Raw genomic sequence first — 288,358 nt, forward strand, 5'->3', positions numbered from 1 at the left:
CTCTGCTCCTCTCCCCACGGACTGATTTCAAGATTCTTTACTGGACGCAGCTGGCCCCGTCTTTGATACGTCCCCTGCCCGGCCCTGTTTGCTGTCATGGGTGGTCTCTGCCACCAGGCCCCAGTGATCACAGCCTCTCCCTGATTGGTGGCCTTCCAGGGATTCACTTCAGCTGCGCTCTCACACGCGTGTGACAGCTTTATTAGCCTGCTCAGACCTTGTCACAGTATCGCCGCTGCACACAGACAATGCCACGCTTTTCCCAGATCATTACTGCCACTTTTTTTTCCTCCCATTTCTCATTTTAGGTAAATACAGTAAGATTCCAGGACCACTTTTTAAGATTTCATTTCTTCTTCATTTTCTGAGCATATATTTTTCATTTGATGAGTCAGAAAGAAAGGATGATGTCTGAGAAAGATGTCTGATTTCCCCACCTCTAAACTACTGGTGTTCCTGGACTCGTGGGGATTTGTCATAATATAGTATTATAGAAATAGCATTTCCCGTTATAAGCTTTAACCCGCACCATTCCCTGTATTGTGGTGCCTCGCTCTAGCCCCTCTCACCATCAGCAGTGCACCGTAAAGCGCTGTGCATGGCAACGCCTCCCCAGCTGAAAATAGACTGTTTTTATATTCATTGTGCTCCATGCATATCCCTCTGGATGGTAGTGGGAAATGAGGCAGTTAAATTATAGCCTTCTGTGATACAGTAAAAAAGAAGCCTTTGGATGCTTAGTCTATATAGATCCAGCAGTGCTCATTGAACTTCCAATAAGGAGAATACTGGTAATGATTTATTTGGTTATGTTTTGTATTAAACACTATTTTATAAACGTGACGCAGTTTTCTGCAATAAAATAGATTTTTGTGAACAATATGACTTTGCAATGTTCAATACTCTGAAATTAAAGTTACTTGCTTTAAGAGGAAAGTCAAAAGAAAAGTAGAAAGAAATACCCAATATGTACATTTTTTTTCTTTTTTGTACACAAATAGCGGTGAACCAACATTCAGATCATGTGATTAACCCTTTTAGCTGGTTTAAGAGCTCATTTCTGAGCCTTTTTGGTGTTTAGTGCTTTATGTAACTGAATGTATTTTTTTATGAAATTAACTTTTACATTTTGGAAATAATTTAGTTGTAAGTTTAGTTCTGTGAGTAACCCACTGGTCAGATGCTGCTTCCACAGAAATGTCAGTTCCCTAAGGCTCTTCAGCATGAGGTGAGCCGGCACTGCAATGGTGGCCAAGCAGAAAACTATCTGCAAGAAAGAATTTCAGGTGAGTGGTGTCCAGCATCTGTCAAATTATTCTGAGGCCTGTTTTGTTTCCATCTGCCCCCTGCTTCTTGTTCACTCACCAAGCTGTCACAGCCTTTCCTTTGGTAACAACAGCAAACCCGATAGCTGTTTGGCTAGAAAACCTTTATAATTAGAGAAAAAACTCCACGTTACAGTTTATTTCACAAATAAGCCAAGCGCTTGTCATATATGTTTGTGTCAATCCATAGTAACCCGCATAGAAAACACTACAGGAACCCCAGCAGGGCAAGGCTGCCAACAGAGCAACAGAGTGGCTTCCAACAAAGTGCTCTGATTTGACAAGATAAAAATCAGTTATTAAAAATATGAATGGATTTAAAAATATGTCTGTAAGGGGAGTAAAAAAAGATTAGCAGGGAGCCAAAAGTATCAGCGCTGCACATTTTGCTTTGACATGTCAGTAATGCAACGCAATCAGCAGTAAATCAGAGGCATTACACAAGCGCAGCCCTCAGAAGCTCGCCATATTTCATAATATTGGCTAATCCCTGGATTGGTGCATGCTGGCTGAGATGGCGAGCAGCTTGCGCAGACAGCCTCTAACAACTGCCGGCTGTTAGGGGACTGCTGTGAAGGATTATTATTAATAAAAGGTGGATTCAGTGAATACAGCCGTTTCCATTGGTGCCGAAGGCTAGGAATAAGATGTCCTGCAGACGCTGACACATTTACTCAACTCAATCGGTCAATCAATCAATCAATCAATCAAATTCTGATTAGTATAGTGCCAATAGTATTCGATGTCTCAGAGATCTTGACGGATAACCTTCACTTAAGAGAGTCAGAAAACAGTGTAGCATAGTGGTAAGGAACCGAGAAAGGTTGCTGGTTTGATTCCCTGCTGGGGCACTGCTGTGGTACCCTTGGGCAAGGTGCCTAACCCAGAATTACCTCAATAAATATCCATCTGTATAAGTGAGTAACATATAGCAGTTGTAACCTACATAGGTTGCTCTGGATAAGAGCGTCTGCTGAATGATAGTAATGTAATGTAAAATAAAGAAATAAAAGAAAAAGATCTATGTATGTTTTTCAAGATATGTTCATCAGCTACATACACGCAATGAATAAATATAATTTGCATATGTCTAGATGTTTGACTAGCACCTCCCTCTTAAGAGTAGCTCAGATACTGACTTGAGAAAACTGTCTCCCGGAGCCGCTCTCCTGGCATCAGATCCATCTCCAGCCGTGCCCCAGCGCTGACCCACTTCTAAAGCTGGTACAGCTGGCGCCCCTGGCCCTGCCTGCCTGTCGCGTACAGAGCTCGCCCCCGTGTCTGTGGCACCCTCTCAACATCTTCCAATTTTCCCATCATCTGGCGAGAGAGAGAAGTGCGAATAGAAGATGCTCGGGCCAGAATGCCCGTCAGCAGAAAAAAAAAAATCCCAATTAACGCTCCTAATGAGAGTTCCTTCCATGCCACAGGCTGGAGAAGTGGATTTTTTTTTTTGCACTCTGCATGATGGGAAGGAAGAGACTGTAAGAGCTATTACTCATTTGGTGGGCTTACAAAAAACCCCAGCAGTCGATGTGTCACCCAAAAGCTAAGTCAGACCTTAGGACAATCTTAAACACTAAACAGTGGAATTCAGTAGAGAAACTGCCAGTGGTCCAAGGTGACAATGATCAATTTGGCAGCACTTGCAAATCAGTTAACACATTGTTTGTGACCAATCACACAAAGGTTGTGGAAAAAAATATATTAGCCATTTTTTATGATAGCAAGTACACCAAATTAAGTCATCAAAGCCCAGACCCCACCCAGATCTGAAGCATCAATATGAATGTAAAAAACCTAAATCAGACAGGTTGTGAGACTTACCATGCTTTCTGTTATTCAGTTCTAATGAAAATGCATGCTATGACTCCTCCATCATATTGCATCTCAGACTAAAACGTGTGTATCATAATCATTGAAAAATATTCATATTCATATTCAAACAGCCATTATAATGCAATTAACACTGATAATCTATCCAGTAATATAAAGTGCTGACAAAATATAACTGATAAAATAGATAACTGTATGACAGCATGAACAATGTAGTAACAGGGTTCTGATTCCACAGGTTACAGTCAGTGTAATGACATGACCTAGAATGTGAAACCGGAGGCAAAGAGTGGCCATATCCTGTGGTGTCAATCATTTCCTCCCTGAAATAAAGGGTCGCTTCTTGTACATCTCTCTGCCCCCGCGGTCGGAAACTAATTAAGCCATTTGAAATAAGTTTGCAGGTACCTGTATGCAATCTGGTGGAACTGGGCTGATGAGTCTTCCAAAGGCCTCGGGCCAACTTCACGAAAAAAAATCTCACAGAGCAGAGGAATTTTAATTGAACACAATAATGTAAAACTGTACAGAGATTCTCTGCATTTGGTTTTCAACAATGAGGGAAGACTAAGCCTCCCCAGGAATATGTCCATGTCATTTTCTTTCCACCCCCACTTCAGAAGAGGAAGACATAGACGGACACTGAGGCAGGATCTAGGTATAATGAGCAGGGAGCAAGCACTAAAGATGGGGGAACAAGGATTCATGAACCCCATAATGCATGCCATATGGTGTTACTCACTGGCTTAGATGGACCACTCAAATTAATTCATTATCCAAAACAAAGCATTGTGATTCACTGAAAGCAGGAAGTCAGTGATAATACATTTTAACTCCACCCATTCTGGGGGTTCAAGAAGCTTGTTCTCCCATCACTCCATAGCACTGTTTCCATTGAATCTGTCAACCATACACATGGTGAATGAGGTGTAAAGATTGTTCTGCAGTTTTACACAAGGTCAATAGAGAGCAGGGTGCATTAATACAGTTCACTGAGCAGACGTGTTTTCTGTTGACTTATATTGATGTGTGAACTCATCCTGTGGGCAAAGAACACACAATGGGCCAATCCATCTTGAGTCTTCACCGGTATGAAAAAGATGTATTGCATTGATCACATTTAGCACTAAAGAAATTGTGTTGCGTGGTACTACTTCATGATCTCCTTGTGCTCTGTATGCCCACTGTGTCAACGAGAGGCAAAAACAATGTGATAAAACCCTCATTACTCTCTTATCTATATAATGGACAAATCATTTGCCAAAGTACTAAAATACCATTTAACAAAATAAACCTCTGCACAATGCAAAAGAACAACACTTTATATGCAAGGGTCAAGATGAGCATGAATTGCATTTGATTCAAATGTGACAATGCCGTTCACAATCAACAGCAGTACACTTGGCAAGGCCATCCAGTCTTCCCGTCAGCACTGGACTGCATTATTATATCCCTTGTCCCTTCATCTCTGTTTTGTTCCGTTATTACCTGTCATGTAATTGAACAGGCAAACAGTGTTTGTAGTTATAATTGAAAAAAAACAGTTTCAAGAGGCATGAAAGAAAAAAAAAAAAAAAACTCTTGACATAAACGTATGGGAGGATCTCCAGGTAGAAAATCTGCAGTTAATCCATGATTTGAGGAATTTGACAGATTTCTGCCTGATAGCACGTTTGCCTGTTCAGTATCACTACAGTAATGCATAGGCAAAACATAGACCCGTGGGGAACGGAGACTGCAGGTAACATTTTTGTAATTTATCAACACTCTGAAAGACCGAGTCTGATACGAAGGACAAGGTCAGAGCCAATCAAGTCACAGCACTCTCCATGACCCCGATGACCTCTGCTGAACATGCCCTTTAGAGAGAGCACCCTTCACTGCTGGGCTCTCATCATTCACCATCGAGGCTGTTCCGGGCAGTTTAGGAGTTAATCATTGTTAATAATTGTTGATCTGATTGTTTTTTTTTTTTTTTTTTTTTACACATGCACATTTGAGAGAGAGAGAAAGAAAGTAAGCCAGAGAATACCACTTTTGCTTCCTCTCATGTGGCAGGAGCGAGAGAGAGGGGGAGGGAGTGAGGGGCGGACAGACAGATGGACATGAAACTGTGGAAACCACCAACCATTTTTCACACAGCATGGCTTTGGTTTGATTCATTATTTTCTATATTATATTGTATAATTGTCCCTTCTGCTCTCCCATGTAATCACACCTGAGCCTGCTCACATTTGCCATGCGATAATTACTTGTTTCAATTTTTTGCTAATTTAGCTACCCTTAATATATTTACATATATTTATTCCTCATAATAAATACTGTTACTTGTTAAGACAGTTGACATGAGGACACTTGATGTTTTATGTCTTGATGCTTTAGCATTTTACATGCTGTAGACCTGCTTATGGAGTAAAAGCACATAAACGAATACACAAACTTCTACCTTTCAACAAGTGTGGGGAATTGCACTGAAATGTGCTATGTCCAGGTGGAAAATAAGAGCTTAGAACAATATCTTTATACACACACTACAGATACTGTATGTGCACACCTGTATCTGTATACAGTAATGATCAAACTGACACAATAAAAACACGTTCTCACAAATGTCCCAGTTCTGTGGCAGACCATTATAGCAGGAGAAACTACAGTTGCAATGCCAATTAATTGCAAAGAGAGTACTGCCGTTTGTTATCCTAAGGATGCCTTGCAGGTTATATGTGCTTTAGCCTCAGGACTTTAACTAAAGGTCCTGCAGACCTGCAGACCTCCTGACGCATGACTGTTAATCTGCCATGCAGGAGAAAGGAAAACACAAGGATCTCATCCTTCACTTCATGGAGAAATGCCCAGTGCTCTGTTAAACCATTCTGGGCAATGGGTTCGCCATCATCAATCATGCGTTCACAAAAAAAAGGATGTTGCCTGAAACATTACGTTTTTATATTTACATATAGCATGCCAAAGGATTTGAAGGCTCAAGAGAGATTGCTGCTCCCCTCTTGATGTTTAAATGAAAACACCCATAATGTACTTGCTGTTTTCTTATTGATTCTAAAGTTATAGGAGTGCTACATTCTCCCAACAAATTGGCTGATTTCCATTACATCCATTGAGTGTAAATGAATCAGTGATATTTTGTTCTTTTAAAATGAACATTAGTTTCAACAGAAAAGACAATGCTCAACATGATACGCTGCGTGAAGCAATCAATGCTGAATTTTGGAAAATTGCAGAGAAAAGAGGAAAGATGAGTCTTTGCCTCACTGTGTCAATTTCTGAGGGATGGCCTGTTTATGCACTTATTTTCTCCCCCTGCATCTACCTATTCATATGATGGTCCTCTGAAACATGGCAATAAAAGCCTTTCGTACAAGGAAAATCAGGAAAGTGGTGTGAACTCATGCCAATCACACTTTGTAATAATTCTGGTAACAGGCAGGGAATAAGTAGACACATCTGATGATGAAAAAAATTCAAATAAAAAAATTATTTTGAACATGTGTATTAATTCCGCATGGCAGGCGATGAGCTGGCTGATAAAGAGGAGGTCACACTACTGTATTTAATTGAGTTCAGGTTCCTCTCAGTCTCAGTTCTCCCACAGAGAGAAGAAGGCAGAATCCACCACAGGCCACCAGCGGCGAAGAGTGAGAGAAACTAAACAAGAACTTCCCACAGGGACACAAAGTGCCCCCAGCAGCAAACGACCTACTGCACAAGCTCACTCGCAAGCCTTCTTTTCATAACGCAATCTGTTCATTTGGCAAAATCTAATTATCAACAGTTTGACTAATAGATGCGCAAATTGTAACGGTGCTTCAAAATGTAGATCAGGTTTTTTTTTTGTTCTTGGTTGTGATCTGACTGTCTGTAGCAGGCTGCTGTACCCACCGTCCTTAAAGAGCCCTTTGTTTGGGTCCCCTGTCATTTTTTTTTTTTTTTTTTGCTTTGATTTGATCATGCCCTCGTTGTCTGAATTGTGCTTTGTTTGTTTTACAAATGATAAAAAGGTCCTCCTCAGGCACTGGGTATTTTTTTTTTTATTTTCTATAAAAGGCTATAAAACGTGGGACAGGCCTGTGACAAACCCTACTTTAAGGGTTTGCTCTGAAGCAACCAGATTTTAAAATAATTAGCTCCAAGGACATATAAAACAATAACTGATTATCTTATAGCAGTTATATGACTCTGACATTCCCTTGGGGGAAAGAAACACCACCGATAAAATTAAAAATCATACCACTAGGGTGGTATACGCACATAAATTCATGTTTTTTTTTTTTTCTTCTATTGATCAATTTTTAATTCAGCGTGTCCGAGCACACATTTCCCAGGCCTGCTGTGGTAATGACTGTGTTTTATTAACAGCATCTGTCCAAGGGGAGGCTGAGTGAGTTTAACCTCTCATCAAGTCACAGTTTCCCCTGCCTTAGAAAGCCTGCAGGGATGTGAAGTGCAGCAAATCATTATACCTTACAGTGAAAGTGTGTACTCTTGCATAGACTTGAAAAAAAAGAAAAAAAAAACTACTGCTTGGATTACAGGGCCATCCTCCCGCTTCAGTCGTTATATCCTGGCTAACATATGACTTTCTCACAGTGAAATAACGTTGTGAGAATGTTTTAAAATGTTGTGAAAATGTTCCTGCTTGCTGGGATGTATCTACCCCCCCACCAACCCCCACCATGCTACTCCAACACTCTCTTCCCCTCTCCATCCCTCCCCTCCCCTCGTCCCCTTGTCAGGTCCATCATCCTCCACCACCAAATCCGAAATAAAACACACATTGATCCAGCGGTTCAAATCACTTCATCCGCGACTTCAGGCTGGGAGAAACAGAAGCTGGAGGAAGAATATGAGAAAGAGAGAGGGATTTGAGAGAAAAGGCAGAGAGAGAGTGAGGGGGGTGGGTGTCGAAGACAGCGCCACAAAAGTGGTAGAGCGAAGCCAATTTTGAAAAAGACATCAGTCCCACAAAAAAAGAGCAACATGACAGAAATTAAACAAGATTCCTGGGTTTGAGTTCACCACATACCCCCACACCCCCCCACATCCCTCTATTGAAATTCCAGGCAAAGACAAACCCCAAGGCCTTTGACACACTTTTAAAAACACCACACCCCCTCTTTCATCCATGCGAGTCTCCAGAGCCGCTCCTAACTGATGAACAAGAGCAAAAGGCATGGGGGGGGGTCTAATTTTTTATTAAAGACTTCATTTTTAATGAAATTCAAGTTGTACATTTTTCCACCCCCCCCCTCCCCCAAAACAAAAAAAAAATCATTCCTGAGTGTGAGAAGAGGGGTGAGCGGTTACCCACGGGGGTGGGGTGGCTGGGGGCTGCCAAGGGCTGTACAGACACATCAAAAAAAGGAAAGAGATTCTCAGAAAGAAAATGCAGGGAAAGAAAGCATGCATCTGAGAGGAGAGAGGGAAGTGGAGGGATGGCCGCACCGGAGTTGCTATATATTTATCGTGGCTGTCAAGTGCTCGTTTTCACTTCCCCCCCACCCCCCGCCTCTCGAGAGCCCTGGCAGGAGAAGAGCCTGCTGGAGTTCACTCCTCCTTTCCGGTCACGTCCGTGGGCTCGGCGGCTCAGGTATATTTTGGCTGGGTCAATGTCAAAGTACCAGCGCGCTGAAACAAGATGCTCTGAGCGAGCAATCAATTTGCCATGAGAAAAAAAAAAAAAATCAGGAATAGCAAGACAGGGGGGAGGCGAGCCCTTGGCAAACGCCTAATTAGCAACCTGCATGTTTTCCTTATTAATGCAGCGTGAGGCAACGGCTAATAACCCTGAGCCCTCTGACATCACAGAGGGGTCCAAATGCATCAAATGATCAAACGTGCCGCAAATTCCACCAGACGATGGTGATCCAGGGCAGGAGGCAGTCAGCAATGCTTCATCAGCATGATTAACACATCTCCTCATGCTTAAGAGTCATTCATACGGCAAAGACAACTGCATGACCATTATGCATTGGTACCCCTCTATCTCTGTCTCTCGCTCTCTCTGTCACCCCATCTCCCTGTCTTTGTTTTTCTTTCTCTCTCTTTCTCTCTCTTGCTCTCTCCCCCTCCTCCCTCCTCCCTCCTCGTACTACATCTTGACAGAGCCATAAGGTAATGATGCAGCTGTCATGGTGGAACATGCAGACCTGTATCCTGTCAAAAGCTGAAATCATGGAGGAATAAGCTGTCATTAGCAGACTGTCTCCCAGTACTGAACCTGTCATGTGGGCCCTCTTGCTCAGCTGGTGCCATGTTTTGGGCGTTGGGGAGGAGGGGAGTAGGTTTAGCTCCTGTGTTCTGTCATCCTCCTCAGTACATATTAGTCTTAATGAGAGAACATCTCTCACTCGCGAATTCAAATCGACACCTGAACCAAAAAGTCTCTACAGCATCCACATTTCCTATATGTCAGAAGGCATTCAGTTCTATTCAGACCAAGTGTGTCAGGATTAGGGCAACAGTTGGGTTCATCATTATTGCATGATAACAGCGAGGGAATTACTGTCTCTGCTATTTGTGTGTGTGTGTGTGTGTTGGGGAGTGTGTGTGTTGGGGGCAGGGGAGCTGGGGGTTGGATACAGGTAGTTTGAAGCAGCATGCCACGTTGCTCTGAGAGTCAACTCAGTGAAGAAGTGCCTCTTGTCAGTTCTGCCAACGGGCGTCTGGGGCCTGATTAGTAATTGGGATGAACTCTTTGCTGCCTGGAAGCCAGCAGTTGGAATGAGATCCCTTTAGACATTAGAGGTGCTGAATACAGTCTGGGCTTCAAAGAGAATTTGGTGGAATTTTATAGCTTGTTTTCAGATTGAAACTGTGGCATTCCCCTGTGGTTTAGCAGCTCCTGCTGCATGAGTAATACCTACCTACCTTTTGTCTTCTGTCTCGGTTTGCCTGCACCACTGATGGCTTATTCAGACAAGGACTACCACTGCTACAGATTTGGGATCATTGATAGATGTCCATGAATTTTCCCAGAATTTAAATCTAGAATAGTAACTCCTTTTTTTCTGTATAAATCACATGAAGTAAGCATGGTGGAAAAGTTATGGCATAGTGTGTTACAGTTGGTTATGCTTGATATGGTATATTATAGAAGGGTGTGTAAGATATGCATGTATGAATTGTCATACCTATATCAAAACATCATTTGTGTTTTACCTGCAAATGTATCACCACAACAGCATTGAAACACAGTAATGCAAAAAAACGCTCTAACCATTTTGTGCAGTAAAGATTCTGCTTTCCATTTTATACAGGGTGTGTTCTCTGTCTGGGCTGTCACGTCCTCTGAGGTGAAACTATGCAGTAAAATTTCATCACACGTACACTTCCGTGTCATCTCATCTCTGAGCTGGTGGGAAGCTTAACGTCGTGAGTTTATCCTCAGAAAAGACACACACTGTCGCTGTTTATGACAATCAGATGGTAAAGTGGGAGATGTCTCCGAAATCAGTCTGAGTGATGGGCAGTGACATCACTTCAGGAGCGAATCTCTTCGGGAGTAGTAAAGTGTGAAGTATGCAGTGCAAAGATTCAGCAACCGATGCATTACAACTCAAATGGAAAGTGAAATAGCAGTTTACATGAACCCAGTGACAGTTTACATGAAGCTAATACCATAAATTACAATTCAATAATTTGATGGAAAATTATTTAGATATAATTAAAGCATAGGTTATGTGAGTATTTCCTTGGGCTGATCACTGAATAACGTTGTGTACCCTCCCACCCATAGGCTTGTTTCTGTCATCAAAAGGTGTTAATTGTTCTTTATGGGAATGACACATCTTTCACATTTTCACCCCTGTGCATGAATTCTTGATGTTTAATATGTGCACCCTATATTTTTAAGAGCATTAGATGAACAAATGAAGAGGAAATTCATACCTTTTTTAAGAGAGAAATATTCATGCCTTTAAATAGAAGCATCTACGGTTAATCCAATGTAGTTCCATGGCAGTCCTTTCTACACCTTTTTTGTCTCAAATAAGTGATCATACAAGGTTGATGTAGTTGTTGTTGTTGTTGTAATCATCAATTGAACCATGGTGACACTGGCCAATGAACCACAGTTCTTAACTTTAGTTTCCTAGTGCCTTAGATGCATAATATTTCAAGGTGATTTTAAAGGGGCATTTAACCTGAAGCATAAAATGCAATACAAGTTAAATTTGCATTATTTACATTTAAATCCCTATGAAATATATGTATGTGCTGTTGTGAATATAGTATATGTATTTAGAATGTGGAGTACACAATGCATAGGAGAGGAGAGTGCACATATAGGAATGCGTCACTGCAACAAAGAAATAACAGCATGCCAGAAATCTGTGGAGTAGAGGTGATGTGTGTATTTATGCCACAGCGTTTTCAGACAAAGAGATTTTGAAAGGCCTTTCTCGTCTTCGTGGGAGTCATTCTCATAAACACGTACTGTGCGTTACAACCTGGGTGGCTTTGTCCACACATCTCCATGGTCCTAATCCCCATACACAAAGGGACAAAACACTCTTCACTCACAGATGTTTAATCTGATCTGAACCAACAGTCAAAAGTTCAGTCTGACCACCGCAGGTGGATGTGCCCACCCCTTATGGTTCAAAGCAACGCAATCCCCAAAAATCAACCCCCTTTCATTCACCAAAATCCCCTATGCCATTCGATAGGCCTTAAGAAAGCCAGGAAGCCTGGGACAGCAGGCTTCCAGCTGTTTCGATTTGGATTAGAATTTCAGTTTTTTTTTTATTTCTTTTTATTTCACGTTTCCACCTTCTAGTCATTCATTTATGTTAAAACAAGATGCTGTAAGGTGGTTATAAATTGGCATTTTCATGTGTAGTCGCAATGTTTCTTTATTAAAATGCCTTACTGTATGGCACTGCCTACAAAATCAGTAGTTCTGGAAAACAATCGCAGATTAATATCCTTTCTGGGTCACATCTTTTTTTCCTCATCTCTCTCTGCCTTCTCAGTGATCTATCTGTCTTTAATCTGTATTTAATACATCTATCTTTACACCTAACACTATTAATCCATTTAATCATAAGTGATCTGAACAATTACCAAAAAAACATTGCTCATTTGATTAAGTGATCAGCTGCAAAATCCATCCTGGACAAGTGATGAAGAAGGTGGCATTTGCTTAGGCGGTTAATTGAAGGAAGCCAAAAGGATTAAATGAAATCACACAGTTTTATCATTTTAGGGAAAATGCCAGAAATGCTTAAAATATATATGCCATTCAATTTCACCTAATTCACTAAATGTCAGTGCCCCTGATGAGGACTAAATGATTCCGAAATGTAATATGCCTGAGTTTAATGATGACAGTGAGGCTCACCGGAAATTTCATTCAAGCTACATTATTTGTTCAATACCCCAGGAGGCTGGAGGGGAGAGAGTGGATATGTGTGTGTGTGTGTGTGTGTGTGTGTGTGTGTGTGTGTGTGTGTGTGTGCATGTGTGCGCGTGTGTGTGTGTGCGTGTGTGTGTGTGTGTGTGTGTGTGTGTGCATGTAGAGGGGGGCACAGTAGCATAAAACTGAGGGCTCTTTAGTGTGTAGACATCTCACTCAGTACCTGGCCAGATATTCGTGCCTTCCTTCCCACAATTTACTCTGTATCTAACCCAGCCTTTTTTGTTTCCCTAATGCAGTTACCACATGATGGCATTATGAATTGTGCCTTTGTATTCATGAAAGCACATTCTATGTATTAACTGTATTAACACAAAGGAAATCTATGCGTTAATGCTACGAAAAGGACTTGCTACTTAAGCATTTCACACCATTGGACTGGGGTTTCATTTGATTGATTCACTAAATCATTCAAGTGTGTCAAATTCTGTCTGTGGGAGCAGATCTAACTGGGTGAATTACACCTGAATAATGTATTTATGCTGTCATATGTAAATGCATACATACATACATACATATATTGACAGTACATTCAAGGATAAAGCATACTTTAAAAATAAAAAACTCCAGTATGTCCATCATCTCCATCTCCAAAGGATTAACAGAAATTCAAGAGAGCAAGCACTACTGAGAGTCGGGGTATTTGTACGGAAAGGGCATAAACCACTGGATCACATGGCTGAATTTTCTGGAGAGATAAATAAATGTGCTCACAACAGACTGTGCTGTAAAGGCTCTTGGACCCACAAGGATCTCAGGGGATCTGTGGAGGACAGCAAAAAGTCTCCATTTTGGAGAGAACAGGACAGAGCTGACAGACACAAGCATCATGGGGTACAGAGCTGTCAGCCCTGACCTTGTGTGGGAATAGGCGCTAAATGGTAAAAACTGCTACACATTTATCTGCTGTTCAACGATGGAGATCAGGTTATCTCCAGCATGTGTCACCGGATATGTCCTGCCCTTGCAAACAAACTTTAGAACACACATTAATATTGGGTCCAAAAAACTGCACAGAATTCAGGAGTTTTAATTTCACCAAGGTATACAAACCCACTCAGAATCAATGCACTGATTGCATTTCAGTCAAGGTTTACATGTTAATCGTGGTGAGTCACTGTGAGCCTGGGTTGTCGTTAGAATTCTGGGGATCTCTGGTTTCTTTATGCGATAACATTAAGCGGGTATGTGGCTAGTTCTCTGTTGTATTGCAAGGGAGGGCAAAAGCTTAAGATGACAATAAAACTTAAAGCAAGCATGCAACACACTCAGAGCAGTTAGTCTTGCCGTATATTGATTTAGTCTTCCTCCATTGACTGTCTTAATCTCTACACAATGGCATGCCTTCACAGAATAGCACAGGACATGCTGTCTGTGGTAAACTATCAGTGCCCACAACGTTCAAATCAAGTTTAAACAAAAAATATGATGTTATAACAATTTAATATTCTGCAACAGTCCAAAAACATTTTGAGTTTGGTGCCTCACCACCAAGGTGTGCTTCATCTTATGCTAATTTTGAAGCTGTTTGAATTCAGGCTAATGTGCATCATACTAGACTGTAGAAGTTTCCAGAAATTCTAGATCCTGCATAAGGAAGTACAGAATACATCAGTGCTTCAGGAGTCTGAATAATCTCTGTTTAGAGCCTGTAGAAATGCTGTCCAACAGGTAGCTTTCTATAGAGGTCTGTGCTGATTTATTATTATTATTATTAGTAGTAGTAGTAGTAGTAGTAGTAGTAGTAGTAGAAACATGTTCCCTAACCACAATGTTCCTAACTGGGAATCTGCACTAAAAAGGTAATATTCACTCCATTCATACATCCTCATTCAGCAACAGAGGTATGAGCTGAACATCTGCTGCCCTTCTGTGACAGTATAAATACATTCAGCTTGCAGTGTTTTGCTGCATGCTCTGTGCTATGAGTCAGGGATGCAAACAAGAGAAAAGACAATGCTTTAAGCCTCACGCATCGAATCTCGAGTGAGACCACAGGCCAAGGTCTCTCTGCTCCATTCCTGGCACCCACAAGGCATTGTGGATATATCACCACCCCCAGGATGTGGGGGAAACAAAAGCCTGCTCTGACATTTCAAGGATACAATCTTTACAAAAAAGTACAAAACATTCTGGATTCATGCAAAATTATGTCCTTCATTCCATTCCACTCCACCCACTGTTTCCTCAAGGCCTGTAATATACTTAAAAAGGGAAAAAAGTTTGTTTTCTCTGCTCTTATAGTGATTCTGTGTTCCTCCTACCTTTCCCCCTGCCACCAACAGCGCTGGTCCTGCCTCCAAGGAGCATGGGATCTCATTACTGCCCTGTCCACTGATCAGACATGCGGTGCTATGCTTCCAAACCTTTAGAGACAAAAGCTTCCTAAGGGCTGGGCCAAAACGCAAAAAAGTATTCCTTGTGCATTGTGTCTCATTACATAAATCTCAATACAATCATGTCTGGTTAAACTGGGTTTCAACGACCAGGATGGTATTGTGTATCATTTATTACATTATCTGTTATATTATATGCAGACTTACGTATGTGGCAGGGTTTCCGTTATCAGGTAATTACCGTTTTTTTGCCTGGTAAAATTCGTAAAAAAAACAATAAATTAAACTTGCCAGTCAAAATGTCCAGTAATAATGCTCATACAAAACGTAGCTATAACGAACGCTATCCCTAAACAGGACATTTGTGTTTTGACAGCGTAACGTGCTTATTTATGAGTTCAGCAAGCTGTACCCTGACTGGGCTACACTGGCTAAAATTGCCTGGGTTCTGCCCATGTCAAGCGTGCCAGCAGAGAGGGGCTTCTCTCTGCAGAATCAACGTGGCTTATGCGCACTGCAAGCTGCAAAGAAAAATTGGATATGTTTGATTTCAAGTCGGCAGCAGAGGAATTTGCCACAATGAAAAAAAGGAGACAATAAAATGTTACCTGGTAGCCTATAGGCTACATTTGATGCTATGTAGGCTTAGCTACAGGCTACAGATGTTACAGGTTACAGATGTTTCGTAATAGCCTACATTTTAGCAGTTAATGTTGAGGTTTTGCTCAATTGTTGCTGTTCGTTTTGCTTAATTGTTACTGTTAATTAAATAGTCAAACTGATTTGAGGTCGTTGTCATTCTTTCGTCAACCTAGGAGTACATTATATTTGCGTTTGTAACATAGACTGTTACTGAAACATGACTGGTAAGTTTCAAATTTGTCCGGTGAAATAAATTCTTTCTGGACACCGGACCGGCAAGAAAAAATCCTAGCAGAAACCCTGGTATGTGGATGTGGATGATATTTATCATGATGAATAAAAATAATCGATTTTTGTGCACGTATTTTATAAGTATGGCATTTACATTTTCTTTTTCATAACCGATTGTTTCTGCCCTTTTCCAAAAAGCTAAATCAGAGGTTTAATTGGTGAGAAGGTGTGCACTAATCCTTGACCTGACTGCACAACGGGTTGGTTCTCAGAGGACATACCTGGATTAGAAAAGAAATCACATATAATCCGAGAAAAAAAGAGCCAATCCTTTCTTTGAACTTCAAAGTGCAAACAAAACAAATGAAGCAAATAGCGGGAAGTCTTAAAAATACAACCAATTGAGAAGATGGATGTGCGAGTATCTAATGTATATTGCATGTTCTGAGACTGAGTGAACTTCAGGTGAACTTTGTATAAGATTCCTCTTTTTCCCTCCAGAATGTGGAGGAGGAGAGGTGAGAGGGGCTATTGAAGTTATACATTTCTGAATGCTGAGCTCTAACACACAAGTTTAACCACCTTGGCTGACAGCATGGTTTTTTCCTGTGCTGTGGACATGTCAGAATGCTGTTGTGCCATCTGCATCCTGTCTGTGAAGTTCACTTCTCTTTTCAGTTGCAAATTAGCCTGCATCTGCTCAATAACCCTTAAAATAATGATAATTTAAAGAATAAAATAAGGTTTTATATTTACAGACAGAAGCTCCTGCTGCTAGAAAGGTACAGCACACAGTACAGCAAAGAAGTGGCTTTCTTTTTAATTGGGCAGTTTGCTAAAGTTTGGAGAAAGAAAATATATTTTCTATGCCAGCAAAATGTAAGAAAAACCTTGGCATAAAATAGGCATGTCCCATTTAAAGGTTGTTCTGCTGTTGATAATGTGCTGCTCAAATATAACTTTTTGAGATGAGATTAAACAATCATAATGGCAATGTACCGTCTGTGCAGATATTTCCCCCCACATTCCCAACATATACTGTACCTTGTATACATATATGACACCTAAGTAGCCAAGACATTATACTATGTAAGGTAACTGGATGCGAGACTTGAATTATTTTACCAGACTGGTCCTCTTATTAGACACACAAGCAAAGTGCTGGCAGTGGGATTAATGGGCACTTAACCGTGAAGGTATACACATTGCAGCCAAAGCCTGGTTATAAATCACTGCAAACCAAGCTGTGTGAAAACTCAGCACGGCTTAGCCATGATCCACAATGTGATACAGGAGAGCCTATCCCAGGAAAAGAAATTATTCCTTGTGAGTGTAATGGGTACAACAGCTTACTTTCACAATAATGAATGCAAGTGTTCATTTTTGTATACAGGAAATCAGTTGTTGAATGATCATACTTGTAAAATGAGGTAGGGAGGCAGAGAGAGGGCTAAGCAGTCTACATTCTCTCCCACAGTTCCCTGATTTTGTGCTCAGGAGCAGCTGCCAGGTATGGCCAGGACAGCTGGCCCACCTCTCTCTTCCTTCTCCAGACCCAAATCACAGGAGATCCAATTTGTCACTCCACATTACTCCTCAAAGACACAGTTTTGAACCCCCAGCCAACCAGCTCCTTCCCCACAGAGTGGCAAGCTCACAGAAACTGAGGAGCTGATGTCAGATCATGTGTCGTCTGGTAGCATTGTGTAAATTAAGTTGCTGCTACAAAAAACCTGTCACAAAAAAAAAAAAAACAAATGATTCATCCCTTTTATGAATGAACCAAGGAAATTCAGTGTCCATTCATTTTGCACACAGATTCTTGGAAAAAGAAAATACAAAAAATAATCTAGCACAACACTTCAATTGCCCAAATAATTCCCTCCCCCTCCACATCAGCTGATGTGAGGTGAGCAATCTGAATCAGAATGGCTGCCCTGCATTACCCAGGTGGGTTCTACACATTGGAGGTGAAGCGTTTTGTAGTAACATGCTTTGAGATTCTTTAAAGGCAGTATAAAATGCAACTCATCATAGTTTATTATATATCATATTATAGTTTTTATTAACAATTTACAATGCATAACATTGTGCCATAAAACATAGATACTGCGTTTGAGGTTGACCATCGCACAGTGGCTGTATTTTGATTGACCTTTATCAGTTATTATATATTTGTCATGGGGTCTTATTAAGCAGTGTTATTTAGTTTATTTTTTATTTTTTGCCTAATTAGGCACACATGACCTTGATTTTTCAGTAATGAGAAAGCTGAGAACCTCTGAGATGAAGCACTCAACTTCATGGTGAAATTAAGGTTTCTGCTTTAGAATAGATATACGTTTGGTTTATTTATTTATTTTCTTTAAACTATTTCACATTTTAATGTGCACTTGCAGTTGCCTCAAGCAGCTTTTAGAAGTCACAAAAGTTCATTCAATTATACTTACCAGGCAGCAAAATATTTTAATAAGTAGCAGCTGCTGCATGTCAAGTCAATTATCTAAAGTCTTGATATATCATAATCAAAGCTACCCACCAGTAGAGTCCTCATAAGACCAGGAGCTACATTTCACAAATCACTTCTTTTAATGCAATCAGCACTGGGATTAGAAATCAACCAACAAGCTCCCTGTAAATTTATGCTTCAATTTATGTAAATTTAAGTGTTACTTTTTTCATCACAAACAGAATTTTGAGTTCAATGGTCACTGTAATTAGAGAAAAAAAATGCTGTGTAAGTAATATAAAAGTAAAACTTGTGCAAATGTTTTATTCAAACTGAAGCACAAATCACAATGGGGTAAATCTATCCAACACTGGAGTGCATTTCATCTAACACTGCATGCTGCCTTTTACTGCGCGAGTCCAATTGGCCCCATGTGTGTTGAAGTCCATCTAATTAAAGAAACTGGCTGTAGGTTCAGAGTGCAGAATGTCCACAAGTGCTGAGCCACATGATTAAAGGGCAGTGAGTTCCTGCAAGCAAACTGTTTGATACTCGTGATGTCTGAAAGACACTGATAATTAATGTACGTCTAACGATGGCAAGTCTGCTGTGAATACAAATCCTTAGCTGTGCTGTGTCTTTCAAACTGTGGCCCTCACTTCGATGTGTTTGGCTTCGCTGAGGTAAAAACACATGTCCCTATCCAAGGGACCTGATGGTGACATAACCTTTGGTAACTGAACTCTCACATCGTTTGCCTTTAGAGAATGATAGAGGTCTGCAGTACCTACTACATTGTCTGTTGTGGGTGTCAGACCATGGTCCTTGCCATGTTCATGGCACAACAGGAGATATCATCAGCCTGTTGAAAGTAAGACCAAGTTCCCCTGCCAAAAAAAACACATCGTACTGTTTCCAGGGGTGATGTGACCCTATGTGCCGCACACCCCTACACACTCCTCTGAGCTTTACTGCGCGTTTTCAGGTCTCATATGGTCATCCACAAGAGAACATGAGCCATGTGTTCAGGTGATGTCTAGGACCAATGGAACGGGGGGTGCAAATGGTAAACGCACCCATTGGGAAGCAGACACAGTGACTGACCAGGGTGTGGATGGCATCACCTGAGCGCATAGACCATGCTGTCGTTTTCAGCAAAGCACACCAAGGCTCTGGAATAGGCCGTCAGACCTGTTTGCACTCTCCAGTCTGAGGCATTTACCTACCACATCCTGCTAATACGGAGTGACAGTACACTGATGTGGGCGTGTGGGTGATACCCTGAGCCAGAATGCACCCTGTTAGGACTACACTGCCGATGTTGATCTAGTCTTTAACAGCAAAAAGGCTGTCTGTAAAAGGCATCTTCCCATAGCACTGTGCTGGAAGAGCTGTTCTTCTGAGGATGACAGTCGGCTCTCTGCTCTGTCATGCAATTGACATTCTCACCGGTCCACCAGCTGACATTCTTTGTCAACAAATGCATTGCCTGCCAAAAGGTTGTTTGTGTTAAGAACAAGACGTACACAATTCATTCAGCCAGTTTGATTCACTCAAAACTGTATAGTGGTATTCAAAAACCTTTGCTGATGAAGTTGGTGTTACATACTGTAGCACTATCTTGTAAGGTGACTTGGTGGTTTTCACTGAATCCAGGATTTGGTCTCTTTCCATGGTTCTCTCTTGCTGTGCCCACATGTGCCTAATGTTGCAATGTTCCAGTGTTTTCTCAGTAAAACCTCTGAACTTACAGTAATTCTTACTCATATGTAGCCTTTGCAATAGCAAACAACTCATTCAACTCTGCACTGTACAGACAGCATCCATAATACAGTATTTAACCATTCACACATATATAACTGCTTTACATAAATATTTGCACACAGCCACCCAAACATTTCTGACAGATTAAAACCATCAATCCATACAGTGCATGCAATTCCTCATCCATGAAAAAAGAAAAACACAATAGCCTTGTGGACCTGTTCCATAAAAGGGTCCTGGCCTTTTTCAAGTCTACTTGCCAACCACCATTTTTGCAAAAGGCTTTTTCTTGTACAATTTCCATCTCAAGTTAATATTTCACTGTATTATCAACAGGTTGTTGATAACTTAATTTAACGTTAGCACATGTATAATTAAAATTGTCCATCTTTTAGTAGGGTATGTTGCAGCTGCAGAGAAACTGTGTTATGATCTTAAGTTGGTGTCAAAGTGGGCTTTCTCTGAGATCATTATACAAGAGCTTTCTTTCCATCCTCACGGGCAGAAGCACCCAGCACTAAAAAGGCACTGCTCTCTAAAACACAGAGACAGGGCACAACGTTACCTTTCTTCCTTTATCACTCTCCTATCCACAGCACACGGCTTATGTCTCCATGAAGTACATGATTCTCGTGCCTCTCAGAACATGGAGTTCCAGTACAGAATACCTCTGTGTCCACAATGGACTCTGAAAACACATCAACCACCCCACCCTCTCCCTCTAAAGTTCACAGATCAATATTTTTTGAGTCAGAAGAGAATACACAGACACAAGATTTTCCACGATATTGGCAGATGTATGTCAGTGGGTTGATGGAGACAAAACAAATCCTCATAAGAAGAGCACTCTGAGAGCTTAAAATATTGAATTGTTATTTTTAGCAGAAGCATAGGATGATCTCACAGGGCAGGAGTGAACATAAGTAGACTGGAGATGGAGGGAAGCCGAGTGGTTAACCCAGCTGTGAGCAATAACAATGGTTTTGAGGAGAAAAGGAGCTGCAGTGTGTATCAGCAGAATTCATCCATACTGAAGCCAAAATAGAATCCAGGGAAGAAGGCCAGCAGAAAACAGCAGAAAAAAAAGAAAATCCCTAAATTTCATGGGTAAAACAATATCAATAATCAGTAGTTTCTCTACAAATGTGCAGTGGTTTTATCTGATATAAATCAAATATAAATTACCTACATCACATTTTGTGGGATTTTGAGTTGGAATGTGTTATCTAGTCAACCTTTACTTCAATAGCGGTATGTTTGGAAAGCTTTCTGTGTAAAGCTGACACAACATGTAGTTATTTCCTTTTGTCTTCGGACTGCTATCAGCTTCTCTTCTGCATTCACAGTGTCTGTATAATGTGCAACCATTGATGAGGTCAGCTGGAGACCCTAAGCTATTGTGTTTTACATCTGATAGACCACAGCCTGTCTCAGACTGATGGCTTTCACTCATAGTGAATTTTTTTGGGATATGCTTTCATACCAATTCAGATACCATATTCTGAAAAAAAATCAAAAGTCCTTAAATTGAATACCTAGACTTCCTTTTATATTTGAACATACTAATCACATAAATCACAGCTATGATTATCTGATGTACTCAGAGCCGCAATCTCGACAAAATTTCCGTCTGATGTGTCACGTGACAGCGGGGGTTCGTATTGATGGCAGTGGAAACGATTTTGAGTACCTTCAACAAGCAACTGACTTTTGAATTCATGAATTGAAAATCATTTTCTACAATTAATTAATGACTAAGTTATTGAATTGAATTTTGATTCAGCCAACAGGATGCAGAAACATTACAGAGGAGTGGAGGGACAACAGGGCCCACGGGTTGATTTAAAGGAAAAAAAGAAGCTTCTGCACATTCTCACAGTAGGGTTACTGACGAGGCTAGGCTAGCACTGTTCTTTTCTGGTCTTGAGTGAATTTTGGCTGGCACATGGTGGGTACTCCATAAGAAAGCCAATAACTACACTACAAGTTACTATTTAAAGCCAGCAAACACATTACATGATCAGTAAAGAGTGATATTTTCAAATCCCATAGCCTTGTGATAGAGGCATTTTGTTTCATTTTCAAAATTTACTTTTCAAATAAAACTCATTCAGAATGTGGTTAGCTTATGTTACTCTTGCTGCAAGCTAGCACATTGTCTTGGTTAATATTATTAAATATTATTTTCTGTATAGTATGCTTCTATGTTTTGTTTTCTGTTTTTTTTCCAGAGCTTCTCAGTTAACCATTTTGTCGAACAGTAATAAAAAAATAGTCAATGTCTTTTTTTTTTTTTTTTAAAAATCAGTAGGCTGAACCTTAATTTAAAAAGCTTCATTTTTTTCTATTTTACCATTTTAATTGAAATCCGTATCACTTGTGCTGGTAAAGTAAGTCACAATTGATATAAATGTCAACTGAAGGTAAATCAGCACTTCTCACTTATTTAGGTTTACTGTTTGTCGTGCATACAATTTGCTCAAAGCATGTGTACACGGGCCTTTTATTGAGTACATGTATTTTTGTAATTTACTTTACAAACATTTTGTTTTTCTCATCTTGCAGAGTTATTCAATTTACCATCCATGTGTTTTACATCCATGCTTATTTTTTCTTTCCATTTCAAAGCAGTTGAATCCATTCAGAGACCAAAACGATTAGTCAGACTTATGAAACATTTTTACTGCTATGCTGTAAATATATTACAGAAATACAAGTAATCCCTTGAGAGTTCAGGCAAACTGAACTAATACAAGCACTGAATTGAAATGACAAGTGATGATGAAAGCCTTGACACAGACAAACGCACTGTTACACACACAATCCGTGTGAGGCAGAGGCGTGGTTGCATGGGCCAGCCCTAGGACAGTCCTTTCTTGCCGGCTCACTAATGAAGCTGTGAGCAGCAGCTGTGTTAATGACTGATTACATGCAGCTGCTGCCATGGTAGTGTGTAGGTTCACTGCTGTCCATGGTCCTGCAACACTCCCAACCTCCTGAGACTGCAACGGTGCTGACTGAGCAGTAGCATATCGGCGTTACAAATACAACACAAAGTGCATTTATTTTAACAGACATTTCATACGTGTTTTCCCCTCATTTAAGATAAGTATAGCTTATGACCATTTTTTTCAGTGTTTATAAGGCTTTAAATAACTTCATTAAATAAATGTCAAATGCGCTGTTCCGTACTCATGCATTTATGACAACAATTCAACTTGTTTTTTATTTACTAAAGGTTTCAAGCGTATAAGAATATTTTAGAAACTTTTATCTTTCTTAACTCTCTTATGCCTTATGTTTACTTCTTATTTCAGTCTACCTCTCCCTAGCCCCACCCATCATCCTTTCGTTGTAAGACATTTTAAGATCCTTAAAGGGTATTAATGCAGGCCATTATTGTTATCCATTGCATTACTTTGAGCTCCATATTTGATACTCTGTCGTAGAGTGTGTTTTTTTCTGGTCAGTTCGGTTGACACACATTGCTGGATGTCATGTGTCTTGATAATAATCGAGATATATTGGAAGGCTGACTGACTAATGGTAAATCGTTACAGACAATTGATTCCAAAGGGTTGTTGTGCACACCATGTTCAAAAAAAAAGCTGTCCCCAAAAATCGACAGCGTGTTGAAGTCTGAGATGCTGGCCACAGAGCACTGTTTCCCTTGGCTATGTTCTGTCTTTACTCAGTTGCCAGGTGGGGTAGGGAGGGAGAAGTGTTGGTGGAAAACCACAAAACAGAGATAGAGCATATGAAGCGTATCTGAAAGGTCTCAATTCAAAGTGACAGCAAACAATGCACACGTTATGTAACAGTTTTAAGCAAGTGTTTTTCTTCTTTTCATTCATCTTGCCCGGTATTTCAGTAGAGGCTGAAATTGCCAAACGAAGAAAGGTATTCACAGCTGAGGAAACACATTTAAGTGCTAGAGGTGAATCATCGAAGTGAGCATTGTACACCACAATAAGCTTGCAAGATGTATACTGTTACCCCGTGGCTGTCAGCCCACAGGCATGACTGCTTTAATGGGACAGAATCAGAGCTATGTAAACAACAACTCCTCATCACAAAGAGACTGACAGCATAGGTAGGTTCGAAGCCCAATTGAAATTGACTGGTCAACTCAGTTTTGACCTTGGAGCTCTGTGTGTGTATATGTGAAATGTGAATTGGAATTGACCAGAATGAACTGTAAAGCCTTGATTTTGGATCAGAAGTAATGGTGGATGAAGTCACTGAAACCCCATCTGTGTCACTGATGATGTTTTAGTAGTACTAAGACGTTTTTCTTAGTTAACAGACTGCAGAAAAGTGGGACGAACATGTAATGCTGAATGTGAGATACTGTATGCCAAAGACAAGCCCTAAAATCAAATGTCAAGAGGAGTGATCTTGTTTCTGATCAATGGCCATGGCCAGATCTCAGAATATCTCCTTTGAAACAGCATTCATGTGACTACGTGTTGTTGTTGTGTCAATCCCAGACCCCTTGATGATATCAGCATATTAAAGGACATCCTGGAGACCAGGGCACCATTTGTAAAGTGAAGCCTGAGGATTTATTTGTATCTTTAGTGTATGTTCACATGCAAGGATATTAAACCAGCAATGGTGACTCATTATTGCATTTTATCCAGGAATGTACACATACACTTACAGTACCTGCCACAGTACGGTATATATGTACCGTAAGGGATCAATAAATTCAAGCTTTAATGGATAACTGATGCTTTGGTGGATATTGATCACAGTAAATAAAAACATTACATTTTGTAACACTGTTGGGGCACACAGGAACAGTATAGCTGCAAGAAGAACAAATTAGGTTTTGTAACAGATTTAATAATTTTCCCAATTACTTGTTCCTGCAATACATTTTTTTTCCATTTTTTCCTTACTTTATTCTGGAGCCATGATCACAATTGCTGTAATATGTCATTAATTATGCCTTTCAGTACAGCAATGCATGGCAGTCATATCTTTGGTTGCTTTTCCTGTTGCTTTATCTCTAGTAAAAACTGGAAGCTTCTGGCAAAGACTGCTGAAACACATCGCACTAGTAATAGCCCACTGTAGTCAATATTTAAACAGTAGAAATCTAAAGCTTGCTTAGTTGAATTTGAGCATAAACCTGACCAGTATTCTTTCCATTTGAACAGCTCATGCTGCAGAATGTCAACAGACATCTTAAAGAATAGTTTTCATCATTTTGTTTAAAAAACACACAGCAGCTAATTACAACAGTGGACATTTTCAAAGCCAGGCATAATTCATTGTTTATGCTTTAGTAATGTACTTTTATTGTCAAGAGGCGATAATTCTTTGTAATGAAATTATAATGAATTTCAAATACACCAACTGACGGCAGCATTGAACACTTGAGAGCATGTGTAATTCTTTCTGCATTTTCAATTTTTTATTAACCTTATAGGAATTTTATTACAGTGTGGATTATTTGTCATTTCTTTTAACAATCTTACTTTTTATACCTTGTGTCAAAATTGCAGAAACTTGTGAAAATCATCAAGACCATGCCTACATTTTCATACTTACAAACCATTCTAGTGCTTATGTTGCTTTCAGTTTTATTTATAACTTTAATGGATCATTAGGGAATGAAGAGAATGAAATTTATTTTTTGTAAATATAGGGATATATAGGGCTGGGAAAACAATGGAGCCCAAACTATTTGTTGGATTTTTAATGCTTCTTACAATCAGTAATTTTGGCTTTGTCTGGTGTAGTTTTTGGGGTCACCAGCAGGGACAAAAGTGATATTCTTCTCATTTTAACTTAGGCAGTTAGGTTGACACATCTGACTGTGTATAAATTTGGAAAGAATAGAGAAATACCCTCTTACTTAAGCACATATATGGTTAGACAGACAGATAGAAATTAGCAAAGGACATTAATGTAAGTTTGCTGTCCTCATATGATACAATTCTAGTGTTAACCTGCTTTAAACATGCTAAATAACAGAAATCAGCAAAGGGTGTGAAGTTGTTTATGACTGCAAAAAACATTACAGCTCTTTGCTATTTCATTAGAAATTAATTTGCAACTCAAGCAGAAGCCATCAACCCCAGGTTTACCCACCCTGAAGACCTTCCTGAATTAAGGTGGTAATGAGCAGCCACCAGCCTGAGCTTTTAATAACATGCCTGGAGGGAGAACCTGTAGCAGGAATCCCACCTCATTACTGACACTTCGTAGAGGAAGAAAGTTTCTCTTCATTAAAGTTAGCTAGATTTCTTTCATGAAGAAGTAGTCCAAAGTTCTGGATCTCATTCTCTGTGGTGGTGGTGCAGATAGAGATCCAGCTATGGTTATTTTTATTTATTTATTTATTCATTCATTTTTGGTGAGCTAGCCAGGAGAGTTGTCAGCTGTACTGGCAGGTAGACGCTGCCCATTTCAAGCCTACCACACTGTCACCATCTGACAACAACAGGAAGACACTTTCTATCAATATCAATATAAATGGAAGATACCAAAGATAATGTTTTACTTATATATTTAAACCCACGTTATATATCTGTAATGTGTGTGCTTTCAAGTTCACTTAACAAAATACCATAAAACTTCTATTTGTAGCCCAGGTGTTAATTTAATGATTTATTTTTATTTATATTGAATCAAATTAACCCCTGCCTCTGTGAAAGACTGACTATTGTTGTATTATTGGAAACAGTTGTGTAAAGTTGTGTCATGTTTTCTCTCGTTTCACTACAGTCATATTTTCCTTGTATGATTTTCATGATTTCATCGCATCTCAGTTGTTTTACCACAAATTCATGCAATATTGGTGTTTTCACTATTGTGTATCTTTTATCTATATGATCAGATCATAGTGCAGAGACAGAGAAAAGGAGGTGTGACACCTCTTCTCTCTAATATTTTGATGTAGTTTTGACAGAATTTTGTGCCTGATACAATGTTGCACTTTTAAGCAAACCTTGTGCCCACTACTCTTTCACTATGTGTCAGGGGAGAGGGTAAAATGATCACTTTTAAAAGAGAAGTCTTCTCATATAGGATTTCATTCAGTTTGAAGATCAGTGAAAAGACCCCATTTTGTTACCTTGCATTTTCCATTATGGTGTTTTATAATTTATGCCATTTAAACAACATGTCATTTGTTATAGGCTTCAAGATTGATAAATTGTTATGCTTTTGCGTAAGCTGCATGTCCGCTGGTCTGTCGCCACAAGAGTTAGGGAGGGAGGGTGTATAAGCAATTGTGTGGACTGCTGTTCACATTTCCTTTGTTACAAATATTCTTAGGATAAAAGAAAAGTTCTGCAATAAAGGTAGAGGTTTAATTATCTCTATCAATACTTCTGTAGGCTGTTACCTGAATGGAACCAATGAAAATGCAGTTGTAAAAATTCAAGAATTTAAAATATATGGAGTTGGACTTCCAAGACCCGGTCCAGCAACACCAACTGCATTGGCCTGCTCCATGTTATCAGAAATTGCCATACAGGTTTTCTAACAGCATTTTATGCAGTGGTGAGGTAATTACCAATTGTGCTGCAGTGTTACTCACCTGGGCAACATTGTTGGAAGTAATGAGACATGGTGACAAATATATGCCAGATTGATTTAGTGATCTGCATGTCTAATAAAGAGCATTTGAACATTGCAGTAATATGAGGTGGCTGTACTCTGAGAATTCTGCATTAGAGTTTTGCACTTAGTATGTAAGTGCAGCATTCTGTACCAAGTTTTGCACATTGAAACTCTGTTGTGAACATTGAGTCAAAGCAATCATACAATACTGTAAAGTGAAACAAAAAGCAGTTTGCCATTTTGTTACGCTAACATGAGTCTTTTCATGCATCAAACTGACACTCACTGTTCACATCAAATTAACTCAAAATAACCCAAATGCTGTGTAGGTTCTCTTCATTTTTTCATCTTCTTTTGCAATGCAAGCCAGCATTTTGCAATGTCAAAGATACATACATAAGCAAATTGTGTTTTTGGGTGGATATGTGTTTATGTGAAACGTGTCATTTTGTGTGGTAAGTAGCCATGTTAGCTGTGGTGGAAAGCAGCCCTTAGCTTGACCCTCTGGCTAAATACCCTCCACAGACTTGAATTGTATGAACATATTGTATTTTTTTCTTTCATCTTGGATAATACCCTGTGAATTGCCATGGGGGTTGACTCAGAGTGGAGCTCCTGGCTTTTCTGTTTACAGAGCTGAAGTCACAGTAATGTTCGGTGCTTACTGAGACTAAACAGGATTGATGAAATGCTACCCAGGGCGGTGATTAGCAGACAAATTACTGTTCTTACCATCTAAATCTGCTTATTTATTCATGCTATTTTTTCCAAAGTATCCTTAACAAAAACAATAAAAAATGAATCTACACATTTGTTCAAATATACACATTTTCACCATGGCATATCACACGCCTACAGAGCGTGGGAACATAAACTTTACATTGGTGCACGACATTTTTCTATAAGTGCCTTTTTAATCTATGTGTATATATGTACAGCACATAGCATGTCATGAATTTTTGCTCCCTGTGAAATTTTTCGAAGCAAGGCCATAGTAGATACTTGCATTATTCTCAAAACTCTCATTAAATTCTTTAAAGTCAAGGGCCATAAAGTCAAAGGCCATTGGACAAGAGAGAATGGAGTGCATGATTCAATTGTAGCTCTATGATTTAAAATAGAATATCTTTTACACACAGTTCAGTATCCTTTATTTTTCATTTGTTTTCTTTTTTATTAAACACCATTGGAAATTTCCAAGTGCTTTTGTGTAATTGTAGCAATAAGAAAACCATTATGTTCTGCTAATTATAGTCATTCAAAAGCAATTAGTCCTTGTTTTTCACATGGAATGAAAATAAAAGCTTCTTTAATCTACAGAGTTTTTTTTCTCTTTTCTGTAGACATTAGTCAAGTGCAGTGTGTCACATGGACAACAATGTGTGTACCTTATGAAGAACAACAGTCTCCGTGTACATTAACATTACTACTTCTGTTTCATTTCAAGTGGCTGAGGAAAAAACTGTCTGGCATCTGTCAAGACTTAGACTGAAACAAACACATGCTGAATCCAGTCATCACATTCCAGCTCTTTTGGACATTAAAACAGAATGCAAAATGTCCGGGGCATGGATCGGGGGCGTGTGCATTGACTGAACATGTTGCATTGCAAATCAGAGCAGTTAACCCGGCCTCAGGAGCCGTGCGGTCATAAATCACAGAGAGTGACCAATGTTTCATTTACTGTGTCTCCACAACCTCATCTATTAGGCTAATTAGAAACACCAAACAAGTAATAAAAGTCTGAGAGCTATTAACTGTAATGTATTGTCCCATGAACTTGGGGAATGCCTATGAGGTGCATAAGCTAGACAGGGCACTGCTGATAGGATCAGTTGCCATGCTGGGTGAGTGAATCTATTAATGCTGAGAAGCAGGTGCGAAGGAGGAAACTACCCTCTCTCCACTTTGTTGGTAATATCGTTTAACCACATTTTAAGATCCTTCTGCCCAAGTGAAGCAGAATGAGCCCGCTGGTGTATTCATTGTATTCTGTAGCTGAAGGTAAACTCTGTGTGGCAGGTTGCTTGGGTTCAATTTCATCCTTTTTATGATGCAGGTATACAGGATGAATATGGGTCACTGAAATGAATATAGTTAAGCATTATTGAAAAAAAATATAAAAGATACATTAATGTGCTTGAGATTAATGTTTATGGTGTGCATACTCTCATATTAAAGGAAGTAGACAAATTTGAACTTTGGGGGACATTCTGGAATGATAGGATTTTTGTACAGTACAGTATGCTTTGTCTGTCTCTGAGAGCTGTTTTTTTTTTTAATCCTTATACTCACAGAAAATACAAACAAATGTTGTGAAAACAGACAAGCCTGGGAACTTCTTGAACAGCACACTTTCTACCACTGCAAACCAAGGAGAAATAGTGTAGATTAGTGATGTAAGTACATATTGCTTTAATTAATTCCAGCGCATCCTATGTTTCCTTCTCTTGTGCGCAATTTAAGGATCAGCTCAAAGCCAGTCTGGCAACGGGGAGAATTTTTCATTACTTAGCAAGAATTCTGCACCTCTGTGAATCACTGTTTACTCCATAAAAATATTAACGTATGCCACAGGAAAGACATACATAATTACCTAATGTGTCCTTCATGTTTACAGTCACTTAATTAGTTTACAGAGTGGCATCGTAAAATCTGAATTTTAATTTCAGGAAACAGCAGCCAAGTGGAGATGCGTTTAACTTTGGCTGGGTTCTGCTTGAGCCTCTAATAGAGGCACAATTCACACATAAAGAACGGAGGGATAAATTATGCTTGCCGTGCATTTTTCTCCAATTAATGTATTGCCAGTGTATTGCGTATTTTGCATGACAAAGGAGGAAATATTAAACTGCCGCACGTAATGAAAATGCACTTTGCAAATTAAAAGCGGCAAAAGCTCATTTTTTCAACCTCTTTAGGAAATAAACAGTTCTTAACCAATTAAACCGCATTGTATTAATTCTGTGATTTATGGCGAGTTGTTTAACTTTCAAAAGTCGGCAAACCTGTATTAGGGTCACAATCCATCATGTCCCCGCTCCGAGAGCAGGGGACTAATGGCTGTTGTATTAGCTGCTTTTGATGATAGCATGAAAGAAGTATAAGCACTTGTCAACAAAAACTGCTTACGACATAGCATTAGCATGCATGAGCTGCCGGGCCTATTTGTTATTCTGGCAGCTCCACACACGTTGCTACGAGCTTGTAAAACCTTTTGTCAGCAGGAACCGAACGTACACTGTTTGGTTTTCTGATAGAGTGGCTGTGTACACGTCAGGCGGCTCTAGTTTATTTTCAGCGCACACAGCCGCGCTGGCTTTCTCCGGCCGTACTGGCTCTGCTCTGAATAATTTAGGCCCCTGCCCTCACTTTTGCTCCTATCACTGTTATCGATTACCCATCAGTCTCCTTGTCAAAACAAAACAGATTCATTCAGCCATGAAAAAGGGGTAAATAAATGAATACAGTAGAGTAGCTGCAGAATTGCTGGGCTGTGTCCACCGACATCCCGGCTGGCACGGATGGGATATTTGGCTTAGGCGGACAAATAACGGCCCTCTGCGAGCCAAGAATGCACTTAGTTCAACAAAGGCAAATGAATCTGCTTATTTGGACCAAAATACAAACAACGTTGATAACTGAGCACAGCAAAGTGGCCTTATGTTAAAGCCATGACGTCCTTGGTGGGCTAAACTTTTACATTCATATATTAATCAGACAGTTTATATTTTTTGTACTGTTTGTGTTTGTGTTTCTGTTCTGTTTGTTTTCTGGTGGGTTATGGATCACCACAAACTGTACTCCATAAGCAGGAGGTGAACTCACTGTATTTCTCCATTCCCCTCGATGTGTTGCATAGTTTTCCTTTCACCGATATCAGCTCTAAATAAAATGTTTCCCCATTGTAGACACGTACCCATAACTATCTCATTTGTTTTCAGTATTGCTTTTGAAACTGAATAAATGGTCTGAATCTGAAAGGGAGGATTTAGTAGCCGTGCTTTGGTCACTCACTTCAGGTGATGGATTTGACTGCAGTGTCTCACAGAACATCTTTATGACTTGTTGTTGTCTATGTTACTGTGACCCATTAAAGTACTATCTTGATGATAGATGCTTTACCATTTTCCAAAGCAGAGTATTCCAATACTCACTCCCTTGAGAGTTGGTTATGGGCAATAATATAATTTATTACAGCTAAGAGTCTCTGTTTCTATCCATCTAAATCCCAGTAAATGGATAACACAAACAAATGGCTGCAAAATATGGGACAGCTAATATGTGTTTGAGTGTTACTCATTTCAAAGGCATGTAGGCCTATTACTTATTCACAGGCTAGGTGAAGGCTCTCCCTCATTGTACTTTAAAAAAAAAAACAGTGAAGGGACTATACATGTTTGTAATCAGCAATTGTTATTTTTCCACCTGTTGGTTTAGAATCCTCCCCGCATCTCGAGCAAACATTTTAATTGTCCCTTGCGATCTCTAAATCCATCCACTTCCCCATCTAATCTCCTCACCGTCGCGCAGCCATTAGGACCAGCTCATGTGATCAGATGGTGTGCATTTAATGCTTGACTTTTGCAGAGGATCAATATCAGTGAGTGAAAGTCCTGCCTGCTGAATATATTAAATAAAAAGCTAAAACAGTCCCTTGATGTCATGATATGTACAGGCCAGTATGGGAGGGCAATACCCAGATGACAGTAGAGGTATAATTAATACGTAGGCGGTCCCAATTTCAGTGCAATCTGGCTTGTGACGATCTGCATTTACAGCATTTAGAAAAATACCCACAGTTAATTGTTTTACAACATGAAGACTAGTGAGAAATACTGCCATGGAAATTCAATATTCACTCATGTAACATTCATCTCTCCAATAACACGGCAGAAAATCCACACCAGCCAGCTTGTTTTACATTCATGGGTCACACATTAAAGACGAGCCAGGAGTGAGAACAGGTACTGAATGTCCGTAGAGTGCAGCTGGGCCAGGGTTAGGCCCTTGCTCCATCTGTAGCATTGTACCCCTCTCCTCCAGCGACAGGGAAAACAACAAAAACACAGGACGGGACAGCACCCGCGCCACACCCGCACCACACCAGCTGTCTCTGGCTGAGCTCTGCCGCAGATGGCCACGGGCAGGGCCGCAAATGATCTCGCTCCAGCTGGAGGCCCACTTCACAAAGTGCTACCTGGCTCCTGTTGTGACGAAAGACATCTGCAACATGAACGTCCTACCTCCTGCACACGTGGGTCTTCCTCTGTTAATGTCAAACCGCCTTCAGCAAACAGTTGAAATATCTGGCTCTGAGAATGTGACAAATGGGACTTGTAACAGAAGGGTGTGGAATCCACAAGCTTGATTTTTTCTTATATAACTTTTGGAGCACGGCTTCCTCTGCGGTGGCAGTATGGCCCACAAGGACACTTCACTGGAATCCTACTTTTACACAGCAAAACATATTAACCTTTTGAGTGCAGGGAGATGGGGATGTAGGAGGTCAGAACAGAGCCTTTGTTGCATTGTAATTCAGGGCCGCATGACACACTGTCACACCTAATGTACAAAGTGAGCTTTTAAATTGGAGGTCTAGCTACTCACAATACTTAAGAAGGGGGCTACTTCTGTTTTTAACAACTTACACATCACTCTCCTTATCTACCATGATGGGAGGCCAGAACCGCTGCATACAGCCACCTTCCCAATGAAACGCAAAGCCTGTCACCCAGAGGGAAGAATAACCAAAGCAAGAAACCTAATAAGATGTACCTTGTCACCCATGATTGACTCCTGTGATTGTTGTGCTTCCCAGCACATACAGTGAGTGTATAGGTTCAGAGGGGAATGGGTGCATTGCACAGACTGTGTGAATATGCAAAAGACCACAATGCTCAGGAAGACAACTATTTTGGTGCAATCTCCAGAACTACACAGTGCACTGCACTTTGTGTTTTTTTTTTTTTTGTTTTTTTTTTGGAGAAGCTGTTATGTCAAAGAGAGAAAGAGAGAGAGAGAGAGAGAGAGAGGGCAAACAGAAGGAGCTTTGTCAAGTTTTTGTTCAGGCCACATTATTATGACATTGAACTTCAAACAAGAAGCAGAGAGAGTCTGTGATATCTTACTCTGTAGCATGGCGTAGAAAACAGTGTGACTCGACAAGCCAATCTAAGTGGAGAATCTTTCCAGCCATGAATAGCTTGTCCATGCAGAAAATTCTTCCCCAGCATACCATACACTCTCTCATTTTTATTATAACCAGTTAGTTAATGGTTAAGATATCATGACACAGAGCCCCCCAGAGAGGGTGGGGGGAGGAGGCGGGGGGTGGGGGGCATGGCGGGTTTGAGCAATGGGCAATGGAGCGACACGAGAGGCATTTGCAATTGAAAACCTCGTTTTGGCGGGATGAAAATGCGAAGCTGCGGTTTTATTTCATTCGCTGTGGCAGGTTCGGAGGCCCCCGCTGATGCACCGCGCCAGCGATCAGCCCATTAATAATTCACTGCCTTTCAGGAAACGCACAAGCACCGGCCTCCATAGGCTTTTAATCTATCACCAGCTGCTGGCCCTAATAGGGACCAGCCAGTTAAGACGTCTTCATTAAATTGGTGGGCAACCCGTCTGAAGAACACAGAGCCTTTTTTTTTTTTTTTTTTTATGAGCGCCTCTTCCCTCAGCAGAGATGCAGGCGCTTAATGCTAAACTCCCGCGGGATTGCGCCAGAGAAAAGCCGAATCGTTTATACACTGTCTCCAGTTAAAGAATGTTGTGATATAATGAGGCTTGCTCTTTGTTCTGTTTTTTTTCCTCTCTTCCCTGCTTCAGTCTCCCTCAATTCTGAGCCAGCCACCATCACCAGCAGCCCCACAGAAAGCGGACCCCATCCTTCTGAAGCCAAGCGCATCGTCTGCAGTGAATCAGTGTGTCGCTCACAGCCTCAGCTCTGGTTTATCAAGCGTAGGATCATGTCCAGAGGCCAGGCATGTAAAGGACCTCATGCGATCCTGTAAACCACTAATCCGTGAGATTAAAACATCACCCAGGAGGAATGATTGATTTGGGAGGAGCAACGGTGATGGGAGATGAGACAACCTGTGGCCACTCAGTGGATGAATCCTTTTTGGGAGGTTGGAGCCTGACCCTGAAATGAATCATCTCATACTACCCTGTTGCATAAACTAAGATTAGTGTCAATTCACATGTCATTCACTATTCTCTCATGGAAGTAGGTTACTTAGGCCTTGTACTGTACAGCAGTCAGACAAGTGAAGTACATGTCTAGTGCATTTAATGCTCAGGTTCAATGAGTAAGAGGACAGGAGTCATTAGAAGAAATAAATTAGGAATATGATGAATGCTGATGAAAAATGTTTACTACCTTATTTACACTTCAAATGGAAAGGAGACTATTTCAATAATACACAATACAAAGGACAAGACTCTCCATAAACTGAGTAGTGCAAAAGCTAGCAAGGGAATGCTGTGCAGTAATGTTTAATGTGCTGTGTAGTAACGTGCAATGAAACTGTGAAAAGACTGAAAGCCATGAAAGTAGAAAGATGCAGTCGATGACAGTCCATAAAAATGCAGACATTTTCATGAAGCTGTTCTCTTCAAACCTTGGGTGGTGTAGGGACCAATGGAGGACAAAAATAAAGACATGAAGGATAACATACACTGTAATAACATCAAAGATGCGACATGATGATCAAATGCTGAAAACAAACAAATTTTTCACACCTCAGCTCACACTTCAGAAGGCAAAGAGCCAGATATCAAATGCCAAATATGAAAGTGCACTTGGAGCCCCAGGGCCAGAGCCTGGCACTTAGAGATCCTTTCTTTTGCAATAGAAATATAGAATTCTTCTTGTATATTACTCTTGCAGCAATAACCATTCATTTTCTGCTCCAAGTTCATTTTAAAGATTGCATGGCTGGATCTATGAAAATAGTCATCTAATCAAAGTGAAAAATTAATTTTCCTGAACCAGCAGGAGCACCGAATAAAGCCGGAGGTGAGAGCTAGCCTATGTAACACTTCCACAGAGAGAGAAGGCCTCTCCCACAGCCTGCAGGGAAGATCCCAGCATCCTCCTGCTCCTCCCAATCCCATCACAACCCAGGTAAAGAACACCTGGGGGTGTTCTTAGATGAAAATGATCAATGAGTTATCTTACACTTATCATTTAGCATGTATATATAATTACAGAGTGAAATGATTGTTATGTCCGAACATCAGACGGGGGTGGGGGTAGGAAATTGGCTGGAAAAAGGTTTATACGTTGGCATGTACTAAGTAAATGGCCAAACAAGGCACACTTGTATGTTTTTAATACATCTGCCTAAACATTTTACATGGGTTTTACTTTGTCGTAGACTACGTCTGGGTGCAATTTTACATCACTGCTTGCTGCTAAATGCATCTTGCAGTACATCTTGCATGCTGAGTTGCCTGTAATGCGTCAGTCCTCAATTCACTGTAGAAATGGTGTAGACAGTGTTTGAAAAGAGAAACACCCTAATCGTTGCATCCACTGCCACAGCGCTACCCAGAAACGCATTGGTATTTTTTACCACTTGCATTTGCACCCGGCTCAGTCTCGCTCAGGATAGAGATATTCAAACTGTCAGTATAAACCGCCTCTGTTTTCATTTTGCATTTAGTTCAATGCTAGACTACAGGCATCCATTTTTCATCACCTGCTAAGCTATGAATAAAAGATTTTAAAAGAACGCAGGGGGAAAAGCCTCACAAATGCAGTGTGTAGCGCAGTACTCAGACATTGTGTGCATAAAGACAGATTCTCTTTCCCTCTCCCTCTCTCTGGCTCTCACTGTAATTTTTAATATCAGCAGGACTGTACAGGGGTAAAGGAACCATAATGAGAACCCTTTTTCCCTATGTTACCTGAGAGAACTTTTTAATGTAATTATATTTTTTTACTATATTTTTATTTCCTCAGTTTGTCAGACTATGGTGCATCTGACAAAGTTTGTGGACATTTCCCATGTCAGACTTGCCAGTCCAGTTTACTTGAGTTTTTTTTTTTTTGCTGTTTTTTATGCATGTTCTCATGAACAGTGATAATGCTTCTCAAATGACTACAGACTTTTTTCCCTTCATGCAGCAACAGCAGTGGCAATACAAAAGATGTGTAGCTGAAAACTACTTAAAGCATTGAAAGAGATGTAGGATATACAAAACTGAAGGTTTTATGCAAAAAATAATATGCATGGATTACAAACAAATTGAACTGACATAGCTTAATCTTCACCTTTCATATTATTATTATTTTTTTTCCATTTGTTTTTACAAATCTTGTCAACCCAGGCAGGAAAGGACTGCCAAGGCAAGGATGTAATAATGATGTAATATTTGATCTGCAACAGTCCAAAGTCAGTTCTACCCATGCAAAAAATAAATAAGTGAAAGTTTGAAATGGCATATTTATTGATGGTATGTGGCTTTCTCAATAGCATCTTGCTTCTAGTTGGCTCTAGGCAGGATTCTGTATATAAAGGTAAACCACTTACAAACAAATTCCAATATTGACTTCTTCTGGGACCCAGCTTGATAAAGCAAAATGCTGTGCTAAATCAGGATTTGTTTTAGATGTTAGGAGCAATTAATATGAGCCACAGAAGTAATGGAGCATTGGCCCTTGCATTAACTCTGTGGCCCTTGTGATTATTCTCACAAGCCATCCAGTGTATTATGTCACTCCTGGTTGATCTGAAGATGAAGTCTCAAGAAAGAAATTATGACTCACAGGTCTCTTCTTTTTGGACTGTGTTTAAAATGTTGTGTGGTTTTGGATTTGTCGTGTAAATGAGACAACTGCAAATTTGGTTGAGTACTTCTGTGTTTCCCTGATTACTGCAAAATTCGTTGAGTCAGCCTCCAACTCTGCTGCACAAAGATACAGTGAGCCATGACAGACCAGCCGTTCAATTGACCTGTCCACCCCCCCCCCCCCCCCCCCATGGTTACAGTTGCTATGCCTGTAGCTATCTCTGACATGCAGTGAAAGCCCACTGAGAGACCCTATCACATTGACTTTTTTTTTTTTTTTTGCTTTTTTATTTCTTTTCTTTATGCATAGCCAGCAAATTGGAGCTAGGTAATGTGTACATGGTCAGCTCTCTGATATGCATCGCTACGCATGCTATGCTTGTTTGTATGGTTCATAGGATTATGTTTTGATTTTGGTCAAATTCATTAAGAAACTCATTGAGCTAGTGGTGGGATCCTGTTGGGGTCCTCGTGGTGGGCTCCTGTTGGGGTCCTCTTGGTGGTGTGAACTCGTTTATAATCTGGCACCCTGCCTGTTAGCGTTGCAGGTCCTGTGCCCCTGCTGTGCTGGAACCCACCAGGAATCACCTCTTCCAGCAGAGGGACTGAGGACGTCAATGTAGCAGATACATACACAGGTACATGTGAGTATGTGTGTGTCTGTGTGTGCGTGTACATGTGCGTGGTGTGTGTGTGTGTGTGCATGTGTGTGCGTGTGTGTCAGCAGAGGTGTGTGTGTCTTTCACAGCGGGGATCTGTGTGATGTGTACATAGACACTGAGGGTGAACCGACTCCTGACATGGATAATGAACTCCCTCGCTCGCACCATAACCCCCCGCTTGACTGTGTGGGGAAACGGATGGTCCTTTCTCTGCAGAAGAGGCAGTCCTCCCCCATGCGCGGACCCACGTTGCAGTTGCACGGACAAACTCACCTTGTTAGAACTGGCTGGTAATGTAGCGCACCAAGACCAGTATTCCTTGCAGCAATTTAAAATAATTACGTTGAGGCTTGAGGCCAGACATCAGGTCTGCAGTGGCGCTATAATGAGCGCAGCATGTTTGTGACAGTGTAGGGCTGGATGATAATATATACAATGTGAATGATTTGGCATCCAGACTCTGTTTCTGAGGAATTTGAATTATATTTGGAGGCAGCAAGAGCACTCGCAATATTCAAATCCTTATGTGGCCTTGGCTTTTGGACAGTGACTCTAGGGAAGGAGAGATGGGAGGAAAACCAGTGTCAAATTAGTTATACAACTCAGCATTGGGGGCATCACAAACATTGTCTCAGTCCACAGATAGTATATTAGACTGTGCAGTATCTATATCCACAGACAAAGATCCAAAGAGTCATACATGCACTCACACTAGTTAGCATTACATTATAATTTTCAGAATCCTTTGTGAAACTACAGGTTAACTAGCTCTCATCTGCACTATGTAGGTTTCTAATTTCAGCAATATAAACTTATAGATGCACATATATTTGTTGAGGCATGTACAGTAATGTGTTTGTTGTTTTCTGGTCAGTGTAACATCCATTTACAGCTCTAATGAGCCAGCAACCTTAAGAAATAGATATTATACCACCAGAACATTTCTCATTGTGGCTACCTACACCAGCCCACAGGAACCTCTGCCCAATGTGGTGTGGCCATATTTACACATTGTGTTATATGTGCAATAATGCACAGTCATCTGCTGGGACTGGGTCTGTCTCAGTCTGTCAGTATTCAACAGCTCTGTCACACAATGGTGCACTCCAGACCCAAAAGACATTTATTATCAGAATGCCCATCAGATCTAATACAAAGCAGAATAACTGAGGCATACATATGACATATGTCTGTATGGGCTCACAGAAAGGAATGTTAAAATGAGGTTGAAGTGAATCTCACAACATCATCAATCACAACACTACTATTATTACTATCAGTAGTAGTAGTATTGATATAAAAAGCATTAACATAATCTTTGAAATCACAATTTTTACAAGGTTTTTTCTGCTGCAGTAACAAAGATGTACCTCTGCAGATACCATTGCTGTACCTACAGAGCTTGGACACACAGCCAGTAACCCTCCCCCACCTCACTCTTCCCTTTGCCCTGAGTCCTAAGCACTCACAGCAGAACCTCACATTCCTTACATCATTTTGCTTCCACACACTTCTGACTGGGTGCCAAGATCCCTTTAGTGTTCTCTGGGAAGAGTGCATTAAACAGTAAACCCAGTACTCCATCTCTCTCTCTCTCTCTCTCTCTCTCACACACACACACACGCACACATACACACACACACACACACACACACAGAAAAGCCTGTTGAACTGAGATTGCCTGATTAATTTTTAATGTGCCCTGCACCACTCAATGGCTTGGAGGTAGCACAGTAACAGCAGGTTTCTGCACATCAATATTGGCTCCTCGTAGCTTGTGTGCCCTTGGGACTTAACAGGTTGCGCTGGTGCTTTTAATTAGCCCCCTATCTTTCCCTTATACATAGAATTCCACTAAGATTTCCCAATTGTCTGTGTAGCTTTCCCAACATCTTTTTCTAAAGGGTAAAAGTTGCCTTTAAATTTCAATAATTTCATTTGCAGTGTTACCTCTGACAGATATCATTTAATCGCAGTTTTGAAATTATTGTTACCATTTGCAAATGCTATCTCAAGTGAATTGCATTATTGCATTATTTGTACAATACATGTGATGTGCCCGCTTAATCTCTCCGAATCATGGACATTTTGCATGCTTCACGGGGCAGCAAGATCACAAGTAACGCTCATCTGAAAATAATGTGATCTGTTGTAGTAACCTGAAGACACAAGGCACAGGTTTGTGTGGAAAGTGTGCAAATTATGCTCGTATTTTCAGAGGTGTGCTGCTGGATACTCTGTCAACATGTTACGTATTACAGTGCCAACAGTGAAGTTGATCGTCCTATTTAAGCTCTGCTGAAATTAGGCCTCATCGTATCATAAAGTCTAAATCACAGGGAGGAGTTTTCAAGATGCTCTCCATCTCCCTCGGACACAGTAAAACAGCACAACATTATTTGATTACTCCTGCCCTGGTTTTCCTGCGCTTTGCCGGGTTAAACCTGTTATTAGAATCCCACCATTGCCGCACAGCATTTTACAGCGGCAATAATGTACAGTAGGAGCATCACACGGAACGATCAAATTTATCTACAGGTTGTAAGAGTGAAAATCGATGAATGCTGATAGGTTTGACTGCGTTGGGAGGGCGCATTCGTCCGCCATGAGAGCATCTTACTTATGAGCTTGGAATCTGCGGCAGGAAATTGAGGAGACTGGTTATTAGACCGAGTTATTAGGACCGTTCCCCTGGCCTGAATCCACTTGAAGTTCTGACAGATAAAATAAGAGGAGCAGGGGGCATGAGCAGGGCCCGAGGGTACTCCTGTCACTGCGTGGGCCTAGTCTACGGTTTAAAGCCATGGATTCCAGCCCTCTGGGTGTAAAGCGGGGAGTGTGTACTATGACACTCAAACCAGCCTGCGAAAAGCATAGTCGGTCAGAGATCATTGCCATGGGGTCCAATGATTCACAGGGCTGGTTGAAAGATTAGGTAGGCCATGGCCCACCCCAGATCCCCCAAAGAGACCCGGGCCTGGTAAGTAGCAGGCGCCGCCTCCACTTTAAAACATGCTGGAGAAGTTGGAACTTTGCCCCCCCCCCCACCTCGTTTCTCACTGCAGCGCTTCACTCCCCAGTCATGCAGATTGAAGCTGACTCTGAATCGCTCCGGGTCCTTCTGCGGAGATGACAGTCCGAACACGGCAGAGATAAAACACATCAAGGTGTAAAATGGGTCCGTTCAGCCCCGCTGCCGCCTCATCATGGAGTGATATCATTCGCTGATGCCTCCACTGGGCCGAACATATGTTCCATTCACAGCCGCGTCACTCTTCATTTGTAATTACTTCCTTTCTCCCCCCCACCCTCTCTTGTAATACTGTGCTTGGCTGAAGATAAATACCAAAAAGCCATGAGGAGAGTGGCAGCATGATGGCCTACTCCAGGCTTTTAATTCATATTTGGACAGTTAATTTGCTAGCAGCACTCACACCCTGTAACCATGGCTTCCAACATGGCTGAGGCTGAGCAGGGACTGGGCCTGGTGATTATACAAATATGACACATCCCACTGAAACACAACCAACCAGTAGGGGGCGATGTTCACCATTTGTCCTGGACCAAGCGGAAACCAATTTCCCAAAGCAGAGCTGTGTGCTGCAGGAGATGGCATCTTCCAGCTGAATAATTAAGCCGAGGCTCTGACTGTTGCTAATGAGTGTTGTTGTTAAAGATCCCTGCATTTTCGCCAGTCCCCCACAGCTTGTAAGAGATGGAAGAGGCCCCCTCACTGCCCCTGCCAGTCCTTTGATTAAGACACACATTTAAAAGTCTCCCCTACTGCCTAGTGGACACCTGGTCACAGTCTGGGATTGGGCTGCAAGCCATACTGGACCTTCCTCCCTCTGGGACAAAAATACCGCAGCTTTTGGAACACAGTGATTCTGCTTCTGCCAGAGCAAACTCACCACCAGTCATTTCTCATGCTTTTCAATTGACGGAGTACTGTAGGTCAGACTCTCATCACTATGAGTGGATAGACTGATGGCAGGTGGATGTTCACTGACTACTCCACTGCCATCCATTGGTCATCTTGGATCCCAGGTTCCCAGAATTTTCTATCACCATGACAGATATGGCAGAGCTGCATTATGCATTTCATAGTCCAAGTGGCAACTATCCTGTACATGAACCAGCAATGTTCCAGGTTCTCTCTCTTTCTCTAGCTCTCTCTTTCTCTCTCTCTCTGTCATTCAATTTTGTTTACGTATACAAATTCTGGTCCCTTATTGTGGCGTGTAAGACTGTACTTATAGAGCTCATATACTGCATTCAAGTCAGTTATTCAAATCAGTTATTAAAATGAATTAAGGATATTAATATCTGTAAATTGCAGTCAGTTCTTATCAGTTATTAAAATGAATTCATTTGTTGGTTTCATTTCATCATTGCATCAGCAGAATGACTCTAACATTAGAAAGTGTTGCTACATTGCGGAACCTATCTCTCTCTTTTCTCCTTCTGTCATTCATGCTTACCCCCCCCACACACACACACACACACACACACACACACAGAAACACAGAGAGAGAGAAAGAGAGAGAGGGCACTCTGGGATGGATCCCAGGGAAAATGTGTTAAACAGAGGGGGCAATATCTCAGCCATCAGTTCTCTCAGAGGCCCCTGAGACCTGCACATTATCACTGGCCCACTGCGTAATTTCCTCTCATTGGATCACTCCGCAGTTCCTGACAGCACATTATGGACCAAGAGTCTGCCATATTGGTATCTGTGGGACACCTCTTCCACACACACACACACACATGCAATTTTGGATTTTACGACCAGATCGCCAATACTGAAGGAGAGATACTAGTAGAATCAGTACCCCGGCCTCACCCTCTACCTCATCATGGTCACATGGTCCATATCACCCACAACCCCTCCCTCCTTTTATGTATCAAACATATGCTGCAATACAGCAGATGTATTCTGTATCATTATTATGGCCCGGGCTGAATGTGACTTAAACCTTTGAAGGTTTGCACCTTATGAAGGTGTTCTCGTAGTATTATAGATGTTCTGGGGGTATTTTTGTCTCCACCATTGGAGACGGACACTCAATTCTGGGGGACAAACAATGTTGTTGCTATGGAAACACCTGTCAGCCAGGAGACCTCTTTAACAATAAATAAATTTTAACAACAAATTTTAAAAGAAGATAAAGATACTCTTTGAAGAATGATGGGTGCTTAAGGAACAAAGAATTATAATAATCAATAAATATTACAATAATTTATAATAATATCAGTGCTGAACATGTTAAATGAGACAGGCTAGACAGGTTTTCTGCACACATTCCCCCCTCGCCAAAAAAAGCCTCTCTTCCTTGAACAGAAGGACTAACCAGTGCTATTAATGCTACAGGAAATTCAAATTCAGCACCACACCAGGAGAGGGTCTCAGACACACTCCTGGGGTCCTCTCAGAGAGGCCTTGAACCCACGCCACTAAGAGTGCTGTCTCCAGCTTCCTCGGGACTCATTAGGAATGCACAGGTTTAAGAGTCTGAGGTAAAAGGAATCTGATGAGTGACACAAAATGGAGGAGAAATCACATTAACATGCAGCTGGGGTAAGAACTTGTGTGCAGAAAAACATGTATGTAAAGAGGGAGAGAGAGAAAGATGAGACTTACAGTCGCCCACATAGATTACTCTCACTTTCATTCTTAACCTACGTGGTTATGGTATGCTACCACAACAGGAAGTAAAACAGGATTCTGATCAGATTGAAGACTGTGATTGCATCATATCTAGAATCAGGTTTGCTGAAAGTATTCACTGATTCTGCTGCAAATTTGGAAAATGATCAGATTTTTTTTAGTTTGTCTGACATTCACATTTCCTTGTATTACTTGTCCTTCATCAAGAAAGATTGAACTTTTCTAAAGAGCAACATATTAATATGCTGTAATTGAGTGCATAGATCACAAGCCATAGATCACATACCATACGTACCATGTTTGAATTTTAAGTGAGCCATTCATAATAAAATAAATAGCATATAGCATAAAGAGCATATAGTGTCTACTTTCCGCTGTCACATAGAGGGGATAAACAAAATATTGGAAACACCAGACAATATATGAATTGAGTAATTAAAGAGTTAGGACACCCTTTTACTTCAGAAAAGTTTCAATTGTTCTACAAGTTTTGAACTGTTCCTTGTGGGATATTGGACCACTTGTCAAAAAGGAAAGCTTTTGGTTCTTTGAGAGATGAAATTGGTGGAAATCTACTGCACACTGTTCCAGAAGTTCCTACAAAGGTTAAATGATGTTTCGATCAGGTCAGTGGGGAGTCCATGGAGGGTGTTTGACCTCATCCTGGTGTTTATGAAACCACTTTTGAATCCATTTAGCAGTTTCATATGTTGGTGTTGGAATATGGGAACATCTTGAGGAAACAATGTTTACTCCGCTTTCAAAATATGTTAGATCTCTCATGTTGCTTTAGAAACTCACATTAGTGTTTATTTTACAGAAATATGTTGGTAATTTTTGATATTAATGTGAAACACTTGTGAAGACTTATGTTTGTGGCTTAGTTATTTCATTTCGAGTTTTCTATTGTTTGTCTCACAAATGGAGTAGCGTACAATAAGCAAAGTGTGGCTTATTCCCACAAGGAAAAAAAAAAAAACACAGAGATACAAATGTCACAAAAATAAACTCCAACAATGGGCAAACACACACTGTGCAACCTACAGGTCACAGTGCTCTGCTCACATTAAACCAGGACAATGTTTGCTGCGGCTCACCCCCTTTTGTTCATAAGACCATTCCATACAACATAAATACGAATGAGCTGTATTTTAATGTCATCCCAGAGAATATTCCCTGTCTTCAGAAAACACAGGCTGTGTCTATGAAAAGCTCTACCCAGCTTTCTCTCAGCCTGCCATGTTGCCAATCAGTCAAAACACCTATAAATCAAACAATCGATCAATACACAAATGTGGGAGTACAGAGAAGCCAGTTGACACTTCTCACATAAAACAAGCCAAAAAGAACGGTTTTTAAAGAAGGTTCGATAAAAATAAAAAAAAAAATTAAACCCAAACTTACAAAGAAACCAGCCTACACAAACCAACAGCAGGGACAAATTGAGCCTCCTGACTGCTCTCTAGCCACACCTGTATTTTATCAGCCTCCAATTAGTCAGGTGTGGCTTGTTAGCCAATAGGCTAGTTCCCCAAAAATTACACACATGTGAACACACTTAACATTTAGTTTCTAGGGAGAGGCGGTGAAGGGAGCCTGACCAGTTACAGGCAAAATTGCATAGATATCTTTATATCTGATGTCATATAAATATATAAATAAATATTTGTGTGTTCAAATGTAATAATGTATGGAAATGGACTTTCCAGGAATGTTAATAATTATATTTGCCTGTTGACAAAAAACACGGTTCAACCTGAAGCTGGTGCACTTATGGGAATGCCTTACAGCCAATCACAGATAATTAGTTATCCAAAGCAGCCAGACCAGACACTCCACTCGCATAATCACTCTCAGGTTTCATGCATGGCAACCTCGCATGACTGTCTGTGTTAGGCCATATGTATACTGTCATTTCCACATAATTAAAAGTGGTGGGTGTTAAGTCTCAGTTTAATGCTAAGCAGTCAACATAATCTATCATGTGTTTCCATTTTAGTCTATCCCATTTATAATTTTTCAGTGAGACAGGAGTGAATGCTTTGACTGAAGATCTATTGTTTAAACAGCACAAATAATTGATAACGTTCTACATGTTAATGCTGTCTGACTCAAAAAGGCCCATATACCTGTGGGGTGCATAGAAAAAGCAATAATAAATCTATTGCACCATACACACAAATCTCTCAAGAAGAATTGAACTGATCTGGCCAGAAACCAGTCAGAGGCACCACTGAAAGGGACTGGAATTCTAACCAAAATCTCTTTCATCACAAAGGTAACAAACAAACGTCTGAACTGTACCATGAATTTTCACATTAACCTGCTGATTGATGTTTTTGAATTTACACTCTACAAATAGGCTTCATACAGTATCCTGAAAATGATGTTATTTCTATCTTTTTAGATTTCATCAAAAACATATCAAAGCATTTTATTCTGAGAGGGTGAATTGCCACCATCTTCCATTAATGTATACCACCCATCTGAGCAATGAGATGTACCAGATGTACCATTTTGTACCAGCTTACTCTACATCATAAAATCTGGACAGACAAGGATTATATAGCCAATTAAATACCAATCATAAAGTGGTCTGAAACTGAATCAGACTGAAATGTTGTCAATGACACAGAATTACACAATGTTTTTAAACTAATACCCCAGTGGGATCCATATAATGGCTATGGAGAGTTAGAACCTGTTTCACGTTTCATCTGAAGAGTGGCACAGTATTAGAAGACCATTCTTTAGCATTAGGTCAAGCAGGAACTCCATCCAAGGAGACAGGCAACTTCTGTCCAACAGGAACCTGAATTGCAGTTTTTATTTGGTCTTACCCCTCCGTCAAAATCCATTCATCTTATGTATCCAGAGAACAGGAAACAAATAATGGGAGAAGGGGTAGGTAACAGCTTGTTCACAGGCATCAGACTGGTGTAGAAGAAAAGTGAGGAAACCAAAATGACGACTAAAAAAAGGGAGGTTCCACAACACAGTTTGGAGCTGGAGATCTGAGTAGATCTCTTTCTACTTTCTTCTCGGTTAGCGTGGAAGAAAGTCCATTGTGATGAGTTTGGGGGTATTTGAAAATACGAATTTGAAGTGTGTCATGACTGCAGCCACCACAGTGGTTTGGCGTCAGACTGAGTCCGTAATTTTATTTTATCCCATGTGCTGACTACTGAATTTTATATCTGAGCACAATCGTGGAAGTATCACTGCTCTACAGTGTGATAAATGACAATTTTCCCTCTGGTTTAAACCTGCATGTTTTTGATAAATATACTTTGACTGCAGTTTTCCCTCAAAAATACCTCCATTTCAATTACTATTGCATTAATAATATCGTAAAGCAAGCACATTTAGAGAGAGCCAGATCCTGCCATTAATCATTAATAAGGCACATGAAAAGATGACTCCAACTTGTGAATTTAATTGTAATTGAGGCTGTGTCACTAAATAATTAATAAGCCTAGAGAACATAACATTGTGACAGGACGCCACCACATGGGCTCAGGAAAGGGGCAACGGCACGTCTGAGTCACGATCTTATGGGCTGCTACTTTGATTGACCCACAGTTTCAGCTCAGACCAGTGAGGGAGCCATGATGTCACAAACAGCATCACCCTGGAAACCACCAGCTGGGGACCCGGCATACAGCAGATTTCTTTTATTAATCTTCACGATCGTACACATGTGTTTACGGCGAATAAATAAACAAGTTATTTAGGAGGCGAAATGAAAGCACTGGAAACAATAAAGATTCTGTTTGAGAAGTCTCCTCAGATCTGGCTGTTCCAATGCTGACTGCAGCAACTTTTTTTTTGTTCTCACTACAAAAGCTACTGGCAGTAAACTCTCCCCTTGAAAGAGCGAGCGTTGTCGGGATAGCTCCACTCTGGGGACTCTCAAGCAGTACACAGCCGGATCTGAGGGACGGCTCCATCTTTTCCCTTCCACAGGAAACAAAGCCACTTTCAGCCTCGCTCCACAGAGCCTCGTCTCACTCCGCCATCACATCGAGTTACACAAGGAAACTGCATTATTATTAGGGCATTACAGTTGATCATCCTCCATGGGTTTTTCGCCAGCTAGCCTGCTGTATGCTTGGAATCCTACAGTTTTCTTTGTTTTCTTTGGTTTTTGTGTTTAAATGCTCTAACAATAAAAGGCTAGAGTTGAGGGTTCTTTTATCATCGAGACGGCAGACCGCGCCTGTTCTGGAAACAGGGCAGTAGCCTCTATCACATGTGCTGTTAACTTTTCATTTCAGGCCCTTCCTATACAGAAATATCACAGGTTTGAAGGACGTTTCCATGACCTTTCGTGACCTCTGCCCTTTTTATTCGCACAAGAACACACGCGCACGCACACACAGACACACACACACAGACACACACTCAAGCATGCGAGCATGCGGGCACACACAGCAGTACTGACTCTGCTCTCTCATCCTCCGCCTTAATACGTGCCGTGATTTAATTTCGTCGCAAAACAGCCTTCCAACAGTGTGTTTGCGACATCTGCCGGCATACGCTACGTGTGGAGATTCAGCGCTTGAAAGGAGAGGGAAGAAGGAAGGACAAAGGGGAAGGAGCGAGACGAGAAGAAGACAGCGGCGAGGAACAGAGTGTCACATCTCTGAGCCTGGAGGTTCTCCCTGAATTCCACACCAAAAGGCTTGGATACCCCCCAGTAGGAGGACAATGGCGGCTGGGGCCTGCAAAAATACGGCAAAGCACGTCCGTGACTCCACAGGGTTCAGAGGTCACCGTTCTTGAGATGCAGTGACATTACGACAATGGGACACTTCTGCCGCCTTAGAGGAACAAGCTGATCCATTTTGTGTATGAAAAAAGGGCCGGCCTTCAAGTTCCCACACATTCAGCCCAAGTGCCAGACAGAAAATTAAACAGGTGGGGGTAGCTGGGGGGGAGAGAGAGAAGAAAACATTGTCTAGAAATGCAGTGTACGGCAGGACGATTCAGGCCATTGTTTCTGTCTTTCAGTAAATGGATTAGAGCAGACGACTTAATTCAAGTCTCATTATCTGCTCAGAGCGCTCTTCTCCCTCCCTCTCTCAGCGTGTGTGGGTTAATTACCCAGCCTGCATTTTCTATTTTGATCTTTACATTTCGACATTATGAGAAACATGCAAATGAATTCTTCAAATACAATGAGAGCACTGTCTGTCATGTCAGTCGTTCTACACTTTGAGTCAGAAAAATTGATCTGAAGAAACAAAATGGCATGGTGAAAAAAATGGGTTTAATCGCAACTGAAGCGTTACGTCATGTCATACGTGCATTACATTATATTATTTCACTTAGTATTTAATAATGGTAGAGATTACGTCTCTTATCAAAATCACTGTGACAAAAGAGGATTGTGGAGCACAGAAACAAAGGAATTTTTTTTTCACGTTCTTTGAATGAGACACGCTATAAACACGAATAAACACGCTCATTTTCACCTTATTCCTCCTGAATGTGTAGATAGATAGACACACTGTACAAGCAAATGTGCAAGGATGTAATATATCAGCAATACTTTTTGGTACTATTTACAAACCGATTAATGTCTATCAGCATCACTGTGAACTCAACTATTTAAGAAAATGAAATCAAAAATTATGTCCCACACATTTTTTCATAGAAATTTAATCAGATTTATCTATATATCAAAATAAAGATTAACTAATATGTCAGTGACTGTCTTTGTATTCTCCCAGCACAATGGTTGACAATATCTATGTGATACCTAACTTCACTGAAGTAATGCATTGTTAAAAAGCATTTGTGCATATGATATCACAGTACAATGATTGCTTATGACCTTCTCCCAACATTCATAATTTATCATGTTTTGGGCTGGATTTCAATTTTTTATTTGTTTGCATTTTGACATTTATATCAATTATTCTGAACTGAAGTATCATATAATCCCTAGGGTTCGACTGCCAAGCGGTGTGACAGCTTCATTTGTGGATGGTGGCTTTGAGCTCTCCTGTCACAGACATCCAACACAGCTTAAAGGATAAATTAGCAGAATAACACAATGCACTCCTGAGCAACTCCATTCTGCTGTACATCTGCTTTAAAGTAGAGCTGCTCTCTCTTCTGAGATCCCCCTGAGAGCGAATGTTAACTATGCCTTATACATTAAAGGCTGAGCTGAATGAGTTTGTCTGTCAGAATGATTGGGGCAATCATTTGCTTCATCTTTCATGTCCCTGGGGGTTTAATTAAATTTAAAATGAAATAAATACAGACTGCCAGATCTATCAGTTTCCCTCACATGTCTTGTGTTTGACATACTGTACAGTATAGCACTGACCTCCACTTTTCACACAGACCCAGCCCATCTGATATACCAGTTCAATTTCAGTACAAAATAATCTCAAATTATTTACAGTGGCCAGTCATGAAAAAATATCAATATAAGCAACTGCTATCATGTACCCTCGCATATTTTCTTCTAGCAAGATTTTTTTTCTCCTCCAATTATCTTGTCTGCACCTTTCTCCAAATGGTAACAGAATGATGTGCACCTGCATCATGCGTAACGTGCATATTACAAAGATGCATAGAAACTCTAGCAAAAGGCAGAGAGGGGCAACAAGATTGGTTCCAGACATAAAACAGATTAATTGGGTGGAGATTATTTTGAAAAAATAAATATATTTGAAGGGTTTATTAATTATGGGCACTGTGGAACCAGTGTCAAAGTTAGGAATCTAAGAAAAGAACCAGACGGAACAGGGGAAGTGCAGAGACATGAAATAAATACACAAAAAGGGTTTAGTTGGGATTGTATCTCCACTGGAATCCACGGTTCCAGACTTCCAAACCTCAATCCACTGTTTTCCATATAAAGCCCATTAACTGTGATTCACTGCGGCAGCTTTGTGAGGCATTGTCCAGGCCCTGGCCCTGATGCACTGCCCCTCACCTTTGACTGACTGACTAATGCAGGCAACTTCATAAAATTTCTAACCACTTTTCCGCCATCCATTTCCTCTACCCCCTCCCTGAGTTCCAGGGCACCACTCCCCTCTGTTAACATGATGCTTACCTCTTTTGGATGACAGTAAATCACAACTCCCCTTATAAACACTCACTCACACACACACACACACATACAGAGATGAACATTAGGAGCTAATGTTCCCCAGCAAATGAAATGTCTATTCTACTCCTGTTTACTCTGTGCCATGAAGAGTTTTCGTTTGCTTTGTTTTGTTGGTTTTCCCCTGCACAAATGAGGAGCAGACATGATGGCACACTCACCTTCCAGCTGTACCCATAGCTTTAGAACTCTCCAACTACACCAATGCCCCTAACGTCAGTCAAGAGTGCAGGTGGTGAATCTCAGTGATCTCCACCTGTGCCTTCTTTTTCAGCAAGTCTTGATGACCACCAGGCATAGGATTGGAAAGGAAAAGTCAGCATTCAAGAGCGTAACCTACACTAGTGGCCAGAGATGACACTGGGACACAAGCTTTCTTTTCTCAGTTGACTGTGCCGTGGATGCTCTACTTATGTAATATGATATTAATCTGTGTTAACACCAGCATCACAGCACACATGTATGGCTCTTCATCTTCCTTCCTTATGACATCACACCGATGTACGCATTAATGGTGACAGGCAGTCCTGTGTAATTATTTGTCTCTTCCTCCATAGGAAATGGAACATGATTTGTTGTAAAATAATAGGACAGTTATAGGAACATTCCCCCACTCCCAGTCTTTGAATCATGGCATTAAATCACTAGCATGAAGGGTCTACTCTTTTGGAATACAGCACCATTGTGACGATTGGCTAATTACGCAGGAGCCCGTAAACACATACCGAATCAACACCAACATGCAGCCAACATATATGCATTTTTGCACTTAACCTGCAGGGGCCTGTGTAGATGACACTAGAGTTGGTTGTGGATGTGACTTTCTTTGTCTTCTGGCACTTTGTTTGGAGGCAATCCCATCTGTGACTCGTCTGTTGATTAATGAGCCTTTCAGCTCATCTCTGCCATGTGAGCTAGGGCCATGGCCTCATTCCAAGCTCTGCTGATTTAGTCTGTGTCAAAACAAAGCATCAGAGGTTCTCTACCACAACTGCATCTGGTTGGAGCTAATGACAACCTCAATGCATCTTTTGCTTTCCTGTTCAAAATGACAAGTCAAAAATGCACAGCGGCTGGGACCAAAGACGTAGTCAAGTATGCTGAGAGCAGTTTTGTCACAACCTGTCAACACGAGCGGTTCCCTAAAAAAAAGGGAAACGTCCTTCCTCAATGACACATGGCATCATTCTGATTTTCAGAGTGTCAGTCTCCCCTTGTTCGTGCCTGTCTACCCCAGTGTTTCTCTATGCCCAGTCAAGAGAAGCAGCATAATATTACAGCTGAGCATCTAGGAAGACATTTTTCCAGCAGTTTGCAATCTTACAAAGAAAAGCACATGGTTCTAATGCATGGCTTTGATGATTTTATACAATTGCACCACAGTGTTATTCCACAAACAAATTCTAATATTGTATTAGGAAACCACCATGTGATTCAAATTTTACGTGACTCAGAATTGACCAAAGAGCATAGAGTAGCCTATTCAGTGTAATTCGTGGTGATTTTGATTTAAAAGTAAAGCAATTTATTAGTGTTGTATTTTAGAAGCCTGTTAGCTGATCAGTTCATTTTAATTTCAGCCAGTCAACTATCTCCTTTGATAGTGGGCTTGCTAGCAACAAATATAAAATCATCAAAAACTCATCAGTGAAAATTTTATTCTTGAGCCTTATATTTGTATAAATAAGTACTCTCAAAAAACCCTATGCTGGTGCAGGTCACATTCTTTCTGTGTTGTTTTTTTACAGTGCCTGTGTCTCAATTTCTCCACCTACAGTTTGCTTGTTTATGACACAAGGTTTGTTTTCATAGAACCATGCTGGAAAACAACAAGACAATTATATTGTATTACAGTACTAAATACCAAAACAAATTTCAACAAAAACAAAGAGTTTAGAAGCACTGAGATTCAGAATTGTACATGATAGCTAAGCATACTTAAGTAGATATTAATTTCATGTTCTCAGAAAAGGCAAGAACGCCTGGCCGTATTTTTTGAACAGGTAGTATTTGCTTACTGCTTAGAACCACAAGTGCTGACACTTAATTTTTTGTTATCATTATTGTAGCATATCATTTTCATTGTATTGGCAAATGTGTCACAATTACTGTTGTGTGGCACAAGAAAGTACAGAGGATATGTCAACCCTGTCACTTAAAATGGATGTAATTACCTCTCTTCAGTGCTATAATAAAACCTCAGATTGACTACTACATGTTGATTCAATTTTAGTACAGTGCTTGAATTAATATGATAAACTATGGTATTACATTGTGAGTTTGTGCAATTTTTTTTGGAAATAATACATGGGAAGGACACATTCTTTGATATCTGGATTATAACTGCAGTGAAAAGCAAAGGACTGAATTTGCATTCTGGACTTTGAATTCAGGGTTTCAAATTAAAATTTCAGCGGGACCTCACACTTACGTTGTCAGCATTTGCGGAATATATGTTTAATGACAACATAGTTCAAAATCTCAAAATTAAATTAGGTTTGTTGCTAATGTTTGTGAACAGGCAAGGTAAATGTGAAAAAAACAAGTTATTACTTCACTGACTTCCGTTTTACTCCTGTCAAGTTTCATGATGACTAACCAAAGCCACAAAACTAGGTGTAGACAATTTGAAAGGCAATAGCAACCTACTTTGGGGTTCTGAAAGTTCTCTACTCCCACAGGTGAAAACACAGGTGTGTGTTAATCAGCCTTGCTTGCTGAAATGGCTAATTTAAGAATGATTTATGACACTCTCTGCCGAGGCTCTGAAGTGACAGTGACGAAAGGACACCAACGTCTACATAAATCTTGTTGATCTTCCCATCTGCCTCGTGAACATTGACGTAGTGTGGCAAGGCAACAAGTTCAACAGGGCTCAGGGTAGATACCTGTGTGGGCTTGGTGATTTAATATTAATATCCTCCCTTAAAAAGAGGGTCTCCTCAGGGTCCTTCACACCTTTTATCTGCCCCAGGTCTGTGGAGTGGCAGACCACCTCTACCGCCCCCACATAACAGTCACTTGTATCCTATCCAAAATTGAATGTGATAACAGAGCAGGCACAGAGCACTAGCTTCATGCCTTACTTCCTGTACCCACAAGCAACTGAAACACCAGCATGTCTTCTCTCCTGTACCCACAAGCAACAGAAAGCATGAGATTTCAGCACGTCTGAGGTTTCTAAACCCTTATCTTCCCTGTTAAATGAGCCCCACTCCTGTTTCTCCCATGGACTCTGCATGTCCTCTCAGAAGAAAGAAAAAACACTGATGAGGTAAACATGCAGGTCAAGAATGTAACAGATCTATTATTGCAATATTCAATGGCCTGTTCCCTCCCTTGTATCCTGTTTCCCTCATGTGTTAGCCCTGATTACCAAATCACCCTTACTTTCCATACTCTTTTTATACCTATACCTTTTTATCTATGCCACACACTCAAGGATGTCAAGTCAAGGATGACCCATACAATCCATTTGTCAATAATCAGATGCAGGTTCAGTTCAAGTGGCGAATGACATTTTCTATTCTTTACTCAAGTGCAACAAAGGGACAAGCAGAGAAAAACACTTGAGATGAACTCAACACACAAACAAGGTGCAAGCTCACCCTTATTTTGTCACCGGGTTGCCCTTTCTTATAATGTAACAATGAAAGTGAATTAAAATGCATTTGGTGTTGCAGCTAGATGAGCTGCTGTAGTCTTCCAGCAGGAGAAGAATCCCCAGAGGAGAACTCTGAATTGAGGGCAATAGATGGAGCAGGTGAAATATGGTAGTATGTCAGACGGTGTCTCAATGTTTGGTGCCATTACCAGGCCTGCTCCTTTTGGCCCCTGTACCGCCAAAGTGCTGCACTTCACCTCCTAACTAGGGAGGTAGGGAAACTGACAGACAATACCCTTTATGATGTAGTCACAGTCATCCTCTGTCCAACAAGACACACCCTTACTCCAGTATCTCCAGTCCTGCAACCCAACCTCCCACCTCCTATGGAGAAATTTGAAGGCACTGCATTGCAGAAAGGGATATTTCCAACTTTTGCCCTGCAGGCATGTGATGATCTCTTCCAGCTGAGACAGCCAGAGCCTGCAAACAGTGCCCTACTCACTCACACCCACTCACTGGATGCTTATAACATACACAAATGCTCAGGGATTCACATTATGGGTATTTCACCTAATGCATAAGAGAATAATAATGTGACAACATATACACTATGTACACACATACGCACATACATACATACATATGTCCAAACAATCACCAAGCAAGAAGAACAAGCGTTTTTGATGGATGGATCTGTCTTTTTGGTGGGTTGAAATAAGGTGACGTAATGTTCGTTTGTTGAAATAATTTTGTAAAGTGTTGTATACAAAGGAATGTAGTCTACAAGGGTGTGGAATTTGGACATAATTACCAAAACAGACAAAAAAACACAAATCTCTTGAATGGAAAAGAAAAACAATTTCCTCTGTCTGACCTAGATTGAATTTATACTGTGATAAAGCTTTTGGAGATATTCAGGTGTTTTTCTAAAGTACAAAATACTAATTTGTTCCTTTATTAATTCTCAAAAACAAGAACAAGTGCTGTAAAACCAATTTGGTTTTTAATTGACAATTTTGTGAATGTTCTGGAAAGAATGAGGTCTGATGGTATATGAAAATTTTTCCAACTTCAGTATCTGAAGGAATTCAAAACATTGTTTTAGATTTCAGTCATTGATTAGGACATTTTTTAATGTCAATGCACCTCAAAGAATGAACCATTTGCAATTGGGAGGTTCAGATTTAAACATACATAAAGCTGTTTAGATCCAGAGAAGACATATTCCAGCAGTGATGAAACTCCTCCATAACCTCTACATGTGTCCATTTGTACCATCACATTTATGCTCTTACTGTATCCAGACAGACTTATAAAGCAAAGGTGTACAAGAGCATTTAACAAGGCCACATTAACAACAATACTCACAGATACAGAAATGACCAGTGTTGAACTTCCAACAAGTTGGTATTGCATTATTCCTGATGCTGTCATCACTAGTTCAGATACAGCCTATTACCCACCATGCTCCTACATCTCTCAAACCGCCATGTTTCCCCCAACCTTATGTCGAGAATGAAGAGACAAGGTTGAAAAATACTTCTTCCCACTACCAGTGAGTCAGATGATGTGAGTTTGCCTGGGGTTCTCTTTGTGACCTGGCTTGAGTCCAGAAGCATCGGGGTTCTCTCAGCCACTTCAAGGGAAAGCCTCCTCTGCTTCACCACGGCTTTGCAACACAGAGAAATGAACAGGCACAGCAATAGAAAAGAGCCAAAGCAAAGTGACAGAAGGACATGGAAAAAGAGTGGTCTGCATGCAGTGCTGTGAAATGATGTCTTACTTGTCATGCTAGGAAAATGATCTGGTTTGAAAAAAAAATGGATGTGGAAAACATATAGAATTTAATTGAAAGATTGGAATAAAGTTGTTGGAATGGAACTGACAGAATGGACTAGAATTAAATGAATGGAATGGAACATAAAGTTTTGGAATGAAATTTTAAAAACAATGAATCTGAGTGGGACTGAGTTGAATGGAACTGAATTCAGAGAGAAATAAAACAAAAGAGGAACAAAGATGACATTGGAAACTGGCAAGGTTTTTTTTTTTTAATAAATGACATTAACATTCTACATCAAATTTGTTTGAGATTTTACACAGCGTTATGTGTATCTTCTGCAGTCTGAGACATCTGCTCCCTGATTTAATGCTAATCTTGCTCGAGATGACACTGTGAAGAAATGAGTTTGTATAAGCCAGAACAACCACAGCACACATGGTGCAGTAGCAGAATTCATGTGCAATGATGGCGTTTCCTGGTTTACATACATCTCCTGACATCTCTTGACAGAAAACGTCACAGTTCTGATATTTTCTACTAAATATTGTCAGTTTGCTGAAAAACACTTCTATCTCAGGAGATTCACATGAAGTCAGCCCAGAGCTGTCAAAAGCCATGGAGGTGTGAACATACTGAATGATTGCTGTTTAAAACCACTGCTTGGCCCAAAATCAACACTCTGATTGTGCTTTATCAATAAGCCAGGTCAAATTTACTAAGACAGATATTTGTGCTTGAAAGAACAGCGAGGCAAATTTCAATTCGTCTTTGTTGTTTGTTTGGTTTTTTCTTTTTTTTTTTTTGATTGGAGTCTCTTGGTTGTGTCTCAGTTGCAAATCAATGATGTTTTCAATTTTCGTCTGACATTTTGCTATATTTCAGAGATCCAACTGATCTGCAGAATCTGCAGAAAACTTTAAGATCCTTTTAGAATTAATTTAGAATTTAGAATTAATTTTGCAAGATCAATTTAGAATTAGACAAGTGGCTACAGTGCTTTAAAGTGACTGGAAAGAGACAGGTTAGGTTGGAATCTGTCACATAGATCTGACTGGAAAGACACAGTCTAATTAATGATATCAAATAAATATAGCCAGCAGTCTATGTGTACTCCCCACTCTCAGCACAGATCCAGGTTTATTAATTCACCTTTTCAACAGCAGTTTATGGAGCATGAGAAAATGACCTGGTAGGCACTTTGCAAGGGCAACTTATTGTAAAAGAACTGCTTTAGCATCCTACCGCACACATCTTACCCAATTAAAACATATATATCCTCATTACAACTCCAACCTAAATCACAGGCAGATTTATTAGTTGTAGATAGACTTCCTGTAATTCTCGCTCTTCATTGTTTCTGTTCATTTTTGCTGTTACAGTATAAGCCTGTCAGGCAGCCTTCAGCAGGCTGACATTGAGAAAGTCGAGGCCTCGCTGCTCAGCCGGCGAATCGGTGTCAGCACCTGCCTCGCATCCTTTCCTGTCCGTCAGCGCACAGGTGAAGCAGATGATTGGACTCGACCGATGCCGTGATTAATGAGTTCCTCTCCGGATCCGGGACAGCCTATCAATCACGTCATTAGAGGGAGCGTGGCCCCCGAAAGAGACAGACCTCAGCCAAGGAATAACTGCATCCATCTTAATCTCCCTATGTATCCAGTTGGTCCGGTCTGCTACGCCAGGGTCGCCGCAATGGAAAACAATGATCTTCTCCTCTACCGTTCATTTACAAAGATGGGGATTGCGTGAGGGGTTTTTTTGTTTTGGGGAGGGAGGGTGCGTAAACTTGGTGGTACAGATGCAATGTGCAATGCTAATCGTCCGATAACTCCGACGTCACTTCAAAGTGAAGGTTACTTTAATGAGTAGTAATGATTTTGGAGAGTGTGTGTGACAGGTGATACATAATCATTCCTCTTTTTCTCTTCATATTTTTATTCTGTCATTCCCATCATCAAAATCACAGTGTTTCCCAAAGCAATTTAGAAAATTTGTCAATTTGTTCATCGTTTTTTTTCTGTGAGTTTTTCCTTTTCCCTAAATCACTCCTAATGATGATTAATATTCCCTTGTTTTTCCTAAACATATTTCAAAGGTGTGCCCCTGTGTCATTCCCTGTTGTTTTCTGTCTAGGTAAGCCACAGTGCACTGGAACCAAGTCCATGATAACGTTGGTCCTTCCAGTCGTTAGCTTTGTTGTTGTTTTGTTCTTTAAAGTTGATCAATAGTTTTATCTTTTTTGCAGCTTGATGAAACCTGGATTTCCTTGCAGGTTCTCTAGAAAGAAATAATATTAGAAATATCACTGTCAGAGATATTTGAATGATTAAATGGCATTGTTCAAAACTCTTCAGAGGGTGCATGTTTTTGTAATATGGCCTGATCATTTTACCAGTCTGCCAAATGATTCCTCATGTGCCACCATACAACAGTTTTGGATTGAATAATGTAGATGAAGGTATCAAAAGATGCTAATTTTCACTGCAAAACAGGAGGATTTGTTGAAATCAGTGCCATTGATAGTACATTATAACTCTATTTACCCCCCATGAAGCCTTTCAGCACTTTCCTGTTGGTGTTGTGAAGAAACCCAGGGATGTGGTCCTCCTGAAGTCCTGGAGGACTGACGGCTAGGAGTGCCAGGTAACTTAAAGGAGGTCTGTTGTACTTTCCTACATAGATATTCAATATTAAGTAATACAACCACTGTCTTGGTATAGGTAGAGTAGAGTAAGTTTAAGGGATAGCCGGCTGAGAATGAATTCCTCTCACACATACAATTGACAACCCAAACGTAAATTAGGCTCCCTCCAAAGCTAACTGAAATATTCTAACAGTGTTCCATGTTGCAGACAGCTGGTTTTCTTGTATTGTTATGAGCATTGAAAATAACAGTGGCAAGTTTTTCTGATAATCTTGTCAGGGATATCCTTTGTCCAAAATTCAATTACAATCAGTCCCTTTTGGGAGATATAGGCAATGTCAGCAATTAAGATAATTATACTATGTGAAATACAAAACACACAATGACATTGAGATTATAGAAGCAACTTCTATGTGCATTTTTTCCCATTTGTCTGTAAACCCTCCACTCCAATTTGTCTAATTTATGCAACAATAATTACCATTTGCGCGTAATAAGAACACAAAAATGAGTTCTATTTCTCCACAGGAGTTCAGATCAAACCCCAGAATTAAAGCCTCTCGAGAAACGAGTGGCAGGAAATAATTGCAGGTTCTGTTTCTCCACATATTATTATTATGAATATCTGGACAGGAAGCATTCATTTTTAATTCAAACAAACCCTTTTTACTGACATTGTTAAAGCGGAAAATGCAAATAACATAAATAAGTAAACTTTCCTCACTTTCATCAAATTTATCTCACAATGAGAAGAGAGTACCATATGATTTGAATAACATATGAATTGTTTTTTTTTTTTTTTTTTTTATCTGCAGCTTGCATTGACGTCCTTAGTGTCAGTTGTCCCCTCTGTGCCCCGATTTTATGCCCTCATCAATAACTGAACACTGAATAACTTTTAAGTATTGCTCAAGAAATATTTTTACTCAAAATCCATGGGTGTGGGTCGGACACCACTACACCCACAGCTGTGGAAGGAGTGCAGGAGGCTAATACCATGACTTTTAACAAAGGGCAGATGAGTTATGATGAATGAACTGAGCTCCTTCTGTGCTCTGTGGAGGTTGTATTGAAGTGTACCCCAGAGCCATCCAAAAATCTCTCTGACCTTTATGCATGGCCGGGAAATACAACCATTCAAATCTGTTCCATGTGGAGGCAGAAACCTGTGTATTTTAATTGGAACTGCATATTTCATGTACTTTACATTGCTCAAGTATTTAAAGCATTGTATAATACTTCCCAAATCTGTTCAGTCCAGAGTCCAGTTCAGTTCAGTTCAGTCCAGTCCCAGAGTTATCTGTTACAAAATAAAGTTTCTCAGAGGGATTTGTAATAAGCAATCGTCGCTCAGAGTTATCTGTTACAAGCAATAGTTTCTCAGACCAGTATATTACAGGCCATAGTTGCTCAGCGTGATCGGGTTCAGGCAATAGTCTCTCAAAACAATCCATTACAGACGGTATTTGCTCAGAATAATCAGTTACAGGTAGCAGCTGCTCAGAGTGATCTATACTTAGAGTGATTTGCTAGGTGCATCAGTTTCTCACTTTCGTGAATATGGCATAAAAGAGCAATACCTGGGCATACCTGTGGTTTGTCTCAAACCAGCCCTGGTTTGATCACTGAGGTGTCAAAAACCACATCCAGCCATCAACTGATCTCCTTAATGAATTACAAACACCCTATTTAGGGAATGGGGCTGTTATTAATGAGATGGAAAATAATGTGCAAGAGCAAAACATTCTTTAAAGGTTATCCTTTCAGTGGGGAAACAATCTTTAAAGGTCACTCTGTCAACCCACACTTGTATTGTTGACTGTTTATTACTGTGGTGCATCGATTTGGTAATGATGGTGGTTATGGTGTTCTGGGCTTATCATGTATTAAGCTAAAAACCTGGCAACTGTGTGCATTGCTTTTTCCACAAACCTGGCAAATGACAAATCCTTTATGACAGCTTCTTCCCCACTGTCATCCATTCATTTTTCATTTTTTGTTCTGATTTGTTTTGTTTTGCAGAACCAGTCTGACCGTATGCGAGAAGGATAGTTCCTCTATTCAGACTGACTTAAAACAAAGACAAAGATGAATGAAGTGTTTACCACCTACATGTAAATGTAATGTCAAATTTCGTAAATGTCAATATTTCAGAGTAGTGTGCAAATGCTTTAACGCTTGCTTTCTTAATGTCTGCTCATGGATAGAGTTTTATTTTATATATTTAGAACATTTGATCATGACAACTTATCGGCTTTGAGGGTATATAAACATTTATTGAGGACTCCCCAATAAAAGAATGAATTTGTGCATGCATCTGTGTATGTGTATGCCCACGTGCATATAAGGTGCACCTAGGTGAAATATGAGTAATAAAAATGTAACTGAAGAAACTGTGGTTCTTCTTTCCAGAAAAGAGGACCACTGTGCACCCTGCTGTTTGAATGGGGAACCTTTAGGTTTTAACCTGACAGATCAATTTATGATGTCACCAGGAGGCAGATCCAGATGATATTCCCCCTTAACGGTTTCGATAAATCACCAAGCTACAACCTGGTATTAGCTCTGAGCACCAAACACAGAAAATATAGCCATGCAAGTCTTTTTGTAGTCAATAGATCTACCTGATTTATGTATATTCTTCTGTGTTTTATTATGGTTTTATTTAATAATCATAACAGGCGGTTCAGAGGGATCACTGAGACAGTTTTGGGAGCCCTCCAATGTAGAGGCTGTGGCTTGGCTCTTTGGGACCCTGCAGTACAATGGGAAAGAGGTCGTAAAAATAAACTGTTTCATGATTTTGGACCCAGTGTGCGCGCTATGAAAATGGGCTTTTTGTCAGTCCTGGTTTTGTTATGTTTTTCTTCCTGATCGAATCTCATCATCTGGGTTCTTTGACCCCCTTTTTGCGGCCAGTCTGCAGACATGCAACCTCAGTTTGTTCTTATACGTATCACTTGTGATACGAGATGGAAATCACCCATAAGGGCGGAGGGAAGAAGGCGATTGGTGCACCTGCCAGATCCCTGTCACCAGCCCCCCCAGGGTTCACCCCCCTCCCTTGGATATCTTGTTGTAAGCTGCACTCCAGATGGAAAGCTGCAGCTCTCATCAGAAACAAACAGACTTCCTCTTACAGCTTTTGAGGTCTTTTCCAGATTGCTAAATCTGTTTTGTGTTTGCTCTGTTACAGACTGAAGCCCGAACCCTTTGGGAAGGGTTACAAAACCATGTTCTGCACTCTATGTACAGCTCCTGCATGTCCTATAATGAAAGGCAAGAAACAGCACTGTTTGACAAAAGAAATACTTAATAACCACTTAAGAGAAGAATTAGAGTCCTTTCATCAATTCACTGGTTTTAACCAATCAAAAAGTTTAGGTCAGGAGAGCAAAGCATTTTGCTTTGTTCAAATCATGCGATGAATGGTAGTTGCACTAATTTAGTGGTAAAAGAAGCCTTTCTTGCTTTGTCAACATTTCTCACTGCTGCATAGTGTCCATTTCCAGTTTGCATGTGCAAAAGAATACAAGTCATCATGCATTTTTCAAGGTGATGAACATTTTTAAGTAATTAGAGATTTAATCTGACTTTGTCATATCTGTGATCAAAGAAAGCAGCAGTGCAAGTATAACTGTAAGCGCAATCTGCCAGATAAAATACCACGTTGCCTCTTCACCCCACCCCAGAAAGTGAAAACAGAGTCTGTCAATGCACCCCCGAGTCCAGGGCAATCTGTACTTCTTCAACGGCCAGGCAATGGAGGAGCGTGCATTCCGAACGTATTTAAACACTTTGTTTAAGTATGTGTTAATGCACTGTACCAGCCTGATGTCAAGCCTGAATGAAGTTTCATGGAGCTTGGCCAACAGCACTGTAATAACAGTCAGGACTAACAAAGGATTGTTGTTCTGTTCAGGAACCATGACCATGCAGGAAACACAAAACATGAACTGGCATTTAACAAGTCTTTCTTTGCATGTGCATTGGGGTGGATTAAATGGTAAGAAAGATTTTATTGTTCACATAATTTAAAGGTGAAGAACTTTTCATACAGAAGAAAGCATGCTGACATTCTAGAGCCTCTCCTAATTTATGAGACGTTACTAACCTTTGAAAAATAATCTTTTTAAAATCTCAATACATATGTATACACAGCAAATATGTCCATGTTTTACACATATGGTATTAGCAGCAAGCATGGCAGTACCCCAGTATCTCCAGCAACTTATTGAGGTCCTGTATGAGCCTCAGCACCATTTAGTAGTGCTGCCTGGAGTGTGACCAATGCATCAAAGAGAAGGCCCTGCAGGTTTAGTGATCATTACATTGAAAGTTCTGTCCCTTGCCCCATTGTTGAGGCTAGTGCTCTGATTGCTTGGTTGTTTAGGAATATTCTTGAGAGGGCCCAGGCATGGAAGGCACAGAGGATGGAAGGCATATTAGAGCTGAATATCTGGTCATAATTTAACATCTGTGGAAACAGCTTTTGGGTTCCCTATTTGCTGAATGGAATACCAACTCTTCTCACCACTCTCAGAATCCTAAGACTTATGTGATAGTATGCTAAACAATTAAGCATATGGATGGGTAGGCAGATGAATAGACTGAAAGTGAGAAGTTCTATTTCAAACTGATTTCTGACAACAGAACAAGAGTGCGGACATTACTTAAATGAGCTTCTAATGCATGGAATAGTTTACCAGAGCAGGATAGTGAATGCAGAGACCCCCCAGAGAGTGTTAAGGCCAGTCTTCACACAGTGTTAGATGCACTCTATAACCAAAATGAGGAGCCGAGATGGGCTGAATGGCCTGTTGTAGACCTTACAATCTTGTGGAAACGTGTGGACCACACTGGAAGCACCAACAACATGTTTCCTTCATTTGAAATCAGAGGACAAGCTCAGCAGAAGGGCTTTTCATGCAGTCAGGACCACGGGGAGCTGGAGTTCAAAGCGATGGTGTAATCAGAAAAAGGAACGAACTAGGGAAAGACACGAGGAGAGACAAAGCCGCAGCTTCCTGTGGCTCTAATCGTTTTCAGGCGGAGAGGAAATTTTGCAGTACGACGGCAGCCGCGGTCATCAGCCACGCCTACAAGGATCTCCCAGTGCCCCTGAGATGTGTCTTTCTCCTCCCCAGAATGTGAGCGGGGGGATGGGGGGATGGGAGGGCTATTACCACAGGCACCCCTCACCCCCCACCCCGAAGCAGGTCATTTTCTTATTCACGCCAGACCATGACTGCACATCCTGGATTTGGAGAACGGCTGGAAGACGTCGGACCTCCTGACAGGGAGCAGCGGGAGGTCGACACACATGGAAAGAGGGAGAACAGAGCAGCATTTCAGGAGGATGAGGCAGCACACACCTGCGCACAGCAGGCCTGTCAGCTCCCACCCACCCTGGGGAGCTGGAGCCGGGGCTGGGGCTGGGTGGCTGGGGGCCGCGGGTAGGACCGGTAACACTAAACACACACACACACACACACACACACACACACACACACACACACACACACACACACACACACACACACACACATTCACACACACACACATTCACACACACACACACACACACACACACACACACACAGCTCAATCCTGGTGTCTGGGACTCAACACAATCTGCAGATGGGCTGTAAGTTCACTGTCAGGGTTATGAAAACTTCAAACGAATGTTTACATTTTATTTCACAGCTCAGGATGTTGGACTGTGTATAACTGAACTCCGTCCAGAGTAAACCGATATTACACTGTTATTACACAAACAAAGAGAAAAGTGACAAAAAGCAATAAACTTAAGTGCTATGGGCTAAATGCTAGTTCAAAACAGAATTCACTGAATCAATGAGAATATTGAATATGGGAAATCCAAATGTCTAGATTTGTTGTTTTGAATTCATGTTTTCTTTTCGCATTTACATTCACAGCTCTTGGAGTGTAGATGCTTCTTGACCTAAGCATTGGCAAAATATTGATCTTATCCTTTTTCTGGAAGCTTATTATTCACTTGTAAACTATAAAAACAGCACAGTACTTAGTCATAGTAGGCATGATAGTGGTTTTAAACAGTATAGACCTGTAACACAAAGTATGGTCTATATTTTGTGTTACTAGAACCTCACTACTAATCACAGTCCTCAAAGAGAAGTTTAAGCCCTTGTTCAGGCCACTTCAATCTCATTCCTCGGAATTAAATCTCTACTGGTTACCTACCTTTGTTTCTTATCATACCCAATACTAAAAGAAAAAAAAAACTTCAGCTCTTATGCACATCATAAAAAAGCCTGGGGTCAGCCCAGTGGTAGATGGGTCTGAAAGGTAGCCCGGCAGCTGTTCGCTTCTCCAGGCAGAATACCCCCCGCCACAACACCAGGAGCAGGAAATGGATCTGATTATTGGATATCAGTCATCTGTGTCCTCCACTCTCTGCTCAGCTGGGCCTCATGTGAACTTTACAAAAAAAAAAAAAAGCCAATCCCTTCCTCGCTGTCCCTTTTGGCTCTAAAAGTGAACATCTGTTTTCAAACAAACATGGACTCCTCTTCCAGATGAATTGCGCTGTCAGGGCATCACTTACACAGGTATCCATATTCTTTACAACCCAATTATTGAATTTTTAGTGTATCTGGCAATGCACTGACAGTCATCCTGGCATGAAATGCGCAGTGCCCCGAACAACTAATAAATTCAGAAACGAATCCCCCCCTTTCAAATCCCCCTCCTTTTTAAGACGCCTGGCTTGAGTCGTACTTGCTCCAAGATGTGCTTTGTTTTATTCCGTCCTGTTTCATATTATCCTCAGAGAGGTCTGGGGTTATGGGGTTTATAAATATCATTATATGTTACGTCAGAAAGAGCACTGAAAATGAAATGTGAGGTGTGCTGGCCCCTCATCATGGGCCATGCAAAGTCAGCATGCAAAGAGGGGTGTGGAGCTCAACAAGACACACCAACTACTGCAAATACTGCGAATATCAAATTTCATAGCATGAGATCCATTAGAGCCAAGTTTGTCAACACAAAATAGAAACAGTGCAGCAACATAATTGATGAAACAAATGTATTAACTACAACAAAGACAACATTAACTTGAGAGAAACGAAATAAGCTAGAACTAGCTGAAACAAACAGACAGTGACACACACAAAAATTAAACTAATAACTGAAGAGGAAGTTTATAAAAGGAACAAAATGACTTGAGAGGGGTAATATGAAAGATTGTGAAAGCTCTATGAGCAGGGATTTTCAAGACAAGCTACAGGAGATCATCAAATGTTAACCAGAGTTTGTCATTAACTATTAACAAAATAATTACATGCATGTATATCTGTACAATTTAGCTGATGTGACACAAGGTTAACTTAACTATTTGTCATTTAATCAGTCGCATATAAATAACAGTAATAGTAGTAAAGGAAAGGTACGAATAACAAATGTGTTTAAACATGATCATAACCTCTGTAGAGGGCTAGTCCACTGGATCTATACAGAGTTCAGTAGTTGTACTGGGAAGGATCCGTTGGAGGCCTCTTTGCTTGTTGCAGAAAAGGGAGGTCTGTTCCTAGGGTTAATATCAGTATTCTTTCAGAATACACAAGGTGAGGCGGGCAGGAGGTTGGATTGTCTTGGAACACAGGAGACAGAATCTCAGGGAGTCAGCCTAAAGTTGGCCAGCTAGGAGCATCAAGACTTTCTCAAGAGCACCCTGGGGTAGGATGTGAGGTGAATCAGGACTCTCTTAGAACACACAGCAGTGAGCGCACCAGAAGGCAGGGTGCCTAGCAGCTGCACCAGTTCCTGGTTTACAGGGGTCCAGTGGTGTCTTGGTGATCATGTGACATGACAGGTTCAGCGGTGGACAAGCAGTTTTGAAAAGCATGACAGTGAAGTCTTGATGCAAGCACATCTGCCTGAGCCTTGCTTTCCAGAGCCCCTGGTGAGTTAAAGTGGTGGTCACATCTGTTGTGGTCCCTGAGCTTTCAGAACCGGCTGAGCAGAAATGTTGGAGCATCTGTTTCAGTACCCCTTCCCCGACTCCCCCAACATGAGGGAGGGTCCTCTGTTGTTCTTGCTGCCCCTATGTAGCACCCCATCAAAGGCTAGGTATTCCACATGTGTGGGCACACCATTCCATCACTGGTTGAAAACTCATGCCTCCAATTGCGACATGATTGGATTGGTTGATGGAGCCTGGTCAGATGTTTACATTTACATTTACATTTACATTTATTCATTTAGCAGACGCTTTTATCCAAAGCGACTTACATAGGTTACAGTTCTTTACAATGTTATCCATTGATACAGCTGGATATTTACTGAGGCAATTGTGGGTTAAGTACCTTGCCCAAGGGTACAGCAGCAGTGTCCCAGCGGGGATCGAACCCGAAACCTTTTGGTTATGTTGTATGACAAAGAACATCTCCAGTAATCTACCTGACATATATGGCTGGACACCAGGATTCTTAAATTAAGTTTAATGCACACAAAGGGCCTTTTCAGATGGCATATTGTTTTATATGCTGATAAGGATGAGGGTCATACAGAGCATAACCTTCCCCTGTTATTAGATGGTTTGGGCTCATTTAACCTATAGTGTTATTTTTTGTTTTTACGTACTCATTTGTTAATTAAAAAAAAGAAATGAATTCATTGTCATAAGAAATTTGTTAAATATTTTACCCAGATATGACCACTTTTTCATTTTATTTTGCACTGTTTGCTTGCTGTAAAGATGTACTCCAATAGATGTCTATCTATTGTTAATATTAGAATTTGCACTAGACGTTGTAAAAATGTGAATGTTTTAACACAAAACCCGCCACGTCAGGTCAAAGAATTCTGAATCTCTTTCCCAAGAGCTTGGAAAACAGACATCATCAATCTGAAGAATTCATATTAGCTCTGAATATATTTCAGTGGTACACTGCAGCTCTGTCTGTAAAGATCCCCAACTACAGCAGTGCTGGGACTTGCACTGCAGGTTGAACAGTAGAAAGGGGCCATACTCACAGACATATCTGTAGTCCCATTTTAACTGAAGAACTATAAAACAGCTCGTAATCTGTGCAAGCCACAAGATAAAAGACTCGAAAACCAAACTCTCATGCCTCCTCCATACTGTATCAATCAATGAAATGAAGATGTCACTGAGGACCCAGTTTGTATATTTCATGCAGTCTTATGTTTCATATTTTCACACTTTGCATTACATGAGACCTCCGGAGCCCCTAGCAGCAGTCGTAAATATGCACTGAGTTTTTGTTCTGAATTTATGTGTCAATAGAAATGAATTACAATGCAGAGTGATTTGAAAGCAGTAAAACCATGCATACATGCATTTCACTTACCTTTTAGGGAAAAACAACATCGTTGAGGGTTTTTCCTTCACATTCACTGTATAGAAAACATTTTGTGACAACGAAATCACAAATAAACAAGCTGTGTATCATTTGTGTGCAAGATCAATTAATCACGTAATCACTCTACTTTCTTCAAGCACTTTACTGAAAGCTCTGTCTGCCTGTGGGTTTCTGTGACAGGCTTGATTGTGATCTTGTGAAATTTATAGGCAGCTGAAAACACCAAGAAACAGGTTCTAATTTAAATTCATAATTGATCCCACTGCTTGATGAAGAGCTTAGAAGGAATGGCAGAAACAAGCAAATGTAATTTCTGTCACAAGCATAACATTGCATTGAGGTGTCTTGTGATATACTTTTTTTTTTTGCTCTAGAGTTCTTTTGGAATAAACCCGCATAGTGTGGATAACGTAAAAGACCAGGAATCCCTCTGAGTCTACACAAGGTTACTCTTTGGTCTTATTTTATCATTATCAAATGCTTTATAGGTTAATATCCACTTACATGAACTCTTGAACAGTGGAAAGCTTGTTAGGTTCAAAGTAGTAGGATATGATCATTATCCCATTCTTGATCGAGACTCATCACTACTACCTTAGGGAAAACTACTATCAAAGTGCATATCCTGGGAGGGGTCAGAAGTGATCATGTTTGACACTTGTAGGTGCACTGATGTATAGGGGATCCACTGAGGAAAGGTCATAGCCAGCTATTTTAGATGCTTTTGAAACAATCCACCGCACAGACAATCACATGCAACATCTTCACACTCCAGAGAGAGTTGTAGAGAAGGACTACACCTGCTTATACACATGCCTACGAGTAAAACTATTCCACAGCCACTGCACTGTCAAGAGTGAGTTTCCAGAGTACCTAGCTGTGCCTCAGGCTCATTAGGACCACACCATCTGGGCTCCGTCCAGCTGGGACTCTGTCGACCAGGGCCTGAACACAGCCTCAGTAACCCTCGCTGAAATGTGTTCAAGGCAGAGATGCTCAAAACAGGCCATCAGAAAGGAATATAGAGTGGATTCTGTCCCCAGTGAAAATAAATGGACAGGAAACAGCAGGACACATCCTGCACATGGAAGCCACAGCTGTCCGCTCAGACTTGAAGGAAGAGCTCAGAAGTTTAAAGTTGAGAGGGAGTGTGACTTGTCCACAAGGCTACTGCCGCACCTGGGAACCGCACAGCTGTCACAGGTATACATCAGGATGTTGATAAATGAGAGCCAGGGCTTTGGCAAGGGGTTTAACATTAACCTCAGTGCATGGAGCTTCAGAACGGAGTGTACAGTTTTTCCTATGATGTGGTGAGACACACTGCACCTGCAAGTTTAAGCACCATCACTTTTTCATGAAACACCCATGAATGACCCAAATGCATAAATGCTATGATCGAGTGCGAAGCACATGTGCTACAACTCTGGTTTCTTCCCCTCATCCCTCCTATCACCATTCTCCATCTCATTTTGGTGCCCTTCACATACATGGAGGGGAACTCATTCCTAGCCCCTGACCTCCTGCTAAACCTTGCACCCCCTCATCTGCAGAGGGACCCCCCAACCAGAGCTGCCTGCCAGAAGCTCCCTGGATAAATTTATCTTACTTGCACTCCAGCACTCAATCTTCAGCTGTCCTGCACTCTGCAGCCAGTTTACCCGTCCTGTTACCACCGCCCTTTGAAGTGCCTTGCCCCTCTCTCACTCTCACACACATGCTTTTTCCCTCTGTTTCCACTGCTTCTCTACTCTCTCCATCTTTCTCTCTTCTCCCCATTCCCTGAATCTGCAGATCAACTGGGGTATATATCTGTGAGTCGCAGCCTGTGTGATTGACTGGCAATGTGGCACACAGCACCTGTGGTCTGTGTTCCTGTCCCCTGCCTCTCAGTGCAAATATTCCATATGCATCAGCTCAATTTGCATCTTCTTCTCACACTGTAAGTGTTCATTTGGCATAATTATATCTGCGGGTAACTTTTAACTCTTTCGATTATGCCAATCATATCCATTATATAGGTTAATCCCAGAGGGAGCTGTAAAGATGATATTCCACTAGAAAGAGTAAGCTGTATTGAATACCTTGCTTTGATTCTGTGGTGAAGTTCTCAGGAGGTCTTTCCATCTTCTCTGTTGCTACAGAAAATTCTACATAGTTCCAGGCAGGAAATGTCTATTGGTTCCTGCCATCACAGTAAACATGTGTATACGGCCTCCACTTGAGGATGTGACAATGTGGTTCTGTGGTCATCTCTGTGATCTTTCACTCTCTCTAGAACATTCTTCAGGTCTATCACAGTCATGTACATCACAGAGTTAAAGGATGCCTCTGTCAGTGGTATTGCAGGAGACTGGGCTCATCTGCTGCCCTTGGGACAGTGCATGAGAACCGATGAGGGGAATGCTGAATGAAAGAAAGCTGACTGAACACCCAAAACAAGGCTGTTTCAAAGCATGTTAAAGTCTCAAAGTTTACCTTCGGTCACGTTATTGAAAGCCCCAACGTTAATGCCACTGAATGCACTCTTAGTAGCCCCATCTATTTCAAAGAGCATCTAGTATGGTTGATATAAAAATGATTTACACTGTATGCTGAACTGAACATTTGGTTTAATGCAGTCAGAATGTGCAGTTAATTAGTATGCTTTCAGAGATGATCTGGATTCAGATATACCAAAGCACTCATTTGAAAGGGCCGAGAATGAGGATACAATATGTTTAAAGTGGTCTAAATTAAAGTGTGTGTGCCACGGTCATATTTTCCAATCAGAATTTGAGAGGTGAAACCCCAGACAGGGTCATTAACGAGATTAAGACCAAGAGTCAAACTACAGAGAGGGAGGGGAGAAGCCGGCTGCTTGTTACATTGTGACCTTAGCCCATCTGAATAAGTTCTGCTAATTAGGTCTTTTGATTGCCTGTAATAATGATCTGATAACCATCCTTTAAAAGCTGTTTACTTGTCAGTGAATCAAATATATCTGCATGCCTTTCTTCCTTTCATAGAAATTACTACATCACCAAAAGCTTTTTTCAGTTATCCAGTCCATAAAGGAGGTTTGAATAACACAGACTAAACCCTCCAAAAAAACTCTCATTACAGTTTTTTTAACAGCTTACACACATAATATTTACATGTCACACAATTTCTGAAACCTGTCACTCAAACAGCAAAACCACATACCAAGTCTGCAAAACTATAAGCTAATTCTCAGCCTTTCACTTAGTTTTCAATTTCACACTTTTTGCAATACACTACGCACAATTCTCTACCTAAGACACAAAAATCGAACAGGAGGTAACTTGCTTGCTTTGTAGCTCTAAGCCACCCATTTACTGCACTGCATTGTAGGAATGGATGGCCACTGTATGGTGGGTCATCATACTGTACTACAATACAGCCAACTGAAAAAAAACATTTTTGTACTATACTGTACACACTCACACTGTTTTTGAATCTTCTACAGAGTGGAAAGGCAAAGATATCATGGAGAATGAGGTTGCATGTTTACAGAGGAACAAGAGATGGCTATTGTAAATATGGTTTTGGCCAACAATGCCATTAGGCTTAGGGAGATAAGAGATCACATCCTAAATGATGCAACAGTGTTCAACAACATCGATGCTGTAAGCCTGTCGACATTGCAACGTGTCCTCCAGCGGCACAGAAACAACTGTACAGGGTGCCATTTGAGAGAAACTCTGACAGAGTCAAAGATCTGCAACGCGACTATGTGGATGTATGTATGCAACACTACTTCCAGTACTTCAAACTTGCAGATACAGAGTCAGAGTATTGGGCTGCACCATATTTACTGATCTGTATATTCTTTTGTCTGCTACAGAGAATATTGGAGATGGATGCTCGTGCAATTCTCCATGAATATATTTACGTGGATGAAGTTGGCTTCAGCCTCCAGGCGCACGGGGAGAAATGTAATAGGACTGTGACGGAGTGCCGTCACTACGGTTGAGTATGTGCTCTGACTGCCATACCAAAGAGCCTGGCTCTTTGGCGTTGCAGTCAAAGTCGCATGTTTGGTACCCCGTAGACCCAGGTTCGAAGCCGGGTGGGGCTCTCGCCCTTTGCTACATTTACATTTATTCATTTAGCAGACGCTTTTATCCAAAGCGACTTACATAGGTTACAGTTCTTTACAATGTTATCCATTTATACAGCTGGATATTTTTACTGAGGCAATTGAGGGTTAAGTACCTTGCCCAAGGGTACAGCAGCAGTGTCCCAGTGGGGATCGAACCGGCAACCTTTCGGTTACGAGTCCTGCTCCTTAACCACTATGCTACACTGCCGCCCACCTACACTGCTGCCCTTTGCTACAAGGACAGAGGGCCATTATCAATGCCACTGGACAGTGTGGGGGAACTGTGACCATGTGTGCTGTCATCATGCAGAACGGTGTCTTTGACCACCATGCCACACTTGGTCCTTACAGCACTGCCCATATGCTTACTTTTCTGGAAGCAATTCACAATATGCTTGCTCCAGCTTGCTTCCAGATTCCACTCTAGGAGATTCTTCCCTTGCTGTTTGGGAAGAGAAAATACAGCATGTGATGTAGACGAAGTATTGTGGCCAGACCCAGTCCAGAGGAGGGATGCAGCTTAGCACTGGTGATTTGCCACCCACCCAAATTTTTTCTTTACTCTAAATATTCTGATTTTGGTTTACATATGTTTATGGTTTCTGCACAAATTCCCATATTGTATATACTTTTGTTTTCTTGTATGCCATACAACACTGTACTACAGTAACTACAGTAATGTTTTGGAAAAAAATTCTGTTTCAACATTGCATTGGTGTTTACTGTGTACATTTCAACCCCTCTCAGATTACTTTCACTCTAGAAAATTGTATGGAAATCAGTTTCCCTGAGACAACTCGTATCTGAGAAGCTGTGTGAGTAAACAAAGTTCTTTTTATTAAAAATACCTACCTACTGGGTCTTGCACCTTGAATCAATATTGTAACTGCGCAACGGTACCATTTGGTCTCTGAGAAGACTCGGAGATTAAGCATTCATTTCAGAACATTGTTGAATACTTATCTAAACTAACAAGCAATGGTCACAGTGATAATGAGATCATGGTGCACCTATTACCTCGTTGGCCTCTTCCATATTGTTGCAAACTGTGATGTAATTATTATTCATTTTAATGTTCAGAATTATCACACATAGAAAGTCTTTGGATAAAGTGAGCATTGTTACCACATGATGCCATCATTGTATAACCAGGGCCTTATGAAAGACAATGGTATTTAAATAACTAATCTGGCATTTAGCTTCATGTATGTATAAGTAGGAAAATGTTCCATAAGATAAGAATTTTACAATTTAGTTTGTGCTTTCAAGATAAGAGTTTTGCAGTTTGTCACACTCCTTTCAAAAATGCATCTAAGCAACTGGAAAAAGCAACATATGCAGTCAATGCAAATGGGTGTGTCTGTCAAAATTCTGTTTTAATGTTATCATTCTGTCATCATATGACACAGTGCATTGTGGGTTTATGCCATTTGTTTAAGATGAATCCTTAGCTCCATAGCTCTGTGTGTCTCAATGATTGACACGTGTCGGGGGTCAGATGATGTCCAGCATGCACCACACCCCTTTAACTAATGGGAGGTTAAGTAAATGAAACTCCCTGTCCAGAGTAGATCCTGCTATAGTCCAGTGAGGCAGAAAATCTGCCACCATTCCTTGTTCCTCCCACCAGAGGCATAACGGGGAAAAGCAGAGTGCACCCGCCCTCCACAACGTGCGGGCATAATCTACCCAATTTGCAGAAATCGATTTGCGCAGCACCCTTTCACTGGCAAACTTCCTGCTAAGAAGAAGTCACTCCCTCACCACAAACTTTTCTCCCTGACCCGTATCCGACCCTTAAAATATGGATTTCCCCAATTGAAGCTGCCAAACCCATCACCCAGGGGATGTTCCGCATTAGGCTGAGCAGCAGCAGGCCGTGAAATGTGTTTCTGTACTCCCAGACAGAAGAACAAATACTGCTGCATGCACACTTAAATGAGCTTTTCTAAAGAAAGGCATCTGGGACTGGATCAAGAAGACATTAGCATGGGTGACAATAAGGCTGATTGAGTGTGTGTGTGTGTGTGTGTGTGTGTGTGCGTGCATGCGCGCGCGCGTGTGTGTGTGTGTGCATGCGCGCACGTGTGTGTGTGCGCGTGTGCATGTGTGTGTGTGTGCATGCATGTATGCGCTTGTGCGTGTGTGTGTGTGTGGTGGAGTGGTGCTCCAGAAAAGCATCACATTATTACTCCAAGACACATGTAATTTTGTACATATGCTTAGATGAAATGACAACACCCTTAAACTGCCTAATTATCTTGCTGCCTTTTGAACACACACACACATGTATATATATATATATATATATATATATAGAGAGAGAGAGAGAGAGGGTCAGAACAACAGAGAGCTCACTCTAATCAATGATGTTTCATGAAGCCACACCTCTTCTCTATAGCGCAATAAGCTGAAAGTTTGCTAGTATTGCAAGATTAGCACTGTTATGTGCCAGCAAGTTCCGAATGCAAATCCTGACACAAAACTGAAAACAGCCTGAAAAAAGTAAGCTCTTTTGTATGGGCTTGGAATGTTACAGAATCTGTTACATACAGTAACTATCCATGGTACATACCATATATCCAAATGAAATTCTCATACTTGAAAGCATATGATGTACTCAACATTAACCATACACTAATCTGGACTGTCATAAACCATAACAAAAAAAAGCCATAACAAACCAAAATCAAGAGAAAAACAGGGAGGATGAGGAAATCCCACAGAAGCTGTTGATTCCTGTGGGCCGTAGGTTTAGTGTCATTTATAGATGCAGCCAGTGAGACAAAAATGGCAAACAACTTCTCGATGGCAGGTTGCCAGATCAGTATATCACTGTATTAAAGCGCTGAGTGAAGTGGGTACACCTTTGCTCTCTTTTGAACACCGCCTGGTTGTGTTCCCCATCTCTGACCCCCTGAGGCTCAGTGAGGAACCGCATGTGCCTGATGTGAGCTGAAGCTAATTGTTTGATATTTTACACCAAATGATGCCCAGGTCTGCTGGGAATGGGCAATCATGCAATAATTCAGCTCCTGATTTCAGTTGTGTGTGTGTCCGTGTGTGTCCGTCTTTCTTTCTCTTGCTGAGCACAAATTAGCTGTTGGTGCCCTGCCAGTGCCACTCAGTGAAGACATGTCTGCAGCCGCGCATCTGCACTCCTGTTGCGATCACACAGGACATTAAAAGGAAGAAGGGTACAGCAGCAGCACCAGCAGTGGAAAGGGAGGAGGGGTGTGTGTGTGTGTGTGTGTGTGTGTGTGGGGAGGGGGGGTATATGTAGTCTGAGACCCAGTTCAGTGAGAGCAGAGGGGGAAAGGCCATTGACAAGTTTATCTCCGTGCAAGATCTGTGCAGTATTCTCTGATGACTGAAGCTGACAGAACAACAGAGGGCTGTCAGAGCAGTCAGGGCCGGGGTGGGAAGGGTTAGGGTTAGCAGTTAGCAGTCGGGGCCGGGGTGGGAAGGGTTAGGGTTAGCAGTCAGCAGTCGGGGCCGGGGTGGGAAGGCCTGCAGATGCTGGCCGGCTGTGTCTAGGGACACTGGCACTCTTTCATCAGGGTGTGTGTTCATCTCCTAGCACCTCTCACCATGCTGATTTTGAGTGGGCCATTTTGTGTGTGTGTGTGTGTGTGTGTTTTATGGGCGGGTGTGAGATTGCTGGCAAGTAGGAAAAAGTCTACTTGCAGCTTATCCAGTTCTGCAGGGCTAACTCTCTGTGCAGTGTTTTGGAGTTCTTGTTTTGGCAGAGTCAGACTGTGCACCTCCTCCTGCTGGCCACTGTGAAGGCTGTGGTCAAGCTGTCAGCTGCGGCTGGCTGTTCAGGGGCACGGTGCTTGAGGGAGAGGGCTCTCTTCCACTGCTTTCCTGCACCCTGCGGCCCCTGCACTCCCCTGAGCCAGTCTGGGGCACAACAGGGGATCCCAACCCTTCCAACACAGACAGGGACACATTTCGACATCTCACAGGCTGGAGGGCAGTGGGTTGCACAGTGGGGGCTCCAGTGGGGTACGGGAGGGGCTCTTTGAGGGTGAGTGCTGTCCACTTTCTTCCTCGAAGTTGTCAGTTGTTGCTGAAATGTTTCTGAGGGAGTTTTTTTTATTATAATTAATTTTTTAACACTGATTCTTTTCTGTGAAATTCTAGAATCACATATGCATTAAACATAAATATAATACAATTCCACGGTTAGGTTGTTTGGACTGTTGTCATGCAGGCAAGCACAGCACAAGACAGTTGATGCAAAATATGCAATCTTTCACATTACACATTTTAGATTAGAATTTTTCACAGAATTGAGGATTTCAAAGTGTGTGTGTTTGTGTGTGTGTGTGTGTGTGTTTGTAGCTGGGTGGATGTTGAGGGTGGTGAATAACTCTGAAATCCCCTCAAGCCCTATGGTTACTCTGAAATCTGTGAACAGAGGAATCTGAAGCACAGGGCACATTCAAACTCCTTCATTCCTTCAAAAACCACACCCATCACTTAAGCTCTGACATGTATCAGGTCATAGGAGGCCTGATCAAACCTTGACAATCAACAGCAAACATAAATGCATGTGATATGGTGCAAAGCATGTGTGTTACATTGGGGAATAGAAGAATGCTGTAGAGCTGAGATATACTCCAAAATAGTGCAGGGCTTATTCAGTTTGAGAAACACCAAAACATTCCCCTGTTACACTATTTTTGGAATTGTGAATGATACTAAATTAAGCTCACCTCTCTGTAGCACAATCTATACCAGCGAAAGATCAGTGAAGCAATACAACTGGAATCCTCTAATATACTCGTATGCAGCCACCCACTATTGTTCATAATAGTCTCACAGTGCTCAACAGCAGAGCAAAAGCCGACTGGAGAGTAGCCACACCTCCACTGACATCTTCTGAGCGAACTGTAGGCACCCCACAAGTTACTAGAGGGCACCAAACAGATGGGACTGATCTGGTCCAAAGCATGAAAAAAACATGATAATTTACATTACTCATAGCATTATCTGCCTGCAAGACTGATAAATGTCCAATATTTCTACCAAACATGAATAAATGCTTGTACCTGAATTCAGTGCTGACCCAGCCTTAGCAAAATATGGGAGCTGGTGCATCATCACAATTATGCAAGTAATTAAAAGTTCTTGCACATAATTCCTAACTTGCATATAACACTCATACCTGCATCAGAGTGCAATTTAAGAGCAGGTTTTAGAAAGCTAGCAAGCTCTATATCGTTTTGTTTTTTTTTGTTTTTTTTTGATTCAATAAAAGTAATGTACCGTAGAAGACAAATACATAACAACACACGGTCACAGGGTGTGAGTCAGTAATGTCACCACCAATGGTGAACATAACTGGATAATAACAGTTTGATTACAACTATTCGGTAAAGTAAGCACTGCAGAAAATGAAAACCCACAGCCCTTTCTGCGAAATGACTCATCCCTCACTAAAGAGGATTCGCCTACAGGGGAGTCTGACTTTTGATGAGCAACAGGTGATAATGTGGGCAAGCAGACAGCAAGGGAGTAACTTTAGAGAGACACACAATATGAATCAGATGTGCAAAGAAGTCACGCCGCAAGAATGTGAAAGCAGACAAAATAAACAATGTGGTAAACTAGAAAAACATGTCACGCTGTGCACAGCGTCCACTGCTGAGGTCTAAGCGAAAGCCGGCTCTGAAGCTGGCATGTATGTGAATCCCTCAATGCTTCAGCGGATACAGCACAGATTAGCCTCTGCATGCAACTGCATTACATTAAATTTGTCTCAGGTTTTTAAAATAAGAGACCTCTTAGCTCTTACTAACTGTTTGCTTCATGGTTTTAATTATTTGATACGCCTTTGAGGAGATTAGCCACGCTGACAACTAATCTGCACATTATTGTACAGTACCTAAATTTGAAATAAGATCTGGATTTTTTATTACCTTCCCACATATTTTAACCAGTAAGAATAGGTCATAACAATGTATCATCTGGTTATTAATGTTGTAAAAGAGCAGCCTTCACTTTTACAATGCTTGTGATTTTTGTCTGTGTGGTCATAGTGTGTGTGTGTGTGTGTGTGTGTGTGTGTTTGATTTTCATATTTTTGCCAGGATATCTTAGTTCCTTGTTCCCTTTCACAGTTATGAAGATTTCACCAGTTGCTTAAACTGATAGGAGCTCGTTTAGAATGATTATGTTAAATGTTATATAGGTGAGCAAAAGTGTGTAAGCTGGCTGGGTGGAATGTGTCTGTTTTGATTTCACTATTTATGCTTAGATGTGCTAGTCAGTGGTAAATAAGGTTTTGTAGTTATTGGTCCAGCGATTTTTCGTTACTTTGGTTGCCTGTGGTGTCACCTTGCTTATTTAAATAAGCTATATTGCATATGATTGGGCTTTGGTACATTAAAAAAAACCTTTTTTCCTATCTGAAGCATCATCCAGCAACACGGCCCATCTGCACAGGGAGACAGAAGGCGAGGGAGAGATGGCAAGAGAGAGGAGGAGGGCAAAAGGCCCCACGCACTGTACGGTGTATCTTTCACGAGGCCCCTGTCCGGGCCTGCTCAGTGAGGTGTGGTAAGCTCCTATTGTGCGAGGGCAGTCAGCCCGAGTCGCAGAATCCACAGCACTCGGCCGTAGTCCATTAAACCCGGGGAAGGAAACAGAAGAGAAGAAAAGTGAGGGATAAAGAGGAAGTGTGCGAGAGGATCAGGCCCTCATATTGGGCCTGGGGAACAATGTCAGCGTTTCCTCCCTGGACAGATGAGCTGAAAAGGGCTTCTGACTGCCACGGCTCCGGGATGAAGGCTGTTAAATGGTTCAGCGGTTTGACAGCATCTGATTCCACAGAGTTCATCCCCCTGGGAGGAAGTGCTAGGATTCCTTCATCCTCGGGATATGTACTCAAACAATGTGAGACAAAGGTGTTCAGAAATGACAATAAAACAGGAAGGACAACCCACGCTTCCTTTTTGCTCCAACTAAGTAAGCCCAGCAACAGATAATATTGATCATCTGATTATGTGATTATTTGGGTCTGAGATGTCTGATCGTACAGCCACTGTACACACCGCATTTGCACTAACTGCATGCTATAATGGTGGATGTGCCAAACATCGAAGCATAGCTTCAAGTCTGGGCTATAAATGATTGGCTGTTAAGTAGAATCCCCACACAGATCCAGATGTCGCAAATGACAAGACATTAAACAACATAAACATGACACAGTTTTATGTCCAAGAAAACTGTGGTGCATAAAATGCTATCATTTAATGACTCTGAGCAAATCTGAACAAATTTTACAGTGTGCACGGTGCCTAGATTTAGTTGTTTGGTTTTCTTTTAATGAGAGCTGCTGGCAAGAATGCTAAAAAGCAGTTGATTGAAAAAGAAGAATATAAATGCAAAAGACTCTGCTGTTGTGATGGGCAGTGTTACAGTAGGCTCTTCCATATTCAGTAATGGGCTGGCATAAATCGAGTCGTAAAACGTTAACTGAATTATAGGACTGTAAAAATCAATTTCATCAAGTGGAATTACTGTATGCAAATCATAGAGTGTAAATAACACATCATGTGTGAAGCACGACGCTTATAAAAGTAAGCTGCTTTGAAATGGTTTTATGGTCATTACCTGGTAGTAAAAACTGTGAAGTTGTCTTGCTCTAAGCAGCAGTGTAACATGGTGGATAGTGATCTCAATATAGACAGGTGATCAGAAGGAGGAAAGTGTAAATCCTCTATGGGATACTCCCACTGTACTCTCTCTCTGTTAATAATGGATTATGTGAATCAATCAGTGTAGGTAAGTCAATATAAGTCAAATTAGCTGTTTACATTATGGAGAACTACCTCAGGAGAGTATGGTTTGAGGTGCTATTTTATGTGTATATGTGCCATATTCTGACAAGCAGCACTTGCCTCATAGTTCCAGGGTCAAGTCTCAGTGTAGGACCTGCATACTGCAAGAATATTCCTCATGTGAAGAATATGTGAGGGTGTGAGGGTTTCCTAAAGTTAATATTGAGCCATACTGAAAATGGGAAAAGTATGCAAGCCACAGCATTGAACTGGTTTTAAAAGTACACAGATTGCCAGTGTGGTACTGAATGTAGTTCTTTCTAGCATCAGTCTAATCTGATGCTAAAACTTCCACATAAATATCTTATGACAAATCCTGTCCTCCTATATCAGCGTTACACACATCACTTGAAGTAACATTTTTACACCTCTGGCGGTATCGTTTCCCACAAAATAATAGAACAGATAAGAGATTGTTCCTATGTGGAAGTGAAATATAGAGGGAACCTAAGTAACCTTTCCCTTTCCTTTTGTTCTGTGTTTATTTGTCCCAGGTTGCTGTTGTGTTGTAGGATTTTTTATAGATTGGGTGAACACACCTCTGCCTCATGCCAGGAAAGCAATGCTTGTGTTGGACAGAGCACATAAAGGTTAGTCTACCCCCCCCCCCCCTCCCCATTCCCGGTGTGAGAGCCACCTGCAGATTAATCAACAGCTCTATAGGATTAACGTGACCCGAGATGACATTTGCTCCAAAGTGAGAGAGAAACTGCAGCATCGCAGACAGAGGAAGGCACAAAAAGGGCCGCCATAGTGTTTGTCCTCAAAGAGACCATCTCAGAGAGGCGAACGGGGCAGAACAAAGGGAGGAACGGCAGTCAGAAGTTAAGAGCCAGGCCTAAACAAAAGACAGAGGGATGAAGAGAAACTCACTTCCCTCAGCCAAAACAAAAAGCTTCACTCCGAATTGTGTCAGTCACTTCCGAATGAAATCGGACCGTTTTCAAACCAGGCACAACGCGGCGGGCCGGAAATAAAAGGGAGCGATCTGACGCTTTCATTAGATATGACGGCACATTTCACAGCTCCGCGGTTTACAGAAACCCAATCCGCTGATTGCCCGGCGCTTTGACGTTATCTTAAGTTCCTAGTCAAAATCAATTTAGTGTGGGTGGGCCGATGGGGCCACCAAGCACCCTAAAAAGGTGCAGGAAGGGATTGCTTTCAGATAAGCCCTGGCCTCAGTGAGCTTGAAATGAACTAGTGGGAAAGGAATATCTCCCGCCTGTCAAAGGGCCCCCATTCATTCAGAAATGAGTGAATGACCAGGTTGAAATTAGACACCCGTCTCTAAGTCTGTGGCCTACTCACTTTCCCAGAGTGTCATGACCGCGGGAGGTGCACCTTGGGCCCAAATACAGGAGAGATGGGCACGTGTGCCCTCCTGAAATCAGACGTTCAGCTAGCCCTTCTTCGGGTCTCCAACAACCTCCCCCCTAAAATCCTTTTTTTCTGGTGGCCTGGATGGACACTGTACAGTCCACTGGTCCCATCCAATGAAACAAAATAGATTACAGAGTTTCTGTGTTAATCTTATTCATTTAGGGAGCAGCTCTTAGGCAAATCTCTGACATCTGAGACTGCAGCCATGTGGCTGTGACACTGACCCATGAAAAGCTTGCAGACCTCCACCAGAGCTGGCTTTCTCCTCCACCCTCTTTCTCCTCTTCCGGTCTATAATTTGTCTCAGATGCTGATAAGTAGATTAGGCAACAGGTGCATTTCTTAGGACCTCCGTGGTGGAGAGGGGCCTGGAACCAAGGATAAGCAGAGACCAGATGTATTGCAATGATGTTCATGACATTGATTTTGATGACAAGATGTTATTTTTTTGTGGCACATTTTCCCCCTTCTACTTGCAATCTCTCATCCTGCATGTTCCACAACTAGAAACACAAAATACCCTTTGATGCTTGGAAATCAGAGACACTACTAATGGTGCTTGAATTACGAAGATTATTTTGCAAGATAAGGATGTTCACTCATAGTTCTGAAAGGCAAATAATGCCAATTATACTGGATAATTGCAAAATGACATTCATTACTAAGACCTCTTGGAAGAAAGTGGAACATCACCATCACTGCAGTCTCTTATCTATGGACCCTTATCATCAGCCTTTTCACATATTTCTGAATGACATCACTGGATCATAACAGACAAAAATATAAATATTCTCCTCTTCTAGTTCTAGTTCTTCTAGTCTTCTAGTTTAAGTACAAATGTTGATTAAATCCAGGCCTTCATTCCTGAGCTATTTTCAGTTTTAAGAGGTTTCTGTAAAAGATCAAGCAACAAGGTAAAAAAAGAAGGGTAAAAGCCTCAATGATTAACAATTCAAATAAGCCTTTAAAAAATTTTGAAAGTATGTTGGCATCATGGATAGATACTTGGCAAACCCTATCAAAGCTGATTAGAAAAAACAAATAGGAACGAGCATTACACTGTGGCATCTGACAGGCCCACTCTCCAATGCTGAGCTGTACATAAACATGAACACACATCAAATCAACGTCAATACGGCACTTTGCCTAAAATCCAAGTCTGTGATACAAAGACTCTTCAAAGATCAGACTGCCAATCTGGATTACAAATAACTTTTTTAATAGCCAGACTTTTATATACACCACAGTTTTAAATGGGATAGGGAATTTAAATTCTTTTCAAACTCTTCAAATGCTCTTCAGAAAAGTTGATTTACAATAGACAAATAAGATGAATGAATAGACAGACAGCATTGTATCCATAACAGAAGCTATACAAACTAAATTGTAGAGTAAGTTTTAGTAGAGTAACTTTATTGTATTCAAAACTTTAAATCAATGGGGTGTCACCTTGCTTAGACCATAGATTCGTAAAACACCAAATTTTCTCAGAAGTTACTTGGACATTATTATATGAATGACAGGACTTGAATAGGACAGTTGAAGCCAATCCTGTATTTAACTTAATTGGTAAGCCTTCTGCATGTCAGGTAATGACAAATTTTTGCCTGTTTGTGTTTGTGTGGTTGGTTGTTTTTAATACACATAATTTACACATTTCCACAAAGTAGTTTGATTTCTTTGAAAACAAAATCACTTTATGTTCACTTTTCCTGAAACAAGCCACAGTCAGTTATCATGATCAATTAACATTCCTTCTCTTTCTGGATGAAGTCGTACATTATCTACAGTACAATGGGTAGGGATGAGAAATGCATGTCGCACAATTTTACAAGCTGTGGGGAGTTAAGAGAGGAGGCTCATCACTGTCAAGCTGAAATAAATAATCCATCTCCTCCTGCTGCAGTGCTTCCTTACAGCACATCCAGCATTGGGGACTTCCACCACAGTAGACGTGAGTCAAGTGCTGTATGATGGAGGATATAATGGGAAATGGCAAACACGTCTTCTCCTCATCCGGTCTTATTGTCATTATTCTCGTCAAAAATACAAATCGCCCACAATAACTCCTTACACTGGCAGACACAGTCTCAACTCTCATTTACCATGCACAAAGGATGCTGTCCGGAAAAATATTACCCCACCACTACCACCACCACCACTGCTGCTGACACACACAGACATGTAAGAAGGCTTCATTGAGAGAGACGTCATACATGTAGGGTTTTGCCTGGAGGACTGAATGGCTGATAATAAAGCTTTTGCAATACAAAAAGGATACACATCATAATATGTCTAACAGAGGTTTAAGAATGTCAGATTTGTGCTTTCCACATACAGAGTTCATTTAGGGGACAGACGATGGAGGTGTAAGTTTATTACTGTGTCAATCTGTTGCCTTTGCAATGCAAAAACCCAAATTAAGGTTTGGGTAAAACCTTGCAAGAAACAGCTAGATTTCAATACCTGTAGTTGCCTGTTGTTATGCCTGTTGTAAGCAAGCTCTCTGTAAGTATGTATTTAATATTCTCCACTTCGGTGGCATAAAGGTTGATGTACTGTCCTTCTTTGATCATTAATGATGAGCCCAAGCATTGGAATTGGTTGTTAATTTTACAACATCATATCCTCTGTACCTAATTTGCTTATAATATCATTGCTGTTCACATTCTTAGTAAATTCAGGGTGACATGGCTCAACTTTAATGTTTAATCCCTTATACTGTAGTGCTTAAATACCTCACCACCTACACTAACAGCACAGGGGAATGTTACCTAAGTGTGCAAGAAAAGCTGATAGTTTCATCATGGGAACACTTACTGTAGGTCCAAACATGTTGTGTTGGTAAAGGAGAGTCCATGGACATCCAGACTACATGGCTGCAGCAGTATGAGACGCTACGACAGGAACAACACAGTATAGTTCATCCTAACCCAATGCAGCCTGCTCCTGCTCCTTACTAGCAGGAAGCTCTTCATTGCGTGCAATATTCCCCAGCTTGATTAATGCCCAGGCTAATCGGAGGTCAGCAAAAGTGCTGCATTGTGCTTGTCCTGCAGCTGATTCAGAATATTAAGAGCTGAAGATCAGCTTTCAGAAATGACCTATTTTTTCCGCCACCGAGATGTATTTTTGTCTCTTTAATTTTATCCCTGCCCTCATTTGCCAGTTTATATATATAATGTGTCGGTTCCCTCACTTTCACTTCTCTTCTTCAATCCTCAGGGGCTCAAATTGCATTATAAAGTTTTTTTACTTTTTCTCTTCTTTTTTAACAACATTAGAGAGGTGGCACACTGGAGGAGGGCCTTTGGCATGTTAGCTTTGCTCAGTGCTCTGTGCCTTAAACATCCCGAACAGCATGTCCCTGTCCTCTCTCACCTCCTCTGTGACAAGCGTCCCACAGCAGGCTTTTTTTAATCTTTTCACTGGGGGCAGTGCTTTTATCAAGTGAGATATTATATTAAGCTACTTTTAGTATCTGGATCATTTTGGCAAAAGGTCCGGGAAAAAAATGCTTGCACACATTATAATGTCCTGTGCTTACCTTTCCAAAGTGAAGAGGTTAAAAGTGTTATACGTCTGGTAGCTTTGGGCGTTTTGTGTACTGGGTGTGGAGGTCATGCTATCAATGGAATAATTTGGGGGCATGAAGGTGGGATTTGATTTATTCTGTTTGTGTTCTTTTTTAGTTGTTTTTCTTGGCAGAATGTTTCTGGGGTCAGGTAATAATTTGCCTGTTTACCCTCAAAATGGCTTTCGGTTTTCTGTTTTTTGATTACATCCTCTATCCAACTTTTTGTAACAATGCTCTATAACAAATACATTTTGTTTAAATAGAAAATATTACAAAAGTAGTACTTGCTAAGGAGTTATCTTGTCTTCTGCAGTTATATCTTTTTGTTGTGCTCTTTTCTGAATTAGTGATTTACATTTCTGAGACAAATGTTGTCCATGTTGAACTTTGTTTCACATGGGTCATGAGCATAATTTGTATATTTTTGTATGTATTTGCAAAATCTATTCTAATAAAGTAACAATGGCTGTTAGTTCATTCAAAAGGAATCTCTCTTTTAGAACTTGAAGACAAGTTTTGGTGTTTCATTGTTTCAGAAGCAAGTTGCTCTAGATTTTCTAGCTGTCACCAAACCACCCAGCATTGCTGCCTATAGAGCAATCATGAGAGCTGCCACTATGTGCTGTGCCGTATGTATCCAGATAAAGCATTTGTGCAAGTATTTTAGTTTGATTGTAATTTAGTGTGATTTAGTGATTATTGTATTGTATTGTTCTTGTATTGTGTGTGTGTGTGTGTGTGTGTGAGTGAGAGTGTGAATGAGCTGCTGGATGGGGCAGTGGGTTCACAATGTCCCAGAAAGGGTAGTTATTGTGGAGGTTATTGTTGGTGCACTGCGCATGAGATGGTGGAAGTGCTTGGGGAGGGAGAACAGCAAGGCCCCTGTGACAGAGAGGCCTGCTTCCTGCGCTGAGGGGGGAAGTGATGAAATGAGCTACAGCAAATGAGGGAGCTCCTTGCACTCCTTCACACACACACACACACAATACCCCCCACAGATACCTGATCCTCCCCGCTAATAACATGTCATGTGTCACGATGTGTGTTCTACCAGGCCGCCAGGAGGTTAGACACCGCCGTTCTACATCCCAATTACCTGAAAACAAGCGGTGCTATTTTGTAAAACCCAACATCCCCTCACTGTCAAGTCTCCGTCAGGTGCCCTACAGGTAGTCCCATCATCCTTCAGCTACCGTGTGAGCCTGGAGAGAATCTGAACTAGATTTATTTGTTTACATATTAATGCAAACATGAGATGACTTCCAGTGAAATGTGTAATATTTATGGCAGCACAACAGAAATTGACTGATGGCCGTGGGTTTAAAAAATCTACACAGAAATAACTTCTAACTGTTCAAAATCATATTGGACAAGCTGCAGTGAACCACAATGTGTGTGATTTCTTTGCGTTAATAAGAGCAAGAATAAAAACGATACATTAAAATGAGTACATTAACCATTTACTATGAGCTAACTTCATTCAAGTGTCATGTACACAGAATAAACCCAGATATCGTTGGACGGTCGTCCTTGTCATCCTTGACTCCCCAGCTCATCACTGCATAACCACAGCTCTCCAGCCTGCTGGAGCTTTCAGCTCACCCAATACTCAAATGAGCAGAAATGAAATATGCAGCAACACTGCCATTTATTATCACAGATAGGTTACTTTTCATATGTTTTCCATTTCAATTTGGGCTTAAGGAACATATAAAGGATCATTAATTAAGGAACATATAATACCATTTTCATAACCATTTGTGTATGTGTGCGTGCATATATATATATATATATATATATATATGTATATACATACGTTTACAAAAGTGTGTGTGTGTGTGTTGTTGACTGTGGTTGAGTGGGTGTTTCCTACTGGATTTATTACTAATCAATATAGATTCAGAGCAGCATAAGATGTAAATGGGGCATTTTATGTACCTTGGATACGGCAATATAATTTTGGATATGATCCTGAAACTCACCATCGTTTCTACACATGGAAGCGCATTCAGTCAGGGACACTGAACACACGCATACACGTACACACGCATACACACACACACACACACACTCGCACACCAGTTGCCAGGTTCCTAGTTAATATTTTGCACAGCCATTAGGACTCTGCTGTGAAAGTGAGAGGCGGAGAGTGGACGTGGCAGGAGCTGGACGGCTGCACTCTGCCTGAACCCGCAGAGGTGCCATCCCCGGTGCAGTCCTCTCCGGCTGATCACAGGGGCCCGCGTGGCACGGGAGGGCAGGCAGCCAGCGCGGGCTCCTCGCATGTGTTCCCCCTCGCTACGTGACGCCTGTACTGATGCGCTCCTCATTCATTTTTAATGCAGAGCCGCCAGTGTTTCTGCTTTCGCTTATCCCTCTGCACCGGAGCAGGTGCAGCCCTCCCTGCACCAGAAACAACAGAGTCGCCAAAGGAACCCTTACCTGTGGCGATTTGCCTGAGTTAATAGGCTGGTCGTGTTTGGTTTGATCCAGTCCTGTAAAGTGGGGAAATTGCTCATAGAGCAAGATTAATGCCCAGGCTGGGGTAGTTGGAGTTTTATTCCAGATCGTAAAATTGTGTAACACTGTTTGTGCTCTCACGTGAAAAGGTACAAATTCTCACAGAATTTTTACACTGGATATCCCGTTCAAAGCAGGAGGTTTGAGAGCTGGGTGCCAAAACGGTGCTCTCCGATACAAATAGCTTTTCCTCAGTCTGTAAGCTGTAGCACATCAGATTCTACCAAGGAGGTTTGCAGAGTTCTCAGTCACAAGCAGGCCATTCAGTGAAAATTTCTAGATAAACTTCTACTCATAATACATTATATTAATTGGCTCCATGTGAGCTTTACCATATACAATACATCCCTTTGCTTTGACCGAACAATTCCAATATACCAATGCATTATTCAAATTCATTCAAGCATTTTCACCCTGTCCCTTCTTCCAGCTAGTGTGACTGGATAATATAGACATGTAGGCTGACAGTTATATGGCAGTCTGAAAACATTGCTGGAGGTCCAAGAAGGTTCTCATTGAATGGTACTGCCAATGAACATTTTCAGGGGAAACCTGAAACCAATATACCAATCAAAGACAGGCTACCACATGCTGGCAACAAGGAGATGCTCAGGGTATTAACAAAAGAACACGGCAGGGGGGTGATTAGTGCTGAAATCTCTCCTCCTGTAAACCTCCATGGTTCTGTATCCAGTGAGGGAAACCACACTGAGCGGGGCTTTGAAATTCACATCTGACAGGGTACCGGATCAAGTCTAGTAATTTCATATCTATGTTTCACATGCTGTCTTTGCAGAGTTCTGGTGGATCACCAGTGGGCTGTACAGTGTCCATCCAGGCCTGCTTCTCCAGTTAATAGTTGGGTCAGCAAGAAAAAACAATAATAACACGTGGGGCCTTAGAGATTGAGGGCCTCGGGTGAAGTTACCCCTAATCACTGACCCAGGTTCTGGTTTGATTTTAGATCTTCACTAAAGGGTAATAACCTCACCCTAAACTGAACATGGAGCTGCTGAAGGCTGTGACTAACAGTAAATTGTATGCACACTGGAGGACAAGCAGCAAGATACACATGTAACAGTAGCTAATTAAAGAGACAGTGAGACAGACAGCTGTGAAAAACACCAAAACAATAATGAATTGAAAAAAGGCCCAAATCATCTAGTGCACAGGGAAGAAAGCAGATCACAGAGGAAGAGATGTGATCACAAAACAGCATTAGGTTACATCATGAACATTATCATGAACATTTTACTTATTTCACTAGCTGTCATTTAGCTGATGTTAACAGAATGATTAACTTTGCATATTAGCTTAGCTAAATTAGCCAACCCCATAAGTAAGAGTAGCAAACAGCAGGTAGTCTACTCAGTAGGTAATCTGAAAATATGCATAATAATCATGTAGCTAGTAAACCAATCAGAAAATTAATCAAGCCAAATGGGCAGTAAGCTAGCTGTTTAAAAGTTAAGTTTTGAAAGTATAATATTTAAAAAGTAATACTTCAAAGAACTGTCATTAATAAACATTTTGTTGTAATTGCTCATTCAACAGACTGTTATTGCTAAAAGTAAAAGCTGGTTGCCATACCCTGTATAGAAAGTCTGACTTGCAAATATACACAAGTGTCACATTTTCAAATACGAGTACAGCCCCTTCCATTAATTTTGATGATTTCTGAATGCACTGTGCTTGTGAACCCGAAAAGACAACTGCATTTATTGTACATGGAAGTTAAAGTTAACAACAAATACTGATTGATTTCAGGGGTTGGTGTCTGTCTCGCTCAGCAACCCAGGGTCTGGAGCATGTTTTGTTGCAGAATTCCAGAGTAACGCTGCATCAACACTGCATTGGTGGTGGTAACACCAGGAGGCGGTTTTCTCAAAAAGACATTGAGCATGTAGGTTCACTATGCACAACAACAACACTTTCTTTGTGTTTGATGCAAGAGCCATTTTTTGAGAGTGGACAGAAAGTAAACACCAATAATTGGAGAAGTGCAGTTGTGCTGTGCCTATTAGTGTTATTCTGACAACTACCCAGCTGATTATATCCATTTATGCACCCAGTTGCCATCTGCAGACATCCATTTCGCTATTTAAGTATTTACAGGAATATTTAAATGGCAGCCCGTGGCCCACACTTTCAAAGAAATATGTAGAAATTACCAGCTAAATGCATCCCTCTTGTGTCAGAAAATGCTAAGTGTGCAATTATACCTATAATAGAAGTGTTGTTTCTAAATTGTTGCCATTAAGATGCTGTCATTAAGGATGGGAGCTGCCATTTGTGAGAAAGCGTACACATAGGTGGAGTTAATAAGTTGTTTTAGCATTCTTTTTGAGACTTGTTTGGTCTCAACACTTTCTTGACAAAGGGCAGGGAAAGTACTGTGACATGCTTTCCTTTCATTGGTCGTATTTTCATGGTTATAGCACAGTGGTCTAACACAGTGGCCAGCTGTCTTTGCCACAGGAACTTTGCCAAAAAAATTATTTATTTTATTTACTATTTTTGCAATAGATTAGACTTCTAATCATTCATTCCTGTTGAGGTGGTCAGACAATGCAGAAAATTATTGGTTGCTAAGCAATGTAATCGTAGTTGGGCGTGGGTTGATTTTTCCCACTTAACACATGCAATGTAAACATAGTACGTATTAGTGCTGATTCTAAAATAGGGCTGCAACAGAGGAAAAGCATTTTTTAAATCACCTTAATCAACAGTTCTGGTATTAAAAGAACACTGTTTACTAACTGTTTACTATCAGCTTTGCAACATAAGTCATAGTTAATAAGCATGTAGTAAAGTATTAATTAACTTTTTCTGTTATGATAAGCCCCACATTATTGAAACAAATTAACATTCTTAAACATACTGGTATTTTAGTTTTTTTGCAACAAGCATTGCATGAGATGGTCTGGAATTCCTGCAGAATCCTAGCACTCACTGAGATTCAGAGACAGAGCCAAAGATCATCCCTTCCCAAGCCTTGATTTTATTTGCAGATCTCTGGAACATTCCAGAAACTTCACAGATGTTTAGTATTGCGTCCCGCCAGACAGCAGTCCTTCCCGCATCAACACACAGGCAGCAAAGGGGTGAGATTTTTGGCGAGGTCCACATTAGGTAAAAACCTGGCAACCTAGTGTGTGGCACTAGAAATCTGAACCTAAACTCCCCTCTTGTGCCACCTCGTGTCCTTTCTTCTTAATCGAGTCTTGAAGCATAGCCTCTCTTTCCCCTCTTTTTTACGCTCAAGGTTTCCTGCAACAGCATTCTGGGATTTATCAAGGCGAAAATTTCTAAATTCTACAGAGGCAGGCGTCCCGTTGTGAGGCAGCGCACCGTTTAGGAGCAGATCTGTAGCCCGGCATTATACTGCCATGTGTGGAGGCACTCAAGCTTGGCCTTTGCCTTTCTTGTGAAGTTGTGCCATGCATAAAAGGCAGGGGAGCAGCCTCCCTGTAATATATTCCCCAAGTAATATTGTATCAAAAAGCAATGGGTGGAGTGGTGGGAGAAAATGTAAATATCACCCTTTTGGAGGCTTTTGTGGCCAGGCGTTGTAGTTTGCTGATTAAATGTCACGTGGCACTGTTGTAAATCCCAGTGGAGCTTTTGAACCCTCGATGTGTGAAAAATCCTGTTGGAATCATTGTGTCTGTTCCGTGTAGCATAGCCTCTGCCATCGGAACAATGGCGGACAGGAAGCTGCCTTTTCCCACCCTCTCCGCTAACTCCGTGCCTCTAATGTAAATGAGAATTTACACTGAGGAAAAAAATAAAAAGAGAGACACAAAAGTCGATCTCTCTTCTCGCCTCGGCCGTTTTTCTGCCCAGCTCCTCTGATGGCTGCAGACTTCTGGCGCAGCATGGTTTTGTCTGGTTTTGGTAGCCTTTTTTTCGGTTTTGGTTTTTTACCACTTTGTTTCTTTGCCTGTTGCGCCATACCTGGGATAGCGGTCAGGGCGCAGCCAAAATCTAAGGATTTTCCACCTGTGTGTCTTTGCAAACAAGTCAGTCGCTCTACAGAACCCGCACTGGGACCAACACTGTATTCCTTTGCTTCCTTGAACCGATGGCAACACTAAAGGTAGGTCTTTGCCCAAAGTCTTCGATGCTTCATCTCCCTATTTTGTACATTTTTGAAAAATTCGAAAGAATGATCTCAATAAGATTATGCATCGCCGCTGTTGAATGAAGTATAAAGTGGGTTTCTTGATATGATGTATTTCAGACCTATTTACAATCACAGCACAATACATACCCTGTGAATTTTTTTTGGTGATATTACTGCTGGAATGGTTTTCTTTCCATCAGATTCAGTTTCAGCTGTGCACTATGTGTGTGATGTGCTCTTAGGCTTTCCTTCATATGCATCGTCAGTTTAAGATTTATGATTTTGAACTTAAATATGTGTCAGGGGGCTGGAATTAAAGCTGAAATGTATTGAAAATGAATTGAAAAGGAAAACTGAGGGAAAAAAAGGAGACCCACAGTGCCTTCATGCCCGGGTGAGAAAGAAAACTAGTCTCTCTCTCGGAGGGTGAGGCCTCTAGTGTTAGATAATGAACACGCTGCATTTCCAGAGGAAAGTGAACAGAGCTTCAAAGTTCCATTATATTCCTCTGATTCTCAAAGAGGCCTTTGGTTTATAAAGCTGGGATTAGAAATGCCAGTAAAATGCATCTTGTTTGTGTAAGTACAGTGCTACTGTTTGCTGTTCTGTGTTAGCCTCTAGCAAATATTGGGTACCATGCTAATGCAGCAGTAAAATGCTGCCTTCTGGAATTTATTTATCTAATTTGAAAAGTGAATGAAAATAAATACAGTCTCAAAGTTGCAATTATTTCTTTCCACTTTGGAGTTTCTGTGCTTCTGTGACTGCTTAGCAGTGAGGTTGTTGGATGGAATGCTAACTTCCCCTCTTAGACTATCTGTGAAAATGCAAGTGCCTGTTTCTAGAACACAATGGAAGCCCTGTTCCTGGAAATTTAATCAGAACATGGATTGTTCTGAACTGAATTCTTTTTTTTTCTGTAGATGCAATGTTATAACTTATTATATTAAGTTATATTATATATTATTTTGTACTTATATTTGTACATTTAAATATTCAGTTAGCAAATGACAGGACACAGAGAACAGCTAAACAATGAATAAAATATTAATTTATTTTATTAAATAAAATTAAATATTATTTATTTTTGTTTGTTTTTCCCCCTGCCGAGGAGAGAAAAAAGAAAAGATATGCCTTAAGTGAACAGCGTGTAAGTTAATGAAAGGTAGGTTCATGAAATGAAATAAAACGTAAATAAATAATAAAATGCTTGAGAATCACCCCACAAGACAGCAAAGCTGAGTTCAGGTTTAAGCCTATCTGAATGATTGCAAGTTTCCTTTTCCTTAAAGAAGGATTTTGTGTTGTAAAACACTTAATGGTAGAAATTTCACATATCTCTAAAATAAAACACGACTCATAAACTAGATCATCATGTAATGGAATTTTATAGAATTTTCTGTCTCCAATGAAATGATCGTCATTGCAGTTCTACATATGAAACTGTTGTTTCATCTATATTAATTTATACATAACAAACGACTCCTGCTGTGCACAGCAGACTCTTTTTTTGCTTGCTCTGCACTCTATAGTGAACACAGGCTTACCTCCATGCACTATGCCTGTAACTGTTGCAGGAGCACCATCCCATAGCACTGCGCTGCTTCACACCTGGATAGCCAGGTGGGTGGAGTTATCCCCTCCTCAATGTATGTATGTTGCTTATCACTATCATCAAATCACACACACACACACACACACACACACAGGACAGGTCTACATATGTTTCATCTTGTACAATTTTACTTATGCACTTTTTTATTTATGTACAGCTGTACAGTTCTATTTATGATGCACTCTGCAGCTCAGGCTATTCTTTTCTAATCAGTAAATTAATCTCAGATGTGATATTGCGAATCATGCATTTCTGTTATCATAAAAATGGCCTTTGAATCAGGTGAGAAAGACTAACAGGCCAAGACCTCCTTCTAATATTCATAATACTCATATTAGTGTTACGATAAATGAACATCTAAATCATTCCCTGAGCTTATGTGTGTGCAAGTATCTGCATACATATTTTGAGTCATAGACAGCTAAACGAACACATAACACTGTTCATAGATGAGTGGCTGCTATCCTTACAACTGCAACAAGAATCCTCTCCTCCAAGGGTGAATGAGTGGCTTACACAAAGACAAATATGAGGTAAACAAGCACAATCAGAGATTGTAAACGCTTGCCAATCTTCACACACTTTAATGCAGACAGAGTGAGAAAAATGTAATATCCTTGGGCTAAGGGTACTTGAAACCAGCCAAGGTACTTCCATAAGGTTTTACTTCATACTCACATACAGGCAACATTCTTTTCTAGTCCCTTAACACCTTGTCCATCTATTTCATGTGTATTCTCTACACATTTATAACACCCTCCTTGATCTCTTTACATAAGATATTTTTGTCCATATCTCCTTTTAGATGAAAAGATCCAGCAAATTCTGCAGTAAATTATATTCATTTACGAATTTGTAAAATTGATCTTTCAAATATGTTTTAGGACCTGTGATTGAACATTCTCCATCTCAGAGCTCTGAAGCCAGCACAATGTGTGTCAAAACAAAGAACACATCCTTCACCACAAAGTCACATAAACTGCAGAGACACACACTCAAGTGGCTCCACTCAGATTGCCTGCCAGTTTGCCTAATTATAGCTAAATTGATTGCATTTCCCATTAACATACATACCGTTCTGTCCTTAAAAAAAATTAATTACATTGGGATTGTTTGGTCCCTGTGAGATCAGAAATAGATGCTGTTCGAAATATGAGTCACTTTCCATGTGAGCGCTCAACAGCATATTGGACTTCCATCTAGATCAGTCCAGAGAGGCTTGAGATAACAGCAATAAATGTAGCTACTCGTTGCCCCCAGTGGAATATACGCACAGTCTAACCTCCATCTGCCAGTGATCCTCTCTCCAGAGGCATGGTGGAACATCAAGAACAAATATTACCAATAGTGGCCAGTCTTTTCACAAGCTCAGGAGATGCTGCATACCTACTTACAGCCATCATGTTACAGGACATCACTTGTCATGAGTGGTTGGCACAGAGTGATTGGCTGATTATATGCCAGTCTGGACAATGAAGAGGGGTGTCATGGCTATAAATGCTTCAAGCATCAGAAAAAAAACCTTAACAGTTCCTGCACACAAAAAGGATACTTTTTAAATGAGATATTAGATGATGATTACAAACAAATCTTTCTTAACCAGATTAATAAATGAACTAATTCCTTGATTGCCTTCAGCACCAATCAGTTCATTGCCATGACTAGACACCTGTCTTTGTCTAGCTAAACAACAGCATTGTTGCCACAGTTTTGTGATGCTGCTTTAACACATTGTGTGAACTTTTATTTTGGCATAGAATATTGTGTCTGCACAGCCTAACACGTACCTTCTCTGGGTGGTAAAGATAAAAAGTGATAGTGCAGCATAATAAGGCTCTTTAAAATGCACGCATGCCCTCTATAAAATAGTAATCATGTTTTAAGGATGCAGGAGATGCAATTAACAGTCCCGGCCAAACCTGACAACCCAACAGGGGAAGTTCGCTGAGGCCAAGGTCGGGGCTGCTACTCTAGCTTCTCGTTCCCAGCCATCACTGCCCGCATCGTAACCCCATATTGCAAGTGAAAAAATGCACAGCTCCAGAGGGGGAGGGGGGTGTTTAATTTTGCAGGATGACCAGTCTGTTCCTGTTGGAATGGAAAATAACCCTGAGCACTGGATCAGGGTCTCTGAAGAAGCGAGGAGCAGGAAGAGGAAGAAGAGAGCCTTCAAGCTGCCAAGATTTTCTCTGCATTCTAATCTTGTACAGCGTCAGCTGAATATTGTCGCTTGTTATGAGGGTAATGCAGACAGAGTCAGGCTGCTCTGGGCCCCTGAACAGCTCAAATTCCCTGCCCATTTGGTCAAGTTGAGCTGAACACCATTTCTTTCATATGCCGCAGTTTACTTTGATTAATTAGTGCTTTTTCCTTCATACTGAGACAAAGCTATACTGTCAACATCACTAATTGACAATACAATAATAACACCATCTTTGGTTATTTGCATTAGATAAGTAATATTCTTATTGACTTTCTCAGTTGATTTTTTTGAAGAACTCCTCTAAGCTTTTACATTACATTACATTATTGCCATTTAGCAGATGCTCTTATCCGGAGCGACTTACATAGGTTAAAGTCTCACATATTATCCATTTATACAGCTGTATATTTACTGAGACAATTGTGGGTTAAGTACCTTGCCTAAAGGTACATCAGTAGTGCCCCAGCAGGGAATCGAACCAGCAACCTAAGCTACACTGAGTGTTTACGGAGCTCAATGACGTCCGCAGTTCCGAAACCAGGGGGTGAGGCATATCCTTTGTGTCCCTTGGTCCGGGTAGTGCGGCTGATTGACGAGAGCAAACAGCGCCTATGCTTTTAAAAGTGACAGTGGCAGCAAAGCTTATCTCTGCCAGACTCGGGTTGGTAACACAGGGAACCAAAAAAAAAACGTAATTCCCCCCCCCCCCCCCCCCCCCTAACTCATATCAAGCAGTCGGCGTAGCTGTGCGTGAACAGAGCTGAGTGTAGGGAGAGCACGGCAAAGCGAAGTCGCCCGGAGGATATCAGATGTTCGCGCTCCGCACCGCCGCCTGTTCTTTTTTATCACCTTTTCCAAAAGAAAGCCTTTGTCATTTCCACGCTGCCTGAGTCTGTTTGTCTCCGGGCCCTACCTGAGGAGGGAGCTTTGATGTTACTGATGGCTTTGATTTCCTCGTTCTCCTCTCCGGGCTGATGCAGCAGTCTCTCTCGCTGCAGACGTAGACGCACCGATTAATGCTGCCGATTAATCTCACTTGTTGGCGTCCTCTGCAGTGCAAAGGCAGCTCTTCCCTCCTAGTGAAAGACAGTTTAAAAAAAAAACCTTCAAAATGTCTATTAGTTATATAGGTAGGTGTTTGTAATAGTAATAGCGTGTTTGTAATATAGCCTCGGATGTGCATCAAATATGACCCCAATTGCACCTGAATGGAACTAAGATGTTGTGGGTCGCTGACAGTCTTGGCGAACACCAAAGCATTAGGGACAATGATATTAATCCCTATATTGGAAAGTCTGCATTGATAAGTGCAGTGTTGTTGCTGTCATGGAGCATCAAAAGGGGCTAAGCTGCTTTATTTGTGCCATTTTGAAAGGCTTTTTGATTACAAGATAACACATTATGAAAATTGCAGTAATACAATTCCATAGCACCCACTCTGTTTTTTAAGCATTTTTAGAATCACAATGATAAAATGGTGATTTGGTGAAGAGGCTCTGGCTCTTTTTCTCTATTCTGTGTGAAGAAGCTCATAAAAAAAGTTTTTTTTTTTTCCTTTTTCTTTCAGAGTCCAATGGTAAGAGCAATGTAGATGGAATTCTAAAAGCACAAATTTCCCTGGAGCTCTTGGCTCCATCTTGGGCTTCTCTTTGTCCTCCAACACATTAAGTCTGCATCCTCTGCCTTTAATTGAAAAAGAGTTCTAGTTTTGTCCTCCCTTTCGTACAAATTGAATTGTACAGAGACCCGTTTACCTTTAAAGGTCTTATTACTGGGTGTACACCGGGACGCAGAAACTGTCGTTTATCATGAGGTGTCTTTGGCCAGGGTGTTATTTTCCTCCCTGAGAGTTGCTATAGGTCCTTCATATGGCTGTGTAATACCTTTGTTCATGTCATTCGCCTCGTTTCTGTGTGAGACAGAAGGCGAAAGGCCCCTTTTGCACATAAATGACACTGGATCCAGGCATTGCGTTCCTCATAGTCTTTTTGTAAAAGGGTTTGATGTAACTTTTTATTTAGCTGAAGACTGGAGAGATGTTGAACACAAAAGGGATGCTGTCTCAAGGCCGAACTCCTTATCCTGTATAAAAGAACAGGGAAATTGGCAGATAATGGGGAGACTTGGGAACCGCAGTGTAATTATCGCCTGTTCTGTCAGTTTAACCATGAACTTGACCGGGACCACGATGATTCATCTGTAACAGGCTTGTACAAGTGTCCTTTGCGGCTGTCAAAATAATAGTCACATCTAATGAATACCGGACACCATAATCATTGCTTAGCCCCCTCGCCACCCCACTCACACTCCGCTGTGAGTTATGAAATGGCCAGGACTGAATGAAAGGACATTTTCATTGTGTTATCATTGTGTGTACGCTGAGAACAGGCCTTGCTCTGTAAACCTGGGCATTCTTTTAAAGATGGTTTGCCAACAACAACATGTTGAGTACAAGTGAATATAGTCATTTTTAGCTGGCTTCAAATGGAATATGGGACAAAAGAGTCCCTCAGGGAAACCTTGGACAGCAAGGACAAATTCCACCAGGACATTCAATACGTGCCCCTGGAGGACCCTCTACTGAAAGAGTAGTTTGGGTTTGCAACACTGCTGACACGTCATCAAGTAACCCAGCACTGGGCAGAAGTCCGTTGACACAGGGGGGACTGGGTGCTACCCTGTAGATGCAATCCAAGAGAGGCCATACATATACATCAATAGGGAGCCATTTAATCTGCCATTACAGTAGAATCTCATCCCTTCGCTGAAAAAACATACATATGATCTATACAGTTATGGCAAGACCAACAAAAACATTGTTTTTTGAAAGGTTCCTTTCTATATATATATATATATATATATATATATATATATATATATAATTAGAAGCTGTATTGAAAATGGATTGTAACAGCAGAGAACAGTGCTATAAAAATTTAAACCATAAACTATCCCCAATGGAGAGGAACAAATTAAATAAAAACCAGGATTGGGCTCTGAAAGCCGATCAGCATTTAAATGACATCTGCTCATCAATCCACATCATACTCCTGCTGCTCTGAATATTTAATTTCTGTATTAATAAACTAATCCTTTGTCATACATGTGGGATATGTTATAGAAATTACAACAGATTTTAAAACCTCTGAATACATTTAGCTAATACTTTAACAAATGCCTTTAACCGAACTCTCCTTTAATTATGATACATTAATGCATTTGGTAAATAGATACTGCATACAATGTGGGATGATTGCTTGCAGTAAATGCCATGCAATGCAACGTGAGCTTTGCTATGGTACTGCCGCCTCAAACAGAAAGACATTACTGGACACCCTCACCGTTCATTGGGAAATGTTCCAGAGATTCCCACAAAGGGTGAAATCTCTGTATGTCGTATAGCACCCACAGTGAAAGGGGTGTATTTCTGACACAAAACAACTACATTTTCAGTATGAAAACTCTCTTCTTTTGAATCCATATGTATATAATAATGCTATAATCATGTGTAATATGTGAAATAAATGTAAGTGTGGGTTGGTGCGGTGCTCTGCACTTTGGGAATGAAGCTGGGAAAAAGGAGCACTGCTTGCTGTCAATGTTCGAAACCATGAATTGCAAATTTGCAAACAGCAAGGGTGTTCTGTGTTTTATTACACAGATTTTTTCTTGTTCCAAACATTTTGCATAGCTGTAATCAATATCACAACCACATGACAATTAGCCTGTTCATAGAGCAACATCATGATTTATGAGCAGCTTTATTGATGGGGGTGAATTAAGTGACACTCCTCTGCCACAGTCAGACACTGTACTATAGAGCAGAAAGGTATAACGTGAATATCAACAGAAGAATTATTTTTGTAGGTGTATTCAGGCACACTCTCTCAAATGTCATCTGAGAATGAACACATTCATCCACTACATATTCATCCAATTACATTAAAATAAATCTAAATTTACATGTGCATTTGTCCTTTGGGTGAGTGAATGAGCCACCCATGAGATTGAGAAAACAATCTGTGTGGACTGTGGACACTGATAAAATGTTACAGTTTGTGAAGTGAAGTCAGCAGAACCATGACTTGACCACTGTCTGAACACCCCTCCTCCCGGTGTGATGAGTGCATGGCATTGGGGTTATGATGAGATCCTGCTACCAGTGTGTGTACTGTCAGAAATTTAAGAAGAGCCCCAGCGCTTCACCTCCTGCTCGTAATCCCACTCTAATCTCTCTAATCTTACTCTAATCTCTATCTCTTTGCTGCTGGTGGGGTTTCCTGTCAGCGGGATAGAGTACTCCGATTGACTTTACTAAAATGCGCTTGTCTCTCAGTTTGTCATAGCCAGCTAAAGAATCTGTGGCCTGAGCCTCTCTAATGCTTTCTTTTTGTTTTTCTTATTCATTCAAATACCTCATTACAGTTCCAGGGACGCTTATGGATAAGAGACAATCCGTCTGGTATGCTTTCCCTCCCCATATTTCATATCCGTCTGTCATTTGAAAGCACTACACATTTCTGCCTCTGTTTCAGTTTCATATGAGTGGGAGACAAGCCTCAGCTCTCTATTTACTGTCCCCCACCCACCCGCAGTCATTGTTGCATTTCTGGTCCTCTCCTGCCCCCTACAGGCAGGGATGGTGCCAGGCTGACTTCGTCAGCGTGGTACATTTCCCCCTTGCACTGAACAGGCTCTGCCACTGCGTAACGAGCCGAGCTCACATTTAATCCCTCGGCCCTCTTATTTATCTACAGAGCAGCCTATCTGACACAGCAGCCAATACCTGGACTTGTTTCAATCACTCTCTGCGGCGGGAGGGGGGTGTGTACAGCTTCTGAAAGCAGCGTGCCGACACGCTGACAGATGTGCGTTTCCCGGGCCATTGTCAAGAAAAGGCAGTGGCCTGTTCTGCTGGCCCTGGGGGAGGGCATCAGCCGACTGGCAACTGCACAGTCCTGTGGACAGCTCCTTGCGCGGTCCCCTCTCACAGCACAACCTCCCCCCCTCCCCTACCCTGCCTTTGTCACATCCCACGTTCCGTCCTGTCAGGCTGTCTGACACCTCGGCAGCGGGGACCACGTAGGCTGCCTGCCACCAGTTCGCACCGAGTTGACGGGTTTGATTTGGGCAGTCGCCTCTCCTGCATGGGTGAGGAGCGAGAGGAATAGGGGACAGAGAGAGGAGGGAGAGAACCTTTGCCCACAAGCTGCAGGATTCATGCTTGAGTTCCTGCATTAGAGCGATGGCCCCTGGAGTTTCTTTTCAAGGAGGTGGAGTGTCAGCCCTCTGTTGTAGTCTGTCTTTCTCCCAATCATCCCTCATTCCCTCACTTTCCTTTTCTGACACAGGACTACAGCCCAAGTCCTTTTGTTCTTACACTATATGGACAAAAGTATTCGGACCCCTGACCATTACATTGTAATGACATTGTATTCAAATACATATACTTTAATATGGAGTTGGTCCCCCTTTTGCAGCTATAACCGCTTCCACTCTTCTTGGAAGGCTTTCCACAAGATTTTGGAGTGTTTCTGTGGGAATTTGTGCCCATTTATTCTGTAGAGCATTTATGAGGTCAGGCACTGATGTTGGACGAGAAGGCTTGGCTCGCAATCTCCGTTCCAGTTCATCCCAAAGGTGCTCAATGGGGTTGAGGTCAGGGCTCTGTGCGGGCCAGTCAAGTTCTTCCACACCGAACTCATCAAACCATGTCTTTATAGTCCTTGCTTTGTGCACTGGGGCACAGTCATGTTGGAATAGAAAAGGGCCTTCCCCAAACTGTTGCCATAAAGTTGGAAGCATAGCATTGTCCAAAATGTCTTGGTTTGCTGAAGCATTAAGATTGCCCTTCACTGGAGATAAGGGGCCTAGCCCACACCCTGAAAAACAGGTGTGGCCAAATACTTTTGTCCATATAGTATACTTAGCAATTATATATTAGAGTACATAATGAGCACACTTTTTTTTTGCAAAAAGTTTGGAAAAGTGTTGAAGGACAGTTAGTGGTACTAGTTTGGACTATAATGAATACAGTCCTGAAGGTAATTCATTACATCAAAAAATTGAAAAAAAAAAAAACATAATGGAACCGAAATGATTTTTAGAAATGGAAGAACAGACTTCAAGGTTATGCCTCCATGTAAAGTACACACTGTAACTTCTGTTGAATAGTTTCAGTTTTAATTCAACCACAAATTTAAGGAAAGTCATTTTTAATAAGTCTATGCTTTGTCTTGGTATGTAACATTTTATCATAAGCATGTATGTTTAATGTGCATATGTCATTATTTCAAATGGAAATACAAAACGTAACAAGGATAAAAGGGTGTCTGTCCTAAATATGTGATTATTAAGAACTCTGAATTTCAAGCAAGCAACACTAAATGTATTATTATGAGTACCAGCATCCATAAAAAAATACATTTATTGGTCAAATGTTCACCTCTTACAGGCCTCTCCTGAGCCAGTGGGAAGGTCATGATTGGACGATGCGTTGTGAAAGAGGGACTGGATGTCCAGGAAGAGGACTCTTCAAAAGCCACTCAGGTTACAAAGGTCAGAGGACTGTCCATGCTGGGACCCTGATTCTGCTCACTAGGTTATGCACTGGTGTGGGGCACTCCATGTCCCATCATCATTCTGGCACATGCTCTAATCAAAAGGCCACGTATTACAGGCTGTGCCATGGCAAGGGCCTTGGAATGGTCTGAGAAGTAATACTCCTGCAGTATCATCCTCGTTTTATCGTTGTACTCTTTTCCCTCAGTTCTGACTGGCTAGGAGAGGACTGGATTATTGGTCGTCTGGGACGAATGAAAAGTGATCCAGGTACATTTCCAAATGAGAGCAGACATTTAATGTTTTGGCTTTTGTTTGTTTGTTTTCATAAATGCTTGAATAGTCCTGCACACCAGGTAAACTAAAATGAAAAATGTCTGCTGGTATGTTGGCTCAACAAATTTCTAATATGAAATTTACACGTGACTTTAAGGTGTGATGATACTAAACCCAAAATGTCTGACAATAAAAATTGATAAAATCCTATCTGCCTGTGTGTTTGTCAGTCCAGTTCATGTTGTCAGTGCTAAGTCATGAACCAGGCTTCACAGATGTAGCAAAGATACTGTAGCATTTTAAATTACAAAATGCATTTTAAATTCATTTGTAAGTTAAAGGTGACATAGCTACCCACAAGCCACAGGCACCACAGGACCATTGAACTCCTGTGTGTGCCTACTGCAGTGAGGCATTTGTACAGTCTCTGAAACATCCTTCATTTTGCAAATAGGAAAAGTTATTTAAATCCTTGCAAGCTCCTCCAGGCACATTCATAAGCAAGAAAAAAAAGCCGTAACAGCTTGTACCTTGAAGTATTGTATGTGAGTATGGAAGAGTCATCCATTTCCATCCGTACTGAGCCACGCTCCATGAGTTTTCCCCCAACCACCCGCAGCAGAGATGGGGGGACGTTCATCTGGATGCCATGTGGAGTTAAAACAACCCCTGTGTGTCGTTTCCTGAGGTCCATCTCCTGGCTGAGGTAACAAACAGACACCTTTATTGGGTTCTCTTCAACTTCACAAGAGATGGGGGGAAATCAGCCTGTAATCGGCAAAGCATTATAACCCAGGAGCTCTCTCCTGGATTATATGAGCAACAGACAAGCGAAACTCATTAATAAGCTTTGGTTAAGTGTTAAGAAATGCTATCATTTGCATTGTATGGACCGTCAAAACAAAACAGCAAAACCATATTAAAGAAACTGAAATGAGAAACATCCAAGATTATATAAAAATATTTAATAATCTTTTTTTTCCAACAAAATCAATTGACACACAACAGGTGCATTGATTATCATAGCATAGTTAATATATATGTTATGTATTTGACTGTGCCCTCACTTCCCAGCACCCTCTGTCTATATTACACTCCTAACCAACTAATAACAAGCAGTTAGGTGCATGATGTTGGTGCCATGACAAGACTGGACCTAACAGCATCAGCACTATGACTGTATTTGATCCTCTCTGTGATCAAACCATAAACAATGCAGTCTAGGATTCTGAGGCCTCGCTTCATTAAAATCATTAAAACACAGGAATGAAATGCACACATTTATGTACGATCACAAACAAAGGACCTTCATTTACAAGCATATAAAATATAGTAACAAATTATGTACATAATTTGAAACAGCAAATAAAATATGATCAACAGTAAGACAAAGAGAGTAAGAACAGATGCAAATGAAAGTGCTTATTTTCCATACCCCTGACATACATTAGGAGCTGAGCTATTTTTTCCCATATTTCATTCAAAACAATCACTTTGGTTTGCTTGCAAACATAGCAGGAACAGTACCTTTAAAAAGACCATTAGATGCAATACAACACACAGTATACCCGCCAAACATGTACTAAAATAATACACATTTATTATACATACAGCCCAGTGCACACAATAGAGATTCAAATATGTCCCTTCAAGAGGAATAAAAAATGAAAAGATATGAGACAGAAGTCCTTGATAATGTGGATTCTGCGTATAGGGGGGATGGTTGGGTTGTATTTAAAGTAAACATTCAGGGGCAGTGTGCTCGATCTAAACAGATGTTATGAAAGAGCCCTGGGGATCTTCTACAGATCGTGTTCTGACATTTCACATCGATGGATGACACTGAAAACCTACACAGTCAACCTCTGGGATACTTACAGTTAGTTTTTAAAAGAGAGATAACCTCAACAATTTGGAGGCCCAGCACCTGGGGTGGGGGATATCACCTTAGCCTTAGGCGACCATAATTTCAGCTCATTTTTGTGTGTGTGTGTGCGTGTGTGTGTGTGTGTGTGTGTACACGTGCATTTGGAAATGCTGAGCAATCAATCAGCAATCCTTGCCTCTGCACAGTAACTTGAACAAAGTGATCTCCATTGCCTGCCAGACTCTTCCCTATATTGGACCTTTTCTCCACACAAGTAAACAAAATAATAGGAAGAGTAAAGATGATAATTTTGATACAGTTTTTTTACAATGTTAATTACAAGTACAACAATTGTATACATCATTTACAAAAAAAAAAACATTAGCAGAAGGAGAAAAGAAAATTGGAGCATTGACTTGGATGGAGGGATGTGGACTACCCCGGATTGTTTTTCTTCCTTTTATTCGGGCTGTGACTGGGATCCAGCGGCAACTCTTGGAACTGCACCTGTTAAAACACACAGATCCCAGAGGCCCCGGTCAGGTGTGGGAGCAGAGGATGCTGGGATAGTCTGGGAATCATCTACCTCTCCCTCCAGCTGTTTAGAGGAAGTGCAGCTGTGAGAGGTTTAGGAAAATAAACAGAGTGAGGAATGAGCGCATGGGAAAGACTTGAGTCTCAAGCATGCCCGGTGTCCAGGCAGGAAACGGACAGAGCTGAGGGAAAGCTCTTCCTAGACTGTGGTGCCCCCTGTTGGACCTGACACAGTGAGACATCACTGGTCTGTGTGGGCTAGTGATAGGTTGATAAGACACTGACATTTGTTTTCTATCCCTTTTCAAGATGCTACCTTGCATCACAAGTGAGTTAAGACAAGGTATGATAACTCAAGTGCAGATATGGCCCCCAGGCATGTAGAAGAACTTTCTTTGCCCACACTATCTCAATCCCTACTCAGCTGCACTGTGGGAATGAAGCACTTCACTGCCATCATTTCAACAATTTGCTTCCGAGCCGTAAACTCCACTTCTTTTTTTCTGTGGTTTTTACATGGAAAAAACACATCTACTTATAGTTTTGTGGAAGGTCTGCAAATGTCATTTATGTCAGAATAGCACAGTATTATCACTTTGGGGTTCAATGACAGGATAGGTCAGACATACACTCTCCAGTCCTTTGAAGAAGAACTCCTGTTTAAATTAGCTTTTGCAAGGTCATCAGAACATGCTACAATGCTCCTCATCCATACATTGTACAACCACAGATATTCTACATTATGGCCAGATACTTGCCTGTTGTGTACCTTTGACCCTACACACTTCCTTGTCAAGGAGGTTCTGGCTGGTAACAAAAGACTATATACAGAATATCTCTGCTACAGCCTTTAAACTTGCATTTCATAACAACTGATGGATAACAGAAGTATAAGTTACTGGATTAGTTATAGATCACTAAAAAGGAGAAATAAAAATCTTGTCTTTGTCAAAAAATACAAATCACGTAGCTTGATCTGGATAACCACATTGTAACCTGGTGGTGGAGCATTCTGGGTACCACTGATGACCTGTGGGCAGCTTTAACCGAGCTGAGCTGTAGAGTAGGCTTCCTCCTCTCACCACCCACTCAGTTAAGACTTTATAGCAGCTGGGCATAAGGCTCTTCTCAAGTGACTCCAACCAAGCCCTTTACAGGCTTTGGTTGCCTGAGAGGTGGCAAAAAATCACAAAGACCCTGTGAGGACCTTCTAATGAAATGTTGTGAGAACTTTTAGCAAGACTGGAAGATACTATCCGTGACTCCTTTTCCATACATATCATGTGAAAGAGTGTTAAATTATAAGGTAAGTGCCTTTTATATCTGGCAGAGTGATTAGAAGAAAAGAATATATAAGTCCAGTACCTGCAGGGTGAAAGATGATGTTGCCACCTGAGAATGGTATCAATGTTATACTGGCTGGGAGACACTGGCCAGCCGAGTAACTGTCTGGTTGTATTCTTCCCAAAAATGTGGCTTGTGTTTTGCTAACTGAGCATAAACTTCTTTCAGTTCTACAGCAGGGAGGAAATGAAGGGGGTGAGAATCTGCCATGGCTGACATCCACCTCCTCCTCATTTGGAATGGTTTGCTTGTTGTCTGTCATCAGGCTTTTTGGAGGCATCCTTCTCTCATTAGGTTAAACTCAAAACACATGATTGAAAACCTCTTAGATGTACACAAAAACAAGATACTTCTGGGCTCGTCAAAGACCTCCTTTGTAGTAAACGCACCTCTTTATCCCTTCAGTACAGTCTGATCGTAACTGCTGTCCTAGCTTTGGATTAATTCAACATCACTGAGGGTCCCTACGCCACCTCACCATTCCGCATGTCACGGCCCATAAAGTTATTTGAGACAAAGGACTAAATTTCAGCTGGTCAGCATCAGACACCACATACTGGTGAAGGACAAAAGGGGACCCAAGCGAAATGACTTAGGAATATATTTTTAGAAAACAAAACAGAAGTGTTACAGTACCAGGCTCAGATGAGCACATCACGAAAGAGTGAGTGATCAAGACCGTGGGTGATGACAGTGTTTTTGTTTTGTGACGTTTTTTTTTATAGTCCTGCCAACCAAAACAGACATTGGAGCAGGAACACAGTGGAAATTTTATATGGGCCCATCTGTGCACACAAACCCAAACTCGCAGATGGACTGGTTTTTATTATCTGCATTAAAAGGACAATAGCAGGCCATGCATAATTATGCCGCAGGGTCAAAATTTAGATCCTCCTGCTGAGGAGGCCATTCAAGTTCAGGGCTGATTTTAATTTTTTGTTTTTGGAGGTGGAAACACAATGCAGCCCTTGTAAGGAATCGTGGAAACTGTAAGCAATGCATATCTGCTCACTGTCTGCTACAGCCAGGTAGAGTGACTATAAACGTCTCCATTCTGTCATTCAGTATTCTCATATAGCGGGGCCTTGTGTAGGAGATAAGAGTAAGAGTAAGAGATAGACAGCACTTTATTGATGGGGGAGGGGGATTTGGGTGTTAGGAGCTGCTATAACAGGCTGCCATCCGCGAGGACGGCGCGCTACAAGTCGAGGACGGCTCACTACAAGTCCAACTACACGCACTACAAGTACAACTACAAGATGTTTAGGCAGTGCAAAAGTGTGTCAGTTCCTTTCAATAAAACAATCTCATTTCCAAACAACAAAAATGTCTTCATTCTGAATGTACCACTTGTTTTCGTTCTGTTCCTGTATATGAGTCAGCTAAAGTGTGCGCTGCAATGTCAGGAAACGAACCCATTCCATTTCAATGACGGCGTCCCTGACAATTGACAAAGCCATTTTTATGACAGAGGAGGCCTTATTGTGTCACTTCCTTTTCTTTCTACTACTGTGTGTAGACAGTGAGACGCTATACTGAGCTATACACTATATTATTATATATTATTACACTACATTACTACACTATATTACTTCATCTAGAGCCTAAGCAGAAGCAATATCTCCAATGGGTTATTCTCCTACAAATGCAACGGGGTCCCATAAGGGAGGACAATTTTAGAGAGGCCTCAGTTATAAGGTTAAAACAACTAAAACGCAAATATAAACATGCCATGCCGTTTCCAAAACCAAAATGCACACTTCCTCTGTTTTAAGGCATAACGAGGCTTTACCGGGATGGGATGGATCAGAATTAGAAAAAAACACACTGGCAATCACATCTGATGGTGAGCCACAAAATGCAGGTCAAGGAGGAATTCCAGGAGAAAGATGTATTTTGGTGCTCTTTCAGGCAGCTTTTTGGCTCTGGAAAGGAGACTAATTACTTGATTAAACCCCATGTCTTCAAAAGAGACTCCTGGCACTGCAGAGTGGAGAATGTGATCAATATATCTGACAGCAGTTTGGCACCCAGGCAGTGAGCCCAGAGATACTCCCATTCACCACCTCCTGAACTCAAGGTACTGGTACTGTATAGCTGAAACCAAGCTTGGAGGTAGGTGACTACTTGTTTCATTTCCTTAGCATGTCATCCCTAAATAAACCAACAGTACTTCTAACTACTGGTGAGTATTCTGAAATATGCATTGTTAATGTTCATAAGGTACCCTTGACACATCAAGTCCAAGTCTTACATTTATGTATTCCACAGTTTCCACAGTGGCATTCCGCATCATGCATTACAGAGGGTGAATGAGACATTTATGATTCGGTGTTATGGACATGCTGTATCTGGACTTCATTCTAGTTTACTTGGGAAATTAAAGGAATCTAGAAGTTGCTCTGGCATGAGATGAAATCACTCATTATTGCCTAGACTCTAAATCTTGTGTTGTGTTAAAGACAATGTTGTCCAGCAAATCTTAAGGTAATCTTCAATGTTACTATCCAGTCTATTGACAGTTAAATGTCAGTGGAGCCAAAACATTCTGGACCATCCCAGCTGCTGAGAAGGTTACAATGAGTTCAATGAGAGTGTCAGTCAGTCACATATTCCCTGTCTCCACAATGTTCTTGTAAAAGTACATTGTTAAGCACTCACTGTTATCATGGGAAAACTGCTTTTCAGGACTATCTCCTTATGCCAGATGCAGCCAGCAGAAGACCATGAACTAAGGCCTATAACATGAAAAATTATATGACCTCAGCAAAGAATCACTTATTCAATTATTACTATCATCATTAATAGTAATGAAAATAACAATAATGATAACTGTTGTTGTTGTTATTATGTCCTTGGATTCTATCAACTTCTATACTTAACTTCTACCCAGAACTAAATGCAAGTCTTACTTTGTCTTCCAGAACCAAAATTAAATTAAAAATATTTTTATTGGACAAAGTAATGCTTGCATTTATTTGTAAGTCAATGTTGACTAAGGACAAATGTCATGGGTTGATCCCAGAATTTCTGTTCATGTTCCCGTTAGCCAATAATGCTCGATTAAATTTTCTCATTTTTATGCAGCACACTAGCAAGGATTTATAAACCCTGTTTGCATGAAGTTTAGATTTGAAAAATCATCAAATGCTCACAAGTACTGTCTAGATACTTGGTTCTATTCATTCATGAATACAAGATCTGTATTATGTGGTCTAGTGGTCTGACAGTCTGCTTTGCATTCACAACAGAAAAAAAGACAAGAGTGCTCAGAAAGACTGGTTGTGGTAGTTTTAGATATAGTAAAAGTTGTGGGAGTCAATGTGTTAATGGCTTTAAAACATCTCCTAATGATCTGTGAAGAGGACCTGGCTCTCTCATCCCCCAGACAGGGGCATCGGGTGACGTTGAGGGAGGTGCGAGCAGCCACGCTCCTTGAAATAGCACATCATTTGTCTTCCACGCGGCTCACCCAGGGCTACATCACACAAAGGACACAGACATTGGGTTTATCCCTCAAAAGTCCTTTTGTTTCAGTTTTTCTGCAACAGACCTCGTTATACTTAAGCGCCGACCCAAAAAAAAAAAAAGGAGAGCAGAGGTGAAGGGGGGGTTATCACAGCTAGTTCTGAGCTGCAGAAGCACACGTCCTTACACGTTCTCTCCTCTTTGCACCGCAGTGATTGTGGAGCGACCTGCTACATCACTGACAGGAGGCTGCCTGGGTACCTAGAGCCAATTATCTGTGAGGAACAGGTTGAGCATCCAAGGCCTGGACAAAGACTCTCATTAGGGCCTTTCAAAGCTTTCTGGCATGCTTACTGCCCGGCTCAAGGTGCATAAAGGTATATCCAGCGCAGCGGAGGGGCACCTTTGTACATTCGAGCAAATAACCTGCCACTACAGCTCGGACGCTTCAGAGGGCCGCCAGGGGCCGGGGATTATGGCCTTGTAAAGATCAAAGCAGTGCCGCCAACAGCTGATCAAAGCCAAACAAGGCCAGGCCTATGTGGCACAGCATTGTTCCTGAACCACCCAGATTACACACCACAACCCGCGCATTGACTCTGAACTGATGGAAGGGAACGGCTTGGTTAGATTCCAGCACAGGAGGGAGCCAAACAGTTGTGTGTTGGATCACATTAGTTAAAAACTTTTGTGTGTCATACACTTGCCGAGGAAGTTTTCCACAGTACTCTAGATTTACCGTAGCATGCCATAATGAAGCTACTGTACTCTCTCTCTATATACACACACACACACACACACACACACACAGGTCTGGGCACCTACCACTTGAACATCTGAGGGAACTCTGGAGAGGAAGTCTAGCAGTTCGTTGTTATCAATTAAGTAGGGGTCACGCAGTTTCTTCGTGAATTTATTCACACCTGCAGAGCAAGACAGGACACAGTTAGCACTGCAGAGTAGGGACACTATAAATAAAGTCAAAAGACCCTGAAACCAGTAACACCACAATATCAAAGACCTTAGCTGTAAATATACCTTCCTCATTAAATATAGGTTGAACAAAAGTATCCTAAACGTGTTAAAATTGTTGCAGTCAAAAATAAAAACAACGAAAATAAATTAAGCATACATTGTTGCTGTACATAATTTTGAAATAGTTATGGGTTTGTGATTAAGGATATAGTCAAGACAATTTAAATAACCTGGTTCATGAAGTCATGAATCAGAAATTTACAGCGGAGAGTGGTATGCTGACTGACAGTCCGGTACTCACCCCATGCCAACACAATGTATCTGAGAGGAATGAAGTAGATAACCAAAGTGCCTGCAAACAGTGCAGTAATGGCAAGCCAGCTCAGAAAAGGCACGGTCCAGTTGAAAGTGCTGCAAAGAGACACAGAGAAGAGAGTGAGGGAGACCAGACACCATGGATGGATGGTCTGATGGAGACAGACAACATAGCATGACCTATAACAAGGCATGTGGTGGTGCAATATTTAGGAACAAGTAAAATGTGCACAGAAGAGTGATACTCTTCTGACCCCGCACAACTTTACAAGTACTGCTTCCTACACTTCAGCTGCCATGGTGCACCATGAGATGTCAGTAGCAGCCAGTAAGCCCACATGTCCATTATCTCCCAATTACACGTTCATCTAAGACCTGTATATCCAGCATGGTCCATCGAACTGTTTCTTGATGTTTTTAGTAGTCTTGGTTCCGCTACTATATACAGCATGGACGCACTACCTTGCATTAGAACACTGACAATGATATTAAAGGACAGTAGCTTATTTTTGGAATGGTTCCCAATGAGCTGACCTTTTCAATGTTCGTCTGACAATGATTTTTGGACAATTGTTTCCACTTAGCTGTCTTGGTACTGAATGTCATGCATAAACTTGTGCAATGGAGTCAGTGTTGAGTGAGCTGTAACAGACCGAGGCTGCCTGGCAGCCCCTGTAGCACTGGAGTACTCTGAGGGCGGGGCACCCAGAGAGCTCATTACTTACTTCTTTATCCTCTCTCCGTAGGAGGCCACTTCATCCAGTGCGTTCTGTACACTGACACACACATCCTGAATGGCATACAACTTGTTCATGAAGCCTTTCTTCTCTGAGTCCTGCAGGATCACACACACACACACACACACACACACACACACACACACAAAGGAGTTATTCTTTTATTCTTTTCTATAAAATGTGCTGCAACTTTTAGGAGCAGTATATAATTTATACCACTAAAAGCTGGTGCAGGCTATTGGTGCCACTGATAGCACATGGGAAAATAATTCTGAACCTCTTTTGTGATAACAGCAATGATAATTCATTTCAAAAATAAAAACAGAGCACCTTGAGTTGCGATCTCTTTCTTTTACATTGTAGGTCACTACAAAAACTGTGACTTTACAGTATTCGAACCACCACAATCACCATCATGATCATCACCACGAAAAAAAAGCTGCAAATTAGTTTTTTGAGATTTGACGGTTTAAAACAAATCTCATAGATTACTTGCCATTTAAACTGTACAAGTCGAAACGTGCACACTTTACACTAGCTGTGGACACACTGCAAAGACCTTTTAAGATCCCTGATATGTTACTTAACAGAATGTAAGTGCTGATTGTTTCTGCTTGCATTTGTGCAACTGCACTGTGTGTCTCACTCCATTCTGTCTGCCTGTATAATCAGATGTTTGAAAAATGAACCCCAATATTCCCAAAAAGCCCCACATGGCCTCCCTGACACAGCGCAAAACAAACAGATGTAATTAGACAGTGTCCCAGGGATATTTTCCCTTTAATAAAACATGTTTTCCCTTTTCATAAGCCCATCTGTTTTATGTTATTGATTAAAATAAAACTATGTATCTGTGTGTTCTGCTGGGCTGGACTCAGAGGACGGTGGTTGAGGAACGGGTCAGCTGAGAAAGGAAACAACACAAGAGGGAAAAAAGCAGGGGTGAAGTACAGGGTCAGAGGTCACCAGAATCTAAACTAATGCCACATGCCCCTCGAACCTGAGGCTAATGTTTATTTCCTGCTGTCTAAAGTCCATCTCAGGGAAAAGAGGGGGTTGCAAAAACACAGGTGAGGGGGCAATCTTAGTTTTACCTCTCCCCACTGCCAAGCACGCGAGCTACAGAGTTCTAACAGGATTTCGATAGTGTGGATATTCAGAGTTAAAATGCTGAAGGTGACAGTTCCTGGCTGGATCACGTCCATCACATTCTGGAGAAGACATCCGCTGTGGGTGAGCACACAATAGCTATCCCAATGTCATTCTTCAGCAGGCCAAATATTTGCTGATCCCTGTACCCCGAACATATTTTATTTAACTGCTACCTAAACTTTTAGTAGGTTTTAACCAATAAATATACCTCTATCAAAATTAAGAAACAAGTTTTCGTTTTCTCTCATGGCATCATTTCAAATTCCAGTTCCCTTCCTTCAAAAGTGCAGCCACAGCTGCGTTTCTCCCGGGTCACACAGTACTTCACGAGATACAAATGACATTGCAGAGAAAGCCACACAGTGCAATCGAACAGTGTCAGGGTTAGCAATCATGAACTCCATTTATGCCACTCTTATTACCACCGGTGGAATTGGCTCGTGCGAAGCAAGTCGAGGCAAATCGCGGAAGCCAACTCCCAGTGTACAGCCATTTGCACATCGCTACAGAGGCGCCAGGAGATTCACATCATCCAGGCAAGCCGCAGAGTCTGGTACGCAACGCATAATGAGCTTGTTATTGAGAAGAGCATGGTGACGACAGGATCTTGTGTTTATTGGTTGCTGTGGGATCAGTCGTGGGGGCGCATTCTGAAAGTTGTTACACACATACATCTATCTGTTTCCATCTGTATCAACATCCGCAGCTAAATGTCAGTCTGATTGTCCCGTTTCTCAGCTGCGTTCCCACTAATGCATTCAAAGGAAATGCACGGTAATGAACCCAGCTCGGTGTTTGGGCCAATCAGGCGTCCAATGCCTCACGGCACGTCTTCATTATCAAATTCCTTGGTTGTTAATTAAACTCCTCCATCTCAGTTCCTATGCGCAATGGGAAGGGAACTAGGTTTTTGCTTCAAACGTGTGTACCATTTTTATCCAGCAACAGAGGAATTAATACACTGGGAACAATTCTCCATTGTCTCAGCATGGTTGCTCCTGGAAAGATGACTAATTTGCACTTCTGTTTCATTTGAATTCAATTGTTCACACTGAACAGATGTACCAAACAAAACATTAAAAGGCGTTAAGAGATAAATTCCATAATTCACAGAGCAACCCGAATTATGTTTGTTTACCGGCCTGCTAAATCTGCAGCCAGTTTTGTCACCAGTAAGAAGATGTTGAAATGTCATAATACATCTGGAAGAATACTGCTTTTGGTTGCATGTGGGCATTTGAAAGGAGGGTGCAGAGTGAAAGACTGTCTGTCCCTCTGTCTAATAAAACAATGTGGGTACACTGACACACTGTAAGCACACTGACACAATGAAGGCACACATTAAAAATAAGTTAATGGTGTGTGAAAGGGTAATAAAAATAAGTCAAAGGTGCGACATGAAGCTCTTGTCCTTTCAAGGCTTTTGAGTCATGTATTGCACATGCAGGAAACAAGTTTTCATTACATTATATTGCGTTCATTTAGCAGACACACTTACCCAGAGTGACGTCCAGCACAACAGAACATAAGTGTATCTATTCAAGTTGAATGAGCAATGGTGTCAGACCAGGCTAAAAACATTCCCACACCAGTGAGTGTGAGCAGTAAGTAAAATATCAAACCATTCACAGGAGACAAGCAATTGCACTCAATGTTTTTTTGTGCTAATTGCAATAGGTCAGCAGAAAACACAGAAACAACACATCAAAGAAGGGAGCTGGAATGTTGACAGTCTTGTATAACAGCAGATGATTCACTGAAGTGGCTAGCTCCACATACAGCTGAGGAAGACTGAAAGCGGGGGTTGAGCCTTCAAGCATTAAGCAAGCACTAAAGTTGACAGCATCAATTAAAATCCCCTAATCAAGCTAATAATGGATAGCAGATAATAGGGAGTATCTCATTAAACTGATCCTGATTTCCACTTTCCATCACACAGCTGGTCATTTGTGCCTCTGCACTAGTAGATATTTATCCTAAATACTACTGTGCCAAAGCTGCTTTAGGCTGATGCCCCTCGAATCTGACCGTTAAAAGATATGGTTTACTCAGCTCATTTATAACTCTACTCTGTGAGGTCCAGCAATCCAGTGATCAAAGTAAACACAGAACACCACTCCCAGACAAGGTAGCTCCTACGGGCAGAATTATCAGGATGTGATGCTGCTATAGGTGGGGATATGTAATGTAGTGATGAAATCTGGGCAAAATCCCATTCGCAACACAGAGAGAGCCATGGACAGATGGAAACAGGGGGTCGCATATGACTGTAAGGTCAGGAGACTTTCATTCCAAAGGACAGAAGTACATGGCTCAGCCAAGAGCATCCCCCGACCAGAGTCTGACATCCGCTTCACAGGCAAACTGATGACAAGAGAGCTGCCATGTTTAGCTGCCCCAAATATGCTCCCTTTATCCTGCAGTTAACTGCCCTCTGAACTTTAACATACTTCCCTCCCCACATTTAGAGGTCGTATCAAAGGCTTCTACCAATGGGAACACAGCATCCTCCTTTGGGAAATGAAAGCAGCCTCAGACCAGATAAATAGATAAAATGGTTCTTGGTTCTTTACCAGTGCCACATTAAAGAGGCAGATTTTTTTTTTTTTTTTTGCTTGTTTTGAAGCTTACTTCAAATAAATTGTTTATTCCTCAAGTAATCTGTGGGTGAATACGAAGAATACAACACAATGTATTTCTTTATTTCTTTTCAAAACACCATATACACATATACAGAGTCTGTTTCAAAGTCTTTACTGAAGCAGGCAGGAAGTCAGCCTTCAGCAGAGATTATGGAGACTTTGACAAGAGCAGCGCCAAACTCTACTTCGTATGCCTGATACTGTAGGTGAAGGTGAAGGCAGGCAGAAAGTTTGAGATGCTTTCTCCTCAAAGTGGCCTTTCCTGGCCAAAGCCACCCCAAAGCGCGTGCCGGTCTGAGGATGAATGTACGCATTAATGGACAGAAATAGTTGAGCGGGTCTATTTCCAGGTTGACTTCCCCTTCCCACGGCGGGCTCCTAAAAACAGCCTCAGTGGCCCCATCTCCTCTCCTAATGGGGCTCGCGGTGCACACACTGCCCTGTCATCGGTCTCAAGGTTCCCAGAGCTCAGGCACTCCATCAGCCAGCAAGGTCATGTGGTGCCCCTAGCCCTCCCCTGCCAGCCCTCCTCTCCCTTTGTGACCTCATCACCGCGAGACGCTGCTGGCTTCCCCTCGCTCGCCTTCCCTTGTCCTCCCGAGGTCCCTCAATGCCCACTGATGAATGGGGCCCAATTATTTTCATCCTTAGCTGTCCCGGATTCCCGACTGCGCTCTCCATCTCTCAAAAACAAGGCCGTCAAAATAACACAGCGCTGCCCTGAGCTCTACTTTGTTACAAGTGTCACAGTACAACGGCAGACAAAATGTGAGGACTTGGGTCCTGATGTGTGCGGGTAGGTGGAGAAGGACAACTTGCCAAGCATAATATGGCTGTCACCATGTCTAAAGATACACTGTCCTTCTTTCATAGATAACCAACAATCATTTTAAAGAAAGAAAGAAACTCCAGGAAACAAAAGCACAAACATGAAATCATGGTTTTTATTTCAAAAAGTAAGTGACCTTTCTAACCTCCACGTTACTCTAAAAATGTGCCCTGATCATTTTCATGCTTTATAAAATAATGTTTAAAATGAAGCCAAAACCCTAGGAAATGAAATGTTAAAGGTTTCAAGGAGACCACTGTGAAGACAGAATTGTTCTCTTCCAAGGACCACATTCAAAAGACATCATTATCATACATGTGTGGCTCCCAAACCATGTAAAAGAAACTGCACACAGTGCTTTGTTGTGTGCTTGAGTCAGAGATGCTAAAGAATAGACTGTTCTTGCAGAATGACAGCCAACTTTTCAACACTTGTGTGCAGATGCTGACAACGGTCTACTTTTCAACAAAAAAAAAGTCTTGGAAAACAATCCAAAGCCTCCATGAACTCCGATGACTTCTGAGTCTGAACCGAAAATAAAAAAGGAATGCGTTCAGATGAGGTTGAAGGCTCCGACTTCAGAAATCTCAGCCGAACCACGAAGTAAGCAAGCGCACAGTGGAGCCCATTGTTCTTCTCAGACCGCGGCCATCGATTTACCGGCAAAGCGGTCCCGCTGGAGAATGCGCAGCGCACCAGCCATTACCAGACTTCCCGGCACTGTCTGACGCGCAGTGACGTCCTGTCTCCTAAATGTCACCGTCTGTCCAGAGCATAACCAAAGGGATTGTCCCAGGAAGGAGCTAGGCGGGCTCGGCTTCGTGTTGGGTCCCAGACACACAGGGGGTTCTTGAGGACACTGGCGAGGGTTGTTCTCCCTGTTTTACAGCTCTGTGGGGTCTATCAGAGCTTTTTCACATCCCAGGGATGTGACTTCTACCTCAGGCAGCCGCTATTAATGATCGTACCATGAACTGAAGTGACAGTGGGACACTAGCTAGACTTAGCAGCACCATGGTATTTATCCAACCAAAATTCCAAGAAGTTGGATGCTTCCTCCAGGATAGTGTGTGCAGACAGATTGACAACATCTGAGGGGGCAGGACCTCTGGACCAGAATAAAGTTTCCTTTTTTTCATAACCAAGATTATGAAGACCAATCCAGTGTGAATAGAGTTAAAATACCATAGCCTAAAATTTCTGTTAAAGTTAACACATTTAATGTTGTCTTTGTTTTTCTTTTTGACCAAACTAAACACAAATAACAGGACTTCCAGACACAATTAAGGCAAAGTGTGTTTCAGAATGTTAAAGTTATACATTTATACCTAAGGAAAAAAAACTGAAACAGCACAGACCTTAACATAAAAGGCAAAAAAGAATCTTGTTAACTTCAGCCATGTGAGGTGAATCACCACCTAAAAAGCCAGCTTGTATGACTTATTCAGTCACACTTTTTATAAATAATTAAAATAATCTTTTAGTCCAATTACACACTAAAGGCATGGGGATGTGATTATTCCTTTTGTGGAGTGAAAAGATGGGGCATTTTCCCTCCCTTGTTGGGCAAAGGTGTGGTTGAAAGGGTATGAATGACAGAGGGAGTGGTGACATTTTTTTTTGGACTCAAAAGGCTGCAGGTTCAATTACCAGGTGCTGTTGTACCATTGGGCAAAGTACTTAACCTGAACTGCTATGGTAAACACCCAGGTGTATAAATGGATAAAATGTAGAGCTGTAAGCTATGTAAGCTGTTCTGGAAGGGTGTCAGCCAATCAAATATTTTGTAAGTGTGGAGTCCAAGGGTCATAGGGATGCACTCTGACACCACACAGCCTCTGTCAATGACCCAGTCATGTAGCTGGAGTTAACACCTACTGTGGCACCTGACTCATCAATAAAAGCTGGGTGCTATTGGTCCACTACAGCTGTCAGCTGTACACACTGAAGACAGCAGCAATGATCTGCCTGAAAACATGTGCTGCACAGCATTCAACACAAAGGATACAACAAATACACACACACACACAAGCCTCCCTGGCACAGCACAGGGACTGTTTATTTTTAGGCACTTATCACCCCAAACGATGCAGTGCTGTGCTGTATCAGTGGATCAATCCAAGCCTATTTGACATGCTGTTACCCAGAACCAGTTCAGGGGATGCTGTTCCTTTTCCTCTCCACAGTGCTATGTGTGAAGTTGTGTGGTGTTCATCAAACACTCTCTGGAAAAAACTCCAGTCTCTCTTATACATTTCCTTCTGCTAAAAGCAAAAGCCAGGTACGCAATGATCTTTCTCACATTACAGGTACACACAGGTCTGCTTCAGTTTTTAGGTAAGAACACAGCATGTTCAAAAGCAACACACACAATCTAAGTGATCCCTGCCCTCCCTGTCAGGAGAAAATGCAACCACATTTCTGCTTAGTCCTGTTTTCATCCTCAAGCACAAGACAAATAAGCAGTGCAAAGTTAGCACAGCCCCATGAGAAGACAGTGCATAGCTTACGACAGGGAAGACTATATGGCACTACAATACCTAGTGGCATGTGTGATGAGGGAGTACAGCTGGAAACACGAGTGACCCATTGATTTTTTTGGAGCCTCTGTTACAGATTATTCTGAATGTGCTCATCCAGGGCAGGGCAACATGATGAGTCCTCACAGGAATGGGCCTCTCCCTTTCTCAGAAACCATGTTTTTCACAAGGCCTGCACGTCTTTTGCTGATAGCGTAATGTCATGCCATTTCCTCTGACCATAACTGGCCATGGCTGCTAATTTGTAATTTGTGGCTCCAAGATGCTCCACATCTTAACGATGACTGCCTCCTCACTCTCACTTACCAGAACAGTTCTCCCAGTTCTTTACCAGAAATTCTCCCAGGAGGAGCGCTAACTGTGGTGGGCCTCAGGCAGACAGTTGAATACTTGTTGAAATATAATTCTTCTACCCTGATGTAGAAGGATATGAGTTATCATGTCCAAGATATCAGTACTGGTGGTTAAAATGGTAAAACAGGGTTCTATTCAGTTTACCACACCAATAGGAAGGAAGAAGGGACTTCTAGAACAGGTGACAGAGCAGTCGCCAGTTACCAGAGAGCCAAGCACAAGACGGCAGAAAAAAACAAACAGTGTGGTGTCTGGAGGTAACTAGACAAAGACAATGACAAAATGGCTGCCATTGCATCCTGGTTTTACAGATGGACGACGCCATAGTTATCCGTGTTATCCATGTCAGGTCATTCCCTGCCATTGGTCAGCACTGTTGTGGAGTGGCTGATGAACTGGGCTGTTAGCCCTTAGGCTGGTAAGATCACTAAGCGGGGCACTGCTGTTGTATACCTGAGCAAGGTATCCTGATAAGAGTAATAATAGCAATAGCTATATTGCAGTAATAGACTGGCCATCACCTTCTCTTCAAATGTTTGTCATAGAGGAGACTTAACCAAAAGCCTTCCCTAGCCTGCCAATATTCTGCCACCCACTAACCCACTAACACGGTGACAGTAAAAAGACACCCTCATCTGAACTGGGGATGACTGGAGGGGGCGGGCTTTAGAAACGAGGCATGGTGCCTTTATTTGCAGTCTTCAGCAAACTGTGCAAACGACTTTGGTGGGAAAGTGGGGTGGTGCTGAAACTTTAAAGAAGAAGAAAAAGAACACTGTGAGCCACACTGTCAATGGCATTCTGATCTCACTACTTGTTCTGTAATGAAACAATGCTTCACAGTGCAAGGGCATTTCCACTGACGGTTTTGTTTTCTGTCATATCCGCACTGCATACGGATATTGCTTTAAAACTGGTTCAATATATCACTGAAGGTTGTCAGCACTGAATATTTCATCTGTGTATGTAAAGTGTTTCAACGAGCATTCACCTGTTACAACTGGTATGTGTGCATGACTTGTCCATACGACATGAGATTACAGGTCTTAAATGAGAAAAAACTGTCCTTGTAACCACTTCCTTTTTCTCTGTTTTTGTTCCCTTCTACAGTTGGAAATGCAAAGTCTAAAGTGGAAAACAAAAACAAAGAAAAGTGCTAAACCTGTCAGTGCTCCGCCCCCTTAGCTGTTGTGTTTTTGTTTTTCCCTGTCCATGTGCTTTTGTTTACCTTGTGTTCTAGCCCTGCCCCGTTCCCCGCCTGGTCTCCGCCCGCCTGATTGCCTCATCGCCTTCACCTGCCTTCCTGCCCACCTGCATCCCATCTCCTCATCACCCCAGCCCTGTGTCTTCCCTGCGTGTCTCTGTCTTGTTGCTAGTTTGTCACAGTCTGTAGCACCTGTTACGTCCCCGCCATTGTTTCTGTCTGCGTGCTTTTCCCGTTCTCGACCCCGCCGCCTTGCCCCGATTGCCTGATCATCTGCCTGCCTGGTTTCTGACCCTGCCTGTTCCGGGGTTTTGCCCACGGACTGCTCTACCGGTTTCGACCCTGCCTGTTTTGACTCGCTATTCTGCCTGACGATTTCAATAAAGACGCTTGGAACCCGAAGCTACCGTGGTCCGCGCCTGAGCCCTGACAAAACCCTAGATATGTTTCCTGAATTGCATCCAGTTTGTGAACTTGTATCTAGACCTGGTGCCACTTGACATGTGATAATAAACTGCAGACTGAAAATGAAGAATTAGCTCTGAATAATGATGCACAAACTATTTGGAGAGCAGACCTGTGAGGAGGAAGAGGTGAAGGTGGGGGTGAAAAACTAAACGCTATAATTTACGGTATTCTTTCCCTTTCAGGTGCACGGCTGTGTCTAACAGCTGAGTCGTCCCCATTAATTAGCCCGTGCTCTAACGGAGGGCAAGTGACTAATGTCTACCCTGGCACTGGAGAAAGACACTTTTCATGATCACCCTACGACCTGCTAAGTTAAAACACATGTGGAGGTTTAGGCAGAACCTGCAAAGGGTCCTTTGCTGAATGGAGAACAGGTGTCCCAGTTCAGTGGCATTTAATCCCCTTTTTAGCCCCAGGGTCAAGGGTTATCCAGCTAATAGCTGCCTTGTGGCGGCTGGGAGAAGAGCAGCACACTAGTCTTGGCTAAACATCTGGGACATATTGAGCATACTTGCGCCATGTGCTTCAGGTGCAATTAAAATGAAGCCTTGGCACATTTATTGATCTTTTTTATACTTTTTATCTCATAAGGGGCCTCCCCTGACCTGACCTTAATATTTCACAACAGTGGGAAACAGACATGGAAATGAGATCAGGAAGGTGGCTTTGCTCACTGCCAGAGAATAAAGAAATACACATTTGCTCAACTTTAATACTCTTCCAGAACAAGGTTTGTTAAGCACTTGCTCAAGAGTGAAGAAAAGAAAAAGATCTGAGAAAACCCTGAAAAAAAGAAAGAAGAGGGAGAGAGAGGGAGAGAGGGAGGGAGAGGAAGAGAGGGAGTGAGACAGGACAGAAGTAGAAAGAAACACAGCATTTCAACCTCACTGAGACAGCCAAAGTGAAAACGCAAACAGTTGAGCAGTGTTAGATGATAACATACAAAGTCAGGAGTGGGTAAATTGCAGTCTCTGTGGTCTCCCAGCTGTTCCTACAGACCCTATTCTGACAAGTGGCAATAATGGTGTACCTTTTCATGAAATAGTGATGGCCGGCTGGGTTTTGACGGCTGGGAGTCAAGTGTATGCTGAAGCTCACAGCAATTTGAATTTAAAGGCTGAAGATAATCTGAAGCACTCAACCATCTCTTGTGTGGAATAAAAATAGAAAGATGGGGACAATGTCCCTTGTGCAGGCTTTCCGTCATGCCATTCTATGCAAAGTTCACATGATTGTCCACAAAAAAAAAAAAAAGCCTGACATACATCAGTGTCATAACGTGGGTTACATTCATATGAGACGTATGCAACGCACACCTCATCAAGTCTACAATCTAGTTGACTATGTTAATGCCAGTCACGGCATTTCAAAGTGCAGAAAAAACATCTTACAATAGTGCAGTTCACAAAAAGGAAAAATCTGAGCAGTTTAAGCTTTTATGGGCTTCTGGAGCCAATTCATACCACCCTCTCAAGGCAGCATACTCTCAAGAGTGCGTTAGCTTTTTCATTTTTATTTTTTTTTTTTTAAGACAGAGGTGAGTTTAGATCACTTAAGAGGCGCAGCTGCAAGCTGCATACTGCCTGAATAACGGCGCATTCCTGACCCCTCCCCCATCCCTTCCCATAAGGCACCTCGCCTCTTCGTTCATGGCAACATCACAGTCCTGAGCACCTCCTCATGAGCAACAGTGGGTTGAGACATCAGCCTACTAGGCAACATACCCACTTCAATTTCAAATAGGCAAAGTGGGTATAAACATTGTACCACTTATGCGAGTCTTTACTGCTGCTATGTCACACCTGTGTATTATCTTGATGTCTTTGTGGTGGCAGGGCAACTGACAATGTCATGGAGGGATTGGAGAGAAATGCGTAGCTTTAGGACATGGAAGAAAGGCCTGGACGTAAGAGCTGCTATCACAACTGCTAGGCACGGTGGAGGTATATACCCTGCCTGCTACAGAGCAACAAAAGTGGATTCCTCAGCACCAATATTAGCAATTATACTTCAGAGTCCAAAGGGATCATCCACACTCCCCGCAGTAAACCCTGGGGGATACTGCTTATTTGTGCTTTTGTGTCTTTACTTTACGGAAAAGAAAATCATCCAACTGCTGAACAATTCAAAGAAGGGTCTAACAGACAGTTGAGCTGTCGGACTTATTTCCTAACAGGAGTGCCAGTGCTGCGGCCTTTCTGAAAAGCTATCAGGTTGCCAGACAGGAGGAATTATTTTCCTTCCTAGAGGGAAGCATAGATCTAAAAAAAAAATGACCCTAACAAGAAAGAGGATTTATAGTTTCTTTCACAATGCTCACCAACAGCTGTTGTGAAGATTAACAGCTAGTTTTTGTAAGGGTTGCAGTTGGGGAGTGCGTGCGTGTGTGTGTGTATGTGTGTGTGTGTGTGTGTGTGTGTGTGTGCGTGTGTATGTGTGTGTGTATGTGTGTATACGTGTGTGTGTGTGTGTGGGGGGGGGGGGGGGGTCGGGGGGGCATCTGGGTGATGTGGTGGAAGGATGAAGGTGTTGGGGAAAAACCCATCTGTGTTAAAAATGGGCATCATGCCATATAATAAAATACAAAAAAAAAACACATTTATATATCACTTTCAGTTCCAGCAGCACCCCAAAGCACTGCATTGATCAGAAACTGAATTAAGAGGCTAAACAAGGACTTCAAGCCACAATTTAAGGGCTCAGAAGAGTTCAGGAAGGTTTGAGGGTTTGAGACCAAGAGCAGGCCTGTTACCAAGTATTTTATACCTGTTCAGGGTACAATTAGATACTGTTTCTTTAGAAACTTTTCTTACTTAGAAACTTTTCTTATATCTGTTCTAGGAAGGACTAGGTGCTCTGTTCAAACTATTCTTCAACTATTACTTGTTCTAAGGAGGGTTAAATGTCTTTGTCCTGAAAACAAAAGGTGTGGATAGAGACATGTTAGGGGAGATAATTACCTTGTCATCATCGTCCTCATCCTCCTCTTCAAGCAGGTCCTCCAGTGCTTGCTAAGAGAGGAAGGAGAAAGAGAATGCATTAGGGACCTTTGGGACATTTTGATTTCAGTTAAATCAATACAGAAAAATATATTCAATGAATATTTGAAGTCCCTTTCTCTTCTATTCCACAAACGTTTTTCTCCAAATCCCCAAATATTTTGGAAAGGAAATTAAATTTGGCCTCGGTGGAGACACTCACTGCTTTGCAATTTTTAAAAAACAGCTTTTTGTCTGTAATGTACAAAAATACCTATCAGTATTGTCTGAATTATACGGTTTTCTCAGTATTAGTAGAACAAATGAGTTTGTGATCCAAGCACATAGGTTGCAAGTTCAGTATCATATATTATAAAATCTTGGAAATGTTATGATGACCCTTTTAAAGTTCTGAACTGAACATGGAACAGTTAAAATTCTCCATTTTCAATATGTTAAACAATGCGAGATGACATTTTGGCACTGTCTTAAAGACACATCTTTATGTGCTTTCAAACAGGTGCACAAAAACATTTTTAAAAGATTCTCTGGACAAAGGTGTGATGAACTTGAACTGCAGTTACAGCGTGGAGGGGCTTATCCTGCTCGCTGAGGTGTTGAGAGGATTAGGTGCCTGTGTTTGCAGCTCTCATTGATCATTTACTGAGCTGATATTGTCATTCTAATGGAAGCCTGTTAGGTCCTGCTGAACCAGGACTACAGTGTTGTGGGCAGTGAGAAAGGATTGTCTCGGCCAGCCCAAAGCCGTCCGTTCGGGGACAGACCCCCCCCCCCCCCCCCCGGTAGGTGGAGTGAGAGCGAGGGACGGGCAGAGGGGTCCAAATCATTCGTCTGCTTGTGCTGCAGGAGGGGCACACACTGCAGGTCACTTCCCGGTGGTCCCCTCAGTCACTTGCACATCAAAGTGACAAGGTCACCCGCACAAAGCCTTCTGAGTGAATTGAATGTCATAAACCCCATAAACTGATACACTGTGCATTTAATTCTTTTCAGAACTGTCTTCTCTGTAACCTTGCCATAAATCTGAAAATCTCTTCTCAGCAAACAATAGCTTCGGCCCTATTTTTTTTTTTTTTTTTTTTTGAAAGTATCGCTGCCGTAAGCCTCTTATGTAAATGCAGATTTTGCAGAGCAGAGAGAGTTCACGGGCAGTCACACTGCGGGCTCGCAGTAAACAGAGCTAACGTCGCGGTGACGGCGCATGACTTGATCGGAAACACAACAGCGGTTCAGCAGCGGTTCAGTTTAAGGCTGGTTGCTGGAACACAGCCGTGCAGCCGGGACCTTAATCCCACCCTGACCATTCTGCAGCTCTCACAGAGGGAAGAGGATGACACGGGCAACGCTCTGCCGCTCTGCCACTAGAGAAAGGAGCAAGCAACTCTCAGAGAGAGAGAGAGAAGGGAGGGAGAAAACATTCATTCTTTCAGCTTGGGTGCAATCAATGTTCATGACAAACATATCAATGCACCAAATATTCACAACTTCACAGGGATTCAATACAACACTCATTCAGCATCTCCTGCCGCACCGCATATTTTTCAAACTTTTACCTCGGGTTTCTATGTTGACCGAGTCAATTAGATATCCCAAGTTTTGTTTGTAGATGTAGAAGGATACAACCCCTCCTTCCCACCCTTCCACAAGAATGGTTGATTTCCATATGATTTTTTTTTTAAAAAAAGCACAGTCACAATCCATTACTGTCAGTGGAATCTTCCAGAGAACCCACGCCGTCACCGTGTGACCGTCTCCCTTTAGTGCGATTAATGTGCTGATAGTTGCCATTTCTCTCCTGTTGCTTGGAGATTTTTAGCAATACAGACATCAGCAGCAATGCAGATGAATCCACGGACCTGGCCCAAAGCAGCTTACACCACGCAATTACAGGATGGAAACGCACTGTGGCTGTGACAAATTAGTTTTTGAATGTGAACTTTGTGTGTTGGAAACATAATTGTTCAGTTTTGACCAGTCAAAAACATGGATCGAGAAATCAGACAGCCTTGAACAGTATATTTTTTCCCCGCTGGAATGCATAAGAATCACCTATTTTCAACATACTGAATGTTAATAAGCCTAGATGCCCTTTAGGGTTGGATGGAAGCATAAGCCCACATAACCAGGCTTAATTGCACCCCCTTCCACAGAGAGAGATGTCATTATGTTTCTCCTGCATGACAATACATGTGCTATAATTACCACCTGCACAACATCTGGTGAGCTGCTGGCCCAGACAGCGGTCAGCCATGCTGGGCGTCCAAGGGCAGCTCAGGGCCTGGCTGGTGTTCCCCTCCCCTCTGAGCTGTCCGCGGTTTGACTGAATCGCCCGTTATCTGGCAGCCGGGGTGGGTTACAGGTGCACAGCAGGCATGAACCCTCGACGAACTCCCCCCACCTGCTCTCCCCTTCCAACTACAACTGCTGGCGAACTCTTGCCTGCCACCAGGCAACTCGCTCACCCGCAGGGTCTGATCACAGTCATGCTTTCTCATCTGGATTCCTGCTGTCCTGAAGTCTCCACTTTAAAAGAGGCTGAGTGAGAGGCTGAGTGAGAGCCATCAGTGTATGCCTCAGAACACTGGGGATGGTGGAAACAGTAACAAGAGCCTCCAGCTTCAAGCAGCGAGGCATAGTGGTCAGTTGCAGGTCATATAACCCAAAGGATGCTGGTTCAATTTCCAGGTGAGGCCACTGCTGTTGTACACTTGAGCAAAGCACTTAACCAAAGGCACCAAACTTCTTCAGCAAACATCTAGCAGTGAAAAGAGATATGTAATCTGTGTGGATCACTCTTGATAAGGGTATCTGCTGAGAAAGAAAAGAGGTGAAATCAATGCTTGTGGAACAATGGCCAGTGAAGGAAGAGAAGAGTTAGGATCGGATGAGTGCAAGTGGAGGCTCACAACACTAAAATGAAGGCAGAAACCTCGGAAATGGTCATGTCTTATTTAAGACTAATGCAGAAACATAAGAGACAAGAAAGACACAGCAAGCCCATCAAGTGAGAGTGTTTTGCTTTCCTGGGAAGCCCGGGCGGGATTCTTTTGGCGCGCTGTGATCTACTCGCTACGGAAACGGGGGCTTTCCACACATAGGCCTTGGGAGGAGCTTAACGCTGCGCTGTTTCGGAGTCTCAGCGGGGATCGGAGACGGCCATGTTTCGGGAAAGTGAGGCCCACCCACTCAATCTGGCATTGTGGAATCTCAGGAACCCCTAGCTCCCAAAGAGCCAAAACACAAACCACTTCCCACCACATGCACCACCGCACAATGGAAATGTTTCTGAAAACAAACAGAGGGGGGGTTTTGCAAATGGGGGTGGGGGGCCATAATGTAATTTACGTTGTTCACCATCCTCATGTGTATAGATGCTAATATTTGGATGTTTTACAAACCAAATGGACATTCCCAGCCTGGGGGATGGAGATGAATAGCTCCTCTCTGATTTTTTTTGTTCTCTTTCTCTCTCAGAAGTGGTCTGGAGTTTATTTGGCTGATCCTGGGTGCGCGCTGGGGGAAACACAGCGTATGTTTGTGTGGAGGGGGATTTGCCAGGGACCGCGCATGAGCGTAATCAGAAATTGCTGCCTGTCTGACGAGGGCCGGCCTTCGCGCACAGAATCTGAGGCATCTCGGGTCAGGTGAGCCGAATGCTTGCCGAGGATGTTATTATCCCTCGGAAGGCACAGTCCATATCATGTCAATTTCAGACCATTCCAGTTTAGGCTGCTCAGGAGACAGCCATCTCCCACACTATAATTTCAAAAGTCACAAAAAACATCTCATTTTTACCTCTGCAACTTCAGTACTGCCATCTGAGCAGCAAACATCCCACTACAGGACAGCATGAACTCAAACCAACTAAATGACATACTTAATCACGCCCTTTCATGTGTGTGTACATATGCCATTATGTATAATAATAGCAACTGCTAAAATCAAATGTAACTCAACTCAATCAAATGTCATAAATTTGAGGAATCATTTATTTGAATCAGGCACTATTGTTTTACAAGCAATCTCTGCCCTCAGCAAAGCCCTTCTTCATTCAGTAACAAGATATTTGAATTCTACCCCACAGTTAATGGTTAAGTCGGCTTTCCTATTTTTTTAATCACTCCCATGAAACGAAGCCCATCGCCGCAGGACGGTGACGGCTAACGGAAAGCAGACGCTGGCGCTCGCGCGACGCGCCGGCAAGCAGAGCTGTCTGCGCAGCTCATCTGCTGCGGTCGCAGCCGTCGCAGCGCCGAACAATGGAGCGGGAGGGACCCCGAGAGCGGGACGGAGCAGCAGCATGTCGGCGCTCCCCTCAATCACACGGTTCATATCAGACCAGCCCCGCTGGAAAACCTCAGCCTTGCTGCCTCGCCCTGAACTGCCAGAGCTACACATGCTCTCACCTCACTCCAGTGGGGGGGGTGGGGGGTTTGCATTACGACTCAGTTCCAGTGTGAGCTGATATGTTCGAATAAAAACGTCTGATAAAAATCTGCCAGACTGCAAAGGTGTCAACAGGTCTCCAGAGCACTCCTCCAAATATGCCGCTGAAATTCTGGAAATACAACAGAAAGGCCATTTATAGCCAAAGACATATACTAAGAACTAGTACACACATCTCATCTGCTTTCCACTTTGTTCCACTGTATTGCTTTAGAGAATGTATAAAGAAATGGAATAAAGAGGTAAGTACAACTTGGAACAGACAAGTGAACTTGATGCTTCTTGCAAACAATGTCTCCCCCTACAGGCAGGCGTGAGGAACGTAAGTGAGGCCGGGCATCTTGCTGAGCTCAGAAGATATACCGACTGCTGATGGTGACCTGTCTGCAGACAGGGGGTGTTCCGAGGGTGCTCTGGCTGTCCCAACCAGTGGCTTTTCAGGTGATCAGGTGAGGAGACACCACACCAGGCATGCAACAGCAAGCTGATTCAGGAGATGTTATCCATACCACTATCATCTCTTGTAACATGTGCCCTGTATGTCTTTTCATGTCGTCTTATGATAGCACTCCTACTGTTAAAATGTGACCTCTGCCGGAGGTAATGCCTTCACATGGTGTCCATGGTTATGTGACACTAAAAGACAGTCACGTGAGGGTAAATGACACACCAAGACAATGCCAGGGGTCTCTGACCAATGACCCAAAAGGACGTTTTCTCTGTCACACCAGACAGCCCCACATTAAAGAAGCATCACAGAGACTCCTTTCAAGGCACTGTCACCTATAGACTTTACTGCCAATCACTGAGCTTTCATATACCTCCTCTGACGTTTACTGGAAATGAATAGTCTGACCTCTTCTGTAGTTGAGGAGCTATGTTTCATCGGTACAATAGTCTATGGTGCAGGCACTCCACGGACGCAATTAAAATTGCACAGCAAGTCCGTGTCAAAGAATTCAAAGCAGTTTTTTGTTTCCTTTTTAATGCCCTCATCCGCAATCTGTGTGCAACATTCCCATCTTGATACCAAGAACACTGTAATGGGCAACGTGAAAAACCGGGATTCCAGGACACTCTCTGACAGCTGTGTTTGACACCCTCTTTTTTCAGTATATTACGCTCCTCTTGTTTCATAAAGACAATCTGTCATCTTAATTCCTAAAGCTTTAGGCTGCTTTTGTTTCACTTATGGGATACTATTATTTCACTTATGATTACAATACTACAAACCAGAACTGATTCCTTAAATGTGATTCAAGACGATCCAGACTTTTTTAATAAAACCAAAAGGAAATACAGCCCTGCCTGCGTAGCACTTAATATAATTCATTATAGTGTTGCCCATGTTGTTGCTAAAAATGTATCTAAAATTATATCTTTGCTTTTTTCTGATTTGTAAATATACCAGTTAATTGTTCAAAATGTCCATGAGTAACACTGACTGGAGAAACAGGACGATAGTGGTATTGCTTATTCAAAATTATTATTATATACTTTGTATGTAATTAGGAATTATGTATTTTAGTCTTTAGTCGCAACCTATATGCTACTACTGACTATAATTCCAGAGGAGTACCTGTGTTTAATTTGCAAGGCTTTTTTCTTCTTGTGCTGTCCTTATAACAATATCTAGCTCTACATTTTTGTGTTTTTGGCTGTAGTGTAGAGTGTTACGGTTGCTGGACATGCATTTATAATACTACTAGTATATTTTTCCCTCTCACAGCAAACCCAAAAAATATAAATTTCCCATTCATACAGTCCATTGATTCACAGTTAAATGTAGCTAAATCCTATCCTTCATTATGCATGGTTAGGATTTTTGAGCCAGCAGGTAATTTAGTGACTTACTAATCTTTCATTTTGGATAGGGTATATTGCAGAGGTTTTAAAGATCAATCTATTGGATGTATGCATTTCATGTAAGGATTTTCGTGTATGCTATTACATGTTGTCAGAAACGCTTCATTTCACACAGACTGCATTCACCACTTGAAAGAGATCTCAGAGTGAAAACTCCCACAGGGAAGAGTGTTCTTGGGCCATTGTGACTGACGGGTGGGTGGCACACAGCCTGAGGTCAGCACAGGGGCCAACTCACCACATCGCCCTGGCGTGTGTCCTTCCCCGAGATGATGAGAAAGTAGTTCCAGGCCAACAGCAACAGAAGCGCTAGCGGAATCATATAGAGCTCGAAGTTCCACACCACAAGGACGAAGAGCTGGGAGATATATAGACAGAGACAGACAGACAGAGAAACAGGCAAAGAAAACACAGTCAGGACCCACAAGATACTCCACATGCTTGCAATACAGCCGTCACAGAGCGTTTCTACTGAAGATAGTTGTTCTAATTCAAATCAAAAGATAAAATCATACTTGTACTTGCAACAGCTGTTAATGCTGAACAAACATTAATAATGAAAACAGCATACACTGGGTAGTCATTAGCATGAAAAGCATAAAAGAGGTTTGACATATTATGACAGACGAAATTATAGAGAGATATATTTTTTACATCTATTACCACCTTCAAGATCAAAAAGAGTTTATTGTTGCTTTGATGCCAACATAAGCAGGTAATTATTTAAAATTACCATTCCTGCTCTCTTGTTTTAACTCAATGATAAACAAGTAGTTACAAATGAAGGTGCTATAATTGAAATCATAAACCTTCAATGAAATCATAACATACCATAACTTATCACATCTTTGCATATACCGTATCCTCCAGTGTCAGATGCCTGTTAAGTGATTTTCTCCATAAAGAAGCGTTTGAATACATGCCCCAATTACTAGCACCAGTAACTGGAATTCCAGTCCTTTATGACAACGTTTGACTTCCTGTAGTGGATTACAAAAAACTAAAATCCCTGAAAAACCTAAGTAGGAGGGTGCTTTACATAGTTTGCCATGTGTATCGCATACATTGTATTATTGTACTATAATGAATACAATTTCACACATCTTAGTATAACTTCACTTAATATAATGTGTTCACAATGCCGTGTATATATCCTGTCATATCTGTTTGTACTGTAATAATGTAATATGACAGCTTTACACAATGAAGCTGCCCCTCAAGCAGTTTTAGTGTAGCCTGTATGTCGTGTGTTATGATTCTAATCAGCGCGCTGTTCAGAGGAAAGGAATCTGCCTCTGTGACCCACGTCAGGTGACAAGAGTGTGAGGCACGAAGAGGAGCAGGGGGGCAACAGCACATCTCCGTCGTCTCCGCCAGCCGGGCTAAGCGGGGCGATCTGTCTGAGACTGACATCCGCAGCCTCCGAAGCGTTTGCCGGTCAGCGCGGAGTTTTAATTGCCTTCCTGCCGTTTTCTCATAGAGGCGCACCGTGCGGGTGGAGATAAGATTCCAGCGCTCACTCTCCGGGTGGAATAACTCTCCACCGAGTCACCCAGAGAGGCCCCCACGTTGCGCATTGAGGAACTATCTCTGCTCGCTGACCGTAACGCGCACCTTACAAATCAGAGAAGACATGCGAGGCCCTCATGAAGACTGGACACACCAGTCCCTGTTACAATCACTGTGTGCATTTTAGTTTCTGACACTATACCTCAGTGTGTCATTTCCCCATCTGTTACTTTAATTAAACTAATAAATTTAGTTTTGTGAATTTAGCAGATGAAAGTTTATTTCTCTCATTTTGGAAGCTAAAGGATCACAAAATGTCATACTGAACCAAAAAAAGGTCCAGCAAATTTATTTAAAATCATAAACAAAAAATGAAAATGGAATGAGGTGACATCATACTGTAACATTTTTGCACAAGGACAATTTTAAAAATGTATCATTCCAAATTAATATAAAAGTAGCCAGTAATTAAACTATTTCACTCTAAGTAAAACTTGCATATTGCTGAACTTTTAGCATTTCTCAGTCCTAGTTTGCTTCCCTCATTATTAGTGAGTTGTAAAAACATCCGCGAGACATCTATTATTTATAAAATTCTCAGCTGCAGAATGTAAGTGGCCATGTCATAATATGTCATTTTGAAAAGAACCAAAAATGCATTCATTGTCAAAAACTCATCAAAGTTGAGGACGAGATTAAATATCATGGTGCACTAATTAAAATAAAGCCTTCCATTCTTTTTAAACAGTATGCACTTTAATACACTTATATTATTATTTCAAATTATACTGCATTACAATTTGCAGAAGATTTAATTTTGACAATTTATAAATATTCAGTACAATACTTCAGTAAACATAGTAAAGATAATTTCAGCATTCCACCCATATTTTATTATCATTATTATTATTATTATTATTATTATTATTATTATTATTATTGTTGTTGTTGTTATGTTGCATCCCAGAATATATTCCAAACTACAATACATAAATATAATACTAAGTATATAATACTAATTCATAAGTAATATCACTGTCTTTCATTGCGGTAGTCATTGTCACTCAGGGACATGTAGTTTTAAGGACAGACAATAATACAAAAAAGATCATTTCAGTTTAGCAAAAGCAAAACTGAAATTATCTTATGTAAAGTGTACACAAAATAACCTGAGTTCTCTGTACTTTTGTCTGCACAATTGTCCAAAAACATTAAAAAAATCCCCATATGAGCATGCAGCAGAAACACTACATTAAACTTAATTAAAAAAAACACTGTATTCACTAGAATACATGTTCATTTTCCAAAATATCGGCAGTAAAAATGATCTTGGCCAAAGGACAATTTATTTATTAATCATTTAAGTCCACACTTACGCATACACTCACATACAAACATCCCCATGCAAATGCAATAGAATAAAACAATATATCTGTGTGTAGGCAAACAAACCCCAGTCATAAATAATACATAACAAATGAATTAGGTACTGCATTTGCATAATGCTCCGAGGTAGATACTTCTCTCTAAGCAGCGGGTCCAGCATCTACTCTTGCCAAGACAGCCATAATATGACAGATTCCTCTGAAATATTTTTAATAAAGCCCCATTCAGGGATATGGGGAATAATCTTCAATAATTCATCGGTATTTACAAACAGAGGCATTCTCAGCCGAAAGCCCACCTGTCTGCCTGCTCACTTCAGCGTACTTCCAGACCTGCCCCACCCTCTCTGTGCAGACTTTGTTTTACTCCGCATTGCCTCGCAGTGTTTATGCAACATGTTTTCCCCTAAAACCTCTTTCTCGTGCGCAGTGCATCGCTTGAAAAACAATACCCCTGAAATATCATTTATTATGCATCTGCTGTAAAGAGCAATATTTTCAAACTTTAAGCAGCCAAAAAAAAAAAAAAAAAATCAAAGTTCATCCAAAACTACAAGGAAAAGTGTGCTTAAACGGAGAGAGAGTCAGGTTTTTTTTTCTTTCTTTCTTTTTGCGGGTTGTTGTGCCCTCAAACAATTCCAGATGCTTTGCAGTTGTGTTTGTTGTGTTTCTGTGTTTTAAGACCGTAAATCTCTCCCGTCCGGGCTGTCGCTGTGTGCATCCCTCAGTCTGTATCTGCCCCCCCCGTCATGGCTGCCCCTGTTGTTCCTCTGGATTCGGTTATTCTACAGACGCCCCCTGGCTGTGTGCGATTGACTAACGTTACATCCCTGGATCTCGGGTGACCGGGTGTGACCCTGCAGCCCGCATGCTCTTTAGACGGGACCCCCTCTCAGGGGCAGAGGCGGAGAGGGGACGAAGGTATGTGACCAGGAGGAAGAGTTCCAAAATAAAAAAAGTCTTTTTTTAAAAAGACAAGAATGCATGAGGGTGTGCAGTCAGGTAGATACAACGGTGACCAGAAACAGCTGAGCCATTCCCATCTCAGGCTACCGTATTCAGTACCTCGGCCCCTGCTTTGTCATCTGTCCTTCTACCCCCCTTCTTTGGAGTCACCTCTTTGGTGTTTGTTAGAATGTGTCAACATACATGTATACCTCTGGATCTTATGTGATGTTCTGTACATGAAAATAAAGCACTTTCAATTATCCTGACTGTTAATTCATTCATTCATCTGCCTGTATCCATTTGTGTAATTCAATGCAACAAATTATTTCTTTAACTTTTACTTTTCTTTTAATCTGTTTATTTCAGACAACTAACCTTCCAGGTCTTTCTGCTGCAAGCTTTACAGACTGATTTAAATTCCAAAAACAGCCAAAATGTGTAACCAGGAGCAACCCTCAACTACAGACATTATACAGCACAAAAACCAACGAAAACAAAGAAGTGTTTATGGTCTGTATTGTTTATACCTGTATTGTCACCAGCCTGAAGTACAAACAATTCCACCCTCGTTAGGACAAGCAGTATTTGTTGTGGGATGCATTTACAGACTATATAAATATCTAAGCAGCAAATGTTACATGGAAATAAAATAGTAAATATAGCGTTTGTACAATAGCAAAAGCATATATATGTGTGTGCATACACATACACACACAAGTGGTATCATTCAGGAAATTGACAAACTTAACAAATGTCACAAACCAAATCAATTTCCGTCAAAAGATTTTGTTCATTTCACCACAAAAATGATCAGAAAACTTTGTTGAATTTTTTTTATGTTGAATACTCCCAGAAAAAGTCCATATTCTGAAAATCATATTCTAGTTTAAAACTGCTACAATTAAAAGATTTATGTGATTCAATAAAATGAAAAAAAAAAACATTTATAACACATAATTGTGTATGTCCCCTTTTTATTTGTTTCGGTAATTCGTTTTGGGTTTTACCTTAAATAGTCCTTTTAATAGTTAGACATCAGAATGAGCTGCAATGTTGGAGAAATAAAATTACTTGTACAAGTCTAAACCTGACCATCAGATAATTTAAGTTCAGACTTAATTTTCCATTGTATTTTCTGGAATAATTAACATGTACTCATGAGTAAAAAGAAGTGAACACATCGCTCCATGGCTGTGCTGCCCTAGATAAGTTGACCATGGAGTGTCCCACAAGAGATTGATTGGTGCAACAGTGTCCCCTTCTGGCACCTCAGAGAACTTCAGCCAATGTACAGCAAATCTTCATGGCATATGGTGTGCAATACCACAAGCCAATTACTCTGTTACTTTTACGATTTTGCTTTTCCATTAAAATTTGCAATCACTCCCATCTGTGTACATGAATAAAATATTCAATAAAGCCCTCATATCACCACTGTTATTAAATATTACTGCTGTCATTAGTGTGCCGCCACTTCTTGTCCCTGTTTTCAGTTTCAGACTGTCCTGCACCCCAAATCTTGCTTAGTAATAACAGTATTCAGGCTATGCCCCAGAGGCAGGGCTTCACTCCTGCCTGCGGTAAAAGCAAACTTCTGGGTTCTTACAGAAGTACTATTTATACTGCAGTTAACAGCAGCAGAGCTGCCTGAATTCTGCAACTGGGACGGTCCCAGCAGGCCACTGATTTGACAAAATATGTAAAAAGTAACCCCCCCAGACTTGCCTCTCACCTAAAAATGAACTCAAACCAAACCAGACGATGAATGCAGCAGTTTCCTCCAAAGAAAACTGCACTGCTTGTCTGCACTCTTATACCGATAAGAGTCCTACCTCACTAAACATGAAAGCCAATATCGCTACCCAACTCCCAACCCTCCCCGCTGTCCTCTCGCTCCTGAACAAAACCTCCTCTTCTCCTATCTCCCTGCCTCTGCCAAACAATGCATGGACTATTTGCTCCCTATTCAGATAAAGTTACTGCTAATTTGTTTGGTGAAATAAAGCTGTAAGGCCTGTATTGTGCAACAACAGTCTGTCTTTCATTCAGCCAGTCATGCAGGTGAACATGGCATGGGTCCACCTCATGACCACGCATCACAATGGCCCTGTGATCCTGAGGACCAATGAGAGCGGAGCTGGCCGCATAGGTGCGCAGGTGTGTCGGTTGGCAGGGGCCAGCTCCCTGTCAGAAGAGGGGCGGGGTTAAAGGGGTACTCTGGTGCTCTTATCCCCTAATGGACATCCACAATGGGAGATATTAGCAGGGGAGCCATGGTCCAATTATGGGTCCGAATGGCCTGGGTGCCAGGTCTGTGCATGCATGTCTGGATGGGACGGGATACAAATGGTTGAGCAAAAACACAGCTAATTCTAATTACGGTGAGTCGATCTCATTCTGTTGATGATGATATTTGAAAATGCATCGGTCCACTTTTAACCATAATGCAACAGTTTCATGCAACATAGCTGAGCACATCCTTAGCTCATTAATATCATTCTCCTTTCTGAAATATGCTAGGAAGTTATGACATCCACAGAATCATGGTGCTTTCTAGTCATTTTGGACATGCACAAAGCATGTCTTTAAGCAAGTTTTGCATGTAGAATAATACAATCATACACCAATTCCCTTTATGTAACTTATCCAAGTAAATGTATCAGATTAATTTATACATTGCTGCAGGCCCAGTTTGAGGCCAAATATGTTTAATTTAAGTCAATGGATTTTTGTAATAGAAAGTAAAAATATACAAATACAGAACGGTTCACTTATTTATCATTCTCTGTGAAATACACACTCTATGCCATGTCCAGGGTATGGAGACTCACTCAGTATGTTCTGCATTCCCTTCATATTTCATAATCATGCTTTCATAATTCACATCACCAGAAAATTTATCTGTTGAAATGTCCACCCTTCGGCAGATTTACGTCCTCTGTTTAACAGAGAACGGGGGGGGGGGATGTTTCTGAGGCCAATGAAAGTGATCACTCCTTCGGCTCATTTCCAGACTGAAAGCTCAGGTCGCTTGGAGTCCAGGGAGCCCAGGGCCAGGCCGTCTCTCTGAAACACGAGGCCCGAAATGAAGTTGAGAAAAAGGCCAATGAGTCCGTGCAAATTAAATGGTTTCGCTCGAAAACTGGATCCTTGGATGAGGCCAACATTCATCAGTCGGCCCTCAAAGGGTCGCCAGCCTTACGCATGCCTAGAGCGGTACGTCCGACCAAATGTTTTCCCTGTGTTCCCAGGTTTCAGAGAGTGACACTGGGTGTCCTTGAGGGCCACCGCCATAATCCCGGCCTTGACTTTCAGCTTGACTTTTCAGGAGAAAAGAAAGGAGCTCGAAGGAGCGGGAAGGCTTTAAACAGGGACATCAGCAGGGCCAGATGGCCGCTGTAAAGAGGCACTTAAAGAAATGAGAACGCACTTAAGAAGCCTCTCGCAAAGACAGATTCAGAATAAGAAGGACGGGCTGTACCTGCTGTGTGCAAAAACAAGAGCAATAGATTTAGTCCTTCCTGATTAATCACCAAATAGACCAATAGCAGAAGCAGTAGATTTACTCCTTCCTGATTAATCACCAAACAGACCAATAGCAGAAGCAGTAGATTTAGTCCCTCCTTATTAATCACAAAACAGATCAATAGCAGAATCAGTAGATGCAGTTCTCCCTGATCAATCACCAAAGCACACCAACAGCAGAGGTAGTAGATTCAGTCCTCCCTGATCGATTACCAAACAGGGCAACAACAGAAGCAGCAGGTAATGCTTTATAGGCAAAGGCATTTTTTCCAGCTAAGGGCTACGATTGAAAAAAGGTGATAAACCCACCAAAGGACAAATGCATTGGAATTTAATGGGCAGCTGAAGTGGATCCTGGAAGAAGAAGAAGAGAGAAGAAGCCCTTGGCAGGTGACCATTTCTGACAATGTAGTTATGATGTTGAGTTTGGCCTCTCGCTGACTCCTTGCTCCTTGTACTCATTTGTGAATGCACCTGATCATGTTGCCTCTGTCACACTGAGCTCGTACTGAATCTGAGGGCCTCCATGGTATACAGCGTACAGTCACAAACCATGCCACATCCAATAACCATGCCAATTCGCATACATTTAATCACATATGTACATTTGTGTGAGTGTACGTGGGTGTGTGTGTGTGCGCGCCCACGCGTGTGTGCGGTAAATGTACAAGTAACCTCTCCTGCATATTACATCAAAACAAATGCAAAATTGCAAGACAGCAGATGGTGTTTTCAAAAATGGTTGCTTTGTTACACCTGTTCCCTTTTTAAAAAACGGAAAAGGAATCCAACTCAGATGTAGCAGTAATTTTTGGAATTCTCACACATTGTTCTTTTTTTGTTGGAGCAATTTCACTGTGTGCAGCACCCAGAAAAAAGCACAAGGAGAAATGTTGGCTGTTCCACAGAACCCAACCCCCCCCACCCCCACCCACACACACACACACACACACACACACACAGCTCCCCACCACCCTCCAAAGGTGTGGTGACCTGCGCCAGCTCCGACACCACGCAGACAAGCAAATATGTACCATATCAAATGCTAACGCTAACTACTGAAGCACTTGAAGCACCAGGAGAGGCTGGGGCCATGGTAACAGACAGGTCCTACAGCAATTTATGTGCAATCACATGACAGATTTTTAGGTTTGTCTTGTAGTACAAGCCAGAGACTCAGGATCTTGAGAAAGGGCGTCCTTTTTATGACAGCTCAGTTGTCCAATTATGCATTTTTTTGTGCATAATTCAGGGCAGCAGAACGGGCTTTTCAAATGTCAGCAGATGGAGGGAGCAGAGAGAACGAAGGAGGGAGAGAAGTAGGAAGACAGCGAGAGAGAGACCGAGAGAGAGCAAAGACTATTAATTACGGCTCTGGTAGAATTTCTTCCGCAATGAGTATGACAATGTCAATGTCATTCTGAATCACATTTTACAAGAGCAAATCTGACAGCTTAACTACAGTGAGAGAGCCCTTCATTTATCTGAGATCATTCATGTCTACAGAGTGGAACTATTTTCCTGGATGCAAACCCACAACTACCTGGCCCTGTACCTCCCTACTGCTGCTCCACACTGCCATCAATCCATATATCTCATGCCAATACAGCAATCTTCCTTATACAGTTATATCATTGTCTTGCATGGTACAGCCTTAAAATTGGTTATTTCTTACGTATGTAATATCAACCACTCTCCCTGTTTCCCACAGAAACCTTAAACAAGCTAGTGGTCACTCATTGTTGGTGCTCGGAAGCGGGTTAGTATGAGCATGTCACCAACACTCATGCTAGCCATAACCCTTAACCTTACCCTAAAGCCTTCTACTAGCCTAACCAGAGCCACTTGTACTGGCAGTTAAAATATGTACATTAAGGTTGAATTCCCCATTCCCTCCACAAAATTCTATCCTTAGCCTTAGCCTTACTATTATCTTAACCACAACCTCAGTTTCACTCTAATCCTACCCCTAACAGGAGCAGTTGATGCTATTGTAATCCTTTGGTTGATTAAGCTTTTGGGTAGCAAAGAACCATCACATATAAACAGCAGGGGCAACTTCTGATGAGTGATGGGAATGGTATCTACAGTAGCGGACACGGAAAGTTCCAGGCTGTGTAAGGTCAGACGGGATGGTGTGAGTGTGTGGGACAGGGCATGCTGGGGACCACACAGCAGATCCTACCATGAAGGCACAGATGCTCCTCTGAGGGGACTCCCACTCCAGGCAGCTGTTGATGTAGTAGCCTGTGTTGATGACGAACATGACGCAGCGCTTCACTCGGTTGAAGTTCCGCTGCAGCAGCTGCAGAGGGAGCAGACAGACAGACAGACATACAGGGTCTTAATAAGGAGCAAACGGACAGAGAGGGTCTTAAGTGGGAGCAGACAGGAAGACAGACAAGGTCCTAAGAGTGCATAGATAGACAGAAGGATAGCACCTGAAGACAGACCTAAACCATAGTAAGGAGTGAGGGCATTTTTAAACGTATTACTTTAAACACATTAATTTAACCAGGTACTCACATGTGGATATACACCTACGCATTTTTTTCCTGAGGCTCTGAGGCTCTAAATCAGCAAAAAAATTCAAACAGAAACTTCTTGAAAAGATCTTCACTGAGAAGCAACCGTGTGATGTCATGACGGTCCATCCCTGTGAGTAAGTCTGAGAGGGGAGGGGTGTAAAATACAACTGGACCCGGTGAATAGAGCTGTGGCTGCGTCTCCCGGTGTGACAGAGGGACAAAGGCCTGGGCGGTATGTCTGTTTCACCCGCGGGACACTTTGTGACAGGTCTGATCGGGGGCTGCCCCTCCGATTCAGCCCTTTGTTCACGGGGGCGCGAGGCGCACGGCAGCGGTGTCACCGAGGGCCGGGTGGGACGGCCGATCATCTGACGGGGCCCGAGCACTGGCAGCTTGACGTTTCTATTCACCGCCCGGAGACAGAGCTGAAAGTGCCCCCTTTCACTGCCTGCCTCACACCCCACTTCCACAGCTGAGACACCACTCTGCAGCGCCTCCTGATTGCAAATATGGCCACTTCTGGGCTTAGTTACTCAGGACATAATTAATGATCCTCAGCAGTCACTTAGGATACGCTTAGTGTTCCTCAAAAGTTCGTGACACACTTCGTGTTACTTTTGGGTTACTCAATGAGCTTAAGGCTCCTCACAAGTTACTCATGGCATAATTCATGTGGCACAGGTTTCTCAGATTATCCTGAAGGTGATAGTATGAGTTACTCAGAAAATGTAATGTTTTTCAGGAACTACCCTGGGCTCACTCGTTACCTGTTTTGAAACTTTGGGTTCCTCTTCAATGTACTTCTGTTCGATTGGCACCAAGGTTCTGAGGCCAGCTTTCACCTGTGGATAAAAACAAGCACAAGCCGTCTGTGCCATTCTCCAGTTTCATATGCTTCCATATGCTAATGCAAAAACCCATTCTAATCCACTCAAAATCTATAGCCATCCTAAAGCACTATCTGTGAATACAGAAACCAATGCATGCACATGCAAAAACTGTCAGGCGCACTGCCTTCCTGAGCACAGGGCTGATGCTAATAATTATGCATTTTTCTCAATCTCAAAGGCTATTAAAATGGAGGAAGACACACACACATACACACACACACACACACAGCACCACCCATATTCCGAACATCTGCGAACAAAGGCAATTGAGGGGGATGTGCTCGGCTCTGGTGATTAAAACAAAAAGACAGAACAGAGGGAGACACCGAAAGCAGCAGAACCAAAGCCAAGGCGTCAAATAAGAAAAAAGCTTAGGAAGAGGGACTCACGGTATTAAAAATCACGTCTGTTTCGAGGAAGATGACCCCCTTGGTCGGGCCTGTCAGCTCCTTGTTCTTCAAGACGTACGCTTTCCGCTCACCATTTTGAATCTGCAGGAAAAGGACATGACAGCCGCCCGTCTCCGAAAGCCCAGCTGAATACACTCCTTCCCCAACCTTTGACCCCCCCCCCCAGCTGCATGATCTGACAGAAGGTCCAAAACAACTGTGGCAACTCTGACAAGTACCTGCTCATTACCAGAGGCCAACTGTCAGGGAGAAATGAACTAGCCCCAGGAATCAGCATGCATAGTTGATTTGAGCTTCATATTCTTTCATATTTCTCTCTCTCCCTTATTGCTCAATGTCTTCCTTTCTCTCCCTCTTTCTCCCTCCTGCTCTCTCCCTCTATCTTTCTCTCTCTCTCTCTCTCTCACAATACTTTTCTATTAAAATGTGAGCAATAACTTAATAGCTGAAATAATAATACTTTAAAAAAATATGTTGTTATTGAAAAAGTGGCTTCCTTGGTTTGATATGCCCACTATATTCTGCTATGCAGATTTTTTGTATGATCCTGCTGTTGGTTTTTTTTTTTTTTTATTCTTTTATCATTTTTTGACTTTTTCCACTTATTTATGCCTGTACTGACACTGGTTAGTCTTTCTTTCTGTCTGCCTCTTTGTCTCTCTCTCTGTCATTCAAAGATATTTTTCGAAACTTAAACAACAGCAAAGATTCTCAGCAGTAGTATTACAGCAAAACTCACTTTTAACAAGGGGATAGCCACTTTGCCAAGAAAGTCGGCGCTTCTGTCTCGGTCTTCGTCATAAACTGTGACTTCTAGTACCGAATGGATGTCTTTCACATTGCTGCTTAAAAGAGTTGGAGGGGAGGAGGAAAAAGGGAATGAGGAGGTTAGCAAAGCCTAAAAATAAATAGCTCTAGGACTTTGAAGTGATGACTACATTAATACATTACACTATGTGTGTGTGACCAGTTTTTCAAAGCAAAAAATGGGCATTATTTCACTCTTTTAATGATATCTTTGAATACGAGCCCCCCAAGGAGCTCTTCAAGAGAAACTGAGGCTATTCTTACAGACTCATGAGCTAAAACAGGCCACTGTAGTTTCATTACAGATTCTCAGAAATACCTTTTGTTCTATAGCCAGCCTGTCAGAACAGCTAGCACATAGCAATGCAGAGGACATGGGACATCACTGTTATTTCATTAATCTTTCAGTTTCTATTTTCCTCAAACCACATCATGCAGTGCATGTACTGAAGTTACAGATAATAAATTTGGTTACAATTATTTTGTCCATATCAACTTATCATTTTTGCACATTGTAACATTTGCATCATATGCTCATTGCTAAAACAATCTGTCACAGGTAAATACAATTAAATGCTTACATATTTTGAGGAAACATAAAAAAGCCATAAAAAATCTAGATCTTGTGTGTAATGTCGGCTTATTTTATCTCTGTGGTGTAAAATTATGAGCAGGTTACTGAACTAAAACTGAAAATAAATAAATTATATATACATATGTGTTAACATACGTCCACTTTGGCTTTTAGCGAAAACATCTGCAGAAACATTGTTTTGCAAAGTGTGACAAGTCAAAATATGTATAATGTACATATTAATATTTTTCATATGGTTAAAATTATTTCCTGCACATAGACTCAACACAACCATACTAAAATTCAAACAACCATACTAACATTCAATAAACCCGAAAATAGGCTAGCCATGTTTTCCATTAAAACCAAATTCTGGCCACTTTGAAGTGTGTGTGTGTGTGTGTGTGTGTGTGTGTGTGTGTGTGTGTGTGTGTGTGTAAGTGTGTGTGTGTGTGCGTGCGTGCGTGTGTGCGCATGTGTGTGTGTGCGTGCGTGCGTGCGTGTGTGTGTGTGTGTGTGTGTGTGTGTGTGTGTGTGTGTGTGTGTAAGTGTGTGTGTGTGTGCGTGCGTGCGTGTGCGCACATGTGTGTGTGTGCGCGCGTGTGTGTGTGTGTGTGTGTGTGTGAGTAAAAGAGGACTCACAAGGTGAAGACCTTGTTCCACTCTGGGTTGAGGTTCTTGTAGACGGTGTGCGTTTGCAGCCGATCGTTGCTGAGCTCCACCACACAGAAGGGGTCACTTTTGCCTGCATGGGGGGCGAGAGCGGTCATTTAAAGGGGACTTCTTTGTGCTGACTGGCCCTCAACCCCTTCCCTCTCTGTACATAATGATACACAAAGAAGCAGCGAGTAAGGACATTGCAACTCTCTACATTCCCTACCAGGACACATTAAGGGCAGGCTGGACTTTAACATTAAACAGAAAGCTGTCATATCATCTGACAGCCCAAAGCATGCATGCAGGTTTGAGGTAGCTGAAGATGTGTCTGAGTAAAAGCAGCTGCAGGAGAACTGCATCACCAGTAATGCCTCCCAGCAATACCCGGTTCACTTCCTCCACACACAGCACTCACACATGCTCTGGAAGAGAGAAGAGGGTCTGCTGTCCATAGGCACCAAGGTCTGTGTCACATTACAGTGGACAGGGCTTTGTAGGGGGTTCCCAAGCTAAATTTTCTATCATCATCTCTCAGTCTGGCCATCAAATAATCTCCTATTTAACTGGCTCAATAATTCCCTCACTCTCCACCTTGTGTGAAGAATGTTCTGGCACACAATGGCTGCCATGCATCACAAAACTATGTGCTACACATTGGTGTGGTTGATGTGAGTCAGCCCTCTTCACTTTAAAGACACTCTGAGATCATTGAAAGGTGTCATAAAAATGTAATTGATTATTCTTATCATCAGTGATTAAAATGCTTGTAATTGCTTGTAAATGCTTGCAATCCTTGTAAATTCAAAGCACTGCTGCTGGTCCAGAACCCAGTTCAATATATTTATTTGTTACTAAAATTTTCCCAGATTCAGGCTTTACACGACCACTGCCTTCACTGTCACTAATGGAAAAGTGAAAAATCTTATACACACACACACACACACAATTCCCTGTGTAATGCTTAAATATTGTTGAATATTGAATGATGTTGAATTATTGAGTGGAAATATATATAAAGATATAACACAACCAAAATAATAAAAAATAAGAAAAAAAATGGGTGAAAAATTATTTCTCTATGTGTAGACAGCATAACATGCCACCATTGATTCCTTTGAGTTTCTTCAAATGTTATGGCAAGAGCAGGACATTTAGGTGACAGACTAAATAAATGTCACTGCAATCAATTGAACGTCACTGCTGTCTCCACTGCATGTCCACATATTGATTAGGCAGCACACAAGCAGTCAATGTGGATATTAACTTCCAAGCTATGCAGTCATTATTGTAATGTCTTATAAAAATCGTTATTGGGTAGTAGGAAACCTGTAAATAGATTGATTATATTGAAAAAATAAATGTGGACATGGAGGCAATACTGAAATTATATGATATAATTATATCACATTATATCATATTTCATTGTAAAGAAAACCAGGCAAGCTAAAACATTATTACAGAAAATCTATCATGATTGTACCTATGATGGTATTTTTAGATAATGTAAAGTCAGTCTGTGTACATGTTTATTGATGCTTATGGTAGGAAAACAGCTGGTAAGGAGGTTTTTCCTGGGCATTTGTCATTAATTCTGTAGGAACAGAGGGAAGCATTCCAGATTAATAGCTCAATTGATTGTGCAGAGAATAGAGAGATACAGAGAGAGAAAGAGAAAGGAGAGAGAGAGCGAGAGAGAGCGCTTTTCTGTGTTTGAATCAAGGAATGTGAGCTCTTTATTAAAAGGCACTGTACTGCAGGCTGTAACCTTGTTCCTTGACACCTCTCTAGTTGTCCAATCAGTGCGAGCCCCTGGCGCAGCAGGCTCTAAAGGGCTTTGTCTCGCTGTCATCGCACCGAGCGAGAGGCGGCGGAGGAGTGTGAAATCAGAGATCAGGATGCAGGGCGTTCCCCCGGGAAACCACGGCCCGCAAGTGGGGTCAAAGTCACGGGCTGGACCATCTCGGGTGGGGGGGCTGCGAGGAGGGGGTGGAGGGGGATAAAGGCACCGACATACACATCTTCATTCCGCGGAGCAGACAGCGAAACAGACCTTCCCAAATCCAGCCCCCATCTGTTCCGCAAAATCCCTCCTGTGCGTTTTTTGCAAAAGCTCGTCCCGTCTGTTTTGTGAAAGTTCGCCCCTGTCTTTTTTTGCCAAAAACTCGCCCGTGTATTTTGCGAGAGCTCGCCCTTATATTTCACAATAGCTCGCCCACATCGCCCACGTCACGTGTCCATTTTGCAGTAACTCGCCTGTCTATTTTGTGAAAGCTCGTCCGTCTGTTCGGTATCAATAACACCCCTCTCTCCCTTTCAGAAGCACTAATCCAGGTGAGAAAGACATGATGGCTCTCATATGTCATGCTATTAATATAACACTAAAGGAATATTATTCTTCACACCACAGCAAAAAACAGCCAGCCCCACAAGAGTCATAGTGTAAGATAAAGAGAGAAGAGATAGCTGCTTGTCTCAGTAAAATAATATCATTAAAATTCATTACCTTCAATCTAAGACTAGCCTGCTTCTTGTCAGTGATTTCAAAATGACTGGCAAGTCCACCCACATATTTTCTGGAGGTTTTATCTTATCATACAACTTTTCTAGGTGCCACTGTGGGCTCTGAGGTCTAGTCCTAGTGTGTGTCCAGGGGGTCATTGATGCCCTGCCACCTTTAAATACCTGGGCGTTGGACAATGTCATGCCCTTAGGCCCAAAGGCCCAAACAGCAGCAATGAGTCTCTTTATCCTGGTCACTAACCTTCCCTGTCCCAAGCAACGCTGGCCAACACACCCAAGAGCCAAAAAGTCCCCCCCCCCCCCCCCCCACACAAAAAAAATGGGGGCCTTAGATGACGCAAGGCTCCCTGGTGCCACTCAGGAGGACAAAGCTCCGAGGCCTTCGAGTGAAAGGAGCGAAGCTTTCATTAAAAAGCAATTTGTGCTTTTATTGGAAAAAAAACAGCTCACTCAAAAGCAGTTTGAAATGACCCTGCATTTGTGGTGAGTTAATGCATGTTTCTAATTGAATGGGTTGCAAAAAAAAGGAATTAGGGGAGATGGGGGTGTGGGTGGGTTCTACAATTTAGAGAGTGAGAGGAAGAGAACAAAGCAGATTTTTTTCTTCTTTTCAGCTCCAGGAGAGGGAACATCATCTTACATGAATGCTCATTGTAGATACAGTGATGCCCTTATTTAAAGAACGTTATCTAGATATGTTATATTCTTGGTATCTGTTACGTTTTATTCCAATTTTTGAAATATGTCTTATAAACATAAAAAAATCCAATTTCCTGCTTTAATAAGTCAGAGATGGACATCACAATTTCTTTCAGACTTTCAGCACAAGTGTGCTGCAAGTTTATCAAAAGCTTACTATGTCCCTGAAATCAGCACATTCATGCATTTTGCAATAGCATGTACACCATCTGCCAAGTATACCTCTTACAGCACAGAGACCTGGCCCCTCTTTGTGTTGAATATATGCAGTATGTCCAACACATAAAAACAGTGCACATATCTCATTCAGTTTGCATATGTCCTAATGGAATGCTAAGGTATGATTACCCAAGTTTTAGAGTTTACATGCATGTCCACGGCTAAATGTTAATTCAGTGGGATAATTACCATTATGCTCATTTGTTTCAAAGTACAGCTACAGTAAAATCCATGGCTTTTAGATTCAGAGTCCTGTCCACTGTTTCTGCTCTACTTTTCTTTAATGACTCCAAAGCTTGCCACTTTTACCTGTGACATCTGCTGCCATCAGGCCCTCAGCTCCAATGACCTTCACCTGCACCATCCCCACATCCTTCAGGTTGGTGAATGACCTTAGCAAGCTCTGTGGTAGGGAGGGAGAGAGAGAGAGAGAGAGAGAGAGAGGGCACCATGTAAAGGGAGAGTTGTGAGAGAGAGTAGAAAAAGTATGATAGGGAGAAGGCAGAAAGAGAGAGGGAGAGAGAGTTTAGCATATTAGTATATTTGAGCAGAACAAACGCAATTAAAATTCACAGATTGTAAAACACAGTTTTCAGATGCATGTGTTAGCCTTTGAGTTTCCTTTGAATGCTCAGGTCGTAATCACCAACCCTGCAAGGACCTTGCACTGCCTGAGGCTAATACTGTCTGTCATGGAATCCAATTGCAAGGAATCATGGTGAACAGCAAAAACAACACAAACACTACAAGTCAGACACCACTGCTAACTTGCCTTTAGTTAGGCATGTCAGTAAACTGGACTGAAGTATGATACGTAACCAAGTGTCAATGCATGTAAGCCTAATTCACATGGTTAATTTACAAATATCACCTCTCCACTTTCTGGCGATCCTGTGAAAAGCAATGAGTCTGGGGCAGGTTCAACCTAGCCACTACGATACTTTCTACTAAGCTCTGAGAGACTTTAGTTGATTCTTATACAACATTTTTCATTTATTCCAGTGACAACTGATATTGTGCACAGAAAGTAATCCTTGCAAATACAGATACACATTAACGGCAGAAAATCCACCGCAACCCAGCTGTGCATTTTCACACGTGTGAATCGAGGATATTGGGCAGACCCTTTGTCAACAGCGTTACAGCGTAACAACAGTGTAAAGAGCAACGAATGAACAGCGAGGGCCCTGTGGGAAGCACCATCAAAGCCCGCTGGAGCCTAACAATTTTACATTACGTGAATGAATGCAATCTCCAAGTGACATCTGAGAGGAGCCAACAAGTGAACACGCCTTATCGCTCACCCCTGCATGGAGTTGCTGACGGGGGTCTGGAGAGGGGAGCGTGTATTTTTAGCCTGCTCGGGGTGCAGATTGGAAGAAGCATTTGCATATCACTTAATGGATCAGCTCGGTGAAGGCACTGTCGCTGGCACGGTGCAGAGGGCTCTTCAGAATGACTCATTGTGCGGGAGATACAGTAGCACTCAAAGCGCATGCCCTCCAGGATCCCCCAATATGACACATGCTAACTGATAAGGCTGCATGCTGCTTTCTTGTGTGATCCCCAACAGCCACTGCAACACGTTATGCAGTGCATAACCAGCACCGGCAGGAATACAAGCGTTTCAACAGCACTGTCAGCACATGGTCGTCATTCCACATAAGGGCAACAAAATCCTATGCAATTTTCCATATATAAGTCTCATAAAGCCAAGGCTTGGACACCTCACCTTCTTTAAATTCCTAGAGATCATGGCATTTCTTTCCACCGACCTAATCAACATGCCAGCTGAAATGGCTTCTGTTCAGCCCAGAAAGGCTGCATTAATTAATTGCCTATCGCTTGGCAAAGCTCTTCAACGCTCAGTTTTTTTGTCACCTTTTAAGAAAGACTGTGATTAAGGTAAATGTCAGAGCACACTTTTTCACTCTATCCTACTACTATAGCCGGTTTAGAACATGCAAACAAAGATTTACAAAGCCAGAGAACACCTCCCAAAGTCACCCTGTCACCCAAAGCCACCACCGTACCACCTATTGTCCAATAAATGATCTACTCAAATCTGATTATTATTATTAATATTATCATTAATATTGTTATTATTGCTATTGTTATTATTATCATCTCCTTTTTTCTTTCTGTATTTGTACAGGCAAACTACACTCAGTGATGACACATTTCACTATAAAATGTAGGTCCTCAGCTTGCACTTTCTGACTCCCAGGCAAAGCTGCTACAGAATACGTCAAATATATACAGTGTAACACTATGCTTATGTATTTTAGCATTGGACTACTAGATGCTCTGGAGCTACAGCAGATTCATCACTATGCATCAATATTGTATTATATATTGTACCATTGCATTACTGTGATGGCAAGTCCCATTTGTGCTACCGAATGGAAAACAGCCATAATTGCCTTAATTGGTACTCCATGGACAAGCACGAATGCCCACCCCCCCCAACCCCCCAAATCAATAAGCAGCTATGACCACACATTGCAGGTCACTGGAGCATAGTTTAAGCAGATCGATCCTGAACTGGCAGGTTTGAACCACAATGATAAATCTCTGTCAGGTGCATATTTAATAATTGAATAGCTTAGTAGAATTAATGTGGTTTTAACAGATAAAACTCCTCTCCAGAGAAGGAAAAGTCTCCTCACCTGATCAGAGCTCAGTGGTGAGATAATGATACACTGTAATTACAGTCATGATAATATCTTTACAGCTTTAATCATATTTAAATGTAAATGCACAATGATTTTGACCAAGAAGCACACCATGTCACTTAAGAGGCAACATGCTTCTCCCTTAGAAATAAAGAACCCGGATGCAAGATCAACACAAGCTCTTCATGTAAGAACAACTTTTAACACACTGACACACATACACACACACACACACACACACACACATACACACACCGACACTAATTGTATTGCCTTATCAGTATCTGTATTCAGGAACACGTGCAACCGTGAGCACGAGTCTCGCATAAGCACAAAGCCCAAATCTCCACCGGTGACTCTTCCAGGCGCTGAAAAATTCAGCTCCTCCAATTTATTTTCCTCTCCGGCAACATCCCTCTCAGATACCCAGAGGAATGATTATAATTTGAATTTTCCAGTCGGAGCCGAGCGGCAGATTTAATTCATTTAAAAAGTCTGTCAGATTGGGACTAAAACATGCAATATTACTGTCAGGAGCCCATGAAAACGCACGGCTCGGACACGTGATTTCTCTGTAGATACAGTGGCTAGGTACTTGGCTATTGTGGCCTGTTCTGTTAGATTCTGGAGGCATGGTGCTTCCAGGATGGCTGTGTTCCTGCTCTTCAGACCTCTCCATCCACAGACAGGAAGAGAGACATGGAGACTCTGGAGATGGGACATCTTTATGTCTTTAATGAAAGCCTGAAGAATATGTTTTCCCGTACACCCCCCCCCAACACCCCACATTCCTCCTTCTCCCCCCTCATCAGGGACAGGCGAGCTCCAGGGTTCAGCTCCATTTCGGGGGGCCGTCCCAAGACAGACAAGCGGGGGGGGGGGTTCACAGCAGGGCCCGGCGAAGACTGACAGCCTGTCACTCTGACGTCTTACTCGATCCCCGTTCCCGAGAAAATGAATGTCACCGCGGCAGGGCCGTGTTACGCGACTGTCATCTTAGCGCCGCTCACCTTTTCTCCAGGCTCTAAATAACATTTCGCGCCTACCACCTCGCGCCGGACGATTCGTACGGCGGGTGGGGGGGAGGAAGGAGGTGGGGGGGGGGGGGGGGGCGCTCAATAGGAAGACTGAAATGTCATAATGAAAATGGAATGCTAACAGCTTCTCTCTCCACCCTTCTCTACCTCCCTCCCTCCCTCCCTCTCTGTCCTCCAGCCACCTTCTCCTCCAGAGTTTTTAATCGAGTGACAGGGTGAGAGGGCCACCCTGCCCATTAACGTCCATTAGACTGGGGCCCACATCTCATCGCAACGGCTCGCTTTTTTGGGGTCTTTTGTTTTTGTTTTTTATTGCTATCATTGCCATTCTTAGTTCAGAGAAAAGACAAACTATGCCACTCATTCAATTGGTTAATTAATTAACTGGTAATGAGTACTGTATCAAAGCAGTGTGGGGTAGTATGACGATTTAATTCACTGGGTTGAAGGTTGCAGATTCAATTCCTAGTTGGCTGTACCCTTGAGCAAGACACAGACTAAAAATTCAAGGCTGTAAAAATGGGCAGCATATTAAAAATTAAGCAGTGCAAGCCCTGGATGAGGGGGTCTGCTAAGGAAAAAAACTTTATAATACGCTCTGTATGTGTGTATATAGGAATCTATCTATTTTTTGCTCTCTCTCGCTTATCTACATACATACATAAATACATACTTACATGCATACATAAAATATGCCACACTTCACCATTTCATTGCATTGGTTTTGTCTCTTACTGCTGCCACAGTGACTAAAGTGGATTTTCTCTCCCTCAGACTCTCAGAGATGAGAATAAACTGCATTTACTCCCTAGCTGTATTTTCAAGTCCAGGCCTGGATGCTGGTGTTAAACAGAGGTGACAATAAAGCTGTACACACACAAGCTCAAGCGGCCCTCTGCAAGAGGCTGATCCCATGCAGATAGCACAGGGAACACATTTTGCTGAGGCGCACCCCACACTAATCTGTCTGAGGAGCATTCTACAGCATTACCACCAGCACTCCACTTTATCTGCCGGCCCTGATAAGGTACATCTTTATTAAATTCGCTCACTGAGAGAGTGTCAGTCAAGGAGAAGGAATATGCCAATAACAGAGGAAAATGAACGACTGCTCACCCCTCCCTCCCCCCACCTCCTCCCCAAGATGGTTCAGTCCCAAGACTGAATGGCGAATGCAGGCCAGGGTGTATCTCTGCGGAGAATAGTGGGGACATGTCTATTCTCCGCAGTGGGAGAAATGGGAAATGGCTCAGAGTTGTGTGGGGTGAAATAGCTTTCCTTTCATTACCCACGAGCCCTAGACCATCTGCAGGGTGGGGCGGGAGTGTTGGCGGAGCGCTAAAGTCGGTCCTGTCCCAGTCCAAGAGCTCCCCTCTCCGAGAGTTTGACAGCACTGCAGCCGAGAGAGGGCTCTGCGTTGTTCGAGCCAATCAGCTGCCCGCTCCGCTATGTAGGTCAAGCATCCGACACTTGGCTTTTGGAGTATATCACTACGCTGCAAGACTAGAAATCAAATAGATTTCCCAGCATGACTTTAAAGACTCAGTTGATACAGTTATACATGCACACACAAGCGCACTCACACACACTCACACACACAAACACACACACACACTCTAATAAGATAGCATACCCCTGACACTAACAATAGTGAACAAGTAGCAGGATTTGCAACCTGACAAAAAGCGTATTTACAGGCTTAGACAAAAATACCATACTTTGCATAAACCAAATTATGCCCATAAAAAGCGAGGCCTTTGTCAGAGTCCTTATGAGAAATCCACCATGCAAAGTGGTGGATACAGAAAGCCCCGGAGCAGTGAATCACATGTACTGCACTCCTTTGTCTTACTAGTCCTCCAACTGCCTGAGCTGTCATTAGGCCCCGCAAAGACTGACAATGGACTCAAAGTGGCGCTCTGTGTGCTCCTGATGGCTCCCAGTGATGGCAAGCAAAGGGTTAATGCCTGCTTTGTGCTTTGCAGAGGGGTTCAGGGGCACGGCGGGGCAGAGTGCTCCACTTGGTGACACCGCGGTCCTTTCAGCAGACAGGAGACGGGCATTCAGCGGCCTCATCAGATCTCCCTGTCCTCTCCTCTCTTCTTCTCCGCTCCTCTCCTCTCTCAGGATGCTTTATCCACTCCCCACTGCCAGCCTGGGCCCAATCCAGGGGGAGGCCAAGAGAGGGCAAACCCATTTTTCTAAAAGATGCCGCTTTAGGAAGCTACTGCTAGTCCACGGCAGTCCAAATCAGATGCTGGGCATGTTGGTTCTAAGTCGTGCCTGTCCCAGTTCCATATATTCACACTCATACCAACGCAGGGCCTTGCTCTCTCCCACACTGACCTAAATCAGGGTCTGGGGATGGAAAGAAACCCCGAAAATCTTTTCCCACAGCATGTCATGTCTCAAAACTACCACTAGAGGGCAACAAGCCTAGATAAGTACAGCACTGCTTTGTTTTAAGGAGGCCTGATTTCAAGTGGAAACAATCCATACCTGCTCACATGATTGATCAAGTGGTGAAACCCATTCACACAACCACCAACACACTGCTGTTCATTGGAATCAAATTCATCAAATTTGCTTTCACGCTTATAAAAGGCTGATTCTTGGAGGTGGTTTACACTGTACATGGAGTTGCAGTGTTTTTCTCTTTTGCATTGTTAATCATTATTAGCTGCTGGCTACTTGATGAATCTACTTGGTGACTCATTTCAGCAATAGAACAACTATCCTATGCATTCCTCCCATCTACACTCCTTATTACTTTATTGGGAATTTACTGGGTGCCGTGTGTCAATAGGGGTGCGGAGGGTAGGGGGGATTTCACAGGGGCAAGAGGGGGAAGAGGGTGCAGTGAGAGGGTGTAGAAGCTCCTGCACTCACATATCGGCTGAGTATCTCGCGGCGCTCCTGTGGGTCATCCAGCATGTTGACGGACAGGTCAGAGATGGAGACGGCCGCGGAGGCCGTGAGGGTCACCAGAAGCACCACAGTTCCCTTGTCCTCCTCCAGGGGCAGGTCCAGTTTGTGGGTGTGTTCCTTACTCAAGCCCGACAGGTCCAGCTGGCATCTGAAACAGAGGCGCACACACACACTTTACTGAACCATGCTAACATTCAAGCCTAGAGAAAATCTAACCCTGCGCTCACACCGGCAGCGACGACGGAAGTGACCGGAAGTCATTCATTTCCAATGGTCGCTGGGCGACGCTGAGCGGCATGGAGAATCTCGTTGCCTGTCAATGCGATCGCTGCGACTTGGCGACTAAAAAAAGTTAAGCAAAGTTCAACTTTATGCAAATGAGCAGCGACACAGTCGAGCGACGGCCAATCAGGGCAGATGTACACCTCTTATATTCTTTCGCGGTGAAACGTTTTCTTAAACTTTAGTTCCTATATTAGCATTTTAGTTCCCATAGCGGCGATTGCGAAAGCTAGCTACTTCACGGTCCATGGCGAAACGGTAGTGTTTGAAGCAAGATCACAGTCTTTATAGGAAAATAAATTCCCTCCAAAACATATTTTTCAGCGGAAATGCACCTGATTTGTGGGTTCACGCATATATTGGGCAATATATTAGCCTAATATGCCTGCCTTTAAGAAAATACGAACATACAACTCTACAATGAATACAGCAAAGACAATGTAAATATAACATATAAATAAATATAAAATATATTATATATTTATGTATTTATTAGCATATACATTTTTTAGAAAATTTATATATCTCCTGTCAACACATTTATAGCCCACTTCCTCAAAACTACGTTAGCAACGCCTACAAGCTGGCTGCAGCAAGCAACAGCGAAACAGCTGCTAGCTGCAGCTAGCGACAGCTACACAGCGACTTGGTGACGTACAGCGATAAATTCGCTGCCGGTGTGAGCGCAGGGTAAGGCAATCAGTGGTATCAGTGCATACCAAAAAATCAGTGGAAATCATGATCATTAAAGGCCCTAGGTGTTCTGTGATGGAATATGACTAAGGACACATGTCTGGTTGAACATACCACTCATCCATGACATCTCCTTGGACCTTGCTGCGGTATGTCCAACTAACTACTCTCCCTGCATTTCACTTTCAAATATTTTAGACCACTTTTGTTCCCCTGAGAGCAAAATGCTCTCTTTTCAATCTGTTAAACTTTATTATCTTTCTTTATTGTCTAGTTTTATTCTACTGTAGTGATCTCATCCACCTGATGACTGACTCTGTCGAGGAAAGTGCCAGAGACAACCTTTCGCTCCTGCCTGGCCAGCATCACCTGGCAGTTCAAACGCTTCACACCCAGGAAATGACTGCTTCTTCTGAAGCAATGATCCGTAAAGACCCATGGAGCAGCCTCTGTAAAATCAGCGCTCAGGGACGACACCGCCGCTGGAAGCTTTACAACCTCCCCGGACACGCCCCCGCAATCCATCACGCACAGAGCTGGAGCGGAGAGCGCGCCCTGATTTATGGAGTCACCGTTCAGGAATCAGCGCACTTCCTGTACAGCTTCCTGATGTATACCCCGCGTGCAGATAAGTGTGAAAACAGACGTCCAGACAGATAAACTGCCGCGCAGTAAAAGCCAGCGTAAGTGACACGCTGCCCCAGGGGGCTGCACTGTGGAGAAGCAATAGTAAATCTCACGCCTCAGCAGAACACGCTGGGGTAGGAAGTCAGTGGAGATTTGGAGCTGTCTGAAGGGGGGGGGCTGAGTCTCGCTGAGGACTGCTGTTTACCCTCATCAGATGCACAAGTGCACTTTCATTGACGAATGTCTACAGCTGAATTCTAGTCTAGATTTGAGACACCCATGAGGAGTCTTATGTAGCAGCTATAGGCCTACTGTTTATACCTTAAATGTTACAGCTGCTTTTATCCCTGACTAAAAGCTATACACAAAGCAGCCTTCACTTAGACTGAAACGAAGCGAGGTAAACTCTTCACACATTTCTTCATTACATTCATTTAGCAGACACTTTTATCCAGAGCAACTTCCTGCACAAAAGAACAGAAGTGTATCCAGTCAAGCTGAATGAGCAGTGTTGGACCAGGCTAACAACACTCCCAGACCAGTGAGTATAAGCATAACACTATTCAAGCCCTACCACAGGTTAACTTGTGCAACCTAACTAGACAAGGGAGGTCAAGTATAATACCTTACATCAGTCACTAGAGTGCAGAATCCAAAACATGTTGCAATACTACACATATTTCTGTTGTCCTGACCCCTGTGGGGAGTTCATTCCACCACCGAGGGACCAGAGCAGACAAGGATTGTGTCTGAGCTGACACAATGGCACAGTCAGTTGCACCATTGTTGCAAAGCGTAGTGATCTTGGTATAGTGATCTTCAATGTAAGCTTTCTTCAATGCTATTACAGATTACACTTTCTATTAAGTTCATGTTTACATGTGTTAGGCATGCGGTTATGTGCACATTGTGTTGTCACACGCTAGTCCTTTAAGAAACCTAGTGCTTGTAGTGACACTGAGGTGACAGAATGGCAGAGGACCCCACACATACACACATACACACAAACACACACACACACACACACAAACACACAGAGCAGGGCTATGGGACACAGCAGGAGCCTACCTGCCAATGAAGTCATCTCTCTTGCCAGCGTCTTTGTCCCAAACAGTGATTTCGAGAAAGCCGCCATTCTCCTCATACAGGTGCAAGTCGAACTGCTCCCTCCACTGGGGGTTGAGCGTCTTAGGCACGGTCTGGGGAGCAGAGGACGTGCACGGGTTTTTCGCGGAGTGGGTGGCCATGTGGGCACACGGTCATGTGACAGTCTATTCCCATGCCCTCTTTTAGCATATTTCACTTTCTGAATGCGCGTTGAGTGCTGTGCCATACACCGCCGAGATGAAGATTCAAGACTAAAGGTAGGAGGTCTCCTGCTATAGTAAATGCATATTATATTGCTGTTTGCTGTGCACAAGGTAAGTTTTAGATAAATTGCAATCTTTGCACAGTGCTCTGCACTTCAGTCTATGAATACCATGCATTCTACTCAGGTAGTAATGACCTTTTTAATAATTGTGAACTACAAGACTTTCCACAGTACTTGCATTTGGTAAACTGGCATTTGTTTTAGTATGTTACACAGCATTCTGTGTGCAAATCACATGTATCTCATTGCATTTTTCTTTACATTATTGGCATTTAGCAGACAGTCTTATCCAGAGCAACGTATATCAGTTACAGTTTTTTTACAATATTATCCATTTCTACAGCTGGATATTTACTGAGGCAATTGTGGATTAAGTACCTTGCCCAAGGGTACAACAGCAGTGCCCCAGCAGGGAATCTAACCAGAAACCTTTCGGTTACAAGTCCTGCTCCTTAACCAGTATACTACACTGCCTCTCACTGCTGTATCTCTTAATGCTTTATAAGTCTTCCTGGGTAAGCATAAGTTAAGCTTTTGGAGAGGACATCTGTGGAGGCTCAAATCCATAATATAGCAAGGGTTATCTGTAGATAAATCTCATTGAACAAACACCAAAACCGATGAACGTGCGTCTCTATTGAAGAATCACTGACGTGAGAAACGGTAAGGTGGCAGTAGCCACGGTGACAGCAGGCGGGACAGGTGAAGAGGCAGCGGCAGCGGTACCTTGCTCTTGTACTTCTGGTGGCCGAGCCGGAACTTGACGTAGGGGTCGCTCAGGCCGTTGGTGTCCATGGGCATGAGGTTGCGGCCCTCGATCAGGCTGATGCTGACGATGCCCCGCCACAGCTGGGACTTCCTGTGCAGCTCTGACAGCCTCAGACTCTGCTGCTGTTGCTTCCAGGCACACATGCAGTAATGCATACAGCGTAAGAACAAAGTGCAGAGAACACACACACACACACACACACACACCACAGAACAGCCTCAGATAATCACATCATTTTTCAATCTTCACTACCCGTTTGTTTTTGTAGTATGCTTACGTCATGCTTTACACTAACTTACTTGCCTCCTTTAATATCGTTGCTGGTCCTGGGCTGAGGTCTCACTTTGCTGTTCAGGGCTGAATTTAGCCATGGAAATCAACATGTACTACCTTGCAGTAATAAATCTCCCCTACACATTAATCAATATGATAAACAACACAGGGAATACAGTTGACTCTGCAACTGAATCTCAGAAGAGAGGCAAGTGGATTTGATTGAGTTTGTGGCATTTCATGTAGTGCAAAGTGAATCCTTAACCTCGAAAGAAGAAACATGGGTCTTGTTAATTTAAGTAAGAAGAGTCTGCATTTGTTTGCCTAATAGAAATATTCATATAAGTCCTCTCCTTAGCTCTATTTAGAAACTAATTTGCATTGTTTTGTTGGAAAAGAGTGAACTCTCCATGCAACACAGGGCTTTGATCTTGAGCTAGGCCCAATTCCATTTTCTTAAGACGTTAAACAATGCGGATGGTTCACTACAGCGTAACAAGCATATTAAAAAAAAAAAAAACACTTTCACAGCCACAGTCAGTATGTACATATTGACTGTGCGAGCTCCTTTTCAAAGGGTAAATTAACTGAAGGAGACAATTTTGTTGATGATTAAAAAACACTACCCAAGACTTGAATTTGCTGAAAGACACTTGCTGCAATATGGAAGATTGATATATTTCAAGAAAAAGAGAACAAATCACTTATGAAGGAATGTTAACAGCTATACATATTTGAGAACTTTCCAGACTTAAAGAGACTACAGTCTGGAAAAAGGTGTGTGTCAGTGTGTGTGTTGAGTGGTGCAGCTCCTGAGTCCAGGTATTGTATTTTTGTCATTGTATTATTTGAATTTGCATTAAGGCCACCATATACGGCTTCATTAAAAAAAGATGTTTAAAAATAAACATTAGAGTTCATTACAGTTAGCTAAGAGGGTTTTAGCCTTCATGTAAATTCCCCAGTCACATCCTGGCCCAATTCAGAGCTTCAAAGACCTGGTTGAATGTCTGCGCAGCAGGGTGTCCACCTTCCTCTGTGTAGAATCGCTTCTGCTCAGTTTCTGACTTACAGACACTGCATTACCACCAAAACTTCCATACTTACAACCATCCAATACCCTAGCGGTTACCAGAAAGTGATACTGTAAGTGATGGTTTCCCAAATGATAGATTAGAGCAGCCTCTATTTGGCCTGTATTTTAGATAATATTTTATATTAATACACCACTCTGTTATGAAGTGACAAGATAGGAGTAGCTGGGGGAAAGAAACTGTGGCTAGCTTTTGATCAAAATCGGCAAAAAAAAGAAACACAGTCGAACAGTGATACGAAGCCGCGTGATTTTCAAAAATGAGCCACAGCGCTCCCGGGTGTGATCCTGCACAGACCGGAGAGGGGCAGGGGCTCATGCCCTCTTCACAGATGGGGACAAGAAATGGAGGAAGGGTTCGCTAGGCAGGCAGTCAACAGCCTGACAGGAGGCATGCCTCCCAGGTTCTACTGAATGTGATCACTGCTGTTCTCTGTGGGCAGAGGTCAAATTTCAGCCAGCAGGTAAGAGACTTATTCACCTCGGGTTCAATCTGACTTAGACCTAAGCCTTGTCTCCTTCCTGCCTTCCTTTGTTTTAACCCACAGGTGACCATAAGCGAAATGAATCTCCTCTTACACCATCTTACACCTGTTACACCGGTGTTTATCAATCCTACTCCTGGAGGCCCACTGTCCTGCATATCTTCCATCTATCCTTGCTCCAAACACACCTGATTAACATTAGCTCTTTATTAAATCAGGTGTGCTCAGCTAATCAAAAGTGCCACTGATGAGTTCAGGGGAATCAGTGTAGAGCAGGGAAAGATGGAAAACGTGCGGAGCAGGGGGCCCCCAGGAGCAGGATTGAGAATCAGTGTGTAACACCATCAATACCTACCTAAGAGAACACTCTTCACACACAAAGCACTTAGTTTACCGCTTTATAAGTCTCTTCAGTATTCCACTATGTTTACTGCAGCACTATAGACAGCTTTTTTCAAACATTCTACTGACATTTTTGACATCTGTACTGTTGTATGTTTCACATGGCCTCACTGTGTGCATTATATGTAATAAATGGCAAAGGGAACAGTGTGGGGGGTAATGATGGAAAGATCTTTGAAGATGACCATATGGCATAGGGTGAGACCAAGGGCCATATTGCAGAAATGTCCACACTGTCAAATCCTATCCTATCTCACAGAAGTGTGCCCTTACAGAACAAGAGAACATTCTCCTGTCTCAACTGCACTTAGAGTAATGCATATTACAGAAAGATCTTTCTAATCTCAATTTTTTGTCCTGAAGTGAATTTGCAATGACAGATCATCTCAGGAACTGCTTGTAAATTGATCCAAACACCAAAACCATCCTTGTACAGAAACGCACAAGGCAGTGCAAATGTCTAACTGGCCTTAACGATTCATCATGGTGGCGGGAATAAATGGTCATAGACAAAAAGCGTTATTATTGGTTAGTAAAGTTAGTAAAGTTAAACACCATGCATCTTAGCCAGCTTAGTCATTCTTAGCCTAAGAATAAAGGCTTAATTTCAAGGGAGTTTTCAGCAACTGGAAAAGTTTCACAACCAATGTTTACAGCAATTTAACAAAAAACCTTAAGCATACGAGACAAGACAGGATCTGGAGGTGGGACGTTCCTCTGGAACACAGCCGCCTGGTCTTTATTTAGGACACAGCACAGGGGGAAGCACTTGCTGTGTATTACCTTACTGGATCGTTTCCAGCTCCGTCTCAAAAGCATGGTCTGTGAAGGAGACAGAGCAGTGTAATTATGCCTGGCAGTATAAGGGGGGAGAGAGGGAGGCAGCGGTTAAAGGTCGGCCCAGAAGGAACAAAGTCTGGCACAGCCATCCAAGAAGCAATGCATAAAGTACATACTGTACGCAAACCCAGGAATGCATGTGCACTTACTGACCCATGCTCTGGAATCACACTTATAACGGTCTATGATTGGGAACTGAAATTACCCAAGAATCTTAAAATATATATTTTTAAGAAAAGCACCTCTTTAAGCTTGCCTGTTTCAGCTCTACAATTCCAGTCAATGATTTTTTTTTTCCTCTCAAAATACTGAGAATGACTTCTGAATGACCTTCTCATCACAAGTACTTTCTAACCGACTCAGAATGCTGCTGACTTAAATTAGAGAAAACAGCAAAACGTCCTCTCATGCAAATGCTCAAATTTGACCTTTTATTGCTTTTTTTTTTTTGTCTTGCAACATACAGTGTAACTGTAATTGACATTGAACACAGTATGACCAAATAATTATTTACTATTTTGGTCTCACCACTAGATGGAGCTGTACATGACAAACTGCAGTACAACTAAATATTTGAAAGGAGCCCAGAACAGCCACAGGCTGGCTTGCTGCAGCTACACTGTTTGTGTGGGTAGATGTTGTTTTATGAACATTATCCTTCTGTTGTGTATTCAATAGCTCGGCCTGTTCTAATAGCTATCTTATTTACTTCAGTGTGATGAATCATGAGGAGCTAGAGCAGTTTTACACTCCTGCATTATGCATTTCCTAGAGATGTGCCAAAATATAGCCTTCATTCAGTCTGTTTTAACAAAGCAGAAGAGAAACTCCATTTCCCATCATACCCAACTTCTGACAAATTGACTATCAAAAGTAACACTGGAAATGATGGAGGAACTACAAGCTAGTTTCAAAATACAAAATACAGCAAAGAAGGAATAGCTATATTTAACTATGTTTATTTAGTGCTTGCAACCTACTGAGTACACATTAGGGGCTAGCTGCGTCTACATGGACGCTAGCTGGAGGGACTAAAGAGGCTACTGGTGGTGACCAAACACTACGACAGGACTCACTGTCGCTACGTAAGGCCTCCAGCGATGAGCTTTGAGCCCTGTCTTCAGCTGGGGAACACAGTGAGATTGCACAACTTGCAGTGATCTTATTAATCAGACAGGGTTAGACATGCACTTAATTACACTCATCGTTAAAGACGCCAGCCCGGCATGGTTAGGAGCACAAACAGACTGCTGGATCTGACGATTTGTTGAAGCCATGCTCACAGCGGGACATGAGAGCAAAATAATGCTTGAGCTGAAAGTCTGCTGAAAGGGTTGATTAATCCCTGTTTGGACGGGGAGGAGTCAGGAGTGACTGAATGAACATCCACACAGTCTAGACTGTCTAAGAGAAATGACATTTACTTCTATTCTACCCCATGTTCTCTGGTAGGAGCTACATATTCATATATCCAAAATGTCCCGCATCTTCCCCTGCCACTTTAGATAAGACAACTCTTCACTTTTATGGAAATCTTATTTAAAGAGTGCGTAATGTTTGGTTGTGTGTCTTCTTATGGATGGTGTATGTATGCAGAGCGAGCCGACCAAGGAAGAGATCGAAAAGGACCTAAGCACAGCTCTCCGAGTCCTTACCTCTTCATTTAACTCTGTCAGCTCATAACGCAAGAGCCAATCATTCGGCAGACAGAGGGGAAAGGGGAGGGGCCTGAGGGGGACTTAAGTACAGAGCGTGATGCACTTACAGCTTCTCTGAAATCGCCCTCTTTTGGCGACAGAGTGACAGCCAGCTCCAGCGTCCCGAGGTCATGGTCGGGATAGTGGGGGTCTTTCAGATCCAGCGTCACATCTAGTGTCCTGTGTCAGCATGAGGACATGGTCGATGATACAGACATAGTCAAGACACATGGTCACACTCAGCATCTCTTGCCAAGGCTTTATGAGCTGGTTTGGGATAACTGAGTTACTGTCATCTTTCACGTTAATACAATCACTTAATTGTAAGCAGGCCTGTATTAACATCTCATTTACCTACCCTCTTTAAAAGATTGTTACTTGATGTCATATTAATTACTATGTATAATACAGTGTACAGTATACAGTATTTCTATGTATAATACAGTAGTTGTGCATGTTTTACCCTTTTTTATTCTCAAAATATATTCAATTGCTAATTCAATATTTAATATTCAACTCATATACATGTTAAATATTTACAATTATATGACCAGGGGTTCAATGTCATTTTTTTCTCCATTTTAAGGATCATTTCTGCAATATAAACATATACAGATTATGAGAAGATGAAAGGAGGTTTGAAGGAGATGCATGGAAAAGAGTCCTGACAGACTATTTAAAAAGTACCTTTTGTGCTCCAGAGAGTCCAGGTACAAGTAGGCCGATCCCATAAAGTCATCTTGAAGCCCAAAGTCATAATCAAACACCTGCAGCAGAATTAAATACCATCAGTCTTTGGATGTCAAAGCTCGTGTATTTACATTTGTTTGCTTGATCCATTTACCAACAAGAACAGAGCCTTTAAACTTTATCTAGTCTGGGGTCTGTTGAAGGGAATAGTGGCTTGTGTTAGCAAAGTTTAGCCAATATTTCCACCAAGGTTACAATGGTAATGGCTATACATTGCCACTAGAGGGAGATGGTGTCAAGCAGATCAGTCATCGTCATGGATTTTGGGGAGTTTTTGGTCATATTTAAAATGCTTCCTCACATTTCAATTCAGGAAGGAAAGTAACGAGTGCAGTTACTGTCTGTAACTTACAGTACCAAAGAGCTATCCCATGACTCAACAGCAGATTGAATAGAAAAAGCACCTCCAAGAATAATAGAATGCTCTCTGTTCCTTCTTTAGAAGGTTGATTAAAAAAAGAAGGGTAGTGATTAGTTTGGGTAAAAGGGTACAACACAAAATGGAGGGGTTATGCTCTCAGGACAGCCTGATCCACTCGACCCTTGGGACCTTCAGAAATTATGAGCTGCAGCCTCAGAACATAGTATCCACCAGAGGGCTCTAGTGAGCAACGCACACAGTGCTCTCCCCAACAAAAGGGCAAAACAATCCACTACCAGACTAATTACAGGATGCAAAGCTATTGCATATTTTATATTTGGACCCCCAATGCCAAGGAGTAAGATATCTTTACAACAGACCTATGTATAATTCAAACTTCAACACAAACTTCATAGAGTGAAGGGCTCAACACTTGCCTGTATAGTGGGGGGCAGAGAGGATCGGACAGTCCTGCCTGCTGTAGGGATCACTGTTCCAAACTCTTACCTTGACATAGAGAGGCTCCCGAAGGCTGTCTACCAGCAGGGTGACTTTCTCGTCCCACACTGGGTTCAGGTTCTTATGGATGGTCCTGCTGCGAAACACTTCTTTCCCTGCGACTTTGAACTTGACATACGGATCGCTTGATCCTGAAAAGGAGAGGGAGAGAGCCAGACACAGATTGCTAATTTTGAGTAAACTGTATTAACAACACTTAACACATCAGAGTTAAATCAGAAAAAAATGCAGAATGTAAGCACCATGACATAAAAAAATGCTGCATTAATACTACCCTGGCAGGTCAAAATCCAAAAGTAAGGACAGTTTTCGATCTTGGCTCAAACACAGCACTCCTTTTCACACCTCATACTTTCTGAATTTAGGGAGAGAAGGACAAAGAGTCAGGGAGAGAGAGTGAGACAGAGAGACAGAGAAGAGAGGGATGAGGCCCCAGTGCACTTCAGACATTCCTGAAAATGTAGGAGTGCAAAATTAAGCACAGGGTAATACTATGTTGCTATGGTGAACAGAAAACAAGGTATCCACCCTGACATGAGGTGTGATGGTCAGGACAGAGAGACCAGAGTCATACATTTCATCCCAACCAAACCAGCTGTCACAGAGGTACTAGTGGGATGCTATTCATCTGAATAGTAGTAGCCTTTCTTTAGAATATAAAGGGCTAATATCATCAGAGTCATATAGCGCATATGGGCACTGTACCATATGTACAGAGAAAAACAAGTATTAGTTACAAAATCAATTATTTCAGAGCCATTTACAGTAATTCCTAGTATCCAAAACCTTATCTCTCTCAGACACCCCATCCACCATGATGTGAGAGTTCTAGTTTGTTCTGTTAATGTGTGTGCGTGAGTGAGCATGACTGCGAGTGTGAGTGTGCTTGTGTATGTGTGTTGACAGCAAGCAGAGGCCACAGCAAACTGTGATATTCTGCCTTTAGTCATGTGATGCAAGTGAAAGTCATGTAGCTTAGGGTGCATTCACATTGGCTGTAACCAGCCAGCTCATTATACTTATGATGCAGAGCTAACAGCCACACACTGTATGTGCTTCGGGCGGTTAGAGCATCATTAGCCAGCAGTTCAACTGAGTCATGGGATTAGCTTGGTTTTATTTTGCCTCAATTCTAAACCATACACAGAAAAGCCATTTAAAATCTGACATTAGCAACTACACTACACAATTACACTGGACATTGGACATCAGCAGTCAAGAGATGTTATAATCATCAGTCTAAAAAGAGGATCACCCAAGAAAGACACCCTGACTACTGAAAAATCAGTGAGTGTCACCCTTTCTCCTAACATCATTAATTAAACATCAATTGACTGTGAAGCTGACTGCTACATCAGAAGTAGATAAAGCCTGCTTATTTCACCATCACTCTGCAGATAAAATTGGGAACATGACTTTCAGCTTAATATTACTCATTACTATATACAAGTATATTAACAGATTAACATAAATTTTATTTTAAAAGCCTGATATGGGTTTAATCACAACCTATATTTTGGGTTTCTTGAATGGGCAGATTTAATATGGATGCTGGGAAAAAGCCATGGCTGTCTACAAACTCTAGATGGCAATACCTTGCTGCAATACCCCTGCACCAAGGCAACATGTACTCATTTCTAGTGGAGGTAACGCTGCAGCATGGAGACGAACTTTGCCATTGTAATCCTAGTTTCCTCCTGCTGACCTTTGGTGGATTAATGTTGACTGCTCCATAAATGAAACCGCTCCGCTAAGCTCAGGAGCCCTTGCCACGGCGTGTGGAACAGAGATATTCAAGGTGGTCCAGAAAAGTGGGTCACGGCAACAGCAGGATCATTATAGAGGCATGCTTATACACGCATGCACATATGCACACACACACACACACACACACACACACACACACACACACACGCAAGTGTACATACAAAAAAATACACACATACCATACAGTATACACACACACATGTGTGTGCACAAATACACGAACACGCGTACTGTAAAGTACACACATGCACATGCAAACACACACACGGACACACACATGCACCAACACATACATGTATGCACATTTACACAAGCTTACACACACTATTCACATGCCCACATACAAACACACAGGCACATACAAAAACACAAAAGCGAGCAAGCAAGCACACACACACACACACACCTACCACTCTCAGTCAAAGAGTCACTGTAACAAGTCTTTGTATGAATATTGACTTGTCTTACCTCAGGCCAGACAGTATGTGAATATATTCTGTCAATGTGATGTTATTGTGTGGGAATGCAGTGAAGAGCTGTTTGTAAGAATTAAGTAATAAACAATAATACAATTCAACTGCTTTCCAAAAGGTACTGGACAATTGTATTATGTTCTCCTTTGATATAATTTAACAATATGCTCACCAAACAAAATCGTTCGTCAGCAGTGACATGTAATTAACTTCAAAGCCAATCCAATCAGGCTTTAAAGAAGTTTTGCTGCTTCTGTTGACTACAGACACCATGCACAATAACCTTCACTCAAAATTACAACAAAGAGGAAACCATACAGGGGGCAGCTGGAATATCTGCATATTCAAAGTGATTCATAAATCCCAAAATCAAAGTATACTTTTCAGTAGAAATCATCAGAAATACTTTTCTGTGGGAGGACTAATCAAGGTAATAGGAATACAGGGTTTTAAATTCCATGCAAGCCTAACTTCAGCGTACAGTTCCACAGGAATCACTCCTCAGATGTGCAGACACACACTTCCCACAATCCTCAGCTGTAGATAGAACAGTGCTCTGCACATAGTTTGTAACTCATTGTAACTTTTGGGATGTACTTGCTGCAAATAGTTTTCACAGTACAGAAATGCCTTATGACTACATGACCCGCAGGTTAGTGTAGAGCATAAACAGAAAAGTATTCAAGTGAAGCAACCTAAAACTTCAGACTGATGATCCGTGTTAATGACTAAACATTGCACTGATCCAAAACAGTCACCATTTATTAGCTCAGTAAGTAAACAGAGTAAACAACCTCTCCGCTACAGAACAAAACAGTGCTTCATCATGACTTATATCCAGCATGTGCGGTCGCCAGGACCTCAAGAGGTGACAGCAGAGATGTCATGTCCAGAGCCTGATCTGTCACTCCCAGAGCTGCCGGCACTACCACACACCCTGACTGCTGTCCGAAAGCTTTAATGCCAGGAGGCTGGATTATAGGAGTGGTCAGTGTAACAGAGAAGCTTCTATGTAACCACTGTTCTTTCCCACAATGCATTGCAACTCATACAAGATTGCAAGCGTTGTGGACTGTATATGTGTACTGGATGTGCAAAGAACAGCATAATCTGTAGAAATACAGACATCTGTTACTGTTATTCTAGCCTCCACAGACACCCCTGTCACAATGCCATGCCTGATTTTTCCAGAATAGCTCTCTTCATCTGAAAATTCACACCTCTTCCAGCCACTGTAATGCTGTAACTGAGGCTAATATCCCCAGTGTTACCAAGCTGTCACAGTAGGTCACTGTGTGTAATGCGATGTGATAGCCTGGAACTACCAGGCCTGGCACTCGGCCCCCTTAGCAATCCAGCTCCCCCGACGTGGATCAGCATCACCATACACTAAGCTCACACCCAAGAGAGGACGCACACTTCAGACTGCCAGCTTGTGGGTAGATGCATTCTTTAACTTCACAGCAATGATGGATTAAAAAAATGTATAGCTTGTAACCATCACATTATGTTTACATTTTTGTCATTTCATAGATGCTTTTATGCAGAGCAACTTACATCGGCTGCAATTTTTCATGTTATCCATTTACAGGGTTGGATATTGACTGAGGCAATTTAGGTACCTTGCCCAAGGGTACAACAGCAGCGCCCCAGCAGGGAATCAAACCAGCAACCTTCCAGTTTCTCATTATCATTGCACCACACTGCCAAATCACAAATGCAGGAAAATGCTAAAAAAAAAAAAAGTTTAAAAAAAAAAACTACTTTAGTGTAACACTAATGGGGACAGTGATTGTGTCCCATGTTATTTTAATATTCACTGGGCATATTTACTTGCTAATTGCCAGTTCAGACTTGGGAAATCTTAAATAATAAGTTTTTGCTAAGTGTTATGTCATGGGAAACATTTACATTTAAATGTATTCATTTAGCAGACACTTTTATCCAAAGCAACATACAAAAGTGCATGAACAGGTTGCACTGATTGGTTAATTTGTATATTATTCACCACACACTTCATTTCATGGCTCCCAAAACAGGACTGCATTGTGAAAGGGGGATGGATATCTGCACCACACAAGGCCTGCATGACTCCTGCAGTGTGATCATATCTTTTGCTTACACTGCTGCTCTACTGCCAATTCATACAATTTCACAATTTATTAAGCCTGAAGTTTCAAAAAGGCCAGCACCCACTGGGGTTCAAATGGCTGAACTTTCTGCGTCACTCCAAACAGACACAACCCAGCCAAAATCTGGATTTGAATTGCATTGTCACGACTGTAATTTTGGCACAGTCTCCTGTGTGAGCGCTGTTTGGTTTATCATCTGAGGATACCTTCATACAAGTGGCAAGCAAGATAAATAATTAGCTGGAAAAAATAAATGGATTTTAAATTGCCTGCCCTCGCACTTGATCACTCCTCCTCTCACTTGAAAAGAACTGCTTATTTTCTAGCTCCAGGACAGTAATTCTCTCATAAATAATGATGACGGGGATATAGATGTTCCTTCATTATTTTTGATACTGGGGAACCAGGCTCCCAGGTAATTATTTTACATGGGGTCCAGGTCTGAAGTGCCCATTTTAGATGTTGACATCATTCATAGATGTCACGCAGCAGACTCACACAGAGAGACACACAGCCTCTTGATGGATGTCTGTGAGATTAAAAAAAAAACATGGTGCGTGGAATTGTGGGAAAAATCAGAGCACTTCTGGAACAGCACTGGTTAGATAAGGCCAGAGACAGGCCAGACTGGTAAGATTGTAAGGATAAGGATTAAGTCACACTGGGAATCTCCATACCCACTGTATTCTATACGGCCTGCAAATATAATCTTTCACCACAATGCGACTGCAGCATAGCTTAGTGTGTAACTCCTCTATGGCCAATGGTGTGACCCCATAGAATCCTGCCCAGATCTCAGCTCATCCCCAAGGTGAGGCAGGCTGGTTCTCTTCCACGGTGAAATAACTGGGCCAGGAAGCTGTGCTGTGTGGTTGTGGAGGTTGCAGGTTCAATCCCCAGACTACACGGGCTGCAAAAGCTGTGCTTTCTGAGCAAAGGGACAAATGGTCTCTGCTCTGTTACTATTGCTGTTGGTGCTGAGTGTGATTTTACTGTGAAGATTCAGTCGCTAAAGAGGATACAACAGGAAAACATAAAATACTACCTATCAGTCATTCTGCCCACGTCAACCCCAAACCCCAAACACATACCCCCCCACACACCCACACACACCCACAAAAAACTGCCATAGCAATGGGGCACAAACAGGGCAGTGCCTCATGTCACAGGACTCTGTAGATCCATGACAGAGCAATATTTAGCACCTGCAATCCAGCAGTTTGACTCCATGAAGCAAAACCTCCAGTCTGTAAATTCTGTTAAAAACGACATACGGTGTATTATCCCCGCGGTTCCTCACAGTTTCTGCAGTCCACCAAAGTGTGGAAGTGTGCTATAAATTCACTGCATGCTGTACTGACAGCCCAGGAGAAGAGAGCATCTTCCTCGCTCTCTGCTTCAAGTGAATTTAAGAGGGTGAAGTGTGAATTAGTGTAACAGGGAAAACAGTCAGTTAATGTAAGAAAATCAACTGAGGCTAATTACTTTTTGTATGGAATATATTTACATTTATTCAAATTCAAATGAAGCCAAGACACTCCATCACCTGGTCGTTTGCATAAATCTTTGTTAAAAGGAAGAACAGCCCATTTTACAAACAGTACAGTTCAGGACAATGAAATGAAATATTTTTTCATTCTTTAAAAATGTCTTTTAGAGAGTTTTGTCTTTTAATTTGCATTTTAAATAATTAGTTAAGTTTACAGATTACCACATGTAAGCATATTACAGAATGTAAAGAAACTGTTAATTTGTTAATTGAAAACTGTAAAATCGTTAATTTCCTACCTGCTGCGTGACTGCTGATAATGGTAAACAGTGCCGGTACTGACAGGGCGCAGGGCTTGTAATGCAAGATTGCTAGTTCAATTCCCAGGTGGGCAAATACTGTTGTGCTCTTGGGGAACATACTTAACCTGCACTGTGTCAGTAAATACCCACCTGTATAACATAAAAATTGCAAGCACTGTAAATTGTTCCTGATGACGTCATCTGCTCCCAGGTCATTTCGTTTTTCTATGCTTAGACAGTATGCTTCAGAATACCCAAACTGCAGTCCTGTCCAGCAAACAGCCAAAGAAGATCTAGAAGCATAAAAGAGTGATGCTCCATGGGGGATGTGACCCCATCTCCAGCCATTTGAAGTGTAAAATAATCTTGCTCCATGAGCCCAAGAGAATTGCTTCTCCAAGGAGATCAAACCTCCGACCTTGTGATCACATTCAGTTCCCTAATCACAAAAGCTGTGGAACACACAGCCAAAACGCAGGAAAGAGGGTGTCTGAGACTGAAAAGAACAGAGTCAGTCGATGAGAGAAAACAGAGGATGTGTGCGCGTAAGCTTCACCGCTATTACTACCTCCATGAGATTACTCCGGAAACACCAGGAAAATCGATTCACCATTAGAGAACAAGAAACCACAGTGGTCTACAGGGCCCACAGTGACAGATCACGTGTCTGTTTTTTTTCCCCCTCCATGTACAGGCCTGAGGTCAGCTAACACAAAAAACAGCATCTGTTCTATAATGAAAGTGCAATGTCCGCTCCTCTGTTACAAGCTACAAACTACTTCACACTCTTGTTTGCTTTCTGCTAGCATGTAGCTATCAATCAATATCCATGTTTTGTCTATAGTGTGCACAGTTGCAGTTGTGCATATAAGAACTTCAGACATCTAACACTCATTCTAAAAAGGTTACTTTTTTTGACATGATCCTGCTTTACCTGCTACAATGCCCCTCTCATTATGGGGGTTGTGCACATAATTATTCTGTTATTCTGTGCACATAATTATTCTGTTATTATATTGTTATTCGTTTAGGAGGCCAAGCCCCGAATATTTTCGCCCTGAAAAAGGAGGTGTTTACAGCAAAACAACAGACAGACTGTGTAACAGATCGGAACTTGACTTGCAGCTTCCGAAGGTGTGATAATATTTATTTATTATAAAGGTAGATATAACCTCCCCAATCTACCGATGCTGATTTCCCTTCAAAAAAAAGACAAGCCCCAGGTAAACTTGACTTAGCCCCTGATCTTTTCAATAGCTAGAAACGCCCCTGCTTTGGACTCTTTCCCTTCTGCTACTTCTGGAAAAAAAAATATAAAATCCAGATTTGGCCACTTTGGAGAGGATGATGGGAGCAGCCCACAGACCAACTGTAGATTATGGAGAGCCAGGAGTGTCTGCTATGGAGCAGTGTACTGAGCGTCATTGATTATTAACTTAAAAGCAAATTTGAAGTAGAACAAGAATTACAACTTGAATTTCAGTCTGAAAGTTAGCTGGCTTCTTAATTGCCCCTTTGTTAAATATCACCCTGGGAAATCAGCAGTAGAGCTTTGTAGATATTGTCTCAGGAGGTGGATGGTAGAAAATACCTTCAGGGGTCTCATTTTTCATTACTGCGTTATTCTCTCCATGTCAAAGGTATTGAACGCTTACACTTGCCAAGTTGAGCCACCGCTCTTTTTTTTTCCACAGACATCTGTTACAATGCTGCCACAGACATTACAGTCACAGGCACTGAAATGAGACAAAAGGCTTGCCATTTTCTGAGTGATACTATTACACCTGCTGGATTGTCCTTTGCCTACCTGGCTGAGATACTTGCCATCTTAGGTTACCTTAGTGTAAACTGAACACCCACTTTTTAACAGAGCAAACAAGAGTCACATTACAGTGATTGGGGAAGCTTATGTAATGATGAAATGCTGCCAAGCGTACATTACATCATTACACCTCCATGCTACCTCACACCCACCTCAAGCACACCCCCTGATTTGTATTAATTTGGAATAACAGCAAATTGTACACTGATCCCATCACGGGCAGAGGTGACTAATTCCTGCTAAGGTTCTGCCCCTGACCATTGGCCAATTGTACTCAAGCACAGGGTATTCCTCCAGCATGGAGCTTCTCACCTGCACTGGGATTGTATTTCCCATTTAACTTTGTGGCATTGAGCTCAAAACTTCAAGACATTTCATCCACTCCTATTTCGTGCCTTTCAAGCTGCAAATGTTGGCTCCTTTATCTACTGGAGTAATTACAGTAATTGACACAGTATTTCAGAGCAGTGTCCATTAATCTGATTTGAGGCACCGTGCTGTTGATATTAACACAGAGGCAATGAAGTGGCTTTTAAAGAATGAAGCAAAGTGTTGTGCTTTATTTTGAACTTGTGTTTTATTGGAAAAAGCAGGGTTGTGGAAAAACACAGACTACAAAATCTGGAAAGATACCGCACATCAGCAACAGAGGAGAGAAGGCACTCAACTAAATGATCTCATCGTCTTTGATGAGGCACCTGCCTCTGGTGAATGCGTAATTTTCTAGACTGCATTGTACGCCTCTCAGGAATGCTGGAGATAAAACGCAGAAACACACATCATTAAAATGTCAATTCATGGTGAATATTAAAATACTGTAAGAGGCAATATTCCATCCTATGACCGGCCCTCTCATAAAATATCTATGGACCCACAGACTCCAAAGTAAAAACAATGTGATTATAATACAGTTATTACATATGCAGATGTCATCTCAGCATCATTAATTATGCATGTGTGTGAAAGGCACCAAGGAGGCCATCCCAGTGAAAGTGAGCTAAATTCATGTGTGGGTGCCTTATTTACATCTCACCAATCCAGGCCTACAGAGTGTTCCCTTTACAAACACACTGAAATGATTCTCTGTGTTCTGTGTGTGTAGCCCCTTGCAGTCTGCCCACACCCCGCTTTAATCTCCACCTGTCTGTGCTTCTGTGAGAAGATGAATCGCCCTTCATAACAATACAACGTTATTCAGCCTCAGATATGGGCTGTGACCTTCCAGAGGAGGACGTGACGCTAACACCACAAGGGGTTAATCGAATCAGTATCCAGTGTACGGTAAACAAAGTTAGGCCGGATTCCTGAAACTGCAATTTGTAACGAGGATGGAAGTGCTGGAAAACCACAAACACAAACTGACGGATACGTGAAACTTGATCTAAAGAGTTCTTCAGCTACACATCAGCCTGTTACCACAGAGGAGAGCTGCTGCGCAGCTGCCCCAGAAGCTGCACTCCAGAATGTAACATGACAGTGACTTTGGAAGGACTTCATTATATTCATTAGCAGGCACCATTTATGAATAATTAGCCCCCTGAGGAGTCAATGTGGGCAAAGGGGTTCCAATTAGCCAGTGTAATGATAATAATAACAATATCCGTATCTAATATTCAGTCAATGCTTGCTGAGACTGCCGCCAATCAAATTAGGCGACGGGAAGACTAGGTCAGTTCCTTGAGAGTTAAGCTCCATTGCTTGCACTATATGATTGCAACTATAATGATTGTGTCGGCCCATAAAAATGGGAACGGAGACCATTTACAAATCAAAAACTTTTTTAATGCCAGAAAAACCTGGCACACAGCACACCAACAGAGCCTCAGCAAGATAACTACAGTAACTGCTCATCTCTCTGCATCCACTGACCTGTATAACATAGAGCTGATTAGACTGGTGTGGCTCATTAAACAACAGGTTGCTTCTCACATGCATTCCTCACACAGACAATTATCCAATTAGAACACAGAACTAAGGATCCTGAAGACACATTCAAAAACAAACATTCAGCCATTTTAATGACTACATAATTACATTTAAAACCAGTGCAGTCAATGCACCAACACTGTAGATTACCAGAGGAGTTTGAGGCACAGATGTTCCACCAGGGTATAAACTATTTCAACCAAGTAGGTGAAAGGGAGGAAGGGGACAGAGGAGGCCAGACCACAGTGACAAAAGACAGCGAATTCTGCTTCCTTCCTGTTTAAGCGAATATGCAGGTTTGTGATGCCTGAAGAAGGTGTGGCAGCCTCTTCTTGGTCTCTGAAGCGGGATGAGTGAAATCACAAAGGTTGGACAAAGGCTGAACACAAGAGACCATAAGGAGCGTGAGCATGACCTGAAACCTATCAGTTAACAGCTGAAAGATGGTCCAACCTTTGCCTGAAATTTACCAGTTAACAACTGCAAAATAGCTGTGTTCATGGCTGTGCTTGGGGAGTGGCTGTAGCAACTGCATCACTGAGGTTCACACAGAAGGAGGTTGAAATACAACACCATGGGAATCACCATGGAGAGCGAGTTCAGGGGAGAAGGGGGATGGGGTGGGATTATAAACATGTCATGTCAAGAATGTCAAGAGTGTCCAAACATCCTGTAACAGCAGCCCAGCACTGTGATAGATATGTCACCAAACTCCTGAGCATCCAGACGTTAGCTTTTCGTACTAAAAATATCTGAGTGAATCAGGTTCCAGTGTACAGGTTAATCTCTTTGTTTTGTGCAGACTCTCAAGCCACAGTAAATCATAAATGCAATCATAATCGAATGCAATCAGGGATGGGACACCCTTTGGCCCTCTGATGTAACCTCAACCTCCTGTTCTGACATCTCATTACTGTGTCTGTTTGGATGTGGACATGCAAACAGAGACACAGAGACAGAGCCAGACGTAATCCCCTCAGTAATAAATGGACTAGTGAAACTACATTTCTCCACAACTCACATTGCTCACCCCAGCCTGAAAATTCAGGGTATGTTGCTAATTTTCTGCACACCTCAGATGAACAAATTCTTTCTTCCAACCCATTTCAAAATTCGAGTCAGTTGTGACATTTCTAAGGGAAAAATTCGGATAACAGGAAGTACCATGACAAAAGCAGCATTAACCGGAGAGAATCAGCTCAGTGCTTATGTTTTTGGGACAAGAAAATAGTGTCATTTGTTATGAAGATGTCCCGTAAACAACTTACATTCCCTTCATCTCTTTCCATTTCTGCCCATTTCCCTTTTCTGTTTTTGGCCGGAAAAAAAGGTTGAATTAAGCTGTCACCCTAATGCATGATGTATCACAGAACTCTGAAAGGAAGCACCAAGCAATTCTTTTCTTGTTTTTGTTTCCTCAGTAGCTTGGAAAATAAATCTTCACAGCTAGCCAGCAAACTGTAATCTAACTGGGCAATGTCATATTCACATCCAGGGATTTCATAGGATGTTGGAATATATGAGGATGACCTGGTCAAAAGAATGCATTAAGTGGGCCAGTTTATTCTCTGCTGTGGATCTCAGTGTTCATACCCATGACTCTAATGATGAGACAACGTACAACTCCTATACATCTCATATCAGGCACTTTGCTGATTAGAAGCCATCTCATCACAACCCCCTGTCATCTCCTACCCTCATACACTTTCTCCCCCTTTCCAATCCCAAATGCACACTGGGTTAACCTCACTAGTATATTTAAAACATGCTGTTTGATGTGCATCAGACATCACCCTGATGAGGTTCTAAATGGCAGTAGTAAGAAGGTATGAGCAGAGCTTTCTCTGTAGGTGAGTTTCTGACCATTCCACATGTATCGTTCAGATGTATGGTTAGAGGGATGCAAAGCTGGTATTATACACTGAAATAAATACTTTGTAACAGTGATACACTTGCCATGCAGAAACTGTACAACTGTATGTACACAAGATTAGAAATGAACTAAACATCAAATACATGAACAAAACGAATGAAGCTCATATACTGGACAGCACCACATATGTGCCCTGTGGTCAGGAGTACAAGGGGGGCTTAGTTTGGCCTTTTCTGCACTTGTCTCAGTGCTCCAAACACAGGTGATCACACCTGCCAGCATGCTTAATATTAGATAAGCAATAAATTTACATTTACATTTACATTTACATTTATTCATTTAGCAGACGCTTTTATCCAAAGCGACTTACATAGGTTACAGTTGTTTTTTACAATGTTATCCATTTATACAGCTGGATATTTACTGAGGCAATTGTGGGTTAAGTACCTTGCCCAAGGGTACAGCAGCAGTGGCCCAGCGGGGATATAAAGTTTGAATCATCTTCAAACTTTAAATGTGGCAATTACATCTATTTCTTGACAACATGGTGCCATTTTTTCACAGATAGGTGAATGCATGGAACTGATAGTGGAGCCTCAGACTGGAATTTTTCAAAATCCAATTTGACACTCTGGTATTCCCTCTATATTATGGGCAATAACACATTGGTTCATGTTATTGAATTTTTTCAGATGATATATTCTGACTTCTGTGATTATGTACAAATGCATGTGGTACCTCTGTATTAACTGAACACAATCACGAGGGATGCTTTGGGAAAATTGAGTCATGATCTTTTTTTAGAAGGGGGAATCACACAGACCAAAACTGAATAATAATCCAGGTAATTATGGGTTTTTTGCTTTCTATGTGCACATGTTGTAAGTTTCCTCATTCCCTGGAGTGAAAAATAAACCTGTTAGAGCCATCAAGCCAAGTAACTGGCATACGTCACTGAAGCCCTTAAATGTGACATGCAATTTGCATAATGATGACTCATTTAATACGCAGAGATTAAATTTACCAGGATATGAACAATGATCCGATTAGCGGGCTCCAAACCCACTCGGCCTCAGGAGAATAGATTGGCTCAGTCTCTGCGTGATCTGAAGAAGAATCGTGCCCTCCTCAGAGAAGAAAAGGCACTGGGGTGTTCACGAGTCACACGTAGGTACAGTTGCATAACCCGACGCGTGCTTTCCGTCAGATACTAGGGAAGCGGGGGGTCTATTTATAGCCCCGGTGTTTTCAGGTTATGCAGTCAGCCAGCGGTTGAGATGACATAGGCTCACGCTGTGTTTCCCACTGCTGAGAGCTGAACCCAGTACAGTTCTGCAGCTGCTCCAAAACACCATCATTCAGGGAATCCCTGACACGAGCGCACTCAGAATCCCTAGCAGTGGAAAACCTGCGGGCTATGTACAGTGCAGCAATGAGCACAACGCACATAAACAACCTGCACTGGACGAGCTGTGGAACATGTCCTGAAAACAGGTTTCCTGAGAATATAGATGGGGCTACAGCTACGGGGTATGAATATCAAGCTTTGAACTTTTGTCAATTACCCAATCACTTCCTCTAAAAGTTAGTTCTAGAGTTGAATTCAGCTGTGTTCTCTATTATGTCTAGTCTAGTGGGTGTTCATCAAAAACAAGGTCAAAAATAAATTACTTATTTAGTATCAGCCATCTTCCAGCAAGAAAATTAAAGTGAGCACTCATCCATTATTTATTTGATTCACTCTGCCACAGTACAATGAAGATTACAGGCAGAAGACAGCAAAGACGGAAGGAGTCTGAACAAAAATCCTGTGGTTGTGAGAAGGCACATGTTGCAGTTCGTAATTACCGATTATAAATGCAAACACAATGGGGCAGATGCTACATTTCATAGTTTTTTTATTCACTGCCATCCACACATTAAACTCCACAAAGATACAGAGGCAACACAATGTGAGACATGGTTTAGTGATTAAGGCCTTTTTTTTCACAAATCAGTCACCCAATGCTAAGTACTGAAAGCATTTGTTTGCATTTATTATTCAGCCAGTTGGACCTAGGAGGTTTTAATTCATTTACCCTCTCACTGTAAGTAACTCTGTGGCAACAGTAGCTATTCCACAATACTCCCTTTGTACATTTCATTGGCCAATGAAAGACTTGGTGACTAGACCAATGGAAACACCAGGCAGACTGACAATGAACTGTATCAAACTTCTTGCTATATCCCTATGACTAGGGTAGCATAGAAAGTGTTACTCTTTGTTGCCTCCTGTTCACTCTCTCTCCTGAGGAAGGAAATTAATTGCAGCTGACCTAGGAATAGCTCCCTATGGTACAATCTACCATTAGGGACACAAAGCATCAGTGGAACACTGCTGACAAAACAGAGGGGAAGTATGCCTGTCACCAAGCCCCTGCTCACCACCAACCAAGTGGACACTTTAGTAACTATAACCGCAGGTGGGGCCTGGGTGTGAGATGCCAGCCAATCACAGACTGGGTGGCAAATAGACACAGGTGATGTTGCTGTGTTGAATTACAAGCAGCTTGGAACATTGGGTAGTAGAAAACCATTTGAAAAGCCATAAAGCTGTCATGAAGGAAGAGTCATTGGGAGAGAAAGAGAGAGAGACGTCTCTTTTCTGCTTAGGCAAGGCGTCGCGATGATTTATTCAAGGTCGTTTCCCGCGAGCAGAGACAGCTCCTCTTGGGAGGAAAGGCCTTCCCAAAGAGAAATCTCTCCTGACTGTTTAATGTAGTCAAAACCAAGGCATTTCCGACAGTCTCAGCTCAACAATTTGCAGCTAAGAAAAATAAAATTACACTGCTTTAAAAAAATAAGGATCCCACCAATGATTCAGCACTCCCTTTACCTGGAGACCTGCCACTCTGTGTGACTGGAGCATCCGCTTAGAGAGGGTGTCCCTGGTGTCCCAGTGCACCAAAAAACCGCAAACGTTTCAGTTAGGTCTCATCAACATTCTTTTCACTTCTATTCCCGTGAAGACTGTGATCTCAGACACATGGAACTCAACCCCACACAGGCAACCTTTCAGCTCTGATGCGCCCTCCTCAAGCACCTCCAATGACACCATGAAGCAGGGGCAGTCAGGTGACTGACAGCTAAAGACCTGCCTACCTGAGCTCATGAAAGGTGAATCTCCCCCTTTCCCACGGATGAGCATGCTAATGTATCTGGGTCCATTTATCTAATGTGTCCTGTTACATGTTCAAGGCTGTTATCAGCAGATGAAGTGCTGCACTCCCTATGTAATTAGACACTGCATTACTGTCCATTATAACTCCTGATGCAGCACTGGCAAGTGTAAAGACCTGTCAGACGAACATGACAATGACAGACCTGACAGGGATGTCTGTCAGGTCTAAAGAAAACCCGCTGCTTTTCAAAGGAAGAGTGGTAAGCGGTTGGCGATAAGCACTGTGACATCCACAAAGTCAAGGGGATTGAGACAGAGATAGAGGGACAGAGACCAACTGAGAAAGATGGCAAGAGATTGAGATGAGATGAGGGAACAAAAAAGAGTAAGAAACAGAGGGACACAGACAAGGTGGGAAGGAGACAGAAAGAAGCAGGGAGAGAAAGAGAAAAAGAAAGAAAGAAAGAAAGAAAGAGAGCGGGGGGAGCGAGGGGAGCGAGGGTGCGAGAGATACGGTGAAATACATATGAACATTCAGCTCTTACCTCTCCTGTCCCTGATGGCTAAATTATTCCCCTTCTTCAGCAGAATGTCCAGCTGATACATGCCTGGAGCCGGCAGTGGAGGATCTGCATTACTTGGTCCGACTATATTGATGCCCTGTGGGTCAGAAGAGGGTCAGAGTGAGTAATTGGGCATCGCGCAGCACAGCATAGTGTCTGATACAACAATCATCTCCAGTCCTCGGAGGGAAGCTGAGAGAAAAAGCAGAAATAATGTCTAGATGTGGTGATAAAAGGTCTGGCTATAGGCGTTGACTTTATTTCAGAGGGGATAATGAAACATCAGCCCCCCCGCCCTGTGAATTACAACATGCTCAGATAAAGAATTAAGGTAATAGATCACTTTCGTTCTGTTTCGTTTTGTTTTGTTTTTAAATACAAATTTACTCAGTTGCATTGAGTGATGTGTTTCAAACAACAGCCTATATTAAAGTGCGCACCCCTCTGCCGAAGCCAGCTGTGAAAGGCTACAACAGGAAATGCTAAATATAATCTTTCAAGCTACAACTTGTGTGGGTTCACAAGTTTTCAAAAATTTCAGATAAGTAGTCACATTGACATTATATTTTAAAAACAAGACCACTCCCTAAGAGTTTATAGCATGTGCTGTGTGGATCATGCTGGATCCAAAATGTTTATTGGATAATATAATATAATCTTTTTTTTTGTTTTGTTTTATGCATGGTTGTGGAAGTAGAATACAGTGTGTGGCCTGGGGCAGAGACATAGCAATCTGAGGGCAGGGCTTTCTGACTGACAGAAAACACAGCAAATCACTGAAGGGGGAACGAGAATCTTGACCACTCAGAAGTAGCTCTTGCTCTGCTTCTGAGCAGCATACAGTGTCTAGGAAGGAGATGATACAGAGATACTCCAGCGCTGGCTTCCTTTTACTGATAATGACTAGGACCCCCCAGCCTTAACTTTAAGCATATGGAAATGACCGCACTCATCTGGCACAGTTTCATCTTTTGTATGAAGAAGGTTTACATACAAAATTATGTTTAATTTTTGATGGTATTCACATTGTGATGCATTGGTCCCTGGCCTGTTCAATCTATTCTCAATGCATTTTCTGTTGTGGTCAGTCCACTATGCAGCTGAGGCACTCGACAAATAACAACCATGATTGAAGTGGAGAACCTACCCAATTACAACTCATTTATCTGGAGGGAATGTTCTGTTTATACTGTATATAGATATAGATGTTTTAACTGCCCATTTTACCCATACCCATACCATGTTAAGTGGGTCTTTTTAAATGAGTCTATTAAGAAGTTCTGAACCATCCCTCCACAATGCAGAAAATGTAGCACAGACATATTCTGATGCATTGTGCCATGTTTTGCTTTAATGCATGGCTTCCACTTAATAACATTATAGACAAGCTGTCAGCCTCCACATCCAACCTCCCTCTCAGCCAGCAACAGATTCCTGATTCAAGTCTCTGATTTAATGGAAGTCAATGATGCAATTAATGTTATGCACCTCCACAGATGGTAAGGGTTGTTTTCTGCATGATTTTGAGCTTAATATTCATTACATGGACTGCATCGCACTGTGGGCTACAAGTTTCTATTATAAATGTGAAATGAAGACAGCATGAGAATTTACTGCCACTGAATAGATATACCATTAAGAAGAGAGTGTTCATTTATTGATACTTATTGGTGTGCAATTCAATATCCACAGAGCTATGCAAAGTTTGTTTTATTGCTTGCTGTTTTATTTCAATGGGAATGACTTCTAGGATTCCCTGCAGTTGGCCCACCTTTCCAAAAAGGAGCAGGATAAGCACCATCTAAACATGATAGCAGCCATCACTTTCCAGATGCCAAAGGAGTACACCATTAGAGTTAGGCCGTCTCCCAGTAAAGCCTTAATTTACAGCTGCGTAATACTCACTGTCCATTCAGTGATATACTCTCTTCTACACCTCCGTTGTCTGGATCAGTGTCTCTGTCTGCTGTCTCATTCATCTTAAGGTAAGCCAATTGCTGCCCTTCCAATGACACACAATGCCTCTGTGATACACTGGTCACTGTCATACCTGACAGATCTGATGCCTCCAACTGCAGCCCAACTGACTGCACAAATAATGAACACGTCCCTGCTTTTTTGGTTGACTTCTATGGCAGGTAGCCAGCACCTGAGAATCTGCAATCGAACACCTTTGTGTTCCGCTGCTGGGGAAGCATAGTAGCTGCACTTTTAGCCAATCAGGGGTGAGACTAGATTACACTTCAGGGATGCTAATTAGGAGAATAATTACTGTAAGATCAGTTAATTAATTACCAGTCCTGACACGCACCATGAGTGAGTGCAAATAACATAGTGAAAACAGAACTGAGATCGTGTTAATCTCTGATTGATGACACGCACTTCGGGTGACTTCACACGGAAATTTACTCAAATAAAAGCCAGGGAACACACTTCCGTGTTCTTTGGAAAGCTGTTTATTTAACAACCTGAGCAGGCTGTGTGCTTGTTTAGTGTCACCCAACCCAGAAACTGAGGTAGTTTTGCCTTAACCTGTCAGGTGATCTGGTATCAACTGCATCAGCGTTGTGGCCATTTCAAACCACCTCATGGCTGTGTCAGAGCCTTTGACAAAGACCTACAGGTCTACATGATGGCTTGAATACAAATTTCTGACAAATGCTATCACAAAAAGAAAATGTTATGATATTGAATATTAATACAGCCTCCTATAACACCTATGCATCTACCACCCATGTCACTTTCTCTTGGCTACTGGTTATCAAATATAAAGACTGCTGCCCTTCTCTTTCTGGCTGTCATCCATGCAAAAAATCACAAGGTCTTAGAAATATTGTGATTTACCTACAGAGGAAATGTGCGTGGAGGAGCTTGATTTAACTGTGAAAATAACACAAAAAGTGCTGATAACAAGAATTTGCAATCCACTTAATCTCCCCTCCTCTAAATCGCAAACAGCAGTCGAGTTTTCACTTTCATCAATGAAACTTTCAATAAAACTAATGAAACTTCCTATTTTTATGCTGTTAAGGGCTGGGGAAGCGCAGCTCTGTTGAAGCTTGAAATTCATTCTGTGAACATTTACCAATATTATGACTATTAGCTGGACAGACATCCTTTATCAAGGGCAACTTGCAGTTGAAAGTACAATGCTTACACATTATAGCCTGTTTAAGCAGGTGGATTTGTACAGGAGAACCATGGGTTAAATACCATCCTTACATATTCAACAGCAGGGCCACAATTTGGGCTACATACACACAAAGCTTGGCTCTGGAATCCATTGCTCTAGGGTCTATGCCACAAATGCATAACTGCCTTAAAACTGATTAGCCAGCTGATGATCACAGCCTTAAAACTGATTAGCCAGCTGATGATCACATGTTCCTCTAGGTTTTTGGATCACCATAGTGATGGCCTAGAATGCCCTGCTGATGTCATGTCCCAAGACACCCATGGATGGAGAGGGCCTTGTTAAACCCTGAAATGTTACGCACTCTTTGTTTTAAAGAGTGATTTGTCTGATTGGATATTGTCCTTTCAATCACACATGCCTCTTGAAAAGGACAGGGACTGACACTAACAAGAGGCAATTTAGCCTTTGTTACTGGATTGTTGCTCAGAAAGGTCATCATATCACAGGCATTCAACGTATCACAGGTATTCAAGCACAGCTGTACAGTGAGACTATAGTGTATTTCCGCACTATGTCATGTTAACCATATAATTAAAACGCTGCAATTTCAACACTGTATACATTTAGATGTCCTTCATAAGTGCAATGCTTTGCTACAGTGCCAGTTATGGGGCTCTTGCTGATTGATTATCAGTAGGCATGCTGTAGGGAGTAGGCAACTTTAATTGGTGTTTTCATGTAATGAACACAACTGAATTATTTCGGTCTTACTTTATATAGCTCAACAGCTATATAAAGTCAGGTAATTTCAGTAAATTATGGATCTTTCACAAAAGTGATATGGCACTCAAACCTGTGGCGCATCGTGAATATTGGCGTGGTGTGGCACAGTTTGACGTACAAAGAAGATAAAGGAAAAGGAAAATTTGTTTAATTGTGTTATATATGTTTGTTTTCCGATCAGCATTATTTCTCAGGAGAATATCGCTTCACGATATCATATCATGAACTCCTTTTCAGCAGACATTTCGTATCGTGAGCTGAATCATTTCATGCTTACTTATCAGCAGAGACTAAATGTCTGCACATACAGTATTAAAGCATTACTGTACAGCTAGTATCTTAGTACAAAAACAGAAACTGGAGTCACTGCTGCTGAGATCAATCACATTTACAACATGTTGCCAGCAAGTTTTTAAAAATCCATCTCTCCTTTTCTATTGTTATTTATGGAGCTTATGTATCTATGCATTACTTCATCATTCATCATCATGACGCGTGGGTTTCAATCGTTGATTTCTTCAGCTCTGCCAGGAGCATCATCCATCAGGGACAGGACATCCTGTAGGGCTGGCCCGCAGGGGCCCACGCCTCCATCTCTGCAGGTGGTGCCACGGGCACACTCAAATCAGCTTTCAGAACCACAGCCCATCTCCTCTCACTGTATTCCAATCAGCATTCGGAACTCAGTCCATCTCCTCAATGATGCTAATCAGCATCTTCTCCACTATTTTTCCCACTTCCAGCTCCAGGACTGTCAAAAATCATGTGCATCAAACCCACACCCATCCGAACTACAGCCTATATGGACTGCCTGTGACTTACAACCAGTGGGAGCAAACCACTTAGTTTGTCGAAGTCCTGGAAACCAAGGGAAAAGTGCTGCTCTCAGACCAATTGATCAGAGCAGCCTGAGAACATCAAGGACAGAACCAGTGCAGCCTGCTTCAAACACAGTCTAAATTGCCAGCAGAAAGTGGGAACACCTCGTGAAGACAATATATAACCGTATTAGGAACCATGCTGAGACTTTCTTATGCAGGGATGACGTCATACTAACATGCAGAATTTTCATCCCAAATCACGGTCATGACAGCGGTCGAAATCATCGCTCACCAATTTCATATTTCGTAAACACATAAGGGATCACAAACATGCTCACGTGATCTATGAGGGAGGAACATCCTGCACCTTTATCATGAAACTTTCAATTAAGCTGCTTTTTAACACAAAAAATACTGCAGTGCTGATGAATCATCCGCTGTTTACTCCCCCTCCCTTCTTGCACCACAACATGAACCGCATGGTCACATGATACATCAGGACGAATCAATACAGCCCTCTGCAATTACATGAGAGCTGGAGGAGTCCAGAGAGACAAACCGTAGACAAGGCGCAGGTCGCTTCATTGATCTGTGTACATGGAGTGCATGTACCAGGAGCAGGGCTGGAGCAGGGCTGCGAAAGGCTCTCCAGGGAATCCAGGGATTGCTGCCCAGATTTGGCAGCTCAGCCCGGCACTGATGTCTCTGGCACTGAATTCATCAGCCCGGGCCAGCCAGGACAGTAATTCGCTCTAATGGGGAGTAAAGCAGGCTATTTCAGAAGATGTATTACGCCATCCCTGGGAGCCCACGTGCAGCAGAGCGAGCAGAGGGCACCGATCAGACGTCCCAGGGTGGTCGTAAACGTGTCCTTACAGCACCTGCGATTTTCATCTCATGATTACCTGCCAGTACACAGCTTTCAAAGAGAAATGCTGTGAGCAATCAACAATGGGGCCTATTATTTTAACCCTATACATCAGCATTTTTAAGAAGCCACAGGAACACTGCACTTTAATTGCCAGTCCGGCAAACCAGCCAGTCGGAGGATGCCGGGTGAGAACCACAGAAGAAACACACAAAAGGATGGTAGGAAAATGAGCCGCAGTGTGGCAGGTAACTCCTTCAATGAGGCCAAACTCAGCCTGTGAAATGGAAACGATTAAAATGAGGGCAAATGACTGCATGATCAAATGGGATTCAAATCAGCTGACACAGAAAAGAAGCAGGGACGAACAAAGAGGACGATTCTCACACACTGTCACATCTCATATCTGACACCAAAACCCACTGCTTTCACGTCTCATATCTGGCACCAAAACCCACTGCCATCATCACAACTCAACAGTTAAAAGTTCTGAGTGCAAAAGGAAATGTTCAATGCAAAACTAAATGGAGACTTGTGACTTACCTACGACTAGAAAGTGTTGCAAGTTAAACAACTTGTAACTGTCAATTGTTATTTCATTAGCGGACACCCTGGTCTACGGCCAGAATATTTGCATGTCATCTGTTAACACAGCAGGATATTTACTGAGGCAAATCAGGTTGTGTTCCTTCCTTAAGGGTACAGCACCAGTGCCTCTCCGGGGATTGGAGCCTGTAAACTTCTGGTTCTAGGGTCAGTTTGTGAACTGCCATCCTGCATGACCATCCCCCTGAGCAATGTTGCTAATGGTACTGAGTCACCCTTTGCGGTGCTACTCTCCAGGTGTTAAGAGACGCAGAAATCTCCATCCCTTAGGGCTGCTCCAGACGGCTTCATTAGTCACGGAGACACCCCCTCATCCATCAATAACCATCTTCCGGCAACAGTCAACCACGGGAAACACCCACCACTGTACGATAATGCCGTTCTAAACAGTGCTGCGAATGGACTCTTTTGTGAAAAATACATCAACCTCTTGTGACACAAACTGCATTAGCAGTGCAATGGAACATCAGGGCCTTCCTGTCGCCTGGGAATGAGGCGAGCCCAGTATTCTCAGACATTCAAAATGTTGATTATCACATTTACAGACACTGTCCACTGTCCTCAGGCTTGTTCAATCCAGCAGAATGCAATGAGCATTAAAATCTAGATGCATTTTACGTCACCAAACTGGTTTTGTCCTTGTTTGCACTGATGGACAGGTAAAGCATCATGACCCAAAAATGGGTAGAGCTACAGTGTGTTCAGTGGCTCACAGATATTAAATACATCATAGCATTCTGATACGAATAAAACAGTCTTTTAATTGGCTCACACAAGTCTGTGATTGACAGCACATGTCAACTCCACCCTTCATGAGGTTCATAAAGTCTAAATATACCATCCATATTTTAATAAAAATCATATTGCCTCTCAAATGGCAGTTCAAATATCTATTACCGTGTGACTTGGCTAACCCCCCAGTTCTTGTTTTTCTAAATGTAAATGCAGCCTCAGCATTTCTTCCAGCATTTTCACAGGTCAGAGAAGGCTACAGATAGTGCTTGAGAGCAGGCCATCATTAACAAAGCCAGTCCCAGGAGGCCTGGTGGTTCCTCTTTTTTGAACATATTGCCCTAAGTGCCTAGATTCCCCGTTAAGAAATCGCTCATGTAGTCATGACTTGAGGATTTTCATGTCACGCATGACATTGGGGCAATCCTGTAACAATCTCCTGTAGCAAACCTGGTACTCTACAAACAAGATCTCCACTTCAGAATAGGAGACGGCTGCAGGTACCCTTGGGGAAGAAAAAGACTGGGTCCAAATTGTCACTATTATCTTTCCATAATTTTTCCAAATGAGCACAAGCCATTGAGTGCAGAATAACTATTGTGGTGTGTGTGTGTGTGTGTGTGTGTGTGTATGTGTGTGTGTGTGTGTGTGTGTGATAAGGAACAAAACAGACAGGCTAGCAAGCTAACCTCACATTACTCCACCCTAATATGGAGACCTGAGCAGTGACAACATCGCCAATGCTAACTACACCGTGACAACACTATCTAAAAAATATCATATATAGCGTGCACAGTATGTTCATATGCTGTTCCTGCAAAACTCGTGTAATCACAGGCATGCAGATCTAGATTAAAAGTCTTATGTGAAATATATAACACTATTAGACGAGGTGTTCACTTGTCACAGTCGGCATGAGAGAGTGGTAGATTTCTCATGTGTCAGAAATGGGATTTTACACCACAGTCCTGATGGCCAGGTCTGAGAGAGCCAGATAACTTTCCAGGAATAATCCCACACTCAGAGGGACACAGCGTCTGTGCTGCATGTCAGGATCTGGTAAAGGACTCCAGTAAAGCTGCCATGTAACTCCACGGGGGACAATCTAATCAGCTGAAAATACACTGTCCTTAAATCAGTTCAGTGCTGATTAAAACTGATGAAGTGAAGTGAAAGCAGCGAGAAGAGCAGAGGAATGGAATGCAAGAGTAAGTGGCATCGGTAGAAAGGATGTTCCTTGCCTTCTATAACTAACCCCCAAGGGTCATTCCTCATAGCTGATCTCTGCCTACAGAAATGTGCTATGTAAATCATTAGAATTGATGATAACTGTTGTTCCTCTCCAGCACCATGGGGTGCTCTGATGACAGGTAAATCATGGAACAAACTGTGATGACATGGTTCAAAGAAAAAGCCTTGAAGCTCTTAAAATGAAAATTGACAACCACATGAGTTACAAAACACATTTAAAGGCCAACTATAGACACATAATGAAAAGTGTTAACACATGACATTGAGTCTGGCGACAAAGTGAAGTATGGTGCATTCTGGGTCGTGGAATGTTGAGTGATGGAACTTCCCTCTCAAAATCAAAGCAAAATTATTACCTTTAAGAAAATGTTTTGTGCCCTGCCGTTTATTATTCAAAAAGCATACAAACTGAGTTCTCAAGAGCAGGCAGGCTACACACCACAGTCAGCATAATGACCGCACAAGCTGATTACAGCATATAAATGATACCGTGGTAAAAATAGTAGTTCAGCTGTTATTTATTCTAAGTCCTGAGTCTACTGAATCCAATTAGCATGGTGCAGCCTAAGACCTGCTGGTGTTTAAGGAGATGTAGTCCCCTCAGGCTGAGTTTCGCAAACAGTGGCTGCACATTTACCCAGGAACCCCTCAGACCAATCCTTCCAGCCAATCGGGAATGACCATGGAATCAATTACCTTTCAGAATCACGTAAATCTCTGTAGTAGATCCTTTCTTCTGAAAGATTTAGAAGGAGATCCACCAATCTATTGATCAATTCCCAATACATCACTGCAAGGACAGACTATGCAAACAACCCCCTATCCCTATGTAAAGCATATAAGGCTATAAAATATTACCTAATAACAGCTGCCATGAATCAGTAAGCTTTCTTAATCAAAAGACTGCTTTCTTTCTTTATCAAAAAATGCTTCATCTCATAAGCCCACTGGATCAAGCAAATAAAAAACTGTCCATCAATAGCAGTCTGTTATAACTGAAGGAAGCAGGGAGTACATCAAAGCTAAGTACAACCTTTTAATGTAGAATGCATATGCTACGCTGTCTACTAACACACTCAGAATCAGAATGCAATTTCATCAGTCAACAGAGAAATGTTCTCTGCGTCATTCCAATTGGGCAAAATAGCATGTAATAAGTACTATGACTAAGCTTGGTTTTACTGCAAAGGTAATACAGCCATGACTGAATTTGAATCTGATGCAGTAATAGGTACACAGAATACTACCACATCCAAACCTATTCAACTGATCACAATATCCACCAGCTTTCTTCTGTTTTCAGTCCAATTTATTACTGATTATTTGAGTATCTGTGGGTGTTTGTTTTTCTAAACCTATTTCCCCAATTTAAAACATTGCAGTGGCTTGTTAAATCCATTTCTAAAAAACAGCTGTGAAATTACAGTAATGTTTAACCTTGCCATTAGAATAAAACTGCATGACAAAAAGCTTTTGCCAAGTCCCCACTTTGCAATTAAAGTAGCACAGATTATCATGTCAAAAATCCGTGAGGGCAAAAAGTATAGCGCATTACATTTCAAATTTTAGATTTGAGCTAAAGATTTAATTGTAAAGATTTACAAAATTGAGGGTACTTTTTCAGATTTATTTGGCAAATTGATGTTGAATAAAAAAGTATTATAGTATTCAAACATAGCACTCAAACAGAGGAAATGTATTGCCGTGCTTCTGCTGTGATCTGGCGGTGCACAGCTGTCTAACAAAGTCTGTTTACCTGGAGTATCTATTTAGGGTGCTATGAGGATGAAAAGGTACACTTTCATCGCTGTCACTACAGCACTTCATGTATCATGTCATCCCCTCTCAATCTGAGAGTACAGTTAACCTCTGAATGGCTGGTTTACAGTCCCATCCCCACTGCTCCAATCCCCCTCTGACCCAATTCTATTGCAAGCGGACCCTGCTGCTTCTGCAGGATATCATGGCACTAAACCATATCTCCTCCTGTTTGAAGGCCTGCCAGGAGAAGGGTTGACCCCTGAAGTATCTCTGACCTGCATACCAGTAGCAGAAAATGCGGCTAATTGTGACTAATGTGTGATGTGACTTGGGCTGTGTATAACACCAGAAGAATCTTATACATTTTCATTAACCTGGATCTACTATGGCCCTTGAAATGTTTAATGGAAATGGAATTAATTCTTTGGCTTTGTGTGTCATCTCATTCACAGTATGTGAAGAAGATTATGTTGTAATAAATGGTGCGGTAACAACAGTAAGGTTAAGCCCACACTGTACAGGTCACCTAGGGCGAACAGCACTGCTGAGGGAATGAAATGCAGACTCAGGATCCAGCACGGTTGAGCGTTCAGACACATGACACGCAAGGTCAGACCGACCCACCAGAAGAGAGTTAAATAAAACTCCCAAGACAGCACTCAGCGCACCACATTACTAAAGCAGCAGCAACTGATAGGCAAATACTTTAAGTTAACTAAAAACTAGTGAATCCTGTCAGAGAGAGAGAGAGAGCTAAGTAGTTCTGTTTTTGTCAGAGCATGGAGTGAGTTTTGGGAGAAAAGGGACACAGTAGAATGCAAGGTACTGACTCTGCAGAATGTGGCGAGGCTAGGGACAATCTGTCATACGCTTCATCAAGCCCCCCAGCCCCCCCCCCCCCCCCCCCCCCACACACACACACACACAGTGTTCACCGAACAGGAGGAGAGAGAGCACGCTCTCGCAGTAAAAAGGTGCCTTCAGGTCAGTCAACGCTAATCTATCTTCCACTATCAGAGAATGGGCATGAGGCGGAATGCGATAATGAGCTCCTTTCTGTGTTAAATGTGTTTTCATATGAATAGTTTTTATTCCATGAAGGTACTCTCTTGAAATTTGTTTCAAAGGCTGGGAAAATTGGCAGACAATTTGCATCAAAAAAACCGTAACATCAGCTGAGTAAAAAGCTCCCACCACTTATCTGGCTAAAACATTTTTACAGATATCTCATTTTTACAGATATCTCACATAAGCTGCTCAGATAATTCCTTGACCTGCTCATCTTCACTCCTCATATCCACAATGTCTACATCTGACATCTACATGGGGGTCAACGACCCCGTCCTGACAGATAGGTGCCAGCCTTTTCTCAGGCATCAGACCAAAGGTGTTGCATTAATGATAATGTCAACCATCCCAATGTGTGTCGTCCAACCCTTTTGTAAATCAATCAGTAATAAATACCACTGTAAAACACTAATAAAAACACAATATCTTGGAGAATGTGTTTCTCACCCATTGCTTGGGTGTCGATGGCCTTTTGATGTCAGGCCATAAAGATGCCAGCCGAGAATCGATACGTATTAGGTGAGCTGTCATTTACAGATAACTAATGGAGGAGTGAAAACAAAAGGCATGAAAAGTAATGTAGTGTGGGAGCAGTTAAGCATTGCACAGCGCACAAAGCTCACCCAAAACCCACCACTATAAATGGGCCCTTGCACGTCAATGGAAAAATCACTTTTCATTAGCTCTCTGAGTCACCCCCTCCATAAGAGGCAGCCCAGAACAAATACTCCGAATTAAGCAAACACTTATCAAATGCACAACATCATTAATTATGTTTGCTGCTCTCCCTTGTGGGGCCGGTGAATATGCACACCAAATGACTTCCCAAAAATATGTGACAAGTAAGCTGAAGAGCACAGACACTTGTGCTAAATACCTTTCCTACTCTTTGTGGGCCTCTTCATCTTGTTGCCATCGTAATCAGTTTACCTCCAGCGTATTCAAATTGACTACTGTTGTAAGAAGTGCAGTTAAAAACAACTTTATATAGGAGGAACCTCCAACGTTGCATATTTTGGCTTGCTGGTCACTTCCTACCTTTGAGAGCTGGTTATATTGGCTTACCCTACAATTTAACAAATATCATGTCCTCTGTTGTGTGGTGTCTGTGTTCTAGTGTATGCTGAGTAATACAGTTTGGCTTTATTGAAAGAACTACCATTGCAAGAATCAACCCCATATTGTGGTAAAAAACTGGAGGAGAATCAAGCTTGTATCAATGCTGTTTAAATACTCAAAGATCGAGCAATCCTCTTCTAAGAACATCGGAAGATGTAGCATACTCAATTGAGTGTAATAATGCATAATGAGACAAAAGAGCCAAGAAAATATGAAAAAAAACCACTGTGTAAAACAAGTCATGTCTAATTGTGCTTTTAAGAATCAACTGCTTGTGAGAATCAAAGCAACCCGGACAGATGTGACAGTTGTGTATGCAGAATATTAAAACAATATTGTAATACGTGATTCCTAATGATTGCCACCAGGTCTTTTAATTGCTGTGGATCTGAGAGCTGGAGCTGAGAACAATGCAGAGCTGCTGTAGTCTATGCTGTAGTCCAACGCCTTCATTAAATTATGTCAGTTTCTACTTCTTCCCCTGCAGTGTAAAAGATAACCGTCATCCTACTACAATAGATGACAGAAATAAACTGCACTACAATAAACTTCACCTCAAAAAGGTGACCAAGACAGCTTGGGGTTCCATCAAAAGCCCAATGCCCATCCAGTCTCACCCTTAGCCCACGACCGCTCTCACTTCCACAGTGTGTGTACGTTTGCCCTGCAGATACACAATTTTAACACATGCACATGCACATGCGCATGCATGCATACGCATTTGCAAATGTCAAAACCTGCCATGCAGCATTATAGCATTTAATATGTAAACAGGTTTATAAAGCAATGTGATACTGTGTACAACACTTTTTGTTATTCTGCAGCTACAGGCAAGTGGGCTGCTATACCCGAACACATGGCTGCATATTTGCCAGTTTCCGTGGTTTTTTTACGCATTTTTCTTGATACTTCGGCTGTCAGCTGTCAACACATCTCTCCCTGAGAATGATTCTGCCAGTTCTCTCCTTGCCCCAGGAGCACAAGCCTCTTGTTAACACTGATCTAGCCTCAGCTCCAGTGCACGCTCCAATTCTGAAATGAACCTGATCAATTCAATTAAACAGAGCAACTCCCTCTGAAACATTCTTTCCGCTTGGCCACAGACAGATGCAATAAAATCAGAGGAAAAAAAATTATAAGCCCATCGAAACATCTTTCATAACCCTCCAGATCTTGCCGTTCACGAGAAAGAAAGCAACAAGAAACATTACAAAGCCAATACGGAGCACTTACATGAGCTGCTAATCTATACTGCGCTTTAATGATAGTAATAATTAAGCTGCAGTTTTCATTCAGTTTGCAATTTTAAAGTAAGATGCATGAACAAGCCCCCGGCAGCTTGTTCGCCCCAGTGGAGATTACCTTAGCGCGGTGTTTCAAACCCCACATTATCAGTGACGGATGCGGTGTGTGAGCATACATACAGTCTGCCTGAGTCCTGCGGAAGACAGAGCCACAGCTGACATCCAGATAGAGATCTGTACACTGCTGCTGCTGCCACCACCGATGCTAGCTGCACTATTGGAGGGGAAGCCTGAGAATAGGGTAGTTCTGGAGCACACACGCGCACACACACGCTCTCTCTCCCACACACACACACGCATAGAGGGTCTCCTACCTCCACTGCAGCACTGCACAGAATAGGCGATCACCCAGGTGGAGAGGCTGCAGAACCAGGGGTGCATGATGCAGAGAGACCTGAAGAGAGGCATGGATAGACTAGGAGAGGCTCTTCCCTGGATTCAGTCAACAGTTATCCTCAAGTAAATTCAACTGTTATTTTATTCATTCATTTTTTAAAGCAAACAAATAGCAAGTAACACTTACATTTAATTATGAGTTAAGGACAAATATTGATTGAATCCAGGAGTCAGTGTAAGTGAGTGAGTGAATAGTAATGACTAAGTATAACGAACTTAATAATAGCTAATTAAACTCAGTCAGACTAAGGAGTGAGTCAGGAAGACTGTCCAGGACCCTTTGCTGGAGACATCCCCTGGAGTAGCCCCTCCCTGCCCTCTCCAGCAGAAGCAGAGACTCAGGCTCTTAACTGTCCATCTACCCACGCCCATTTCACAAGACAGCGATGTCACCTTTGGTTAAACAGAGGCAGCACTTAATGTGCCCCACAGCTTCAACTGCCACTGAATGGCCTGGAATCAGGCAGACAGGAGGGAAATAAAAAGCTGATCTAAACACACCTCGTTTGAGTGACAGTATGGACAGTGCCAGAGCATTGGGTGAAGTGCAAGAAATAACAATCTAACTTCAATGTTCATTCCTGCTTCAGATGCAATAGGACACGTTACACCCTGACTCACCCTGTCTCTGAGAGGAGCGCTATTCTCTCAGTGACACACATCGGTCAAACACAAATCTTGAAATGGACAGAGACATACATACCAGGTCAGTCTTACTGATTTTTCTAACCAACAAAGCCCCTGTTCCTCTGGCAGAGACTTTTTAGACTTTCATTGTTCCGTGTTATGGTCTCAGCCAACACCTGGAACCAATGTTCCATACAGCACATCTTACGTAATCTGCATCCTTGAATCCTACCCAAGATTTGCCTTAGTCTAATTTGCTCTGGAAGTCAACTTTTTTGTAGTTACATAAGCAGGCCTTCCAATAAAACCATTATACAGTACTGTCAGAACGAATGGCGAGATGAGGGTTTAGACATGGGTTACAGAGCTACATCATCACTGTCTATCCACCCACTTGTCCATCAGTCCTGTTGTCATTGCAATAGTGCATCCATACCTTTTGCCCTTTGTCCACACTGCTGCAAACACTCCACCAGCCTCCTGCTGGGTTTCTCAGCACAATCAGTCAATACAAAGGACTACCATTCACACCAAGCACATAATCTTAACATTATTACCAGAACCATGTTATTGTTTATTGTAATATTAATAATGATTTTCTAATGACAATACCTTTGAAAACCACAGACACCAACTAAATGACTGTGAGTGCTGAAAGGCGGAACCAGCCAGCTGTAGGGAATATTGGCAGGAAGAACATTTCTGGTTCAATAACCTAACTTTGAAAGTCCATCCATCTTTAAGGTCAATATTTCATGACTCTGATTTAAATGCTGTACAAAGTTGAGGAAATGCCTTGCTTGGAGTATAGTGCAGGAGGGAGGACAGGATTTAACTCAAGCTAACTCAGTGAAATCCAACACACGTGTAGAAGATGTGTTATTCACTTCATAAGCTATAGGTGCTTGACAGTTTGTTGCATTTCTCATCAGCTGAAGATGTCATCTATCCTGGTTGCCTTGGAGATCTTTAGTGTGTCAAACATTGACACCTTTTTGTCTTAGTAATTTTGGTGAAGGAAGTGTATGAATGAGACAAGTCTCCCTGAGTCCAAGAAGGGCAGTGAATCATATGCCAGTGAAGTGGATGAGGTGTTTGTTTCAGGTTTATGTCCTATAGTCTTTCATTTGGTTCCTTTCAACTGCACAACAGCACAGAAGACACAATATTTCAAAGTCTATTGAACCCTTCATTTATCAGCAATGGCTTCTATTAAAAACAAGGAACCACCAGCAGCAGTATGTAAAACATCTCTCATTACTGCCTTCAAGTAGAGCACAACAGCGCATGAACAACCAGCAAAATATATTTTAATATTTACACATAATATGCATCACATTTGAGAAACTTTAGCAATTTTATACAACATTCATATATTTCTTAAGGCATATATTGTAACGTAAACGCAAAAATACGTGCATAAAACGAGATGTTAAAATAGGCATTAATGCATATATCTGCAAGATGTCACATATTTCACCACACATACAACAGCATTATTCCACCCCACCGCATTTCATATGCATGAAGTATTGGCATATTGTATATGCAGAATATTTATATATTTGTTGGATGGACATGGCTTAAACAGTGCTGCCCACCCCCCTCATCCATCTGTGCATCTGTTCGGCTTTTAGTCGCCTCCCCCACCAGAGCCCTGCTGGTTAATGCATTGCACCCACAAGGCATCAAATCTATAACATCACAGATGATAACTGTATGGGGGAGGTATCACCGCCCTCTCTGCGATGGCTAAACTACAGTAAGTCCTTGAGCATTAAAGCACACGGATTGATTCCAGAATGCCTCAGCTGGGCATGGAGGAAAGTCCTCTCCAAGCAGCGCCAGTGACAGGCACAGGGAAAGACAGGTCACTGCTGTTGAAGCTCTCAAGGCTTTACGTTCCCTGTTGTTTCTGAAAGAGGAGTGGCTCCCTCAGAGGGTCAAGGGGTCATAAAAATGGAATTTCTGACCTAGTCTTTTGGTCTTGAAGCTATAATACATGCGCTGTTGCCTTCATGGTAATTTACAATTCAGTCTCTCTCAGCTAAGAGGCCACTGGGTCGGGGGGCAGGGGGCATTGAAAGGTTGGGGACATGAAAGGTTGACATGTGACTGCTCAACCTACAAGTTACAGTGAGTGGATGGGGATTACTCAGACCCTAGACAGTAGACCTTATTCATGATGTGTGCCATTGTGCTGTGCTGGGTGGATTTTTGTTGGGTTGTTTCTCTGTTGCATATTTAAGGATAAATGGCCTGGTCTGAAACACACAGACAGGTGTTTGAGACACATTTCAATCAAAGGCATCATGTTGATGTGACTAGCATGGCTGGCAAATAAAAACGGTCAAACTGGCACCTCCTCTGTGTGGTAATTTAATGTGCAGAGGACCCCCAAGAGTGTTACACTCAAACTGCACTATGTTGTCCTCAGCATGAAACCTGTAAGACGCTGGCGAAAAGAACCCATGGGCGGTGGTTCAGATTCAATTCTCACAACAGTAAATCTAATCAGCCCAGCCCACAGTGATAACGTTACACACATCCACTGATTTGAGGGGCAGCGAGTTCAACCTGCGACAAACAGATTCTATTAACAGACTACCGTGCTCTCCCAGCATCTTCGCTGCCCTGTGCGTTCATGCAAATAACGGCTCCTATTCAAACTGCAAAGTCACTCTGACTTCTTCAAAGGCAGAGAAAAGATTGTAATCTCAGACTGTTCTGCTTTTCTGATCATAACAAAAACGTATCACTGGAATTTGTTTGTGCAGAGCAGAAAGCCCAAAGACATTTTAATGAAGGAGTGATCGATCAGTCAATCGGTCAATCAATCAATCAATCTGATTTAATTGACTATCACTCATTTTAACAGGGTAAATGCAAATGGCCCAATGGCAGTTTAGGGTTAGGATTAGTGCTAGGGTTAGGCCTAACATTAAAGACCCCCGTTAGGCTACCCTAAAACCTGCAGCTTAGTTTTGCCTGTAGTAAACAGAACTAAGACAAAGAGGTCAAATCCTACCCATAGGAAAGCCAGACATAATTAAACCTTTATTGGTCTAGGCTTTTGATGGTTCATACTGTGAGCATTCTCAGTGAAGCCATGGAGGTGAGCAAACATTCCCACCATGTGTTAAGACCGCTACCCCGGTACACACATTATGAAAAGGCTGCCAACCCCTTGGTGACCACCAAGTACTTTGAATTGCATGTAATAGCCTTGTCCGGCCGGTATCCATGACAGCACAGTAGGATCCATCAGTCATCTTTGTGGGACAGAAACAACAGACATCCACACAAACAGACTCATATGCAAACAGGGAGGAGACTCCAGTGGCACTGAACCCACTGATGGATTCTGGAATTGCAACACATTCTGTTCAGAATCTCCAGAAGTTGTCATTAAACACATTCTAACCACAAACACCTCCCTAACACATCATAATCATGATGTTGCTCACTCATTAGCAGCTTTGTTAGCTTTGTTAACTGTAGAGGAAAGCTGTCCATTACACTGATTACAGTTACACTAGTCCCAAATTTTGTTTTTACATAAAATCATTATACCGAGTGGGGTTTTCGGATCAATGAATTACAAAAGACAATACTATAATTTTTGCAAAAACAGTACTGCAAACATGAGCCACTTTGCACACACTGTGTGGGCTTCTAAAATAAGAGGCACAATCTCAGCTTAATGACAGCCTGCTGTCACTGTGGTCTCCTGCTCCACAACACTCATCCCTTAAGTTCCATGTTTTTAAATTCTGTTTAAAACTGTTTTCATTTTACGTTCAGATTAAAGAGCAAGGCCTGCTGTGAATAACAATATAAGAAGTACTTTCCATGCATTACACTACATTGCACATGTGCACATGCCATGTGTGTAATGGCCTTCATACTTTATCAACAGACATCCACACCCAGAACTTTTTTTCTAGGTTTTCCCCAGCAAGGGCTGAATCAGCGCAAATTCTGCAGTAAAAAAACTTCCATTTGATTCACACGTCCATTTTACTTTTCTCCCCTAGAAGCCAGCCCTGGATGGCAGATTTGTTTCCTCAAACAGAGTGATTTGGCCTTCAGCCTCTACGCCCATCCAGTTCTCACACGAATCACGTACTGGACCTTTGCCGAGAACAGCGGCTGCCTCGCATTTCACCGCATAATACAGAAACCACTGACGCATTCGTTCCAGAGATGTCTGTCTGCATCTCAAAAAAAGTTTGAAAACACCACAAAGGGTACCGTCTCTGTTTTAATGAAGAAGATTCCAATCCTAGTGTGATCTTCTCAGAATGGCAATGCGCTGTTTAACTGTGCAAAGTATACATGAAAGACCCCACGCCCAGAGGGCAAACCTCAGCCTTCTTCTACCTTGTGCTTAACCAAATAATCTAACCATCATCAGTGTATTAGACAAGCAGAGAACATCAACCTGGATCAGTTCTGTCTTATTCAAGCCACACATTAATTCACCATATACTGACAGGTCCTTGGCTATGTGTGGCGGTCAACTGATCTGGGCTGGCTGATGCAGAAACAAATGACCCTGAGTCTGCAGCAGTGCTGCCATGAGCAGGCCAAGATATGGAGAATACCATCCTCCAGGGAAGGTTCGGGCAATACTCTTGTGTTCAAGCAGTGTTGACAGAATTTTCCTACCACCCATGCTGGCCTCCTATCAGTTTCTTGTTCAGTTCAGTTATTCAGCTGGAAGATTCCGGAACCTATAGTTTGTCCAGCTGCAGTGGGAAGCATTACAGTCAGATCGAGAAATGCTTGAAAAGTAATTAGTCAGCTCTCATTACTGTAAACGGGCCTACAGGAAAAACAGAGTCAATGCCGGCAAGCGGCTGGTGAGTGTGCAGCACCACATTTAACAGAATCTCATCAAGGGATTAACAGGGGTAAAGAGCACACACAGAAACAGGAGCAGGTGTTTTATTCGCCCGCACTGTGAGTTACTGCTGGCAAACGGAGGAAGTAATCAACTTAGCTCGGCTCTTCGGTGCATTTCCTGCCTCAGTGGCTGGCAGTAGAGCCAAGAGAATCGAATGTGTTTAGTGTAAGCATTAGAGGAAGGCGAAGAGAGGAAATGAGACCTATTCAGAAGTCAACATGGAGCTTCACCAGAGGTCCCACCCCTAATTTTGGAATCACTTCACAAAGCAAAAGGATGCAGCTACTGGCACCAGCTCTCAGGCAGTACATGGGGTGAAATTAATTTTGAGGTCTGACATTTTAATGATTCCAACACTCCTTTCCTAGAGGAGAATGTCAAGGAACTGATTCAATTAAAGAAACAGACTAAGCTATCTGCGTGTGTGTGAGACACTGAATGTTGCTACCTCACTTTAATAGAGCAATAGATAGCAATAGATAAGCTTTCACTATATCTATTTATGAACACCCTGACTAAAGCCAACACATGATGGTTATGTGACAGCAGCAATGGAATATGTGCATCTATCTCATGGTTACCGTACACTGAAGCAAAGGTGAATATAATTTTAGAACAGCACCTTTCACACCAGAAAGAAAAGTTTTGCTCATTTATTCAAAATCAGTGCTTCATGACCTTTAAATCATGCAACAAGCACTTTGGTAACATCACTTGTATGCATCAGTATGGCCTTCAGTTGCATGTGCACAGTAATGTTTTTGACCAGGAAAGGCATTCATTTGTAATAATGTTGCTGTGTATATGCAGATAAAAGTAAATATGCAGGTAATGCCCATTATTTGTTTTCATTATTTGTTCTCTTTTGTTCCTTTGTGTCATATTTTAACCTACTTTGAGCATCCTATACTGCTGTTTCACCATAGTGGCAAGAACAGTGGCAAAGACATAAAAAAAATAGAAGATCGTAGGATGTTGTCTGAAAATAAGAGATAAATTGTGCAAGTTCCCCTTCTGCATTTCCATAAACATATACAACACTGGAGACTGGAGGTGTCCACAGAGCAAACCGATGTGTATCTTAAGCTGAGGCACATTCCCAGCATCCTCGCTGCTTTACATGCACACAACATCAGTCTCACTGCTGAGAACTATGGAAAATGACAGCTGATGTCACATCAAAAGCGCTGGGTCAGAGGCAAGAACAGCCACAAAAAAACACACAACATTTAGAAAGGCTGCCACACCTCTCACAATGTCTCATATCTATCTATCTATCTATATTTACCCAATCATTGCTGTTCTGAACGAGACTCCCTGATAAAAACCTGACAGTTTAACTTTCAGAGGTTTTGGAAGGCATCTACAGCATGTCTAAAGTACCCACTGGAACCTAAAATTCAAACATTAGTTCTGACATTAACTTCCCTTCTGTTAGATCATTCCTGTTATACCATAAATCATGCCTATCATACGATGAAAAGTACATAATATGAGAATTGAGGAGGTTACTAATGAACCTGTTTCTATTTCCCATTTTGACCCTGATGAGGATTGCGTGTGTCTGAATTTGCTTCTGTACAAAAAACAGCGATCGAGGTGCACCAGTCCTGATTCTGTACCATCATATACAGCAAGGATCCGTTTTTTCTAATAGAGGTGAAATTCATTTTTACTGACTATAAATGTACACACATCTATCTCCATATCTGTTGGGTAATGACAAGTCTCTTTTCTTGAGATCTGACATTAAAGTTTTGAATTCACACATTCTGATTTAATCACAGGCACAACTTTCTTGTTGCAGTAAATCATTTCCACACACTACTGCTCATGAAAATAGTAGCTGACTCGAAAGGCAATTTGCTGTACCTCACAATATCTGTCCAGATTCACTTCAAGTGAGTTAATTTAAATGGTAAAAAATGGTAAATAATGACGTTGGAGTATATTTATAAATATAAGTAGGCAAGCTGTTCTACGCAAGAAATTGGTGCAAACTTGCCATTAAAATGATTGCACAGACCAATATTTTCTGCTATGGGTATAATAAGGAAAAGGAAATAATAACAAATAAAATGTGTGGGTTGCTACACACAGCATGCACAAAACACCTCATATTGGCTAAGACCTATGTTGCGACACAAACTTTATCTATGTACAGCACAGCAATGAAGCTGCATTCCTGCATGTCACTCCATGACAACAGCATTGAACTAAAAGACAGAAACACAGCTTCTTCGACTGCTCCATATAAGGGATGTTTTGAAGCGTTTTGAGGAGCTCTTCCTCTCAGCGTGAGTTGTGGTGAATGTGACATCAAAAAGCTCACCGAGAGAAATGTCTCGCAGACCGAGGCAAAGGCCGAGGACTCCTCCAGCCTGGCGGCAACTCCCAGCAATCCCCGGAAGGCCAGGAGCGTTTCCGCGGCTATACCTTCGTTCATCGCCAGGACGAGGAGCAGGACCGCCCGTGGAGGACCATTCGCAGAGAAAGCACCCCCCTGCACACTTCTTGCCTCGCTCTTTCAGAACCTCAACAATCACAGTTCCACTTTGGCCCCCTGCGTGAGACAAGTGTCCCGGCCGTAGTGACCTCCGAGCATTCCCCACACATCCACAGGAACCAGCACAATATACAAACTTCTAAGATACTGCTCTCCTCACTCAACTGACAGAATGAGGCCTGGAGAGGAAGAGGCACAGAGACAAGCACACCAGTGCATACACGGACACAAAGCCTCAGGCTGGCAGTTACAGCAACACAACCTGACAAAGCTCTTCCTCGCAGCTCACGATCGGCCGCTACAGAGAGCAGGAGCTCAGGGGAGCGTGTGAGGAGATTCCGAGCAGGAGGGGAGCACCGTGTCTCGGACTAATCTCCCTCCTTCAGATCAAAGATTGAGCGGGGTTAGGTAAGCTGCTGATGTAACACACAGGATAGGCTCATTATGGGAGAGAGGACACGTCTGCCCACGCGTTGCAGCTCTGCCACAGAAGAACATTCCACTGACGTCCTTTCGGGAATAACCCATCCAACTCTTTTTCCACCATCACAAGCTGTGACTGCAGTTTCCCACCAACGTCCCTCCCCACATGTTGACCATAAGGCAGAGGGAGGTGACAGTGTGTTACAGCAGGAACACAGAGAGGGTGTTCCCTCACACAAGCTCACCAGCTACAGAAGTCAATACAGAGTGTGGTGCAATTTATGAGCACAGCATCTGCATCAAAGAGATAGGAAGTAGGAAGTAGGAAAGGTGGAGCAGGATGAGGAAGGCCCGGGTCTGCACATTCTTCAAGCAAACCTTCCCCGGTGTGCATACAATACCACAACAACACTGTGCCAGGGAGGAGCAGCTCAGAGGTCACAGGACAGTGTAACAGCAGAACACTCAAAGAAAGCCTACCACTGTTAAAACAACAGTATAGCAGAAATTTTCACCTTTAAGTCCTAAGCGATATGGACCAGACCTAGCTGCACAACATGTTTTTTCTCTCATCTTAAAAAGATGATGTGAGACTGAAGATCCTGGAGACACAGAGCCATGCCCTCCTTGAGAAGTCCTGACCAGCCCTCATTCCACCCACACCTTCTGTTCATTTGCTTTACCCAAAGTCTCTACCTGCTGGGTCAAAGAGCAACCCCTCCCCTGTCTTCCAACAAAGACGCCAGTTCCATTATACCACACACACTCCCTGGGCTACCTCTGTTGTACCTCTGATGCATTAATCCCATTCAGAGAAGTGCCACTTGTTTCTTCCTGTTTCCAGGAGCCCATAAGCATTTGATATGTTGTGTTCATAGCTCAAAAACTCACCCTTGATCAAATACGAAGAGCAGCATATCTATGCTGTGCTTCAAAATCCTGGAGACAAGGACACAAGCATTCATCTTACAGAGATTTACTGTATTACAGACTCAATAAATTGTCATCACCGCAATGGTGTGGATGCGTAACGCACTCAAATGACCTTCATGTGTATACACAGGAGATAAACAGCTGATTTACCAGTTAAGCCTTTAAGTTATTCTAAATGCACTGACTAGGATCAGCAGAACACTGACTAGCAGGACATGCAGGGCTTGCTGTTTTGCAGAGGAGGTCTTGTCTGGATGAGGCAGCAGACATTCAGAGTGTCCAAACAGACAGAGCTCTGACGTTAGCAAGTGTGTCCTTTCCTGAGATAGAACAGGCCCTGCTGAATAAACATCATCTCAATGTATCTCTAACGTATAGCTCAAAGAGAGAGGCCTCCACATACTTTCTGGGAACGGAGAACTGAGATCAAATCACAAATATGATCAAACATGAACAGCTATATGAATAATTGAGGCGTGGCAAACTGCAGAGCTGAATCTCAAAACACTACACTGATGACAATTAATGACGCTAACTGGTTTATTAAGTAGCAAGATCTTAATGAGCAGAAAATGCACTATAACTTCTGCTGGTCAGATTATACAGTACAGCTCCTTTATACAGCCTCTCTCCCCACTGTAGAATGCTGTCAGCATGAGTGTTTAACCACGAACCAGTTTCAAAGCAAACGAAAGGGTTTGTCCACTTTCTGAAGATTACCTGAAGGCCTGAAATTGCACAGAGTAAACATTTACCCTGTTTTTGTTTCCATTCTGTGGAAACTAATATGTCATTGTCCATCAACAGATGATCTAAGCCTAATCCTAAGCGTAACCATCTCACCCCAAAAATACCATGCAACATTCTAATTAATACCCATTGTTTTGCTACTTCTTGTTCTACATTAATGTGAACTCCATACATGTGTTTAACAGGACTGAAATTAATCTGTTCCTTTGATTCCTTCTCTCTGGATGTGACTACAGTCCACCTGATGAACCCTTCATAGAGACAATGTCTATGACAGGACTCTTAGACAATGGCATGCTGGGTGAGCCGCCATCTTATTGACCAGGGCTTACATGGAGCTAAGAGAGACACCTGCATGCAGGTGCATCAATGCATCAATCCGTGCAATGAGGCACCGACAATACTAAACCAATGGATGCAGAGGAGGTAGAAAGCTTCTCAGAGTCAAAGGTAGGTATATAGAAGTACAGGTCATGTTTAGGCTTTATCAGCTCTTTACAGTGACTTGTCACTCACATGTCTCCTAGCAGCCTGCATGGGTACAACAGTGCAAGAGGGAAGGTCCAGAGAGAGACAGAGGTAGAGTGAGTCCTGGTTCAGGGCTGCATCCACAAGCACTCACACTTCAACGCTGTCTGAAACAACTGAGAAAATGTAGCACTGCGGTACACAGGAAATAGCCTCACAGAACAGACAGGAAACGTACTTGGCAGTGCCATATTACCGTGAAAAGACAAAGACTTATGAAAAGTGAGGCTCCTTCCTGCAAAACAAAACTGACACAGCACTTCCTCCCCTCTTGACTGATGGAACACCTCTTCCATTTTTTGGAAATATGCATAATTTGAGTCGATCTGATTAGGTCTGATTACAGACCTTCCTCTAGCCCTCAAACTGCATACCTCTGGCCAGAGAATGACAAAATTCATTTATTGGTCTGTACAGATCACTCTCTACAAAACAAAAGAACAAAATAGTCCAAATGCAAATCCAGAGCTAATACTTCATGTGTATGTGCATGTGTGTGTGTGTGTGTGTGTGTGTTTGTGTGTGTGTCTATACACATCTATTTAATTTACAAGACTACTGCATGAAGCTCTAGCTTGAAAAAAAAAAAAAACAAATGTCAACAATATCACTGACCATTTGATTCTGTCAAAACTTCAAAGACTTAAGAGTCCATCAGTGGCTGTCTCATAGAGTGGTCAGCACTTTCACCAGTACTGCTCAGTTCTAATGTCATGTAGAGCATGTGCTACCCATGACATAACCAGAAAAGATGACAAAGCATCGAAGCTTGTTACTCTTACCTACTGCCTTCGCTGACTGACACCTTGAGATCATCCTGGCTTCACATATTAGTTCTGTATAATAAAGGTCTATAGGCACATACCACTCTTCTCATGTGCAACATTTCACAGATCTGCTGCATTTGAGGGTCTGATAGCAAGCATGAGGGAAGACCACAGGGAGCTGAAAGACAAAATTCGGCACAACCTCTCCCCAAGTTAAAACTGGTTATTCCATAAAGGTGTTTTCAGAGAAGGGAAGATGGATGACAGTGAGGTCTGCCCACCAAGTGTGATATTGCCTTTTTATGATGAATCCAAACAGGTCTTTCACCTCATAAATCATCTCCCAATACCTGCATTCAAACATTGCTTTTGTGCTTATTCAAATCAATACCTAATTTAACACAGTATTACCTCTTGCCATAACTTACATCACCTTGGTCTTTGTTAATAAAACATTTAGACATTTTGATTTTTGTAATGCAGACCTCACATAGATTTTATGGGCATTCACAGCTTTAACATCCTCAGTCTCTTACATTTGTCTTCCTTGCAGGTGACAAACCTTGCAAAATGTAACCACTCAAAAATAAGAAAATACAAACACGCCTGTATGCAAAACCATATGGAAGGTTTTCAGAGAGGCATCCCTCAACAGCCTCGCATAAGATCATCAGTACCACCCTGGATCCTGCGACACATTTGCTTATGCAAAATTCCGCATCCGATCCACCTCGCTCAGGCTATAATGTGATTTGAGCAGGGGCCTTTTTTCACTGAAACCGAGGGCTCCATGTAAGCTTTAATAGGCAGGGAGGGAATTTACAAACGCCTGCCACTGTACCATCCAGCTCCCTTCTGTTCAGTTACGGTTTTTCATGCTCAAACTGCAATTGCTCATGCTCAGATGGTGGGTTCATGTAAACTCAGTGCAAAGAGATTGGGTACTGAGGGTGATGCAAGGACCTTAGCTGTGATGGATAGAGAGACGTAATGGCAATTCACAGTGTAGAGTGAATGAGTACCAGTAGAATGAAATGTATCATCTCACCATGTATAAATATAAAATAAACCTGTACAGGTCCACTCATGACCAGACTCATCAATAAAACGACCCCTTCATTACATCCCACATCAACGTGTATGAGAAACCACATGGCATTCTTCTTTTACATGCCAATCGTCAGTATCACAATATCAATTTTACAGGAAGTAAGAGTAAAATGTCTCATAAATACGGACAAAATACTCACAAAAACCGCTCAAAAAAAAAAAGAAACTGAGACTAGAGCATTCTGACCTGAAGACCACTCACTGTGAGGTACAACATACAATACAATGCATAGAGAGTAAACTGAGTAGAAGAGGCATCACATTAAAAATGAGGTACAGGGTTGCATCCACAAGTTGTCTGGCAATCCACTGACTGAAAAATCTGGCTACAACCAGACACAGCATGCTAATATCATAGTACAGTAGCTGATGCCCTTAGTCAAAACAACTTATATTACATATATTATGTTACATTTTTCCATTTATACTGTTGGATGTTTTATTGAATGAGCTCAGGTTAAGTACTTTGCTCAAGGGCACAACAACAGTGCCCCCACCAGGGAATGAAACCTTTGGGTCTCAAGTGCTGCTCATTACCGCTACGCCAAACTGCTGCCTCAAAAACTTTGCCTATCGCTTTGCCTTGACAATACTGCCTTATATACTGAAATGCAAGCAAGGCAGCAAATGTCCTTTTGTCATGCCAAGCTTACTGCTATTGTTAAGCCATAGTAACTACCCTGTTTATCACGCTAATGTGTCCTTTATGTCCTTTACCCTTCATTTGGGCCAAGTCACCTTACTATATTTACTCACAAAGAATACACAAAGTGTTTGTAGTGTAGACCGCTCACAAAGTGGTCTCAATTTTTGTAAGCGTATTAAATTAAATTATTATTATTAAATTATTATTATTAAATTAATAAAAATGTCATTTTGCACATGCTATAAACCAATGAAGGCTTAAGTAGTGTTTTTAGGCAGTCATAAATTGTAGTTTCAATACCTTTTGTTGCACCTTTAACATGACATCATTCAGCTTGACCTGGTCTCCAGAATGTGAGTATCATATTGCTCCTGAAAAACCTTATCTGCCATGCTCTCATCTAAGTTCCTGTGTTTCCATGGTATTCTGGCTCTCACGGCAGGCTGAGTAGACAGTGAATAGAATTTGCCATGAAAAATTACTGATACCCGAGTAAGATAGCCATTCTGAATCAGTATAATGCATTACTATGGCTCCACTGTTTGCAAATTTGCCATGTGATAATCAGCCTTCTGAACTTGAGTGAAAAGTCCTTTGATGATGCTGTGCATTGCAACGTAAATGGCCAGGCTCCTCTGTTAAGTCTTATTCTCTGCTCAATTACAGCCAACCAATCACATGCAAGCAGAGATATGAGCAGACAAGAAGCTATTACACCACACTTATTTATTCATTCATTTTCACATACTAGGCTGCAATATCATCTTATTCCCCCTCTGTTTAATGGAGTCACCAGCTTTAGCTTGTCCATCAGCTAGTATGAGGTATGGCTTTAGAAGTTGTGTTGCATATGCATATAGCATGCAGTTTATGTATAAAATTAATATTCCAGGTCCTCCTTTGTAGCTGCCACCAATGTGACCCAATGCCCAGTTCTGACATACTTTGAAAGATTTGTTGAGAAAATAAATGCCCTCAAGAAAAAGTAATATATTGTAATATCTTAACAGATGTATGGTAAGGGAAACGGACTGGTAAATGCTGGTGACCTACTCATTGTTGGGTCCTTGAAAAAGGAGCCTTGAATCTGAGTTGCTTCAGTAAACATCTGCCAGTATAAATGGATTTTTTATTTTTCTAATGTCACTTGGTTAACAAGTGCCTCTTGGACACTGTATAATGTTGGACAGACCTGTATACCTGCCACTAATTTCTGAAGTGCTCTGCATTACGGAATCTCAAATGACATCAGATGAGCACAGCTGTAAACCTGAATTCATTAAATTATCCTGAATTAAGTTTACAAGGGGGAATCAATTGGTCAAAGAATATGTATTTGGTAATGGAAGGACAAAATGCTTGGAAACACAAAAATAAAAGCAATATTGATTATAAAATTCTAAAAGATCTAACAGATCCATCCAAATGAATCCGGACAAGTTTCCCCCCTCCTATGGCAGGAGAAATGAGCTCAATGGCTGCTGAGTTGAAAGTAGTGTAGTACTGTTTATGCTAGTGAAATACACCAATATGGACACCCAAACCACAGAATGTCCCAGTCTTCGCTAAAGAGAGCAATTTCATGAGAACCAGTGCCCTCTTTGAGGCACCATAGCGCTATAAAATACTGCCAGATGTTCTCGTTTAAAACAACTCTGGGGTAAGCCATGTGCCTCATTTCCTGTTGTTTGGGCACAGAGCAGACTGAACTGCAAAAACTGCCTGCTTTATGCAGGGCCCTCTGGGATCTCTGATCCGCCTGCTGCCCGTAACTTCAAGAAGGGTGGCAGCCCAACTTTTGTCTCACATGCTGACATTAAAGTCAACAGTAGTGACCATGTGATCAACCAAGCAACCGACTGCAAAATGCAAATCATGCACAAGAGTAGAATAGTATCAAAGCATTGTAAAATGGATCTTATATTCACATTCTTCAGTGTGGACTCCCAGCAGATTACTTTTCTTCTGGTCATACGAACAAAGAACTATAATTTTTAGTCTTTGTTTTGATTGGTACAATGGTTCCATCTGGAATTTCCACAACATCTAAACTTTCTCTGCAATACTCAGCACAAGCTTTACAGCAAATGAGCTGTCTTCACAACAGTAAGATAATTACACGTAATGCAGGCCACATAATGAATTCTGAGCCCTGGTGAAAGTCTTCCAATGAGCAATAACACTCATTCATTTATGACAATTAATTTTCCTTTATTAAGCCAAACGATATAAAGACTGTACGGCTCCCCCAACCCCACACCCTAGGACATAAATCACTCAGAGTTCAGTACTGCAATAATTACATACCTTCAGGAGAATCCCCAGATTGCATTTGTAACATTGTTTTTCATGACAACTAATTTTTTAAAAGGAGCCTAACACCCAAATCACAATGAATTTAATTTGAGTGAAATAAATGAAGCAAAGATCTGAATCATATTACAGTAACCTATAAAGTGAAGGTAGGAAGTGGACAATACGCAGCTGTCTTCTCTCAGTATGGGCAGAAAGCTTCAATTTCGACAAAAGCCTGCAGAAAGACTCACCTTCTGTCTGCATTCAGACGAAAACCTGTATCCCTCTGTGCTGTTTTTTTTTTTTTGCTTTAATGAAAGAGACAAAAAATCCCGGAGCCTTCTGTGCAACAGTGTGTTCAGCTATGATCAGGACTGATCTGAGATTTAATGCCATTTATTCATCACCTGTCAGAGGCTTTGCAGCTTCGTACAATGCAAATCCATTAGAAGACGCATTTGCATCATACAGAGAACATGAAACTGGGATGGAGCACAGGGGTCATGTTTGAATTGGATGAGAGGCACCTGAGGTGTGTACCTTGATGGGAATGGACACTTTTCTGATTTGCACTGAAACCCTGTCTCACTCTCACGCTTGCACCTAATAATCTCACTCTCAAGACTGTTTTTTCTGCCTTTCTATATTTGTTGACCATCTTAGACAGTTTCCATTATGTGATACAAAACATGTATTGGCTACAAGAATGCAATGCACGAATACGATATAATGTAATACATGTAAGAAGACAGTGGCCCCAAGAGTTAGTGTACCCCCTGCCACATGGACACCAAATCTCAAACACGTTCGGTGCTGACCTTGAGGTCTCTTTTTTTGTTGTTGTTTCTTTACAACGGGTGGCATCTCAGAATGATTACCCAGGGAATCTATAGGGGTCAGATAGAAGATGTATACGTTCTGAACATTAACAAAAGATTTCCTTCTAGGTCAGGTCTTACATGAAGAAGGGAGAAGGGAGATTTTTACTTTCAGCAGGATTTCCTGGTTAAATAAATCAAGCATAAAAAGTAGAATAAAAGTGTAGCTACTTGTGACAGCTGCGGTTTCATCTGACCTTAGGATTTCCCTTTAGGGCTGATTCCCCTATCAGACCGGAAATCGGAAAGAGAGCACTGAGCTTCAGTAAACCCTTGCAGGAACCATAAAGCCCACGACGTGTGCAGAGGTGACATTCAGAGAGGCCTTTCTCACTTGCAAAAGAAATTGGATTTACTTCTGCCAGTCACCTTTCTGTCCCTGTCTGAAAGCAAAAGCGTATCAACCACCATATTAGTCCAGGCTGATCTGTTATATCACCTCAGGGTCGCCAACTTGTAACAGCTACAGTGCGATTTACTGATATCCGGGTAGCCAGCTATTCAAACAACACAAATAAGACGCACGCATTAGCTGTGCATTGTAAAAACTGAGAATTTAAAGGGCAAATCAGTGACACCATTGTGGTAGATAAAATGAATATGACCAAGTCAATGTAAATAGTTACCATTAGCCACGATATGAAAACAAATGCTCAGTAGCTACCTGATTATATTGTTGAAAAGTTATATATCAAATAATATTTACATCAAGTAAGCTTTTACAGAAATAATAACACCAAAACAACAGGGCACAGACAGCTAGCAAGCAACTACATTACCCACTATGTTTTGTTAAGCTAAATGTATCACCAGTGATGCACTTATGACCACTGATGATGATGCACAGGATTAGGACACAGATCATACAGCTTGACCCTTGTATTTTCTGGAATAAAATCCATTATTTGTGAACAATATAGCTTTTCTCTGTGCAAGTATATTTAGATCAAAATATAAAAATTGTACTTTTAAGCAGAAGAATTATCTTTTTTTTTTCTTTTACATCTTCCTTGTCTTATTTAGTCAAAGGTGTGAATAAGTATGGAGGTCATGGTAATTAACTAATGACAAGAGGAGCCCTATAGACAAAAGCAACACCAGTCTCATATGACAACTGCTGTGCCTCTGTTTGAGATCCTGCAAGGCATGGCTGAATCACTTCCACTTTCACTGCTGTGGGAGTCGACTGCATGTTGACAAAACAACAGTCTACAGCCACTACTGGATTAGTTTCAGCTTGGCAGTACCCCCAGCGTATGGCCCCCTAGACTGTGAAAAGGGTCGTCTCCACTGCCTGATCCTGGAATGGAGAGGCCAGGCGGAATTTTGAAACCCGACACCGGGCTGGTGGTTGTCGTTCACTGCAAGGAACACGCCGCCCCTTTCCTGAATCCTTCTTTACCCACTCCCATGGCTCTGGCCCTGCAGGCTGGAACAGGTAGCTCATTCCCCGTAGCAGACAGGGCTCTGAATACTTCACAGTCCAGACCTCTATTGAAACACATTCTGTTTTCCTCAACACACACTCCATTCCAAGATAAAATTCCAGCAAGCATTCCTTATATGACTGCTGTCATTGCTCGTTCTACAACGTTCTTGTGCCTCGCGCAGTGTCTTACTTATTAACTCTGCTGTACTTTGAGGGCTTATGATCTCACTCATGTATTTTTCCTAAGATATTGCCACACACAACAATTTTACACCTGATGATAATTAGTTTTATTTGTTTCAGAGTGCTATAACACTCCACAAGTATAGCGTGAAAGTACATGCTAGGAGGCCAAAATCCTGCATTTAATTATCATAAGACTCTTCTCATCCTTTGGGAACAGAAATACACTATATGGCCAAAAGTACGTGGACACCTGACCATCGCACCTATATGAGCTTATTGGACATCCCATTTCAAAACCATGGGCCTTAATATGGAGTTGCCCCCCCCCCCCCCCCCCCCCCTTTGCAGCTATAACAGTCTCCACTCTTCTGGGAAGGCTTTCCACAAGTCTGTGGCAATTTGTGCCCATTCAGCCAAAACAGCATTTGTGAGGTCAGGCACTGATGTTGGATGAGAAGGCCTGCCTCACAATTGGCATTCTAATTCATCCCAAAAGTGTTCAATGGGGTTGAGGTCAGGGCTCTGTGCAGGCCACTGGATTCCTCCACACCAAACTCATCAAACCATGTCTTTATGGATGTTGCTTTGTGCATAGGGGCACAGTCATGCTGGAACAGGAAAGGGCCTTCCCCAAACTGTTGCCACAAAGTTGGAAGCATACAATTGTCTAAAATGTCTTTGTATGCTGTAGCATTAACGTTACCCTTCACTGGAACTCAGGGGCCTGGGCCAAACCCTGAAAGACAGCCCCAGACCATTATCCCTCCCCTACCAAACTTTACAGTAGGCACTGTGCATTTCAGTAGGTAGCGCTCTCCTGGCATCTGTCAAACCCAGATTCGTCCATCACACTGCCAGATAGATAAGCATGATTCATCACTCCAGAGAACGGGTTTCCTCTGCTTCAGGGTCCAGAGGCGCGTGCTTTGCACCACTCCAGCCGTCGCTTGGCATTGCGCATAGTGATGTTGGGCTTGTGTGCAGCTGCTCGGCCGTAGAAACCCATTTCATAAAGTGCCCAACGCACAGTTCTTGTGCTGATGTTGCAGCCAGAGACAGTTTGGAACTTTGGTAGTGAGAGATTCAACAGAGGATAGGCGGTTTTTACGTGTTACACGCTTCAGCACTTGGCGGCCCCGCTCCATAAGTTTGCATGGTCTGCCGCATTGTGGCTGAGCTGATGTTGCTCCTAGACGCTTTCACTTGACAATAATAGCACTTACAGTTGACCGGGGCAGATCTAGCAGGGCAGAAATTTCGTGAACTGACTTGTGGCAAAGATGGCAGCCTATGACAGTGCCACGTTTAAAGTCACTGAGCTCTCCAGTATGACCCATTCTTCTTCCAAGGTTTGTCTATGGAGATTGCATGGCTATGTGCTTGATTGTATGCACCTGTTAACAATCGGTGTGGCTGAAACACCTGAACTCAATAATTAGGAGGGGTGTCCACATACTTTTGGCCATATAGTGTATAAAGCAATCCTGGTAGTTTTCATTTGTTATTAATTGTTCTTTGGGACTTTTAAGACACAAGAGAAAAACAATAATACCTTCCACCATCCCAAGAGCACCCTCTCTTGGGAGAGAGAATGATTTTGAAACAGCTGTGGAAAGGTATTATATTGGAGCATTCTCAACAGAGACCTTGGTCAAGGATGGAATATCTGCACACTGCAAAAATAATGATAAATATAAATAGGGAATAATGCTATTGGTCTGAACAAGTGTGACCCAATGCACCAGTGGGCAGCTCACACATGGGGGTGGCCCAAAGCTGATTCACCCTCTAGCAGATAAAGAGCCTCCACTAGCACAGTGTGTCATTAATACTACCAAACTCAGACACTCAGACAATAGTGCCAGTCTCTCTCCATATATAGTTATTATCATTGTGGTATTAGAAATAGTTGCAGTAATAGCGTTTGGGCCACATATAACAGCAAGTGAAGATGACTAATTCTAACCACAGAGAGACCTGAAGACAAACAGAAGTGACTGCCAGTCCAAACCTTCAGGTAAAAACTTAACAAATGGAGGACCGTCTGATTTCGGCACTTGATGACATCAGCATTGCAGCTGCCACTGCACATTCATATGCATATTCTACATATTCATATTCTGATGCCGACAGAACTTAAAGCCAGAGTCGACACAGTTCTGCTTGGAGAGATGAATTCACTACTGCCTGCCCCAGTTTGTTCACCATGACCCATATACCAGTTTGCTAGAGGGTCCATATACACCACCTTCCAGACCATCCTGACAAAGGATGATAAGAGACTCAAAGACCCTTCCCAGACCTGGTCCAATCTGGGTTTCCCTGCTGCTAGAGAATAGCTGAGACCTTGAGGATTAGTCCCGGCACACCCACACCATGGTCTCTGAAAGGAGGCCAAGATGTCTGAGTTATTGAGTGGCAGCAAACACTGCCCGAGTCTCTTTCCAAAAAGCACTCAAACAAGGACGACGGAGTCACTGCACTCTCTCGCGACAGTACAAAATTATTTCTGCACTGCAACAGTAGCTGGGGACGCAAGGCGAAAATAGCACATTAGGGGCTGGTGTCTCCACCCCGTGCAATAAATATTTCACCCGCCACAGGCCGAGAGAGAGCAGCCGTGGTAGCGTGATCTCACGGTGCCCCCACTGAGAGAGCACAACAGCAGTGAGAGTGCCTCAAATGCAGCTCAGAACAATATGAAGTCCACATGTGGTGAAAGTAGAAGTCCGCTCATGAAGACAGATACTTTTCTGTTGATTCTTTCCTTGTGCGACTCGAGATGGCAATACATTTACTTTGAGCAAATCACAAATGTTCACTCTCAATTATGCCTACAAGACGCGGATGTATAAAGACAATCAGATTCAGCACAACACAAAATTCAATCCCCCCCCCCCTTTTTTTGCACATACAGCTCCTCTGATATATATTTTAGTTACAATTAGTCTAAAACCACAGATGGCCTTAAACATTAATGTCCCGTCTCACTGATCTCAGCTCGTTTGGAACGGGAGTATCAGATAAGAGGCCTGTGCCTCAGTAAAGTGGGTTTCAGCTTAAGTCAGTTGGCAAGTTTGTTGGAACAGCAAGTCTCCAGCTGTTCTGCTTCACAGATCCGCTACAGTGTATGCCAACATAAGTCAACAAATTAACATTGAGGAAAAAGAGCCTGTCACAGCATTCACTACAGCCAGAGAGACACTCATCTAAACATACAAGTCATGCTTCATTTATCTCACATGAGCCTGGGACACCTACCACACTGGGATGACTCAGATAACATGCAAAAATTGTAAGCTATATAAGAGCACCCACTATGTGAAAATGTCAAATGAACTGAAACAGAGAAGGATTTGTGTATTTTAATTTTTTTATGAACTCACTCAGTCACACATGACAAATGACAGAGATACTAGCAGATACCCTGATCAAGGGCACAGTATAACTTTTGTTATTACCTCTTACACAGTATTACAACATATTGTTGTATTATTATCGAGAAAAAGATTAAAATCCGGAAGGGTTTGTATTTCAATCTGCATTAATTGCTCTTACTGTTCAATTCTACTGTAGATATTCGGTGAGTTCCTGCTTTGGTCTCTTGTCAAATCGGTACAAATTATGTCTACAGTTTTATGTTAACTGGACTGTGTTTACTGTGCAGAGAAGAGCGGTGATGGCGATGTAGGTACATTCAAGAGCTGGGCTTTTGCTGCATGCTCCGCCCACTCTCTCGCAGGCCACACAAAGTGATCGGCATCATCTAGGCACGGGATCACCAACTAAGAGAACAACAATCACGAGCGGTCAGGAGGTGAATCAAGTGTGCACCACAACAAATAGCAACACAAACCGCACTGAATTTCGCCGTGCAGCCTAAATCCATTCTGCTTCCTAAATGTTGTGCATATTCTCCTGAAAGTAGCTGATCACAGAGCACGGGTTATTGTATTTCCAGCTGATAACCAATCGCCCGACATATTATCACGCCAGAGCAGTGTTTTTAAACTTTTTAATTTTTATGCCTCCTCTTAAAGGAGGCAATAGAGAGATGGTAACGAATGTCACCTCCATCAGCCTACCAATAATTTACACTTATTAACTATTAGACATGATAATGGAACATCGTCCTATCGCTACCCTGTTCTGGGTCACCAATCCGACTTTGAAACGACCCGCGGTAATGACTATCATATCACAAGCGCTAACCGCTGCAACCGCGTGAAGTACCTGTAAATTATGTAGAAAATACTGTCAAACTGATATGTAAGAGGGAAAGTCCACGTTAAGCCTTTGAGGTCAACATTCTACACGGGGCATCTACTGTGGCTTGGACAGTAAGTCAAATTTATTGCAAGACAGAATCCAACAACAGCAGCTCGTGCATCAGATACTTTCGTTACGACTGTCAATCGTCATACTTCTGTTAATAATGGGGAAACAATTTACCTGTGAGCATCTGCTAGCTAATCGCAGCACACACAGGTAGTATCAGCATAACCTTAACCCACCGAATCACTGGAATTCTTCCGTAGCTGTTCTTCTCCGTCACCACTATCAGGATCCACCACCAGTCTTTCGAAACAAGCCGAGCCCAAAGACGAGCTTTTTTGGTGAGACAGCACCAAGTGCGAGATCGTGGGCTTCGGACTTCCAGATCCCAACATCTCAGTCTTGCTGGTTGTTTCTGCATCCGTGCTTCCGAGCTGTGGCATCGCCTGCGCTTGGCTGCAAGCAGGGTCCGGTTTGCTGCAGAGGGACTTCTCGCCATCAAGGTTCGGAGGGGCTGAGCAGCAAAGATTAGGCTGGGAGGAAGAGAAGACTCGGTCCAAAACCTCCTTCTTTTTCCGTCTAAACATCCACATTCCCGTCTCCTTCTTGCCGTCTGCACTGCGGCGTTCTGAGCCCAGTTTAGGACTTAAAAATGGTTTGGTTTTCTCTTGAAAATGTCTCCACATTCTTCTCTGACGGGACAGCTCCTGCCCCCCATCCGTGCTAACATCCAGAGGTTTATCTGCCATTCTCCAGACCACTGGGCGAAGTGAAAGGCAATGTTGCGCGACTGGTCAAGAACCTGTATCGCTTTCAGTTGCCGAGAAATAGCCCAATATGGGAGTTGTTTTCTCCACCGGTGTCCATTAGTTTTAGACTTTTGCTGCACGGGCTGGACTAAAATGTTCATCATGTTACAATCGTTTGGGGGGGGGGGGGGGGGGGGGCTATCTGGCGGAAGTATGTGGTTAGATACGGACTAGCTTAGTGAGGTGTATTGACTTACGCAACAGTATGTTCAGGGGATCCTAAACCTAGTCATTTTAATCCGTGAAAAATACACGTATTCAAAAATGATAGAAATAGAGAGAATTATCTCCTTAATTTGTAAGCTTTAATTTACCAAAAGATACTGTTGTCTGTTTTTTTTATTATTTGTGAGTAATGTTTCGTGTATTATTATTAAATGATGGCGCGAGGAAGTCATGCACATCGTCTGCAGAAATGCAAAGGTTGAAAACCAACAGAAAGGTCATTTGTGCTGCTTTCGTGTCGTTGCAAGGGAATTTACCATTTTGCAGGCGAAAGTGACTTTTTCACTGTTTGCTTACCTGTGTTAGGATGCTGTGGCACGTCCTCTCCTGGATACAACCCGTTACTGCAGAATAGTGCGAGTTGTGTTTTTGTTGTTTTGTTTTGTAACCAAATATATCATTCATAGAATAATCCAACGTGAAGTGTAAATACAGATTTCTGCAAATTGATGTGAGGGAAAATATGACACAGTGGTTTTTACAGCTATTGCTTGGCGAGATGTTTAAACGTCTGCTGGCTGGCAGCATTTGAAGTTCTGTTTCATGTTAATGGTAATACAGTTACCGTTTGTTAAAAGTGCTGTTTCCCTTGATTTAAACTGATACGAGCGTAACAATATAATTACTTGAGGAACTAGTGCATAGCAACACACTGTTGCATAACAACCACGTAGTTTCTGTGGGCTTGTTATGTAACAATTTATCATTTGACATGTTACTGTTTATTTATTGAGAAGTCAGGCTGGTGGTTAAACCTTTTCAGCGCTGGAAACAAAAAGTAAGGAGCTGGCTGCTGGTGCTCTTGCTGTGCTGATAGAATGGGTCAATCAAAACTGAACTAAAGTCAGCATTTGGCAGTTTTGTACATATCTCAGTCCTGAAGAAATGTGGGTTTAATTTTAGGAATGTGGTTTAAATGTGCACTGGGCATCTTTACAAAGGAAATAAAAATATGACTGACTGAGGGCAATTCTGAATGAAACTTGACCTTATGTGCAGATAGTGACAGTGATGTGTTTTTCATTCAGACCACAGTCTTAGCCAGGTTGAGCTTCTGGTGGCAGTCTACTATCCAGCCTCAAATGACCTTCAGGTTAGATAAGATACATGCAGAAACTGGTGTGTAACATGGAGGAAAAGAAAGGAAAGTAAATGTTGAGTATTTTCAGCATAGAAAGTGTATGAAAAGCCATGAGTGGCGATAATGGAGCCAAGCGATCACATGTTAAGCGAGGGGAGGAGGGGCATGAGTACAGAGCCTAAATGGATACTTGTAGGCAGGCTGTGGGGTATAGACAAACCACAAAAAACATGGAACTTGTTCACCCCTTAATATGACCACAATTTGATTGACAAAGCTTTTAATCTTCCTTCAGTGTCTGCAAAACTTTCAGATTGCCCCATACTATCCTTTAGACCTTTATTATTTGTGAAGTGCTCAAGGTGCTCGCTAGTGAAAACAAACTCTGCTGAAGTCATCCAATCACTATTTCCCATTCAACACCATACTGTAAGATTAAGTGATTGATGATTGATGGTGCAGTACTTAACTGCAGAGACACGTTACTGTCACATTAATGTGTGTAAGGTCAGGATGTAGAGAATAACAGAGCTGACCCATGCATGACTAACTAATAACCTTTTCACTCTCAGGGGGATTGAATAGGAGGGAGAAAGCAGGAGAGACAGAAAGAGGTCATTCACTGGTGAATTTACCATCCTCTGTCCATGTCTGAGGCTCTTACTCAGACTTCTCTGCAGCCGAGTCGCTCATTATCTTTAAGAAGCTTCTTCTGCTAATAAATGCAAATGCATTCTTTCCGATGTTCTTTAACATCCTCCAGTTCAACACATATTAACATTTAAAGATTAGCTTTGCAAGAGCCTTACTTTAAGTGTCAAACCCAATACCTTGGACATTTTTCCAATAAACTTCTCTGAATTTTTGTATTACATGTATATTATTTATTTTAAAAAATATGAATAATTTGTATTAATAGATATAAACGCATATGTACATAGATAGATAGACAGATAGATAGATAGATCTATGCTAGCTAGGCATAGCTATAGATATCTAATTATATAGTTCCAAATAAATAGTTCCATATACAGTATTTCACATGAATAACATCCTCTGCTCTCTCAGTGAAATCATAATCAAAACATGGATAAAACTGCAGATGTCATACATATGTCATGTTGGGGAAAACTATGCTTACACTGAGGTTAGGGTTTAATGTTTGTTAAGGTCATGCAGACATGGTGTTTAAGTTAATGGGCCACATGAAAGCAGAGTTTATTGATGTTTGAATAAAGCTGTCATGCTGCATTTGCTGGTGGGTTAATCTTGGCCTTAGTCTGTTCTGTTATACGTATCGATCTGATCAAAACATTTCACCTTTGTCAGTCTTGGAGAAAAGTATGCTATTGAGTATGGGGTAAACTTATTAAACATTTTACGTTTTATTAAACATGTTAAACACTTACCCTTACTACACTGATAATCATAACTGTCCTTTCTGCAAATGTGTCCTCTTGAATTGATACTGTCCATTAACATCACAAATAGGTCATGTTTTGTAAGTTTTGAGAGAGAGGTGAGTGAGTACTTCTTCCTCCCATTTGCAGTACCAGCTGTTTGGAGAGCTGACGGCCTTGGTGTTTGGGGTGAAACTTTGTCCTAAAAGCACAGTGACATATTTGTACAAAAACTCCTGGTATTGGATAGATAATGGGTTTTCTTGTATTTTAAAGGGGAAAGTCTATAGGATAAATAGGTATATTAATATGACATGTTTTACTTTTAACCTTCTAACCTAGCTCTTGGTGTTTTTATTCCTACCCTTTTTCTTTCATCAAATCAAATTCAGTAATCCAAAATGAAGCCTGTCTTTGACATGCCTGAGCCACCAGGAGACAAAGGCTGTGCAGGACCTGCACAGATTCGCTGATGTTTACATTACCTGGATGGGCTAACAGGAACTAGGCACAAGATGAACTGTTCAGATTGGTGATCTCTGCAGCTCCCAGCAGAGCTGGGGTCAATCCCATTTCAATTTGGTCAATTAAGAAAATGAATTGAAATTCAGTTCATTAATTGAAACTACTTTATAGTTAAGTCATTCCCTGAACTGTCTGAATTGAAATGGAATGAACCCAACTCTGGCGCCCAGCATTTAGCCGTAATGAATTATACAATTGCCCACTACTAATCTGGTAATAATAACTGCCATTTTAAGCATATCAATGCCTTGCATGATAAGACAAATCATCTAGTCCTCGATGTAATTCAGAGATTTAAAAGAATTTAAAAACACTATGAAATTCAACAAAAATTTACTGCTCTCTGTGTACATACCTGTTTCTGGATTTGGACAGCAGGTGGCAGCATTCTTCCAGGAACATAGAGGTGTAGGCATTGAGTAAACCATGAATTAGTTCTCTAATGCTGCTGGGTTGCTCTTTTCACATTAATCTTTAAAGGATATATCTGGTGCTTAAAGACAGATCCCAGTGAAAACTGTACAGTTTAATCTGATGAATTATTCATACAGCTTGGATATATCTGAGTAAAAATATTGCAGGGATAATATTCTTTCTTTAGGAAAAATATTTATAATGACTTTACATTTATAGATTTCAGGGCACAATTTAAGCGTTTTCTAAGAAATCTGATGTTATAAAACCAGGGTGGCGCTGATATTCTCTGAAGGTGAGAAAAGAGCGTTCATGAGGCTATGGCCATATTTCAGTTTTTGACCTAATGTGAAAGCTTACGGCTGGCAGTAAACAGCATATGCTCTCACTACTTGAAGTCATCCCCTCTACAAGTTATGAGTATATTGCCATTGGTTGCTCCACTCAAGAGAGTAGTTTTCATGTTTTGCCAGTGAAACTTTCCACACATCATCAGAGGCAAGAATTGCAATCTCAGCGAAGTAATTTCCCTTCACTGCATATTTATGAGACTGTTTCTTTGAGTTTTATACTATACATATACTATATACTTTATATGTGTGTATGAGTTCCAGTTCCATTACCTTGTTGACAGAGCTCCTACCTTCAAAAGAATCATCCAAAGCCTTTGAAAACAGTACTTCCTGGCCCTCAGCATTAAAATGGTTGGATTGTCAAAGACTCTTGCAATTGGCTGGCCACTGTCCAGGGTGTATCAGCCACTTCATTCATTGGCAGTTTGGAGTAGCTGTGGTCTATCTTGCTTGATCTTACTTAACCAAACATATCAACTGACTAGCTAGCTTCAGCCTAGCTTGAAACATTTATTCATATAGATGCTGCTTAATTGAGCCATTTTAGCACCGTGGGCCTCAGACAGAGGCTACTGGAATCCTAGAAAGTCAAAGCAGTTTTTGTTGTCATTTATCAGAATATTTGAAGCACACCCTGCTGTGGTAACAATTACACAATTATGACGTTCCCTGCTTCTTCTCCTGCCCGTTGGATATAGCTGACCTAAGACAGTCCTCCCTTCTTCCCATATAGATGGTTGGAGCTGATCACCACAGCAGGAGAACTGACCTATGACAGCTAGGTGGAGGTGTTAACAGAGAGGAGGAAGTAGGAGATGGTGGCTAAATGGAGCAGATGTGAGTGAAAGACAATAGAATGAGAGGTGGAAATGGGCGAGGGTGACGGCAGTGGGATTCAACATGACTGGCACTTTGGGGAAACCCCATAACGGATGCACTGAGGTTCATCATAAAAGAGCAGGCCCCGCTCTGTTAAACGGATAAGACTGTTTTTCCTTTCACATCAAAGCCAGGTTTTAAAAAAATAGCTTTAACACTGCATTACGTAACGATGCCATGGGTAGAGTCAAACTCCTGAGACCCTTTCCTGAGACCTGCAGGGATTATTTTCATCTTAACAGAGAGTTTTGACTGATACTGTCCATTCAGATGAAACTCTTCCCTATTAACTGGATGAAAGCCGGGTAAAGGAGACAAACAGTTTGAGCTCTGAAAGATTTTGGGAAGCTTAACAGCCACTGTTGTTGGTGTTGTGCTGTTGAACTGAAAGAGGAGGATGTTCATGCAGTTGAAGCAGTTGACAAAGTATGATAGTGTGGAATTCTTACCTCCAATTGCCAAAATTCCCTAATCCTTTCCTATTATATCACCTTTGGCCATATAGAAACATTTACCTTTAATAAAAAACATCATTTGACACTATCTTGTAGATCATTGGGAGCTTGGAATTGTTTTATATTTGATGCTGCTTAGAATAATGTAGTAAGTATTGTTACATGAAACCATGGGAAATATTTTAGTTGGATGTATAAAGCGCATAATTTGTACATAGACTTCATATTTTGTTCGTCCAGCCAAGCACTTGGAATGTGTTCTATATGAGAGGATAACCCAAGTTGAGCCTGACATGTAAAACTGAAAGTTGTACTATGTACTCTATTACAGACTACAGCCTTGCTGAAATCTCTGACAAATGGGGCAATGTGTTTGTGCCACAATGAAATGACTAAATAAAGCCCAGCAAATGGCACACACATATACACAATTAGCACAATTTTAAAAAAATGCACAAACCCCAAGACACCCAGCCAGCGGGCTGAATTTGCCCACCACTAGAGTAAACACATCATTCTTATCTGAATGTTAGCAAAAGCACTGTTTATTCCCAAAGGGGAACAATGGTGGGAAGTCATTCGTATTCTGTTGGACCAGTATAGCTCTGTAAATAGACACTCAAATATGATGCCCTGAAAGTCTTGTTGAGGGGAACTGGGATGCTGATGAATACCTCACAATAATGACTTTAACCAATCAACTGTCCTCTTGGCAGAAATAAGGCAATGCTGGTGATCATCACTCTTGGCTTTACTCTTCTGATCTGATAGCTGGGGTGCTCTGAGATTTCAGGATGTGGGAGAGAGCGGTACATCTTCCTGCTTATTCTGTTTGTATGCAGCACAGGTTTTGCCCAGTTCACTTTGCCTACCCTGCCACAGATAAGCAAGCTCAAATGTGCTACTTAATCCAAAGAGATAGCACCTGTGGTGGAACAAACTAAGGGTTCTGTCCCCAGGTAGGCCACCGGCATTGTTACCTTCTGAAAGGCAGTGAACGTGAATTGCATCAGTAAATGTACAGCTGCATAAATAACATAGATATAAAAATATGAGCTGTGTGACTTGCTTGTGATATGGGTGAATGCTAAGCAAGTAATGTAATAACACGCACTAAGACTGTGTGGTCCGATTAAGGTGTCACCCCCAGATTGCAGTACCTTGTTCTCACTGATGCTGTCAATGATAATGAGATAAATGAGAACTCTGGTCTGGGAATTTCATCTATAATTCAGATATCCTGTCAACAACTAATAAGGAGATTGAAAGTCTAATGTGCCCCTGAGCTTTCAATGGGGAAGCATAGAGGCATGGAGCTTCTGAAGCTTACCTTGCATATGAACTACACTCTCAATTGGAAGTGAAGGGATTGCATTTGCAAAGAACAGTACATGAGGTGATAGACTGAGACTAGGGCTCTCCTTCATTAATAATGCACAAGTAAAAAGAAATTAACCCTTTTGGTGACTTTTCACTGAAACTACCTAAAATGCTGAAACATTTTCAACCAATTCATCCTAGAATAAATATGAAAAAAAAATCTTCTTTATCTTCTGGATAGTTAAAGATACAAACGTCACATTTTGACCCTAACGTGTGTTCTCTCAAATTGAGTCAGTGTGAAAAAGCAGCAGATCCACAGTTTGGGACAGTGGTCCAAAGGAAAGCCTCTGTTTATTGTTTCAGATCTAAATTTGTGCCTGCAAACACAATGGGTTTAGAAAGCACAAATAAACAGATGCCAACCGAGTCTCAAAGCAGGGACAGAACACAAAGGGCATCACATGGTTTTGATGCAGCATCAGAGGCAGAAGGCTGCTTCTGGCAACCATTAATTATTTAACCCCTGTTTAAACTGTCTCTGAAGGCTGTTGCATGGAGTGCCAGCGCAAACAGAGACTATGTGGCTTTCAGTGATGACCAGCTGAGGTGTCCCGCAGTATGGACAGAAACAGACAGACAATCCCTGGCCGTTGTTTTATTCCTTATGCAACAGAGACAGGCCAAGCAAACATGCATGTGTGGGACTGATATAGTGCCCTGGCAACCAGCAACAGCCAGTCAATATCAAGGAAATAACATACACAAAATGAAGGCCGAGGGGTGGTACGGGGGACAGGGGAGTCCGTCCCAGCTGACGGATCTCTGGGGAGCAAACAGGACAGAGACAATGACGGGAAGAGCGCAGAGCAGCGGGGTGAAATTTTACAGCTGTGCGGTCCCCGAGCCCACCTTCCTGCCAGGAACAATCGAGACGGCGCGCAAGAATCTACTGACCCCTCGAGCCAGCCCCTTCCCACACGCAGCGTGGGACACGGGGGCAAGCAGGCCTGCTACTGTTTCCCCTTCCTGTCATCAATCAATCCAAGGACAACAGTCCCCTCGCTATCACCAGCATGTCCTTGGCATTTGGAGATTTAGACCCCAAAACTGCATGAGTTCCACTACCACAAACTGACAGATTGACTTCTGGTGCAAATGAACTCCTCTGAATAATTTGAGGAAAAAGTTGTTCAGCAATTTTACTTTTACTGCCTCAGCCACCAATTTCAATGGCTTTGTTATAGCACCCATACACTACAGGTCAACAGCAACAACTACCCTGACTAGTGGACCTCATCAAATTGGCACTCAATAGTTTCTGTGTTGTACAACACAGTCGATTTGGAATATGGGTCGATTTGGAAACAAGAGTGGTGCAGTGAGAGCTCAGCTTGTGATCTGAAGGTCCCAGGTGGAAACAATCAAACATTACAAAGCATTTATCCTAAACTGCTTGAGAAAATATAGTACTTTACAGATGAGAGCGAAAGTCACTGTATTGATGTATACAAAGCAGATACATGAGTTGACTTGATTATTAATATTATGCTATTGTTAAAATAAAAAAAAATTGTAACAGGAGTAAATCAAAGGACAAGTAAAACTCTGAGAGGAGCTCCTGAATATTGAGGGTCACAAATATAGAAGAAAGAGAATGTCTTGTCTAGTTAGGTGACCTGTTTTTGGAGTCTCCTTTACCATATTGGACTTCACTCTTTCTCTTTTTCAGTTGTTAATGGTATTCCTCCCAAATGACCACATGAATAAAAAGAAGTCATTCTGCCTATGCACACTTTCAGTCAGCTTGTCCTGCAAGCTCAAGATGAGAATAAATCATTATTATCAAAATCATCTTAACAGTAGCCACATTTGCCAAATACCAAATTTAGATCAAGTAGTCAGTTTAGATGCATCTACTTGAACCATTTTCGGATTTCTGATTTGTGAGATTTCAGTTTTTGGTACCGATTTAAGGCTGATTTCATTTTTAATGGAATCACAATGGCAAATTGGCCTAATTTGTTACTTTCTAAAGATGGCCATAATGTTGCTTAAGTGGTAGAAAAGCCAGTGAAAGTGAGGGTCTGTGTTGGGTTTGTTTCTCTTAATGCAGAGCCATTATGTTACTGCTGGGTTTTCAACCATACAGGGACTACCAATGAAGACCCGTCATTAAATAGATTCGAGAGTAGGAACTGAGAGATAAGGACAGCCGAGTCTGGGCAGTTGAGTCTGCCAGAGCGGGCAGAATGGGCTTTCTGAATGCTTTCCTCTTTTGAGAGTTTGATGATGTGAGGGTCACAGTGACTTCAGCCATGGGAAACTGACATCTCAGGGAAACGGGCGGCTTTCGTGGCACAATGGACCATCAGACGTGCAAAGGGCCTTCCCTCAACGCACTGCAGGAAGCACTTATTGTTCTGTACAAGCTGTATCTCCACCACTTATGAACCAACTGGGGAAGGATGGTAATGAATGCGAGGGGGTAGTTTTCTTCTTTTGGCACAAGATTGGCTGTATGCAATTGTGGGAAAGTAAAAAAAAAATCAGCGAACATACACAAAGCAACCACCAAGTTTGTACAAAAAGTGTTCCACATTTTGCAGTTGCCACCTGGACAATGGGATTGTGACTCTGGAGTTATGTTATTGTTCCTTCTCTGAAATGACACTGCAATCAAATCAGTACATTTTTTAAACCTGTGTCCTTTTTTTCAAAAAGATAAAGTAACAACATACAACACCTATTAAATAGAACTGATAAGGAACATCAGAGGGAAAACAGAATTAATTGTGCACCTAGATTTCACCAACCATGGGAGATGAGAGAATAGTTGAGCTTCATATCATTGTTTGGGAATAAAGAACAGACAGACAAAACCAGCCATTATGCTCCACAGTTTATTTTAAATTCACATTGTTACCCTGCTTGAATCCTTTTAGAAATACTACATTTCCAAAAATAAAATAAAAATATGTAAAAATATGACAGAAAATACATGTGTCAGATGCTAAACCTAAATGAAGGAATCACAGTTCATGTCCCTTTATAGTTCAATTTGATAAAAATTCAGAGATAATTTATTGCATTTATTACATCACTGCAATTCCCCTCAGATCTTTGTGGTTACCATAATATTCTATACTGGTGTGGTGACAGCAAAACTGCAGCATTTTATTTTAATCTCCAAACCCCAGACCTGGTGCACAATTTATGGGGCCAGTTTGTGCTTTGTAGGATTAGACATATCACAATCTCTGTCAAAAAGCTTTCTACAAGACACAAACAAGCAACAAAAATAACTTGAAATACACTTGGCGGGAGTTTAATAAGGCTCATTACTCTTCGCCACTCTTTGGATCTACTCCAAAATGGCGTTACATTGGTTTTACGGTAAACAGTGCAATTACACCCTCCCAGTTTGAACTGCAGAGGACACAAATTAGGTATGTTGAAGAAGCGATTACTGTAAGTGACTGTCATGCTATTGAGATATTTTCCATGATCCAGGCAGAAAAGGCAGAATCACAACATCCCAAAGAGCAAGATCATGCAGAAGAAGTGGGCCCCAGTGTAGCATAGTAGTTAAGGAGCAGGACTCGTACCTGAAAGGTTGCCCGTTCGGTTTCCCACAGGGGCACTGCTGCTGTACCCTTGGGCAAGGTACTTAACCTACAATTACCTCAATAAATATCCAGCTGCATAAATGGATAACATTGTAAAAAAACTGTAAGTCGCTCTGGATAAGAGCGTCTGCTAAATGCCAATAATGTAAAAGAAGACTGACAGTGATCATGAAAATAATGGTGCCGTATAGCAGGCCAGCAGACACTTTTGAAACACCCCAGAAGAGACCCTAGTATGGTCCACTGCTATGTCCCTGTCACAATGTGAAAATGTATATTTTGTAAAAAATTGTACAATGTTTTAGTATGAATAATACAAATAAGTGCACAGAGCAAACAACGTGGGAGATAAAAATGAAAACCAAAACAAAACAATAAAACCATCTTGCAGGGGAAACAATCGTTTGAGGGGAAGTGATATCACGGTGAGAGGAAATCCTATTCGCACGATTCCATGCTCTCTGGGCCAATGCAGTTTATTGCTTTCTGCTGATGGTCCCGGTGTGGAGAGAGCATAGAGATCTACAGAGTCCCAAGCCCATGGTCCCGTGGCCTTTTTCCAATGTTGTGCTGTAACCCGCCTCGCTGGCCCCACTTTTCCACATCGAGCCAATCAAGAACAAAACTGCACCTCTATCCTGTTTGTCTCTGGCCTGGTTACAAACAGGCAGGGTTTCGGATTCTTGAACTTGGAGAGCATGATGCAGTTCAGGTTATTGCCAAAAACACGTTACTCACTGGTCTGTTAAGAGCAATAATAATGACTATGTAGAACTGATAAAAAGAAACATGCTACATGTACGTCTGTGGGAGCGCAATCCTGTAGTTTGACTGCTCATTTAATTTAACGCATTTTAAAGATTTAGCTTTTTTTGCTTTTGCCTTGATTTCTAACAGCAAACATCACTCCTTTTTTATAAAGTTGTGTCATGTATCGCAATTGAGATACTGCAATGGAAAGCTAAGCAAACCTTGTCAGCCAGGTACCACCTTAGCCTTTTTCAGTCGGTGTAATAGAGGCACCAGGGAGATCGAAGCCTGGAGAGGCAGCTCGTCTTGTCTGACAGAGCTGGTTATTGTTACTAACTCTCCTTTCCCCTTGAATGGCAATAAAACACTGCACATTTGGCCAAAACTGAGTCATCATTACCATTGATCAGAGCAACACCTGTTCCACCTTACAGATGCCTCAGCCTCTCTGCATCCCACAAACAGAGAGGTCCCCATCATGGCAAGTTACAAGATCATTACACTGTGTACCAAATGATATGCCAACAAACACTGATTTGAACAGTAAAAGCAAGAACGAAACAAGAACAAGATATTGACGTTTTTGCCATCACAGCATTTAATATGCTTTGCTAAGGCCTTTGCAGGACTGCTGGAACATGTCTGTGCAGCTCTTGGCCATCTCCCGGAGAGGGGCGGGTCGAGGAAACACCTGGGCAGGAGATAGCGCGAGCACGCTTCAGGCATCAGGCTCCACCGCTATTGTCTCACGCTTCATCTGGGTTTCTGCGAGACAAGTTGCATGCACGTACACGCGCACGTAGACATCCCGTCTGCATGCAGCCAGCGTGCCAGTGTCGATTGTACGCTATGTCTGTGTGGCTGTTGTCATTGTTGTCTCCACGTACCTCCTAACAGCATTTCCATATGTTGGGACTGCTGTCCCCTCACTAGCAAGCTAAAGCATGTTGTTAGCTTCCGCTGGAAGTTTAATGAGTCACAACGGGAGTCAGCCACGTATTTCAGGCGTAACATCAGTTCTAAAACGAAAGCTCTCATTGGTCATTTGTGCTTCAGTCGGCAAAGGCTCAATCTAAGTACTCCAACCTCAAAAGTAGGTCAGAGGAGAAGTTCCCCTCCCTTATGTGCTGACACAAAACAAGGAGACCCCCTGGGGTGTGCTAAATTCCTTCGTAGTAGCACTGTGGGAGAGTTATCGCTACATCTCTCTGCTAGTCCTTTCCCAAAAGCTAATTTGGCAATTTGACATGGTCCAGATCGTTAACAGCATCAACCATTTCCTCTCCCTGCTAATGAAACAAACCTTTTACCCACTGATAAGAGAAATTTAGGGAGTGTGCCATTGTGATACTTGTGATACACACACACAAACACACACAGACATATGTATATGTATGTATATATATTATGTGTGTGTGTGCATGTGTGTGTGTGTGTGTGTGTGTGTGTGTGTGTGTGTGTGTGTGTGTGTATAAATGAATTGCATGAGGAGTACGTTCCCAATTCCCAGTCAAGCTCTTTCAAATCCCCCTGTTAAACTGGATAGATAAATTCCTTCCCTCCTTCCCTCTTCACCTACTGCATGTGCGTCACCCAGGTGGGTGCTACAGATTGAAGGGAATCCTTTGAAGTCTCTATAAAAATGTAGGCTGTTATGCAGGCCTTATTCTTGTTATGGCTGTATTTGAGCTGACATGGGCCTTATTGTCAGATCCTGTGGGGATATGTCATTTTGGCCAGCTCGGTCAGAGTTGGAGGAGATATTTCAAGTCAACAGGAACAGGAAGTGAAGAGGTCTCCAGGACCCGTGGAGTCAACAGGAAGGGCCCCCCAGCGCAGATCCTCAGAGGTGGGGGCAGCACACTGCAGTACATAGGTCCATTTCTCTTCAGAAGAGAAGAAAAGAGTTTGCCTCATTGTCCAACCGCATCCATCCCGCAAATTTCCTATCGCACATAAAGACAATTTAACCTGGATCTTACTGTGCTGGTGGTAGTAGACGAGGAGAAGAAGGAAAACCCTGGGGGTGTCGTAGGACCCCATCCTACCTCCGTAGGCAGAGGAAGGGAAGGGAATGACACAGGAGGCGGGTCCTCACCTCACGTGTGAGCCCTCGTGTGTGAATATCACTGTTCTCAGGAATCCGTTTACCAGGGGAAAAGAGAATTTCCTGTTCAAGACAAGAAAACTGAGAATTTCCCTTTTCTGAGGTGACTGCTTTTAAAGCACAGTGTTGAAAACACACACGGCTCTAATGAAAGAGTTGGCATGTGACTGCAACAGCACGCCTCCATTCTAATGCCTCATATCGCATCGGTATAGGACAGTACTACCCGCACACTGTTTCCTGCTCCTGAAAGAATTTAACAAAGGAAAACAAGGCAACATTTCAGCAGCAGAGGTCTTTATCTGGTCCCTATCTTAACACAACGCTTATTTTGAAACAAGAGGAAGGGGTGTGTTAAAGCGTGTAAGCTTTTTACGCCTAGATCACTCTCTCTACAGCAGTCAAGTGACTGGGAGACTAAGAGACGTTGAAAAACACATTTGGCATGGGCATGGCTCAGGAGCTATACACATTTACAGACTGTCCAATAAACATGTCTAAATTTCACTGAATCAGGTGAAGCTTTCTGCAGGTTTGGATAAAAGTCTGGAGGTTTAGTCTGGAAGCCTACGAAAAGCAGGGCCTTTGAAGTGTTTCTCTTAGACTACAGAAAACAAAATGAGTAAGACTGCTACAAGAAAAGCTATAAACAATTTGAAATTATTCCAGAATGATGTTAAATGTTAAACAACAGTTTGCGTCACCAGCTTCTGTACGCAAAATCAAATTTGAAATTACTGTCAGAACATTTGAAGATTATGCTACAACCTCATATCCTTGAGGTCGTTAACATTTTACATAATGTCTGATGAGACTGAAACAAAAGAGTGTGTAGAGAAACAATCCACAAAGGACACTCTTAAAGTGACTGTCCTTGGATATCCTCGTAAAAATTGACTGGCCATACCAGGAGAAGGTATGGCAGAGCACCGCGGGGCAAAAAATCAAAGGACATCAAAGTGATACCTCCGCAGATTATAGGACCCACATCCCACAAAAATGCAAGGCCATTCTGGAATGCCCATTGATTTCCGTCACGTTGGGTTTACAGCCTCCCTCACATGGCAGACAATGAACAGCTGAAGAGGAAAAATGAAAAAAGAAAACCAAAAGCCTGGCAAGGGCTGCCAGATTGTACCTCTGGCAGACTTGTTTGTCTTTCCATGACTGCATTGTGTTTTTGTCTTTAGGTGGGAAACCCCAGGTGCAAAACACAGTGACTCATCGCTGACTCTTCCTCTTCCACGCTTCCTCGCCCCGTTACTCCAAAACTCAGAAATGAGAAGCAAAACCCTTCTTTAAATTCTTTGCTCACAAAACATATTGCATTAGTTAGCGGGGGGGGACGACAACGTACACCCCGAAGACCACTTAACAGCTGCACTAGGCCACTTGATCAACCATCATTGAGAGCAACAGCAAGTAACACTACACTTCCTGAATCTTTTCCCACACCATCCTGTTTTTACTGGGGCTAAGTGGGAAAAGCACACATCCTTTCTTGTAAATGGGGGGTTAAGAGCAACCACCCAGGTTCTGCAACTTTCTTTGCTGATGCAGGCTCAAGTGCTTTTGTACTTTCTCTCAACAAACAATTCTCTACCTACCTCCCCTCTCAACAATAAATACATTTTAGCTCTTTGATAACCATTAATGTGAGGTGGCCACATCGGTTGTGGGGGGAGCTCTCCACAACAGCAATTCAGAGAAAGAACATGATATCGAAGTGACCCTGCCCATGGAATCTGTTATCACACTGACTGCCACAGCAGAGGTAAGGACACTGCTATAGTACATGTTCCGAATACACAGGGTGGCCTTAAAGAAACACTCCTTGTGCCAACAAAAGCATGATTCCATGCCCACTTGATCCCTGGTGAACACTGAACAGCCATGCAGACTGAGCCATCCATGTGCAGTGGGATAACACAAACTGTTGGACACAACAAATAAGTCATTAGTAACATTCAGCCACTACAGTAGGTTTGGTGGCAGGTTTTTGGTGCAGTTACCCTCCATGTCAGAGATATTAATTATCATCTTACAGCAGACATATATTGTCTTTCTCTTCAAGACAGTAGTCTTGCATGATGTGTGATTAGATGAATAAATGGAGGCCAACTAAGGGAGGGAAGGGAGGGAAATCAATATTGTAGCTTATTTCTCCCTTTTCTCTTACAATTACCTAAGTACATGTAATGGGAGCCTGTGTGTGTGTGTGTGTGTGTGTGTGTGTGTGTGTGTGTGTGTGTGTGTGTGTGTGTGTGTGTGTGTGTGTGTGCGTGTGTGTGGGGGGGATTCACCCTCTCAAAGGCAAATCTTATACTACATTGAGGTATCATATCAGGATATCTTCATTTGCCAATGTATCATTGCTTTATTTTTTCATTCCCCTGAATCAGGCTGCAGTTTTCAGGCATTGTTCAGTGCATTTTCTGATTGATTGATTGATAGATTGACATCCTCGAATGAGTATATCAAGTCTCAAATTCTTGCTTTGACCAGCAGGCATTACTTGTACATCTTAGTATTCCTTGCCGGCAGGAGACGCCGTAGATGCGGTTACCCCCTACAAAATTAAGCATTAAGAGAAAAAACGGTAACAAGCCGAACAAATGTTAAAATCAAAGCAAATGTAAGCACTAGAATTTAAATGCATACATTCATCCCCACCAACTGGCGATAGATAATAAGGATAAAAACACTGTACATATTTCAGTTCTTTCAATCTATTTCAAGGTAAATTATAAAATGCCAATTAGTTGCTAAGATGCTAATTAGCTGTCTGTCCTGGAGGCAATCTATTCATTTCCAAGATGCTGAATTTGCAAAACAAACCCATTTGTTTGGAGCTACTGACTTCTTGTTTGTTTTCTCCTTATCGTCCTTCCTCCCACCCTCTCTGTCTCTCCCTGCTTTGGACAATGGAGCCAGTGAATCACAATGTTGACCCACCTTCCACTTTTCCTCCACTGTCCCAGAACCATGGGAGCAGAATCCCTTGTTGATTGGCCAGTCCCCAAGGGCAAGCACAGAAGACAGATAAGGAGTAATGTGTCACTACTGCCACACCAGCTGCTCAAGAAACATTGGTCAGTAATCATGTCTCACATCTCAGTACTCATGCATATCCTACACATTAAATCAAATGGAGTTTTTTTGTTTCTCCCACGGTCCATACGTAAGATAATAAAAATGTCTTCAGTCTCACAGTCTTCAAAGAAAACAAGAATAATAAAGGGAGCAGACTCTGTCCTCAGCACAGTGCAGAGTAGTATTAAAATGACAACTGTAACTTTTCCACACCTACAGACTATGTACAACAATTGAAAGTGTGTCTATGTGTGCCTTCTGTAAAGTGTGTCTATGTGAAAACACATGTAAACAGAGAAAAACAACACATTTTGTTGGGATTGTGTTGACTTGAAAATAATCAGAACTAGCTAGTCGTCTGGCATAATGGTAAAGTAACTAGGCCAGTAACTGAAAACTGGCAGGTCTGATTTTTCAGGCACAACTTTTACAGTCTTTAATGTACTTAAACTGTACTGCCTCAGCAAATATCCAGCCATATAAATGAACAATACTGTAAGATGGGAGCTATGAGTCACCCTGGGTAAGGTGTATCCCTCATATCACTCCAGTATCTGCTCTGATGGAATTAGGCAACCTCTTCTATGTGATGTCCTGCTGTTCACCTGTTCAAATGCAGCGGAAACCATCTCAGGTCAAGTACCTGTACAGAGTCCCAGGACAGAGATTCAAACCCACAAGCCTCTTATTAATGTCTGTGACACCTATATAGAGTACAAAGTTGGTGCCAGGTCTCTAAATTGCTCCATTCAATGCATCACCCATCTCTGACAAATCCTGGTATCTAAACTGGTTCCAGTCTAAAATAAGGAGATAAATGTGGCTCAAAGACCCAGCCCACTGGGTCTCTGAGCAGATCTGGCATCCTGTTATGCTTTGTGACCACAGGACTCTTTTCTGCTCATATATGATTGCCTATATCTGAATTTCAGTGTCTGCCACCTCTGTGCAGAGTGTTTTTCCCTCTCTTGATGCTTGATAAGAGACGGGAAGTTCATTTAGAGTTATCAAATGTAATTACAGATGGTGATTAGGGGAAGACACCACACCCCTCTGTGCTTCTGTCACAATCTGCTATCATGAGTCACTAGCTGTTGACACTGCCTCAGAACATCCTCAGGGGATGCCTCCAACCGCAGCTCATGACTGTCTGCTAAACCCACATTAAATTCATTTAGTTTTCCATTTATACATTATTTTATCAGTCGATCCAGTTGAGATACAAATTTCTTTTACAGGGGCTCCTGGCCAAGAGTGCAGCTCTTACACAAAATTACAGAAGGTACAACACAATTCAATCTTCCACATACATAGTTATTCACAAAACAAAAACAATTAAAACTTTGCCATAGAAAGTAATGGATAATACAAACAAGATTAAATTCTGGGATTTTTTAAAAATCCAAATTAACCTACAGTGTGGCTGGGTAAGGTGATCGTGTCAAAGGTTTAAAAATGGTTTAAAAAAACACTCTGAGGTCAACTAAATGGACGATATCATTGTATCAGAAAGTGGGTGTATGAACATTGCCAACATGTGCAGAGGTGAGTGCCAAGCTTATCTATCGCAGTTCATTAGCTCAGCATGTACCATTTCTTCAATCTACAAGCAGCCAACCATTTTGGATTAAATTCAGTGGTAAGCAAGGTGCTTAGATTTTGTGATTACCATCCCACACATGATATCTAATCATCCTGGAACCATAAAACATGGGTCCGCTAAATGATGTGCTTCATGCAACTGAAAACGCATTGTCTCATAGCCACGGCAGCTTTCTAAAGCCTAATCTGATTTTAGATGCTGATGTGTTCATTATTTTCACAAACACACAGTTGATAATATTGTTTCCACTGAGTCAAAAGTTTATTCCCTCAGATTTCATTAATTTTGCAATGCTTTAGAATGGCATTGCAGTATCCGGTGAACAGTAGTAAATTAAAAATAAATAAATAAATAAAAAAACAATGAAAAAAGATAAAGCAGAAGTAGATTGAACATCAACTCCTTCTCTGAAATTACTTTAAAATTGCATCTGCAATTTATATTTAAGTTTGATTATTGAAATCAGGGAAATATTATCCATTTAGGCCATATGGCTTATGAAAATTAGGCCATTTTTTGGAATTCCCTTGAAAATTGAGAGTAAATAAAGTACAGAGAGCTCATCAAAACATCATTTACATCCAGTCACACACACTCCAGTGATCCCTGAGATATGAGTGTCATTATACATTTCACTTCATCAGTGACCAGATCAGGTTCTTACAGATGACATTACACCATTGATCATTTCTCAGCCCATTCCATTACTGAATGACACCTGAGGCCACAGAAATATGTGGTTTGCATGTGGTTTGCGGTTAGGACCATGAACGCCAGTCTGTGTTTAATTTAGGGAAATTTGAAAGGTAGGACCAGGGATTTTTATTGTGAGCAATGTCACATTTGGTACAAGAGAACAGAAAAATCAGCACCCCACCTAAATAGGTTAAATAAAATTTTTGTGTCATTGCAGAGGACACTGAAAAGGTTAGAGAATGAATACGATACTTGCATTTACTTTATTTATTTAGCAGTTGCTTTTATCCAAAGCAATGTACAAAAGTGCATACAATAAGTGTAATGACAGTATGGGGACAGAATGTTTACAGTTCCACAATGAGACAGTAGTTCTCAGCTGAGAGGACGCAGTACTAGCTTGTACTAGCTGCTTAGATACCAGCCTTTGATATTTTGAGAAAATCTTTCACTGAGCCAAATCTATGAATCTCTAATACATTAATGGTGACTATAATATGTTATTTCCTCATACCGTTAATAGTACTGAATAAGTAATTATAAAAAGCATGATATTTAAAAAAAAATCTTAAAATGTGTGTTCATAAAATGGTCTTTTATATTGATGCTATGCCACATATCCGCTGGACTATTTTCCATCTTCCAGGGATAGTAACATAGTGTATCTGTGCGAGTGAGTGTGTTTGTGGGAGGAAGGCTTTATTGTTGGTCCATCTGCACAAACCCCTACTGCCTTGCCCTCTGTTCATCAAGAGATAACTGCTCTCCTTCAAATACAAGTCCCTTTGTCATTTCCTTCCCATTTTCCTGCCTTTTCATTGGCTGGGAGATGCCCTGACATCGTACTGGACTAAACTTTCCTCTTGGTTTAACAAGGAGCGGACCAACGCATCCTTTATAACTACACTGTAGTTTGAACTGCGCCCCGATCGAAGTGGTTACGGACACAGAGAAATGCAGGAGCAAGACAAGAGATATTGGACGGTGCATCATTAAAATACTTTTTGCTAACAAGCGAGGCATGAGGTTATCTTGTAACTAAAAAGACCGTTTTTAGGAAAACAAGAGGACAAGTAAAGAAGTCAACAGAAAGGTGTCAAACAGGGACTCATCATGGTTTCAGCGTGTTTAGAGTTACTCAGTTTGGGAATGTGCATCGGCGGCACGCTTCTGGGGATGGTGGCGTGTGGTTTGCCCACGTGGAAAGTTTCAGCTTTCATCGAGAGCAACATCGTGGTCTCTCAGTCTATATGCGATGGATTGTGGATGTCTTGCGTCGTGCAGAGCACGGGTCAGATACAGTGCAAGATGCACGACTCAATGCTCGCGCTCACAAAAGACCTGCAGGTCGCACGCGCCCTCACCGTTATCTCGTCGGTGATTGGCATGGTTGGGTTGATCGTCACCCTCGCCGGGGCTCAGTGCACCAATTGTGTCAAAACACAGTTGGTGAAAGCCAGGATAGTGAAAGCCGGCGGGCTGATCTACATCGTTAGCGGCTTGGTCATCCTGGTGCCCTTGTGTTGGATGGCAAATAACATCATAGCGGACTTCTATAACCCGCAAATTCCACCGGCGAATAAGCGAGAGATTGGAGCCGCAATTTACATCGGATGGGCAGCCAGTGCACTCCTGTTGCTTGGCGGGTCGATGTTTTGCCTCCCCTGTCCTGCTTCTGCGAATTCCTCATACTCAGTTAAATACGCCTCACCGAAAAGTGCCACCGAGAACGGGGACTATGATAAGAAGAACTACGTTTAACTTCATAATGATGTGATGTCAAACAGTTTCTTCTTCACGGAAACAAAGTTGCTTTATATCTGTAATTTGAACTGTTTCAACTGGAATCGAAGAAATAACTTTTTTTGTGAAGGTGCGGGCGCAGTGTTTGTTTCCTGTGTATCAACACGCTGTCCGTGTTTCATTTGATGTGTATTTGTTGATACAGTCCATGACGTCTACACACTGTATAGCTGGATTTAGACTAGCAAATTTTCTTATGTACATAGGCTATACATGCATATTGGAATGATAAATACTTTAACAGCCAGCTTTTGAGTGATGTATGCCCTCTCTTATAAAATATCTGAAGTTAGCTCCAGTAAATGTACCAAAACCTTTTTTTCACAGACACGGTAATGCAATATTATGTGGTGTGCAATTTGCCAAACGTAGAAATAAATGAGAAAGTTAACAGGAAGAATCTGTGCGACTATGTGTAAAAAGCACAGCTAAGCTGGTCTTCACTTTCTTTTTCTGTCCAACTTTGTGTTATGACGGTATACTGTGCTTTGGATTTACTGCGTTGTAATTACCAACATGAATAAAAATATGGAAATGACTACTGCGGGCTGTTGTGTGCGCTGCTTTTCAAATGATACAATAGAGACCATTTAAACGATTTTTTCACTGTAGTGTATCATCACGCAAGACTCTGAAAACAACTGGATGATTGTGATCCCGCCAATGACTAATTCATAAACTTATTGTATTAGTTTACGCTTCCACCGGACTGCACGATGCAGTTGCGGCTGTGATATGAATTTCCACCTTTAATACTGCGCAGTTTCGTTGCTCCCAGACTCAACGTATTGCATACTTGTCTGGTGTCTGTATCTCATGACGATTCACCGAGAAATCGAAGGGATTCGTGTCAGTCGGTTTTTGATCGTTTCAAAATTAATAGACTTCTTTCTAAGACAAAATACATTGACAGAAATTAAATGAAGGGTTTTTTTTTTAACTTTACAGACATGTATCTAACAATGGAAACAGCATGATTATGTATGCACACCAGATGTAACCATTAGTTTTAGCGAACGTGGTTTTTCCTATCACAGAGACAGAGGCATTAGTGATTCCCTGTGCCTTTTGCTGTTCAGGCATAAACACAGTTCCCCTGACGGCTGCTTCCCCTTAAAACCAGCACGCCCAGGATAGTACAGCACAGTACAGCAGAGATTATGTCTTGCACTGTATAGTTTATTCACACACTCTCATTGTTTTCACACTCTCTGTGTTTTATGGTAGGCTATCTGAATCTCCACTGCAGGATCACCTAAAACCCCTCTCCATATATCTGAGTAGTGAGGACGGTTTTATTTTCGGTCAATGTCCTTCCGTTATCTTTTTCACAGCTGCTTACCCTCAAATCTGCTGACCTTTTTTTGTCCAATTTTATCCGCATTGTTATTGGTTGGGGACGCTGCGATACTTTATTGGATGACAATGAACTTTTCTGGGTGGTTAATCACACGGAGCAACGTAGAAAGGAGAAAGCGATAAAAGAGTGCAGTTTGGGGAAAGCAAGAGGACAAATAAGAAAGCTGATAGAAAGGAATATAATACAAAGGCGTCTCAACATGGTTTCAGCGTGCCTGGAGTTACTCAGCTTGGGGATGTGCGTGTGTGGCACGCTTCTGGGGATGGTGGCGTGTGGTTTGCCCACGTGGAAAGTTTCAGCTTTCTCCGAGAAAAGTATCGTGATTTCTCAGTCTATACACGATGGATTGTGGATGTCTTGCGTCGTGCAGAGCACGGGTCAGATGCAGTGCCAGATGTACGACTCATGGGCCGCGCTCGAGCCAGATCTGCAGGTCGCACGAGTTCTCACCGTTATCTCGTCGGTGATTGGCATGGTTGGACTGATTGTCACCCTTGTCGGCGCTCAGTGTACCAATTGCGTCAAAACACGGACGGTGAAAACTAGGATAGTGAAAGCCGGCGGGGGGATCTACATCATCAGCGGTTTGGTTATCCTGGTGCCCTTGTGTTGGATGGCAATTAACGTAAGAAGGCACTTCTACAACCCGCACATTCCAGATCCGATGAAGCGAGAAATTGGAGACGCGATTTATATCGGATGGGCAGCCGCTGGACTCCTGTTGCTTGGCGGCACCGTGTTATGCCTCCCCTGCCGTGCATCCGCGAGATCTTCATACTCAATCCAATACGCCTCAATGAGAAGTGGCACGGTCACTTTGAACAATGAATAACAGAATTTATCAGAAGTTATCTGCCTGTGATTTAAAATGTTAGAACTGTAGTCAAGGAGAAATATCACTTTTTTTTTTTTACTGAAAAGTAACCCTTTGTTCACCATGATCTAGTTTTAGTGGCATCCTTAATGTTGACCCAGAAAACATTACGTAACAGGCTGTCGCTATTGTCGTTATCTTCTTATGTGCTGTGGCGCTTCGGCTATGCGTTATAGCATAAATATTTACCTTGCATCTTTTGAAATATTTGAGCTATTGCGCAAAAGTTTGTTTTCTGCTCACTGGTTTTATTTTATGCGTATTTTTTGATTGAAGACTATAAAGCTTTTAAGCTGTACAGCATCTTTTAAGCTCTTTAGCATGTAACACTTTATCCTGTAAATGCATTTTGGAGTGATAAATATTACTGTTTTTAAACCTGAAGTCTTCTCATGATATCATTTTATTCTGTGCTTTGAGCTTGTTTTGTTGCGATGAACTACCAGAGTAAATAGCTCATGGTAATGACTTTTGTCGCTGTTGTATGTGTTGGTTCAATAAACCTGACAAAAAAGAGAATAAAAGACTGTGGTTTACCCCACCGCGTTACGTTACATTACTGGCATTTTAGCAGACACTCTTTCTTTAAAAAAAAAAAACAATGTTATCCATTTACACTGGATATTTATTGAGACAACTGTAGGTTAAGTACCTTGCCCAAGGGTACAGCAGCAGTGCTCCAGCGGGGAACAAAACCGGCAACCTTTCAGTTACACCTTGCACCTTAACCACTATGCTACACTGTTGCCCTTTTCAAAACCTGAAGAATTATCATTAAACCTTCCATTGGGTTGCAAAATGGTCAAAATTGTTCGGGAATCATTGGAAACCTCCGATTTTTTTATTTGTTTTGATCATTTTCTCCCCATACAATTAAATACTTGGCTTTTTTATATAATGATATACCGAAAGTACCCCATCATATCACCATTCCCCCATACTGTTTATCAATAACTGTCTGCAAATTGTTCCCCACACAAGCATTAAGCTCGTAAGTCCCCATTTATGGCTGTGAGTATTATGTAATACATGGACGTGTTGTGATACATAATACTCAAAATATGGCGTAAAGTTTTCTTTCATACTTCAATGTTTGGCTAGTTGTCTAGGTTCATTGATTTGCATGCATGTGTGTATGTTTATGTTGTAAGTATGTTTGGGTGCAATATCCAAGAAAAGTGATAAATACATTATCACTTTTTTCATATGTTATAGGTCTCCTCTCCACAGGGGGCGCAGCTGAGCAGAGAAAACATGGCCCTCAACTGACTTGGCAGGACACTGGAGGGAGAAACAGATTTCCCATAATATGTGTGTTGACCTTCAACCCCAGCATCTGAGGCCTGTTTCATGAAGCTTGACTGCAGAGGACCTTAATTTAGTTGACTTTGCTTCATGAAACAGGCCCCACTGAATCTCTTTCCTCCATTGACTGACTACAATCTCATCCCACAGGCAACCACCATGGTGGTCTTTGCCCCATTTAGTTTTATATTTTCCATGGAGACATGAATACAGTTTATGAGTGAAAACATTTACTTACACCATGACTGATGCAGGTTACTTCAGATGGCATTGTAGCCATGGCCTTACATCAATTAAAATCACATTTGAAGACCTACATTAGAGTTACTGTATATGACATAAATGTATAATATGTACATCTAAATTTATATACACATGTTCAAACAAATGAATACAGAACAAATGTCAGTGGACACAAAATAAACATTTAACATAATCTGCTTAGTTTTTGACCAAGCACAGAACACAACATGATAATTATAAAGATGCTTGTTATAACAGACAATGAGTCAGATGACTCAAATATACAATGCCAGAGTGAGATGAGTCCATGATTAAGTTTCTGGGTAAAGCAGGGACATACCACATGGAGCAGCAGGTGCGGTATCAAGGCAGTGGTGACTCAGAGGTCTGTGTCACAACCATGAGCTAATAGGTAATGAGATATCCACACAAGGCTGTGGGACAAGATGTTCGGAAGGATGGGGGGGGGCTGTTCCTCCTGACGTGTACTGGCGGATGTGGGGTATTGCTCCTCAATCTCTGCTACATCCAGCTTCCTCCTCTTAATGACCCAACACTCAGACCACACAAAAATCTCTGTTGGGGGGAGGAAAGGGGATTTTCAGAGTCATTCGTCCATTTTCAAGCTCAAAACCTTGTCCAATTTTGCTCCCCCACCCATGTTTGTAGAACCTACAGTTCTCAAAACCTTCCATGGCACACAATCAGACACTACAGTACAAGAAAGTAACACACAAATTAAAAAAAAAGATCAAGAAATAAAAAGAGAATAATGGTTCTTGATATGTTTGTTTGTGTAACATTCTCAGCCTCCAAAACACACTGACACAGTAATGGCCTGACTCATACCCTGGCAATTAGAGGAAACTGATTAATGAGGCTGACACACACACAAAGAATGTACTCAAGACTCAAAAGGTGCGTGCTGGTGCTACACAAATTAAAGTCCAAACAACATGAGCCACCAGGAAGGCTGTTCTGCTTTTGATTCCTGGGCATTAGCGATTAGCGCGACTTTTAGTCCAATTCTCTGCACCTCCTGTTCCACATTCACCAAGATGGTTATCTAATCATGACATTTCTTTCTAACTCTCACACATCCATTATAATCATGTGGATGAGGGCCGAAGGTCCTTATCGGCCTGAAAGCACATTTCCTGCCAGTGCAGCTGCGTACAGGAAGTAGCATCCGCTAACAACAGTAACACATGCGCATGATTAGTGCTTGGAAACAAGAGTACTACAGCATGCAGTTTCGGATCAAGTGTAAAAAAGCTGAACACAATAAAAGAAACATCACCAGAAACCATTACAGTTACCATTACAGGTAAAAGGCAGGCGCAATGAACTAAAAACCTACATCCTTGTATACAGTTAAATGGTGATGGTGATATAGATGAATAAATGCACAATCATGATCCTGAAATGGTGTTTCTGTTGATTGCATTTGGGATTAGTTTCCTTTCCCTACCACTACAAATATAAAGCTTGCATCACTGTTACCACAAATACCATTTAACAATATAAAGTGTTTAACTGTTTCATAGTGAAAAGGTCAACTTTGTAGTTATGAACGGATGAAAAATGACCTCCATCAGCATAAAGGCATGTCATAAAAGCATATTTGGAAAAGTGACTCATGTTGTCTTGCCAGGAAGACCTCCGAAAGCAGCCGTGGCCTCTGCTTAAGGCCATTGTGCAATGAAAAGTATTAAGCAAATTCTCGTCATGTGTATCAGTATTCTCCAGCTGGATTTCTTGCAATTCCCCCTCCCCAGTAGGGAACTCCAAAATCAGCAAATTTGGGTCCAGACAACCCCGCCTCCTCAGAGATGTGCTGTGGCTCACAACTTCATTTGGGAATGAACAGTGGCCAGAGCCTCAAACCCCTCACAGTATCAGGGAGATTACATGATCGAGAGGCATGCAAGCCTCTGATTTTCTGCCCTTAACAACATACCAAAGATCAACATGTACACCTGCCATCCTCACTCCAGACCACATAGTGTAAAATTCTGATTCTGATCCAGGAGCAGTCGCTGGGGACAGAATGTGCGTACACCACTTGCCGTTGCCTTCAGCGCTGTTTACTTCAGAAGGACACACTGTGATTTGTGTGTCGGTCCAGTGCACCACCTTGTGGCCTCTCTTGAATTAACTTACCTGAACGGCTTTCGCAGTACATAAAGGGTTTTGAGGATTGGAGATGGTGATTCTCCAAAAATTCAGACAAATGGTACCCGTTTGCTTGGATTTTTTTTTTTTTTTTTTTCACTTCAGTACAATGTGACTATGCAAGAACCCATGATCATATTACTCTGCAGATGCACAAAGCATCAGGGCAGTGCATGGAACTAGTCAGACTTAAGAGATGAAAAATTCAAAATGACAAGACAGCACTACATACAATTACAAACTTAAACATACAGGTAATACAGACTACAGAATATATACATATGTGGCTTACATGTTTTTATGATATGACTTTACTGGCCCAGGGACAAATTCATTGCAATGATGTACAATTATGTACATTTACTAGTACATCCAGTACATCTAGTACAGTGCACAGAACTATTGTGAACTGTAAATTTATCATCAACAGCAAAGTGATCAAGTCCTACCAAATAAATCAACTAACTGCTGACAGTCTCTGACAAAAAGACACCATAAATACCTTTGGATGTTAATTTATTTTTTTAGAAAATTTACACAAACTGCATTGTGTGGGCTATATACAATCAGTCAGCCAAAAACAACCATCCAAGCCCTAACAGTTGCATGAACAGCACTGCACCTATGGCTCCCATATCCTGTGAGGTAATTGTGTTCCTATGAAATCCCTTCTCCAAGAGCAGGCGCAGGTAAGAATTTACACTCAGCTCTCTCTCTCTCTCATGGTTAATAAAGGAACTGCAATTTTGAGTGATCGCAAAGCACTTATCGGTGGCACTTCAGAGGACTTTTTCTTGGCGAGACTTCAAAAACCCCAATCAAAAAGTTAATATTTAAACTTATCCACAGTGATTGAGTTCCAAGAGCAGACATCTTAAGATGACGATCGCTCTGCGAGTCTGCATTGTTGGGGACGCTGTAGTGTTGCACCAATATCCAGGCACAATTCAACGTGGGGCAGGTTCTGAGGCAGGGACTGGCTCCTCCAATCAGGGCTGGTATTCCTTCAGCAGCTGGTTGGCAATGACTAGCCTCTGGATCTCGCTTGTTCCTTCGTATATCTCTGTTATGCGCGCGTCGCGGTAGTGTCTCTCCGCAGGCATGTCCGTCACATATCCCATTCCCCCCAACACCTGGATCGCCTGTGAGGAAGGGAACCAAATTCACAGTGTGGGAAACCGGTACGAGCGGTGTGCACAAACGCGTGTAGAATGGAGTCTCTGTAGTTTACACTTTCATTTCACAGCAATTCTCATCAGTTCAGAGGAATTTTTGAAACGGTGAACAGTTTAATGAGGCCGACAGTCTGGCACACCCACGCACACACGTGCATATACGCGCGCGCACACACGCATGCATAAACGTCTGTAGAAACACACGTGCCCTCACCTGGTGGGAGATGAAAGTAGCTGCCTCTGATGCTGCCAGTTTGGCCATGGCAGCTTCCTGTGGGAGACAGACAGACGTAGCCAGGTGTTACACATGCTATTGAGACTGTGTGTGTGTGTGTGGGTGTGTGTGTGTGCACACATAAGTGTGTTGTGTACATCTGTGTGTGCATGCGTCTGTGTGATTGAATGCATGTGTGTGTGTATTGGTGAATGTGTGTATAATTTTATGTATGTGTACCTGCCTGTCTATGTGTGTGTATATGTGTGCATGCATGTGTCAGTGAATGTGTGTGTGTGGTAAAATACTGGACTTGCCTTGGAGAAGGGCTTTTTCGCATCTCGCAGGAGGGCAGATTTCCACGTGAGGAGACGAGCACTCTCTAGCGCCACTGCCATGTCTGCCAGTTTAAACTGGAGGACGGAAACATACGATTACACACATCACTCCACATCTGCACACAGAGATGAGTTCAAAGGCAAACACACGGAAATACAGAAATCTGCTCCCACACAACCGCACTTCTGTGCAAAAACATGGTCCCGAACAACCATACTTCTCTAGAGAGACATATTCCCACACAGCCACACTACTGTACTGGGACATGTTCTCATACAACCACACTATATTACAGTGACATGTTCACAATCATCCACACTACTGTACAGATATGTTCCCACACAACCACCCTACTGCACACAGACATGTCCCCACACATCCACAGTACTATACAAAGACATGTTCCCACATAACCACACTACTGCACAGAGACCTATTCTGACAAATCCACATTATTGTACAGAGACATGCTTGTACACAACAGCACTACTGTACAGAGACATGTTCACACTTCCGCCCTTCTCCGCAGATGTTCATTAGAAAGATGCATCACTTTTTGAGAGCTGCGGTTTGCGTGTTTCCTGCAGCCCATTCTGGACGATGTGTCGGTGTGGGGGGTGTACCTGGATAGCCTGCATCTTCCCGATGGGCGCCCCGAAAGCTGTCCTCTTGTGGGCGTAGTCGGCCGCGCAGTCCAGCGCCGCCTGCGCAATGCCCAGAGCCTGAGAAGCGATGCCGATCCGCCCGCTGTCCAGCGTTTGCTAAGAGGAAGGTCCCGGGAGAACCACCGCTTTACAATCACCAGTTCAACAGGCCCCATTATCAGGCACAAACATCCAAGGCTTTAGAGCCATTGAAGCAGCAGATAATTTACTCTTGGCACACCAGGTGAGTCCATTTCTGTCCAAACACTCGCTTCACAACAAAAGAGACTGTGGGGAACTACATGGCTGGGCTGTGCCAGCGTCATGTTCTCTACACATCAAGTCTTCTATATATCAAGCAGGAACATCCACAAACTTTTATGAGTAATACACAGCCATGCAATGGGGATGTGTATTTAAATGTTACTCATACACAATGTGAATGATACCTTTCAGTCAAAACACTTAAACTACAATGACTGAATGAAGGACATGAATGGTTTTTTGGATCACACCTGGAATGCAATAATTTTATATCTGTTTGAAACATCTTAGTGCCAAAGAGCCTGGTTGCTATGGCTACCAGCATCCTCACTGTGTTCAGGTTAGTGGGATGGGTGGGGTGTATGGGATGTGCAGGGCGTGGGGGGTGTGAGGGGTGTGAGGGGCACCCTACCATGGCGATCTTGAAGCCCATGCCACGTTGGCCCAGCAGATTGCCCAGTGGAAGGCGGCAGTCCTCCATGATGAGGTTGGCAGTGGATGAGGCGCGGATGCCCAGTTTGTCCTCCTTCTTACCCAGAGACACTCCAGGGTGGGGCAGGGGCACCAGGAAGGCACTGATGCCCTTGCAAGAGTGACGGAGAGGAGCCAGAAAGCACGGGCAGAGTGCCAAGTGTCAGGACGAAACAGACTAATCGACTCTATCCAGCAATTATCCTGGTTTTTCTGCCCAGGTTTTATGTTTATATTAGAGTTAACTTCATTTACAAACCTGACCTTTCTACCAGCCTTTGATCATGTACACAATGGGTTCTTACAATTTAATTCAAGAGCTCTATAATGAAATAATACCATTTCAGCAATAAATCCAGGATTATTGTTTTGTTGCCCATAATTCTATTGTCACTGAAAATTCCCCACATGACATCTGCATTGTAAATCAGGGTTAGGCAACTGTAGGCTTCAAGATAGTGAACAGTTAGAGCTTCCAGTGCACCGCAGACCTAAACTACATCGAGATCCACAATGCACAGCTACAGTGACTGGTTACTCTCGGTCTGAAGTGCATTTTTATTTCAAAGACGCCTCCAAAACCAGAACAATTACGCTTCAGATTCCTGTGGACACTGTACGTGTTTTCAGTGAACACAATTGCCAAATTCTGCCATCGAAAATACATTTCAGGCTAACAAAGTTATGATTTTTAAGGTCTGAGATTATGAGTTTGTTCAACTGGACTATCTGTACAGGTGTGAACAGAGCAGACTGTCACACAGGTGTGCATTTTGAAAACGTTACTTACTTACAAGTACAAACAAATGAGAACATTTTAAATTGTTGTTTTAAAAATCGTACTTATTAAATGTGTGCAGAGAGGCACACAGAGAGGTTATAGGCACGTTTGCCTAACGTAGGCCTGCAGATTATGCAGATTATGTAGGTTTGTGAGAATGCATTCCATGGTGTAATTACGGAACAAACTCATTTCCTCAGGCAAATTTATTTTTACAACAGACAACGAAGTCTTATCTTGAGTTGCCAGTCTCATCTAATCTTATCTTGTGGCGTTTCCCTCCCTGCTATTGGCAGTGCCAGGCTGGGCATACCTTGTGTTTGAGGCTCTTGTCTGTGGTGGCGAAAACAACGGCCGCGGAGGCGTCCCAGCTGTTGGTGATCCAGGCCTTGGTGCCGTTCAGCACCCACTCATCACCCTCAAGGCGTGCCATGGTGGAGGCTGCACCTGCGTCACTGCCGTTACCTGGGTACAGAGGGAGGGGAGGGGTCGTGTGAGCACCAATCCACCACCTGAGTCATAGTTCTGGGAGTGGGAGGGGCTTAAAGCTCTTGGGGCTCAAGTAAATCAATATGACTGGTCCTGACCAGTCAATGTCATAGGGCAGCTGGACAGGAACTGGAGACTACAGAACCTTGGATGGAGAAGAGCCCACAAGGACCACAGTCCTGCTCTAGGACCACATGGGGTAGGGGTCTGGGGCAGCCCAGACAGTCCAGAGTGTCTGTGCTGTGCAGTCTGGACTGCAGAGGCTGTGCAGCAGTGTCTGCACTATGGAGTCTGTGTGGTAGAGGCTGCAGTACCTGGCTCACTCAAGGCAAAGCAGCCCACTTTTTCTCCAGTGGTGAAAGGAGGAATCCACTCTTTCTTCTGCTCTTCAGTGCCAAACTTAAGGATCGGGCCCAGATAAAGAGACTACAGGGAGGACAGATCGGGGATATACAAATTATAAACTATACACAAATACAGAAGCAAGCTCAAACAGGCACAAACCATAACACCAACAGAGACCAGAGATTATTTCACAGGAACCCGCACAGTGACTACAGGAGCGCTCACTGACAAAACTGCAAAGTCACTCCAACACATTAACACGCGGACATATGTACTCTATGTGCTACGTGGACAAGCAGGTAAAGGGGGAAGTATACGCACTAAGATATGGAGAAACACACACACTCAGACAGACATATACACACAAGCACATGAACACACTGACGTTGTTGACGCTGACGATGACCCCTGTGGAGGCGCATCCCCTGCTCAGCTCCTCCACAGCCAGACTGTAAGCCAGGTAGTCGAGGCCAGCACCTCCCAAACTCTCTGGCACCTCCACCGCCATGACTCCCAGCTCTCCCAAATCCCGCACCTGACAGAACAGAGCACAGAGACACCTCTTTGCATCACCTGCTAGAGATAACCGACAGGACTCCGGCTCCAAAATGAGACCACGTGGGCAGCACCCAGGATGTCACTTTAACTTGTTACAATTAATTTCTGAAACAGCCATGAACCTGGAAAAACAGCACCTCACACAAAAAACAGTTACCATGGCAGCATATGCACCTTGCAGTGGTATTTTTTTTTTTACCATGTTTCCCGTTCTACAGAGCAATAAATGGATGTGCCTACACAATTCTGGTGTGGTGCACAATACATCAGTTGCGGTAAACTGCAGTAGCTGTCACAGGCAAACACTGGCTCTGAGAGATGGGTTAATCTGCCTTGCTGCTAACTTCCATCCCTCAGTACCTGCTTGGCAGGGTAGGCATGCTCCCTGTCCAACTTGGCAGCGATGGGGGCCAACTCTCTGTCTGCGAAGTCCCTGCATGTCTGTCTCAGCATCTGGTGAATTTCGGGCAACTCGGCCAGCTGGGACAAACAGCGCAAGCCCCGCCCCACTGCCACACCCAGTGCTGAGAGAGAGAGAGAGAGAGAGAGAGAGAGAGAGAGAGAGAGAGCGAGAGAGCGAGAGAGAGAAAAAGAGAGAGAGAGGGAGAGGGATTCAGTACTGACTGGGATGAAAAGGTTTAATAATTGTAAGCTGATTAAGCATCTGTCTGAATTCAAAAGTTAAAACAGTTATTAACAGGCTCAGTTATGGAGCTTTAGAACAAATAAATCTATTCTTGTTTTAGCCGGTGGCAAGAGGACTTTGGTTACCTGTCAGAGACTTCCCAACACTAAGCACTAAGCAGGTAGCAAGTTGAAGAGTTAAACTATTAGTCAGTGCTGTTAACTGAGACCACAACAGGTCGCTCCAGACAAACAACCAAATCTTCACCCTCCTTACAGGCATTCCTTCTACTGCCGTGCTCTGTTGGTTTTGACAAAGCATGTGCTTAATTTAATTCAGTTTATCTTTCTTTCAGTGACAAGTAAAGGCAGTTACAGTTATGAACCATTTAGTCTCTAGTCTCTGTTACCACAATGAAAGAGAAATGTAGGTCTGCAGCACCATATGTCTGACCATTTGTCTTCGCTCAATACACTTACCAAGGACTTGGTTTCGCTGTAGGCCATGAAACATCACAATGGGTTTACACATAGCCAGTGAACAAAGACCATTTCTTTATTGTCTTAAAAAAGAGAACCTGGCTTCATTACCAATTGCAGTCAAAGTTTAAGTGAACAGCAGCCAGCAGTCAAGAAGACCTTATGATTGCATGTCAATGTTGGTTAACTGATCATCCTGACCACAGATCAAGTTGGGACATGACTACAATGAAAAACTGCCACAACCTTTGACATATAACTGAAGATTAGCAGTTCATTATACAAGACACCCCCTTACTGTCAAAACAACTAATCAAAAAGAAGCCTGAAAATAACCGGTAGCCTAGTAGCCATGCAAATACTTCACACAATCAAAGAACACTTAATCTATGATCTACACTATCAGAACTCCGTTTTGCAGTTTGCGGTCACTATCACCTCCTATAGTTTGTGGTCACCGGTCATGCAACAATCGCACTGCTATATTTAAGTAAAATCCATGTGCCTAGCAAAGGGGACAAGTTTCCTCATTCCTCGTGCAATGTTATTTCTACCACACTATGTCACCTAAGAGAAAATGTACAAAACATACTTCAGTGGTGGTTTAGAGTATTCAAACATGTACAAAAGTGCAAACAACTCAACCGTTCGCGGTAAGAACAAGCAACCTGAGCAACATCGTCGCGGTTCAGACTAAAATAGGTGAAAGGTCACCATTCGTCAGCGCGAACGCGCTTACCCTTGCCCCAATTCGGAAGCGAGCATGTGGACAAAGCGACCGCTTTGGGCTTATTATTTATTATTTAATTATATTATTCGATCTACATATAGTGGAAAACACCACTCATCATTACAGTTACAGTCTGCATTTGGTGACACTGCACACCCCCTCATAAACGAGCATTCACATGTTCGGTAGCAAAAACACTGTCCTTAGCTAGATTTGGTGTTCCAAATAAGCGTAATATGTAGTTAAATAAACAAATTACTAGCTGTGCTGTATTAGGATAGTCTACATAAAGCAAAGATGGATTCGACTTCATGCAAATGTAATATACTGCTATGGTGGCTAATTAACGTTATCCATACTCTTGGCTCAAATTAATGTGCCTTGTTAGCACTTTTCCTTAAGATTACAACGGACTTAGCCGAGTACAACACTGTGGTTTGACTCTGAGGGTTAGCTAACGTTGTTCATCATAGAATAGTTAGTTTTCAAGCAGTCAGATTCATTAGTACACGGAAGTCCTGAGCTGACCCCATCCCAAATCGAACTACTGCAGGCTACGCTATCTAGTCTAGTTCATAAACAGACAAGAAACAACATTAGCTCACAGTGGCGCATAAAATGCTAACCCGACAAGATGGACAACTACTCTAACGCTAATGCAGATGATTAAAGTGAATTCAGCAACTAGCCAGCATATAGCTAACAAAATTAGACTATCTAGCCTAGCTAGCTAGGTCGTTACATTTCTTAACCTACATAATGTTAGGAAACCCAAATTATTCATTACAATTATTAATTACAACTTTCAACAACTTTCTGTCACCTTTAAGCCACAACCTAGCTATCTAGCTACTAGGTTGTTTTAGTTGACATTGTTATTGTGGGCGATGATTACGAAATGATTGTCCATTGGTTATGTATTGGTAGCAAGACTAGCTAGCTTGCTAACGTTACCTAAAAGTAACAACAGCTAGACTAGTTAGCTGTCATGCAGTGTGTATACAGTGTCACTCCCCAAAACACAGCATTAATATACACTGATTGTCATCATCTTCTTAAAATGTAAACTATACGTTTCACCCCCTGCTACGCATCATTAGCTACTGACCTTTCCGAGCATTGAAAAGAGCATACATGTCGGGGCTCCGCTCCTAAGGGTTACTGCCATATGACGTAGCGGCACCGCTGTTAGTTCCCTTCCATTTCTTCGTCGGTGTTCTGTTGAGCACAAAGAAACTCGCAGGCTCTTTACCGCCACCAATGGTGCTGGAGTAAAACAAGAGACATCCATCTGAAGACATTGAACCGACAATCATCCGATGCGTTAAGAAATCGTAAGCTTACGTGATAGTTCGACTAAATGAAAAACGCCTCTTCTGTCCTGTGGATACGTATTTTACTCTAGTATTTTTGGTGTTGTGGTACAGTGTTTACTGAGGCGGACTTGTTAACCGAAGCTTGCAGATTCGATATCTATGCTGTGCTGTGGTTTTCAGATAGAATACCGTAGATGTTGTGTACACGTTGCTCTGGATTCAGGATGTTAAGTAAATACACAATGAGAAATTTATAGTTATATGTGGGAAATGATCTCTGAAAAATCATTGTGTCCAACCAGTCCTAATGTGCAGGGTAAACACTTGCTGTCTGTAGGGTCTACATAAATAGACCGGATAACCAGCACGTCATTTTTAGTGTAGGTGTTACAAAGTGTTGTAGGTATTTACTCGAACCATTTTCTCCATCACTACTGAGTAGTGACTTAATATACAATGTTCAGGGTAATTTTGAAACATTTGTGTCAAAATATTTTGGTATCTTGGTCATGTAATCCATTTTTTATTTTATGGAGTTGTTTAATTTTAAAATTTATTGTATTTGCATAGTTTTGTTTTGTATTATTTTTAGGCATGAATAGGTAATCCATACTGAACACACTCAGTTTTTCCCTCCTGCTTGATTAACCCATCTCAGAGTGAAAGATGGTAGTGAAGCCAATGATAAAATCAGTGGAGCATCAGAGGTGCAGCACTCCCAAGTACTGCAATGTAAATATGTAGAAGAACCAATAAGGGAGAGACAGGGGGATGGAAGTCAATGAAGACAAGGCAACCAAAAGAATTTGTTTTCCAAAACAGATTTATTATTGACATCATAAAAAGTCAGTCAGATGTCCGTTACGATGCTGTAATTCTTTTATCTTTTTTCAGGTTGAAGTCAGAGGGTTGATTGGGGTGGGATAAAAAGCGCTGTGAGCCCAGTGCAGTGCCGGAGGTTGCCAGCAGGGGGAGCTCACTTGCTGGCAGCGGTGAAGGTAAAGCAGCCACGCTGGTGGAACTGCATGTCCCTCACACGGCGCATGGACTGTATCTGAGGCTGGAAGGCACAAAACTCATTGTAGTGTCTGTAGTCGCCACACTCAAACAGGTACTGGTAGCCTCTGTAGCCAGGGTACTGGTAACCGACCCACCTGCAAAAGAAGGAGAGAAACAAGAGATAAAATTAGAAAGATCATGGAGCCACACACAGATAATGGGCAATTACCCTAATAGGTGTATTAGGTATATATTACAGTGTTTCTTACTGGTTATTGTCAGCCGTGATAAAGCTTTCATACTAATTAGTTACACTCTATTCCAATGACCCATAGAACCCCACTTAGCTACTCTGTTCCTAAATGAAATATTCCACCATTCCTCCAGTTCTCCCTGCTTGGCTCAGTGTACTTACGCTCCTCCGGAGACTCTCACGCTGCCCACCCTGTCGCAGAAGCCGTGTGCCCAGAGGGTGGGCACATCATCTTCCTGGATCTCCATCTTGTTGCCCTTGAAGTCAGACAGCTCGAACAGACAGATCTTGTGCTCCTGGGGGTCCTGAAATCCCAGAGAAGAGGATGGGAGGAGTGAATTAGCAGGGAGGAACCCATGTCCTTTATTGCAGACCACACAGTCAAACTATCAGTAGTTACTACATGTGTGAGTAGTAAGCACCAAGCAATGTGTGAGGGTGTCTAATGTCGCTGGCACAGTGTGGCACCAATGTGTGGTTCAGTGGTGGAGTCAATGTCACTGTGTTGTCAAGTAAATATGTTAACCTCAGGGCACTATTACAGTGTATGTGGCTCAGTTAGTACACTGGCAGATTGCTGCGCTCCAAATGCATTGCCTAGCGTCCCGTCTCACCATGCGGATGGGCCTGAAGGACATGATGCAGTCGCTGCGGTAGCTGTTGGACCAGGTATCCCAGCGAGGATACTCCCCCTTCTCCAGGATGAACATCTCCCCACGGAAATTACTCTGCTCCCAGGCAACCCAGCTGGAGGAAGAGAGAGCAGGGGAAGGGGAGGATTTGGGGAGGAGTGGGAATGATGAAGGGATGGGGTAAGGAGAGGGATGAGAGGATAAGGGGAGGGGGTGGAAAGAGTGTGTTTTGGGGGATGGGAGCAGGGGTGGAGAAATGGATGGGTGAGAAAAGGTGGAGACAGGGTTAGGTTCAGCTAGAAGGCAATTACAGAACTTTCCGGATGAAAGTTAGGCCTGTACACCAACAACACTGGCTGCTAACTATTAATTACCCTGGTTAAGGTCAATGATGTTTTCCTCATGCATCTGGATAGTTACGAGGATGACAAAATTACGAGAGGTGTCACAAGAAAGTCACAAGGCGCAGAGCGCTAGGGGCAGATATACCCAGACTGGGATATCAGAGCATTTCATTGTCAGGCCAGTCCTCTCAGCCTATTGGACTAAATATTCATTTTCAAGAATGCAATCAACAAGCTAACAAACTATGAAAAAATGGGAACACGATGATAAATGACTAATATCCTGGATCCACTGCATCTGGACCCAAATATGCAATAAGTGCCAATCAGCAGATGTAAGTGGGGCTTTGCACTGTACCCCATGGTCGCATTAACTTCTTTTCAAATTCCAGATCATTTCCATAGAGATGGGTAGCTAGGCAGTCTTTTGCTTGGCATAATTGTGATCAGAATGTGTTTGTTACTGTGATGAAAGTTGCCAGGGGGATGACTTACGGGCCACACTCCACGCGCAGACTGCGCACTCTGTCCATGCCATGGTCGCACATGTTCACACACTCGTTCTGGATCTCTACCATCCTGCCCTGGAAGTTCTCCTGATCGTACAGCATGATCTGTAGGGGGGAAGCAAAAGTGGTGTCACCCCCTAAACCATCTTTGTCATTTAAATGTCTACTGTATCCCTGTGTCCGCTGTGTCTACTGAACCGTGCATGCGTGTGTATGCTCTGACTGACTGTTGTGCTGCATTCATGTTGCTCCTCAAAAACCCTGCCACCTCACTTACAGTATAAACAGTTTTTTACTGAGATGGATGGATGTTTTAAGTGGCTCTCTTGTGCAAATAACCTGTCCAGTCAAGACACACTGTAGTTAAAAAGCGCTTTGGTTATCGCTGAAAAGCGCCTCACCAGCTAACAGACACTGAAGAGCGTTGTCTATTTTTTGGAATCTGGGGCCTGCTTAATTGACAAGGGATAAACAGTAAACATCCCTGTCTTTGGAGAAAGGTGAATTAAGGTGGTCTTCAGGCCAGGTGAGGTCTTCAGAACCAAGAACAGGTTGTCTCAGTACTTAGTGCTGCTCATTTCTCTGGAGGGATCCAGTCTTAGTGTACCTCATTCCAATGCTGTCTTCTCAGTCTCTGAGATATAAATCTTTCTATTTGCCATTAAGCTGGTCCCAAAGTAATTTGTGTCTTGCTATTGTGGAGCAGCAGTGGATGGCAAACACCAGGAAAGGTGCCAGCTGATATATATTCACTATGTTTAGCTCCCTAGTCACACATCAGTATTCATACTGGCACTCATGCAATCACATTGGAGAATGTTGCCCCTCTCACTAGCTCTCCTAGAGACCACTTCACATTCAACAGGCTCCAGTTCAGCACAGTGCTGTGCACAGGAGTGCCTTTAATATTCTAAATCTGTGCTGTAGATTTGCAGTAAATACTTCCATGTACAGATCACCAGGGAATGTATTCATTAGCTTGTCAGCTAGCTGTAGTTTGGTCTATGTGTTCTTGTGCTGCATCTATGCTATCCGCATACTTACTCTGTAGTTACCCATGCTGGGGTCCCCGGTCTTGGTGGCCTTGCTGGAGGCAGCGGGGGCAGGGGTGCCCTTGTCCTTGGCATCAGTGCCCTGGCTGGCAGCGGACTTGGCAGTCTGAGACATGGCGAAGGTTCAGAAGAGTCTGGAGGAGGAGAGAAGGGGTGAGAGAGATTAGTGACTGTGGGGAGGAGGTGAGCGCCCCCTGCTGGCCATGGCAAAGAATCTACTGTGAGCTGCTGTGTGTGGGCTGATCAGCAGCCCGTAGTCCCTATGATGCCCCTCCCTTGTGTTCTGGAGCCTTGGAGAGCTTCCCGAGTGAGCTGGGACAATGGAGGGGGTCAGCATGCCAGACTGGAGGCTTCTGGCCCAGGCAAAACCTCCCTGTGTTCCAAACCAAAGCCCTCGCGCTCATGTTGCAGAGCCTATTTCCCAAGTATGGCCCTCTTCCAGCCTCCAAAAAATAGCTCCCCAAAGGGGCAGGGTAGGCCTCTTCCTCCACAGAGTGTGCCCCCCTCTGGAATCTGTGGTGGCACTGGTACAGAGCCAGATTGTCCGGGTTGGATGGGTGTCTCAGAGGCAGACAGGCCAGGCTGTGAACTGGAGCCATGCCCTCTGTTGCTCTGCTTGCTTGCGGGTGCCTACGCTGGTGGGCGCTTACCTGCGTGAGTACAGCTTGCAGTGCCGTGTGGGTTGGCTGGCTCGTGCTGGCCTTCTGAGCCCAGCGCCCAACCTTTTATACCCTGGCAAGGGGAGCGTGGAAGGGCTTCGCGCACAAAAGAATCACCCGTGTCATCAGAGTTGGCCCGCGCCTAAGCCCGCCGGTCATCGCATCGACCAGAATGCTCGCCCGATGTCCGTAAGCACTTTGCTGTCAATAGAAATCCCTGAGCGAGGCAGTTTCTGCCTGGAAGGCCTGGCTGTAAGCTATAGACAGCATATGGATGGTAGGAATGTATAGGCCAGAGGTCAAATCCAGCTAATCCCCTGCACTCTCCCTCCCCTCTCTCTACCTGTCTCTCTGTCTCTTTGCCTTTAACAGAGAAAACAGAGACTTTTGTGGGTTTTAAAAATTGATTTTCTTCCTGTTTTAACTTGACTTTTAGTGATTTTGGTTTATTTTACTGAACAATGAACTCGGAATTTCGGAAAAGATGCTGCCTGACTGGTGAACCTTAAGGTCAAAACAAAATGGCTAAAGAGGAGGGCAAAGATCCACAGTGAAAGAGATTACTGAGTTTAGAAGCACAAGTGAAATCAGCCAAATTACAAGCACAGTTACAATTACAGTCAATCAAATTACAAGTAATGAAACAGAGTTTGCAAAAGCATGCCATGCTAAAAAACTTAGCTAAAAAGAGTGGCTGTTATTCACATGAATGAAATGCAATGCGATGCATAACCAGTGGGGAGAAAGACTCATTCATTTCAATCTGCAAACATGTCTGGCTCCTCAGGTGTTTCTCATATCTCCAAGCTGACATGCCAGATGTATTTTTTGGCAGGAAATGAGATGATCATTTTTCACTTTGTATTTATGGTCTTCCTCTGTTGGTAAATGAGAGTATTCATGAAAACCTCTTCTGGGAGGTTGAAGTGAGAGGGATTGTCAGTGTAGGTAGATTGTAAATGCACAGGCACTTTAGATGTTTGGTTATGTGTGCACACACACAATCTGACAAATTCTTGTGGCTTAGCTACTGCGTAACCATGAAATGATCAAACACTGTGCATGCTCGACTATGTCTTTTGGGAATTAAATTACAATAAGTTGTAAAATATTAAAGTTTTGTCATTGTTGTAAACAATTTCTTTGCTTTGCAAATTCTTGCTCTGGTCAAGAAGCAAAAGCTATCCATGCAGTTAGCGTCATGTTGAATGAACACACCTAGCTACTGTGCAGTTGTCTTGATCTTAGAAATCCCACTGATCTCATGCCACCCTGCAATTCATGCTAGTTGTGTGAAGCAAGTTGACTTCTCCATCAGATCTACAATTATTTGGTCATTCTGAAAAGAGTTCTCTTCATCAGTGCAGCCTAGCAAATGTGTTTAAATAACAATATCCGGACACAAATGAAAAATAATTATGGCATCAATAACAAATCATGATTTAAAGGAAACATTATATTATGGAGTCAAAGGAAACATTATATCATGGAGTCAACTGTACATGTACACTACAATTTAGGGCTACAGGTACATCAAGCTACATACCAGTATTTATAACAATTTATGAGCATTCATATGACTGTGTGTACTGATATCAATAACCATTTGTATTAATTTAGTTCCACTGACATTAAAGAACTAAAACTCTGCATCAGTAATTTCATGAATTCGGTAGTAATAAGGAATTGTTATGTTTGTGAATAGTTACAAATGGTACTATACAGACATACTGTGCAGAGAGCAGCACTTAGCTAGACATTACGTACAGTATGATGAGTTATGTAAGTAAACACTCATTGTTTTGTTTTGTAATCATTTCTCAAATGATTATTTTAGTCAAGTTGTCTTGGTGAACTCTGTGATTCGCAGTACATAATTTAAGGAGCTGAGCTAGCCACTCTAGAAGGAGGAGCCTATCATTGCAAGCAGACAAAGCATCCGAAGATGAAGGGGATTCTGTATGAAACAGAATGAATAATTGGCAGCTTGTGCTGTCACTTGCAGGGGAGGTTATGAGAAAACCATGACGGCAGTGAGGAAAAGCTATCAAAAGGCAGTGAGTGGCACTTTGGAGATTATAAATGGTAGTGGAAAACAGATTTTTAGCTCACTAGTGAAAACCTGGACCATATGTGTCTGTGGAATACTTGTGTGAATCCTTTGAGAAAGGTGAATCCTGAGGAATTGGAGTTGATTTGCAGAAGTGTCGTTACATCAAGGACAAAAGAGGGTCAGACATAGATCAGTATTAAGATTGTTCTCAGTACACAATAACAGTGTTTTGCTCGTCTGACAACCAGCTGATGTCATTTTGTCAGAAAGGCCAAGTGTTGTTTTGAACTCAACAATTTGTAAAACAGTGCATAGTGAAGCTCGAAATCAAAGGTTTGACTAAGAGCAATTCTGACCAGTCTGAAGCACGTACAGTATACAGATTATGACTACTGAGCCAAAGCATAATTCAGAGGAAGGTTTATCTCCATTTGTGCAGCATGTGCAAAATTGTAATGCCCAACAAGGAATGCCCAATACCTATTTTAAGATTTTAACAAGTAGCTAATGACAGTGAATTCATTAGCTTACATTGCATATCATTCCATGTATTTCTAGAGCCTAATGAATTTAACAATAGTTACAATTACAAATAATCAACAGTAACATGAATAAACATTGACAATCACTTAAAGGTTCATGTTTAATTTCACCACCTGCACTTACACACATGCCTAAAATTTGCCGTACATAAGATTATGAGCATTTTCAGATTTTATGCATTAATGTTATAATCAGACATAACACAATCAAATTACAATACATTTTATATAAGCAAAGAGGACCAAGTAAAGAATATATCAGAGGACTACAAAATGCTATTAACAAACTATTAAAATTATGGTAAAATATTATTAAAAAGCATTCACTCTGCAGTGTATATCTACACCCTGAGCTTATATCAAGGCATTAGTAATTGGCATGCACTGTGTGAAAACAGATTCACCTTCACGGTATGCTCAAGGCAGCTATTATCTTTGAGGATGTTCCTAGGTCTTCATTCACATGTACTCTATCCTTGGCTCAGCTCTTTGATTCTCAAAAAAATACCTGTCACCCACAATCCACCTACCAATGTTTGAAACAATTTATTTATTAAAAACAATCTGTAATTAGAGCAGGTGGTGAATGACTTCCTCTGTTAATTTTAATTTATGAACAGATAACTCCCAATTGAATGCAAAATATTAAACGCTACATCCAGACACTTGGAGGAAAAAAAATCGAAAGAATTTCCTAAACACCAACACTGTTGTGAATCTTGTCCAATGTTCCATGAACAATATTTCATTACTTGCGGGAAAGGGAGTTCTTGTTGTTGGAAGAGAAAAGAACCAGAATGGAATTCTCTGTATGGTTTTCCAGATGTTTTCTGAACGCAAACGCTCCCTGCAGGCTTACATGATGCTGGCTGCACACATACTAGTCAGGTTGTTTTCCATGAACATTTTCAAGACGTCCTTGGAGTGTTTTGATGTTCTGAGCCAATACCATAACATGCACAAAGTTCTCACAGAAAATTTGCTTGTCAAGTAGGCCTAATGTTTTCTGAATGATGGTTTTGTATTTACGAAGGTTTCATAAGTCATACTTTATTATCCTTTAGCATGGGTAATAAATGATTAATGCAGAATATTTTATAGTACTAGCATGCCTTTGAGCTATGTCCCATTGCCACTACCCTGGTACTTTGTCTGTGACAAATACAAAGAGCTCTCTATACAAAGACATGAACCAGAATAGGCACACGTCCTTAGGTAATCACAGTAAAGTAGGGATAGGGTAATAGTTGAATTTCAACATTTAATCTGGACATAATCTAGACATAGAGTAATCTGCAGTATTTTCAGAATGCAACGTTCTACTTATTTTGTTTGAGATGAATACTTCTTTAAACAACTAACAAAAAACATTTCTTTATTAAGCATCAAACTCATTGATGTGAACACATGGCATCAACCTATTATGCAGAATAGGAGAAAAGATATATACCTGACCAGTGATTTCTTTGCTTTTTTTTTTTTGCTTTTTTCAATGTGATTGATTAATTTGTTATACATATCCTAAGGTCCTAATGGTTTACAACAAATATTCAATCAGCATATCCATGCTAACCAGTAAACTGTCATGGTAAATTTAGACACTCCTCAATGCAGCCAGCTCCCCCTACACCCCCCCCACCCCCCCCAAAAAAAAAGCAAAATCCCACACACACACACACACACACAGAAAGTAAATGGCTAACAAATAAAAAACATTGTTATTTCTTCTGAATTGAAAGAAAACTCTTAAAATCTGTAAGCAAAACAAAGCATGTTTCCCAAATTCATTACTGATTTTTATGAATCACGATATAGCATTTTGCTTTGCGGAAAGTTTGAATAGACCCCTTTCTGTGGCTTTGTTCCCACAGTGAATACATTGAAAAGTCTGAAAAGAGCTAATCTTTGTGCTGTGGATTAGTGGCGTTTGATGAAAGACATTTAGTTTAATGTAAATGCTGAGTAATGTACTAGACGCATGGAGACACTTCACAGGCATTAACATTTTATCTGTAAATGATCGACAGATATATCATGTACTGTTCAGTAAATGCTAAAAAAGCATTTTTTGCCTTTGTGGAGTTTTTGTGCCATAGTGTGTAGTCTTCAAAACAGTATCAGCTGTCAGGTACACATTATGGTCTCACTTGAGTTTATGATATTCTGATTAAGATATTATAAAAAATAATGTTCACAATTTGCTAATTTGAGTCGAAAACTTCTTTGTCCAAGTAAATGCAAGCCATTACAGCCGGATTAATTAAAGCAAACCCACCTGTGACCCAGCAACAATCTACCCCCTTTTTGCTTCAAACCCAAATGTAAAAGCTTTATTTGGAAACAAATTATTTATATACAGAAAATCCTAGAGAAGAAAGCTAGAGATCAAAAACATACTGCCCTGATTGCTGCCAAGCTTGCTGCTGCATCATTAAATGATCTTTACTCTATTGCAAAGCAGTGCACGGCCGCTGTGTGCCCACATATTTTTGTATGTAGGGAGGGTAGGTTATCTGGGAGTTTTTGGTTAGTATCATATAATAGGGTTGTTTGAGGTTCATCAGCTGATTAAAGCTTTTTTTTCCTTTCAAATAACTCACTGATCCTTTTGGCTAATCACTGCTTCTAATTTTAGCAAAGATTCAGCCCTAGGATGTCCATTCTCCAAAGCATTCCCATTTTCCCAAGATTGAAAATAGCTTAATAAGGGAGCCAAAGTTCCTGTCTGATTGTGACACACCACACAGGAGTATTTCAAAAGCTTCTGGGAAAGACTTAATATTGCAAAAGGATTTTATTGGCTCTGCTTGTTTAATTTAATTAAATTTAGTTCTTTTATTTGTTTGTTATTTTTATGTTTGGTAAAGTTTGTTTTTCATTTATATTCTTTTTCATCCCATATATGCTCATATATTGGGGGCTGTGCATGAGGAAAAATGCTTAATTAGTGTGACACTAATTGCATTTCCATTCAAGAAACACTTTTGGATCTTAGGCGTAAATACACACAGCATGAGTGCATTCTCATCAAAATCCACAATGAAATAAGAAACACCTCATCTCCTGAACAGAACAGAAAACATCAACTGTTATTCAGTATGTAAATAAGGTCATAATCAATGAGAGAGAACACATAATAACTGCTGATTTCATGGATAATTACTAAGATTCTGTTCTACCTTTGTGCTTTTGCATGCCATTTTTCCAGTGTATTTTTTTCTACATTTACATCCCCCTTCACCAGTCCCTCTCCCTCTCTCCCTCTCTCCCTCTAAAAATTCTAATTCAAATTCAAATTGTGCCTCACTGGCATGCCTTCACAATGTATTACCTTGGCAGTCTTACAAAAGTGAAATATACAAAACAATGACAGCAAAAATAAAAGTGACAATATCTACACACTAATATAAATCTTAAAATAATGTTAGTGAAGTAATATCTCTTGCCTTCAAACTCAACACCCCCCGCCACCCCCCACCCCCAACACACACACACACACACACACACACACACACATCACACACATACACACACACACACGCTCACACACATACACACACACACACACACACACACACACACGCACACACACACACACGCACTTCCCTTCTCTCTCTCTCTTCTCCCCTGGTGCCTCTATGCACCCCGACCATGTCTCGAGCCTCGGGCTCCTATGGAGACTCCTGTGTGGAGATAGTGTGGCGTCTGCACTTCTGCAGGGTCTATAGATTAACCCTCTTTGTTGGCGGGACAATGGGAAGCCCCTCCCCCTTGCTGAGCTGGGGCTTTCAGCCGGGCCCCTTGCCAGGGGAGGCTTTAAAAGGGCAGAGGCGCGTGCCAGCTTTCACTCTCACGCCAGGACGTCCCGAGGGCATCTCAGCGAGGTGAGTAGCGCTTGGTTTCCCGCCTCTCCGTCCCCCCATCCTCGGCCCCCCAACGCCCCAACGAGCCTCCCCCACCTCCACGCAACACTTACACGTGCAGACCCCTGTCGCTCGACGGGACACAGCAAGTGAGTAACTCGCTTCTGTGCCCTCAAGCACTTGCAGTCTCATCTGGATCGGCCTTGCCTTCCATTAGTTTGTTTGCCTCTATTCTCACTGACTCTGCCAGGCGTGCTGTTACAGGGCACTGCCTTTATGTTTGTGCATATACTTTTGCATACACATACACGGTCACTTTTATATCACTGTATATGCCTTTATGCACCGAAGCCATTCAGGCTTTTATGTGCTCATGAAAGCTTTTGATATGTGACATACTGTCATACGCAGAGGACTCATATGGTATATTTTCATATCTGACCTGCTGTGCCAATGCGTAGAATAGCATTGCACTTTCGCTTGCGGTTTGGCGTTGTGTTTGACGTTGCTGTATTTTTGTGGACTACTCTGCGTCTGTAACATTGCTTGAATTCTCTCTCATTGGATCATTGGAGGGCTTTTGGGTGTTGTCACAGAAATAGCCTACCTGTCATTATATTACTGTGCCCTTCCAAACATGTAATGTATTGTAAAATATTTAATACAAAATGTAAGGGCATTTTGTTTTGACTAGATGTCAAATGTATGATGACTAAACAGGAAAATGTAGAAATCTATGCTATGCTTGTTATATATATACATATATATATATATATATATTGCAGAATATATTGCAGAGTATATTGGAAAATGAATTTGTTTGTGTCTTAGATTGTATAAATGGAAGCGGTAATAATAACTTTGAAATATATGCTGGATATTTCAACGTATATTTGCAAGTACATTTCTAATATTTTGGACTGGCATGTATTGGCATGTATTACTTTTTCATAGAGGTATGTAGGCCTCTCCCTGGCATATGGTGTGTTGTATGTTGAGATTACCATCCCTTTGTATGGCAATGGCAATGAGGCCATGGTGAAAACAAATGCACAGCATCTCAAATACCATACAGACATTTGCTATATCCTCCTGCTCTCTGCTACATGTCCTTCAATGTCATCGCCTCTGTTTTACAGATAAAATGACTCACCACTGCACCAAGTTCTCCGGCCACTGGAAGGTATGCGAGATGGAACATTGGACTATTGACAATAGCTTGCCTCCAGCATGTTCTCTTTCTAACCCAAGGCCATAATCCAACCAGCCAGCCATTATACATTTTCTCCTTCCGACTCACTTTAATTTCCTCACCTAATTTCTCTTTTTCTCCTCTGAGTCTTTTTATCCCATCCATTCAAACTATTTAATCTCAAGCATCCCTGTTGTCTGAGAGCTGGCTGCAACAGATAAGATATGATGAGATACAGATGAAGCGAAAGTGGCATAGTTGCAAGGATGCACCTGCACTTTGGCAATTCCTCGGCCTCGCTCGAGTCGCCCACAGGAACTAACACCCCACCCTCTCCCTCCTCTCCTCCAGATCATTGTGTACGATGAGGAGTGCTTCCAGGGCCGCCACCATGAGTTCACTTCCGAGTGCTGCAACGTTATGGAGTTCGGCTTCGAGTCTGTGCGCTCGCTGAGAGTGGAGAGTGGAGCGTGAGTGTCGAGCTGGCTCTTCCCTGTCGCCTCAGAAGACTGGAATTCTGAGACGCTTAACCGTTTTCCAGACGCAGCCTCTAGCCTGACCCATCTCCAGTGCTGGATCAGTTCATCCACTGCCAGCATTCCATAGCAGTTATCTATTCCAAGCTATTCCAGGCCACTGACAGTATTTCTGCGGAGGAAATGAATGATCATAACATAGCACAATGGATGGAGCTGGCTTGCATTTAGCTGTCATATTTTGAACCGAGTGTTCATGTTCTTCACACATGGGATGGTGTGGAGGTAATGCAAATATCAGTTGAGGAACAATTTTCATCCAAGCAAAACAAGATACATCTGATAGCCGATTTCCCCAGCCAACAGCCTTGTGTAGAGAAAAGTAGTCCCTTATTGATAACATGCAAATCAAGGTGTGACTTCATAGATTGTATAGATTTTTATATTATACAACTCACACAAGCTGCATTTATTACAACTATAGCCCAGATTACATGCCAGTGGGTGAGCGGGTTGATGACATATTAGCTACTGAACTATGTCACAGGGAGCCAGAAGAACACTGAAACACACACAGTGGACAACCAGTCTCTAAACCTCTTCCTCTGTCTTGCTCAGGTGGGTGGGCTATGAGCACGCTGCGTACCAGGGCCAGCAGTTTGTGCTGGAGCGCGGAGAGTACCCTCAGTGTGACGCCTTTGGTGGCAGCAATGCCTACCATATTGAGAGAATGACCTCCTTCAGACCCATTGCCTGTGCTGTGAGTCCTGTACACGCTCTCCCCCTCTCTCTCTCATTCGCCCCATCACACGCATCCACGCACATGACTCTCTGCTCTCTCACTCCCTGTCTGACGCACTCATCCACACCTCATTCCCTCGCTAGCAGACCCCACTCCCTCTCCTTTCCCCCCACCGCACTCGAGCAGCCCTGGTCGCCCGCCAAGCCGATCCGGGCAGGGCGTCGCAACAGCCTGAGCGGCGCGCCGTGACGCCGCGCTGGCGCGCCGCAGCGATCCAGGCAGACGCGTTGTTAACGGCCCGCCGCGGCCTGTCCCTGTCCCCTCCACAGAACCACAGGGAGTGCCGGATGACCATCTACGAGCGTGAGAACTTTATGGGCCGCAAGGGCGAGCTGAGCGACGACTACCCCTCGCTGCAGGCCATGGGATGGTGCAACAACGAAGTGGGCTCCCTGCGTGTCCAGTCTGGAGCGTAAGTGCAACCAGGCTTTGCTGTCTGTCTTTCATGTCCCTCTTCCTTCCTCTCTCTTGCTTTCTCTTGCCCTCCTGGTTCTCCCGAACCCCGTGCCCACTGCCTGTGCCAGTCCCAGCCAGTGCTATTTACTTCTTCTCCTTTCTTGAATGTCTTGTGTTTGTTCTAAGTGATACTTATTTAAGTAACTGATGCCTCCTTTAGTCAGTGTCTCATGATTTTTGCCCATTTGTTGTGGTTGTATTGTTTTTAAAGACCCTGGTGCATGATAATTTTCCCTGCTGAGGAAATGGCAGTTTTATTTCTTTCTATCTATCTATCTATCTATCTATCTATCTATCTATCTATCTATCTGTTCCAATCTTGAACTCTATCCCCCATCTCTGCCCTTTCCCCTCAGGTCGTTGTTTCAAAGGAAGGCAGCTGTTGTCTGACGGCAGCTCCTAACCTCCTCCTAACACTTCTCCTTCTCTATGGCAGGTTTGTGTGCTACCAGTACCCTGGCTACCGTGGATACCAGTACATCATGGAGTGTGACCGTCACTGCGGGGAGTACAAGCACTTCAAAGAATTTGGCTCCCACTCACAGACTCCTCAGATCCAGTCCATCCGCCGTATTCAGCAGTAACCGCGCCCCTACTGACCCCGCTTCCCTGAAAAGCAGTCTCATCCCGATCCCCACTGCTATCCAGTACAGAATAAAGTGTCTTTCTTAAACCACATCCACCTGCTGTGAGTCTGTCTGTACCACATGGGTTTCTCTTTATGGGCTCCACCATAAACAGCTAAGATCAAAAATATGTAACTGATAGCTATAACAAATCTAAAAAAAGCTGGCAAAAATACAACAAGTTGGGGGCCTACCAGCACAAGATAGAGTATGCCAAAAAAACACAGTGTACTGCAAAATATACGCAGCAGAAAATATAAACATGATACAATTAAAAAACAACCAATTACAAATAATTTGATTGGTCCATAGTGGCTATCTTGTAACCTGTCTTAAAAACATGGCAGAGTTTATGTTTGCCAGATTCAGTCAACCTGCAGAGTAGTTCTGCTCTGCAACATTCAAAGCTTCTGTGAAACCAAATATGGCTTTTCTAACCTTTGAGACCACTTATGAGTCAGATGATACATTACTGGCAACTACTTCAAGTATGTGTGTATATCTGAAGCTCAAACACTCTATAATGGACAAACAATGCTCTTCAGAGCATTGAAAATTTAGACAAAAAAGTCAATGTACTTGCCTCACAGCAATGAAGCAGTATTTTAATCCCTACGTAGGTTTGTTGGGAATTAGTGGTATTTTACATAAAATTCAATCTGGCTGTCACTTCATGTGACAAGTCACTTATGACATTAATTGTGGTAAAGAGGGAAACATGCTCAAAGTTTATGTTGCCTTTGGCTGGAAAAGAAAATGAAAATCAAGAAAAATGTGACTTATCAATGTCGTCTTAATTTTGATAACCTGGTCGATAGTTTCAGGAGAAACGTTTTAGGTTAGAGTTTGTCCTGAGTCTAAAAACATAGTTTTCAAAAATATTCCGAAAACAAACATGAACTGTTTTCTGTGTTTTGCAGCATATGTCTTCTGGCAGCAAATTTTCACTTCTGGATTGCTGTCTATTTCGGATAATGTAAACAATTTTCCCTGCAAAGAGGTCAGATATTTTGAGAAGAGTTCCCATTTAAGTGTGTTGCATAATACTGTATCAGCAAAATGCAATGTGGGAGCAAAGTATGCAACCAGGGTTTCTTCATCAAAAAATATGTGTATATGTACATTTTTCCATTTGATTGTCTCACAGTGGCCATTTTATTTGCAACATAGAGAGACATAAATTCAGGATTATGTATAAAAATTACCATATCAATTTAAAGGGTTGTCATTTTTCATGTAAAGTCCTGTGTCATTGTTACATGGTGTAGCCTGTGACATTGTCTTTATATTAACACCGCTCATTTTGAGGAGAGGAATCCACACTGTATATGAAGTTCCAAGTTTCAAGGCACCAAGCTAGCTGATACAGGGCTATACGCAGAAGTGAGACCACTAGCTATTGAATACCACAAGTTCACGTTACCATCATAACTGTACTTTGTATCCCATATAAACTAAGCAACCTGTGCAAGCTTTTGTTGCCATGGTGACCTGCAAAGTACTCTTTGTGACACTATGAGTGTGAGTTACACACAAAATTGAAGTCACTTCTGTACACATATCCCGCTCAAACTGCAGCACAGCTTGTTAAAGATCTACCTATTTATGTAGGAACGCTGAAGAACCAATCTGTATCTACCCACTGTATCTACCCAGTAAAGAAACATTGGAAACAACATGAAACAACTGGGGCTGCAGTGTAGCATAGTGGTTAAGGCGTAGGCCTCATGTTCAAAAGGTTGCTGGTTCAATTCCCTACTAGGGCACTGCTGTTGTGTCTGTGGACAAGGTATCCCCAATTGTCTTAGTAAATATCCAGCTGTATAAATGGATAACATTGTAACTGATGTAAATCACTCTGGGTAAGAGCATCTGCTAAATGCCAATAATCTAATGTAAGACATGGGGACATTACTGTGTCAGGGGAGAATAGTTATATGCAGTCCCCATATTTTACCTTACACTTACATTTACAGGTAGTTTACCTTACATGCAGATTTACAGGTAGACTTACATAGATTACCATTTTTAAATGTTATCCATTTATACAGCAGGATATTTCCACAGTCAGTTTGGCTTTGGTGCCTTGCCCAAGGATAGGACAGTAGTGGTCCACCTGGTAATCAATACTGCAAACCGCTCCTTAAACACTGCACCACCATACTCCCATTTTGTGCCGTGTGCCCTATAAACTGGAGAGCTTTGAAAATGCATAAATTAATCCAATATCACCTGACGTTATACTGTCAGCAGCTATATTTTGCTTGAATGAAAGCTCTCATAACCCTCCATTATTCTGAAATGTTTTGTAAGTTTTTGATAAACCATACAGCTGCATGTCAATCTTTGTAAAAGTGTTGTTTTTTTTTTTCTTAAATTATCGTAATCCAAAGAAAAACATTATGTTTCTCAAACCCCTGTGGTGCTTGGTGCTCTACTAATTACAATGTTTAAATTAACTGTTTTATATGTTGTTGATGCCTACAGTAATGTTAATAATATCTTATTTGTAATGGCTGACAAGAGCATTTTAATATTCACTTCAGCTGTTTTATAAATCCACCACATAAAAAGGGATAGGGAATATTTTCATGATAACAAAATTTACTGTGTGTTGCCTGGCACTGTAATGCTTCCAAGGAAAGACCTGTTTGTATAATGGGATGGTAGGTGTGATCATTCTCCAATTGCCAGGAGCTTCTTCAGTGACCATTTGATTGGCCAGGGGTCATCTACATAGGACCAAATGCATGGGCGTATTATATCACTTAGCATAAAACCACCAGGAGGAACATGGTGTGCGTACTAACCCTACTGCTTGCCCAAACTATAATTGCATTCATCAAGTAAGAAGGGGACAATCAAGGCCAAACGTGTCGAAGACAAGCATTGTAGGTGATATTCACAATCATTCACATAACTGGTCAAACAAAGATAGGCCTATAGCTACATATTACCACATGTTAAAAACGGTAAAGATTTTCTAAATTTTTAACATTTTCAGGCATCCCTTTAGTTCAGTTATAGTTACTATATATACTGGTTGATTTTCAAATACGTATACCCCCAATTTCATTTTCATAATATAGCAACTTATGGTTTCAGGAAGCATCGGGTGCTGTCAGAATGTAGCCTACGGTACGTGTGAGTGCAAAACGTTTCTGTCGTTCTCTTTACCAGTTACATTAATGATGTATTTTAAAGCGATAACGTAGTCTAAGGCACAAAATCTTCGCAATAAACTTGGTGGTGCAATCTACCACAAAACACTACAGACGAAGAAACTAAGCAATATTGCGAACACGTGTCGGATTTCGAATCCGGTTTCCTACCCAGTACGGACTTGCGTCACGTGTCTTTCCCGTTTGAAAGAGTCATAAAGTCACTACAGGCGTCCTTTCACGTTCAAAGGCGCGAAGCGAACGGCGCCACCGCGATTTGCCACTGCCGATCAGCAAGACCAGCACTTACCACTTGTCGCCGCTGGAAGGAGACGAATGTACGTGTGTGGAGCCTGTAATAAACTCAGTCAGAAAAACAGAGCAGCTTACGGCATATCAACATTGGCAGATGCAGTAATTGTGACATGCGAGCAAAACTGGTTCTCTGAGTTAATAACTTATGAAACTAAAATGAGCAGATGAGAGAAAGCCTCATTTATTGTGATACAGATGTAGACAAAAAACCCAGTTATGCTCTAGAAGGGGCTTCTGCCATTTTGCGCGGTGTACTGAGGAGCTGATCGGGTAGTATCCAACCTGTCAGTGTGAGAGGTCTCATCGTCTCAGTACTCAGTATTCCTCTTTGACGGATTTGACAATCAACGACTATTATCCGTAGCAAAAAGGAAATATTATCATGGCTGATCATATCGTTTGTATCAAATATTCTTGAAGAATAATTTTAATAAATATATGTCAGCACTGTGTCAACACTATCATTTTTGCCGCTGACAGGCATGCTGGTTCTGGTATTTCTTTATAGAAATCAAATATATACCATTTAATTTGTTTCATGTTGTTTGTAATAAAATATATAGTCTACTGTAGACAAGATCTATAGCTGTTCAATATCAAAATAATACGAACATATTACAATCAGTTGAACTTCTGAACAGTAATGACATTAAGATGCAGGCATAAATATGGTCAGAATTTTGTTGAACATATATTACATTGAATATTTTCCTAGCAGAAATCCAGAACATTCGAATATTGCCATATTTAGCTATGATCCACTGATTCTTCAGTGTAGGGCTGCCTCTTTGGTTATCTGATTTTGTACAACAGTAGGGAATGAAAAAACAAAAGTTTGATTTTTTGAACAATGAAAATACATTTCAAAAGACTGGAGATGTGATGCTAGTGCTCTACCAGAACGTTGCCAGAGATACTGCCAGCTCAATAAATTCACCAAGATGAGGTCCATTAAAAGGAGTAGGCCTGTTTGGTTTCCATTTGACTTGGATTTGTCGTTTCATTGTAAGTAGAGTGAGAGTAATCATCCTACCTTCTCTGATGCATAATAATATGGTCAGAAGTATTCATACTCAAAGAGAAGGGTACTTGCATTATGAAAGCAAAACAGTAAATGTTCCAGTACCTGAATGATATGGTTGTGTTGTAGGCATAATGTTGTGCATTAAACTGTAAAAATCATGGGCCATCCATTGATGTTTCTGTGTATCATTTCATGTGACATTTAAGACCTACATACTCATCTGCTGATTTATCAAACAAATGAAACGTTCCTACCAACAATGACAGTGTCAATAGTGTCAAAACTGTCACACATGCACTGATACAAAATGAGATACTAATAAACTGAAGTTTCTGTTTTGGACCAGTTACAGTGAGAACTAGCATATGTACACGGGATTAATCAAATAGTTTCTCCTTTCAAGTTATCTTCCCACGATAGGCTATTTCAGACATACACCACATACACAGTTCCATTCCTGTGTACATATGTTCCACAGAAATGTACCCCTCAGGCGCGATAGAGAGGTAGTCATTAACCGGTCGTCTATACACTCTACTTCGGTTTTGGCTTGTATGTGTTACATGCTTGAGAGATAATAGTGTTGAATTTGTTTATCCAAACTGTCTGAGCTGCACAGTTCTGTAACTGTCATGTGGCTGTCTGGTTCTTGCTTTGATAAAAGCGTGTTAGAAATAACATGGCGCTCACTGCCTGAACGTGAGTGCTCGTCTTTTGCTGTAAATACAGTGGCAACACAGTCAGTCGCCTCCGACTCTGGAAATAAAACTCCAGTTCCGCGTATTGCAGAATACCCATCCGCATGGGAGGAAGTGGGGCTCTCACAGTTTGACTGCGAGAATACACTGGCTCACCGGAGCGATACACACCGGACACACTTAAACGGTTGGGACTGGCCAACAGTTTCACACGGATAAAGAGGACGGAATCGCAAATTATCTTCGATTTATAGGATACGCAGAAGACATAAGAGAGAGAGACGAGAGGAAACACCAAGACACCCACCGATGTTGTCGGCAATGAACCAGCCCGTGCGACTCCAATGAAAGACAGCAGCGCCCCGAATGCGGATGCTTAGGACAAGAGGAAATTGTCTTAAGGGAGGAAAAGCAACATTGACGATTTTGGGGGGTTGCATTTTGGGAAAGACATTGAAGGCGGGTACAATGATTGCTGCACATTAATGAACCAACTCTCGATAGTATAGCTAGCTAGCTAGCTAGCTGGAACCTAGCTAGTTTCCAGTGTCGTTTGCACGGATAGAGCAGGGAAAATGAAGTTTCGCAAGAGCTAACGCTAGCTAACCAGCTTACATTTCCTGCAAATTTCCATCTTGAGTTATCTTATAATAAACAGAGGAAAGCGAGAGGGTGAGGCAGCAAGGGCGATCGTCTCCTATCGTTATTACAACTACCACTAGGGAGACAGCTTTCCAGTTAGTGAGGCAGCTAGTTGGCTAGCAAGCTAGCTAGCTAATTTCCCTTTTCGGTCGTCCCCTCCCCCTCCACCACCATATGCGAAAAAAACGATAGCAGAAAAAAAAAACTCACAAGACAAGAGAAAATAGACGGAACCCGGAGAGCTTGGTTGTGTGCTAGGTTATATGCAGCCAATGGTGAGATGGGGAGAATCTGATTGAAGAAGAAAAGCTAGCTAGCTAGTGACTTCGGTTGGTTACATTTTGAACTTGATCTGCCAGCTAGCTGGCGTATTAGCTAGCTAGTTATTGCTAGCTAGCTAGCTGTATATCGAGCCAGTCGGGGGACGGTCAATAGCAAACCCCCTTCCCTTATCAACCAAGAAAATGGAGAAGCGCTCGTCGATTCCTTTGCTGTAGTTTTGCCTTGTCAATTTAATACACTACGTTTCTGTCAATGTATCATTTTGGCTGGCCAGTTACATATGATCAACATTAAATGCACTTCACTTGAATATTATCCCAAGAGCTATCAATATCTATTTAGGCTGCCAACTATAGCTATCGATGCCTCCTTTCTGTGCGGCGCAAGAGATCGGCGATACAGGAAGCAAACAACGGAAGCGATGAAAAAATAACATTGTGGGATGAATTGGAGAAAAACTCTTTTAGGTTATTTTCTTCCGCATATCCACTGTTCATCTTAAATTGCAAGTTGTTATTTGGAAAATGAAGCAACACTAACCCATGAGTTCATCTTCATGATGCATTTGATTTCTTGCGAGCTAGCCAGCTAGATAGCAACGTTTTATAAATTAGCTCTGTTTTACTTTTTGTTTTACTGTTATTGTGGATGGATTTGGTCTGTTGTCAAGATTAGCGTACCATCTAGCTAATTTATTGGCTTTTGTGAAAGCGAACTGGTACATCCTGGCTGTTTATGCCTGAAATTCCCTGTTTGATTTCATATTATCGAAGCACCCAGTAATAGCTAGCAAGTAGCGTACGAATTATTGGTGTCATACCGCAGTATTTTGTAGTTGGGTCAGTGGTTTTGACAGTTGGTTAGCTGGCTAGATAGCCATACTGTTACTCAGCCATCAGTTACCCAACTACAACAACCAGGCGGGTTATCTCAGTGAAGTAGCTACCGTGGAAGAGGGGGTGGGGGGCAGTTAAGTGAAATAGCTAGCTAACTATTAATCTTTCTTCTCCGGTTAGGTAGTCAGATATACCTGTTATCATTTGGAAACATCTTACAGTTTACCTTATGTGGATATTTATGGAACGGTTCCTTCTTTGCAGAAGCCAAAATAACACCTTTTCAATCAGTAGCTAAGGATTTTTTCCTCCCTCGAATATGTTTATTTTTATTATCTGTCATAATGTCTTTTTTGAGAGATTGTAAGTATTGGACCTAGACGAAGAGAAAGACGCTCAACCCGAGGGACAGACTGATCCTCCGACCCTTACTCCCGGATCTCCTTTTCCCCCGCTCTGTCCCTCTTGGATCCCTCTCGTCCTGTGGGAATTGGATTTTGATCGTGCAGTATTTCACTGGACATTCGTTTCTCTATCTCTCCGGACATTCCCACGGCTGGTGTTGTATCGATTCGGTCGATCCAGGGTTGAAGATGGCGGACCTCGAAGCAGTTCTCGCCGATGTCAGTTATTTGATGGCGATGGAGAAGAGTAAGTCTACTCCAGCAGCCAGGGCGAGTAAGAAAATCATCCTCCCCGAACCCAGGTATCTGACTACAGCGTACACAACTGCATTTACAGTAAATCTTCGTGTGTGAGTGTTTGTCAGTCGGTCTGTGCGTGTGAGTGGGGTGAGGTAAGCAAATGGACAACTCAATGTAACCTGTCATTCTGTTACTAGCTAGTAGGGACAACCATCCTGTGTAAAATAACAATGACTCCACAAGGCCCTTTACATCACTGTTTTGTACATGTGTGACAAAAAGCAGCAGTATCTACAGGTCGTTATGTGGCCCTGTAAGATAATGATGATGAGAAGATGAATAACCTTAGTTAGCTACCCAACGTTATTCTGGTAAATCTAGCTCACCCAAAGTAACCGTTGGTATTGAATCGCCAACACCTCGTATTTGTGCTGCAATTGGGTTTTGCAATTATTTTAGCTTAATGGTTAATGTAATGATGTAGCTGTATGTATATTCTCTATAATTTAACGAGCTGGCTAACCTTCCCTGATGAATTGACTAGCCACCGAGATGGTCGACTTGAGAGGGTGTTCCGTTAGATTAGCAGGGGCTAGAAGGGGTCTGTATTGAATGCGAAGTGTACGGCTTCTTGGTCGTGTTTTGTTTATGTAATAGCCTACTGTGGTGAGAAAAATGCCACAGACCGGTTTCAAGCCTGTCTTCTTCAGAAAAGCATATCTGGAAGATTATTATCTAGCTATCTCAACAAAGATAGTATAACAATCTTAATAGTGTTACAGGTTTACATTACAGCTAGACTGACTATCTCGACCATCTACTCTGCAATCTTACATTAATTTCCAGATATTACGTTAGCTATGTTCAACACGGAATTATGTATCGAGTCTCCTTGGCCTGCTTCCTCTATCCTAAATGCATAGCTGTAATCTTTAAGTGGCTGATGAGGTATCTGGTTTGAGATTTTCGCAGCACCCAGTACATTTTCAGTAGCTGTCTTACTCAACGAAGTAAATCTACTCTAGTTTTAAGAGAAATCCGTGTCCAGCACAGTAGCTTCCTCGTTGTCTCTTGTATGTGTCCGAGGATCCTACCCGACTAGCTACAACGAAAGCCGTGTTATTCCCTTGTCCTGTAGTGTTATGCAATGACGGTGATGTTGCCGCTAGCTATCTCCACAGCCATTATTGACTATTAGTTTAGTTGCAACCATGCATGCTTGGTGGAGCAGAGATAACAGGGTTCACCCCCGAAATAAAGGTGTGTGATGGCGGTGGGGGATCTAGAGAGGGCATTCCCTTCCTGGAAGCGGTTGAATTTCATGCTTCTCCATGACCCTTCACGTCACGTGTCCAAAATGATACATTTGCTGTAGACAATGAAAATGAAACATTTATGTTGTTGAGTTGTTTTCTGTATATAACAGCTGATTAGTTGGTTTCAGTTCTACAATATTGCAGTTCATGTTAGTTCAGCTCGAGAGAGGGCCTGTGGGGTTGATGGAAATGTTGTGTTTAAATAGGAATCTTAAGGCCACAATGCTTTGGCAGTAGGATTGATAGATCTGTCACCTGGTGTCTGCAACAGCCAATTGAAGGAGTTAACATAGTTTATACTTGAAGTCTGTAATGGTACGAAAGAATGAGTGTGGCATCGTCCTGTTATTGCCTCTAGGAAAGCCGTTTAAAAAAGCAGAAATGGGAAATTGTGCACTAGTTCATTAGAATCCACAGTTCATGTTCAGCATTGAATTTAAGATGGCAAAATGGCAAGCAGGAAGTCTGTTAATGCCGGCTATTACGTGCAGCAAACTCCATGATTTATGTGATGTCAGGGTAGGGTGGCCTGATCAAAATGTTACCTCGTGGTTCAGTTAAGAGTTGTAAAATTCATTCCCATGCTTATATTCTGTACGTAATGTGCTTTTAAAGGTATAAATCAATGGTTTGAAATAACAGCTAACTGAACAGTAGCTGGTCTAAATGGGAGGTCAAGTAATTGTCCTCTGTCCTGTCTAACTCAAAAGCTACTACAGTGACTCTGAAAGTAAACACTATGATGATGATGATGGTTTTGAAGAGGAGAAGGATGATGATGATGATGTTGATAGAGAAGGGTCAGTGAAGTATTATATGGGGTTCAAGGGTGTTTTCAGACAGTGATAGAGTGATGCATCCTCACTATACAGATTCATTCCCTTCACCATACCATTTATTTGTGTTTTTTCTGAGCAGAAGTTTTCGGAATGCATCTATTGATTCGGCTGTTAAGATATGTCTAGCTTGTTTGTCCACTGTATGAAGCTACCATTCTTTGTCCAACTCTCCATGACTGTCACATACATTACTTTCAGATAACATATGTGCAGTGTCAGTATAATATAATGATAGTTCATTGTGAGAAGTTGTGGGAAAATATTAAGCCCAATTATTTAGGTCTCTAGCGTTACTTATATCATTTTATGAAAATGCCTATCCCTAACATTGTAACGTTTGTGATAAAACTTTGGTCTCAGTGAAGAGAGTTTACTTTAATTGTCAGCTATCACAATGGCAGAATGATATTTATTGGTAGTCCTTACTGTTGGATAGTTTGTGATATGTGTTCTATTGAATGCAGTATTAGGTCTTACAGAATACCTTTGGCGCTTGGTAAATGGTCAAGAAGCATGAAATTGTGAGCATTATATCTGTCTGTATTTTGGAATTGTTTAATTCATTTACATTTAAATTAGGTTTGTCTATGTTTCATTCATGTTCAACAAACATTGTGATAGCTCCATAATGCCATTCTGATGTTTTTAAAGGAACTTGCCATTTGTAAGAATTTTGAAGGTTAAAATAATGTAAATAATTCATGCATAAATGTAAAGTGGCTAGCTAGCTAAAACGGTGTGGGTTTTTTTTTACTATCATATTATTAACTTTGCTACATTGCTGATGACAGCAGGTTGTTGGGCCTGAGATAGGTGCTTTACTGAAGGAACTTTTCCTGTAATTTTTTGTGAAGCAGTCTGGTTTTAAGAATGCTCTGAACTGTGAGCATATTACAAGTGAATAATGACAAGCAATGACCCACTAATATATTTAGGTTTGATAAATGCCTATCAAATATCTGATAATATAAGATATTAAACGTAATATGCCAATATTTGTAAAGATAAAAAATGATTAAAAGGAATTGATAACGTGAATTACCCTTGTGCTGAGTGAAGGAGCATGCTGCTTAGCTGATACCCTTTGTGATTAGGGTGCTTTTGTGTTCCTGTGTTTGCTCGGAGGGATTAGCATACTGCAGGGCAGGTGGTATTGGTGTCGAGAGAGTGAAAGCATTACTGTCGTCGGCATCGACATCAGTCGTTTTGTCACAGCAGTTCAGACCGCCGGCCGCTGGACCAACCCCAACAAGAGTGCCTTCATTCCCCGTGCAGAAAAGCAAAATTAGAACCAAATTATCCAAGTCCAATCCGGGATGACACGATCAACGTCATCTGTTTTAATTTAATAAGGATTTAAAACGATGATAATCATGAAAAATCTGTGATCTCCTGAATTGGCTATAATAATAATAATCCGCCATGTGAGAGAGAGAGAGAGAGAGAGAGAGTCAGTGAGAGAGAATGAGCCCACATTGATATAAATAGAAGCCTTTAAAAAAATCCCGTAAAGGCGGTTTAAAGAGACATAAATAAACGGAATCCGCTTTGTTGTTAAACGGCAGCGTTGAGCAAATGCAGCATTGTAGAGATAGCAGTGCGCTGTTAAATTCTCGTCGGGCCGAGCTTGAGCTGGCCGACAGATAGGTGAGATTTTGACGGCATGACTGCAAGTGTTTTGGCTGGGGGGGGGGTGGTGGCGGGGGCGCTGGTATTGTTTGAGACGGAGAGAGAGATTATTTGAATCATACTGGTGGTGGTAGTGGAGGAGGAGGAGGGGTGAAGTGAGAGAGAGGGGGGAGGAACAGAGGAGGGAAGGCACAGAGGGGATAGATGATGACGGTGGGGGAGGGAAGAGTGAGAAAAAGGAGATGAGCAGATAGTTGGGGGGAGAGAGAGAGAGGGAGATCGCGAAAGCAGGAAGGAGCTTTTTGATGAGAGTCAAGAGAATCTGGAAGGGGAAAAACAAATGGAGAGTAAAGGAGTAGAAAGGATGGTGGAAGAGCAGTGATCGCAGGGCACAGGGGCCAAAGAGTGCTTGTCTGTCTCTGTGGGACAGTCATGCTGGCAGAGTGGGAAATATTAATGTTTAAATATTAAAATAGCAAAAATATTAATGTAGCGCCATGCCAGGCACATATTTTAACCACGTGCCATGAATATAATTCAGGTAACACGATAGAACAGAATCATCTTTAGTCATGCATGGAAGAACACAGGCTCTGGGAGGGACAGGGTAACTGGGTTTCTACTCTGTAGTTGACTGAGGCTGTGTACGCTTTAGAGATGACGCTATCCAATAATGATGACATAATTCAATTATGACAAAAGAATTTTGCTACCTCTCAATTTGGCCTTTTGAAAAAGAGTGGCCTTGAGAATCTGCCATTTGCTTGCCCCGCTCACTGAAAGAGTTTGTGAGATATGTTTTGTAGGCGGAATGGGTGTTTTTTGTGGGGCTTTAAAAATAACATTTGATGGATTTGCTATGTGGACATTGACGCATGTCGGTTTTGTGCATTTTTTAAAATGTATGCCATTTCTGAATATATTTAAGTTTCTCCATAAAAGGTAACTGAAAAGGAGTACCGCATCTTTGTGTGGCTCTGGTTGCCGTTGGAGATGAAACGCTGCATCACGCTGCCCCGTGTATTTAGTCTGGGGTGGCCGGCTGTTTCGAAATGACTGGTGTAGACATCAGCGGGGACTTCGTATGGCAAAGGCAGTCCTGCAGTAAAAAAACAGACTGGACTACACACTCTAGGTTCACATTTGAGCACCACTCAGGAAGACAGTACATTTTGTTGTCGTCTTGAACAGAGAGCACTGCCTAGACATAGACCTCAGTTTTTTGGCACAGTGCCTGAGCTTATGAATAGTAGATGTTCTCTGCCCCTGCACTTGTCTGAGACAAAACCAGAAGTATGAGACACAATTGTGTAGATATGTCTATTTATCAGTGGAAGTTGCATCTTCCTTTGCCCTCCCCCGGTCTGTGGTCTGATGATCATGCAAATTGTATAAAACCCTGAATAAAGCCTGTATGAGTGAGAAATGGCAATGCAGAACACCTTCAGTCTGGTAACTGTATGTCAAAACCTATTTTAGATACAGTTGTGAAACTGCCTACTTGGACATTAGCGGGGTATGGCTCTCTTTAGGTGCCAGGGGGTTTGCCTGTTTACCAAAATCTATATTAATGTTAATTGTCATTCCCTTTCATTCATCAGATTTGTCACTTATTTTTACACCTTGTGCCTCAAGTGGTTTTCTTCCCTTACAGCCTACCTATTTCATCAGTTTATTCTGGGCATCCTCAGCTGCCCTGATTCATTAAGTGGGTAATATATTCTCTTGGAGCCACTTTCACATTACAAATGCTGCATACAACCCAGTGAGGGATGCCTCAAAATGCTGGTGTGAGTCCATTCATATTGCACCTTATAGCTATAAGCAACCGTAATTTAGAAATACTGGCTCAAAACATTGTGTTAAGCAAAGTGCATATTGCATATGAATCGTAACAAAAGCACAACAGAACTTGTTTGGTTATTGGAGCGTGTGTTAAACACAGTGAAAAGCAGGAAGTTTCTTTGCCACACAGCAGTGCCTGGCTCTCTGTGATTGGCTGACCTGTTCAGTGTGTGCCCTGATCATCATGCACCACTGCGCAAGGTGTGGAAGTGCAAGGATTTTTGTGCCTCTTTTCACATCTGTGCATGTGGGTGTTTTCATACACAAACTACTGGGAAGTCGCAGACAAATTTGCATGAAACTGATTCAAATGAAATGCCACTGAAACTGTGGCAGTGATATTCATATTTAGTTACCAGCATTTTCCATTCCATTATATTGTTATTTTATTGATATTGATTCATTTTATTGATTTGTCTCACTTCCGCATGACCAACTAACTTTGTACAATCTTTTTCACGTTTGCATGATAACTTGTAAACAAATAGTGTGTAGTAAGCAAATAGTATTTTGGCATACCAACCCATGACTCCATCACAAAACAATTCTGGAGTGGAAACACAATACAGTAGTTGTGGTTATCACGAACGGGTTGTCACAGGCAAACACTGGTTTTAAAAATATGTTGAAACACAAGAAGTGGTCACACTGGTATTTACTGCCGAAAACCTACAGCTGGTTAAACTTAATGAAGCAGCAGGATGAAATGAGATGTAATTCTGCTGTGGTTTATTTTATTTATTTATTTATTTATTTATTTTACTGTTCAGTAGGCATACAGTTCAAATATACTTTGTAGTGGTATTTTCATAGCTACCTAATGGGTTTGTGCGTTTTTTTGTATCAGGTCATTATAAGTAGAATAACTTGAGACTGAAAAATGAGACTGCTGGAAGACATGCTTAATTTTGTGTAGACTCAAGCAGACCCAGGTGTTTTGCCTTTGCTTTTCAGTGCAGCTAGGTTTGTTTTGTTTCAGGTTATAATTGTGCGTGGAGAAGCAAGAATTGCTGAAAAGAATTAAGAACCCCCCCCCCCCTCTTCATTTTATGGCAGGAGCAGAAGGAAGTGGGCAAAAAGTGGACGCTTCCAGCACACAGAATTTCATTGTAGAAACTGGCAATGATTACCAATGCGGTCAAGCCAAGCAAAGGTTATGCAGAGGTTGGAGGGATGGGGCATGTACAGTCAATAAAACCCACATGTTCGTGGTGAAAACAGTAGCACGCCCCCCCCCCCACCCCAAAAATAACGCCGTGCGCCAGTTTCTTCATATCTCAGTCTGGACAATGTGAAAAGCGGTATATTGGCTGACTCCTGAAGAGAACTACAAACGTTACATGATTCGAACAGTTTACATTTGTTGTTAGTGGCACAGTGTCCGTGATGGTGAATGTAGTATCATGACTATGCGGGCAAGCCTGCGAATTGCAGTGAAATCATGTTTCGAGCAGTACGTTGGTACACAAAGGAAAATTAAGAATTGATTTCATTAAAAGAACTCGAAATACGAACAGCGCTATGAAATATTATCCCTGGCTACTTCGCGTAAAAGCTTTATTTTTTCTCGCTGTGCTTTTCGATGTTTGACATTCTCCATTGCCGTTTCTGTTGTTAGGGAGGAAGCATGGGAACTGTAGTCACAAATGAGGTAACAGTTGCTTTTTGTCACATTTTTTTCCCTCCAGTGTAGTGAACATCTGGACTTAACAAACCGTTGTTCAGCCTCAGTCTGGGGTTAAACTGTGATTTATCCAGGTAGTGACTCAATTGAACTGTTTTTCACTTGTTTTTGTTACATACTACAGGCTTCGTGAACCCTGGAGTGAGTGGCACTCCCATGTACTGTCAATCACTGTCTTGTACAAACTAATCAAAAGGCTTTGCTCCTCGTAGCGAAGCACTGATTTGTTCAAATCAGTCAGTCACTGACAATATGATGGCTCCACCCATTTTGTGGTTAAAGCATCACCCTTAAATTAAGTTTACATCAAGATCTTAATGGCACAGGGAGTAAAATCCCTGCGAATTACACCAGCACGACTCCTGCGTGATAAGTGTTTTTGAAATAAACAATTCCCAGACTTTACAGGGGCCATAAACGGTAATTGCGGGGAGTGGTTGCGGTCCACAGGCCAGCTGCTGCCTGCCCCGTGATCTTGGCGGTGTTCGGGGAGACGGCGTGAGTGTTGCGCCTAATGGAGGACACACTTTATTGCTCCGCTGGTGTCAGACCTCCTCCGCCTCTGTAATGCTGCTCATTGGAGTGAAGCGGCGGAGTTTCAGCAGTAGAGTCTCTTTATTTTCTCGCTCACAAGAAGGAAGGACGAAAAACCCTGCTCCCTCCGGGGGCGGCAGCACCGACGGCCGAGCCGCGGTGGCCCGGGATGTGACCTGCGCTCAGTCGTGGTGCGGGCGTGAGTGTCCGGCACAGGACGGGGGCCGGTTCCGCGGCCAAGGCGGAGCCCGCGTCCCGCCTGTTCCCCTCTCCGCACCCCTCTGCTCCTCAGTGGGGCAGCGCTGGGCTGTTAATAAGCCCGTGGAGAGAGTGCTAATTGATTCATTCTCCCCAATGAGGTGCTCATTAACACCGTCTTCCAGGGCGTCCCAGCAGTACATTAATTGGGGGGGGGGGGGGGGGGGGGGGGGAGAGAAAGGGAGGAGAAGGAGTGGAACAGGTGGTGGAGGAGAGTTGGAAAAAAGGAGGAAAGTGAGGAGGAGGAGGAGTAGGTGGGAGGGCACGGTTCATTTTCACACTCGTTACATGCCAAACTCCTTGTCTGTTTTCCAGCAATCTGTAATATCTGTGTTAATCTCTGTGGCAATTTGTTACATGTCCCTACAGCCAATAACTGAAATGAATCATTGATTTAGGGTTGATGGTCCAGATAAATGTCAGATAAGATGTGTGTGTGTGTGTGTGTGTGTGTGAGGTACTACATGGCTCTGATTGTGTTACGTGTGGGCCTGTCATCTGTTTTGAACATTCTTTGCTTTCTCTTCCTTCCCCCCTCTCTTTCTGTCAGTATTCGGAGCGTGATGCAGAAATACCTGGAGGAGAGAGACGAGCTGACATTTGACAAAATATTCAACCAGAAGATCGGTGAGTCCCCATCCTGTCACATGTTCCTGTCGAATAGACCACTCCGTTTCTCAGCAAGCACAGGCTCAGGGGCGGAAAAGAGACACGGCCCCTTTTAAAATTGATTGATTTTTCACTAATATGAGAATTGACCAGTTCAGAGTTGTGGTTAACGTCTGCAGTGGGGCTGTACAGTAGAACAAGTCTCAGCTTTAAAAGGCTTTAAAATGCTACTGGAAGTGGACATGGATATTACGCACATGGATCTAGATTGCAGATATACCTGCCATTTGTGTCATTTAATGTCTAAAGCACGGGTGTCTGCTTATGGTGATGGCTTGCCACTCCGTAATGCCTTTTGAGAGGGCACAGGAATGATGAAGCTGACGGAGAGCTAACAGTCATCACTAGCAGTGGGTGTGAAATTGACATGGCTTTGCTTTGTCTTGTCTGACTAGACTTCAATTTTTTGTCATTGTCATCGTATCCTCAAATAACCCTTATTTGCTACAGAGCTGGAACTGCTCTGGCCAAATCTGTATGGCATGAATGTTTTTCCATTGCTTTAACCCCTGTAGCATGTCACATCACATGAGTTTGGATGGCCTGTGTCGTGGTGCACAGTATTGTAGAGATGTTTTTTTTCTCCCACTCTGGGGGTTGATGATTTGGCAGAAGAAACAGGGCTATAAATCCATCAGTGATGGATATGGGCCTCTGTTTAGCACAGGTGGAAGCAACAGTCAGTACATAGTTCTTTCTGTTCACAGCTTACCTGCAAGAAGGCTGGCGTCCATAGCAGTGGTTGAGATATTAACAGTTATCTTTCAATCAGCCCGGCAAAAAATAGTGTGAAAAAACAGCAATTACATGAGCTAAGCAAGCCACTGTGGTCCCAACTCTGCTATGGTCAGGGGTATTCATGTCATTAAGGAAGATCAATGGAAACTCACTATATTTGCATTCTGACCATTCATATTGTTTTCTATTCTAAGCAAGGAAAAAATGTCCAGTATATACTGATCAACTGTATTTTAACCATTTTGGGCAAGCTGTGCTGTGTGTTTTCTTTTTAAACGCTCTTGCGGTATTCTAAAAGGGTACTTAATCACTAAAACCATGCGCACCATGGGAAAAGCCAGCCCTCCAGGGCTTGTATAATTTTACTTACTTTTTGGTCTCACTCCCAAATGAGACAAGGCCGCTGTAGTTTGCCTCCATTCTCTCCGTGCTAAAATTAACATCGGAATCAGCAGCTTACTACAAATGTCTGGGGCTGCAGAGCCTAGATCCAGTTTGTCTAATGGGTGAAATCAAATTAAAGGGACCGAGGCTGCCACTGCTTGTCGCCAGGGTCGAATGTTAAAAGCTGTGGCTTGACAAATAAGCAACACAGAGCCCCGTCCTCTGCGTCCCGGCTTAGAAGAAGGAATCTCATTGCTGCAGTCGCAGAGCTTGGGTCAGGTTGGTGGGCGGGGAGACGAGGGTACACCTGCGGGGCACAGGCAACCTGGAATAGGCGCAGAATGAAAGCAGCTTATATGCTTTAAGTCCAAAAGCCGGCGAACGCACTTGACATTTCCGCTGGGGTAGATTAGTGTATCATCAGGTCGTGTTCGAGCCTGTTGCCAAGATTCGGTTGCGCGCCGAGATGGCAGACAACTCCGTTATGCGCCGGCTGGGCTGCTGCAATCAGCCCGCTCAATTATGAGCTTGTTCAGGCTTTGTCAAGTAAAAACGCTTGTGGCCTAACTGTTTATGCCTCTGAAGTTGCAAAGCGTCCTGATGCAAGTGAATTATGCAATTCACGTTCAGTGTCCCAGCCAGTATCTTTTTTTTTTTTCTGCAGCAGAGATTTACCAAAAATGTGCTTGAATTATACATCCACACTTAACATTTAACAGATTTTTAAATGGGGGCCAACCCTCAGGGAGTGTTGCACCTCAGGGTGCAACACTCTCTGAGGCCTGTTAATTCTGACACATTGAACTTGATTGCCGTAGTTTCCTGCCATTTTGTATGATTTAGGCCGCATGTCCTGCTTAGTACATTGTGTTTTATTCAGTTGCTTTGGGCACAAGTGGTCTGATTCATGGTAAGCTGGAGAATTTCTTGCATAAAGGCTGGATCCAAAAAAAAATGTTGCCCGAGTGTGCCATAAATGTGATGCGGTGGGAAATGGCAGTTGATTTTGTAATTCTAAAAGTTCCATCCAGTGATTTTTTTTTTCATATTTATAGCATGCAGACAAACCCTGTAATGACTGCAATCAAATGGTGTATTTCACAAAATACCCATGCACAGATTGATTTTGCTTATCAAAGATTCGTCAGGCGAGTCCAGTGGCGTGAATGAGTTCAGCATAGTCCGGGATGCTTGCCTTCCTCTGGGGTTTTCAGCTCTCTGTAACCAATCACGATCATCCTTTCCAAACAGGGAAGAGGTGTCATGTCGGCCTAATCAGAGCAGCAGTTTGTTTAATCGGGGGCTTGGCGAGACCACCCCCACCCCCCCCCCCCCCCCCCCCCAGGTTCAAGTTTAATCCCCCCTTCCTGAGCTGCGTGGGCCCTGTCTGTGAAGGTGACTTTGGGGAAACCCCTGTGTTCCAGGGGCAGTGGGCCTTGACAGCTCCTCCCATCTTCACTTACAGTGCATCTGCCGAGCCACAACCCCCCCTGCCCCCAGGTGCCTTTCAATTAGCAGCTGACTCACACCTGCATTACCCAGGGAGGGTGACGCTGGCCTGTGTTTTGATGAGCGCCTTCAGCTGGAGCAATTAGGCATGGAGGCCCAGTGGCCCCTGGAGTCCCTTGTAGCCCGTACGGAATATCAAGGCCCAGAGCAAAGCATGAGTCATTCTGTGACAGTCAGTGGCTTTTGATTCAAGGTTATAAACACCATCGAAAATCCTCTTAAGGCTATTTGGGTTGCCTTTCTCTACGTCTAAATCCAACCCCCCGCCGTTTCTCCGTCCAAGCTGTTCTCTGGAGTGGTGTTCCCCTGTACCTTCAAACCCCACGCAAAAACAAGTTCGGATGCGTACGTGCGTGCCTGTATGTGTGTGTGCCTGCATGTGTGCGTGTGCGTGCGTGCGTGTGTTTGTGTGTGCATAACATGTAGCAGGAAATCGTGAGTCCTCTGCGACATGTGGCTGTTTTGAATGACAAATGTGCAGGTTTTGCATGTGGTGGGTGAAAATGAGCGTGGCACTGTTGCTTACTTGCATGATTACTCAGTAATGTGGCCACAGACCCGTCTCTCAGCCCTGTGTGAACATGGCATTGTGCTGTGACTGAGAATCCTGAACCCAATCACAGACCAAGATACTCATTTTTCCATACCTGACAATAATGAAACCAGTGCTATGCATATTTTGTGGGTTTTGATAACTGGGAAAAAAATAGTGATAAGAAAAGGCTTCACTGCAATGTTATGCACACTTTGCATTTTGTATGAAACAGGGAAGGAACAAGATTCCCACATTCCATTGAGAAATATAATGCCATACTGGGAAATATTATTCATGTTTTTATCGACCTAACTGCATGGTTGGACAGTTTCTTTTCTTGTCTTTTTTTGCCTCCACAGAAACCATCTATAAAATTGTATGTCACTGTTGTCATTTTAGCAGTTTCTCACAGCCACAGTTTATTGAAATGAGCAGGCTCAAGAAAGAGGAAGGGCCACAGTGTCCAGAAAAAGTCCGGTTTGGGGAATAAATTTAGTTTCATATGAAGTTCCAGAAAGCTTGGCAAGACTATGGACAGTTAAAAAAAAAAAAAAAATCCTTTCCAATTCAGCTCCAAAGGGAACCACTTGGAGCTGAATCCCGTTTTACGTGTTTGAGGCACTTACTTCTGTGTGCAGACTCCATCAGAGTAGTATGAAAGCTGGGCGTATTAAAATGGGGACTTTTCTGTGGCTTGACCAACAGCAAAAGAAAACCTCTAAAATTTTCTCAAGAAGCGTCATGCCGTGGAAATACCTGACCAATTTGTTAAATGTCTTTGTGGGTGTCACTTTTAAACAGTTGCATGTGTGGACATAACCACAGAAGCCCCAAACTACTGGTGTGTAGTAAGCATTGGAATTAATGTGGCAGCTACAGAATTCCTGACTTTATATTATCTGGTTGGGAATGTTAATATCTGCCCACCCAGAAGACAAACAGGATCACGGCTAAAAGCACAAAGGTTAGCTGAAGGTTTGCGGAACAGATTTTGCATGTGCAGCCGTTTCTTATGTGAACATGTGCAAGGAGGGGAATTTTGCCTATCTGAATAATTTTCTTCTTCTGAGATTAGCCCATATAGACACTTTGGTCTGCTGTTGCGAGAAGAGCCACTGTTGCGTGGCTGTGCAGAAATTTTTCAAAAAGGAGTAATTCTACTCGTGTATCCTTCATTTTTTTTTTTTTAACACTTCAGTTCACTTTAAAGCCTCAGAGGGTTTCTCGTTCAAAATAATCCAGAATCAGTGCAAATTGATGAATCCTCACCGTTTTTGATTTGGAACTGATTGCTTTCAGAATGTTCATCCAGTATATTTTGTGCAAGTTTAACATTTGCTTTGTTGACTACTTTTCCTAATTGTCACCAATCGTTACGTGACTCTGAAAGTCGGACTGTTTTTTTGTTAAGCTCCTGGTCATGTTACATTTTTTTTTTTTTTTTTACAGCACGTTTTGACTACCCGAGTAATTTGACTACAGGATTAGCTGTGGGTTGCGCTTCCTGCGAATAGGTATGTCATGTATATTTTGGGCAAAAAGTTCACTCCCACGTGCACATCCACAGGGTCGACGGTGATGTCACGGAAAACACTCTCTGCTTTTCAAACAGTTTGACTGACATTCGGAGGATTATTTGCAAAGGCTGCACTGCTTTCCATCAGTAATGAGCTATAAAAATCATGTCAGTTTAGACTTGTGTCAGGCTTTACAATGAACGTTAAACAGGGAAACGGACGTTGTTTTCCCTGTATTCACGGTACCAGTAAGGCCAAATATTGACCGATTTCCGCAGCATTTTGTACCCCACCGCTGTCTGTTTCTCAGCATCGAATTGTTTAAGAAGATCATGGAATACGGGACGCTAAACAGAAAGATGCTGGATTGTTTTCTGTTCCAGTTTCGCTGTAAATAACTAAACAGGCCTTCAGGCCTCTTCAGTGCATCAAAGGGGGACAGACTGTTTACATGTATGTGAACAGTCTTAGAATTCTTCAAATGTTAATGCAGACCTCAGAACAAGTATGTCTAAGTAGGGAAGCAGTTTAATAGCTTGGTTAGCTACTCCTTCTTTTATTTGAGTCGGTATATTTGTTATCGATTATTGTGTTTATTTCGTAATACTGATTTTAAAATATCACCAGTTTATAGTGATCCTTGGACTACCTTTTAGAGGTGTGATTATTCTGAAGGTTTACCATGAAAATGTCTGTTTTTGAGCCATATTTTTTCTATAATTTCAATACTAATCTTCAGTCAGATAGCGCATACATTTAGTTATAAGTGGAAGGAATGCCAGCTGTATGTTTACTGTATGGTTTTTTTTTTGCCTCTTCAGTCTCCTCTCAGTACTCTATCCTCCGCATTCAGCTTGCTGTGCGAGAATCGAAAGAAATTGAACACTTGCTTTAGGAGCTCCTAAATTCAGGGCAAAGCACACTGCAGGTCGGTTGAAGGGAGACCTTAAGCAGCTTTGAGTAAGCTCTCAGTATGTCTAATTTAAGCCTTGTGTTTTAAGCTCTTACATGTCTCTATCATAAGTCATGCGTATTCCTTTTCATTAGTTAAGAATTACTCGTAGTGTATTTACCGCTTTTCTGAATATCATGAAGACGATATTCTCACCATACCAGAAAAGGAAAAAAAAAACAAAAACAGAATGAAAAAAAATCTTATTCAAACAGATCTATAGGGGAGACGCAATTACGCTGATGAAACGGGCGCGTTAGTGCGCTCTTCCGCGTACGCGCATCACCCACAGCGACGTGGCAGCGGCTGCTTTCCGCAGGCCGCCTTCAGAAGATGCGCCGTGTGCCCGCAGGTTCAGCTGATAAATGTCAAGTGAACAAGAAGCAGGAGCGCGACACGTATAGGAAGCGCAGGGGCCCTGCCACATTAACTTGTCGCTGTTTTTTTTACACGGGATGGCTGGGAGTAGCAATAACGGTAGCGGTGATAATACGGGCCGGCGACAGATCCGCGCTGAAATCTGACCCGAGATAGGAGGAGCACGAGTCCGGCAATGGGGGGGTGCGGTGCGGAGCAGGGCGGGCGGAACGGCTGATGATATAGATTCCATCCATCAATCGCTTTGCCACTCTTGTCGTCTGCGTGAGTCAGAGTCTCCGCTCCCTCGTTTCTTCTGCCGCGGAGGCGACAAATGGACGGCGGGATTAACGAATTACCGGGAAGGCCGTGCGTTGCGAGGCCCGGGTTCGCCAAAGCCGAGCCTCGTCCGCTGTCTGGCCGCTCCTGCGCTCCCCCTCAGCCCCCGGCCTGCAGGTTTTATGTCGGTGTTTTGATGCTGCAGTGCAGCAGTAAAAAAAGAGGGGGGGGGGGGGGTCTTGCGCTGTATCCGAGTCTTTTTTTTTTTTTCCTTTTTGTGAAGGAAAAAAAGCCGCACGGATAGCCCCTGTGTTCCTTTTCACTGCGTGATTTGACAGCAGAAGAACGGAGCCATAACTCCTCCGAGTTGCCTTAGAGCGGGCTTTGTTGATACTGCAGTGCAGTGTGGAGAGTT

At 42.1% G+C, this 288,358-nt stretch overlaps 7 protein-coding genes across 8 annotated transcripts in view; 4 read left to right on the top strand and 3 right to left on the bottom strand.

The window, feature by feature from the left end:
- Positions 1–104,056: 104,056 nt before the first annotated feature.
- Positions 104,057–216,123, bottom strand: mctp1b (multiple C2 domains, transmembrane 1b). 2 transcript variants are annotated; one of them, XM_036528561.1, is made up of 21 exons: positions 215,549–216,123; positions 179,185–179,299; positions 163,684–163,826; positions 162,753–162,832; positions 162,134–162,245; positions 160,312–160,350; positions 157,233–157,403; positions 156,203–156,333; positions 153,494–153,680; positions 147,202–147,295; positions 143,440–143,542; positions 142,156–142,258; positions 141,396–141,497; positions 140,884–140,958; positions 139,774–139,893; positions 130,460–130,579; positions 123,871–123,921; positions 111,710–111,819; positions 110,971–111,080; positions 110,520–110,617; positions 104,057–104,855 (listed from the first exon to the last, which is right to left on the bottom strand). In XM_036528561.1, exons 1-21 carry the CDS (start codon positions 216,056–216,058, stop codon positions 104,784–104,786), a joined length of 2,646 nt encoding a protein of 881 aa, XP_036384454.1. In that variant the 5' UTR covers positions 216,059–216,123; the 3' UTR covers positions 104,057–104,783. The 2 variants fall into 2 exon arrangements, with proteins under 2 accessions (XP_036384454.1, XP_036384455.1); XM_036528562.1 differs by lacking the exon at positions 160,312–160,350.
- Positions 216,124–235,470: 19,347 nt separating this feature from the next.
- On the top strand, positions 235,471–236,984 carry LOC118777541 (claudin-5-like). Its single transcript, XM_036528577.1, has one exon. The coding sequence runs from the start codon at positions 235,762–235,764 to the stop codon at positions 236,407–236,409; it is 648 nt and encodes a 215-aa protein (XP_036384470.1). The 5' UTR covers positions 235,471–235,761; the 3' UTR covers positions 236,410–236,984.
- An 892-nt stretch (positions 236,985–237,876) lies between these two features.
- LOC118778227 (claudin-4-like) lies at positions 237,877–238,873 on the top strand. Its single transcript, XM_036529653.1, has one exon. It carries the CDS (start codon positions 238,011–238,013, stop codon positions 238,641–238,643), a length of 633 nt encoding a protein of 210 aa, XP_036385546.1. The 5' UTR covers positions 237,877–238,010; the 3' UTR covers positions 238,644–238,873.
- Positions 238,874–242,699: 3,826 nt separating this feature from the next.
- On the bottom strand, positions 242,700–250,701 carry acads (acyl-CoA dehydrogenase short chain). The gene is made up of 10 exons (XM_036529307.1): positions 250,631–250,701; positions 248,049–248,212; positions 247,516–247,665; positions 247,100–247,211; positions 246,610–246,761; positions 245,457–245,627; positions 244,760–244,897; positions 244,115–244,210; positions 243,798–243,854; positions 242,700–243,550 (listed from the first exon to the last, which is right to left on the bottom strand). The coding sequence occupies exons 1-10, from the start codon at positions 250,656–250,658 to the stop codon at positions 243,398–243,400; spliced, it is 1,221 nt and encodes a 406-aa protein (XP_036385200.1). The 5' UTR covers positions 250,659–250,701; the 3' UTR covers positions 242,700–243,397.
- Positions 250,702–251,758: 1,057 nt separating this feature from the next.
- On the bottom strand, positions 251,759–254,743 carry crybb1 (crystallin, beta B1). Its single transcript, XM_036529041.1, has 5 exons — positions 254,620–254,743; positions 253,562–253,680; positions 252,705–252,837; positions 252,253–252,395; positions 251,759–251,992 (listed from the first exon to the last, which is right to left on the bottom strand). The coding sequence occupies exons 1-5, from the start codon at positions 254,740–254,742 to the stop codon at positions 251,815–251,817; spliced, it is 696 nt and encodes a 231-aa protein (XP_036384934.1). The 5' UTR covers position 254,743; the 3' UTR covers positions 251,759–251,814.
- An 8,145-nt stretch (positions 254,744–262,888) lies between these two features.
- On the top strand, positions 262,889–265,254 carry cryba4 (crystallin, beta A4). The gene is made up of 5 exons (XM_036529635.1): positions 262,889–262,927; positions 263,288–263,406; positions 264,031–264,172; positions 264,484–264,626; positions 265,107–265,254. Exons 1-5 carry the CDS (start codon positions 262,889–262,891, stop codon positions 265,252–265,254), a joined length of 591 nt encoding a protein of 196 aa, XP_036385528.1.
- Positions 265,255–270,607: 5,353 nt separating this feature from the next.
- Positions 270,608–288,358, top strand: part of grk3 (G protein-coupled receptor kinase 3) — a 51,462-nt gene continuing 33,711 nt past the window's right edge. Inside the window, exons 1-2 of the mRNA XM_036529218.1 lie at positions 270,608–272,960; positions 281,554–281,630. Of these exons, the coding sequence (XP_036385111.1) occupies positions 272,848–272,960; positions 281,554–281,630 (190 nt within the window). The 5' untranslated portion in view covers positions 270,608–272,847. The remainder of the gene's footprint in view (positions 272,961–281,553; positions 281,631–288,358) is intronic.

Source organism: Megalops cyprinoides, chromosome 5, assembly GCF_013368585.1.
Source record: "Megalops cyprinoides isolate fMegCyp1 chromosome 5, fMegCyp1.pri, whole genome shotgun sequence".
NCBI lineage: Eukaryota > Metazoa > Chordata > Actinopteri > Elopiformes > Megalopidae > Megalops > Megalops cyprinoides.

Coding starts and splice junctions, on each gene's coding strand:
- mctp1b (XM_036528561.1), bottom strand. CDS start 216,058: ATGGCAGATAAACCTCTGGATGTTAGCACGGATGGGGGGCAGGAGCTG. Junction 143,543..147,201: donor GATGGCAGCAGATGTCACAG/GTAAAAGTGGCA, acceptor CCCCCCATGCAG/GCAAAAGTGACCCCTTCTGT. Junction 110,618..110,970: donor ATACATTGTGTTGGCATGGG/GTGAGTACCGGA, acceptor CTTGCTCTGCAG/GTGTGAATAAATTCACGAAG.
- LOC118777541 (XM_036528577.1), top strand. CDS start 235,762: ATGGTTTCAGCGTGTTTAGAGTTACTCAGTTTGGGAATGTGCATCGGC.
- LOC118778227 (XM_036529653.1), top strand. CDS start 238,011: ATGGTTTCAGCGTGCCTGGAGTTACTCAGCTTGGGGATGTGCGTGTGT.
- acads (XM_036529307.1), bottom strand. CDS start 250,658: ATGTATGCTCTTTTCAATGCTCGGAAAG. Junction 248,213..250,630: donor TCTTTTCAATGCTCGGAAAG/GTCAGTAGCTAA, acceptor TCTCTCTCTCAG/CACTGGGTGTGGCAGTGGGG. Junction 247,212..247,515: donor TCATCGTCAGCGTCAACAAC/GTCAGTGTGTTC, acceptor TCCTCCCTGTAG/TCTCTTTATCTGGGCCCGAT.
- crybb1 (XM_036529041.1), bottom strand. CDS start 254,742: ATGTCTCAGACTGCCAAGTCCGCTGCCAGCCAGGGCACTGATGCCAAG. Junction 253,681..254,619: donor CCAGCATGGGTAACTACAGA/GTAAGTATGCGG, acceptor TCCCCCCTACAG/ATCATGCTGTACGATCAGGA. Junction 251,993..252,252: donor GTGAGAGTCTCCGGAGGAGC/GTAAGTACACTG, acceptor CTTCTTTTGCAG/GTGGGTCGGTTACCAGTACC.
- cryba4 (XM_036529635.1), top strand. CDS start 262,889: ATGACTCACCACTGCACCAAGTTCTCCGGCCACTGGAAG. Junction 264,173..264,483: donor TCAGACCCATTGCCTGTGCT/GTGAGTCCTGTA, acceptor TCCCCTCCACAG/AACCACAGGGAGTGCCGGAT. Junction 264,627..265,106: donor CTGCGTGTCCAGTCTGGAGC/GTAAGTGCAACC, acceptor TCTCTATGGCAG/GTTTGTGTGCTACCAGTACC.